This window comes from Watersipora subatra, chromosome 8 (assembly GCF_963576615.1).
Source record: "Watersipora subatra chromosome 8, tzWatSuba1.1, whole genome shotgun sequence".
NCBI classification, from domain to species: Eukaryota; Metazoa; Bryozoa; class Gymnolaemata; order Cheilostomatida; family Watersiporidae; genus Watersipora; species Watersipora subatra.
Genome location: NC_088715.1, coordinates 59,179,979 through 59,468,336, shown reverse-complemented (window position 1 = coordinate 59,468,336; position 288,358 = coordinate 59,179,979). Strand labels below are relative to the sequence as shown.

At 35.1% G+C, this 288,358-nt stretch overlaps 8 protein-coding genes across 10 annotated transcripts; 5 read left to right on the top strand and 3 right to left on the bottom strand.

Moving 5' to 3' along the window:
* Window positions 1-19,327: 19,327 nt before the first annotated feature.
* LOC137402797 (blue-sensitive opsin-like) lies at window positions 19,328-26,820 on the bottom strand. The gene is made up of 4 exons (XM_068089302.1): window positions 26,680-26,820; window positions 24,043-24,783; window positions 22,524-22,736; window positions 19,328-19,495 (listed from the first exon to the last, which is right to left on the bottom strand). Exons 1-4 carry the CDS (start codon window positions 26,818-26,820, stop codon window positions 19,328-19,330), a joined length of 1,263 nt encoding a protein of 420 aa, XP_067945403.1.
* A 23,926-nt stretch (window positions 26,821-50,746) lies between these two features.
* On the top strand, window positions 50,747-114,740 carry LOC137402795 (CD109 antigen-like). Its single transcript, XM_068089301.1, has 29 exons — window positions 50,747-50,873; window positions 52,256-52,378; window positions 60,468-60,669; window positions 74,338-74,506; window positions 74,762-74,832; window positions 75,962-76,133; window positions 76,529-76,613; window positions 77,523-77,625; window positions 79,719-79,952; window positions 82,149-82,343; window positions 84,241-84,411; window positions 85,571-85,759; window positions 86,309-86,458; window positions 89,001-89,138; window positions 91,084-91,252; window positions 92,291-92,520; window positions 94,603-94,803; window positions 95,305-95,445; window positions 97,727-97,898; window positions 99,413-99,610; window positions 100,842-100,920; window positions 101,532-101,712; window positions 102,303-102,579; window positions 105,114-105,355; window positions 107,453-107,614; window positions 109,249-109,442; window positions 110,551-110,722; window positions 111,938-112,046; window positions 113,817-114,740. The coding sequence occupies exons 2-29, from the start codon at window positions 52,284-52,286 to the stop codon at window positions 114,011-114,013; spliced, it is 4,698 nt and encodes a 1,565-aa protein (XP_067945402.1). The 5' UTR covers window positions 50,747-50,873; window positions 52,256-52,283; the 3' UTR covers window positions 114,014-114,740.
* A 2,582-nt stretch (window positions 114,741-117,322) lies between these two features.
* LOC137402794 (CD109 antigen-like) lies at window positions 117,323-164,033 on the top strand. Its single transcript, XM_068089300.1, has 30 exons — window positions 117,323-117,417; window positions 117,907-118,108; window positions 119,771-119,939; window positions 121,986-122,056; window positions 122,210-122,381; window positions 124,507-124,591; window positions 124,735-124,840; window positions 125,772-126,005; window positions 127,864-128,058; window positions 128,686-128,856; window positions 129,981-130,169; window positions 131,157-131,256; window positions 133,242-133,318; window positions 135,036-135,185; window positions 141,497-141,634; window positions 143,315-143,486; window positions 145,943-146,172; window positions 147,922-148,128; window positions 150,323-150,463; window positions 152,523-152,694; window positions 153,933-154,130; window positions 154,811-154,889; window positions 155,668-155,848; window positions 156,429-156,705; window positions 158,374-158,615; window positions 160,980-161,141; window positions 161,612-161,805; window positions 162,447-162,618; window positions 163,422-163,530; window positions 163,828-164,033. Exons 1-30 carry the CDS (start codon window positions 117,323-117,325, stop codon window positions 164,031-164,033), a joined length of 4,896 nt encoding a protein of 1,631 aa, XP_067945401.1.
* A 268-nt stretch (window positions 164,034-164,301) lies between these two features.
* On the bottom strand, window positions 164,302-197,655 carry LOC137401402 (cilia- and flagella-associated protein 300-like). 3 transcript variants are annotated; one of them, XM_068087736.1, is made up of 8 exons: window positions 197,479-197,655; window positions 185,223-185,335; window positions 169,998-170,079; window positions 169,830-169,905; window positions 169,239-169,480; window positions 168,951-169,123; window positions 166,145-166,211; window positions 164,302-164,650 (listed from the first exon to the last, which is right to left on the bottom strand). In XM_068087736.1, exons 2-8 carry the CDS (start codon window positions 185,234-185,236, stop codon window positions 164,522-164,524), a joined length of 783 nt encoding a protein of 260 aa, XP_067943837.1. In that variant the 5' UTR covers window positions 185,237-185,335; window positions 197,479-197,655; the 3' UTR covers window positions 164,302-164,521. The 3 variants fall into 3 exon arrangements, with proteins under 3 accessions (XP_067943837.1, XP_067943835.1, XP_067943836.1); XM_068087734.1 differs by lacking the exons at window positions 185,223-185,335; window positions 197,479-197,655 and adding an exon at window positions 170,174-170,301; XM_068087735.1 differs by lacking the exons at window positions 185,223-185,335; window positions 197,479-197,655 and adding an exon at window positions 170,174-170,301 and having other exon boundaries at window positions 169,239-169,405.
* On the top strand, window positions 170,357-196,706 carry LOC137401401 (eEF1A lysine and N-terminal methyltransferase-like). The gene is made up of 11 exons (XM_068087733.1): window positions 170,357-170,547; window positions 173,856-174,084; window positions 174,731-174,933; window positions 176,017-176,134; window positions 178,075-178,193; window positions 180,441-180,596; window positions 182,059-182,242; window positions 185,266-185,443; window positions 186,980-187,182; window positions 188,030-188,159; window positions 195,731-196,706. The coding sequence occupies exons 1-11, from the start codon at window positions 170,456-170,458 to the stop codon at window positions 196,078-196,080; spliced, it is 1,962 nt and encodes a 653-aa protein (XP_067943834.1). The 5' UTR covers window positions 170,357-170,455; the 3' UTR covers window positions 196,081-196,706.
* Window positions 197,656-225,875: 28,220 nt separating the features above from the next.
* On the top strand, window positions 225,876-227,191 carry LOC137401778 (glycoprotein 3-alpha-L-fucosyltransferase A-like). Its single transcript, XM_068088261.1, has one exon. It carries the CDS (start codon window positions 225,898-225,900, stop codon window positions 227,089-227,091), a length of 1,194 nt encoding a protein of 397 aa, XP_067944362.1. The 5' UTR covers window positions 225,876-225,897; the 3' UTR covers window positions 227,092-227,191.
* A 3,177-nt stretch (window positions 227,192-230,368) lies between these two features.
* On the bottom strand, window positions 230,369-272,094 carry LOC137401692 (coiled-coil alpha-helical rod protein 1-like). The gene is made up of 17 exons (XM_068088151.1): window positions 272,071-272,094; window positions 265,973-266,081; window positions 265,278-265,445; window positions 263,928-264,078; window positions 260,837-261,004; window positions 259,322-259,458; window positions 257,303-257,455; window positions 248,579-248,719; window positions 247,750-247,948; window positions 243,183-243,301; window positions 241,239-241,339; window positions 240,074-240,234; window positions 237,092-237,211; window positions 236,485-236,584; window positions 235,482-235,665; window positions 231,526-231,629; window positions 230,369-231,323 (listed from the first exon to the last, which is right to left on the bottom strand). The coding sequence occupies exons 1-17, from the start codon at window positions 272,081-272,083 to the stop codon at window positions 231,202-231,204; spliced, it is 2,250 nt and encodes a 749-aa protein (XP_067944252.1). The 5' UTR covers window positions 272,084-272,094; the 3' UTR covers window positions 230,369-231,201.
* A 2,117-nt stretch (window positions 272,095-274,211) lies between these two features.
* On the top strand, window positions 274,212-286,320 carry LOC137401815 (uncharacterized). Its single transcript, XM_068088292.1, has 8 exons — window positions 274,212-274,374; window positions 274,672-274,843; window positions 275,126-275,334; window positions 276,128-276,204; window positions 276,321-276,443; window positions 279,681-279,809; window positions 284,470-284,698; window positions 285,750-286,320. Exons 1-8 carry the CDS (start codon window positions 274,222-274,224, stop codon window positions 285,894-285,896), a joined length of 1,239 nt encoding a protein of 412 aa, XP_067944393.1. The 5' UTR covers window positions 274,212-274,221; the 3' UTR covers window positions 285,897-286,320.
* Window positions 286,321-288,358: the final 2,038 nt, after the last annotated feature.

Here is a 288,358-nt window from a genome sequence, read left to right as displayed (position 1 = left end):
TATATACATATATGTGTATATACATATATATGTCCATATATGTCCATATATGTAAATATATATATATATATATATATATATATATATATATATATATATATATATATATATATATATATATATATATGTATATATATATATATATTTATATATATTTACATATATGGACATATATGGACATATATATGTATATACACATATATGTATATACACATATATGTAATATATATCGCAACCACACACAAATACAATGACCAAGTGAGATTGCTTGTATTGGATATATATCACAATCTAATAATCTGATTAATTAAAACTATATATACATATATATATATATATATATATATATATATATATATATATATATATATATATATAAACTAGCTGTACCACCCAGCGTTGCCTGGGTAATAAAAGGTCTATGGACAGAAAATTGATTTGTCCTTAACAGATAACAACATTTACCATTCTAACTTTCAAACTACATATCGTGAGAGAAGTTTTTCTGTAGTTGAAATAAATTAGGAGAGAAAACCAAGTCTGTAAAAGTTTTCAAACTTTGTCAAACTGTAACTTTCAAACTTTATATCATGAGAGAATGATTTTGTGCAGAACAGGTTCTTTTTTTGGATGTATTAGGCAACTTGTAACTTCTGAGAATACATGTATTTAACAGATTAATAAAAAATATGACAGAATATGGTAGTATTTTGTGGTTGAAATATTATTAGAACAATGTCTGCCAAAAATGGTTGAATCAAAAATTAATGTTAATAAAATAGGTTAGAAACTAACTAAGTAATAATAGGTAACAGTGATAGGACAATAAATAATGGTTAAACTTCAAATAGATATTAAACACAAATTATGTTAAAAAAATGCAAGTTGCAATAAAAACGATTACGTAACAAACTGTAAAAACTTGTATTATAAACTTCAAAAGTTATACAAAGTTTATAAATGTAATAAGAAAATGTAAATCTACCTATATATATATATATATATATATACAGTGGTGATACAAATTATGGAACCGCCTTTGAGTTTTAGTACATAATGCGCTATAACGGCTCTCATATTAGTTATATTCAGTCCAGATAAGAAAAGTTATATATCATTAGAAAGGAAATTTTATCAGCTGTCGCACTGTTTATTTTTTTATCTGCATCCAAACATAATTCCATCGCTAGTGCAGTTAAAAGTGCAACTAGCCAGGGTGTCTCATAACAAGTCACTTTTTTTCAAAAACGGTAGTCTGGTGAATGATGTCTACAATTTCAAAATTCTTTGATTTGCTCGGTTTAACAATCATCTAAGACTCTAAGACAACATATGCATTGAGTGAGACATTTTGGATTACGTAATGTAACCCAAGTAGTATTAAAAGGTCCTTCTGCTCTCAGTAAGAGTCATTCTAATAACTTCATCATCATGCCTCAACATCTCACAAAATAAAAGCGTGCTGTAATAATTCACTTTCATCAGCAAGGGAAATCGCAGAGGGGAATTGCAAGGGAGGTAGATTGCTCTAAGAAAAGTGTATTTACAAAAATCTGCAGTAGAAGGAAACTGGTCAAGTTGAAGAAAGGGCTGGTAGGGGAAGGAAAAAGTGAACAACAGATTGAGTGACCAGATGCCTAGTGAGACTTTCTTTGGCTGAGAGATATCTAACCAGTCCTCTGCTAGCCAGAGAGTTAAAAGAATCAACTGGTACAGAGTTAGCACCATCAACTGTTCACAAATCTTTGAGAGGTAATGGCTTACGAGGCCATAAAGCTCGTAGAAAACTTTTGTTATCATTTCGGCAAAGAAAGGCTTGTCTACATGTCTAAATATCATGTGAATTGGTCACCAGAAGACTGGAGAGCAGTATTATTCAGTGATGAGAGCACATTTACTGTGCAAAATCTTTCTGGCAACAATTATGTAAGAAGGAGACCTGGTGAAGAGTTTAAACCCGAATGTATTTCACCTACGATAAAGCATCCCACCTCAGTAATGGTGTGAGGTTGTTTGTCCGCTGCTGGTCCTGGTAGATTACATTTTGTTGATGGTATGATGGATGCAGAAAAATATTGTGGAGTACTACAAAGTGTGATGATACTATCTGCTAAAAGTCTGTTTGATAGAGAGTGACTGTTCCAGCAAGATAATGCTCCATGCCACACAGCCAGAAGAGTAAAGAAGTGGGTTGCTGACAATAACGTTAACACTCTGACTTGGCCTGTTCAGTACCCAGACCTTAGCCCAATTGAGAATTTGCGCAACAGAATAGGCAAACTCATAGGCAAAGACAAACCAACTAATAAACAAAGATTGATGGAGCTTATTGTGCAATCCTGGCATCGAATAGTGACACCTGAAGAGCTTCAGACGCTGAAAGATAGTATGCCCAGGCGCTGCCGAGCAGTGATTGACAACAAAGACTGGCTAACCAAGTATTGATCATCTTAAGGACTAAAATAGCTCTTTTTAAGGCGACTATACGTTGTCTTTAATTTAATTCATAATAAAAGCCATTTCAAAAATAAGAAATATGTTATTTCATGACTTTTGATCAGACACCATTTAATAGCAATGACAACTGTACAGTAACTCTCTGACAGCTTTCAGTAAACCTCTAATAATATTTTTATAGAAAATACAATGTGGTTTTAGTTTAAGTTCATCAAAACGCCAACATTGTGACGATTCAAATGATATATAACCTTTTATAGTTATGTAAAATTTTGATTGTAGAAAAACCAAAAACAACTCAGAATTCATTGCTATGTAACGAAAATTAGAGGCGGTTCCATAATTTGTATCACCACTGTATATATATATATATATATATATATATATATATATATATATATATTTCTCAAAGTATGTAAATGTATGTAAATATAAGAGAGTGAGGAATAACTGATACTAATGATAAATCTTACAGATAATCTTACCTTAATCTTACAGAGGATTTTTGTAAAATGTGAAAATAATAACGAATTACTACTTGGTTAGGTTTACAAGGAAAGATGTGAAAGCTAATACACAAAGTGAGCACTGACAGAAATATTTTTGAAACACGCATTTCAAAAACAAAACATTTGACTGTTGAGGAAAGGAAATAGCGCTTGTTACTATACTATATCGCTATTAAAATAAACGCTAATAAACAAAATGAATAGAATTTAACAAAATAAAAACTGAGAAGGTTTTCAAAATTTTTCAAACAACTGTAACTTTCAAACTTCATATCATGAGGAAAAGGTTATCAAACCACTGTAAATTTAAAAGTTCATAACTTTCAGCTTTTAATAACGTACAGTTCAACCAATTCTAGCGGAACTGTTCTAGCATTGCTAACCGAGTTTTTCGAGATCCAAACAATTTTTCTCATTAAAATAAAATTATGTAAATTTTAATCCGTTCCAAGATGAGGAAACAATAATGAAACAGCAAAAAATGCGACAGATATTTGCATCAAAAATCGTACGAAAAAGAAAATATAAACAGCAATGGCCTGTTTACTTTACATCTTTAACTTAACATCTTTACTTAACAACTGTAACTTTCAAACTTCATATCATGAGGAAAAGGTTTTGTGCAGGACAACTAAATTAAAAATAAATAAAAGAACTGTAAGTGTTTTCAAACCACTGTAAACTTAAAAGTCCATAACTTTCAGCGACGTATAGCTTAGTTTATGTTATCGAACATAGTCGTTCCAAAAGGTTGTTATGTGTTACCTGTTAGGTTACGTTATGTATTAGGTTGTTCTAGCATTGCAAACCGAGTTTTTCGAGATCCAAACAATTTTTCCCATTAAAATAAAATTATATAGATTTTAATCCGTTCCAAGATGAGGAAAAACTTAGGTAAATTCGGAAATATACTTCAGTAAAGTAAGTTTTCAACATTTTACACCATAAGATGTACTGTATACTGCATACTATAAATGGAAACGGGTGTATATAGATCGTGTTTAATTTTAATAAAAAATTTTATATTTATAATCATGGAAAAAGAAAGCAAAAGTAAACATTTCGTACGTTTGTCTTTTAAAACATCCAAAGCATTAAAGGTTAAAATACAATACTAAAAATATGCAACAGATAGTTACATCAAAAATCGTAGGAAAAAGAAAATATAAACAGCAATAGCCTGTTTACTTTACATCTTTAAAGGAGACTCATCATCCAAAACAATTTAGGGTAACTCGACTGGAAGGGTTAATTCCCTAGTAAATTTCTTTGGTAGAGGAGGCGTCGTCCCACATGGGTTCTTCCTTTTTGTAAAGAATTTACGAAGTGTAAAATGCTTATTTGTTTTCGAGCGTTTTCGGAGCTTTTCTGATTGCAATCAATGCGCATGCTCCAGTTTAGTCGAGAACCGAATTTACGTTCGAGCTCCGAGGCAAACATAACTCAAAATATTTGGTAAAAAATCTAAGGCTAAAATAATTAGCACGCGCACGGCGTTATATTTTATATGAAAACTCTTCAGATCGCTATAGTGTAATAGCTCAGTGGTAGAGCAGACAGATATCACCTTCGACAATGAGAGAGCCGTCGTGAGTTCGAATCCATCAGATTGCGGAAAATCAAGATTTTAAAATCTATAGCTGGAAATCCGACATATACAGGACATACTTTGAGAAATATATATATAGATACGGGACAAATGGGGCAGTTGGTAAGGTATTGGGACAGTGATCAATGGGTCCTAGGTTCAAACCCCAACAACTGCACCCTTCTGGCAGGTCCTTAGACAAGACCCTTGCCTGTATATTGTCTACAACCTCTATGATGAGTGCAATAATCAAAGCCATACTGGCTCAAATGTCGCCTGGTCAATCAAAGACCTCGCTGCCTGTAGCTGAACCAGGACAAGGCAGTGAAAAATGGGCTACTGGTTCAAAAACGGTTGAGTGCTCAAACTCCCAGGTCTCTGGTAGGAGTCCCGAGTTAGAGCAACAGTTACCACCCATGTGGGCTAACCGGGGTGAGGAAACAATTTATATATATACATATATATATATATATACATATATATATATATATATATATATCAATATCAAAATATACAGCAATCAACTCAGGTGAGTTGCAGAAAAGTGCGCTATTGGGAACAGCTAAGATTTTGAGGCGAGTGCTCAAACTCCCAGGTCTCTGGAAGGAGACCTGAGTTAGAGTAGAAATTACCACCCATATAGGTTAACCGGGATGAGGAAACAGTTTTATATATATATATATACACTGTATATACATATATATAAATTACAGAATTAAATAGTTCACTTATCTTTTTTCAGCTACTCACAGCTTCTTGCTAGTGCAATCCTCAGGCTGGACTTCAACTCAATATATATATATATATATATATATATATATATATATATATATATATATATATATATATATATATATATATATATATACATATATATATATATATATATATAATATATATATAAATATAATATATATATATATGTAGCTGAGGCCCATATTGAGTTTTTGGAGATTGCTTTTGGACAGAGATAGTTGGTTTATTGACCAGTGAATCCCGTAAAAACTAGAAATTATAAAAAGTAAAATATCATTATGATGATGTCAGCAGTGGGTAAAATGTATGAATAAAATATGCAAATCGAATATGCGGATATTACAAGAGGTAAATAAAATCAGATGTATATGTCATGAAAAATAAGAATTAACGTACCTCTATTTTCCTCTCATTGGAGCCTTGCTAGTACTTGAAGATATTTAAAGGTTGACTTGCCACAAAATTCACGTTACAGTTATTTTGTATCAAAAGATTTGCCATGTCTTACTCTGTTGTGTTGTAGGTGCCAAATATGTGGAAATGTGATTACAAGCTCTTAAAAGCTCAAAAACGAAAAGCCGCCGTAGATTGGAATCTCTTGATTTCGATGACGTATCCGCGGATTTTGGTTATTGTCTTGTCACGTGATGTTCTCGTGTGAATTGAAAGGCCAATAAAAAACTCAATAAAAAACTTATCGTAGCAATAGTTTATGAGAAACACTTCGAGTTTTACCTAAGACCCCGTATCAAATATAGATGCTCGCTACTTTACAGTTTCAGCTTGGCCATACCATCCGAAAATTCAACGTACGTGTAAATGTTTGAGTTGCGATCATAAAAAATGTCAACATCTGAAGAGTTAAGACCCTGGCGTTTCAAGCCTGACGCTCTATCTGAAGAAGATCCTCAACAGAATCAAACCTCCCAGCAAGTAAGCACCGCCACTAGCCAGCTCTTATGTGCCAAGCTAGCTAGTAGTAATAGTTTTAGCTAGAGAGTGATAGAACAAATATTATTATATATACATTATTGTATATGATTTTAGTGATGATAATTATTGCTTCATATTGCAAAAAAACAATTACAGATTTTTCTCGAATGACAACATTAACAATTTTAATATTTAAATCTAGTGCTGCACCGATATACTGTTGGATAACATCAACCTGATGTAGTAGCTATGGTTGCATAGACATATCTGTTCATTTCTTTAGGAGCTAATACCACCAGCTACAGAGTGGTGTGTCTGCAAGCGCTGTCAAAACATGCCATCTCTTTCTGAATGTTTGTGCTGCCATGATGCTGTGTTTGCGCATCGTCTCAATGACCGCGGGGAGCATGAATGCCTGTGTATGCATCCTGGTGTGGACGAACTTGTGGCGCCTGCACCCCTTGAGTTGGGGTGGAATAATTACCTGCGATATCATAGTGAGTTGGATTTTCAGTTAATGCCAACAACACCAAAGCTATGCTAATGTGTCAAGCATTATCTACTATTCTTGTGTTACACATTTAATGCATCGGTTGAACACACATATTCTGAACTCGTGGAACACAAGGAGAACTGTTATATTTGGCTTGTACACTTACTACAGTAGAGAGTGTATTAGTTTTATGATTTTATTATATAAAGATCGAGATTATTTTGATGATCAGCAATTATTGTTTTTTAATAATTGTTTTGGTAGATAATCTATTCCCATTTGGAGAGCCATCGCCAAATGCTCGAAAAAGGTTGTGTGCATACCGCAATCTTGTGTTTTGGCTTATGCCGCAAATTCGTTGCGGTGAGCGGCGGCCTCTACCTACTTGCTTCGTGTCTAAGATTCGGGCTCTTTTCCCACCAAAGGATGATGAAGAAAAGTTTGCAGACTAGCATAGCAGAAGCCCTTGAACACATAGTCTGCAAACTCTTTTTCATCATCCGTTGGTGGGAAAATAGCCCGAATCTTAGACACCAAGCAGGCAGGTAGAGGCCGCCGCTCACCGCGACGATTTTGCGGCATAAGCCAAAACACAAGCTTGCGGTATGCACACAACCTTTGTAACAACATCCTTTGTTTTGGACCTCACTCTCAGGCCGTGGGAAATTAGATCGAACTAGCATCGCTTGAAGACTTCTAGCTCCATGGCGTTAGAGCTGGTGGTCTCCGTTGACTGCAAAGTAAAGAAAGTTACGACCAACAATCACTTTCATATTATTTGAATAAATTATTTAGCTAGATCAGCAACTTCATGTTTATGTATTGATAACTACTAAAAAATTTGGGTTTTTGTCAGGCTGTGAAGTAAAAACTGTCAAAGCTTTACCTTGACAAGATAGTTGCTGACTATTAAACCGCAGCTCTGATCCATCATAGTGTAGGCCCCGTATCGTGAGTAATGCCCCGGACTATCGCATCTACCGCCACCTGCCAAATCAAGCTCCCAATCGATTGCTGCCATCAATCCCTCGTTATGCAGGGTGTACTGCTCAGCAATACACAGTAAAATATTGTAAAACTTCATTATACAAGATTAATTTGTATCATTATCATTAGTCTAAGCATGTAGAATCCTCTTCCCCTTTTTTGTGCTATATTATAATAAAGAATCAGAATTTTAAATTATAATATATTTCGCTTGAAGGATGGCATATTTTCATTTCAAGAAAAAAATTGTTTCTAAATGTCGTTATTCAATTAGTGTCCCAAGCTTTTACTCACATTTTCCAAGTTTATGGGTAAATATTAACACTCACACCAAGTAAGTATTATCTTTGTTGATAAAGGCAAACGCTGTGGCTTGGTATCGCGATGTTCAGGGGTGACAGAAAACGGAGGTTCTGCGTAAGGCACCCGCCAGAAAAGAGTGATGCAGCTGCCAGCAGGGGGTTGATGACGTGAGCTCTGTTTGCCCTGGCAGTTGTTCCCCAAGTGTACGATTGGTGACAGAAGGCACATGTAACCTTGAACTCTACCCATCCGCCTTCTCGCACCATCGTGAATGAGCCGGGGAGGGCACAGGCGTGACAGTGAAATAGTCGCTGGCGTGCTGTCACACTTACTATTATTTTCTCCTCTTTGAAGGAGGATTCGGGTCTGAAATCACAACACAATAGTTGACTTGCCATAATATTTGTACAACATCATTTCCTGTTATTATATCATATTTGCTTAATCAGAAAAAGAATAAATATATAGCAATGCAATCATGACACAGATTTTACAAAACCTTATCAGAATCTATGATATTGTAAACATAAAAATGTGAGTAATAACTCTATGGATAGTCTTTATATCTTGTCAAGTTTGGTTAAGTTCAGCTCTATCTTACATGTAATTGGAGAACGTTTGATGCTGGCCAACATAGCGCTCAAACTCTTCCCAGTCTTCAGTGGTTGGCACAAACTCTTCATCTAATACTAATAATAATCATCTAATAATATTAATATGCTATTAACGATGATACCAGAAAATGACAATAACTATTTCATATAACATATCTATAAGTGAGTGGGGTTAAGAAATTTGGCGAAATTAATCGTGAAACTTATAACATTATTTTATCAATTATAGATTAATATATTACGTTTTATAGATAGATATGCAGTATGAATTAGTTTTGTTTTTATAATAAGAATAATACACGTAATTAAAAAGATAAAATACTAATAATATCATATTACAATTAAATGACATTAATATTGTAATATTAAATATAGATTAATACAGTAGTATTAGGAGAATACTAGAAAATAACACGAGTTACTACTACTAATACAAGTAGTTCATAAAATAAATTACTCACGTGCTTTGGTGACATGTGGAGTATGCAAACAGGTTAGAAAACATGTCATCTTTGAAATGGCGAAAACAAAGGTAAGAGTAAGCAGGCGAATAAATAAAGTTTGTCACATCCAGCTTCACCCAGTTGCTCCACGCCCGATGAAGGTCTGGTCTTTTCTTTGCTCTTGGCCAAGAAAAAAGGTGCTTCTCAGCTTGCCAGCTGCACAAACACGATGTGGCGCGTTAGACATTATGATGAATTGAAATTAACAAGTTTAATACGAGAAAGTGTGTTTGCTATTTGCGATAGATCAAACTTGAACTGAAACTAACATTATCTGATCATGTGACTTACAATTCCCGCCATATTGCGCGAACAATTTCTACAGCATTTTTCGACCATCATAGCGGACCAAAAGGCTAATCATTTTTATCAGAGGATGATATGCAATCGTTCAAGCTAAGTTTAAAAAATTAAACATATTTTTATGCTAAGTTTTGAGATATCACTGCTCAAAGTTGCAGCATTACAATGCCGATGAAATAGACGCGTAAGAACAATAGACATGGTTTTTATTGCAAGCGTGAAGTATATTTGTGAAAATATTTCGACGAATAAGGATGCATGAAAGTGTAAACATAAACCATCTCCCACACATACATCACAGTTTAGCCGTTTTGGAAAACGAATCCAAACTACGGCGGTCTCATGTGGCTGCGATTTTCTGTTCGTTTTTGAGCTTTTAAGAGCTTTTAATCACATTCCCACATATTTGGCACCTACAACACAACAGAGTAAGACATGGCGAATCTTTTGATACCAAATAACTGTAATGTGAATTTTATTGCAAGTCAACCTTTAAAATATTTATCCAACAGGTATAATTGCTTGTATATCGAAGTCTCTACTATAATAAAAGTATCATGTTCATACATTGATAAATAAAGTTTTGAAGAGCGAGCTTGTAACGTTGCCATCTTGATGAGTTGTAGAGACTGATCTGAGTGAGTTGCTGATGTGTATTTATATAGTGTACCAGGCATGTAAAAAGTTATAAAAAATGGTGTATGGGTTACTGTCATAAGCTGAACATCTGGTGCACCAATTTCCACAGACAACGCCAAGGCAGAGGCAATAAAATGGGACATAAACCCACCCAATTTCAAGAGTCGCTAAGCCAAGCTCCAGAAATTGCACCAATATAATTGCTGATCCTTTGATGGCACCCAAAGCAAAGAGTGCTGAAAGCATCAATCCAGACAGAACCAGCCAGATTCGGAAAAATGAATCAGCCCAAAATAGCCAACTAGACTTCGGGTGACATACTGCCCTGGGATAATTAATTTAACACAAAGGGCAGTCAGCTACAATATATATATATACATATATTTCTCAAAGTTGCTTGTATGTGTATTCGTGTATTCGTGTATATGTCGTTTTGATCGTCCAGCTATAGCTATTATTTTAGTATGGCGCCCACATGCTACAAAGCCCCGGTTAAAACATATTTTGGAACCTGAGTATAAGCAACACAATGCTTCTTTGTTTTTTCCCGTTAGGGCTAATTTATTCCGCCCCACGATATCAACTATAATTATCTCAAACTTAAAATTTGCCGATTAGTGTACTGATTACATACGTTTTTAAAAGATATACGTCGCCGAACTCGCCATGGCAAGTTATCTGTATCCGTTTTTCGGTATATCCGGTATCCGTTTAAATGAAAACGTTTCAAAATGGTAAAATGAATGTTGAAAGTTTAAGGTTTACTAAAATACATACTGAAACTTCCTTCAAGTATATGTTTAGTAAGTTAAATTCATTTAAGTTAAATTCAGTGTTTATGTTACACGTCTGCCTCAAAGGTAAAAACTCTCCATGTAGTACATTGTAATGTTATACTATCTTAGGCCCACCCCCTGCAGATCATAACCACAAAATGCACTAAAGTCATTGTAGGTACCTATAGTCAGGTCTGTATTTCCCGGTTTCAAGTTGGGACTGCAAATGTTACGCAACTAGTTATGAACACTTGGGGTTGGGGGGGGGCAGTGTAAACCCACAATAGGGTTCGAAGCAGCGCCTCGAAGCTCTGAACCTTTTAAGCATCATCAACCCTCAAAGTATGCATAAATGCAATCAATTGTAAGCATCAAAACCTACATACAAGTAAATATATTGTTTATGGTTTATGTCAATATGGCAATAGCATGGGGCATTCTGTATCTATTTCAACATCTTTATATATGTGTAATGTTAGAAGATTATTTCGACGAGCTTGGCAAACCAGGCTCCTCATTGATGTTTTTGATTCGCTTCAATGCAGAAAAGGATCTCACCCACTGCATCAGTGGCAGGCAAAACCATTGCATATACTAAATAAGTAAGCCTCATCGCTAGTTGCGCTTGAGCAGCGCTAGTAAATTAGTAGTTGGAAATTCCAAGTGAATGAGCTTAGACTGCAATTTTTAGTACCTAGCCGCCAAAAATCACTAAAAGGTTTGGGTGGCTCAGCCGCCTAGTCGCCCCAGGGAATGCTGGTCTGCTTATAGTTACTAAGATTAACATAGCACTTTTGTACTATTTTTAATGATGATGATTTTTACCAGGAGGTGATTGCATTAGATAATGACTATGGGTTTCTATACCACTCTATGTACGTCTATCGCCTAAGATATTAGCCTACATGCCAATTTTTGCATGCTAACACTGAAACGGACTAAAATCATATAATTGTATACCAAATAGTTTTTGATTATAATCGTAGCAAAATAGACTAAATTTAGCAATTACCTGCTAAGGATTTCACATTTACATTTTACCACCTTTACATTTTTATTTTTCCTTCTAATTTAATTCAATAAAACACTTCTTTCAAGTTATAAAATTTTTAATTTACAGTTGTTTGTAAACCTTTACAGTTGTTTTATTTATTTTTAATTTAGTTGTCCTGCACAAAACTTTTTCCTCATGATATGAAGTTTGAAAGTTACAGTTGTTTGACAAAGTTTGAAAACCTTTACAGTTTTTTATCTTTTCTCTTAATTTATTTCATTTACACAAAACACTTTTCTCATGATGTGTAGTTTGAAAGTTAAAATGGCAAATGTTGCTATATGTTAAATACAAATCAATTTTCTGACCAAAGACTTTGTTATTTCCCGGGCAACGCTAGGTAGAACAGCTAGTATATATGTACATATATATATATATATATATATATATTGCAATCACGCACATACACAATAACAAAATGGGATTTATTAATGTAGATGAGCTACTAAAAATACCAAATGCTTTTATTTGCTGGTGACGAATGGCATGTATGGGAGCAGGCGAGATAAAAAAAAGAGAGTGGTGAGTGCACAACTCCAACTGCAGCATTTACAATTGCAAAATGCTGTTGTATATTTAAACCTCAGAGTTTGCTGGCAGGTGACACTTTTGGCTAGTTTTGACATTTAATGAACAAAAATTGTTGCATCCATCTGTGAAAGTGCTAGCTCAAATCTTGCATCAAATCACTGACCATTATAATAGTGCAAATCACGCTTGGCCAGCCTATTCATAATGATCACACAGATTGTTGACTTGATGATGTTCAGTGACTGCTCTTGAATCAGAAACACGCAATTTTATCACAAGGTTGGTATGTATATTAATATGTTAAAGTATCAATATACATCTAGTATAATGTTTATAACATTTGTATGTAGATGTATATAGAGTTGCTTAAATAATTGCCGAGTTGTCCTCTCAACTTCTACTGAGAGACAAAGAGGAGACAATGACAATAAAGTGGTTTCTTTTCGCTAGTTGATAAAGCAAGGTTTTTGCTGATAAAAATGATTGCGTTATCACATAGTCACAGCATTTGTAAATTAGAGCTAGCGTTTGAACAATCACTGTGGCAGAAAAAGCATGATTTTAATTTGCAGTAAACAGTGGAATTATTTCATCATTAAGCTTTGGGTTAAAACAAGCTGTAGTTTTAAAAAGCAGGTTCCATAAAAATTGAATTTAGGGTGCTCTTAAAATTAATATATTGGATTAACAAAGTAAAATAATTTTTGCTGTAAAGAATACAATAGAAAAACTTTTTCATAAAAAAAATGTCTAGCTTCAGGTATCATTCAAAAATAGATTGTTACTGTGACGATTTGCAGTTATCTCCCCATCGAAGTGTTCTGATTTGGTATAATTGCTTGAAATTACTTTTTACGTGCATTTTTTTAGTTCCATTTGATTCTTGTATGATTAATTTATTTTTTAAGGTTAAAAAACTACACTTTTTATATACACATTAATGCTAGTTTGTCAAAACTAGCATTAATACAAGGTTCGCTAGATTTGATGTCTTGCATGTTTGCAGTTTGTGTTAATTTTACTTTTAAAGAGTTTAGTTGGGCACACATGAAATAAATTTAGAGTAAGCCCATCAGTTTAGAGCTTTTTATTTAAAGGTTACTAAATCATGTAACACCGAATTCTAAGCAAAGGCTTAAAAATCAACTTACACAAATTTTTAGTAGATTTTATCAGAAAGTATCAGCATTTTTATCATTTGTGATTGTTTTTAATGTTTGAGGTGATCTGACTGCCAGGATGCTTCAAGAAAAAATTCACCAAAACCTTATCACGGTTAAATCCCTTAGAAGAAAAGTGCATGCGAAGTGATGTGCTAGCTGTATCTCTTGTTATTGATATTGGCCATTGCATTCAATTTACGGCGTTTCTTTTTTGTTGATCGTTTTCCCAAAGTGCAACTACCCTAGGACACTTATGTATTCGCCTCACCTAACTTTTGCATATTCGCGAAGTCATCCTCTCGTGAAGGTTTCATGTACGAAACTAAACTATCATAACGAATGAGCGAAAACGCGAAATTAAATAGCTTTGTTTATTGATAGTCCAAGAAACAAATGGCAGCAAGCAATCAAATTGCATTATCAATCTCGCCCACACCATTCTAATTGCGGTTCACAAATACAAACTAGTCCCAAATAGAATTTTTTTTCTTATCGGTGAACTGAACCTGAGGAATCTAATTATGTTTGTTCCACTGCATTTATTTTCACATCACTATATTTTCGCACTCATCAGAGCTGCGAAATTAAGTTCCAGCAAAAATTTACTCTGTATGCTACTCACGAAACTAAATACTAGCGAAATATAAGTGTCCTAGGGTAAACGTCACAATTGCAGTTTCTCTTAAATCCGAGCATTTTAGCCATGCTCAAGTTTTATCGATTTTATCTTTGAAACACCCTGTCAGACAGATAATCTCAAACATCAAAAACAATTTCAAGTGACAAATATCGGTGTTTTCTGATGAAATCTACTAAAATGTTGTTTCAGTTCATCTTTCAAAGTAAAAGTGGATGATAAAACCAATGAGCAGCAGGCAATGAAAAAAGAACTTTATGATGCATAACTAAAGGAGTAGATTAATGGCTAGACAAACACTGCTGAAACAGGTGGCCTACTATTGTGGAGAGCGACCGAGAACTGTCCTGGTACTGGCTGCATACAAGTTATTTTTGGACAAATTTGTGCAAAGCTTTTAGGGACTGTAATCAGGTATTTTTTTGATATTTAAAATAGAAGGCTTTTTTCCATATATACACTGTACAATCAAAGGTTTTTATGACTGGCTGCTTTGTTTCATTAGACCTGCTGGTTCTCCTTTTCAAGACTAACTAACTTATGGTATATTGCTAATACGATAATACGATAATGTGTTTTTGTGTATAATTTATGATTTAAATGAGAAAAAAACAATACTTGCAACAAGTTACATGCTAAGTGTTGAAATCCATCACTACATTAATCATAACTTTTAAAAAATGTGAAGAGAGCTTGTTTAACAAAAGTACAAATATTCAGAATAGAAGATTTGTTGCTGTTTTTCTTAGAGAGCTACATTGCTGCTGAGTCAGTTTTTCATCTAAAAACTCAATATTATTAAACTACCAATAAAATGAGCTGCTTAAAGTTTAGAAGATTTATTTTTCAATTCTGAAACAAAAATTGGTAGATTTTTATTAACTTTAGCTTACAGTCAAAAAAACTACCACACTTTTTATTGTGTATGGTAGCTTTTTAAATCTCTCTACTGTGGAATATTTCATATTGTGCATATGGAGGCTTTTCGCAATTGTATATGTGACATTGGTTCTTGCTTTTCAATTATTATACAGGGTCAGGCTGGACGCTATGCATTACGTTAGGTACAACGTAAAGTAGCTAGTGTTCATTTTGAATAAGTTGAGTTGAACTGGTAGTTCCGTGATCTTGTTCTGTTGCTATACAAACTTTGTACTATAACTTTTGTTTGTTTGTTTGTATTTTCATCAAAGAATAAAAAAAAACATAATAGAAAAATCAATCTATATTTAATGATGAGGGCCCACGTGCACAATAGCGTAGCTAGTCGAGGTGCAGAGCCCGGGTAGACAGTCAACAAAAACAAAAGTTCATTTACTGCAAAAAAAGCTATGTCAGAGAGTCAAGGAGCCATTGTTTCAGAGTAGTTCGAAAAACAGTGTGATTTTCAATCCGCCTCAATTCGACCGGCAGTCCGTTCCAGGCAGCCACCAGCTGGTAAGCACAACGCCTGTGGGCCAACAGCGGAGGTCAAAGGTGGCAAGGGAAGAGAAAATTGAGAGTTTCTGGTATCATAAGGTGGATCTGGCTTAGATTTAATATAGCTTTTAAATTCAGAATGAGCCAATGTGCAAATACGTAAAAGATATACTTCATGAATTGGTAGAATATTTGCTTTTTCGTAAAGATCAGAAGTATGATAGGTGGGGGTTTATTAAAAATTATTCTCAATAGTCGATTTTGAATTACCAAAATTTTATTTACGTGACTCCGTGGTGCATTTCTCCAAGCCTCAATACAATAGATAATTTTACTGCTGATCAGACTGTTGTAAAGCAAAATCAAAACATTTCTAGGTAATAATCCTGATGCTATATAAATCAGACCCAAGCTTTGTCTAAGTTTTGAACGGAGGCTGTCAATATGGTCTTTCCAACTTAGTGAGCTATCAATGCTAATTTCAAGAAATTTAACGTTATCTGAGTAATTCAGTTGTCTGTCATTTAAATAAACACTTCGTTTAATTGAAATCTGTTTTGGGGATTTTTAATTATCATATAATTAGTTTTATCTACGTTTAACGTCAGTTTATTAGCAAAACACCAAAATTTTAGCTTCTCTAGGTTCAGGTTGATTTGAGCCATGTCTCTATTTAGATTGTTACTCTCAAAAAATAAAGTGGTATCGTCTGCAAACAGAATTGTTTCCAAAAAATTTGCGCTTTGAACTAAGTCATTGATATAGAGGAGGAATAAGGTAGGACCCAAGATAGATCCCTGGGGTACCCCACAGGTAATGTTTAGAGACTGAGATGTGACTTTGTTTACATATACACATTGTGTTCTATTAGTTAGGTAGTGTTTTATTAGATCAATAGAGTTGTATTCAAAGTTTAGGTTTTGAAGTTTTTGCAAGAGGATTGTATGGTCAAGGGTATCAAATGCCTTCGAAAAGTCTATAAATATACCAATAATCACCAAGCTGGAGTTTAGCGCTGCAAAAGCGTTGTTCACAAATTCTATTAAAGCATGGTGAGTACCTTTGTTTGATTGGAAACCATATTGGGAGCTAGATACAATATTTTCTTTTTGAATGTGCAATTGTAGCTGGGTGTTTAATACTGATTCGAACACTTTAGAAAAAATTGGGAGTATGGAAATAGGGTGATAATTAGTTAGACTGGATTTACTACCTTTGTTTTTATATATAGGTAAAACTTTGGCACATTTCATTTTAGAAGGTACTGAACTAGTCAGGATAGATTGATTTATTATGTGCGCTAAAGGAGCGGCAATGTAGTCCGCGCTATCCCTAACTAACCTCGCAGGAATTCCATCGATACCTTCAGCTTTGTGCTCATTTAAATTTTTTAAGAGTTTGGCAACCAAGTCAGCATCAATTAGATGGAAAGTAAATGGTTTATGTTGCGTTTGCTCAGAGAATGGATAGCTTGGACAGGATGGAATTTTCTTAGCTAGATTTGGCCCTATTTCAGTAAAGAAAGTGTTAAAAGAATTTGCTATATCTAAGGGTTTACAAAGGGTGTGTTTATCATTATCTATAAGCTTTTCAATAGTCGAATGACAGCTATTTTTGCGTCCACAAGCTTCATTTATAGCTTTCCATAGCTTTCTAGGATTACCAGTCAAATCATTTACTAATTGAGTGTAATAGTCGGTTTTAGCCTGTCTTATTAAGCTAGACACTTTATTTCGTTGTTTAATATAGCTAGGTTTTAATAACGGGCTAAAGGGGTAATTTTTATGCTTTTGAAATAGCACTTTTTTTTTTCTTTTTTTTTAGAATCGCTTGGTTAATCCACGGATTTTTAAATGTTTTCCTTTTAGACACGGTAAATTCTATTACTGGAGCAAAATGATTAAAGATATGAAAGCAACTCATTCTGATCTTGCTTCATTCTACATTTACATACTTTTTTATAAAAGCAAAAACTATTTTTTGAGGTAAAAATGTTACAATAGCATCAGTAGCTTCAAATGAAAAGAAAATATATGATAGTAGCTGTCATCCCTACTATTACTTTGTTGAATGAAGTTGTCCAAAGTCCAAGTCAATTGTCAAAAATTGTTTGTCAGTTTTCAGGTTGTTTTGAATAATTGACATATTTCTACAGATGTTATCAAACTACCTTCATCTATATCAATCATCTAAAGCATTTTCAAACTTGCCAATGGTTGTCCATACAGGTAGTAATGAAAAGCCATGATGTTTGGATAGTCAATAGTAAATAAAGAATTTGTTGGTCTTAGGTTAGTTTACTTCCTGTCCTATTTTTCAACTTTATCTTGTATATCTGTTTTTTCAAGAGTCAAAGAACAGTTACACCTGACTCTACCAATTATCACTAACCATAAACCAGTCTATCGATGGTAGTCTAATTTAATGCACTTCCTTAGCTTGTTTGAAGTGGACATTCTCAACGTTACCGTGGACTATTTATAGAGTCTAGAATTTATAGAGCTATTTCTATAAATAGTCATGAACTATTTATAGAACCTGAAGTTTTAAACTGTGTAACAATATAACATATTATTCACTTAAAATCAATAGAGCTAGAGTGGAGTAAATTTAATAAAAAACCGCTGCCCACAGACAAGATTAAAGTGTTGATTATAAAACGCTCTGGAACCTTTAGTAAATAACTTCCTCAGTTGAGTCTAATATATTTCTAAATGAATTGATAATTGTGGTCTGAGTATTTATCAGATGTATGGCATAACGACCAAATTATCTTGTGCTAAATATTGGGTTTAAAAGTTCTTCTTAAAATAAATTTTAATTTAATCAATTTAAAAATTGATGAAAACAAAAAAGGTTTTTTTTGAAGTTATATAATGTAAAAATGTTTGATTACTTTTTTAAAGAATTGAAGAATCAGTTTAACAGTGCAACAGTATAGTAAATGACGAACAGAAAACATGTTTTTATTGAGGAAGTATGTACAATAGCAATTTTTATATAACTAACAAGACATAGCATAGGAATATGCATATACAAATAAAAGCGTAAAAAAATGTATGTTAAGGTAGCTTTTATTACTAGCGCTTAATACAATATCATTGCGTAAATTTATACTTTTAATTAAAAATGAATTTACACAAAATTCCAGTAGATTCTATCAGAAGGTGTCGAGTTTTTATCATTTGTGATTGTTTTTCATGTTTAAGGTGTTCTGACTGCCAGAGTGTTTGCAGATTAAAATCAACAAAACTTGATCTCGATTAAAATACTCAGAAAGAAATATGTGCAAAATTACATCGCTAGTTTCTATTGTTGCTATCGACTATTGCGTTCAAGTTGCAGTGTTACGCATTTCTATTATGTTGGTCTCTTTGCAGCTAAAGAAATCATAATCACACTTTGATTGATCTGAGCGCTTTAATCACGATCAAGTTCTATCGATTTTAATCTTTAAACATCCTGGCAATTAGATCACCTCAAATGTTAAAAACAATCTCAAACGATAAAAAATGCCAATACCTTTTGATAAAATCAATTAAAATTCTGTGTAAGTTCATTTTTAAAGTTTAGACTAGTTATATTGCAGCTTTCACCAGATTGAAAGCCGTATTTTAAGCTTTTGTTATTGTAACTGTTTAAGTCCACTGGCTGGCTAACTGCTATTGGTTCTCCTCATCAAGGTTTTCTTTTCTTAGTGTAGTTTTATTTTGTAGACTAGACTCCTTGTTTCTCTGTTCTGTAATCTTTAGTGTAGGTCTTGCAGTAGTAGGAGAAGTTGTTGCCTCTTTTATTTTTAAAATTCTACATATGAAGCTTTTAGAGTCAGCCTGTAAAGCAAGTGTTATAACTGAGGCTTATTACATAGCAGCTTGCAGATGCCATCAATGAGCAGCTTTGCTAACGAAAGGTTTCCTAACAGATTGTTCGAGCAGTTATTAAATCAGCTGGAGTTTTACTTTTTTGAGTTTAGAGTTGATATGTGAAATTGTTTTTGGTTGGCTGGTTAAGATATAAAGTTTTGCTAAGGCGCTGTTTATTGATTTTATTCATTTTACAAAAATTGTATATTCATCTGAAAAAAAGTTTATTGATGCTGCTATTGTCCAAATTATTGTATTTTTTGTCATAACTTATTTCATGAAGTTTATAAAAAATGGAAACAACAATGACAGCAATTATAGTCAAACTAAAAATAAAAATATAAACACAAACTTTGATAAACATATTTAGTTTTTGAGTTAAGCAAGAGAAGACAATTAAAGTACAGTAAACACCTTTTCTCTTAGCTTGTTTTACAGTAGAACAAAAATGACAGGTTGGCAAAATTTTGATAACTTATAACAATTCTAATATAAAATTTAATTTATACTTGGTTAGATATGCTGAAATAAAATTTATGATCTCTCTAAAATACTTCAATATTTGTCTAAAATGACTGAAAACTTACTTTAGTTTTAGAGCCAATAAAAGTTTAGCTACTGCTTACAACACAATGACTGATGTATTGCATCAACACTAGAGTGTCTTCATAGACAGGTCTACATAAGTTTGTACCAAATATGACATGTTATGACAAGTGGTGACGAGTTATAACCATTATGATAAGTCTGTCACTTTACGACAAGTTATGAAAAGTATGACACATTATGGCAGGTTATGGCAGGTTATGGTAAGTATAACGAGTACAAGCTTTTGAGCTCAGAAATAACACAAAGATATTATCTTTAAAATCTGACCTACAGCATACATGTATTATTAAACAACATATGGAAAGGCTGCATGAATTAGCTACTAATATAGACCTATTAACTCTACTTAATAAGTTAGTTAATAGATCTGCAGCTACTAATCACTAGGTAGCCTACAACTAGTTTCGCAAAGCGTCTTGCCTTTGCTCTTTGACATATAGAATTAACCTTTCACTCAATGAATACAAGCATTATTAATAGGTTTGACACATCTGCTTGTAGATATACATATGTTACTATTGCCTCAAGGTTACTTTACTAACAAAGTAGTAAAAGTGGAATTACGTGGCTTGATCACACGCTAACTTATTTTTTGTTAAGCAAAGAATAGCAGCCCTCATGAACCTAGGTTATGATTAGATCGTAAGTCAAATGGTATGTTTGCTATATTCTTTATAGTTCCCTATTAGATTTTCAACTGCTTAAGATATTAATTCTTGCAACAATTTTGTAAAAAAGAGTAATGAAATGCGAAATGAAGCTACACGCATTAAATATTTCATAAGGAATGCTAAAACAGACACATGCCTGTTTCTATATATAAATTAAAGCGTGTGTCGTCTGTACAGCTATCATGATTAAAATCTAGGAATGTAAAGTCTACATCAAGATGATTTGATTTCAGATTTTGATCTCGTGTTGTGATTTTGATTATTACACTATAAATCTATAATAGCCAAGCTGTCAATGATTGTTAGCACATTCATCACATTGGTTACAATAATCAGGCTTGAAGCTTTTGGGGTCATTAACTAGCCTGGTTGAGAGTTAACTATGCAATGGTTATTAAGCCCTCTGCAAATACAGTAATTGTTTTAGATAAGGTAACCTTTATTGGCTTACCAAGTAAGTTACTCATGTTCATTGGGTAAGTGTTTTATTATTTGTGAAGCGCCAAGCATTCATCCCACGACAAAAAACACGAGCAACGCGATTGTTTGGGAGATTTATGATAAATGCATATGTGCACACAACTCACGAAAATTATTCATTAATGGCCGTCGCAAACTCTTGTACCAAAATCTCATCAACAAATTTAACCAATTTTCAATAGAGTCGTTTAAGTATAATAAGTTAATAACGATACAAAACAGATACAAACCTATTTAAATATGTTACCAAGTCTTTGTTATTTGTAGAAAATTTCCTAAACCTTACCCATCTGACCGAACTATACATAAATAGAAAGATTAATTTGCCTAAAATCGTTATTAAAACTTGACAAGATTTATTTTATCAAAATTAAAACTGGCGAATGAAACGCCGAGCGGCAGAGAATAGAACCATTAAGTCGTGCGCATTTCACAAAAAACGTGCACATTTACCAGTCTATAGCATTGCCCAATTGCCGAAGGTTTCTGTAATTAACATAGAAGTACTGAAAAGTTCATTTCCTTTTTGCCGATTTCAAAGTAACTGCATTTTGGACATTTATGAGTACTTTGGCATTCCAACTGATGTCCAAAGCACTGAAAGTAAAGGAAATGACGATGATATTTTTTCTAACGATTCTTTTGAGATTATTACAATATTTAATTATAAAAATAATTATTCGATTTTATAAGATTTAATTATAAGAATAAACATTCGAATTTACAAGATCGAAGTACATAGTGACCGATATTAGGCAATATGTTACTGTTATTATTTTTTCTAAACAGTTTTGTTAAATAGATTTTCTAAAAATCTATATAAATATCACAACTTCTTAATATTGTTAGCTATGGCGTTTTGAAATGTAAACAAAATTGGGCATTGGTTTTCTATCAATACTGTATTACTATATTAGTAATATTGGTTATTCTAATAATATCAGTGCATTTTACTTTTAATATTGCATTTTTGCTATTGCGGGGAAGAGATATAAACATATAATATTTTCCTTTCATTATTGCTGCTTGCTGTACATAATAACACCCAGTACATTACAGCTACTATTGCAGTTATCCTATTGCACTGCAGTGCCATTTGACTGCTAATATTGCATTTCTCAACCATCAGTACCCTTTCTTTTTCCCAATATCACTTTGGTCGTGGGCTGTATCACAGGGGAATTTCTAGTCTACTCGAAAATGAGTATAGCGTGTAGAAAATATAGAAGACTTACCCTAAAGTGTTTATTGAACAGGAAGTACACTACCGGCGATGAACATGCATTGGTGGAGGCGATGAAATGAATTATAATGAGCAGTCTGAACATATCTCTTTTCACAAACCCTTGAAATATCTTTGGGCTGTAGTTGTATAACCAAACTGCCACTGACAGCGGCAGCCATGTTAGAACTGTGAGAAAGGCGTCAGCCATCAACATTCTCTGCAGCTAAATTCAAACAAAACATTTGACTTAATTTATGTTAGCAACGTTAAACTATTAGCAGTACATTTTCTTTGAAGGCTATTGTTCCAAAGATAATATTTATGGCTTAATTATTGATTGTCCATCAATTTTACACATTTTTGTGTTGCCTTTAAAAACTTTATATACAAAAACTGTAAATTGGATTGGTTTGAATTCTTCCGTGACCCCTGAATAAACTGAAACTTGTGACCTCTAAAAATCAAATTCAAGTTTACAGATTATCACACTTTTAAAAAACTAAAATGAATAGTTTCAATAGATTTTTAAAAGTACAAGAAGTTTTTAATTAAATAATTAGAAGTCTACAAATTTATTACACATGAAAAAAATAAAATGAATAATTTTAAATTAAGTTTTAAAATTAGAAAATTTTTTATTCTCTTTTTACTTTTTGCTCAATCAATTCAAATAGTGATTGTATTACTAATGGACCAGGCCAAACATTCAGTCACCAGAATAGCAAGTAATTTAGAAAGAAAGATTAAGCCACGCCACTTTGCGCTGTTATCAGATTACTAGATTTCACATGAATTTCTGATTTAATTTGATATAATTGATTTGCCTTTATTTATTAATTATGTGTATAATAATAAAACCCATTTTTTTATTTTGTATGTGCATTCAAGCGTGTGTGTCTGTCTGCATAAACCCTACGCGCTTTTACAATAATGCGTTGATTTCATACAAACTTCAAAAAATATGTTTTGTACCTTCTGTCAGATAACTAAAAATATTTAGTTTTAAAAGTCTGTTTGGTTACCAACACTTGCAGTCTATCTTATCCTTAAAATGAAATAAAATCTCGGTTTAAGTTGGGAAGCTTGTCTTGGAGAAATCGAATTTGTAATTCTCGCACTTTTGTAAAATTGTGATGCTAATGTGGTTATCGATAAATTAATTTTTCATTGTCGTTATTATTATCAGTGAATAAATATCTGTGTGAAATGTAGAATCTTAATCATCATTCTGGTTTATGGGAACTGACATTAGTGAGTTATGTGTTCAAGCAACAATAAGTTCTAATCATAATTCCTTCCCTTCTAACTAAATGAAATCAACAAGCAAACAAGGAGTAGTAACTCCTCATAACTGCTTCTAGTTCAGAGCTCCTACTCCTACACTCTTTTTCAAAAGTTTTGGTCAGACATTAGTTAATGTCAATCGGCAGCATCAGATCTAATAGGCTGCCCTACTTGCGCCTGTACATGACTGATATAGCCAATGCCTAATATAACACTTTTTCTATTTTATTAAATTGTTGGCATACCTTTCCAAGCTGCTTGTTCATTTGTTTCGAGGCATTCCGGTGCAGTTTGCTTTGCTTTCGAACAGCCAGCTTTGCGACTATCGCTGTGTAGCAAATGACAATTATAAACGATGGAATCAAAAACTTCATCGTAACTTGTAAGTCATGAGCGGGGGTATAAGGTTTGGGAGCCGTATGGCAATAAGGAAGACCTTCTTGCATGCCCACATGAGCACTGAGAGCAATTGGAATTTCTGGCACTAGACCTGCCAACCAAGCCAGCAAGATGAAGCAACCTCTGTGCTTCTGCCTGTACAAAGTCGCTTTCAGCGGAAAGTATATGATGAAAAATCGTTCTAAGCTGATAACAGTATTACACATGAGGCTAACATGAACTAATCCTAAATGAAAAAATGTTAAAAGCTTGCAAGATATAGATGTCCACTGAATAGGAATTTTCAGAAGCATGATCAGAATTAGTGGTGGTGTAAAAATTGACACCAGAAAATCGGAAACAGCCAAGTTGATGAGATGAGGCTTCACGGCACTGCTTAATCTTCTTCCAGAAGCAACAATGCCGATAGTCAGCGGGTTGAGAACCAGTCCAAGAACTGTCAGTAGTGTGAAAGCTGCCCCAACTGTATAGTCATCTAATCTAGTAAAAAAACAGGCTCGTAGTCCATCACACGATCTTTCGGTTTTGTTGAGAGCGATACTGTCATTTACCAAAATAGTTGAATTTTCACCTAGTTCCATGCTGAGCTAACAATTTACAAAGTGATTGTCTTCTGCTTAAGAACTTGAACGCTTATGGACAACCTGATTGAGGTGGACAGTTTTTATCTATTTTGTTACTCATGCCAAATTGTGAGAAAGATTTATGAAATCATCTATAATCTGCATCCTGATATCCAGACAATTCCAAGTTTTATGGTCATTTCATATGACTTTTAAAGCATTCTGTATGAGCCTGTCCAAATTAAAGAGCATGACTTATAAAAAGTGCAATTTTTTATTTCAGTATTCATTTTTTTGTCCGCATATGAGTGCGCTGAAAAAGAATACCAGTATGTATTTGTAAACCATTTGAGGAAGATTGTTTTATCCACAAGCTTAGAGCTGAAAGCATCACAGTGACATTGTGCGTAATATTGAGTTATAAAATATTGCAATAATACAATTCTTGTAATTTAATAATAAGCTAAATTAGTTTTCAACAAAAATTCTTTATAAACTAAAAACCTCTAAAATATAAACCTATGTGTAAATTTATTTTTGCAAAGTCAAAATTTAAATGTCAATTTCTTGACTCGTACTTTTGTGAAACTACAAAAGGCCACATTATGCATTTTCCCTTCAAATCTGAGAATGAATGTTTCTTTTCTGATAATATAGTGTTTGTGCATAGCATAATTTGTGTGTTTCTTTGGCAAAAAGGTAAGAACATTTGAATTATTTGTAGAAGCCATAAAAACGCATTTTAAAACAGTTAACCAGAAAGTTTTTTAAAGATTTGATTAAGAAAAAAAGTCGGGCTTTAGCAGGCTTTTAGAGCTGGGCTTTGTAAAATTTAATTCTTAACAATTTTTGGCAGCTTTGCATTCAAAGTATTGGAAAATTTCTCTAATCAAAATAAATAATGAACTTTAATACTATAACAACCAGTTTAAGCTGAAAACAAATAAATTGTATATCAATATTCTTTATTTTAACTATTGGTTTTTATAAAAGATGCTATATTTTTTTTGGCATAAGTATTTTAGTTTTTAAATTTACTTGTTCTTTTTTTAAAGTAACTTAAATGTTTTTTAAATATATATTTAACAAAAAGATTTTTGCGCACATACTCGCACACGCGCGAGTGCGCGGTATGGTCATGTGCTTATATATATGCACACAAATCCATGTATGTATATATATATATATATATATATATATATATATATATATATATATATATATATATATATTGTAAAGATTTTGTGCAACCTTCACTTTCCTCTACTAGTACAAGACTCGGTGCATGAGTTTATACATATATTTTCTGCTTAGTTCATAAGTTGTACAAGAATGCTCAAGTAACAGGCAATGAACTGGCCCAGAACAGCTCTGCTCTTCTACACAAATGTTCGAGCTTATTTAGCTAGTAAGTTCCGCCTCCGTTCTACTTGGCTGGACCAGGCACGGCCCGGCTGCGAAATTTTTTTTCCCAAACAGGTTTACATACGGCAGTAAAATTTTGGCTCCTGATTGCTTTTAGTAATAGCGTTTTAGTAATCAAAACCTACATCATTACATTAAAAATCAATAGTTATAATTAGAAAGGAACCCAAAATTCTAAATGATGTAGTAAAAATTATGTTATCATTCAAAAACTGCTGTTAAAATGTAAGAGGCGCTCGCTTAAAACTCATTAATTTAAACCATTTTGAATAGAATTTTGGAATTTTGTGTTCTTTTCTAGTTATAACTATTGATTTTTAATGTAATGATGTAGGTTTTGATTACTAAAACTCAATTACTAAAACCAAATAAGAGCCAAAATTTTACTGCCGTATGTTAACCTGTTTGGGAAAAAAATTTCGCGGCTCGGCTCGATCTTGACTCGGCATAAATCTGGCTTGGCTTGGCTTTGGCTTGACTTGGCTAAACTCTGACCTCGTTATCCTGCCTGACTGAGCACAGCCCGGCTCGGCTTAGCTCAGCCCTAGGCTCAGCTCTCAGTGGATCACATTCTGCAACACTCCCCCCTCCATTGGTGACCACGGTCTCCAATCTAGACCTTGGGAGAGAGCTCATGGTAGCCACTCGGCAGACCTCCTCCTCACCTGTCAGCGTTCTGTCCAGGTCCTCGTCATCTGCTTCAAAGACAGCTTCTCCGGGGCAGTTCGTGCAGCTCAGCAGTCGCCTCCTCCCACTCCTGATCTCCCTTGGGTGCTGCCACACCTACCGGCTCCGGTGCACCCAGTGCTTCCTCAGCTTCTTTCAAGCTAGTTGTGACCGAATTCAATAAATCCTGTAGCGAGGTGTTACCTTCTCTGTCCTTCTTCTCGAGTGCTCTAATGTTGTCTAGAGAAAACAAGTGTTTTACAAGAAAAGCTTTGGTCGCGTCCGTGAGGACCATTTTGCTGCTTTCCTGTTCGACCTCCGGACCGTTTTCCGGCAATTCTATGGAGTAGCATACCCCATCTCCGTACCGTTCCGGCTTCCTGGTGGTCTGGGCCAGCCTCGGATTGTGCTGGACCGGAGTTCACTGGATTGCGGGGTTGATGAGATCTGGTGTTGTGGTCTCTTCGGTCTCCACCGGGTTCGCTTCAGGTTCTTCCGGAACTTTTTCCCGTGTAGCCGGATTGCTTTCCTCGGAACTCGGAGGGCGTCTTTGGCTTTCTCCTTCCTCCGGTCCGGCCGGATTTTCTCCCGGAGTTATCTCCTGCCCTCGTTTTTCTGCAGCTTCTAGTAGCAACTTTCTCCAGCTGGGAAGTATCATTATGGGTGCAGGGTCTATTCTAAATTCCTCCTACCTCCTCTCCGGTCTGCTGGGTCGAGCTCCTTTCATGTTAGGACCCCTCCTTGGCTCCAGGGTGGCCGGGGCTTGCCCCAACCTTTCTGGGCAAGCATGATAAGGTTTCAGCCTTCTGTCGCTCTGAATGGAAGACTGGCCCTGTTGTTCCACCAGATATGTGTGGTTCTCCCAGGCCTTCAGGACCTGGTATGGTCCCACAAACTTTGCCTGCGGCTTGGGATTTTTTCCCCGTCTCCGGTGTTTATTTGTGAGCCATACCCAGTCGCCTGGGGCGTACAGCGGTGGCTCCTCCCGGTCCTCCTGTCTCACCTCCATCTGACTTTGTTGTAGCGCTTCATGCACCATCTGCAGCCTCCCCTGCACCTTAAGGGCGTGCTCGTGGGCAAGAAAGAAATCGGTCGGTGGTGAGTGGCTTTCCAGATGGTCTGGCAACCTCAGCTCCCGTCCTAACATCAACATGTTGGCTGTCTCTCCGGTTGCGGAGTGGGGGTGCTTCGTTATTCCCTCATCAGCTGGGGAAGCAGCAGGTCCACCTCGTCCTGTTCTCGGGTCAAAAGTAGTGCCCTCAAGGAGTCCCCGAGTCCCCAATTGTTCGTTCAATGATTCCATTGGCCTGTGGGTGATAAGGAGTCGTATGGGTATTCCCCACATTCCAGAGTTGGCATAGTTCGGCCATCAGTTGCCTCTCAAACTGCGCTCTCTGGTTCATGTGAATCTGCTCGGGTAACCCCAGGTAGCAGAAGACCCGCTCATCCAGTGCGTTTGCGACCACCGGGGCCGTAGCGTCAGGTAGTGCCAGTGCGTCCTGCCATCGAGTTAAGTGGTCAGTGAGGACCAGCACCCACTTGTTCCTCCTAGGCGTGACCAGAAATGGCCCCACCAAGTCCACGGCCACTTTCCAACAGGGTCCTCCAGCGTAGAGCCTTCTTTTCCCTCCGGCCGCCTTTGTCTCTCCATGCTTTGCGGCCTGGCACACCTCACAACTCTTGATGAGACGTCTGACTGTGGTCGTCAGTCCGGGCCAGTAACAAGTCAACTGGAGGCGGCTTATCGTTCTTCCTACCCCAGAGTAAGCCAGGGCGTGTGTTTGCCACACCGTGGTTTTCCGCATGGCCGGGAGGCAGATGGCGCACCATCTGGCGTAGCCCTGTTGGGCCACGCGTACTTCCAGCCCGCCATCCTGTTGTATGCACAGAGAGCCTCGCATGTGAGGCAGCATATCCAGCTCTCTGCTCCCGACTTCCAGGTGTTCCGCTGGCACCTTTTCTCCTGTGGCAATGGCACGATACATGATGGCCACGGGTCCTTGTCCGGTGGCCTGTATCTTTGCCAGCTCGCCCTTTGGTCCTGTTATCCCTGGTGTGGCCGGTAGCCCCTCGGAGGAACCTCTGGCACCCAGGTTCAATTCCACCACTGTTGGGGCAGGAGTCCCGTGTGAGTTGCCGGCCAACCCTCCGGGGTATGCGACGTTGCCCAGGGTCGATCTCACCCTGGGCAATGGTGCGGGAGTCCCATCTAGGCAACTGGTCGGTACCCACGCGGCTAACGGCCCTTGTTCCCTTGCCAACTCCTTCCGTGAGAGGCCCCCATCCCTCTGCTCAATGCTCATGCATTGCCGGCAGTCCTCGCAGGTTTGCCTGCTCAACCCATCTGCGTTCCCATGGCGAGTCCCTGACGAATGCTCCAGGATGTAGCGGAACTCAGCCAGGATTTCTAGCCACCGGGCTACCTGGTTCGAGGATTTCCTCCTCCTGCATAGCTACCGAAGTGACGCATGGTCCGCCCGTAGGAGGAACTCCTGGCCCTACAAATACGGCCAAAAGTGCTTCACTGCCTTTACCACCCCAAGCAGCTCCCTTCGAATGACGCAGTAATTGCGTTCCGAGGGGGTGAGGGTCTTGCTGTAGTAGGCAATGACTCTCTCGCAGTCCTCCTGTACTTGGAACAGCACGGCCCCCACTCCACATCCACTGGCGTCTGTGTCCAGGATGTACTGTCTCCGGGGATCCGGGTAGCCCAAGATCGGGGCGGTGCTGATACTATCCTTCAGTGTGTCGAAAGCGATCTGTTCCCCTTCCATCCATCTCCAGGGCTCTCCTTTTGCAATCAGTCTGTGCAAGGGATGCACTATAATGGCGAACTCCGGAATATATCATCGGTAGTAGGCGACCATCCTGAGGAATCCTTGGAGTTCTTTCACTCTGTGCGGGCTCGACCATTCCGTGACTGCTTTTACTTTGTCGGGGTCTGTAGAGACTCCGTCCTGGCTTACTATGTGGCCCAGGTAGCAGACCTGGGATTGCAATAGTTATGTATAAAGTTGCAAATGTATATATACACAAGTATATATATAAATGTATATATACAAGTATATATACACAAGTATATATATAAATGTATATATACATGTATATATAAACAACCTGTATATATATAGAGACTGTATACACAGTAGACGCTCCTATAACGTATACCTCCTATAACGTAAATTCCTGATAATGTAAAACATTTATGTGAAATTTTGTTGAAATTTTAATGTGAATGTTACTCCATCTCGCCGCACTTACGAAAAAAAAAACGACATGCGTATAAAGCTATATATATTATATATACAGCTTTTGCGACATTCTAGTTCATCATGATAGTTCGTCATAGATGACGAAAGAACAGACAACGACTGCTGCGCAATAGTTCATAAATACAAAGGCGATTGATTGGTGCCGATGCTACAGCGCCAGTCTACCAATCTGAGTGTTATGAGTTGGATCATCTTCAAAAGTTCTCTTTTATTCTAACCTTGACCGATGGATACAGATAGTCAATGAACAGGTAGTACAGCTTTGTATAGTAAAAATATTTTGTTGTTTTGCTTTGTTGTAGATGTATAAAATATTTGTTATTAGTTTTACTTTGCAGAATATACTTTGCTGTTTAAAAAAATAAACAAATTGTTGTAAATGAACGTCAAAGGTGTGCGCTCCTCATCAACTTATTGTAAAAATTAATGCACCCACGGTCTATAAAACCTGTAAGATTGATCAGAAAAAGGAGAAAAGTTGTTGATGCAAACCAATAATGCTGCAGTTACGATACAACTTACAATTTTTTCTTTTTTGCATGGCCAAAGAGATGGGCTCAAAAAGATCTTGAAATGGATTAGGCAACTTACATGTATTTTATTGTTTTTATAATGTAAATTCCCTATAACGCAATTGTTCCTGGAATGGATTACTTACGATGTAGGAGCATCTACTGTATATACATGTGTATGTATATACACCTGATGGTGACACTCACTGGCAGCCATCTTGTCTTCCATTTTTTCATCTGTATCAATCTCAGAGTTTATCGTTTGTCGTCCTTATGTCCAATTATAAGGATAAACTTTTAGTAATGAAAAAACCACTTTGTAATGGATTTGAACTCAGAAACCCTAGTTCCCGCAGCTTACTTGCAATATTGTGTAATAGTGACTCTTATTTAAGCACGCTACGCAATGTGGCCACCTTGTCATATGGTTGAATGCTTGAACATTTGAAGATCATGATGTGCGAGACATGATTGTATTATTCACCAACATGGCTCTTAATATAGTAAAGATTCAGACTAGCAAAGAAACTTAGCCAATGTCAACTACATTACCTGCCACTGTTTATAAGCTGTTTTAACTCTTGAACAACCGTGTAACATAAGAAGTTACAAATGTTTTTAACGACCTTTGTTAGCTGTGCCTCGTGCCTTTAAATATTTGAATTATGCATTGGGCAAACACACCCAAAAATAAACAAGCACCTTCATTTAAAAGTTAGAATGGTAAATGTTTTTTATCCCTCCCACAACGCTCAGTTTTCAGGAGTATATATCCGCTCTATACTTCATAATTCTATACTCTCCTAATGCAGTAATGATTGCTACCAGGTGCGTTGTTTGACAGGCGGTTTCCATCCTCTAACATCAAGCTATTCCACCTAGTATGTACTGCATGTCAATACTCATCCTAATTTATGACACATTAGATAACATGGGTTAAAATGTTTTATAGTGAGAAAATTAAGGCAAAAGAAAGGTATTACTCATATCTCACGTCAATGCTTTGAAAATGGGCAAAAACTTAAACAGCTTTGAATTAAGTAACGCAGATATGAATTCACGCATCCCCTCTGTTTAAATGACAAACAAAATTTTCCTCATAGAATGGCATGCACATCCGGTACTGATCTAAGCTGTTGTTCAAAGACCTACTTAAAGGATTGTAGTTGTGCTGTGTGCAATAAATAGATATAACTGAGGTGTCTGAGTCGAGCTCACATCAAAAATCACGTCAGATTCTATCTGGAAGAGTTTAGGCAGCTGAGGGAACAGATGAGTTGATACAAATACTTTCCATAATTCAATGAGCATTACAGTAGCTTTTGACTTTATAAGTGTACTTGATAACTAAGTCAAGTAGAGATCATTGAGAATTAATAAGGTCGGGTGAATATGGCATCATTCAAGGCAATGGCCCAAGCCAGCTAGGGCCAAATGGCAAATTGAGATCTGGACCCGGATCTTTCTAGCCTTTTTGGTGGATCTTTTAAGTCTGCTGTCGAAAAATTATTTTGAAGCATTGATTTTAACAATTTAGTTTTAAAAAAATGTTCGTAAATCTTTCTGGTCATTTATTTGGTCATCACCTGTAAGCTTGGAAAAGCACCCAATAACTACTAAGCTAGCTGGAAGACTACTTACTTGCTTTGCCTAAACTTACCAATGTGAGTCATTGTTTTCAGCAATAGATTTTGTGAAAAACCATCATAGAACACGATTTACAGACCCTCACCTTCAAGAACTTGTAAGAGTTGATGTAAGTAGCAGGAAACCGCGTTTTGATAGTATTGTGAGGTCAAAGCCCACACATCATTTTTCTCACTGATATCAGACATATTTATTCCAGGACATTCATTCACTGACTTTCAGTCAAATTATGTATATTACTAAGTTTTTTTTTAAATTATATTTGTCGCCTTGTTTTAAGATATACCCAAATAGTTGCATGGTTTTGTTTGGTACAAAAAAAGCATATCTTCAGTCTGTTGTGGATTTTTAATTTGTCAGATTTGGCTATAGTGGATCATGGCCAAAATTATTTGGCCATCCCTAGTCTTAGCTCTTCATGAATATTCTACTGATTCAAGGCTGCGATAACCAACACTTGTCTTATAACCTTATAACCTTATAACCTTATAACCTTATAACCATATAATCTTATTACCTTATAACTTTATAATCTTATAACCTTATAACCTTATAACCTTATAACCTTACAACCTTATAACCTTATAACCTTATAACCTTACAACCTTATAACCTTATAACCTTATAGCCTTATAACCATATAACCTTATAACCTTATAGCCTTATAACCTTATAGCCTTATAACCTTATAACCTTATAACCTTATAACCTTACAACCTTATAACTTTATAGCCTTATAACCTATACACTTATATACGCTTCACTCTACGCTTTACGCTAAAATACTTTACTGAGTTTATTCGTGGATCACCAAGAGAGTAAGCATAGCTTGTGTCACTAATCACTAAAAATGGTAGACAGAGCATAACATCAGGTTTATGGATGCATGTAAAAAGATGCAGATGCTTATCATGTTCGGAGCTTTCTATGATGCTATGAACTTTTTTTTAATATGTTGTCTCGCGTGCCCTTTTAGAGTTTTTATAGGAATACTTAAAGCATAACAAGTCATTATAGTCTTGGAGCAGTAAATTCAATTTCACTCATTGGCTGGACATTTGAGTAATTTGATACAAAGTCTGAGTTAATCTGAGTTAGTCTGAGTTAATCAAACTTTTAATTTATAGATCTTAGATATTGATTAAGTTTGGCAGCGCAGCGCTGACATCACCGTTTTACCTATATGTTTCTAGGTTTATACAATTTAACACCAGATTTCGTTGAATGTACATGTTCCATTATTCACTGTAGGTCACATTTTTTTGTTGCTTCGTTTCCTAAAATAGCTGTGAATGCAACAAAATCTTTAAATGATTACTGCATAGATATATAACAACACTCTGTGCGATCATAAAAACAAACATTCACTGCAAAGATAAAGGTACAAAAATCATTTATCTTTTGCTGCCTGCTGTGAATTTTTCCTCATTAAAATACTTGTATAACAGAACTATTTTGTTTGTGTATGTAGCTTCCTCGGTTTGCATATTTTTCTCTTCACCTTTCAGTACTAACATGTTCTAAATGCTTCTAATAGTTAGCAGGCAAAGAAGAGTTAACCAAACCTATGTTGATATGACACTCTAAAGTGTGATAATTTCTAAGGCCAGCTTATCTCAGAATACTGGGACAATCTATGAGTATATAAGTAGTGAGTAAAATAGATACCTAGAAGGAACTATTTCCTAAAGCACTCGTTTGCTGTAATTTATCGCTTTACAAATTAACCCTTCCAGGCAAACTGGAGATGACTCTGAATGCACAGTCTTCACCAAGATTACATGCCCTTGAAGATGAACTCGCCCAAAATTTTAGCAGATTTTATCAGACAGTATCGATATTTTTTATCATTTGCGATTTTCTTTGTAGTTTAAGATCTGAGTGCCAGGATGTGTCATGATTAAAATCGATAAAATCTAATTGCGGTTACAACCCTGAGATCAATCGAAGTTGTGACGACGACATCTATAGTTGCAAAGAGACTGACAGAATAAAAACACAGAGCGCTGCAACTTGAGCACATCGGCTTATTCTTTTGAGAGTTTTTCTCGCTAGCATACTTCATCAATTTTAATTTTGAAGCACCCTGGCAATCAGATCACCTCAAACATCAAAACAGCTAGAAATGATATAAAAATGCCGATACTTTCTGATAACATGTACTGAATTTGTGTAAATTCGTTTTTAAGGCTCCTGAAAATTAGCTTACAGTGTACTAACTTTCCCTTTTATATCATTATATAATACAAGCGTTAGACTAGATGGGAACATAGAGTATTCAACCTTTAATAGAAATATTATATTATTTATGCTAGGTAAGGTATTTCTTGTTTATTGTCAGATAACAAACTTTCTCATCAATACAAGATTATATCAAGCGCTAAACTATCTCTACTCGGTAGTTTTATTTAAATTTGTAATAAAATTATATTTAACTTAATTTTCATAAACATGACCTACTTACAATTAAGCAAACACATAAGTCAGCAATGCGGTTGGAGATGAACATTAGTGACTATTTAACTTTTTAAAACAAACAAGGCTATTTGCAGACATTTTCCTCCTTAAACCATTCTTATGAAAATATAAACATTATTATCTTATCACTATCTCTAATATGTAGCATTCAAACAATAACAAAAAAATGAAAATGAGAATTGAAGCTACAAAACCTACTACTACTATTACTATTATTACTGTTACTATTATTATTATTATCATTATTACTATTACTACTAATATCATTATTGTATTTGTTGATTTCCTCAGATGTTCAGCCAGTCTTTTTTTATCATTATTGTTATTATTATTGTTATTATTGTAAAAGTTTTTCTTTACAGTCGTGTGGTGGTAGGTGACTGGTTGTAGTCCATGTTGAGTCCGGCTTTTAACAAAAGGCCAAAGGATCCAATATCTTCCTCAATTCCACTAAGAGAGGACCTTCCTCAAAATATGAGCTGTTTTTACGATGGCTGTTTCTGTATAGTCTCAAAAGACATGTTCACTCCCACCTCCGCCAAGTATGCTACATGCCTCATTGATATTGTTCCGAGTGTGCCAATTACTATTGGTATCACTTCGGTCTTCACCTTCCACAGTCTGTTTATCTCGAACCCAAGCTCTTTGTATTTACCAATCTTTTCATCTTCCTTCTGTACTACCCTTGTGTCTCCAGGTATTGCTATGTCTATGGCCTGACACTGTTTGGTTTCTTTATTTATTAGTATCAGGTCTGGTCTTATAGCTTCAATAACCTTGTCTGTCTGCACATTGAAGTCCCATAGCAGCTTCACTTTCTCGTTCTCCAATACAGCTTCTGCACGGTGGTCGTACCATTTTGCTGTGTGGGGCAACTCATGTTTCTTACATATGCTCCAGTGCACTGCACTTGCCACTTTGTCATGCCGCCTTTTATATTCTGTTTGTGTGATCTTACTGCATTCGCTGACTATGTGGGACACTGTTTCATCTTTCTGCGTGCACAATCTGCATTTCGGATCGTTTGTTGACTTTTCTATCTTGGCCTTCCTATAGTTAGTTCTTAATGCTTGATCTTGGGCAGCAATGATCAGGCTTTCAGTCTCTCGTTTGAGACATCCCCTCTTCATCCATTGCCATGTTTCCGTTGCAGCTTGATCTTCTGTCTGTTTTAGATGTTGTCCGTTCATTGGTTTATCATGCCAGTTTTGCTTTCGTTCAGTTTTCTGATGATTTCTATACTCTTGTCGTCCATCTTCACTGTTGGTATTTATGATCTTACCTGTTGTTCTTATAAATTCGACTGGGCTGCCTTCTGTGTACTTTTTCAGACTGTGACTTTCGTATTTCACAGTTTCCTCAACACTCATTAATCCTCTTTTTCCTTGGTCCCTTTCAGCATATACTCTATCTACATCAGATCTTGGATGAAGACCTTTATGCATTGTCATAAGTTTCCGCGTCCTTCTGTCTAGTTGCTGTAACTCAGTCTTCGTCCACTGAATAATCCCTGCTCCGTATCTGTACAAGGACACAGTCCATGTATTGATAGCAGTAATGAGATTTCCAGCAGTCAGCTTTGATTTCAGCACTTTCATAAGCCTGTGAATGTATTCCTTCTTAATCTTAGCTTTCATTTCAGATTGTTTTATGTCATCTGCCTCCATAACTCATAAATATTTGTAGCTTTCATTATCTTCTAGTTCATGGATTTTTGTTTCATTTGGTAGCATGATATTTCCTCTGCCAGTTAATTTCCCTCTTATCATGGTGATGGTAGCGCACTTATCTAATCCCAACTCCATACCAATGTCATCACTGAAGATTCTCACTGTGTGTATCAGTGTCTCAATCTCATTCTTGTTCTTCCCATACAGTTTCAGGTCGTCCATATACAGTAGATGGTTAACTGCACATTTGATTTTGAGATGGTACGCTGGTTTAACTTTGCGCAGTACAGTTGTGAGGGGTATCATTGACATCACAAACATCAAAGGAGAAAGACTGTCCCCCTGAAAGATACCTCGGCTGATCGATACTTTTCCTAGTTCTTTCCCTCCACTTTCCAGCTCTGTTTTCCATTGTTTCATACCTGCTGTCATGAACCTCTTGATGTTTTCTGAGATCCCTAACATATCCATTACTTTGATTATCCATGAGTGGGGAACCATATCATACGCTTTTCTGTAGTCGATCCATCCCATCACCAAGTTGGTTTTTCTTGCCTTACTGTCTTTCATAACACACTTGTCTATTATCAATTGATCTTTAGTTCCACGACTTTTTCTACCACAGCCCTTCTGTTCCCATGGTAGTAGTTCATTTCTCTCCAGGTGTTCATAAATGCTGTCTGAGATCATTGCAGTCAGTACGTTGTACATTATTGGCAGGCAGGTAATCGGTCTATAGTTTGATGGTATGTTGCCTTTGCTTGCATCCTTAGGTATTAGCACCGTTCTTCCTGTTGTCATCCATGATGTCGGAGTGCCTCTCTTGATAATCTCATTCATCTGATTCATAATTCTTGTGTGAAGAGCTGTGAAGTTCTTGACCCAGTAGTCCTGTACTCCATCCGGTCCAGCGGCTTTCCATGGTGACAATCTTCCAAGGGTTCTTTTTAGTCCCACAACATTGATCTCCAAATCAGTTTGTTTCTCTAAATCTTTGTAGTCATGTTCAGCCTCCTTGATCCATTTGGCATCTTCTTTATGAGTGTGCGGCTGTGCCCATATGTTACTCCAGAACTCCAGAGCAGCATTGGGCTCAGGCGGTGGTATCTGTTTCTGTTGTTTACCTTCTAGGCTTTGGTAGAATCGTTTCTGGTCTTTTTCAAATAGATGGTTTGTATGAAACTGATTCACTCTGTCAGAATATCTCTTAATCTTTGCTGCATGCTGTGGATGTCACTCTCTGTTTAAGTTCCTCAATCACTCGATCTATTTCTTTTTTTTCAGCCAATAACCTTGCTCTATTTCTCTTGTGATGAATTGCCTACCTTCTTTGATGTTATTCATCTTTGCTAGATCTTTACGTGTTTCCTCAAGTTTTCTTTCTAGTCTCATTTTCCATGCCGGTATTTGGGTTCTCCTGCCACCGGTTTTCTGTCCTTTCTGTAATCTTTCCATTACCAGCCATGCTCCTGCATATATCAAGTCGTTTGTACCTCCAATATCAGTGGTTTCAATAAACCCGATCGCCTGATTGATCATTCCTGTTTCCTTCCTGATCTTATCTTTCGGTATCTTCTTTAATTTTGGCATATTTTGCTTTTGCTCCAGTCCCTCAATGATGTCTTTGAGGCGATTGATTATCTCTCTCTGTTCCTCACTTGCTGTTGGTCTTTCGATTGGCGTCTCTATTATCTCCATAGTAATGTCGCTCTCCATTACTTCTTCAACTGCATCAATATGTTCATTTCCATTGTTCTGAATCAGAGCATTTGTTAGTGTCGTTGTTACTCTCTGTCTTATCTCTTCTATCTCCAAGTCGGACATCAGTCCGTTTCTTCTGATGACTCTGACTTGATCGGCTATCTTTTGACTTGTTGTGCTGAACAATCCTTGATCTTTCCATATCTGATGCATCCTTTTCATGTATCCTCTCTTCTCTGGTTGACTTTGGTAGTAGCATTCCATTGCATTGATGTTGTTTATTCGTGTCCATCCTCTCCTCTTCTCATTGTGATTAGTTGTCCCAGTAACAGGTTGACGACCGCTCCCTGCCTGGGGTGGCACAGGTGAGCTGCCGGGCAAGAGTTGACAGGCTGTTCCTGTCCGCTCGGCGCCGTAGGGGTTTCTTTCTGTTTGTGTATTCATCATGGGTATGAGTGGTGATTTGTATAGGGTTTTCTCCCATAGCCTTAATCATTTTTCAATGCTACAAGGCAGTAGGTTTTGTGTAAGGTTAACTCCATTAGCCTTTGGTTGAAACATCAACCTAACCCACAAGGCAGCAGGCACTACTATGAGTTTTTATAAAAGCCTTCTCACAGTAGCGGGTCCAGTTAAGCGTCGGGCACCAAGCCGATATTAGTGGATCTTTATACATTATTATTATTATTATCATTGTTATTATTATAAAAGTTTTTCTTCACTGTGGTGTGGTGGTAGGTGACTGGTTTTAGTCCATGTTGAGTCCGGGTCTTACCAAAAGGCCAAATGATCCAACATCTTCTTCAATTCCACTTCTTCAATTCCACTTCTTCAATATGTGAGCTGTTCCTATTATTACTATTAGTATTGTTATTACTATTATTATTAGTATTATTATAACTATTGTTATTACTATTATTATAACATTTCTCATGTTCAATTACAGTATGTCATTATTAGTTTTATTAATTATTAATTATCATTATTAATTATTAATTATTGTCGTTGATATTGTGACTAAATATTTTACTATTATTATTGATGTGATGGTAGAATGAACATAGTTTCTAAAAGCTCATGACTTTTATGGTTTAAATAAAAGGAAGCGTGTTCAGCTTTAAAATTTGCTGCTTAATAACAATGTCTTTGTAGAAATAGAGAGTCCGCAGTTCATCTAGTGAAGGAAGCGAGAGAGAGAAAGAGAGAGACTAAAAGCATCCACTGAGACATATTTAAGATTGTGTTTACTCCCCATGGAATTGGTGATTCCTTGAGTATTCCAAAGCCTTTTATGTCACAAATGTTCAACAAGGGATGGTGCCTTGGAAAAACAACCCATTTTAGTCAGCCACAGGCTATAGAATTGAACATAATAAAATACAGACAATATTAGTAATGATGATTTTAGCGATATAAATGACAACAGTTATAATGATAAAAAAGACCATTGTAATAATAGTGAAATGGATAATGATGATAGAGTGCTTCCCATCTGTATTAAGGCTTGTACTACCTCCGCTTCTGGCGTACATAAGCTGATAGCCTAATATTTACCTTTCACCTCTACCATTCCTTTCATGCATTTAATCTCGTTAAAGCCTGTTTCCCAAATGGAATGTGAGACCTCGGCGGTAATCTCGGGCAGCAAAACACGACTCTAGGCTTGGCAACTAATCTTCACATAAAGCTGTGTTGCTGGTGATTGCCTAAAAGTGGCGGCTAGTCATACTGTTTCAAAAGTGCTGACCTTCCCTGTACAGGGCATTTTGGAAAGGTTTTGTCTGCGGCTTTTTGTGGAAGTCCAACAGCGCTGAGCTCTTGCTTTGACCGCTGGCAACTACCGGTGGTACTCGCTGAGTAAATTCACATTTCACCGCTGATAGCCCTGCGGTACTGTGGCCGGTGTTGGGCATATATGAAAACCAGGCCTAAAATGTCTTGAACAAACAAGTTGTTAGCCTATTCATGCTATGCTGGTATATCCTGTTTATAGATGTTATGATTTGCTTTACTCTGGTTTAAATAACTGAAATTATATTGACTCTCCTGGTTTCCTATGAATATTTGCTTATTAGTAAACTCTCCAAGATTTCTGCCAATATATAAAGCTATAACAGTATGCAAAGGCTTTGGTTTCCAGTAAAATTTGGCGACGTGTAGGTATGAATGGTGCAAAGAATGGCAATAGCATTGTTAAAGATTTTCTCATATGAAACACATGAATGATAAAAAGGCTAGTAGACCACTGCCTGTCCGAGATCATTCATTTTTGCAAACACAATTTAAAAAACTTGAAACAAAAAAATTATTTTAAAAAATTTGAAAGTTCAGGCTGGTATTTAAATATCCTAGCTTATCGTTTTGCACATTTAGCTAGTATATTTATTTTCAGTGAACTCGCTTAGTTCTGAGAATATTCTGCTATCAGAATATGCTTGTGTCCAATTTTCATGTCTATATAGTAGTGTGCTAAGGGCAAAAAGAGAACTATTGTATATTAGTTAACTCTGCAACTTATACTAACAATGACTTGAAATAAAAAACAGTCAAAAATATCTGATGAGTTGGCAGAAGTTGGTGTTGTTTGAAGTGTGAGATTTAGACTGGAACAAATATAAATTGATATAGGTAGACAGCACTGACAATCACATGTCAGAAGTAGAAATCTATATATACCAAACATCGTGTTAAACAGAGCTGTTTAATGGGTTGCTTCAATCTGTTTGCTGATTCTTAGATGACAAGTTCAGCAGTTATAATGACTGATAACAAAAAATTATAGCTTTATAACTTCACAGATTGTCATGAAACTGCAAACATATAATTTTAATATCGTGTGCTTAATATAGTTTAGGTAAAGTACAGCTGTAGCTTGCACGCACTGACACTCTTCATTACGCAATGTTTTTGTTAGCAGACGATGGATTGCTGCTGTTTATAGTGAGCTTCAGATAAGCCGTGTGTTGTTTTTCTTTAATGAGCTGATTTAAGAAAACTAATAGGTATGTTTCATTTTAATCTCCTTTGCTTTGTGGCTCTTTTGTTTTTGTATTTCATCCATATAAATTCCACACTTGGAAATTGTTGAATATTGGTATTTTAGTCTTGAGGGTTTCATGATTATAGTAGAATAAAATCAATACAAACATTAATGAAGACCTTCTAAGACTCAATTCATTACAGAGATCATCGTAATTTCCTCGTCCTAACAACTGATTATACTTGCTGCCATGCTGTCAAGAGAAGAAGATTCTCAGCTGCTGCTACTCCTTATGATAAAATATTTTAGATTATTTAGTAATTGACTAATTACAACTACCTTTTATCACAGGTCTGATTCGTTGTATGTCTTTCAGATGTTGTGTTCTGAAAAAAACCAAAGCTGTAACTGATGATATTTTTAAATAATTTTACACTAAAGATAAATATCTGTAGGACAAACATCTGCTGGGTCAGGTCTATTAATTCACCTCAGCGGAACAGGTCAGAACAAAGAAAATGCTGAGTAATGAATGCTTCTTGGTTAATCCAGATTAATTCCAATATGTCATTACAAGAACACGTAATCCCTTCAAAGGTTAATCCTATATCATGAATTAAAAATAGAGTTAGCCATTGTCAACTTTATTATGATAATTGTAGCATCAGTTAAACAGTTTGCAATATCCATCTAACTATAACAACAGGCTTACCAAGTTTGAGATTGACACAAATGTTCAATAAATCTATGCATTATGTTAGCATAATCTACTTGTAGAGTAATCAAAGGAAATAAAGCAGGTTGAACACTTTCAAAGCATGAGAAAATTGAATGACATAAAAATTGACAGCATCGAACATGTTTAAACGAAAAAAAAGCATTCATGCAAAAATTGCTTTCTAGCTTTGCTTACTCGTAAGTCTTGCTATATGCTACAAAACTATTACTATTAATGATTGTTGACTATTATTACTGTTATCTTTTATCCAGGCTCATTACAAAATTTTTTCATAAAAAAAAACTTTTGATTGTAAACGGCTCTAGAAAGGCCGGTTAAGAAATAAGACTGCTATCACTCCCTTAATTTAAAGAAATCGTTTATACCTGAAAGAGCTTCAGGCAAAGAGCAACTAATTGCTTAGACAGCCAACAGGTTAAAAGATTGTTGGGTTCCTTCCAACAATCTTTTAACCTTGGTTGTTAAAAGATTTGGTGGTTGCTCAAACAAGTGATGTAAGAGCATCTATTTTAGTCTGAGAAAAAAGTCCTTTCTAGTTTTGTTTGTTTACCAATCTGCCATCATAGCAGTCGATGAATAGATGGTTTCTCACATTCGCTTCGGGACAGAGTTGAGATGGTTTAGACAACTTTAGATACCATATAATTCTGAATATCTGGATTTTATCAGTGGAAAAGAAAAGAATGTTCATTGACATTTTAAAGCAACTCGATAACAAAACTACCTTTTTTTAAAGGAGGTACTGAATGTCGGCTAGAGAAAGCAAAAAGGAAAAAAGGCTATTTCAGAGTTATGCAACCTGATGGGGCTCAGCATAACAAAAATGTGTAGAAGCTATTGATTGGCTTCAAATAAGAAACTATAATTTGCGTTGTTTTCAAAAAGTTAGCTGCTCTCAACAGTTTTTAAGGAAAAATTATTTTTTGAAAGTTTTTTTTTAGAGGTTGGTTGAAGCGTTGTTTATTTGCTTTTATATATGTAATAAATTTAAATAGTTAAAGAATAACTATTTGAATAACCTATTGCAGCCAACTAGGAAAGATCATAATGGAAATTCTCTTTGGTACTAGTTTATATATTATGTAAATTGGCCTTCAAACTGTTCAAGTTTTCACCTAATTTTCTGCCCTTTTAACTAAACAACAAATAATTTAGTGCAAGATTATATAAATATATAAATAGTATATGTATTGCTAAAGTAAGTCTCACAAAGATAACTACTTAAGTAAAGTTAATAGCAATTGCTCAACAAGAGGTATGGAGCTAAGGCTATAAATAGTTTAAAGAATAGTATGTATTGAACTTTTAGCTACTGGTATTTTTAAAAGATGCAGTCTTTCCTCTCACCCGGGTGATGAGAGGAAAGACTGGGTCCTTTAAACTGACAATAGCTAAGAGTTAAGCCTACAATATTTTTCAAACAATATACATGTATATATATCCAACCTCAAGATTAACAAATTTATGCATTTTGTCTGCTATTTAAATGAACAGACAACTCCATTTTATCTGATATCAAATAGAAATTATTATAAGCGTGATCATTTTCCTTTTTGAAGGTAAAACCTAAAAATGAGGAATTTTAAGAGTTCTACAGCATAATTCACCAACTTCATAAAAAGCAAACACAAAGGTTTGATCTTAATGTTTCAGCTCTATTCCTGTACAGACAGGACATGGATGTGTCACACTTTATTTTACGGCTGTGTTAACTATATAATTATACATATTGGTTACACTTAAACCTCAAAAGTTTGAACAAATTAGTAAAACAACTTTAATAGACACAGAATGCAACATTGACAACCTCCAGAAAGTTGTTAAAGCTCTAACTCACAGTGACTAAGAGAAGACAACTCTGGATGCTGCTAACAGTGTTCACTACAAAAATGAGCGGTTTCATTTTGACTTATTGCTAGACTCTTTTGATATTTGCCTGAAGACATGAATAAGGTTATATGCTGTTTCATATCAGTCAGGGTTTATTAACTGAGGTCACCGAACAACTTCTATATTCTTTTGTGTGTATTTGCTTTCCTAAATGTGCAATTCGATCATTCTTTGTTTTACAATGGCATTCACATTGTTGTGGTTAGCCTTGCTTCCATTCAACTCACTGCACAGAATTTGCACGGTGTATCTGGGCACAAAGATTGTGCAGATCATTATAGACTTGGCATGGGCTGTTTCTTCAATTCCTTAATGTGCTAGCTAGTCCTGGCAGTATCCAGCAGTAAGCGTCATCTGTTAGCTCGCCCTAGCAATCTTCAGGAGTATTTGCCTATCTGCTTGCTAGCCCTAGCAACCTTCAAAAGTATTTGTCTATCTGCTTGCTCGCCCTAGCAATCTCTGAGACTACTTGCCTATCTGCTTGGCCACTGCTACGTAAGTTAGACAATATCACTTTATGATATTTATGTTTAAAACATATTTATGGTATATAACATACTCTTTGCATTTATAAAACCAGCATTAATGTCAATTTATGCACAATAAAGTTGACAGAAAATAGTATCAATACCTAATTTCTATAAGTGTGGATGGATATAATACTTTTTAGTAGAAATACGAGTTACTTTTTAGAGCCAGTAGAAGCAATCTAAATGATGTGCTGTTAAAATGAAACGATTGGATGACACAATGATGTTATAAAGTTTTTTCATAGAATCAACCAAGTTCGAGTCATCTGAGGCAGTAACATTCTTTAAATGGCTCGAATCTGCACACAAATTTGGCTATGGCTCCAAAAACAACTGCTAGCTTGACCAGCTACCTAATGACATGTACAAAAGAATGTATGCTATTTTCTAGGGCAGCTGGCTAATCAATTTACAGCACTCCAATCTTACATATAGAGCAATGGAGCAACAACTAATAACTGAATCTCTCAGTCATGTTATTAAATTAAGCTAAGTCATTGTCAAGGCAGATAAAGAACTAACTTTACTTGTGTTTTCTTTAGTCATTTTATAATGTCTCAAGTCTTCATAGAGTCTGTAGACTTTTGAAAAGAAAACTATTCTAACAATGTTTGCCCAGAGTTCATCATCAAAAGTCAAATCTTGCGTTAGTTCTACTAGACCTTTTTGGTACCAAAGCAAATGCACAGCTGAAATTTTCTGCACATACTGTTTATTAGCAAAATGTTTTTTACTCTAGAAATAGATTGTGATTGGTTGAAACATTGAGAAACTAAAACTGGAATTTTATAAACAATAACGCATACTTATTTATACACACCATCAAACCACCAGTTGAGACTAGAGTTGTTTTTTTAGTAATCTTAACATGCAGATACATTCTAGCCAGGGGCAAGAAATGTGATGCTTCAAATGACCCGAAACTAAGTGATACTGCATAGCTTAAAAGACTATGCGTAACAACACATTGGTAACAGACATATTTCAACCATGGCCTACAGCACCTTTAAAGGTTGTTAAGACTATTATAAGACTAGAGGGATGTCCGGCGTTGCACGGAGAATAAAAGCAGCTTATAAACAAAGGCAGGTAATGTAGTTGTCAATGGATAATTTGAGTAAGCTAGTGTAGTTCTAAACTTACTAAAAAGATTCGTGAGAGCAAGCTTTAGTGATGTTGTGCGTAAGCCAGCATTGTTGTGTGTATTCTAACCAATGTTTTGACTATCGGCCCTAGAGTTCATTGTATCCTGTTGTAGCTTCATGGGTTAGATTGTGCCTTATGAACTGCTGGTTCGAGTTCTAATCCAGCGCCATGAAAATCTAGATCTAGAATCTAGATTTTAAATGCTATAACTGGACACAGCACACAGATTTTGAAATCTGTGATTTAGACTCTTTGTGATCTTTAGATCTTTAGATCACAAAGCCTTTAGACTATAGATCACAAGATCTCATCTCTTTAGACTCTAGACTTGTGATCTCTGATTTAGACATCTTTGTACTTACTTTTAATAAAAAGTATAGTATGTATTGCCCTTATTTTAAGCACACCCTATCTATCTAGTCAACATCGTTGTGATTACTTGCATCTCTGCCTAAATCTTTTGCACCTTATTTTAAAATGTTTTTCTTAATCATAGACACGTTTTCTTTCAAGTAATTCAAACATGTGTATATGATGAATTGTTAACTACAAAGGCTGTGTATGTTGTGGTATAACAATTGAGGATTTGTAGGAATGCCAAACACTCTCTTAATCATGTTTTGAGCTATCAGTTGTGTTAATTATAATTTAATTTATAATTATAATTATTAAATTATAATTATAATTATAAGTCTAAAATTTAGGTAAGTGTATTAAATATCAGCAAGGATGAAAGTTTTAAAAAGCTTTAAAATGTTGAAAGCCATCTCCGTCTTAAGTGATGCTTAAAAGTTTGAATAAAATATGACTCCCTGTAGGATTCGAACCTTTATCATTCAGCTTTGTTGCCCTCCGTTCCTGCAATCCCTATAATAGTTGGAATAGGGTGCCTGCTTGCGTATCAGTGTGTCATTAGATGACTCCGTGAACCTATCATGGATTTGCCCAGGTAATTGCAGTGTTGACATTGGAGCTCATCATTCATCGGAGTGTTTGATGATTTGAGCTGTTCTATTCATCTTGTTCTGAGCAAATGCTTTGTGAAGGTATTTATTATCTGTGCTTCATCGTCTCACCTGATGATATCTGACTACAGACTGTCAGAGTACTAGTTTTATATAAAAACTTAAAAGATTAAAAGCATTAAGGGCCTTTGTAAGTTTATATTTTACTAATTAGCATTGTTTTAGCAATACCGGCACCCAGACAAGTATCACATTTATGAGATGGCTTTAGAAATAGCCTTAGAAATAGCCTTAGAAGTAGCTTTAGAAATAGCCTTAGAAATAGAAAGAGTTTCAAGTTTCAGGGAACAATAATAATGTTTAGTTGTCATCATTTGATATCTGACCTTAATAACTGCTCCTTCAAGCTAGCCTTATATCTACGCAGATGATTTGTTTACATATTCAAATATCACAGTGATAAACAGCAGCTACATTCCATGCACAATTTTTTGTTCAAAACCTTTTTGAAAACTTGGTACTTCATACTCCTTGGCTAATTATGCTGAGGGACTCATTCAGGCTAAAATTATTCTTAAAGCCTGGATCCCATATCAATTGTGAGACTGGACGGTTATCTTGCGCAGCAAAATGCATGCGACGCTAGGCTCGGCAGCTTCTGTTTGCATAAAGCTGCATCGCTAATAACTGCATAAAAATGTTCGCTGGCTATGCCATTTTGATAATGGTGACCTTCACCAGTACAGTGAATTTTGGGAAGGTTTTGCATGCGAATTTTCACAAAATTTGAAAAGGGCTAAACTCTTGCGTTGATCGTCGGCAAATACTGGTGGTACTCGGTGCTACCCAGTGTGCAGGTTCACATTTCACTGCTGATAGCCTGCAGAGCTGTCACCAGTACTTTGCGGCGTATATGTGAACCAGGCTTCAACTATGTGCTGGCTCTGGACTAGAGCAGCAAAATAGCAACCAACATGCTGCTATTAAAACAGCGTTTTATGTAAAACTGCTGACCTGTTATTTTCAGCCAATGACAATTTATGCACCTTAAACCACAGTTTAAAACACAACCTTCGGAGAAACCAGTCGCGTCCTGAGAGAATAATATTTTGTATTTAACTGCCTATTTAGGTGTCAAGAATTTATAACTAGTAGATTTTCCGATATTAAAGAAAATATATGTTGATTGGGAGTTTAAATCTAGTTCCTGTATCTTTTTGTTTGTGTCAACATTAATTAATAAGACTAATTAAGAATAATTGAAGCTTTCTTTACATATTTATATAAACTAAATATCATAGCATGCATGTTGAGGATATTGAAATAATTACATAACGTTATTTACACGCATGCTGTTTATTCTGATGCGCAGCTTCTCTCTTTATCAGTCTAAAATTACTAGTTTCCATGGTGCAGATGCTGCAGATTTGCAAGTGTATGTAGCATGGTAAGTTTTTCATAGGCATTCGCATGATGCGTATTAACGTAGGTGGTTTGTTGAAAAAAGGTAAGGAATTGTATGCTATAAGTTAATAATTAGCGACGCACGTGTTAGCGACGCAAACACGCGAAAATCGATCGAGAAAAGATGACGGAAGTATTGAAAATGTTTAAAATTGAATAGCTGGCGCGGTATTTTAATGCACATAGCTCACAAGTGCTGTCTCATGATCTGCAAGCATAGTGGATTAGGTAAAGTTTTGCGAATAGTAAAACTCACATAGCTTGTAGATTGCCTCAAACTTGCAAATCATGCTCGTCATAAAAACATAGTGAGGGTACAGATGCTGAAGATTTGGAATTGTGCACGAAACTCTATAAGTGTTTCGATAGGCATTTGCGTATCGCGTATAAACGCCGGCGGTATGTCATAATAGAACAAGGAACTTAGCGCTAGAGATTATAGCAATGCATTCTTGTCTCCTCAAAACAAAATAGGAAGGACTAAAGTATGAAAAGTGTTTAAACTGAAATAACTTATGCAGCAAAACCTTGCACACCATTCGCAAGTGCCATTTCCATTTTTAGCAAGCTCAAAGCATTTGATAAAAAATTATAAGTCAAACTCGCGGATTTTTACCGTTTTCATCTTGTGGATGGCTGCTATCCTTGTGATAGCAGTAGTAATTTTAACTTGGGGCAAAACCTTCTAGAGAAAAGCAACAAAAAGTTTTAGGATGAGCTTGTCAACTTCGATGAAACTTTGTCAAGTTCCTCTAGTAGTTAGCTAACTGCGCTGAAATACTACTAGGTGAATGCAACAATAATTTATGACTCTGTAAAAAGAGGCCTTTACAAAAGCTGTGAATGAATCTGTATTCAGTCAACAATACTGAAGTTTTGCTTCAGGCAGAGTTTCAAGTGTCATAGTTTACATAAGTAACAGGCTTGTAGTGACAGCTCAACCAATTTATTTTTATAGACTTGAGTATTCTTGTTATGACATCAATAATTGTCAACTCTTGTCATAACGGGATGCATATCGGCAGCCTAAACATTTAGCTGTACTCATCGCTGTCACAATTAAGCTTCTCTAAACTATAAGGAATGGCTGCTTCAATATAAATGCACCTAAAAATAAAAAAAATTACAGAATTATTTTTAGAGTACCTGCTTTTGTATATGCTGAATACACAAGCATACATAAAAGTGTTTTTTACTCATTTTTAATCAAGTTTTGATGCAACACTGAGGCTGCCAGAGCTGTTAATACATACTGCTGACACCCTGAGATGATGTTACAAATGAGATAAGCCGCATTTCAAAGCCTATGAATGTAGGTTCACATGACAGCAAAAAACTATTGACAGATAACATTACAAGAAGAGTTAAACTAAATAAATATTTGATTGATCTCGAGCTTACACATCGTCTGCCACAAGAACCTCATATATAAACAGGAAACTGTGATTCAAGCTCATCAACCTTTCGACGATCTGTAATCTATTCTAACTGAGTTATTGGCATCAGCGGCTATTTTTTGCAATGATTCTCCAGGTTTCCAGCTTCAACCAGTTTTATCTTGCCTTTGATCTCTTGTTTGTGAATAACTTTTCAGAGAATGTGTTTATGCAGTGTAGTGGCTCTTCAGTACCATGAGCTAATTGATGTGAAATTCTATTGGTTAATGCCAAGGAGAAACATTTTTGCACCATACGCGTGTCTCAAGCAAATAGGTGAATCACGTGGAATGATTGGTTATGAATTTGGCCTTATATTTGATCTGCAAATTGATAAATTCAAATATGCCTTCCCACATTCTCAAACATATCTACGAATGCACTATATCATATATCATATATGCCAAGATGTACAGATCATGAAGATCCTGTACAGATGAAAATCCTGAAGATCTTGTACAGTTGTATAAGATCTTCAGGATGCATGCTTTTATTAAAGAAGAACTGACACAGATTTTATTCACATCTAATCACATACCAGATGCTATCGGCAGCATTATAATCGGCTCGCTGCTCGCTAGTATATCTCTTTATATCATCAAAACCAACAGCAATGCACTGATTGGAAGGTAGGTGGGCAGGGTGCTCTTCCCACTGATTGCTGTAGAGGGGATTATCTCTTGGTCTACGCTAGGAACTATTATGATTTTCAGGCACAGTATTTCCTACCATAAAGAAGAACGTACCCAAAATTTTAGGAGATTTTATCAGCAAATATCGGTATTTTTATCATTTGTGATTGTTTTGGATGTTTGAGATGATCTGACAGTCAGGATATTTCAAGATTAAAATTTACAAAACTTGATCTCAGAAAAAACACTCAGATTCCAATAAAAGTTTGGTTATAACATTAAAGTTGCAAAAAGACCAACGAATAAAGACGTGTCACGCTGTAACGTGAATGCAATAGCGGATATCAATAACAAGAGCGGCTGGCAGCTGAGCAACCAATGCCATCATTTTGGCGTATATTTTGCTTCTGAGCATTTTTATCAGGTTTTATTGATTTTAATCTTAAAACATTCTGGCAGACAGATCACCTCAGACATAAAAAAATCACAAATGATAGAAAAACATTGATACTTTCTGATAAAATCTACTAAAATTGTGCGTAAGTTCTTGTTTAAGATTAAAAACTGATCAGCGTCAGGAAAAATGAAGTTTCTTATTGGATGCCTTAGAGCGTTCTGTTAACAAATCTTATATAACTTCTTTCTATATTTTAACTTGTCACCTGACCTAAGTTTCAACTGCCAATGCTTTAAAATGCACGAACTATTGTGAAGGAACAATAACGCGCTAGGTATTTGAAACAAGGCAGTTTGCTCAGCCATCCATGAAGTGACTGAAATTTTCCGATTTGGCATGATAAGCTGTGAAAGCGTGCAGTTGACACCATAACTCAAGTTTCTCCACATTCATCTGCTATTAACTCATAGAGTAAAGTGTTAATATTTAGTAGTGGAAAAGGGCAAAAGCCTTGTTTAGATAGAAAAGGATTAGTTAGAAGGGGGTTGAGACTACGGAGCCAGGGTATGTAGAGTTTTAAAATTATTGCTATGTTAAAGCTGTGAAATACCTGCTTTTAATTGTAGTCTGAATAATTTGCAATGCAATTGAGTGGTTTCATAGCATGCTAACTGATAGCCAATCTAACAAAAATTTACATACTTTTTAAAGTTCATAGGTTTTTACTTAGCTTGCATTATACATGTATGTGCAATTAAATTACATTGTGAATAACTTTTAATGTATTTGAGAGCTTCTATAGCATGCTAGCTCGTAGTCTAATAAACAAAAATTCACATACTTACCAAAGTTCTTTTTTTCTCATTTATGTTGCATTATATGTAGAATAGCACATTAATTTTAAAAACCTTGACATGCTTGTGTTTAATGATTTATTATTAGCAAGTATGGTAGGGCTCAGCCACCTGAGGTTAGATTTATTAACGATTATTGCGAGCACAAGCTGTTTGTGGAGCGTCTGACAAAACCATAACGCATCCGCTCATCAAATTTTAAAAGGTTTTATAAACATGGCCTAATCGGAAGGATGCTCCATAAGGTTTTAATAATACTTTTTAGGTATTTATCAAATGCAAGTATTTGTTTGCGTAGTTGCAAAGTATGTACTTTGGTTGTCCCTGAACGCTTCTGGTCTTCTCTTGTCACTCCTGATTGCATGTATTTGCTCTTGGTCACTAGTGGCTACTTTTGTAATATGCAATGCATTGATGACCAGCTGCAAAGCCACTCTGCTTGCAGAATGTTGTTTATTGTATATAAGATAGATCTTAAAAAAATTACACCGTATGTTTTTGTTTAAGCATTACACTCTGTTGTCTTTGGAGATAAAAATGTTAAATACAACATATTTCTATTGAGTTACAAAAAAAAACAATAATCTTTGGTGTAATTTTTAAAGAGAAAAGCATACCGAAATCAAAATCAAACAAGTTTACTGTGCAGGGAAAGGCAACTCCTCTAATACAAAAGACTGCTGATAGCAGCAACATTGTCATTGTATTACTGGGCTGAGGTAGAAAGCTAGCAGTACTCATGAGTAATCTGGTATGCTTTTTGGCTCCTTGGCAAACAATTTTGCAGAGCTGATATATATACCAGTGAAGTAAGGACATAGAATAGTCAAAACGTAGAAGGCCATTGAAGATTTTTCAAAAAAGTGGATTTAGGTCGATGCCAATTTGGCCTCTACGGGTCGCTTTTCTAGGAATCTAAACACTACTTCTTCTACCAAAATCTACTGATCCAAATCGCCAGGCTAGTGCTGCCCCAAACCATAGGGCCAATTCTGCTTCAAACCACCTGTCCACTGCTGCCACTACTCCTACTGCTGCCCTTGTGGATGGTAATAGAGTTTTTCTTCAGACTTGTTTTTTGCATGCTTTTAGGTTCCCAGAAATCTAAGAAGTGCCTAAAATGGCAAGCAGAGGTTCAGGCACTCGATGCATGTTACTCGCTTGCATGACAGTTTTCTTTCCTGTTTATGAAGCTGGAATTATAGAAAAGCAGGCGTAAGTGTTTTTGCAGTATAAATCCATTCCGACATGGTTTGTGTGAGTTCCCTAGTCACTCAAGATACCAGTATGCTTTTATTCCCTAAATCTTTTTAATGTATTTGAAATGCTCCAAAAGTTTGTATCACTATCACCTTGAACTACAGGATGCTTTTAGGTTCACTGCTGGTAGTAGTACTCCTTGGGATACATTTGCAGCATGATTCCTGTATCGGCTATGAGACTTTGACAGTAATCCCGCGCATCAAAAAACTCGCGACGCTTGGCAGCTTATATTCACATAAAGCTGTGTTGCTGATGATCGCATAAAAATGGCCACTCGCCATGCCGTTTCAAAAGTGTAGACTTTCACCTGTATACAGCCAATTTTGGAAAGGTTTTGCCAGCAGCTCTTTGCAAAAGTTGAACAGGGCTGAACCCTGTCGATAGCCCCGCGATTCTGTCACCGATCCCTATGGCATATATTGGTACCAGGCTTGAGGCATGCAGTTTGCAATTGAATACTCTCACAGTTTTAAGAAAGTTATGGATACTTTAGTGGGAAACAAAGATACACAATAACCGAGTTTGGTATGTCAGCTGAAGGTAGGTGTGTAGCAATGCATTACTTAAAATCTACGGTCTATAATATTTATGTATATTAGGACTTCGGTAGTCTGGTGTGCTGTGAAAGATTGTGTGCTGTACTAACTATCCGCACACCTATTCTAAAATGTGGTAAGGTGGTTTATTGGTGCAGCTGTGAGAGTGCTGATCTCGCATTTTAAATGTTGAGAGTTCGAACTCTGTACCATACAATCTTTTTTCTCAACATACAACTGTGGCTTTAGATGGATAGATAGATTAGGCCCTTATTATTATTATTATTATTATTATCAAGATTTCAATGTTTTAGGTCAATATAACCAAGTGCTAGTTTGTTTGCTAAATGCTAATAATAATCAATTGAAATTGTTTGTGGGTAGTCGACAGAGCAGTCATCGTGTCAATCAAATATTGCTCGAAATGTCATGAAGAAGATAACTCCACATTTATCAATATGTGAAGGGCTAAACAGGCGCTTATTGTGTACCCCATATAATGATAGAGCTTAGTTATATAAGTTGACAATCCTACATCTTTAGGGTACATTTAAGAAATTCAACGGCCCCTATTCAGCCATTTTTACTCAAAAGATTTGAATCTCATTGAAAACATTTGCGATATTTTTCAAAAAGCTTCTTTTAAGGATTGCTCTAAAAATTTCAGATTGAAGTTCAACTTACTGTTTAGCAAAAATAATCCTTCATATTATCTATTTTTGTGAATTTTTGCAATTAGTTATCTGCCGCATAAAGCACAAGCCTGCGTGAAGATGGTGCCTTGATGCATTTCTTTATGTTGCCTGCTTATGTTTACAAAAACCTTCTGTTTTGTCTGTATTCATCACTGTACATTTTCCGAGCGCGTGCACAGGCTTACCCAACTACTGATTTGTCAACACTGAGAGCTTAGCAAGACTATAAACGTAAACATTTCTATAAGCTTTTCGTTGAAGTATTTTTATCTCCATAGTGATATATGTCATGCCAGAGTGCCAAATGGTCTTCAACCATTTTGTAGTTTATAACCTGGATGCTTGTTGAATAAAGTACAACATTATTGCTTGTACTTTAGTTTTGTGGCCACTACTATTGTAAGAGAAGAAACCTCATCACTTAGTGATCGAGAGAACGATGTAGTCTCGCAGATGGGTGTTAATTCTCCTGTCTTAAAAATAAACTTATACAAAACTTTAGATTGCTTCAGAAAGTGCTGGCATTTTCTATTATTTGAGGTTGTTTTTAGCCTTTGAAGTGATCTGATCTGACTGCCCGTATTTTCAAGATTAAAATTGTCAAAAAAAAACTTAGCAACGGTTAAAACACTCAGATCAAGCAGAAGCCGATTATGACTTTTATAGTGTCAAAGAGACCCAACAGATTAAAGACCCGTAACGCTGCAAATCGAACGCAATATTCGATAACAGCAATAGCAGCTATAGTATTACTATAGCATTTAGCTACATGTATATATTTATAGCTATATATATAGCTATTTACTATAGCATTACTATAGTAATGTCATTTCACTCATATTTCCCTTCTGATAATTTTAACAGTAATCAAGTTTTGCCGGCTTTAACCTTGAAACATCCTGGCAGTCAGATTGCCTCGAGTATAAAAAACTGACCGATCATCAAAAAATTTCAATAATTTCTGATAAAATCTCCCAAAGTTTTATGCGAGTTCATCTTTACGAATATTCTTGCTGATAGGTGGTAGCAAATGCAGCTATTAGAGAAGCAATACTCATGTGCTTTTAGGTTTGTAACGGTTAACACTTTAAAGATTAGTCTTCTATATACAAGCAGGTACCTCGATCCTAGACAGTATTAACAACCTTCCATTAACTCTGAAAGTATCAACTTCAAAAACACAACTCCTTTTGAACTGAATAACATTTTTAAGCTTCAAGGTTATAGAACTCTATAAAAACAGAAATCAAATAGAGTAAATAGTTTTTCGTCACCTTTCAAAGAGGTAATGTTTCAGAGATACCTGAAGAAACAATGAATGCAGTACTCCTAGGCTGATAGAGTGTGTATATTTATTATGAACAGAAAAACTAATAATTTTATTGTAAAGCTCCCGTTGCTGAAAAAAAAGCTTTCTAGTTCTGTCTATTTTTGATTTTCATTCTCAAGAAAACTAAATTTCTGTTCGCTTTTAAAAATGGCTGCTGCCAGCAGTAATCGTTCATTTCTTGGTTGGCTAGAAGTGCCCTTGGTATGCTCGAGGTAGGCGATATCTCAAAAACTAATGAATCAGTCAACACGAAACTTTATGTTGCACCGGATACATATACATCACAAAGTGAACAAAATTTTATAATCCTTTGTAAACTAAAAGTGTGAAAATTCAAAATGAACTAATATTCTGCTGATAACCATTTTTAAATTATCGATAAGTTAGAAGTGCTCTCGGTATTTCGGAGATATGTCGATGAGTAGAAATTTAATCACCTTCAAAATTTAAAATTACGATAAAAACATGCACCCTAGGATTTGAAAGTTGTTTTATAACCCTACATAAAATATCAAAACAAAAAAACTAAATGAAATTACAAAACCGAGTTTACTGGAGCGTAGGATCTGGTGGAAAAATATTTTTCTCCAATTATCTTGAGCCTAGGCCTCAAGGTGCTAAACACTAAAAAGTCACCACAATTTAATGTTTACCCATGAATTGAACTCTTACTAGACCACACCACACTAAACAGAGAACCTAAACAACGGAATATTTCAAATCTATCTTAACTCTTTAGGGCTGACTGTTAGAGAGCTCGCCATGCTCCAATCACACGTCTACATGTCTGATTATTGATTTCATGTACGGTGGACACCACCACTACAGTGGACCCACTAACACCATTTGTCTTGTGTTACAACCATAAGGTGAAGTTTTGCACAAAGGACTATAGAAACTCATAGTAATTATCTAATGCAAACACCTTTGGTAAAAACATCAAAACTTTGCATACATACTGTACATATAAACAATTAGAAAGAAAATAGTATATTAACCTTAACAATTATAGTTACCTACAGTAAATTTAGTGTATTTAGTGTTTATGATCTGCTTATGATTAGGATTCTTTAACGTCGCTATCAATTTCAGGACCCATGGTTAGCAATTAAAGGTATATATATATATATATATATATATATATATATATATATGTATATATATTGAAATGTATCCTACTTGAAACTAAAATCAGAGTGCTCAACATAGGATGGAGCAGTATAAATTGGAAAGTCAAATAGTTTACTTATCTTTCAGCTACTGTCAGTTTCCTGCTGGCGCATTCTTCAGGCTGTAAGCTTCAACTGGTTGAAGCTTACAGCCTGAAGAATGCGCCAGCAGGAAACTGACAGTAGCTGAAAGATAAGTAAACTATTTGACTTTCCAATTTATATATATATATATATATATATATATATATATATGTATATGTATATACTAGCAGTGCCTTCCGGCGTTGCCCGGGTATTAAAAATCAGCTTATAAACAATGAGAAGTGATGAGATTTGTTTACCACTTGCTGGCAGGCAACACTCCAGCAAGTGGCAGGTCATTGTCAAGTGGTCTGGCACATTGCCAATGGAAAATTCCACTAACCTAGTTAGTAAGCTTCAAATGCCGGTACGCAATGACATTGTGTCAGCATTGACAGCCCAACTAGGCTATTCTAATAATAGCTATAGCCGGAATGCAGACAGACATACGACATACGAACATACTTTGAGAAATATATATATAGATATATATTGTATATAGGTATATATACAATATATATATATATATATATATATATACCTTTAATTGCTAACCATGGGTCCTGAAATTGATAGCGGCGTTAAAGAATCCTAATCATAAGCAGATCATAAACACTAAATACACTAAATTTACTGTAGGTAACTATAATTGTTAAGGTTAATATACTATTTTCTTTCTAATTGTTTATATGTACAGTATGTATGCAAAGTTTTGATGTTTTTACCAAAGGTGTTTGCATTAGATAATTACTATGAGTTTCTATAGTCCTTTGTGCAAAATTTCACCTTATGGTTGTAACACAAAACAAATGGTGTTAGTGGGTCCACTGTAGTGGTGGTGTCCACCGTACATGAAATCAATAATCAGACATGTAGACGTGTGATTGGAGCATGGCGAGTTCTCTAACAGTCAGCCCTAAAGAGTTAAGATAGATTTGAAATATTCCATTGTTTAGGTTCTCTGTTTAGTGTGGTGTGGTCTAGTAAGAGTCTATATATAGGTATATATATATATATATATATATATATATATATATATATATATATATATATATATATATATATATATACATATATGTAATTATATATTCATGTAATGAATTGAAAATTATAGTAAATATCATCTTAAACACTAAAAGGCACAACAAATTTTCACTTTCGTCTACTTTTCACTAATTTTTGTTTCACTCAATATTAAGCATTTTCGAAACACTACGAATGCTGATCTGAGGCAAGAAGAGAGAACATCGTAATTTCTTTAAGGCTTTGTAAGAGGATTTCAGCTAATAACATATCAACATCTTTGTGATTCCAATGTGTTCAGCACATCGGCCGCCAAATTTGAATTTCAAAAGACATTTTTGTTGATGTCGTATAGCAAAAAAATGCCGTAGCGTAGAAAGAAAAAAAAATCGCATTCCATATTGTAAGGCGAAACCCTGTACAAAAAGGATGCCGTAACTCGAGGGGTGCACTGTACTGATACTCTGCTGCATGATACATACGTGTATTCATTAAAAATTTTTTTCGCTTTTAACACACTAACTATGGTTAAGCTAAAATTACTACTTTAAAATATAGTTTTGTTCAAAGAGCCCTATAGAATAGTTAACGTTGTCTGAGATATTTTAATTCATCTGGTGAACTCAAGTAAGGTTTTAGTCTGACTCTGTTGCAAGTAGGTTAGAGAAAGGTATTTGCAGTGAATAAGCAAACGAGCACTTAGAATCAGTCGAATGCCTACATAATGGTAACTCCAATCTATAGAGGACATTACTGGCTCACGTTGGCACGTTTCAATAAACTTAAGTGCACTTATTTGGTTGACTGCTTAGAGATTTGAAGATATAAGCTAGCGGTATCTAGAATGCGAGTGTTACAACAACACTTTTTTGCAAATCACCAAAACCAATAGATCATTTCCCGAAGACTCATTTCACACTCAAAGTGGTAAACATGAACGTAGCCAAAAATCCGCGAGTTTGGCTGGTCTTATGTGGTTAGTGTAATGAGGGGTAGCAGAGAATATTTGTCACATTTAGCTCCCTTTCTACTCAGAATAAACACTAAGCCACTTTCCGCGACACTAATTTGATTGAAAAAAAAGGTCAATGAATGAGAACGTCAATAAAATATAGTCATGGATCATCTTATCACCAGTAGGGATCAGCAGAAATCGAGCTGATTCAATCAGGTCGGTGCAATTTGAACTCGCTTTAGCTTCTAAAATGCAAAGTTGGGATATTTGTAAGTTGATCTATGACATAGCACAAGATCGATCCTTTATAATTTAATCCATGGCATTTTATTTTTTGCGTTGATAATCGTCAAAGTAATAACCATTGTGCCAAGGTCAGTAGCCAAAGTAAACGACTCAGTCTCATGTGTTGGAGAATTGTTAGCCATATCTGTTGCTTCACGGCGTTGCGAATTTCTTTGGTGCAATATAGTCGATATTTCAAGGTCAATTCCTTCTAACAGCCCTATTTTCTCATTTGATTTTTAAAATTGTATAAAGCTAAGCGTGTCAATCTAATTTCTGTCGATCAAAACAGGGGGTGTTAACCTAAGGCCGTATATTTTTTATCAATCATGTAACGCATCGACTTTTTATAAATCAACTTTTTGTCAATCAGATTTCTGTCATAGCACACTGACAATTTACCGACACGCAGTGCAGATACAATGTAAAACTGACCTTCTGCCTACCGATAATACTAAAACGGAAAATAGCCTACTGTACCAGTAAGCATAGAAGAGTGCCTACTTAAGAATATTTGCTGCAGCCAGGTCCCTTATCTCATGATCATCTCCTATTGCTTAAATTAGAGATTTGGCTAGTTTTCTAGAGAAGAGGCTGATGTGGTTTCCTATTGTCTGACTCAGGCTTTTAGTCATGGTTGTCTTCACTTAAGACAGTAGCAAATTACGACCAGGTACCCTTCTTGACATTTCGCAATAGTCAAACAACTAGCCTGCCGCTTGCTAGTTCAGAGTAGCAACTACTACTATAACACCATTGTTGCTTATTAAAACTTGGTAGTGACAAATAGTTAGAAATGATTTGAAAAGTTTTAAAAATGGCGCAATTACTGCCAGAGATAAAGAATCTCATTGGAAGCACTAAAATTATTGAATATTCTCCATTACATTTGAAATACATGATATCACCTCAATTTGCTATCTTGTCATTTATCAAGTGACCTAAATTTATTCTAATGTTGAAAGCAAGACTGTACGTGAGCCTGAGTGCAAGCAAATAGTTGAAGTCTGATTTGTTTTGAAAGATACAATTGGCTGAAAATGGGATAAATAGTAATAATAAATGATTTATAATAGCGTGTTGCTATTTTTCCTTACGTATATGAATCATGTTTATATATAGTTCAGGTGTAGTTGTTAGACACAGATGATTGCGGCAACACGGCCACGAATGTTTACTATATTTTGTTGGTAGGGAAGGAATGCATATGATCAGGTGATCAGAGGATTTACAAGGATGGCAATAGATGTTAATAAAACACACAAATAACATCACATGCTAATGATTCGTGTGCCTAATTACTGAAGCGATCAGTGTTGGCTTGTCCTGTGCTCATGGCTATTTTTTAATAACCATACTGTATGCTACTAAAAGGAGCCAAGTTTCAAATATAACCACCAACAAATGATATTTTAGAAGACAAACTCACACAAACATTTAATATATTTTATCATAAAGTATCAGTATTTTTCTATCACTTGCAATTGTTGTCGATGTTTGAGGTGATCTGGCTGTCAGGATGTTTTAAGATTACAATTGGGAAAACACAGTCGCGGTTGAAACCCTCAGAGGAAAAACATGCTGAAAGGACATCAGTAGTTACTATCATTGCTTTAATTGCTATCATTGCTATAGTTGATATCATTGCTATAGTTGCTATCATTGCTATAGTTGCTATCATTGCTATAGTTGCTATCATTGCTACAGTTGATATCGGCTATCCCGCTCAAGAAGCAGCCTTACAGGTCTCTTGGCAAATATAGACATATTAGCACTCTCACTTGATCTGAGCATTTTTAAGGCGATCGAGTTTTGTCAATTTTAATCTTGAAGTATCCTGGCAGTCGGATCATTTCCAACATCAAAAAAAATCACAAATGATAAAAAAATACTAATACTTTCTGATAAGATCTACTAAAATTTTGTGCAAGTTGACCTTTAAAAGGTTTTGATTGGTGTTTCAGAACATACTCAGTGCTTGCTCCTACCACTGTGCGACCAAATACCATCTTCAAGGTGTCAGCAACAATCATCCACCTTGAGTATGAAACGATGACAGTTACTGCTGCCATAAAGAAAACAAGCTATGATGGCAAATCTACCGAGGCCATTTGCAATGCTGCTGAAACATTCTCTCGGCCAGGGTCTGGGGATATTTCCATGCAGGTAAAACAATCGTAAGCTTTTGACGGATGTAAGACACATTGCTGAAAGACAGCTGGTAAACCAGTAAGGGTCACTCTGGCAGCTGAGGTTCATGTTGGCTGTAGAGGTTTCTCCGTTGAGTCTGTAGGTCAGTTATGGCTAACTGGCTAATTTAACCAGGAGCTTATCTAAGCCGTCAATGAGCAACCTTTTCTTGTACAGGAGTATATCAACATTTAGATAAATCATGTGGCCCAAAATGTACGCGATATCTTATGCTGAATATTTGCAATAAAACCCTGGGCTGTAACATGGCTCACAACATCCCGTGAATAACCAGAAAAAGTTGTAATATTCGCTTAAATTTTGACTCGTTTTACCAGGAGGCATTTGCCTCAAAGGTGCTTAGTGAAAGACAGCGCAGCGCGTGGACATAAGTGTGAGAGGTAGGAATAGGAATAAAAAGATTTTTGTTTTGCTTCTAGAAAACATTAAACAGACGGTGACTCTGTGGTGAAATTACGATACTTTGTCTCCCTTTTAAAAGTTATTTTAATATTGTAACTATAATTTGTCGTTCCGATGAACTTTATAGAAGAAAAGTAGTAAAATAAAATGAATGAACTTCATGGGTCAGATGTGGCTCCCGGGTCATAGGTTGGGAGTGGTTGATCACAACCCTCTGTAAAAGTATGTTAAACAGCTTATTGCCCATCGACACAATCGGATTTGTCGGTGATAGCCTACATCATAGTGTACATAGAAGACTGGAACTGAAGCTGAAACATTTTCTTGAGGAACATAAGGAACTTTTTCCAACTCAGTTTTTTCGACGATCAATGATTGCAATAAAATATTGAAATTGTTAACAGCATGCAATTCATACAGTTAAATGAGTGGTTTATAATTTCAAAGTTATTTTAAAATTAAAATAGTGAAACAACACAGTATTTTGAAACCTCTTACAATGTTCAACTGGTGCTGACCGTGTAATTGTCTGATGTAATTGCAAAAACATGAGACAGCAATTCAGATGTGTAATGTACTTTGCTGTTCAGCGAGTTTAAGCTACGAATACCATCTCTTAGTTTGAAACTTTATGCACTGATGAAATAGTTCTGTTTTTGCAAACACTTTAGAAAAGCACTTGCATCATTAGACAATATACACTCACAAAAGCTCAGCATAAGAAAAAGCAACAAATAAATGTTTTGATAAGTTGCAACAGTTAGTCAAAGATCAGCTGAAGTTATTACACACTTCTCTTTTTCACGAAATCGAGAGAAAAAATATCTCTTATGATCACTATATTTATTGCATGTATATATATTATATATATAATATATATTATATATATTATATATAAATAAATATATAAATATATATATATTTTTATTTATTTATTTTTATTGTATATTTCCACGGTGCAGTTAATCTGCAAGTTTGTGCTATCTGTCGGATAGAAAGACAAAAACCTGTAAGTCACGCAAGTTTTGATACTCGCAATTTTGTATCGAATGTTTCATACTTGCAAAAGATAAAAGTGACACTTGAGAATGCTGTGCAAGAAAAAGCCACACAAGCTTTTCCATTTTAGGCACTTATCACATTTCAGTTGTTTCTGTGTTGATTTGAGCAGAAAAGAGTGCGTCTCTGTGACCTCTGGCGTAGAACTCCTCATCTTTTTTAACAAAGTACCCACGTCAATCCGCAACACACGAATCTCCGCTAAAACACCTATTGCACGGCAACTCAATACGCACAATGCCAGATCCACATTATTCACACAATGGAATGGAAACCTGCATTATAATCCTCTAAAACCATGCACCTGGTGAGTTTTGGCAGATGAACAGGTTGGCAGCGCTATAAAAAGAATAACTGCAAGCGTTGGTGCGTATCAACGTTGTACTTCAGGAATTAAATGGATAGTTGACTGATTATTTATGTTACCAGAAATGCCAAATTGCTGATCTTTATCTGAGTCAGTAAACAACAAATACTGTAAATGATTCTGCAAATACATTCACATCTCCATACCAGAAGAATTATCCACTTCGAGTTAGCTAGTGGGGTATATTTTATCAATCAGGTATCACTGCGTTATAATAAAGAGCATCACATTATAAGTGCATGAACTCTGTCGCTCTCGAGGTCTCCTTGCTATCTGTACACTGAGGGAAGACATCGTGGCTCTATACATAGCCTAGCCAAGCCCTCTGTCCTAAGGAGGCTGGATCGTTCTTTCTTAACCAGCTGAACTTTGCTCGGTCGAACTTTTCCTTGAGCCAGCTGACCTGAGTTGGTGGCTGCCCGCTTACATCACAATATTACATGAGTTGAGCTGCTGTTCAAACTGGAGCAAGCTATGTAAAATATGTAAAACTGTTATTGCTATCGTACTTAACGTTGTGGGCTGACCAATCTGCCTTAGCATGTTTTTTACAAGAAAAGCATAACCCTGTTACTTTTTGGTCTCTGAAAATCTATTAATTCAATACTGATTAGACACACCAAATGCAATTCTGGTATTTAAAAAACAGTCAACTTTGTCACCAAATGATTTAAGAATTGCAATGTTTTCCTTTTTCGCACTAAGTAAGGTGTTTACGAATAAACTGCTCTGCTCCATGCATATCAAGGACATTCCAGAAAGGATAATCTTTGTGTATGGCACGCTTGGTGGAGTGTGCCCAAGTGACTCATTTTCTGTCATCTTTTAAAAGCAGAGCCGACTTCTAACCATAGACAGTTTACTGACCATAAACACTTTATATATACCTTTATGAGAAGCATATATATGTATATAAAATATAATTACTTAAGTAAAGCTAATCAATAGTGTAACACAAAGTGTGGAGTTAAAACTATAATTAGTTTAAACAATAGTTTGTACTTAGCTTTAGCTCCTGTCATTTTTGAGAATGCAGTCTATCCCTATTCATTGAGAAGATTTTCTACATATGCCCCAAAAAGTAATGCTTTAAATAAAGAAAAATAGTTCAAAAAATTGATCAAAATCCGCAATTGCTAAATATATTAATCTTATTGTGCTGCGCTGCAAATCAGATAAAAATTTATTATTTTTTCAGCATGTAGAAACTCTTGAAGGATGGGTTGCAGTGGCTAAGTTAATGATTTTTGACGGTAAATTTAGATTTGCCACATTATTCTGAAGCTAAAATGGCCATTATTTTTTTTTAATTTTGACAATTTTACTTCCATTTTTGTAGCAACCATTAAGTTGTAATAAAAAGTATGAATCTTCAACTCACTCAAAGTTACCAGGCATTTGATCAGAAACTTTACTGTTTTTAATGCCGTATCTACACTGCATGTAATGTTATATCTACACTTGTAAAGTTATAGTAACTTGCACTCGTAAAGTGTTATTGTAACTACTTTGGTTTAACTGCGCTAACAACAATGTTATCACAAGAGAAAACTTAGCTTATCTGTGTCTGAGTTAAGGTATTTACACTTATCTGTGCCTAAGTTAAGGTATCTACACTTATCTGTGCCTAACTTAAGGTATCTACACTTATCCAAGCCTGAGTTTAGGTACTTCTACACTTAAATGTGTCTGAGTTAAAGTACATTTAGCTTATCTGTGCCTGAGTCGAGGTGCATCTACACTTATCTATGTCTGAGTCAAGGTACAACTACACTTATCTATGCCTCAGTCAAGGTACATCTACACTTACCTGTGCTTGAGTCAAGGTATATCTGCACTTGTCTGTGTCTGAGTCAAGGTACATCTACACTTATCTATGCCTCAGTCAAGGTACATCTACACTTACCTGTGCTTGAGTCAAGGTATATTTGCACTTGTCTGTGTCTGAGTCAAGGTACATCTACACTTATCTATGCCTCAGTCAAGGTACATCTACACTTACCTGTGCTTGAGTGAAGGTATATCTGCACTTGTCTGTGTCTGAGTCAAGGTACATTTACACGTATCTATGCCTGAGTCGAGGTATATCTACACTTGCATGGTTTACAAATCCTATTTTATGCATACCAGTCTTTAATATCTTCAGAAAAAACTACAAAAAGTTTGTGAATGAATCACTTGTTTACATTTGTAACTTGGAATAAATGTTTTCAGATTTTTATAATAATTACTTTCGATATGCGCAAAAATGAAGTTTTTATCTGTTCTCTGAACATAAAAAGGTATCTTAAACGCTATATGAAATACCATTTATTTGATTTCATTCTCTACTCATTGCCCTTTTTTATGATTCGTGTGAAATAATTTAGGAGCCATTTTTGTTGAAATGAAGTTATTGTCAGTAAAGTGATATATATATTCATAATATATAAGTAGATTTATATTAGTTTGCACTAATATACTGGCTTGCGCTTCTGCCTCCTAATATAAGTTATAATATATAGTAAAAGTATAATATAAGTCCCTATCATTCTAGTTGTTGAGTCGTAATCTTCTGCCGTAGCTCGGCTGAGTTGAGTGAGAGAGCCCACCCAGACACAGGGCTGGCTCTCACCATAATAGTTATGTCTATATCCGTAGCAAGTTTAGGGGGGATATAGAATTTACTGGGGGCTTTTGAAAGCTGATTTTACCTTGATTTCACTATAGAGCAAAGAATAAGGATAATGGATCAATTTTGGTTTACCTGTTGTTTTTATAAACTGGCTACAAGCTATTTAAATGACCTAAGACTAAAATGATATAATGTACTATGAGCAATAGAAGTGCAACAAACCACTCATGTATATAACAAGTGGAAAGCTGGTGATTATCACATAGGCAATTCATGGGCAATTAAATCATTTAAATGTCTGTGTACAGTATAGTTTATTGTACACAGACATTTTAGCAGCCTGCTGTTGACGGTGCTGTTAAGATATGTTTAGGTAGAATCTGTTAATACATGTTAATAATTGTTAATGTCTGTTAATACCTTTCAAAAACCATTAAAACATGTTAACAGGGGTTTAAAGGTATTCAACATCAGTTAACGTATGTTAACGTATGTTAACAGGTGTTGACTGGTTGAAGCCGTAGCTGTGTTTTAAGACGCAGCCAAATATGCACGCATACAACCTATTAGCCAGTTAAAAAAACTGATGTTTCAAGTGACCTTAAATTGTGTGACTCTGTAACAATTTCTGCCTCATGGCAAGGCTTTAACAGATATTAACATCTGTTAACAGCTGTTAGAAAATGATAACATTTGTTAATAACTATAAATATATGTTAGCAAGTGTTAGCATATGTTAACCAAAATGTTAATATCTGTTGAAAAAATGTTAATACCTGTTAACATGTGTTAACAGGGTGACATATGTTAACACTTGTTAACATATGACATATGTTAACACTTGTAAACATATATTTCATATGTTAACACATATTTCATTTGTTAACATTTGTTAGCATATATGAATGTATGCTAGCATATGTTAAAATATATAAATAATTGTTAACATATGTTAATATTTGTTAACACTTGTTAACATATATTAACACTTTTTACATATGTTAACTCTTGTTAACACATGTTAATAGTTGTTAACAAATTTTAAAGTATGTTACATATCTCTGCCTTGCCGTGAGGCAGAGAATCTTACAAAAAGTCACAAAATTTAAGTTCACTTGAAACATCAGTTTTTTGCATATTTGGCTGCGTCTTAAGCCACAGCTCCAGATTCAACCGGTTATTTAATGACAAGTAAGCAAATTACAGATCAGGGTTCAAGACCTCTGCCCAGTGAATAGATGGCATTTTAAACTTGCACAGAGAGCATTTGCTCAATAACTGGCAGCTGAAGCTTTGTCATTTCATGGAATAAAGTTAAATCATTGTTGAAGCAGGTAAACGACTATTTTCACTTTCATTTCCTAGACTTGATTTTAATATCTTTCAAAGCATTTGTAGAACTTTTAAAAATAAAACAACAGTGATACACGGACGAAGTTTGTTGATCAACGTCAGACCTCGCTCTAGTTTGGCAAAACATGACCTACACTTACCTAAATGTTTTACTGACATATACTATGAGCAATAGATCTTTACATTGTCTTTTTATAAATTATCATCGGCTAGAGCTCAAACTAATTTTTGTAAACATTAACACACAATTATTTTTATACATTATTAAATAGCTGGTGAGTAACCATGGTTGTTTTTTAAATTATGATGAAATAAACTTTTAAATTTTAGCCAGCTACACAAAAACTGATATTTCAAATGACCTAAAATTTATCACTTCCTCCTAAAACATTTGTCTTAACAACATGATCTTAACAACATGATGTTAATAACAGCATTATGGTAACAAAATGGTGTTAACAATATGATGCTAACAACATGGTTTTAACAACATTAGATTAACAACAGGGTGTTAACAACATGATGTAGCGGTTACTTTTGTTCAAACATGTCCTGTTATGACCCTTATGGTTATAACATAGCTAACAACACCACCTGTAGATACAAATAAAAATGCTTTTAGGGGATACTTGCCAAGTGTTCTTTTTCAATCTGTGTACTTTCAAGGTCATAAATTAAAAACTCTCAGACTTGATTTGGCAGTAAAACAGGAATTGAGCAAGACCGTTGGCAGGGAAACAGAGATAAAAGAAGTTCTGTCATATTTGTGAGCTTCTGTTCAAAAATTCACAGCGTATCTGCTCCATCTTAAAACATTAATGTGTGCACCAAAATATTCTGGATACTTTGCTCTTTTGCATTTCATTGCCCAAGAGGCATGGTGAGGCTTGCTCGATGAATAAGACACTTGCTCATTCAACTCAATAGTGTCATAAAAAGACCATTTATATTCATTTGCTATGCTGTAATGTTAATACATGAGCCTTTGTGAGAATCCAGTAAACATTTACTTATTATTTTGCCAACCATCAAAAATCTTTTTTGCGCTTCCACATTCTTGTGAACAGCGGTAAAAAGTTGTGGATATTCACCAAGCCTGAAAATCTACATAAAAAGCTTACATTTGACTGCAATAATTTGGTTAGTTGTTAGTGTAACTTGGCAGCAAGAATGAAGAAAAGCGAATTGTGACTAGGTTTATGACAAACATGCTCATCATATTACAGGAGTTGACTACTCCTGTAATAACAGTTTTTTGACCTACTTAATGATCCTTTTTTTACTTACTTTGGTGCTCAAACATTCTGTAGAAATTTCATTGCTCATTTTTAGATGCGAGTCGTTATTTTCTACTAAGTCAATAGAAGTCGATGTGACAGCAAGAATAACAAGTGGCAATTAATTAAATAACTTAACAAATCCTCAATAACTAATGTTGCAATGGCACAATCTTTTATAAACTATTAAATTATAATAAAAATTAAAAACAATAATACATACCGATGAACACCAGCACAAAGTAGTAATTTAGCTTGAAACTTCCATTTCGCACTAAAATACATTTTTGACCATATATAAATAGGCTAATACAAAAATTTTGGCAAATAATAGTTTCCTATTTTAGAATATCTTTGGGAGTTCCACGCAAGAACAATCAATTTTGACATGCTAGGATTACATTAAAAGTTGACTTGTAACAAAATTCACATTACAGTTATTTAGTATTAAAAGGTTCACCATGCCTTACTCTGTTGTGTTGTAGGTACAAAATATGTGGAAATGTGATTACAAGCTCTTAAAAGCTCAAAAACTAACAGGTAATAGCAGTCATCACAAAAACGCCGTAGATTGGAATCTGTTTAGTTCGATGACGTAAATTTTATACAAACAATTTTCAAAGCTGCGTTAAGGTTTACACAAGGATGAATTTTCAGGTAAAATTTTGCAAAAAGATTTGTTTAGACCAAAACGATGGATCTGCCAAAAGTCGTGGGGATCAAGCAATGTTAAGTTTATCGAAATTGTTAAGGGGGAGGATTGATATGATTGGTCAGCTGCTTACTTTGCTTTCTCCCTCTTGGATGAAGCTAGATCTAAGTGTTATTGGTCAGCTTTTCAAAGCTAAGTAAACATTTTCTCTGCGAGTTCCAAAGTCTGCAAACTTATGCAAGTTATAGCTTGGATTATTATTAGGTGAATTGATCAGACTAACAAAATGATCAGAGAAATTCTGGTGAGGTGTGGCCAAGGTTTTATTTAAGTTTAGTCTTCATGTGAACTAGCCTTAGGTTTTCTGTTCGAAGTACAGCAAGGCCTAAACTAAGGCTTGATGTTTTTGTACTATGTTAGGCTATATTGTTCAAAAAGATAACCCAATTCTAAAATCTGCTAATCAATCTCCTGGATCTTAAATATGGCCAAATTTTTCAGTTTTTATATAAGTTTTCCTACATTCTATTACCGACAAACTACTTTTAGAAATGTACTGGTTATACTTTGTTTAATGCACTTTGGTGTTTCATAACACCGAAGTGCATTAAACAAAGTATAACCAGTAAGTATATAAGTATAATTCGGTGTTTTCATGTTTCATATTTTTTATATAAGTACAAAATATTCCGTGCTTAGCACGGAATATTTTGTACTTTTATAAAAAATTTTGTACTTTTATTTGTACTTTTATTGTACTTTTATAAAAAAAAATGAGCTTGAGACTTGCTGTTCTGGTATGCTACAGCCAGGCGCCACTCCACTTAATCCCGGTTCATAGACATACAGTGTAGCGTATAGATTTGAAAGTACTTAGTTTAAGGTATTTTGGCATCACATTTTTCCATAACTAGTCAGTGAACATGTACTACAGTGTATGATATATTCCTAGCGTTGGATCTGTACTTCTAACTAGATAGAAATAAATGAACACCTGTAAAAGTTGGCTATTCAAAAGCAAATCAAAATACTTTCATTAAGGGATTGTCAGAGTGGAGTATGATTTTGTCATAGCAATAGATCACTGAGAGATATGTTATTGGAAACGGCATATATTTGATTCATGTGTTTGGGCCAAGTCCAAGTATGCTGATGAAAGCTGGCCCAGATCTATCAATTGATCAGAATTAAGTTTTGACTGCAAAATAGAATAATTACAAAAGTTAGTGAAGTGGAAATAAAATAGTGACACCTTCATCGAACAATTTATACTGAGAGAGAAGACGACTGCCATATAGTACATGTATAAAGCGCTTTGTTTGAGATGGTCCCTTAAAAACATTTTATGATACTTTTAAATATTATATACGCTAGTATTCTGTTAGTCGCAAGAGCTGCGAGAGATCATCATGAGTGCCAATAAAGCACAGAGAATAACTATGTGCACAATCATTCAATGATACCTGAAGGCAGTTAATTGGTACAGAAATTGGCCTTTCCTGCTCCCATGTTAAATCATATGAGTTTGAACCTCTGAATAAAGCAGTCTTTTTCCAAGCTCCAACTGTAACCTTGGACAGGCGGATGGACACGGCTATTATTATAGTAAATATTTTTATTCAATTTAACTCATTCGCACCCGACGAATTTCTAGGCGATTAGCCCCAGATACCGCTACTTTTTCAGATAATTGTCGTAATTCAAATTACTACTACAGGAGACAGACTTGAGATAATTTATTCAATCAAATTTCAAAAGAACCAACCAAGTCTCCTCTTTCAAAATATATTATATTCATATAGACACCTTGTATCCCTTCTATGTAGATCCGTGCCTCAAAGAAGGTAGTTTCAGGAAATTTCCAATTTTGAAAAAAATTGTCATTTGCTGAAACAAAGTTAGATTTGCACCATAAAAATTACAAAGTATACAATGTTTGACTGAAATTACTCATTTATTACAGACGATACATATTTATGATTATTATTTATACATATGCAGTTAGTCATGAGCATGAAAATCATGAAACTCTAACTTCGAACTTTTCCTCACGAGCATCATCCTTCAAAAAAAATAATAGCAAATCTATATGCCAATATAACTTAAATAAAACATCATAAAAATGTTTCAAATAATAAAAATATGTTCAATAACTCTGTTCTTGACTTTTCAGACTTCATAGACAGCTCTAAGAATCAATATGATCCTATTTAAACTGAAAGATAACGTTGGTCCGACTACGGCTGGCAGCGCGAAGAGTGCATTTTTATTCGAGCTAACGATTCAAATTGGCAAAATGAAAAGCTAATAAAAACTTTGAAACACTAAAAATAATGTTTTGATTTGATTTATGCAATCTTTCAATGTCTTCCCACTTTTGAATCTGCATATTTACTTCTGGAGTTGAAAAAAATTATCACGAACGATAAAATTTCAAGTCGGCAGGATGATTTCCGGTTTTGGTTGAACCTGAGATGGGTGTACTAATTTGGTTATAACTTTTGTCAGAGACGTCATATAGGCATATTTTAAAATTTGTCTGATTGGCCAGACATTTTTCTTTCTAACTAATCAAAATTATTCTTTTATAATTAAAAAATAATGACGCAAGGAGTTGGAAAATTTCAGACGCGAGTTAACTCGCCTTGGGTGCATAGCAACATTATAAATATGCGAGTTAACTCGCGCCTGGGTGCGAATGAGTTAAAAGATTGAAAAAGTTAGTCTGAGTGGGTCACAGCAAGTTTATTAAACTTTGAGATCACAACAATGAGATGTTGGCTCATGTATGCAGTTTAGTAGCTACAGGGAAGAGAACAGTTATTAATATAGCAAAAGTGCAGCCATTAATGGCCAAGTGAAATCAATCCCTTTTGGAATGTTTTTATGATGCTCTATATTTCATTAAACATGAAAATGTGGGATTGGTTATAAATTGTTGCTTGTACAAGTAAGCATGCAACCTAGGGAATGTTGAAAGATTCCACAAGCCAAGAACCTTACCCCATAGTACTGCAGCGTTATAAGTAGCAGTCATGGCTGAAAGGACTTTTGATTTGAAGATGGACATTCTTTCACCAAAACAAAAAGCTGTCTATCTATATTATTATTGTTATATACATGTATATACTATATTATTCACCATTTCCCTTCCACCTGTTCAACTATTTTATCATAAAGAGCAAAGAAAAAGAATGACAACGATTCAGAGAGTTCTAAGGGTGTTATGATGTTGCCGATTAGCTCAGTTGGTTAGAAAGCCTAATAAGCTGAATGCCATGGGTTCAAGCTCCATATTGACCAAAATTTTAGTCAACTCATTAATTGCATGTACAAAATTTTGTGATTGCATAAAACTTGTCACATTTAAAACAGCAGTTAATATAATGCAAAGTTAAAGGGCTTTGACACCCACCAAGCACTTTATGATTTGTGACAATTTAACATTGATTCAAAAGTCACATTTTAGAAACGACGAATCTGTGAGTCCTTTGAAATGAATCAATCTTAAATAAAGCTGATTTCAGAATTAACTTAGATGAAAATGGTAATCTGTCCAATGAGAATCATTGATTTCAGCAAACCAAATATATATAAACTAGAAATTCCACTGTCATACAGCCCGCGACCAAAGTGATATTGGAAAAAATAAAGGGTACTGATGGTTGAGAAATGCAATATTAGCAGTCAAATGGCACTGCAGTGCAATAGGATAACTGCGATGGCAGCTGTAATGTACTGGGTGTGGGTGTTATTATATACAACAAACAGCAATAATGAAAAGAAAAGATTATATGTTTATATCTCTCCCCCTGCAATAGGAGAAATGCAATATTGGCCAATATTAGAAGTAAAATGCACTGATATTATTAGAATAACCAATATTATTAACATAGTAATAATATAAAACCAATGCACAATTTTGTTTACATTTCAAAACGTCATAGCTAACAATATCACAAAGTTGTGATATTTATATAGATTTTTAGAAATTCTGTACTACGTAGTCATTGTTCTGTAGTCATCCAAACTTATAATTAGTTATTGTAATAATCTCATAATAACCGTTAGAAAAATATCATTGTCATTTTCTTTACTTACACTGCGTTGGACATCAGTTAGAATACCAAAGTACTCAAAATTGTCTAAAATGTCAGTTACTTTGAAATCGGCAAAAAATGAAACGATTTCACTACTCCTAACTTAATTACAAAAACCTTTGGCAATTCGACAATGCTATAGACTGTTGAAACATGCAAATTATTTTTTTCGTGAAATGCACACGACTTAATCGTTCTATTCTCTGTCGCTCGACGTTTTAATTTCCGTTCTCAACTTTGATAAAAGTGAGGCTTAGCAAGTTTTAATAACGATTTTTGGCCAAATAAATCTGTCTATTTATGTATAATCCGATCAGATAGGTTAGTTTTAGGAATTTGCGGTAACCTTTCACAGGCTTGGTAACATATTTAAATAGGTTTATATGCGTTTTGTATCATTATTATACTTAAACGACTTTACTGAAAAATAGTTAAATTTGTTGATAGGATTTCGTTACAAGGGTTTGGTGACGGCCGTTAACGGATAATTTTTCGGGAGTTGTGTGCACATGGGCAGTTATCATAAATCTCCCAAACCAATCGCTTCGCTCGTGTTTGGTCGTGGGATTATTTCTCATTCGTTCAATAAGAAGGCTAATAAATGGATAAAGCAGTAGTTGTCATTCAAGTTGTTTGCAATCAATTAGTGAATGTAATTAGCCAATAATAGGTCAATAGGTAAGTTCTTGTTATGAGAATTGTCCTATTATGAAGCTAATAATATATCAATGCACATAAACAATAGTATCTTCTCCAAGTATCTTTTAATAGTTTGGTTGCCAATTTTTATGATTAAATCACATTTTCTTGAGATGTCACTAATTATTACAGATATGCTTATGATAACATGAATGCACGCTGCCATGAGATGTCACAAAAATTAAACCAAACCTTTCTATTATAGAACAGATCTATAATTATTAAGTAAATATAAAACTTCATGCGTGACTGCAACAAGAAGAAAGTGATACTGTTTATTAAGCGTGAAACATTTTCATTTTTATCTCGTCAAATGATCAGTATTAAGTTTTGCATGCAAAACAAAATTATTACAAAAGTTTGTAATAATTTATAAATATTATAAAAATTAGTGGAATTTTTTATTGTTTGTATCGTAACAGATGCTCTAATAAAGTGCTACCTCTCATTGAATTAGCCTTGGTTCTTTGAGGAAACATAGTGTGAGTTACATTATGTTACCATACCGTAATTTTGTTTATAGAATTCAGTTTCCAGAAGCAGAATCACAGACTGTTTGTGGATCAAACACAGTCCTGTGAAATTTTTGCTGTAATAAATGCATGAAGTAAAAGACAATGCCAGCAATAAAATTTATAGTTTGGTAAGAGAGAAAAACATATGATCTCTTTTGGCAACCTGAATTGTCTGCATGCAATTGAATGACAATTTCTAGCAAAAAAATGTAAAATGAAAATGTTTTAGTAACCATTTGCCAAAATGGTTGTCATCTATTTAGCTTTGATATGAAAAGTTTTTCTTTGTTGTCAATGACATATCTGTCATGTTATGTCACGTGTGTACATATTAAGGTCAATATTCAAATATAAAACTCAAAAACATTATTTTACGTCCAAAATAATGAGTTTCTGTATTGGTTGGTAAAAGTCTTCAAAAGTGGCGAGGTTCAACACTTCGGTATAGCAATATCTATTACTGTAGCTGAAAGCCTTCGTTACTCAGTCTTGCTGCGCTCCCTCTCATTTTCTGCTAGAGATTTTTTGTAGCCTCAGTACTCTGAGTAGCACCCGCTGTAAGATATTTTGTACTTTTCAATTCAGACACCAGAAGAAATGACATCTGGAAACTACAGCCTTGTAATAGCAGCTTACTCAGACTCACTCCTCCTTGGGCTAATTTTTAGAAATGAGACAGAATTATTCTACGAAAACAAACAGGTTTCTGTCTTCATTACAACGAGTAAACCATTCTACAGGAGAGGAGAAACAGGTCAGCAGAGCAACTTGACTTCTTAAAACCTGTGAAATATTTTCAAATAAAGAAAATTGAAAAGCTTGACCTCAGAAAGAAGTTTGTAAATTTGCACATATTTTTAATAAAATTATTCAAGTTTGATGAGTTGTAATATACGAGTTAGATTTATTCTGTTTTAATTTCAAATTAATTGAATTGTCATGAATTTTATCTAAGTATTTAGGTGTGCTGATCTATCACATCTAGTAAAGGTATTTAGGTATTTTGTAGTTGAATTTCGGATTATCCCAGTTCAAAAAAACCTGAAGCCTATAAGCGAAGCCATGGATATTCGAATCAAGGTTAGTATCAATTATTACATCCTGACACGTGTGCTAAGCACATTTTTATATTAGCTTTGATCTGTGTTTAAGTGTTTTTATATGACAACTTTTTAGCATATTGTAAGGACCTTCTCTGTTAAAAAATCGTGTGTCTGTTAGCTATAAAAGCTGGCACAGGAATTATAGAATTAGTAAGAGTCAACATGTTCAGCTCCTACGCTGAATGTCATGGGTTTGAATCCTGCATGAAACAATCTTTTTTCAACCTCCACCTGTAACTTTAGAGACAGATGGACAGACACGGCTCTTATTATAGTAAGAATTTTATTCAATTTAAAAGATTGATAAAATAAGTCAGAGTGGGTCACAGCAAGTTTATTAAACCTTAAGATCACAGCGTTGAGATGTTGGCTTATATATGCAGTTTAGTAGCTACATGGAAGAGAACAGCTATTAACATAGCAAAAGTGCAGCCATTAATGGCCAAGTAAAGTTAATCACTTCTAGAATGTTCTTATGATGCTCTATACTTCATTAAACATAAAAATGTGGAATTTGTTATAAATTGTTGCTTGTACAAGTAAGCATACCACCAAAGAACTGTTAAAAGATATGACAAGTCAAGCCATTTTTCCCATAGTACTGCAGAGTTCTTAGTGACAGTCAAGCCTAGAAAGAATTTTGGGATTGAATATGAGCATTGTTTTACCAAAAAAACAGTTGTCTATTTATGTTATTGGCCATTGTCATATGTTTTTTGCTTTTTATGTCACAGGACAAGATAATAAAGTTTGACACAATTATTCTGAGACTTTGAAGCGTGTTGTAACATGGCTGATTAGCTCATTTGGTTAGAACATCAGTCTAGTAAGCTGAAAGTCACAGGTTTAAGCCCCGTGTAAACTAAATGCTTAAAAATACTTTCTTAGTGTCTTATTTAGACTGTCAGAAAATCTATTGATTGATAATTGCTTAATGCCAGAGTATCTATTTACTGTTTACAAAGGCTGCTTAGATAGGGTACATTAGGCTATGGCTGGAACCCGTATGCTTAGATGCACATGCTCTGTCGAAAAACTGCTTCCAGGTTTCAGTGTTGATTTTTTTCAATGAATGGCTGACCAAATGTTTTATAATAATTTGACAGGACCCCCACGGCGTTGTAGTCAGGGAGTGGTTCTCTGAGCACACAAATGCGGGTGGGGTGGTAAGCCTTTCCTACCCACTCAACAAACAGTACCTCTTATTCTCCCAATGGACAATCGAAGTCGAGTGCTTATTTCAGATCTATACTAAACCCTTCCTTGTTGATGAATGGTGTAAGTTGTTTTCTCTCGTCTAAAAGATTGATAAAAGTGAGTCTTCAACGATAAAAGACAATTACAAAAGACCCTAAATTATAATAGCTGTAGATATAGTGTGTGAACAACCCTTGGAAATCCAGTATGTCTTTTTAGCTTACTGCAATCAGAGGCTATGTGTGTTTCTATGAAACTATGACTCTGTAATCGTAGCTAGACATATCTGAGTCCAGTGACAAGAAAACCTCAACGACTGGAAACATGCCCAGTTGCAAGAAGCAATTTAAGGTTTCATGTCATTCTGTCACCTCCGGTGACCTTTCAGAGGAGTTGACCCCCAAACTGTTGTGTGCAGGTCAGGGTTTTAGACCAGGACCACGGCTGCTCTCACTACGCGCTAACATTTTTTACAGATCCTGTTTTGAGATTCATCAATGTTACTATGCCATCAAGTATGTTCTCCGACAGCCTTGGACTGGCAGGAGTGGCTGAGGCTAGGTAGGTTGGGAGACCAGCTCTGCTAGACAATTGTTGTTGCTGCGCTCTATGAGGTGTTATAGCAGCAATACAAGATTACCTTTAAAAGTTAGAAGCTACAGCTTCAGAATTTTCTGCAAGCTAAATTCATCATACAGTTTATAGTTTAGCAAAATCATTTTTATGGAGTTTATAGAAGTTCTATAGTTTTGTCAAAAAGACCTCACGGTAGATGCTCTCCGGCTTAAAAAAAAGGTCAGTGACCGCAGAGTGCCAGTTTTATTTATTCATAGAGTTACTGCATGTCGAAAAGTGCAGGAATAAAAAAATGATGATCTTGACATGGATATAATGAGTTTCACTTGCTCCGACTCACGGCATCCCAGCTTGAAAAATAATGAAATTATAACCTAAAAAGAAAAAACATTCAGGCATCTCAACAACTGTTCTCATATCAACACAAACATAAAATATAATGGCTTGTTAGAACTATACACTTTTAATTATTTTGTCCTTAATCACTCGTTTAAATTATTTAGTGATTTGTTTTTCAAACCAATATAACAGCCACCTTTTCTTTAGATGAGTGCCTTGTTTGTAGTTGTAATATATTTCAACTTGAACAGTCCAATTATTAAAAAATCAATATTATTGGGCATGCGTTTAAATTGCCTAGCTTATTTTCTGTTTTTCTTCGTGATTCTTTGCTTGTTTTAATTCACCCACCTGACAGTGATGTGAAATGACTAAAGGATTATTCTCTGAAAGCTGCCGTATTTAACTCTTTGTGCTATAAAAAGTGTGTTGCTGTCCTTTTAAGTACACCTGTCATTATCATCAGAGGCATCACTGATATTTCTGTTGAAGATGTATTTTTGATCACACAAAGATTTGCTCTACTGTGTGCATCTCTATCATGATTTTAAACAGGTGGAACAATCAATTGAAGATTATCGGGAACGCAACTCTAAAGCTTGAAGTGATTTCTTTGTCTGGTGAGAAGTATACGCCAATAGTCAGGAAGATTGACTACGTAAGTATGAAAGCTTTCTTCTCTTATAACCTAGAAACTTACTGCGTGTAAATTTTCGCCCTGCATTTTAGGTTTCATGACCTAAAATATTTACATATTTAACAGTTATTTTTCTAAATATAGCTACTAGGCTCTCTTTTAAAGGCAATACATTCCCCAATGTTGTTGCATACCATTGAGCAAAGGTTTGACATTTTCAGCAGTTATTTTTTATAGCTTTATTTTTTATATAACTAGTTTATATTATTATAACTTGTGAAGCGGCAAAAGAGGTTGATATTGCACATTTTCATGATCTAAGACAAAAATATATTCACAGAGTGTCCCATGTCGTGAATGGTTTGGGTGGGTAAATTAAATGCTGAACAGCTTCAAGGAGTTTTAAGTTTTATATCTTACCAATTGCTTTCATTGACGAAGTACTTACAATTGCAATGACTTCTTTTCTTGTGACAGACTTCTTACCTATCTTTATCTACTGTATCAAAAAAAAACAACTTTGTGTGTGTAGGTGAGTGACTGCTTAATTTTAATCTCTGCCCCCTGTAGAGTTCGTTATTCACTTTTCGCTCTCGTACCAAAAATTCAATTTTTTGGCAAGTATTTCAATTACAGAGAATAAAAAATATATATTTAGTTGCTGCTGTATTTTAGCAAGTTTTTTTATCATTTTGGTATTTTTTAAAAACTACTTATCATATTACGGAAATCGTCTATCTTTGGAGTGATAAATTTCTGACATGCTAATTGATCTTTTTTCTGACTAGTTTTTGTGCTCAGATTGCAAAAACTTTTCACTTATGTTTCGGTGAAAGATTTGATTTTCTGCTAACGTAATGAAAGTTGTTGATGTAATCTGATAGCAGGATGAATGAAAGCAATTTATGACATAGTTTAACAAAGCTTCCACATTTAGTACAGTTATGACACATTCTTTAATATGCTGCAAAATTATTATAAAATTTAACAATAGTAATACATACCGACTAGCATCGGAACATCTCATGATGCAAAGCAGATAAGACTTAAACACTTTCAAGATAAAAAAGTTGTTCTTCTGCTTAGGAATGAGATCAAAAAAAGTTATCTTAAATAACTAGCGTAAAGTTACTAAGACTAAAATATCAGTTGTTAAAAACTAATATACCACAAAACCTCTAATTGAACACCACTTCTATTTGACCGCCACAATAAGAGAAGAATGAAAAAATAGCGCAAAATGGCATTCAATTAGAGGTTTTACAGTACTTCATGGTTTCATGTTCTAAAGTGACTTCTACTAGCTGACCAGCTCAGCTTTTACGAAATTTGATGCATGTTGTCGTTAACTTTGAAGGCAATGGCTTTCTTACAGAAGAAGTTATCCTAATGATAGCCTGAGACTATGAATAAGCAGGATGATTGCTTTTAGGATTTTTAGGCATACTGATGGGTGCTGAAAAGCACCCATCAGTATGCTGAAAATTAGCAGTAGTGTCAGTTGTCTCCTCTACAGCCTGACAACTCTGTATAGTGTTCAAGAGGCGTTCTATTACATGTATTGTTTACAAGTGTTATCAGTGTTTTAGCTATTGAACTATAATCAGCAAGAGTACACTACTCACTATAGTTATAGTTACTAAGTCTATGCTTAAGGTGTGTTCACATAAGGACCATTTGTCGGAGTTGTGTTTCCACTGAGGGAGCTGGAAGTAAAATAGCTTCTAGACTGTTTATGATTTGAAATACCTTTATCAAAGACTTTACATTAAACCAATTCAAACTTCGGTTATACAAAATCGGACACCTTTTTAGCCAATAAACTTCAGCATCATTCCATTTGCTTGTATGTTCGGTGCTATTAACATCGCTAGATATGATTGGTCAACTCTATGTTGTACTCTGTCAATGGCGGCTTAGAAAAATAGACAAACATTCAGCACTTCAAGAATTTTGTGTTGGTGACTCAAACAAAGCCATTTTCAAAACCTTCTTTTGTCTTACACTAAACAGACTTTGTCGCTGTAAAAGCAACTCTGATTGTAAATGCACTTTTTGGTTCCCATTTTATTTATTCATCTGGCAATTTGCCTAAAAATATTCTTATATTTCAGTTCACCGGAAGAATCAACTTTATGTTTGAAAGAAAAGAAATTGAAGCAGTTGCGGGAGGCCCCAATAGTCTTATAGGGAAGGAGCTGAAGGTGACACTGTCAGCTCAAGAGTGGTGGATAAATACCACACAGTCAGGATCTCAGTCTGCAATCGTCTATGATAAACATCCCGCGATAAAGTTTCTAGAAGGTTCTGCAATGACTTTCCAGCCAGACCAACCATTTAGTGTTCACGTAAGACATATTGCATCTGATAGCTCCTGCACGTTACCGCTTGTTAGTACTCTCTTTGTAGCTGTTTAGAATTTATAAGCAAATGGTATTTAATTAAATTCTTTGTAACCAGACAATTCACAGTGTTCATGTGTGTGTAGTCCATCAAAGATCGTGTATGATGTCTGTTTAGCTTACTGCAAGCACAAGTTCTGTGTGTGTTTTTAAGAGCACTGTTACACAAGCAATAGCTCTGTAATCTTGGCTAAACAAGTCTAAGTCTAGTGGTAAGGGAACCTTGATGACTGGAGAAGTTGCAATGTTGCAAAGAGCAATTTAGGTTTGAATGTTATTGCTGTCACCAGCCCGGATCCTTTTTAGTAATTAAACCTCAATCTGCTGTCTACGGGTCAGCAGATTGGGGTCTATTGTCTATTGTCGATTGGTCAGCAGATTGTTCAATACTTCTAGGTATGTACTGACAGAAAAGCGTTCCAATCATATTTAGTTCAAACTCTAATAACTTACTGTTTCTTTATTTGTAGCTTTTCACAGCATTTATTGAGAAGTTTAAAAATATTCCTACAACATTATAAAAAATCACTATTGGTTTGAACATATGGTTTGTTCATCCATGCAACAACAATTAGTCTTAATTGGCTTTACAGTGTTTCATACATCAGTTTATATCTCCAAGATTAACATGTTCTCTTGACTGGCGTTGCATAACAACCATTGCTTCCCCGATATGCTCTCGAAACATATAGAGGCTGCAAAGGTTGCATTACAACCCCTGCTGCCCCCATATGTTTAGAGATTTAAAAAAAAGCAGAAATGAGACTGTTTGTAGAGAATACAGGTTCTATTTATCATGTCTAATATGAGGCTGGTAAAGATTTAAACTGAGAAAGACCAATGCAATACATGAGAATGTGAGAAAGATAAAACAACATTAAATGGAGCGATAATAACAGTGAATAAAAATCAGCAATTTTGCCAAACATTCTTTGATATGAAAGCTTTTGTGTAAATGTACCTCTTTTGCTCTGTATACGGGAAAAATCAAATTTGATAGTTGACAGGCACCAAACTGTTCCAGAGTGTTAGCATCGAATGGCTCTGAACCAAACAAGTTTGAAAATTTTAAAAATAGTAACTAACAAAGCAAAAAGCACATTTGACATGTAATTTAGCTTGTCAAACAAGCAATTGTCATGGTAACATACTTGAAAGCTTGGCAGTGAAGGCTTTTATAGAAGAGTTGTTTGCTGTTGTTGTTGTTGTTGTTGTTGTCATTGTCGTTGTTGTTGTCATTGTTGTTTGTTACCATACCAAGCAAAATATAAAAATACATGTACCAAGCAGGTATGGTTGTGTCTTGCATCCTTCCAAGACGACTCATCGTGCCTACAAGCCAAACTACGCATGGTCTGCAGTTAGTGTGTCACAATAACCAGCTAATATTAAAAGCGGACCAGCATTCCAATGTTTCAGTAAAAAACTCACTTTTATAACAAAAATAAATTTGGGAAGATTTTGAAATGGGTTAAGCCATTTACAGCACATGCATTTTATGCTTTGTATTATCTATAATCCGTGTGAGGTAAACATTCTCAGAATGGATTATTTACAATGTATGGGCATCTGCTGCACTGATTTTCATGGCCTACTGCAATGTATATATAACAAAATTTTAAACTTGATCCAATTTTTCTAGCATCACGTAAGCATTGCAGAGGTGGTCCAAGTGCTTAACCAGCATTGAAATTTTAGCAAATAAGATTTTTACTGGAGAGAAGGTTTGAGAATAGTGTAATTTTAGTATGGGCTGACTCCATTGGAAGTTTCAAATTCCTACAAACATTTAATAGACAAGAGAACCCAACTCTAAAATAAAAACTAATACTGCTAAAAGTATAATACCATAAAATCTAATGCTTTTGGTAAAAAAAGTGCTTTGAGAGGGTTTTGTAGATATAGCAATTTTTTAAACAGAGTTTGTTTCTGGTGTTATAAAAAACAACATTAAACTAACTTTTATAACAAGAATAGTCGCAATTTAGCTTCAGCTCTTTAAAAGCACAGCCACTTTCACCAGATTTGTCATAGACATCAATATGTTTCATTCAAACTTTGTGCTATGGATATAGTTTTGTACTAAAGTTCCCATGAATGAATGAATTGACGTTGCTAACAATTTACACATATTCATGGCAGATAGCGGCTCAGCATGGGGATGGATCTCCTGTGGCAGTTAAGAACCCAAACCGGAAGATCATGGTGACAGTCACCAAAGCAAGTAATTCTGGTAATGATGAAACTTGGACAGAAGAAGTCGAACTTTCTGCTGAGGGTAGTGTTGCAGAGCTATGGCTCTATCCTACAGACGCTACACAAAGATTTTCCTTAAAGGTGTGTAAGAATTTTGATAAATGACTGTAAATGGGTTCAGACTATCTAAAAGTGCAAGCTCTATGGTGGACGTTGGACTTATGATAAGCAAATGAGATCTAATTTTGAAGTTTAAATTATATTAAAACTGAGGGAATACCTCTATAGAAATTTTGTCTTTAATCAATAGAGTGAAAAACAGTTTTTGAAAAAAGTAAACTAAACCACTCACGTCAGAGTCATTAGAAGTCATCAAAGGTCATCAGGTTAAAAAGCAGTTTAGATTGAATACTAAAACAATACTGCACGAAGTTAAGCACATTGCCAAGAGCTTTCAAAGTGGACAAGTCTAAATAAAGCTTACAAAAGAGGATAACTCTAGTATATACAATGAGCCTACAAATGTTTGTGGATAGAGGTTTGCTATAAAAAGTAACAAGGTTTCTCTCTCTCCTTAAAAGGAGGTACGAAATTGGATAGTCAAACTCAAACATCTTGTTGCTATGACTGTCTGAGTATAAATCACTTTTATTTTATAAGGGAGACATCTGTGGCCTGTAATCCGTAAGTAGAATTAGTTATTTCCAACTAATACTAATTTAAAACTGTAAAACCTTGCGATTTGCTTTCAAAAGTTCATTTTCAGACACTGAAAACTTATTAAGTAGTACATACATGCACAGGTTGGTGAGTTTTGTTATTGTATCATTTCTTTTGTATTTCCATCATTCGCTAGATTTTGTGTAGTCGTATTTGAGAAAATTTAGTAATAGTAGTAAAGGTGTCTTGTAATAAATAATAAGTAATATATTATTTAAATTCAGAATTTAAATAACATACATGTATTACTTATTATTTATCAAATAGTTAAAACTCAGTAGTCATTACAGACTACTGGGCTTTAACCATTTAAAACTCAAAAACATGGGCACTCCTCTTGTAAAGCTGTTTAACCTTTAGCACCAACCAGATGCCATCTAAATGTAGCCAGACATGTGAAAACAATTACTCTCTTTGACTCGAATGGTTTAGTCGTAGCCTTAGAAACTTAATGCTTTCTTTTGATATTGTTAAACAAAATCGATTCGCTACTTGCAAGCATCAACTGTTCACTCTTTCTGAATGTTTCCTCAGTGGCAAATAAATTTAGATAAACAAACCATTATCAGTAGCTAATTTGTTGGCGTTTATTGATTTGTTAACATTGAACAATTTGTAAACATCTGAAAATTTGTTAGCATTTGACAGTTGGTTAACATTTGACAAGTTGTTACTATTTGACAGTTCTTTAACATTTGATTATTGGTTAACAATTGACAATTTGTTGACATCTGACAATGTGTTAACTTTTGATAATTGATTAAAATTTTAAAATTTGTTAACATCTGACACTTTGCTAATATTTGACAATTTGTTCATATTTGACAATTTGTTAACATTTGACAATTTGCTAATATTTGGTAATTAATTAACATTTGATAATTTGTTAGCATTTGACAGTTGGTTAACATTTGACAATTTGTTAACATCTGACATTGTTCGAACTTTTGATAATTGGTTAACATTTGACAATTTGTTACCATTTGACAGTAGCAAAATATAGTTGATAATAACAAAGCAATGTTGCATATCAAATATTAATTTCAATCAGAGGATCTGATGGCGTCAGGAATAATCCTCCCCTTCTCAAAGGAAATTGTCAGATGCCTTATTCTGTTGCCACAGTGTTACCATGTTGGATGTAGTATCTCGCTCATCATTGCTACCTACAAATGCTCATTTGTGGTGATCAACTTTTAAAAAGATTTAAGAACAGCCTTAGCCTTAGAACTAATGATAACAGTACTCCGCAGTTTGAGTCACTAAATATCTTTTCATGAGTGCTGCCCTACTATTGGTCAGCGTTTAATAATTTTAGGCTACATATAGCGGTGTAGAGAACACAAGGAGACAGCTGGTAGCCACCAAGTTCTGGTCTCCTACAGGCTTCTACTTGCATGTTTCCACAACAACAAAGAAACCGACAGTTGGACAGTTCATGAGCTTCGATTTAGTCAGCAACGCTTTTGTGGACCGCCTCTACTATGCTGTGAGTAGATCAATATACTATGATGTGGTTGGATCTTAGGCTATAAGCTAGTAATAATTTGAATCAATTACACAAGCACAAATATATTGTGCTTGTGTAAACAATAATCAAATAATGAAATAATTACCCATTCTGAAAAGCGTAAAAAATGCAGGAAATGCAAATTTTCACCTAGCTATTTATTCAGCTCTATATAAAAGGACTTAAAAGCTAAGTAATTTTTATATTTTACATTGTAGTAACAATTAATATGTATTTAATGCGGAAAGTGCGCAGCAATCATATTCTAGATTTGCGCAGATATTACTTTTGTGTTAAAATGTGTCAAAAAACTTGAAAATGTTCAAGAGGTCAACTAGAGCCAAGTGAGTAGGTAATAAAATTGAAAAAGAGAAATAAGCAGAGAAAATAGCTTCAAGGTTAAACACTCGAGCAGAGATCGGTGTGAAACCAGGTGGCCTAACTGAAAATGGCCTTAAAATTGACAGTACTATTTGATATTTATTTTCATGTATTACTTGGTACTTGCTGATAGATTGCCTCTGTACCAACTCAGACTTTGTTGTTGGTGATTTGGCTCAACCAAAAATCTAAGCAAATGATTTTTGTGCTGCCTTCATGTTGTATTTATTTAAAATCTAAAAATATTGATTTAGCAAAATATTATTGCTGATGTTTACCTCAAGGAAATGAGATGTCTGGATGCTACTAGAGTATTGTTTATCATTAAGTTGAAATTAATCATACTGATGTTAAAAAGCTAAATTATTAAATCCATGACTAGTGGGTTAGACCTCCTATGATCGCTTTATTTGGCTCGCATCCAAAAACATTTTACAATTATTCATATCTTTAGCTAGCTAGGCGCTCACACTAGTCACTCTCAATCAGCAGAAGACATACTAACCGACTGACCGCCTGACTGGCCAACTGCTCAATCGACTGGTCGACCGAGCAACTTACTGACTGACTCCCAGATTCACTCAATCAATTGTCTCAAAAACTCACTCACTGCATGAGAGACTACTTTTTATTAAAGACAACTTCAAATCTCTGAATTGTTGTCAACACTTTCGAATGACTAACTTTTTAATGAAGTCACATTACTGCTTCGTGCTTTTTTGATGCGGAATTATCTAATCTTTGTTTTAATTTGCAGATAATCTCAAAAGGCAACATCATAGTGAGTGACACGCTGGATATGTATGGAATGTCAAAGCAAATAGCCTTAGCGCTCTCTCAAGACATGTTTCCATCCTCCAAATTTCTTGCTTACTTTATAACTCCAAACTCTCAAGTTATAGCTGACAGTCTGAACTTCCATGTTGACAACGGAAAGCAAGGCCAGGTATTTAGACCTAAATGTTATACGTCTGCTTAAACGATCCTTAATCGCGAAAGAAATACTAATTTTTATGAACAATTTCAAAGTATAGATGACAAAAACCAAATTTGATTTTTTTCTTCTAGTGCCACCATTTGCATTACAGAAAATTTCCTAGTAATAAACTTGCAATAAAATTTGAATCAGCAAAAATTCAAAAGAAGAGAGGATTTAAAAAGAATGTATCTAATCCTAAAATGAGCCAACTCTATTGTGGAGTTATCTTTTCCTATTGTGCAGACAAGAGTGCATAGCCCCAAAGTATGAAATTATTACCGTTTAAAGCATATTAAAATGCAGTGCTTTTTTGTAAAGAGAGTTATTTAAGATGATTATGTGAAAGTAGCAAATTAATAAAACACAGATGGCTAGCTGTTGGAGTAGAAACACCATATACAACTGTTTAAAAAATAGAAAAATATTTTTTTAAAGTATAGATTAAAAGAACAAACTATGAGAAATATGTGCTAAAATTTTAATTTTATTGTTTCTATGTAAAGTTCATTTTTTTAGCTGACTGCTCGGCTCAATAGAGGAAAGGACCTGTCATACAAAAACATAGAGCTAACCCTGATTACAGACCCGTTGTCGTATGTAGCCTTTGGTGCTCTTGAGTACCAACTTTATAACCAAGGAGTTAGGAACAGCCTCACATCTCAAGAAGTAAGTCATAGTGTCACTTTGAACAAAATAGTAATTATATTAATTGCTTTATTTCCTCTCTTGTCTATAAAGAAATATTCCATCAAGCATAATTGTGGGATCTGCTTCATAGAGCTACAAAGTCACAATGATTTCAGCATTTACATTTTTTGTTACTATATCATTTTTTGCTACATCTATGCAAATTAATATAATTTGTATTTGTCTTAGGATATATAAAAATTATTGATAAAATTTACCGTTTACAGTATTTTTCCGGGATCTCTAGTGTTTTTGTTTTATTTATCAAGTGCAGTTAACTCCTGATTATTAGAAACAACTAATGTAGAACTTAGTTGAAAATAGCTTGAGTTTAGCAATGCTCGAGTTTTTTTTCATTTTTAATGCAAATTGTTTTACATCAACAATTCATAACGCATTTGTTGAGAGCAGTTGTCCTAAATGCATGCAAAAGGGCATGCATCTAGTGAGATGGATCGTGGCACATTTATACAGACAACAAAAGTTCTAAAGTTGTCGATTCAGCTTGGAGCCGAAATGCTCTTATAAGTTCAATGCAAACATTTTTGTAATGTCAAGGAACATCACTCTTACATGTATTATAGTCACGCTTAGTCGCAATGTATGGCTGATGTCCAATTAGCTCAGCTGGTTGTGTGTCGGTCTATCGGGGTGTGTGGGTCTATCAACATGGTGTGGGTTTAAGGCTCCTTCAGAGGAATCTTTTTTATAGCACTTTAATTACTAGCAATATTATTTTTTTCATATAATCTGTCATAGATTATATCACTGAACTAATAGTTTTATTCTTACACTGAACTAATCTTTTTTTCTTTTCATATTATTTCTTCAGTGTGATGGTTTCAAGCAAGACTTCAAAATAAGATTTTTGTAATTTGAGAATAATAAAACTGTATTTTGTATCAAAGAATGGGGGTCCTCCCATGTTTTGTGACGATTCTGATGACCCGACAACAGGGATATTTAAAAAGTGACAGATGAGACGACCATTTATCAATGTAGGTGGCGATGATTGTGTAAGTAAGATTACTAAAGGTACGGCTACACGTAACGAATTTTTCGTTGGTTCTGAGTTCTGGCCGAAATCACGAAAAACGCAGGTTTAATCGGTCGAAATTCACAGAATTATTTGAGCTGTGCATGCCCACCGAGTTCGTCGGCAAAACGTTTTTAACGCTTTTACAGATTAAACAAATTATTAGCGAGCACGACTCTAGCAGCTTTAGCAATTAGTATAGTCCAAGACATGTATCGCGACACACAATAAAAGTACGAAAGCAATTCAACATAGAACACACGATGTAACTGTTTAAATTGCACTATTGTTGGTTAGCGAGCATGACTCTAGCAAATTTTAAGATATATGTAGTCCGAGAACATAATGCCACAGGCAAGAAAAATATTACGGAAATTCACCATACGTGGTAAATACGATGCACATGACTTGATTGCGCTAAAGATAGCAACATTTTCTACCACAAAACTTTTGCTGCTAAAAAGGAAATATAATTAAAAAATAAACAATTTGTAGCTATAGCGTCCAAACAATAAATGCATACAATAACACAATCTAAGCAGTTGCATCGTGTGTACATACTATGTTGAATTGCACTTATACTTTTATTGTGTGTCATTATACGTCTCTTGGACTATACTAATTGCAAAAGCTGCTGGAATCGTGCTCGCTAGCACGATTCTAGCAGCACAGAATAATTCTGTGTGTTTTAATCATTTCGTGATTTTTGTTAGAACCGACGAAAAATTTGTTACGTGTAGCCGTACCTTTACTAACTTATTATTTGTCCATAAACCAACACGTTCAACCAAAACTTTACTAGTTTGTGTTTGAAGCATCTGGCCCAGCATTTATAGACTGCCATAAACAGCAATGAAATGCCACGACATTGACAGCAAATCCATTTCCAAGTCTGTGACTGACAATGATTATGAAAGACAATCTCGGTCTATTTTCAGTACAAGAAATGTAGCCCTAAAAACCCAAGACGGCTGTCACTCTTCGCGGAGTAATCAGCAACACTCCCAAACATCACTAATAAGTTTGTGAAGATCGCTGGTTGAGCCATGCTTTTGGTTAGCAGAAGTTCAAACTGAGCAAGTTTCAGGTTTTTAACGCAACCCAGTGCCACCAGAATGGATATTTGTATTAAAATAACGAATGGGAAGAAAGAGGTTGTTTTGGTTACCAACTTAAAAAGGTGACAGTGATTTTAAAAGTGACGACAGTGATTTTAAAAGTGACGACAGTGATTTTAAAAGTGACTATTCTGACGACAACTTTGTGTGGTAGGACCCTCAAGAATATTGACAAATTTTCTCAAGAATCAAATGAGTCGCAATAATGAGGTCAATAACGAATCAAATGAGGTCATAATTAACTCTGTCTGTAGCATGCAAATAACTCGCTAAACTCTATACGTAGGTTTCACGAATATTTGCCATATTTTGAAGTCAGCATTATTGATGACTTCAAATACCTGTTGAAGGCAGCATTGGCTTTCAGGTTACCGAGGAGCTCTACAGCTATGAGGCTCATTCTAATACTAGTATATATCATACTTGGTTGAGAAATGGACAAGCTGCTGGTTCCTACTACACGCATACACAGTCCTACGGACACGATACCAACAGCACTTTCTTTGTGAGTAATATTTTCAGACTTTTAAAGCCGACCTTTGACTGCTTTTCTTTGACATTTAACCTTTGACAGTTGACTTTTGACAGGTGATCTTTGCTTTGTGAGCCAACCTTTTGCAATTGATTTCAGACAGTTGACTTTCTATAGAAAACCTTTTCATGCAGCCGGAAAAACAGGTGTTATTTGTCTGTTACTCAACAGACAAATAATACCTGTAAATAATCATATAAATTATAAACTATAGAATTGCGTATTTAATTATTGCTGAGCATAAGTTCTCTAGTTTTTCAATGAGGAACCTCAACGAATCAGCGTCAGAAAGACAACTGCTGGCAGACAACTGCTGCTCCAAGATGATAACACTGAACTAATAATTTTATTTACAAAAATGTTTACTTTAGCTCACAGCCAGCAGTAAGAGAAATTGTAAACAAACTTACAAAGTATACCAAATGTTGGGCATCTGACTTCATTGGAATAAATTTAAGGGCTGGTTCAAAATCATGCAAACTTTGACAACCAATTTTTTGCAGCTGACCTTTGACAGCTAATCTTTCGAGTCAACTTCAACAATCAACCTTCGACATGAATGGCTTGACACATAACAGCCATATTTTGAGGTTGATAATACTAAGCGCGGAGACGCAACACCTGCTGCGGCAAGCGGCAAGGCCGTCATTACTGTTTGCTCTAGTTATTAACCTGCATGAGTCATGATTTTGACACCTGTGCTGTAAACTGATTGGTTGTTTGCAACTTCTCTTTTCGCTCAACACTGCTTTGTACTGCCTTATGCAGCTCTGTCTGTAAAGGAGGTTCAGGCTGGCAAGTACTGAATACAAATGTGAAAACTACTGCCATATGTATAAGCAAGCATGATCTACTAACTTTTCTCCAAAAGTTCAATTTTAAATGTTGGATTAACTATATGTATGCAATGATATACAGCCCCCAAGGATAGCTGATGACTATCATGTGGGTGAGGCTTAATGATCGCGCTCTGTTGGAATGAACCCGAACACGACACCCGAACAAACAAATATGCTGAATAAAGCCCTTGGTAAATTTACAAATATTATGAACTATAGTGGTTATTTTACTGATCTGTTTAATTCATTTTGTTGTCAAATAAATATAGTATCCCAATATTGTCACCGTTATGATCAGCCAGTTGCCATTCACAAGCATTTGTGATATTAATAGTCACAATCGTAAAATAACCCAAATTTGGTTTTACATAAAAACCGAATTTTGAGTATGAAAACTACACTGCACAGCTTTACCTGCGGTCCCATCTTATTGGCCAGGTAAAACAATGTGACAACGGTGAAAGACTGTCATTTTATATTAGGGGTGGCAAATATTAATCAAAAACTAAGAAAAAAAGGCCGTTGCTCGGGTAATTTTGGGTAAATTATATTACACTTTAAGCATATACTACGACCTTTACCAATTTCAAAATTAGTAAAATTAGGTAATTTGAAATGTTTTATTTTGCATGGATCCATTATTTTGGTTAGGTTTACCCCTAAATTGTAGAAATTCAAGGTTTGCTATTGTGAACCACGGGTGTCTACTGACTGAATGAGCTAATGAAACGATAATAGCGATTCGTGTTTTCCAAAACTTAACAAGGCAACGCGACCACCCCGCGAGAATTGTGTTAGCTTCGAAACTCAGGCTAGCACAATCCTAACAGAACACGATCATTAAACCCCGCCCATGTGATAGCCGTCGCCTATCCTTGAGGGGGGGGGCTGTATATCATTGATGTATGTAACTTACTATTGTTCTAAGCTTCCTTGCTATTTATCACTCATGTTTCACAAATTTACTTACCTTATGCGCAAGGAATTAATTGCTATTGCTTCAGTCATTGTTAAGATATGAAAATCCATGAATTGAAATTTTAAAAAATTTGTATCATAATTAGATTTATAATGTCTAGTATGCAGGAGTATATATACTCACAGACGCCAATGTATCGGCGGTCTATACCCACTGTAACAGGACTAAAGGAGAGTTCCCTTGCATGGATGGAAAGACTTGCTATAACCAACAAGATATCTGCAACGGAAGAGCAGAATGTGCTGCCGATCACCGAGATGAGATGGGCTGTAAGTCACTGATGATCTATGATAAAACTCCATTGGCTGAAGTATTAACAGTGGTTTCACAAAAATTAAAAAAGACTCACAGGTAGTGAGGATCTTTCACCTTTCTTTGTCAGTATTAAATTTTCATAAAATTATTACATTGTCTTTTTTGAAGCAGAACTTCCCTGTTCGTTTTTATCGCCAAACCCACTGCGACTATTTAAATCATAAATTAAGACCCCGAGTGAATAAAGACCCTTATTTTGAATGAAACAAAAAAGTTCCATAAGAATAAAGCTTAAAAAAACATACATATTTGGAATATTTGAAAACAATATGTTACTGGAAGGCAATCTTAAGAAGACTCTAACGGTTTCACACGGCAGCATCATATAAAAACATCTCACTTTTTGATCTTTGACTGTTTTCGTGCCTCTTCTCTGCTATCTGATCGACAAGTTACTCCTTGTGGGTAAGTAAAATACACAGATCATTTTCAGGTTTAATGAATTTCCAATACTTATATTTTTTATATATGTAAGAAATGAAAATGCATTTCTGTGCCACTTGCAATGAACAGCTCATACCTCTTAAAGGTTAGTGCACCTTTTATCAAAAAGCAAAACTCAAAAAGATTTTTGAAGCTTTTAATAAAGTCAGTAAGCAATTAAGCAGTAGAATATATGATTATTAGTTTATTATCATAAGTAAATGTAATTTAGAATTAATGTATTATTCTATTAATGAATTATTAATATATGGTTATTGTATGGTTATTGGTGATAGACAAAATTTTTTGCTCAGTTTTCAGTCAAGCTGTAATTTGTGGAGTAGTTCAACCATTATCACTCCTTCCCTTCAGAGAGTATTTACTACAATTGCTAAAACTGTTTGTTCGTTTTATGATACCAAAAAGACAAGATGCATTTTTTAGTGAAAAACGAGAACTTACAAAAGTTATAAAAGAATTATACATTATGTAGAACTAGCATCAGCTGTACTGACTTAAACAGGTTTTCTTGTGAAACTATCTTGTCCTAAACATTTACCTTTTTGCAGGCAAGAACGATTCCTCCCCTGTAGTCCTCTACAATGACAAACACTGGAGCAGCAAGAACATTCGTATTCGATATCCTTCATCAGGATTTATGTGGTCTGAACAGTTCACTAAACCTGATGGCCGAAATGATTTGAGCTTCCCGATAGTGAACTTTGAAACTGACTGGGTGATTACCGCTCTGGCCATGAACAGCGAGAATGGACTGGTGCTTCTCGAGGAACCCGTCATGGTAAGTGAACTATCGGAATGTGGGAGAGCAAATAATTATAAAACAGCTATAAACTAGTAACTGGTAGCTCATGATTGGCTTGCTGACTTTGAAGCTTTCAAATATCAAAAGCAGACCACCCTAGTCGATGATCATATTGGTTTGTAAACCTATGCCTAAGTGAAATTTGTATAGCTAAATATGAAGGTTTTTATGCACTATAGAGCTTTTCTGTCAGTTTTTAAGTAGGGTAACTTAATATATGCAAATGTCTGATTTATATTATCTAAACTGGCCCCTAGCAGCCCATTGTGTCACGAGAGATCATCAGGTGTGCCAATAAAGCAAAGAGAATATGTAGACACACAACTCCTAAAATAATGGAATACAAACAACCAGCGCTGTAGATAGTGAGCCTGGCTGGTAAGCCAAAGGTCACAAGACTGAATCTCATTTGGGTGCAATATTTTTTCACATCCTCAAACTGTGGCAATGGACAAACGAACGAACATGAATTGTACAAAATCTTATAGTAAAGATCTCAGAGCTGTGTACACTCTTTTCTTTGCAGTAGCATAATACTAAATGTAAAACTACTCACTGAACAGCCTGCTGAGCATTTTGAGCTGGTTACGCTATAGCCTTTCGCAAACTCATCTAACTCCATCTTTTTCCAACAATGAGTTAAGTTTAGTATCTATCTGTTAGCTATAAATGGACAAGGGCTGCTGAACAATGCAGCTGATTTATGACCAGAGCATATTCTAAAGGCCGGTTCACACTATCGCCGTTTGTCAGTGTCTTCCTTACAGCATTCATCGTCGATTATGTGAACCGAAAACTGATGGTATCGACGACGCAACGCAGACACGTCGGGAAAGCTTACAGCTGTCAAACTTTCGTGGTATGTCGCCCAGCATTGACAACCGCCTTTCAAATATCAACCATTTCGGGTATGGTAATCTGTGGTCACAGGTAGGGTGATTTATTCATATCCATTTATGATAGTCGCTGCGGAACTAGTATTTAATTCCAGTGCACAAAAACAAAGAGGTTTCTTCACGAAAATTAAAAAAAAATAAATGGGAACACTACGTCACAGAGCATTTCCTGATGCAAGCAGAATAAGATTGTGATAGTGTGAACATCGCTATCATCAACGACCACCAAAGTATTGTGGCAGCAAAGCCGAGATACGATGATATAGTGTGAACCAGCCTTAAGGCAGCATCAAGCTTACATCATCTCAATAGATCAGCTATCATTGTGGCTGTGCAGTATACTGAGCACTAGCTTCCAGGATACAGAGTAGCTGAAGAGCGTGGCACACTTGGTAAGCACTTGTTGCAGCTAGTCAGTGGATTAGCCTACATCCCATCAGTTACTAAAGTGCTTAGCTAAGAACTGCTGCCATCTCTTAGAAAAGAACCAATGGCTACACAAATCAAGAAAAGAGGAAGTCCTAAATTTATCGCTGTCAGCAAGTAATGTCGACTAAGTGATACCTACCACGAAGTGTTCTTACTGAAGCATCCCCTACCAAATGAAGTTCTCGCCGAAGCATTACTTACCAAGTAGTGCTCCTACTGAAGCCTTACCTACCAAGTAGTGTTTCTACTGAAGCATCACCTAAGTAGTTTTCTTACTGAAGCACTGCTGAGTTGAATTTTTCAGCTCAGCTATACTTTATTATAATTATTACATCTTTATAAACTATAAAATCCCGATATAATTTTTATACTGCAAGTACTAAATAGCAAAAGTGGCTAGGCCAACAAACGCAAAAAACAGAGTTTCTATAAAACATCTTGCATGTGGATTTCTAGGACACCGCTAATGTAAGTGTACAAGCATTTATAACGCACTCCTATCTTAGTCATTATTTGCAATACTTCAGTTGACAGTTGTCAGATGTGAACTGTCAGCTATTAGTTCTGGTGTCAACTGCCATTTGTTAGTTGTCAGTTGCTAGTTACATGCAATAAAAGTCAGTTGCCAGAAATGAGCTTTCAGCTATCAGCTGTCAAGTATTAGTAAAAATTATCACTAAAAGACGTTTTCAGAACTTTCTAGTTAAATATCATCGGTTTTGTACTTCTGTAGCTAGCCGATCTCCGCCCGCTGATCATGAAAGTGGAAGGGCAGCCTCAAGTGAGGATGTACGAGCACGTCACCCTCTCTGTAGCCATCTTCAATAGATGGAGAGAGGATCTCGATGTGCTGGTTACTTTAAAGAAATCTAGAGACTATTTGCCTGTCATTTGGGAAAATGGCGATGCGGTCTTGGGTAGTGGAGACCATCAGGTATGGTATACGGCTAGTAAACTAACTGTTTGTATTTTTGAGGTTGCAAGAGACTGCTAGCTAAACTAGTGATTAGCATCAGAACACAAATATCAGCTTGAAAATTACTAAGCAAATAAATTGAGAAGAAACTCGAACCTTCATGCATTTCATCCTAAACCAGGATAATAGCTACTTATCGGATGTATGTAAAAATATTCAGCATTAATTTAATTTGAGAACAGAAATATCTTATGTCAGCTTTCCAAACTATTTTGTAACGAGTACTTTGTAACTCATCTTCCTTGAAAACCTTTTTGTACAAAAATCAGCAGTGTACTTTGTTCATTTCCTGACAGCTGTTACTGCTACCGCTTTACTTTTAATGAAATGTAAAAAAAATGAAAGGAAGAAAATTCAGCATAAAGGGCAGTTGCCTACGCTAACTTTATTGCCATCTATACTACAAAATTGTGTAATTTTTAACTTTTATTTATAAAAAAGATTTTTTTATTTTTATAGGTGATGATGCCGGTGATGGCAGGCACTGACAGACAAATTTATGTTCCAGTCATGATGCAAAGAACTGGCACAGTGTTTGTAGAAATTGAGGCTTCCAGTTGCGTTTGGTCATGGACGCACAGACAGAAATTTGATGTTGGGGTAAGTGCTGTTAGTAATCTGCGGGTCTGTTGGTCAGCTATCAATGTACTCTTTGGCTTGGTTAGAACACCAGTGGGTAATTGTGTAAAATCCTGACATAAACCTCAGTTAGACAGTTCAAGTTAAGCAGCTTTCAAAGTTCAGTACCGTAATTAAATTTATCGTATACTAGATGAAGCCTGGCATTGCTCAGGATTTCATTAATTTTTAACGTAAATTTTTGCAATGTTTCACGACAGCAATCCATAAGTACATTCATTGAGTGCAATTGTCCTTAATTGCATGCAAAGGTGCATTTAGAGTTTTTAATTAGATTTTAGCGCATTTATATAAAAACAAAAGTTTTAAGATTGTCAATTGAGCTCTGCATTGCTTGGAATCGGGTCTGTTTTACATATTAAATAAGTTGTCAATAACGTTTGGAGCTGTGGTAGTACTTTTATAACTCTTCCCTCATGCAAGAATTTTTTTAGCATCATGAAACACCAATATTATTATCCGAAAGATTATTCCACAACTGCCAAAGGTGGTCAGCTTAGTGTAGTTAGTAGAGAGTGGGTGTTACATACTAAATGTTTTAAGTTCAAGCCCTGTGCATAGAAATCTTTTATGAATCACTCAAATGCTGCGTATACAAGGCGATTAGACTTTCCTAAGTATGTAGAAGGGAAATTAGATATCCACAAAAAATATTTATGCAGGTGGATTGGTTTAATGATAAACTTCCACAAGGTTTTAGTAGATTTTATCAAAAAGTATCAGTATTTTCCTATCATAAGCGATTGTTTTGATGTTTGTGGTGATCAGACTGTCAAAATGTTTCAAGAATAAAACCGACTAAACTTAATCACAGTTGAAATCCTCAGATCAAGCAAAAGTGTAATTATGACGTCTATAATTGCAAATTAGCTGTCTATTTAACAGTGGAAACTTGGGTAAGATGACAAGTTGAAATATAGCAACAGGTTATACAAGATAGATTTGTTAAAAGAACACTTTAAGACATCAAATAAGCTTACCAGTTTGAGGATCTTAAAAAAGATATTAGTAGACTTTATTCAGAAAGTATCAGTATTTTTCTATCATTTGTAATTGTTTTTGATGTTTGAGGATCTGATTTCCAGGATGTTTCATGATTAAAATCGACAATTTGATTATGGTTAAAATGATGAGATGAAGCGAACAGTCGACTATGACATCTATAGTTGCAAAGAGACCGACAGAATAGAGACGCGTAACGCCACAATTTGGACGCAGTAGGTGAAATCAATTATAGAAACGACAGCCGCGAATGATGTCATTTCGAACATGTTTTTCTCCTAAACATTTCAACTATGATCAAATTTTATCTGTTTTAATCTTAAAAATTCCTGGCAGACAGATCACCTCAAACATAAAAAACTGCAAACAATAAAAAAACGTGGAAACTTTCTCACAAAATTTACAAAAATTGGATACAAGTACATCTTTAAGAACTTGTCACTTCCGTAGAATCAAACCACTCAAGTTTGATGAAAAGTCCTGTCTATTTACTTCTAGCATGGAGCTAGTGCCCTAAATTTCAAAAATTAAAGTTGCTTTGGGTTCCCTACCCGTTTCAGTTACGAGTATAGCGTAATCGTGTGGTATCCTAATTCTAGTTTCATAATCCCTTTAACAGAATCACAATGTACATTAGCTTGCGCGTTATTTTCAAATGCATAATTATGAGCAGTGGTAAGAAGTAAGCCTTGAATCATTAGTATGCATCGATGATGAATCGCTAGAAAATTAATTTTTTTTCACCGGTGAACACAAAATAAAAAGCAAATTTCACATATCGAGGCAGCCATTGATTCCCTGAGAACAGTGGAATACCCAGATTATAGCCAAATAGCAACCTGACTGTCTCGTGTGCTATGAGAGATGGTCAAGTGTAATAACTATACGCACAACTATTCTAGGATGCTGGAAGGTGGTTGGTTGGTGCAAGTGTTAGTGTGCGTATACCATGCTGAATGGGGCGAGTTCAAATCGTATATGATGCATTGTTTTTTCCAAAATCCAACTATGGCTTCGGAGAGACAGACATGTCTCTCATTACACTAAAACCTAGTATGGATTAGTATTACAGATAACTGTTGTGTTTTGCAATAAGAAGTCAAATAAACTAAGAACTATCGATAGCCTGTAACTATTTTGTTACTTTCAGAACCTGTGACAAGACTTCTGAGTTAAATAATCTTTTTGCTAATTAAATAGAAAGCCGATAACACCATACTGCAAGTTCCTCTTGTTACAGTACAATGGGGCACCAGAAAGTTACGTTACCAGCTACCAGGTTGATCTCACAATTGCCAACTCGGTGAGAACTCCAGACTTGCACATTCCGGTCAAGGAAAAACTCGTCGATCCTGAAATCCGATTGCAAAACTATATAATGGATTCACCCAAAACAGAGATACACGTGATTGGTAAGTGGTAAGGCAGTACCAGACTGATGCGATTGATTTGTTAGGAGTTATGATTCCCCGTATTTACAAGCTGTTTTTATGCTATTCAAAATCCATGTGAAGTTTTGTCTAATAAGTTTTTTCGTGCATTTAACTTAAAAACAAGCACAAACAGCAAATAGTCAGAAAACTGATCAAACTCACTGATTTCTACATCTGATGGCAGTAGTTTGAGATTAGCTGTAAACATGGTTTAGTGTAAGTAGATGGCTGGTATGCTAACATTTTAATAAGCAGAAGTTCAACGACACCATTATAATAACAAATGATGGCCTCCTACATGCATGCAGGAGTTGTCTTTACAGTGTCTTATATTCACAGCTCTAGATTAAAAGTGTTCTGGTTTCATATTGGACGACGGCATTAAACTCCAAGACTGTTTGAAAAATCTTTTTTAGTTTTGACAATTAATTGCAATGAATACAAGAATAGCGGCGCTATAATTCCTGATTAATTTCACAAATGAAAAAATTTGCTAAAAATACATGAAAGCTACTCAGACTAGGTGCCTAGGCGCTATCAGAATAATCACGCAGGCATCTCATGTAAACGTTACGTGCCAATAGCACTCTCATGTAAACGTTACGTGCCAATAGCACTCTCATGTAAACGTTACGTGCCAATAGCTCTCCCATGTAAACGTTACGTGCCAATAGCACTCTCATGTAAACGTTACGTGCCAATAGCACTCTCATGTAAACGTTACGTGCCAATAGCACTCTCATGTAAACGTTACGTGCCAATAGCACTCTCATGTAAACGTTACGTGCCAATAGCACTCTCATGTAAACACCAAGGCTAGTGACTGAGATAATGAGAACGTGCCAAGGAAAAGTCATCTTTAACTTGCTGATCAGTCCTTCACCTAACAGGCATAAATCAGAAAAAGGCAAACGAGAGCGCATACTAACGACTGGTCTTTTAACTATAAACAAACAATAATTGTTTATTAAAATGTTTCCATTTCAAACCCATTTCTATAAATTTAAATTTTTTGTTTTTTATTTGCAGCTTTTTTCTTTTTAAAACTGTAAAACATTAAATTAATGTTGAATGTTTCTACAATAGCGCTTAATCAAAACTTTACAGCCATTATTATCTACTAGCTATATAAATTTTAATGTTTAAACAAATAAAATAATGCTGAAGTGGTTGTGATAATTTCTGTAGTCTTGTTAGTTAGCTTTGTGTAAAGAATTGTCTATCCAATGCTAGAGCATTGGATAGCAGTCTAAATACTTGACCTCAAATGCATGAACTAAACTTATCGTAGCAATCAAAAATTATATACTTGACTTGCTTTATTTTATTTATATATACTGAAATATATATATTTATTTTATAACTTATTGCCTAAAGATTATAGGTTACACTTTATAATTTTGATCAAATATTTTTTAATAATTATATTATGTATTTCGTAAGACTCCAAAACTCTTTAAATTACCAAAACTGTTGTTTTTTTTCTGTTGCAGGAGATATTGTTGGTATAGGATTTACTCAGGAAACAAGCAGCATCCTAACAGGCAAAAGTCTACTTCAGAGTGCAGACTACAGTTCATTCAACGCTCTTTTCAATTTTGCTGTCAACTTCTACACGCTTCAGAATGCCAGAACTCTTTCTTCCATTTCTGAAGAGAAAACTAACGTAGTCATTGATTTCCTGAATAAAAGTATGATGCTAACTATTTTAGTCAGTCAAAAATTTGATTTGAAATTAACTGTACCTGAGTTATCACTTTCTGTTTTTAGTTTTACTAGTTTGAGTTCTATTAAGTTTGCTTGTTTTGTAGTAATCCTTCTTGTACTAACCCTAGTCTAAGTTTTGTGGTTGATTGACGCAACACGACAACTAACTTTTAGCAGAAACATTTATTTGCCTTTTTACAGTTGGAATATTTATTCTTCTTAAAACTATGTAGAATCTGATTTTTAAAAAGGTGTTTGCAGCGCTAGCTTTTGATCTTATGCCAAAGTATTGAGGTCATATTTGTTCTGCCCAACCTTTAAATGTAGATTTGTTTGTTGATCAATTTGTTCCAGTAGTAAAATGTCCTAGTTGGTATTATTGGAAAATAGAGTTTCAATAAAAATTTTCAAAATTTTTGCTTATAACTGACTTTTAATTAAGCAAAATCAAATGACAATTTTGTAAAAAACATTAAACTCTATATTTAGTTCTAAAAATATTTAAGGATCGGATCAGCAAGCTTTATCAAACTTTTCTGCAAACTAAATTTTTCTAGTAGGCATGATAGCAATCTGGGTTAGCACAATGCAAATTTTTGTTTTTGTGTTTAGGAGATTGATTGGGCAACCCATACCACCTATTGCATTTCCCAGCATTCACTTCCTAAGATGCTCTGTCACTAAAGGATTTTCTCAAGGCTCCTTTTAAAAAAATCATCATGTTCCAAAATCTCAAGCGCTGAGTCAGTTGTTTTGAAAAACTCTATCAAGTTTCAGAGGCACTGTGACAGCAATATAAATGTCTAAAAGACAGAAAAATATTAAGTTTTTGTAATTGTAAAAGTTTAGAACAGTGTTTAGTCTAAAGTTTTAAAAAAGAAAGTAACATGCTGCTCGAATAATTATTTTAACGCTGTGCAAAAACTTTGCCAAATGTAAACAACCTTTACAAATGCCATCACAGTTTTTAATTCTAAACACTTTTTTAAAAACTAAAATGGCGTTGAAATGTGAAAAAATAGTGTTCAGCATTTTATAGGTAAAAGGAGTAGCAGTGTCATAGCACCCAGAAATGAGAGGTCCCTGTTGCTCACACCTGATTTCCCAAAGCATTAAAATCATTTTTAATTAATACTGTAATACATATACAGTTTTAAAAGATTTATTGTGTATATTTTTGTCCCTAACCATGTCTTGGTTTATTTTTCTCTGTAGAATTGCAAGAGATATTTACTTACATGAACTTGGATGGATCCTTCAATCTGTTTCGATGGAGTCAGAAACCCAACACCTGGTACACTTTGTCTGCTAGTAATTTTCTACTGGTTGCAAGCCATAATTAGAGTGAAACTCTTTTAAATCTAATATTATTAGTTTAATGTTAACACCTTTTACAGCAGTCAACAGCTGTTTTTCCTAATCTGATTAGTTCTAGTTCATGAGCTGATGGATTGTCTAGAACTGAATAACCTATGCTCAACAACAAACAATAATGCAAATCTATAATTTGGGCAATTGGATGAACAACAGACAAGGCTTGTTTGTTTTTTTGGTGAATGTATTTACATGTAGGGGCTGCATAAAGCTTTAGTAGATATATCTGTTGGTATTCCTACAGTGCTTACCATAGGCTATTGATGTTTGCGTAAAGCTGTTTTATGCTGGCATTTCATAGGCTGATTCTGTTAGAAACATAAATGCTTTTTTCATTCAAAAGCTACCAAAACCAATTTTTGATTATGACATTAAATTTTAAAATACATGTATTTTATCAAAAAGGCTTCAATAGCAATTTTATTAGTCAAGAGAAAACTGACAAATTTTTCTATCGAACAATAGCATCATAAAAAATACCAAAGTATGTGTTTGAAGTTTGAAAAACTTTAGTCTTTAGTTTGATTTTAGGGTGACTGCGCTGACTATAGATGTCCTGCTCAGAGTAAAACAACAAAGCCGAGATCTGATAAGGCAAATGCAGATTCCTCAAGCACCTCTAGAAAAGTCTGCGAGTTGGTTGGCACAGCAAAGAGGGGTAATTGAGGGAGCGGTCACTGAAGTTGGTGTCCTCAACAACAAAATGTTTGAGGTAATATTATCTACCCATAAGAACTTTTGAAATATGCTAAAGATGGCTAGACTATGTTTTATGCGGTTTAGCACTCTCTTCTTTAAAGAAGAACTTACACAAAAATTTAACAGATTTTATCAGGAATTATTGGCATTTTTCTATCATTGATGATTGTTGTTGATGTTGGAGGTGATCTGATAGTCAGGATGTATCAAGATTGAAATTGACAAAAATTGACAAAGCGGTTTTAACCATTTATTGAACAAGTAAATTGCTCAGAAAAAAATACAGGCCAAAATAGTGTCACTAGTTGGTAATACCAACAATACCAATATTGATATCGGCTATTACTTTCAAGTTGCAGCCATATCCGTCTCTATTCCACAGTCATTTTAAAACTATTGTCATCATAATCACTTTTTTTTATCTGAACACTTTAATAGTGATGAAGTTTTATTGATTTTAGTGTTGAAACATCAGTCAGATCAACTCAAAAAAAACAATTGCAAACGGTAAAAAATACCGTTACTTTCTGATAAAACCTACTGCAATTTTGTGTAAGTTTATTTTGAAAGACATTTTTTTATATTTTGTTTCCTCTGTTTTAGAGTCGCCTGCAAGTTGAAGTAAATGGCATGTTGGTACCCAGTAATGTGTCCCTTACAGCCTTAACTGTTATAGCGCTCTCAAAGTCTGTACAAACAAATCAAAGCTCTAAAGCTGATGTAGCGCGTGCTAGAACGCAAGGAGCCGGATATATCGCTAGCCTCATAAACAAAATGGATGACCCATTTGAACTAGCCATCTCTACCTACGCTCTTTTTCAAAGCAACCATGACCAACAGGAAGCTGCTTTGAGGAAGCTCACGGCGATGAACAGAACAGGTAATTCTTGTAGTTGGTAGTATTTGTATATCTGGTTGGCGTACCAAACTTTATTTGTTGAAAACGCTGAACCAGTAACTAAGTTTTCATACAGGGAAAGCATGGAGACACCCTCCCATGTGGTGCTGCGATGCCATCATGGGAACAGTCGTGTGGCTCTCATTTTGTCATGATTCAGGATTGCTGTCTAGAAGCAAAACGCTCGTGCGATGCGCCATCTTTGCGTCAAGGAAACGGTCTTGGTGACCAACGGCGTCGCACTTGCGCGTGCGCATACCTTTTCCCGGTTTTTCATATGCAGACTTTTTTGTTGTTGAAACGTTCTAATCTATTTGATACGACCTTGACATAAGGCGTCGCATAACCACCACTTTAATGTAGCGCTTTAAGGAAACATTAACTGCTACTCCACCAAGCGTAGTGCTTCGGTGCTGGTGCACTCAGGTGTCGACACATTATCGCTTTATAAAAATGTAGTAATCGTGTACCTTGAGCTTTTATTTTATTTGCTGTCTATGATGTACAAGCAGCATGACAAGGATAGCCAAGTTTTTTGGTGGTGATTGGGAGCTAAATAAATGGGTTAGCGAGTGATCATTGGACAAGCTGGAAGTAGTAATTCTGCATTGTTCAACGCAGTTAATACAAACACACAAATGAATAATCTAATTTTCCAATATCTTTTATTCCTTTGATGTTAACATTTTTAAGTCAGCATCCCTGTAAACCTGTTGAATACACTTTTGGAGATAATAAACTGAAGCAACAATCTAATGCTGTCAATGAGGATTTAGAGTAACAATTAACAAAAGTTCTGTTTTGGTCAGCAAACCAGATTTAAGAAATATTTAGAAAAGATAGTCATATTGTTGTTAAAAGCGTTAGTAATTTTTTGGGTTTTTAAAGCTTGTCGTATTGTTACAGGCAAATGTGGAAGTTTAGATGCTGCTGTTTAGGAACCTAATTATACACCACCAATGAATATCTATTACTATTGTAGCTCTGCCAGGTTTTCAATTAATTACAAAGAATTGCATATTTACATGTATATATGTAAATCGCAGTCTGTCATTTGGTGTGTCCAGATATAGGTATTAAAATCAATCTAGGAATGAATGATTTAGTTCATGCCGGATTTGATCTTGGAACCTCCCATGCAACAGGCAATATCCTTGCCAACTGAGCTACACGAGATGGAATGATTCATTAGGCGATATGAGTCGTTATGTCGGCTAAAATAGGCATAGCACTTTGGATTACGCAGTGCTCTAAAGCTTGCTCTCACAGCTCTTATTAAGCCTTGTTCCACATCGATTGCGAAACCCCGGCCGTAACTTGGGCAGCAAAATGCTTGCGACGCTAGGCTCGATAGCTTCTGTTCACATATACAGCTGCATCGCTAATAATTGCATTAAATGTTTGCTCGCCATGCCGTTTCGATAATGGTGACCTTCACCTGTACAGTGCATTTCAGAAAGGTTTTGCCTGCGGCTTTTCGCAAAATTTAAGCAGCCTAAACTCTTGCATTGACTGCCGGCAACTACTGGCAGTACCCGCCGTGCAGGTTCACATTTCACCGCAATACCTGCGGTGCTGTCACCGGTACTTTGTGACATATATGGGAACCAGGCTTTAGTAAGTTTAGCAATACGGATAGTAGTGTACTCAAATTAGTCATTGGCAAAGTGCCAGGCTAATGGCAAGTAGCTGGCAATTTCATTACCTGCCACTGTTTATAAGCTGTTTTAATACCTATGCAATGCCGGGCATTTGGCTAGTGAAAAATAAATCTAAAGAGGTAGACTCTTCTTTCACAGACATGTAAAAACAAGCTATGTAAATTTCATTTTGACAGTGCTAAATCTTGTAGGCCCTATAGCAAAAGTTAAATTTGTGAAACTCAATTCTGAAAAAAAATAATTTTAGGAAACATCTATTTTACAATTTTCTCATGTAGCTTTTTTGTGTCTGAAAATGCTCAAAATTTTTTTTTAAATATTTATGCTAGTTTGTTTGAGCAGATAATGATCTTTTTATAAAAAGTTAATAATCTACTGTTAATTATATCCATTATCGATAACAAATCATACCTATGATTATAATAACAGACCAAAATGATCAAGTTTAGATTCAGCACTCTTGCTGAATTCTAAAACAACCAACTGGAACATGGAATTAGTTCCAAAGTTTGATATGATTTAGTACAACCGTATTTCAATATAACCAATTTTTATTATGAACGACAAGCTAATATTCAATAAAACATTCTGTATTGACATACAGTACCGGGTTTTATTATGTAGGTCAGGTTATGTAACCTAGAATCAGGCTAGGCAATGATGTATTAATCTTTGAGACCCCATCATCGTTAAAATCTCATCGTCTTTCAAAGTTTTAAATATGAATAACTGTAAATGTTTTATTTGACCACACAGCTGGTTCGTTTATGTCGTCTTCTAAAATCGGGTGATATTTGGTCAGTAAAATGGATAATGGTTTATAAACCCTATGATAGTTTTATATCGTTGTTTCAGTTCAAGACACACTCTACTGGTCAACAGAAGACATGCCCGTAGCAGAAGTCACCCCAGACTTAGGAACACAGATTAAACTAGACAGCAAGCAAATACACAGGCTCACTGCCTACTCTGTCACCACCACCAGTTATGCTCTTCTCTCGTATCTAAAGAGCAGCCAGTCAGAGAAAGATATTAACAACATCCAAAAGTACTTGCAATCGCAGAGAATGAATATCGGTGGATGGGCCTCTACATACGTAAGTTTTTTGTGGCTTGAGTTTTTTCACAACGTCATTTAGCAATGATAAAGACGTGTATTCAAGGTAAAAATGGACATCTTAAAGGCGAGTGTCACTAACCAATTATTAGGCGGATTTTGCTAAAAAATTAGATTAGCCAATCACTTAGAACAATTTTTGATTATCAGCCAATCAGAAATCTTTTGGATAACCAATAGCAATTGATGGCTACTGCTTAATATTTAGATGATTATTTTTTACGATAATCAATTACAAAGCATTACTACACCTATTCTTGCACAATTGCTTAGAACGATTAGTTTCACTTTAAAACACATCAAGCATTAGTATTTTTGATAGCTGAAATTTCGTACCAAATACCACAAACTTCACTAGATTTCTGTTATTACAAACAGTTGATTCAATTCGCTCATTATTTGAACAATAATCATCTTTACTATAATGCTTTGTTTTACTGTCCGTCTGTACAAAGTCAGTAGACCAGCACGCTAATCCCTGTGCTAATCCCCTGTGCTAATCAACTGCCTCTTGGCGTTTTAACGTATTGGTACTCAAAGTTATTTTCTGAGCTTGATGAGTAAACATCTTTCACAGCACACTAGCTTGCCGGATTACTAGTAATAATAATTATTACCAATTTAGTTGCAATAATATTAATTAAAGAATATTTAACAGCAGTACACAAAATCCTACAAAAAGTTGCTCAAAATTTCCTTATTTCAATTTTTAAACTAGTTGCTAGTTTAAACTAGCAACATAATTATTTAATAGTTATTATTATAGTTATTTAATAGCTTTGTTGTTTATCACCAACCAAAACAGCGGCGAGTTACCATGATAGCATGAGTATACCATGATAGCTTGTGGAAAAAGTCATCTGGGGGCTGCTTTTTTAAGCGGAGTCAACATGCTTTAGACAAATGGAACAGAGGAACAATTGTGGTTGGATGCCCTTCTTGAAACCACTAATAGTTCTTGTTGAACTAGAACTACCCGGTACTCGCATACTGATCAAAAGTTGGCTTACAAATCACTGATTCCTGGCTGCTTATTTAGTTGTTATTAAACAGCTGTTACTATAAATAGCTGATGCCTTATGGCTTTTATTGACACAACTTTGAATCCCTTATAATAACTAAGCTTAAAAGTAAGGTGAATAGTTACAAAAGGTTTAAGATTTGATAGATTCACAGCAAAAACTATTATAATAAGCAGAGGTCAATGGCTTATCACAAAAAAAACACTGTAGTATCGGACAACATTCAATTACAGCTGTCCATCCTTGACATAGCAATCAGACCAAAATTTATATTCTATTGATTTTGTAATTAACAACTTTATGATTAATAAACTTTATTAATTGAAGTCTCGTGCATTTACGACCTGCAGGAATGAAAAAAGCTATTCGCATGAAGTACCCACTTGCATTTTTAGATTGCTTATATCGCTAACTGATCGACATAAAATTATTTACCAGCAAGTTAATGGCTGGTGTGTGCTCAGTTAAAATACAGAGGTAGATTTAGTATGTTGGTATTAAGACTTTCGTTAATATTGTGTTAATAATTTGTCCACAGCAAGCAAAAAAGAACAGGTTAATTCATCCGGCAAATTATCCTGTTCTCTTTTGCTGGTGGGCGGCAAAAGGGATAATTCATTTTGTGATTTATCCCCCTTGCCACCCACCTTCACCACCATGCATTGCTCAAAAACAATGCTTTAGCTGCCCAGCCACCACTTGATACTAAAGCCTACCAAACATTTTCTAAAGTACCGAATAGTGCAAAACCGCTCAAAATATAAAAAAATAGCAATAACTAATAATAAACTGAACAAAAGCAAAAGTCGTTGTTGAATCCCCAGGGGCAAAAAAAGACACAACTACCACAGCCACAAGAAGCCACTGGAATATTATTCACTTCCTCCGAGCTTCGCACACACAACATGCATTGGTTCCAGACCTTCACGAGTTGTTCAATGTATCAATACATCAGAATTTACTTATTGTGTGTAATATAATGTAGAGCTTTGCAATATTTTTTAAATAATTGTTTTACCAATGGTAGCATATTTTGTTTTCTGTTTCATCAACAGGATACTTTGATGGCTGTGGAGGCTTTATCAAAGCTGGCTGCCTTGAACCAAGACCGGAGTAATTACAATATGATGATGACATTTAAATCAGATCAGGCTCCTGACTGGAGTGAAACTGTGCATCTCTCCAGAGACAACTGGTTTTATCGACAAAAAGTTTCCGTGAGTGATTTGATAAAGCTTAAAGTAGTGAGGGTGTTTTTTGTTAAACTGAACAATCATGGAAAAAACTTGGTTTTTTCATGATTCCAAAATTGAAGTTGTGAAAAAACTTGGTTTTTCCACAACTTCAATTTTTTTAAATAAACTTTTTTTATTTAAACATTTTTGACTTTTTAAATAAAAAATTTTTTTTTCAAACAAAGTATGCATGAAGATTTAACAATAAACCTAACTTAATGTTGTTGCGAAGTTTTCACAAACTTCTACATGTATATTGGAGTGAGTGTTTGCAGTAAAATGGAATTATTCCACTGACGAAATCAGTAGGTTTCAGCAATTGACGATTAATAATTGCAACATAGCAAAAAGCTTTTTATTTTTTTTGTGTCATACAAGTTAGCACAAGCTATAAGTTGTCATATTAGTTTCCAATATTTCTTTTGTTATTGAAAGTTTTACCTAGGTTAGCTGTACTAAATTTTGAAATATTCCTGTTTACTGAACTCATGAGAAAGAGTAAAGATCTCATGTAGGCCTGGGCTACTTTGGCTGATGTTGCCTGTTGTATGAAGAGAAGTCACTCTTAGCTGAGTAAGACACAATTTGATGCGCTGTCCTAGATATTGACCACAATGTTGTGTCATGCCTTGCGTTGAGTGAAACCTGATTGGTTAGTTTTATTAATCTACCTTGCATCATGTTTTTAGTTCATATTTTTTGCCCTTTCTGTAACTTCAGCTCTGTGTATTAAGTTGCCTTTGGTCGGGCTCAGAAATATAACCACGAAAACATTAGCGACTGCTAACAGTTGCTTACACGGTATTGTCACGAAGAAAGCTGTATCATTCCTTCCACTACCTTATAATATCGGTGCGTCATTAGCAGCCATTCATGCATTGACTATGTATGGTATATACAAAATTTTTGATCAAAGTCAAACTTTGTTTGTTTTGCATTATAGGTCATTATGCATATACAGTGGTCAATATTAACCAGCTGTAAGAGTTAACTGGTTGTTATAGTGGCTTTAGTTTATGGTACCGATAACTCATCGATTTCGCATAATAGCCAGTTCATTATCATCATAACAATCCAAAACTTTTTGACTAAAATATATGACAAGTAACATTATTATGAAAACACTTAGTTAAGGAGAATGAGTCCAAAAGCACCATAAAAACAAAAAGATAACTCCTGTCTACAACCAACAATTACAGCAAGGCTTCTGTTAAAATTATGCGTATGAGAGATGATGTTTCTATGGTATCCACAGCATAATGAATTTATTTTGTACCAAAATATGCACTAAACAATTGTATTGCTAGCTATTTTAATATTTTCTCAAAAGAGATAAGGTCTGTACCTAAACTATAGTTTCAAGTCTTCATTCTAAAGTTTTTGATTTTGTGTTTATGACACCGCATAGCAATACCTTTGTATTTATTTATTTTTGACCGTGCCATATGTAAAACATTTTATCTCTAAAAGGATTATGGACTGACCATTATAAATAAATATATCGGACTTCTATTTGGCAGTTTTAGTTGTTGTTTGGTTGATTCTGCTTCTACTAGTAATCGCAAAGCAGCAGATCTGATGAAAACGCTGAATGCTGCTATCAATTGTATTGTTAGCTGCCGTCTCACTGGGGCTCTATACAAGCCTACGCATCTGGCCATGGTGTAGCTCTGATGCAAATGCACACGGAAGTCAGCTATGACAGAATAGATCTGTTCAGAAAACCAGGAGCTGACTACTTTGAAATCAACTACTCAATGCTCACTCGAGGTTTCAACCATTCCTTCATAGACTACAGGATCTGTCCAAGGTAAGTCTATAGGTCTATTAACATACCTCAATGTTTGAAAAGACTAGCTTTCAATACACACGTAGCCTATAGCCAAAATTTTTTTAATGGTAAACCAAAGTAAAAGGCTGGTTTTTGTCTGTAAAACTCTAAAATTGGTTCTAAAAGAATAGTTTGTGGTTTCAGCAAGAACTACATGTATGTGCAAAAACATTCATGTTGATAATTTGCTCTCATAAACTAATCCTTATCTGTAATCGTTTGATACAAACAAGTGATTATTGCTATCACTATTACTATCGTCAGTAATAACAATAGTACTAGTGATAGTAATGACAATAGTAATAGCGATAGTAATAACAGTAGTAATAGTGATAGTAATAACAGTAGTAATAGTGATGTAATAACAGTAGTAATAGTGATAGTAATAACAATAGTAATAATGATAGTAATAGTGATAGTAATAACAATAGTAATAGTAATGAAAATAGTAATAGTGATAGTATTAGCAATAGTAATAGTAATAACAATAGTGATAGTGATAGTAATAACAGTAGCAATAACGATAGTATTAACAATAGTAATAGCAATAACAATTGTAATAGTGATAGTAATAACAGTAGTAATAGTGATAGCAATAACAGTAGCAATAGCGATAGTAATAACAATATTAATAGTAATAAAAATAGTAATAGTGATAGTTATAACAGTACTAATAATGATAGTAATAACAGTAGTAATAGTGATAATAAGAACCATAATTATAATAGTGATAGTAATAACAATAGTAATAGTGATAGTAATAAGAATAGTAATAGTGATAATACTAATAAGAGTAATAGTGGTAACAACAATAGTAATAGTGATAGTAATAAGAATAGTAATAGTGATAGTTATAATAATAGTAGTAGTGATGATAGTAATAATAATAGTAATAGTGATAGTTATAATAATAGTAGTAGTGATGATAGTAATAATAATAGTAATAGTGATAGTAATAACAATAGTAATAGTTATAGTAATAAGAATGGTCATAGTGATATTACTAAAAATAGTAATAGTGATAGTATTAGCAATAGCTATGCATTATGGGTCAATAAAACTGTAAGTATACTAGTTCTTGTTTTAGCTGGAAGGGACCAGGAGAAAGAAGTGGTGCTGCTGTATTAGAGTTTACCCTTCCCAGTGGTTACGCAATACCAAATGGACCCGCACAAAACTTTGTCAAGGCTGCCAGCAAGTCAAGCTCAATAAGGCAAGCGGAGATGAAAGGCTCCCACATTACTGCATACTTTGACTACGTAAGCTATGTGTGACCAGCTATTACTATATAACCAGTATTTGTTCATATATAAATAAATTACTTGCTTGCTGTTGTACAAAAATAAAACTCTTACATGTGGAGCTTTCAATAATTAAATAAAACACTTTGGATTAAAACACTAATTAGATTTAATCCTTTGGCTGGGTAAAAGCCACACAAAAACAACCACAAATTGTGTAATTTATTTTTGAAAATTCATTGAAATCGGTATTCTATGAACATACATAGCCGAAACTGAAATATATTTCTATCAATATAAACCTTTTTGTACATAAATGTTCATTCACATGTGTACTACTACAAAAAGCTACGACTATGTACTATTTATTTATGTCTATTTATCAAGTGCTTGGAAGCATTCCTTTTGGCAGAGTCCAACGACACACCAGTAGCATCGTCATCGCCTGAGCTACCATAACGATCACTTTTTCGGTATATTCAGAGTTTTCAAAGTTTACATCATTACCATCATCTGAATTATTAATAAACTGATCAAACAAAAAATCACTAACGATCACAGGATTGAATAAATCTTTATTTTTTGTTTTGAACATCGAGCCGTATGTTGACTGGTTTTTCCAACTTTCATTTTCTCAAAGAAGTACAATTTTACGCTTTTCAGCACAAAGCAACACCTTTCAGATAATCGATTTATATTCTAATTTATCAAACAGCATCTTGTCAATAATACTTAAGTCTTGCTATAGTTTATATCCTTTGTTTATTGTTACTAGACGACAGCTTTATAAACGTCTACCGAAAGCGACATAAAAGTTGTTTCTCCATGAAACCGATAAACGACATTTTTATCGTTTCCCCAGCCAAAGGGTTAATTGGTAACAGACTAGAAAGCAGATAAAGGTAATATAAATTGTAATACAATAAGATTTTGTTATTGCTCTACAATTTATAAAGCCATTATAAGTTTGTTAAAAAAAACAACCGTACCTGTTTATCTTGTTTTCTTAAATTGTACCAGTTTTATAACTTGCTACTGTCAGCCATCAGCTGGCTAGGCTAATGATTAAGAGCGACAGGTCCTGAAACTGACAGTAGCAAATAGAAACAATACTGTAATTGTCTTCTCATTCAGCATACTTTTTATAGATCACTAGAAATAACTGTGTCTGAGGATTGAAAAATATTACTTCTAAGTTCTTTTATTCTTTACTTGGGATAATTATTATTGCAGTTGGACAGAACTAAAGATAACTGCTATATTATGACCTCCTTCAGAAAAAGACCAGTAGCCAATGTCACTGAGCAGCAGTATATGAAAGTCTACGACTACTTTGAGCCTGGTGAGATGACTGTAGACTGAGATCTGTAACTTTTTATGCATCGTTTACTGTTAAACACTTCTTTTTTAGAAAACATGCAGTTAGCGCTAAACATAAATACACCTCAAAATATTTTATTGTTGTAAATTTCAAGTAGCAATATTTTATATTTCTGGTTAAAATATTGCGTAGATGTTTACAGAAATAATATCATTAGCATGTTAGGAATAACTATAATTATAAAGATTTTGCTCAATGTGAAGTGTTATATGGTTGATGTTTATTAAACTATCCATTGGATTTAAAATTCTGGAAGCCATTTGGTAACTTTGAAAAACAGTTAATCTACCTTAGAGTACTTATGTATTCGCCTCATCTAACTTTTGCATTTTTGCGGAGTCATCCTCTCGTGAAATTTTTATTTTCATTTTCGAAAACGCGACATTAAATAGTTTTGTTCATTGATAGTCCAAGTAACAAATGGCAGCAAGCGATCAAGTTGCATTATCGATCTCGCCCACACCATTCTACCTGCGGTTCACAATTATAAACTAGTCCTAAATTGAAATTTTTTTTTTATCGGTGAACTGAACTTGAGGAATCTAATTATGTTTGTTCTACTGCATTTATTTTCACATCACTCATTTTCGCACTCATCAGAGCTACGAAATTAAGTTGCAGTGAAATTTTACTCTGTATGCTACTCACGAAACTAAATACTAGCAAAATATAAGTGTCCTCGGGTATCAAGAGCATGGTAAAAATGACAAAATAAACTTGCCTTTGGAAAAGCTCATGCGAAAAAGATGCAATTATTTGAGAGTTGTTGCTACAATAGTAAGACAACTCTTGTAGTTGTCAATTGTCAAGCTATTATTAACTTTAAAACTGCTGCATATTGTCAAAACAGCGATGATAATCTTGAATTGTTTTTTATTCACCAAAATTTATTTTGATCAGTATTTTAGAAAAGTTAATTCTAATGATATAAATAAATTACTTTACTTGGAGAACAAATTTCTTGGTAGTATTTTAATCGCAAAGATTGTATTTTTCGGTTGTGATTTTCGTGCTGAGCCTTAGACTTAAAAAATATCTCGATTCATTTGCACAAAAACTTATGTTTAAATATTGAATAGATGCCTAGTGATTCTAAAAGATTAGCAAGTCATAATAAACATGTTTTCGGGTTTCTATGCAAAACTCTCACAGAGCAACTATTTTCTCCTATGTCAAATGTTTCATTAAAGATGCTATAGACTTTATCAGTGTCGATTAGAAGTGTATTGTATGAAATATTAACATAAGGCGTAGCCCCATTCTGTCCAGTAAAACTACAATTATATGTAAAATATCATTTTAGTATACTTTGCTGTGTTCAATTTACGAAGTGCATCTGCTGTTAAGTTTTGCTATAGTGTGGTTTAACCACCAAAAATGTTTCAATCATTTTATTTTATTAAATACATGTAAGAAAACTTAATAGAAATGTGTTACGGTGCTTTTTTGTTCATTCAACATGATGCAGCATTAAAAAACTTTATTCACTGTAACCAAATCATTAAAAAAAGTGAATGTTTTCATAAAACATGAAAGAATTAGCAATTGTGAATAACTATTAAAGTAAATTATGTTACTCGATTGGAAGGAACGAACATTAAATATAAATTCTAAAGTTTTTCATATATGCAAGTTTTTAAACAGTGAATTATTTTGTGCTTCAAATTTTCCTTTCTATGCTTTTCCCTTCACAACATTGCTTATAAATTATTGATTGCCCATTATTTGTAGGAGTGTACAGCCAAGCCCTCATCGGCCGGATAGAGTTTAGAAGGTTGACTGTGTGTTTAATATGCGGGACGTACCAGTGTGGCTACTGCCCAGGATATGCTGTTTCAGTTAGGAACATAAGCAATAGTTATTTACTCACTGTACTTCTTGTTGTATTATTTGTTTATAATCGCTTGACAGCAAATGGTTGGGTGTAAAAAAGTACAAAATAAGTCAACAAGTCAGCTTTTAAGAGCCAATGTAGTATTACTATAAGTTTTCATATAGTTATCAAAATACGCATTTTTAAATTAAACCTTTTTGCTATAGCCTTGATACTGATAAGCTTATTCAAGAATAAGCGTAATTCTAATAAGGAATCGGGTAAAAACTATATTATCTGTAAAATAATAAAAAATTAATAGAATAGAATTAGGCCATATGCTAACAAGTTGCAGATATTAAGTAAGTTTCATCCCTTAATTTAGCAGAAACCCAAGATTCAGTAGTCGGTATTAATTATGAACATTTTTGTTCCAAGACAATTTTTAAAACCTTTATAACCATTGTGTGGCTGATTTTTTAACAAAACATAAATACAAAACTTTTATTGTTACAAATATTGCAATCATTGCAGCTTTCAAAGTTGGAGTAATAATCTTACACATTCATTTATCATCTTATCAGCTAATGAAATAGTATCTTTGAATTTATTTTCTGAATTATTTTAATATCATGTGTTAGTGTATAATTTTAATTAGTATAATGTGTAGGCCTAGCATTTTATTTTGTGTATTCTGTGTTTTTTTAATCTGAGTTTCCATTGAGTGATAAAATATAACACTATATTGAGTATATTTAGAAAACATTTATTCACCACAGCTATAAGTTTTATAACATCAATAAGAAATAATAATATTATGTAGAATACAATATTATGCAGAAGTTGTGATTTGCCTCTGATTTGTTCATTAATACGCAAACCTAGATAGAGTATCTTCATTGAGAATTAAGTAGTTACTACCATTGCTATAGAGATTTAGGCTTTATTACCCTAAAACTTGTTTGGTCATTTGTAAGGTGAGGTAGCGAATGGCAGGAGTGGATAACTCTTCTTTGAAACTCATGTATTTCAAGAGCTTTCTATAAGCAGATATAACATGGCATGCATATTCTTTAGTCCATTCGTCTGTTGCGATTGGATAATTTTCAATTTTTTACCATGACCAATTTACTTGATAAACCAAAAAATATAAAGTTAATTATAATATAGATGAAAAATATATAAATATATTATGACCAGAGTCTCTAGCCATGTTTGCATCTCTAAAAAATTTGATGACCTATTTGTACTGAAATTGTTAGAATTGTCTCCCTTGACCTTCAGTGAATGAATTTATAAATTGCTTTCATATGAAATAATTAATTTTGCATCAACACTTACATGAAGATTTCTGATCCTTATTTACAGTTGGTTTTTGCTTTTCTGCATCCTGACACTATGCAATCATTCGCTCTGTTATACATTCTCACTAACTCAGAGGTTATTCCCTGAATCAATAGAGACTTGTTTTGAAAGTATTTCAATGCAGCCAGATGAATGAATACATTAGCAATCGAGACACACCGTTATTGCATCATATAAACGCAGCAGCCTATCAGAGGACACTGCCCTCGTCATGCCAAAACAGATAATGCCTTGCAGGCAAGCTTCTAGTCTTAGAAATGCAGTCTTTGCGTAGTAAGCGAGGCATACACTTGGCTTCACTTGTAAGTATATTCATGTGTTACAAGACAAATTTGACATGTTGTCTGATTGTTGTGCATTCATCAGCTTCTAGATTACTGTCTCATAATTTCAGAGGCAGCTCAATTGTCTGAACACAGTAACTCATTTATCTAAGTTTTTAACATAATGAAAAAATTAATATATTTTTTATGATAATTGATCCTCATTAGTTTGTATAAAATTAGAGCTTTTAATCCAGAAGTTTGTGATGGAAGGTGAGCCATTGTAGACAGCATTTACCTGCATGAGTAAAATCATTTATTGATTTTGTTTTGACCTACTAAAAAATATTTTTGCTAAGAGGTGATTACAAAAGTTTGCCGCAAAAACAAAAAGTTGTTTATCCTAGTTATTCAAATTACAAAAGATATTTAATTTCTTAACATCTTACCTCATGAGCATATCTTTATAACTTAACATTTATTCTGAATAAATCCAATGACCATTTCCAGAGTTTCTTGTACTTATCATCTGCTGTTGAGGTGTTAACAGTTACCCAGTTCTACTGACACAAGGCTACAATAAAGATAATTTGAAAGTTTTTGCTTAACAAATATCATTACATTAATTGATTTCAATATAATAGCGATTTACATATTCAAACTGAGTTTTAGTTTGTTGGGTTTATGACAGTGATAAAAGTGCATTTACTGACAGATATTTCCATGGTATACTACATGGTGTAGATGTAAGCGTTACTGCTGGCCAAAAATTACACTAACAAGAAATTTAGTAAATATAGCTTTTTATATTTTGTCTAAATTAAATTGCAAGCTAGCTAACAAAGGTAGACTGCTATTTAACCTTTTCATCCCTGGGCAATAGATCAGCCAAAATGTACATTACTGTTAGATGTACTTCATGATATAACAAGCTCCTTTTCTTAGGTAAGTATTGCAGATCAGCGTTGTCATAACTGCTGAGTCTGACATATGACTAGAATCACTCCTAGGACTGACCTATAACAAAATTAAGATCTTTTTATGTAAACGTGACATGTATAAAAAATAGGATGCATACCGGTAATTGCAATAGTTTCTGAAAAAATTGACCTGTGCAGGTTTTGGAGTCTTCATTTTTTTTCTTTGCTCTGGTAGAAAACCATGTGCTGATTTTAATGAAAAAACTCAACATTCTAGCTCTACTCAATGCAAAGTTTGACGCGATGTGCAAATGCCCAAATTTGGAATGTTTAACAAAATGAATGTTTAAAAAACGCCTGTTAAAATTTGGTTCTAAAAGTTCATTAGAATGTAATTGTTTACTTTTGTTTCTCCGTAGCAATGCTATGTTCTTTTTAATTGTTTAGAACAATCAAATCATGAAATTGGTTTAGAAAGCTCTATAAACAAAAATAGCTCATGACTTCATGCCCACACACGCACACTCATGCACACACACACACACACACACACATGCATGCACACACACATGCATGCACATGCGCGCACGTGCACACACACGCGTGCGCACGTGCACACACGCACACATGCACACACGGACTCCCACACATACAACTTTGTGCCTTGGTTACGGCAATACAACAATCCCGACAGAAGTCATGTCATGTTAGAAACCATCTGAAAGGGGCTTCCAAGAAGCAGACAAATTCCACCAGCTATCATTAAAGAATTTTAAGTTTGGCAAAGGCTGTGTTAGCTGTCAAAGTTTATACACAAGGTTGAAACTGAATTGTGGAAATCTAATTACAGCTGACTTTGGGTGTGTAGTGATAGAGATGATACTGTGGTCTGTCAGCTTTCTAAAGGTACTCCTCTACCTCACACTATGGATGGTAGAGGTAGTCATAGCAGCCTACATACAGAATGATGCGTAAGTTTACCTTACTCACGCATACTTTTGTTTTACATTATCTTTTAGCTTTAAATATATATTTTTATTATTAACATATATATATTTCATTTTTTATTTCATTTAAGACTTTCAATAAACCTTGTCAAGAATATATCTACGTATTGTGTAATGCATCGATACAATCGTCTGGTTATAAGCACAAAGTGGTCACTATTTTAATTGGTTTGCAAAGAACAAAAATTATAAAATCACCTTTTTGTCCAATATTTTAAAAAACACATTTATATGACATGGTATTAAAAGTGTCAGTGTTTCATATGTTTGTAATTTAAAATCTATCAATTTTTTCATCATAAAAAGAAATTCTTTTCTATGAGATATATTGATTGATGATGTATAAATCTTTTTGGTTTCATCAGCTCAAAGCTCTTTAAAATAATTGAAAATTTAAAAGTAAAATATTAATGTCGAAGAGCAACTGTAGCAAAGTTGAGTTTCTTCTTGCAGAACATACAGTGTGCTGGCCCCAACGCAAGTCAGACCTAACCAGAAAATACGAATTGCTGCGACAGCAATTCAACTGAAGTTTGAATCGATGACTATCACTGCAAGATTAAAAAAGACAAATAAAGATGGAAGTGAGACTGTGTCTATCTGTGAAGGAAAACACACATTCTCTAGACCAGGAGCTGCAGAAATCACAATGCAGGTAAGTGCAGTAAAACATGCCTATCTACTCATGTGTCTCGTCAATTAGAGCTGCATATTATAGTAAAAGTTGTTTGGTTACGGCAATATTTATTGATTTAAATTATTCTTGCTTTCAAATAATAAATGTTTGAGACGCTTAATAGTTTTGTTTTAAAACTAGGCAGTTTTTCATCAACTCACAACTGAAATAAATACTCCAATTTGCTCAAGCTGTATGACTGATATGTTCCTTCAACATTGTAAGAAAAGCAAGTTGGTATTTTAACAAAACTACTTTTATTTAAAATATTCAAATATTTTTGGAGATTTTTAGTAATGAAACAACTCACAAAAACAATAGCCACTCTTGCCCCAGTAAATTGGTGTAACTTTAAAAGTCCATAAACCCTTGTTAACTAGTTGAGTTTAAAATTGTTAAAAAAAATGTTTATGAGAACATTTACAACTTAATGAATTTACAGTAAACACTGCCATTACAAAAGACCAAACAGAAAACTTTGCAATAAAACGATAAAAAATAAATATTTAAATTATTAATATAAAAATACTTATTAAGCAGCTGTCGTTATTTACTCATCTAAATAAACTAAAATTGTTGTATCAGTCACTTGCTCTGGCGGCTGTTAGAAATTTAGTGAGTAATTTTCTGCTTGCTTGTGTTATTGTTTAAAAATTTTATTCGGATTAAATATTTTTAGCACAGAAATCAACTGAGATCTAACAACAGAATATCAGCTTAAAGAGTTTAGTAGCCTTTAGATACACAATATATATTTGTTATGTTGATATTTTTGCCATGTTTATTTGTAGCCATGCTAACATCTAGTTAGAATACATTGTTTCTTTTTGAACACCTTCATTAGTACTAACAGGTGATATTAGTTGAATAACAACATGGAGAAATACTAAAACAAAAAATGCGATAGATTCATGAAATCTTGTTTACTTTACCACTATCTGTAAGGGTTGGTCGTTTTATAAATCAAATATTCATTTTAGTGACAACTCTTGCAATTATAATCCTGCAATGTAGAAATTTTGTCTTTTGACCTAGATCTGTGAGAAATGTGCAGAAGTCTTACAGCTTGCATTACCGCTGCTGTTCGCTACCACCCTTTGCTCTTTGCATTGATCTCTCTGTTTCTTAATACAAATTAGAAAGCGCATTTACTTAGTTTAGAGAACTTGTATATTTTGATGAGAATGTGTCAAACACTAAAAAAGGCCTTTAATTTAAGGACTACCATGTAGATTATAATAAGGCTTGGGTGAAACTAGAATTGTTGAAAAGCCGCCGGAGTAGTCAGTAGAAACATAAATATTAAGTTGGAAGAAAGCATATCTTTTAGCCATGCTTTTTTTATTAAACAGAGTTTTGATATTTTAGCTGATATATAATTACGTTTTGTTGTGAGAAAAAATAAACTAACATGTTTAAGTGAATGTTTACTCAAAAACTCAACAAAAGGCAACACGTTATTGTCTGGCGATGAAAATCAAGAAAAGCCTTTAAGACTGGTAGATAGGAGATGTAAGAAAGATTTAATAATACTCTGCTCTTCTGTTCTTTGTAATAACTGTACATAGTTTTACATTACATGTATCTGATAGACAAATTATCGTTTCCCTTACATAATCAAATAAGGTGTTGGCATTGTAGACACCGAGTCAGATGTCAGAAGGAAACTACAGCCTCGTTGTAGCTGGTTACTCAGATGCTGACCTCTTTGGACAAATATTTATCAATGAGACAGAAATATTCTACGATAACAAACAAGTCTCTGTGTTCATAATCACTAGTAAACCTTTTTACAACAGAGGAGAGCTAGGTCAGTGAGTCTTTTATATCAAACCGGCTGCATGAATGATAACATGTGTATAGTTATAATTAGACAGAAATGATTAGCCCAAGCATTTTTCTTCATTACCATTAGTCACTTTGAATGGCAGCTACTCTCCTTTCTGTTCATAAGCCTTCATAAAAGAAGAATGAGAAATAGTTTATGGAAATTAGATTTGTTGAAATGAGTGGTACTCATTGGACGGATTACGATGTTTATTGTAATTTTTATGAAATCATTAGTGATTCATTTAAGATGACTCAGATTTGTCGTTAGTAGAAGCTGATTTCCGAATCAATAGTAATTTGTCAGAAATAATACATTGCAAAACGGATTTCAAAGCCTTTTATTTTTGTGTTACAATAGCAGATGCCAACTTTTGCACAATCACAAAGTTCTGTGTGTGTAATAAATGAGATGACTAAAGTGTAGGCCAATATGAGTATAAGATCATGACATCTACCTTATCAGACTGACATTCTAACCAACTGAGCTAGTTGCAGCTATCTTTATTCCCTGTGCTTCTTGGCATAAAAAGTAAACAAAAAGTGGAACAACGGCCAATAAAAATGTAGATTGTCGTTAGTTTTGTTAGCTTTCTTTCAAAATTCTGTAGTCAGTATTACTATAACTTTTCCAGTGCTTGTCTTTGCCTGAATGTAATATGTAATTGCAACTGTTACCTTTTGTCTTTTCTCAGAAAACTACCCCCAATTTATTTTATATGCCAGGTGTTGGAGTAATGCTATCTGGTGATTTTTCCGTAATGATAAACTTGCAAAAAAACTATAGTAGATTTGATCAAAAGATATCGGCACCTTTTTTATCATTGTGTTTTTTTTTGGTGCTTGAGATGATCTGACTGCCTAGGTGTTTCAAGATTAAACTTGAAAAAACTTAATCACAGTTAAAATGGTCAGAAAAAAATTAAGTGCTGAAATGGCATCACTAGTTGCTATCGCTGCGTAAGTTGATATCAACCATTGCGATCAAATTGCAGCCTTATGCCTCTCTATTCTGTTGTTGTTTTGGCAAATATAAATGTTATAATTGCACTTTTGCTTGATCTGAGTTGCTTAACCATGATCAAGCTCTTTTGATTTTAATCTTGCAGCAATCTGACAGTCAGATCACCTCAAACACTAAAAGCAATAACAAATGATAGAAAGATATTTGGTATAAGGCTGATATTTGCTGACGATAAAATTTACTAAAACTTTGTGCTTATCTTTAATTATTTCATCTAACTTACTTTTAGTAGTTAAGAACGAATTTAAGAAAACAGGAAATTAAAAATTTTAGCTTATGGTAATTATAAGGTTGAATGCAGAGAGCAAGCCAAAGTCAGCTAGACTGTGATCATTATATCAGAGAGATTAACCTTTTACATATACATCTTAATTTGTACCAAAAATCTTTATTTTTATTTATAGTATTTTACATTGTATTTAAGATTGGCAGCTATTAGCACCGTAGATGTCGAAACCTGTCAACACTGTCATTTTGGTTTATTTATTTATGAAGGTTATAGAGCTTTATTAGCCTTATGAACTCAGCTTGTTGCGTGACATCATATAGTCATCAGTTGTAATCACAAAACTAGAATTGTTAAAGATAAAGAGAATTTTCTTAGCTTATTGAGTAATTAAAATTTTTCTTAGCCAATTTAGACTATTCAACTATCATTATCTAGCCGCAGTAGTAGGAACTTAGCTATTAAAGTAGTGGCGCTGCAGGGAACTGAGTCTATAAGTTATTGATTGATTATTGATTCTTTTAATTTGTCATTCTTATATGTTAGTCATCAAGATTTGAATGTAGTTTAACACTTTGAAAGGTTTAAACACATTTCACTTAGTAATAATAAAAGTACTCAAAATCTTTAAAAAAAATTTCATGCTGGGTTTTTGTCCAATAATCTGCCTGTCAGATTAAAAAATAATCTGACAGGCATAATAATAATATAATAATAATGCATAAAATAATAATGCATATAAACTAATATTTATCTTGACCATAATCGTTCAATTTTAGTGGAGTTCAAGGTCATACCAATAACCAAAGACATGATGCCCATAACAGATGTCATGGACATTCGAATTAGGGTGAGAATCTACTTGCATCTTTTGCTGCACTTGTCGCAATACAGAAAACACAGTACACAAAATTTTGTGTCGTGCAGTACAGAAAATAAACTATGTCGTGATTGTCTGCTAGAAGAACGTTGGATGGATTGCTGAGTCTCTTTGATATTACAGGATCCTGTTGGCAATATACTGAGAGAATGGTGGGCTTTACACACAAATGCGGGTGGAGTAGTAAGCCTTTCATATCGACTCAACAAGCTTTTTCCTCGCTATGGAAAGTGGACTATCGAAGTGACTTGCTTAAATCATGTCTACACTAAAGACTTCACGATAGATGAATTCTGTAAGTAGATGAGTTAACTAGCTAGATCTCTGACTCACTGACCGACTGACTGACTGACTGACTGACTGATTGACTGACAGACTGACTGACTCACTCATTTACTCACTCCCTCACTCATTGACTTACTACTGACTGTCTGTTTGACTGACTAACTTACTTGCTTATTGACTAACTGACAGATTGACTAACTGACTAACTTACTTACTTATTGACTAACTGACAGACTGACTAACTGACTGCTGACTTACTCACTGGCTGACTGGATGACTGACACACTCACTTACTCACTCACTCACTCATTGATTTACTACTGACTGTCTGTTTGACTAACTGATTAGCTTACTTGCTTATTGACTAACTGACAGATTGACTAACTGACTGCTGACTGACTGACTCACTGGCTGACTGCTGACTGACTGGCTGTTTGACAGACTGACTGACTGACTTACCGACCGACCGATTGACTGACTGACTGACTTACCGACCGATTGACTCACTGACTGACTGACTAACTAACTGGCTTACTAACTGACTGACTGACTAGCTGACTGGCTTTTTGACTGATTGAAACCCTTTTGCTGTGTAACTGACTAATTTAAGACCTGACAGAGAAGGTAAACAGATATTAGTTAGCAGTAGGAGCTCCTGCGAAAATGTGGGTCTTGCAGTCATAGATATAGTGAACTCAGTGCGCAAATAGTCTGTGCTCTATAAATATTAAAACCCTTCAAATAAAACTAGAGGTAAGGTAATCGGATTTATTTAAACAGACAGTTATATTTGGTGACAATCTACACAAATTTAATTGTATCCAGGTCTTTCAATGTTAAAGAATAATTGCATAATTTTATATGGAGATACAATTTGTTGAACATCTTTAGTTAATATCTGTCATCAAATAGTATACTGATGATGTGACACTGTGACACTGTGACACTGTGTCACTGTGGCACTGTGTCACTATGGCACTGTGACACAGTGTCACAGTGGCACTGTGACACTGTGGCACTGTGTCACTGTGTCACTATGGCACTGTGACAGTGTGGCACGTACTTCAAATCGGAATTATAAAATTTATATACACTTTACGATATTGTCAACAAATTCACATCAAAACGATGCAGTTATCAACCTCATGAAAATGTACGCAAATTTTAGTGAATAAAAACCTACAATAGAATAGTATATTGAAAGAATATTTGCTAGCAGAGATGTGGGTAAATCTCGTTGATTTACTGCAGTTTTTAGTGCCAACATCTACAATGAAAACTAAAACTCATGAAGATGTATACAGATAGTGATTAATAAAACCTACTATACACAACTTAAGTGATATGAACAAATTGCATACAACATCTACCAATTATTTTAAAAACATCATTGCTAGCTGCTTTAACTATCTTCCACCTAATATCCATTCTCTTAGCAGAAAAAGATAATTTAATCATTATTTGTCAAACTATTTATTCGATTTTAATGGCTAACTGTTGTATCTTTTTTCGTTTTATTATTGTTGCATAGCATAATTTGAAAAAAGTTCAGTTTGAGATGAAATTATTGCCAAAAAGTAATATATATGTAATTTTATTAAACGAATCTCTACTAAGATTTACTGTGCTTAAAACAAAATTAATGTGAATTCATGTCAAACTAATATATATACAGTTAGTCTTAAAGTTCATCGTCTGTCATTTGGTCTGTCCAGCTATAGCAAATAGTGTCTTGCAATGAAGAAAAGTATCGCAGAAGATTTGATCTCAATTCCTCTCCCTTACCAGGTAATACACTAGTCCATTAGGCTACACGAGATGCGATGTATTCATTAGGCAATATGAGTCGCTATCTGGGTTAAAATACGCTTAGTGACTCTGCGTTACTGCGCAATGTCTTTAAATCTTGCTCTCACAGCTCTTTTTAGTAAGTTTAGCATAACGGATACATGTACTAGCTTACTCAAATTAGCCATTGACAATGTGCTAGGCTAATGGCAAGTGGCAGACTACATTACCGGCCACTGTTTATAAGCTGTTTTTTAATACCTGTGCAAGGCCGGACATTTGGCTAATATGGATACATAATTCATTCATTTAGCCCTAAATTGACATTATGGGTTTGTTTTACACAGATCTTCCTTTCCAGTACGTAAACATCTCAATGCCTACGTCTATGATAAGCAGTGATGCTGGGATTTCTGGCCGAGTAGACTGTGTGTAAGTTGACATTACTCCTCTAAATAAAGTCTGGTAAAAGGCAGTTTGTTGAATACACTATTGAGTGGCTGTTGTAAACATGGTTTGTGGAGTACAAACAACTTTAGCATTAGATTTGTAAATTTTGCTGACTTTTATCACAGATACACAACATTCAAGTCTGTCAGAGGAAATGCCACTATACAGCTGGATATTATTTCCCCTTCTACAAATCAAGAATACTTGTCGATTGTAAGGACGCTAGACTACGTGAGTTGTGGTTATGATTGTAATTATTAATACACACAAGGACTACTTCATACTTAATTCATTTATGATAAACTAGACTTTTCCTTATTGAACAAACATTAAAAAGAAATATATTCTAATACAAACTTTTTAAATTGAGGTAAGTTATTTATGGACCCCCTCATTACCTTATATTAAAATAAAAGGGCATTCAAAACACAAAAATTTTAAAAATTAAAAGCGAAGATAATTTGGTGCATTACCACAATGAGGACCAAACATTCCATATTTCTGTTCATGAAAAGGTAAATTAGATTAGCGTGACTCATTAAGATGGCCTTATTAAATCAAGTTACTTTTATAAAAAAAATAAAATCAATAATAAAGTTGAAACCAAATAAGATTTTAGGTTGTTGAACAAACATTGGAATGAAATGTATTCATAAAAATTTAAATTCAGCTAACCTAGTTATAAACTCACTTATTAATTTATATCTGATGCCAGCGCATTGTATTCAAATACTACAGTAAGTGATACAAGGAGGATAGGAATGATATTAGAATCAACTATGTCTCTGACAACTTGTCAATATATATCTCACCTGGATAAAAGCAAAACTTTTTAATTCAAACTTTGTAAACCATAATGAATCTGCAAATGAATAAATTAATAAAAGGAAGCTGCCCCGCCAAAGCAACTCCAAATTATGTAAAACATGGAAGTTCTGAGTTATTTCACTTAATGTCAAGTTTCTTTCATCAAATTTTAATAAAAATTAAATCGATATTTCAATAAAAATTTTAAAATTGGTGAAATTACTTTAGAAAGAATATTAAGCATTCTCATCTAAACCTGTGTTTCTTTTTTTTTGACCGACTAGTTTATTCCTGACAGACATATCATTTCAAGCCATTTAACAAAGTATCTCTGTCTGCATTGGTTTTACTTTAGTTCTTTGGATATACCGACTTCAAGTTCAGTCGACAGGAAATGGAGGACATCGTTGGAGGTGAAAATAACTTGGTTGGGAAAGAGTTGAGAGTGACAGTGTCCGTCAAGGAGTGGGTTCTCAACTCCACAAGTCAAGCGTCGCAGTCAGCGATGGTGTATAGCAAAGTGGCAGAGATTAGATTTCTGGAAGGAAGTGTCATTACATTTAAACCAGGCCTGCCATTCAACGTACATGTAAGTTTATGTAGTCAGGCGTCAATGGTAAACATGCTTTAGCTTTAAATACAAAAACAATAAATTAGCATAAAAATATTATCTAAACGTAATTTACTTTTGTTGAGGTAATTTTTAAACATTGTACAGCAGGGTAAGTCAAGCTTGATATTATATTTTATTAAATACAAAAAAGGTTTTAGCTACACTTGCACACTCAGGAAAAACACTTGAATTTCATGAATCTATGCATATAGAGCCAGTTTGAAGTAGCTTTACGCAAAATAAACGTAGAACAAAAGCTTGGTTAATTGTAGCAGAAGTGATACGAGCCCAATTCTAACATTTTCAAAAGCTTTTAATAATTAACCCTGTTTTATTTGGACTTAAATCTGTTTCAATTGTAAAGCTTTTAGTAAAGAGAAAAGCTGGGATCAAATTGTTTTTAAAATATGGAAGATCTGAAGAATGTTCTTCAGATTGCCATGACGTCTTTCCAATATAACAGTTTGAATTGATGCGTCGAAGTAACAAGCTTTCAGAGAGCTTGAACTTGAATGAGAAGTGTGTATGTTGAACCAACGAGATGGAAGCCACTAGCTTGAAATTCCATAAGCTAGTTTTCACCTGCAACTCTGATAAAGTATGTCACAGTTATTGAGTACAGTGTATGTGTCAGAAAACCTATTGCTTTTCTTAAAAATAAACTTGCACACAACTTTTCTATATTTCATGAGAGATATCGGTATTTTTTATTACTTGCAATTATTTTTGATGTCTGAGTTGATCTGACTGTCAGGATGTTTCAAGATTAAAATCGATAAAACTTGATCACTGTTAAAACACCCAGATCGAAAGAAAGTGCGATTATGAGGTCTATAGTTGTAAAGAGACTCACAGAATAGAGAGGCATAAAGGTGCAACTTGAATGCAATAGCTGATATTAACTATAGCAACAATAGCAACTAGTGATGTCACTTCTCACATATTTTTTTATGAGTATTTTAACTGCGATCAATTTTTCTCGGTCTCAGTCTAAAAATGCCCTAAAGGTCAGACCACCTCAAACATAAAAAAACAATCGCAAATAATAGAGAAATATCAATACTTTCTTTTACAACCTGCTAAAATTATGTGTAATCTCATTTTTAAATAATTAAATTTGTTTTTAAATGAACCAAAAAATGCGGTCATGCCTATAGAATATGGCAACTGATAGGATGTTGCAAAAGCGCTTGCTGCTGTAACCTGTAACTACGACGCTTTTGAGTATCCTTATTTTCCTTGTGCTTTATAATTTGAGTTGGGATTTTTAAATTGCCTTTATCTTTTTAAAACAGCAAAAAACTATTAATATCATCTAAAAGGGCTTTGATAATGCTATCACTTTTTAGAGTTTTTTACGTTCCGCTTAGCGCGTACTTCTGTTAGTAAAACTGATTGCTGATAAGCCAAAGCTGCCACAACTGTGATTACACAGTGGAACACTGCGTGAATAGCTTATAAAAACACCAATACTGCAGTGCTGTTTGCGTATCTTCAAATTTTTCAATAAACAACCTGAAAACAGCAATGTAGTGTATGTTTGAAAAGCAGCCATATTTTTATGGGTGTCATGAAAGGTCATTATTCAGTTTTGAACAGGAAAAATTTAATTGCTAGGTAATCTAAATTGCATTATGTTCAGGTAATTTATTTTTTAAAACAACAGTTTTGTATGGGAGGCATACGATTAAATTTTAGAAGTCAGCTCTATTTTTTCTCATTTTAGAGGATGTTATTTACACTCACTCCATTTTTGAATTATTATCAAAGCAATTAAGCATTTAATTAGTAGGGCTTGCAAGTATGAATATATTACCTTACTCATTACTTGCAGCTGATAGCATACTATGGAGATGGGACACCTCTTCCCCCTCAGAATCCCAATAGAACTGTCTACATAGAAATCACAGAGGCTGACGATAACGCTGAAGAAAAAACATGGACCTTAAGAGTGGAGATGTCTTTGCTAGAGAGCAGAGGGGAGATAACGCTGCATCCAAATAAAACTACGAAACGCTATTTCTTAACGGTGAGTAAACAGGTCAACCATCTGGCTGATTATGAAAAAATTACTTGCTTGATAATCATATTTATAGCATATTACAATAGCTATTGCTATAGTTTTGCTTGGGAGATAATTTAAATCTGTTATATTTTAGGTTCACATACTGTTTTGATAAAGACTTTATTTATTCAACTTGTCCCCATGGTACTCTAATTGTTCCATTATAAGGATTTACTATAATATAATTATAATAAATCCATTATTAAATTTATTTATAATGAAATTATGATTATTATTAGTTATAATTTCATTATAAAAAAATTTTATTTTGTCATTAAACCTTCAATAATAAAACATAGAGTAATCTTTTATATATTTTTATCACTTTTATACCAAATGATGTTTTTAAAAAATTGTTTTAGGTTACTAAATAGAACGTTTAAAACATGCAATATTTACTTTACCTTATTTTATGTTTTGTGTCATGGTCTAATTTGCTTTGAACGGCATTGACGGGTGATAATAAAATTCATATCTATATAATACCAAAAAATAGTCAACATTTTTTAAGCCTCTTCAAACCCACACTATTTGATGATGTCATAGACAAGTGTAACTATTTGAGTAGTTACTTAAATTCACTCATTGCAGGCCAAGTACGAGAACATTTACATCACGAAACAGGAACTGATTGCCACTAGGTACTGGTCTGCTACCCAAGCCTACCTGCATGTCACTACTTCAACCAAAAAGCCACGTGTTAGAGAGTACATGAGCTTTAGCTTTTATGCAAACACTTTTGTGGAAGTGATTTATTATGCAGTAAGTATTCTTTACTATTTACTGAAAGCTTTATTATTTTTTTACAATACTTACGTAAATTGTTTGATAAATTTGGCCAGGAGTAATTACGGCTTTTTAGATGGTGATATAGTTCTGTAATATTTGAACTTCTGTTTGAAATATTGATCATTATTGATTATAGATCAATATTGATCAATATTGATTATAGATCAATATTGATCAATATTGATTATAGATCAATATTGATCATTCACGGAATCTATTTAGGAAAATGTGCAAAATTTGAAAGTTAACCTTAGAGTGAATGTTTGTCTTGCCGTTTTAGTTGCCAGAGAAGAAGTTGTACATAGGGAAACACAATCTCATCTGCTGTAATGGCTAAATTTGCAACATCTGCTCATGCTAAATATTTATTTTGTGTGACCAGTTTAGGTTCCCAACTCAGCTTATGTGATATAAACAAACAAAATACAACATCTACCAATTATTTTGAAAATACCATTGCTAGCTCCTGTAGCAAACTTTCAAACTAATATCCAATGTTTAACAGAGGAAGACATTTGAAGCTTTATAGGTCAAACAAGTTATTTGGATTTAATGAACATTGCCCTTTTTGTTGTTCTTTTCTAATTAATTTAAAAAAAGATTCTGTTTAAAATGAAATTATTCACAAGACAGTAATATATATGTCTGCCAAGATTTTATCAATATTTACTTTTTCTACTATTAAACTAACAATGTGTCTGAAGAAAAACCTGGATTGCAAAAGCAGAAAATTTCTGCTTTTGAACTTTTGATTTTTAAAATCAAAAGTTCAAAAGCCATTGTTAGAGAGCAGAGAAGAAATAAAACTGTATTTTACTAATATCTTATTTGATGTACAATAATACGATGCTTTTAATTCATAAATTTTACTTTCTTTAAGCTGCTGTATTAAAATAAAAAAGCATTAAAACACAAAATTTTAAATATTAAAAGAGAAAATAATTTGGGGCAGTACAACAATGAGAACCAAATGTTCCACATTTCTATTTATGAGAAAGTGAGTTAGCAAAACTCAACTCAATATTCTGGTAACGCTACATTAAGTTTATAAAAGTTCAATTGTTTTTTAAACCAAATTAGAAGATTGAGTTTTACAGATAGTGTCTGGAGGCAGCATCGTGCACAGTGACTCACTGCAAATGTACAAAAGAAGTAAACAGCTGTCGATAGCGCTGTCTCAGGATATGGCTCCCAGCGCTCGTATTGTTGCCTATTACATCACACCAGAAAAGCAAGTGATTAGCGACAGCCTAAACTTTCATATCGACCTAAACTCTGTTCATCAGGTGAGAGACCTTTTTCCAAAATGGATAAAAATAAGGCTAACTTTAATTCTTAGTCATTGAACCAGTGATTTTCAACCCGTTTTGAGTCATGGTGCATTTTTTTACATTTAAAAAATCCCGGAGCACACTAAACACAATGACACAGAATGACATTCTCATGCAATAATAAATATACTTAATAAGTTATTTAATGTATGTATGCGCTTTGACCAAATCTGGGTTTGTTTGATTAATACAACAAGAATATTCTTGAAAAAATATTTAAAAAAAACATACAACAAAGCTCTTGACCACCTTCTGAAGCCTATAAAATGATTTCGCCATTTTGAGAAAAAAAATCACTTTTTATAGGGCTCGAATTTAGAACTCATATAACGCTGCGCTGATCGGCTACCTTGATGAGCTTTTGAATAATTGTGCATGTGTTTGTTATCTAAACCTTATTACAGAAAAATCCAGATGACAGACAATGGCCAAAAGTAACATAAACCAAGTTTCAAAAAGGGCAATTTAAATGAATTAATTTCCAATAGTACACTGGTTGACAATCACTGCCTTTGACAAAGGTTATAGAGTTGTAAAGTTTAGTTTACTAAAACCCCAAATTTACTTGCTGACTGATTTTAATTTTAGTCCACTCAAGTTGTTTCAGCAATAAAGGGTTTCTGTTGCATCAACCTTAAAACGCATAAAATAATTCTTTTGTAGGTCGCTAGTTCCGATCTGTCAAAACTTAGGCCTTTATTTAGAATAGGCATCTGCAGTAAACTATTGCATGTATTGTAGTGTATGCAATGTAGTGTATGCAATGTAGTGTATGTAATGTAGTGTGTGTAATCATAAAGTAGTGCATGTAATTTTGCACTACTTATAAGATGGCTGCAGTATATTGTAAAATAATTTGGTCCTTGCCTGTCTCAAACACAAGGTCTTACAGAGTACTTAACCTTCACCAACGGTCTGCAATCAAGAGTTGTAACTGACTAGCCAGAGGCTAGCCAGTTACCAGAACATTTACCTTTTGTGAACACCAAAGCCTTGTTGCCTATCATGCCTGGTCTAAAGAGCCCTGGGCATTCTACTAGAGGTGATAATTAATATATATTTGTAATAGAATAATATAGAGGTACAAACATTTAATACAAGTAATTTAACAAGATCTCCTGATGGTCTCTAACTGTGGAGAGCAGAAAAGCAGCTGGTCTATAATATACATATAGCAGGCTGTTAGCTCCTCTTATTTTATATTTATCTATATATATATATAAATTTTGGTGTTTGTCTGTTGGTCTGCTTGTTGGTATGCCATTTGTGAAACTGGTTATATCAATCAAGTTGTAGAAACAAAAATCCACTTCACACTAGATTTGAACTTGGCACCTCCACCTCTGGAGGCAGGCGAGCTACTCCATTAAGTCACGCGGGCTACTCGCTATGCTATTTATTAATTATGCCCATAGTCATTGCTCCTTTTAAAATATGCTATACGACGTTGTGTGTTGTTCCACGACTCATGGCTTCACGGCTCTTATTATAGTAAAGATTTACACAAGCTAAAGTTAATAGCGTAAGTTACTCAAATTAACCAACTTGCTAATTTTGTCATTGGCCAATTAGTAAACTTAGCCAATGGCAACCACATTACCTACCACTGTTTATAAGCTGATTTTTTATTACCTGTACAATGCAGAGCATTTAGCCAGTCTCCTTATTAGGAGATTTAGGCCATAGTTTTGGGCCAATTTCTGTTTTGTTAGACTAGCTGGCTCAAGTGCCGGCAAATATGCTGACTCAACCCGCTTCCATAACAAATTATAGTTAAAACTACAAAGTTTTCATGCTGAGGATCCTGACAGCCTTCATTAAGCAGTTGTTGGCAAGATAAAAGACCGCTCTGATACATAATTATTTTAAGTACGTATTGTAAGTAAGTACGCATGTGTCTGTAAGTACGCGTGTGTCTGTAAGTGTGCGTGTGTCTGTAAATACGCATGTGTATGTAAGTATGCATGTGTCTGTAAGTACGCATGTGTCTGTAAGTGTTCATGTGTCTGTAAGGAAGCATGTGTCTGTAAGGACGCGTGTGTTTTTAACTACGCATGTGTCTGTAAGTGTGCATGTGTCTGTAATTGTGCATGTGACTGTAAGTGTGCATGTGACTGTAAGTGTGCGTGTGACTGTAAGTGTGCATGTGTCTGTAAGTGCGCATGTGTCTGTAAGTACACATGTTTCTGTAAGTGTGCATGTGTCTGTAAGTGCGCATGTGTCTGTAAGTATGCATGTGTATGTAAGTACGCATGTGTCTGTAAGTGTTCATGTGTCTGTAAGGAAGCATGTGTCTGTAAGGACGCGTGTGTTTTTAACTACGCATGTGTCTGTAAGTGTGCATGTGTCTGTAATTGTGCATGTGACTGTAAGTGTGCATGTGACTGTAAGTGTGCATGTGACTGTAAGTGTGCATGTGTCTGTAAGTGCGCATGTGTCTGTAAGTACACATGTTTCTGTAAGTGTGCATGTGTCTGTAAGTGCGCATGTGTCTGTAAGTATGCATGTGTATGTAAGTATGCATGTGTCTGTAAGTACGCATGTGTCTGTAAGTGTTCATGTGTTTGTAAGTACGCGTGTGTCTGTAAGTACACATGTTTTTGTAGGTACGTATGTGTCTGTAAGTACGCGTGTGTCTGTAAGTGTGCATGTGTCTGTAAGTAGGCATTTTTCTGTAAGTGTGCATGTGTCTGTAAGTATGCATAAATTCTGGGGATTTACACATTTTTGGGCCGATTTCATGCAAATTTGCATGCATATGCTTCACACGTTCCGCGAGGCTCTGAAAATATTTACTTTCAAAAGTTTGTCTAGTTTCTGAGAACGAGCCTTCTAAACACCCACCCATTAGAAACCTGATTGAAAATGGCAAAAAAATTTTGTCGTCAGACATATAGCTATTGGGAAGTAAAGTTTAGCCAATTTCCCAAAATTATGCTTTGAAAGCAAAATGTCTAAGAAAGACAATTGCAGAATTAAATACTATTAGTTATGTTTAGTTCTCAGTTCATGAATTAATTTCCTCAGGCTTACATGAGACGCACGCCGCAGGAGACGAATATGGTACAAAGGTTACAAGCGGGGAATTGGGGCATCTAGGCGAGGTATTAAGGTGAAAAGATAGAACTATTGTCACAAGTCATTCTCTAGATCTCTTAAGATATACTTGTAAAATAAACCTATTACATAGATAATGCGCTCACTCGCATTTCACAATGCTCACAGCTTGTGTGTCATAATTGAGTATTGCCTTTGCATCTCTGCATTCTTAAATTAATCTCAGCAACTTATAGCCCAAAAATAGAAAACCGGTAAAATGCGGACAGCTGGAATGATCGTTGCGTGCCTTCATTAGAAGCAACTCGTGCATGACTTCATAGATAGATGTCTATCAAGTTTCTGGGCACAAACTGAGACAGTCACTTACATCCTGTTGTACTTTAAATATTTGCCAGTTAACTAAATCTTGGCTTATTTCGATTAGCTAATACAAAGCCTAAAAACTCTAGAGATCTCAAAAGAGGTAAATTAGTTATACTAATCGACAAACAAGCTTTACTTAATACTTAACATAGTCCACAGAGGTTGTTCGGTTTTAATGTTTATTGCTAAAACCAAGAAACATGCTATAGACTATAAATTTGTTAAAATTATGTGATTCGCTAAGTTTGCTAGCTTGTCACTGAAGACCAAAATATTTGCTTCTTTGCAGCTTTTTACTAACGCTTTCTGCTATTCCTCCATAGCTACATAATGAACGTCACACAAAATTATTAAGTAAATGAGTGCTACAGGGAAGATGCCATAGTTTGCAATAACCAAAAAAGACTGAGTAGAAAAAATGTGGATAATGCAAATCAATAAATTACCATTTGCATATGTGTTTTCTTCAAGCATTTTTGTTGAACTTACTAAAAATATTTAGTTCTATTTTTATCAATAACTATCAAAGGGTTTGCTTAATCTTTTGTAAAATACAAAATATACAATCAAAATTTTATTTTTCGGTTATGAATTATTTAAAAATAGTCAAAATTTTGTCTGCCTTTGACTCTCTTGAGTTGCAAGTAACTACTAGTTGCACCTTCTTTCAAAACAATAATCAGAAAAAGTTGTTTCCTGACATATTTTTGCTGTATTATTTGTGTAAGAGCGGGTCTGATCAAAATTAGAGATGTCAAAACGTAGCAAATTTTGCATATTAAATTTTAAAAATTTGCATATCTCCTTATCCGTGGGTGTCACTTTGAGTAGCTGTAGTCTAGTGATATATAATGCTTCGCTTACAAACAGCAAGCTAGAGTTCAATTCCTGGAAAAGGCAGCTTGTGGTGACTAAAGTAACATCCAACCTTAAATTGCTCTCTGCAACTGGACATGTCTCCAGGCATTGAGATTCCCTTGCTATTAGACTCAGAAATCTCTAGCCAAGATCATGGAGTAATTGTTTAAGCAACAATGCTCTTACAAACTCACACAACCTCTGCTAGAGCTAAGCAAGCATACTTGACCTTCTAGAAATTGCTTATAAATATAATGTGTTTTATAAAATACATTAGATAAAAAATAATATTGTATTGTTAAAAATAATATTATATTAATAAAAAAGTTATTATATTGTAAATATTATTGAATTATAAACGTATTTTAAGATATTTTACAAATATTGTATGATGAAAATTATAAAATGTAATATATCATATTTCAAATATAATGTGATAAATCTTCAAGGGATTGCGCGCACAGGTGTGACTCTTGCTTGTCATGTCAGGCTGTCATCTCACATTTGCTGACAGATCTAAAAGCTAACCTGCTGTTCTAGGTAGATGCAAGCATCAACAAGGGAAAGGATCTCTCCTTGAACACGGTTGAGCTGAAACTGGCAGCTGATCCACTCTCGTATGTAGCCTTTGGTGCCATGGAGTATCAGCTATATAACTATGGCACGAGAAACAGCCTTTCTGAGGAAGAGGTATGTAGCAGCAGACACGCAATCTAAACAATGAACTGACAAGTTGTTCGCTGATATATCATTTCTACAAAAACCATGAAACAGTGTATAATCACTGCTACAACACAGTTCAAATTTTTAAAAATTCATTCAGGCATATACCTTCTGAGATTTATAGTTCAGGGATAGTGTCTATACTGCAAACACATTATTTCCCTCTGCTGTGTAAATGCATTTGCTAGGTAGATATTAAACCTTTTTCAATATTTTTTGTTCATAGCTATTTCAACCAAAATTTTATTTAATGCTTTCGACAGGCCAGTGAAAGTGTACATATTCAGTTGATCATCGGCATGTTGTATATCATAACAGCCATTAGCCTAGGAGTTTTTTGACAAGGGCTAGCATGTGTCTGTAGCAAAATAGAATATGATTGTGGAGACTTTTTGTTGGAAATATCGCATGTGCTCTAGGCTGATGGAATCACGTGTCAAGCAAACTTGTTTTAATTTGTGATTGGCTTATAGCAAACACAAATTCAAATGTAACTTTTAGCTATGTTTTACGTAATTTCTCGAGTCCTTTTTTAACTTTATATAAATTTTATTTAAAACTGATGTGAATAACCACAATAGCAGTTTCAATGTGAAATTTTTACACCATTTGTGGTAGTTAAACATTTTAGATATTTAATTCAATGTCTCAAAAAATATTTGATTTTTAAAACAAAAAACCACAAAAAAGACTTCCTTTGAAATTTAAATATTTTCATAAAATTCGTTTGATGGAAAACGTTAAAAAGATCAGTTTATAAATCTCAAAATCCAAGCAGCCTTTGTTATTATACCAGAATCTGTCATCATCGAGTGCAAAGAATCTGTCGAGGCATAAAACCTCCGTTAAACTCTAAAACAAAAGTTGGTAAAACTGAATTTCTCAGTTTTTAAACCATGCTATTCTATAAAAGCTAGAATTGAAAGTCATGGAGTGATTAACTTTATTACAGTTTATTAGTTTAAACTAAAAGAGGTTGTGTATGTGTGATCCCTCAAAAATTGATTATGACGGCTGCTTCATTTACTGCAAGCAGAGAGTTTGCTTGTTTTTAAGAGGACTGTTGTACAAACAGTAGCTCTATGATCTTGGCTGGACATGTTTAAGTCTAGTGGCAAGGGAATCTTGATGACTAAAAAATGAACAGTTGCAGATAACCATTTATGGTTAGATGTCGTTCCTGTTACTACCAATGGCCTCCTTAGGAATTGAACCCCTTTGGTTCTAGACCAACAGGCCATGGCCGCTACCCTACTTCTCCAATGATCTTCTCCAATGATCTCCAACCTACATGTACATACGTTGGTTTGTCACTGTTAATAACTGAAGCATGATTGTAAACCCCTTTATTCTTTACACAAGCGCATCACTGTTTGCTTTCGCCAACTGCTCAATACAAAGAAGTTAAGAATGCTTTAATTCTTTACAATACATGTATTATAATAATAATATTGTAAATAACATATAATCCCACGACCACACGAGCGGAGCGGAAGTGTGGGAGTTTTATGATAAATGCATGCGCACACAACTTACGAAAATTATTCATCAACAATGAGACGAACCCTCGTCAAGAAATTTCATCAAAAAATTTAAGCATCGGAATTTAAAGTCGTTAAAGTATAATAACGATACAAAACACATTTAAACCTATTTAAATATGTTACCAAGTCTTTGTAAACCAACGATAATATCTTAAAACTTACCCATCTGATCGGATTATACACAAATAGACAGATTAATTTGAACGTAAATTGCCACAAAAAGCTTGAAAAGCTCGGTTTAATAAAAGTTAAGACCGAAAATTGAAACGCCAATAAAGCCGTGCGACCGATTGTAGAACTATTTAGCAGTGCGCATTTCACGATAAAACCGTGCTCATTTCATCAGTCTATGGCATTTCTCACTTGTAATCGAATTTATTCGAAGGTTTCTGTAATAAACGTAGACCGTTTGAGGCGTAGACCGATTTATAGGTACGAAATTGTGGTACACAGTTTATCAGCCTGTGTTTTTTGTCCAATCACCGAAGGTTTCATTATTTGAAACGTTAACCGAAATTCTTTACAACTTATGTACAAGCTAGGGCCGAACTACAACGCCCCTTCATGACGAGAACATTTTTTATTTTGCTACAGTTTTATACGCGTGAATACTCTTATTCGCTTTCTGTTAAAGATCGCTTATCAAAACCATTCCACATTCAACGCAACCAACTTTCAAATTGTGTATAGTACACAGTAGCTTGCCATTTTACTTCTAATTTTGCATTTCAGAGTTATAATAAACATATTTCTTTATTGTTGTTGAATTACATACATTACAGTAAATTAGGCCTACAGCTTTATAACACTTTAATAACAGCTTTTATTTTGCTGCAGTTTGCAGAAATCTTCGAGACGCATGAACGCTCATAGGTTTTCTATTATTGCTGTATTACTATATTAACAATATTGGTTATTTTAATAATATCAGTGCATTTTACTTATAATATTGGCCAACATTGCATTTCTCCTATTGCAAGGGAGAGATATAAACGTGTAATATTTTCCTTTCATTGTTGTTGTTTGTCATGACCAAACACTTTTTAAATAAATTTTCTAAAAACCTATATAAATACCACTTCTCGATATTGCTACCTATTACGTTTTGAAATGTAATCAAAATTGTGTATTGTTTTTTCTATTATTACTATATTAATAAAATTGATTATTCTAAGAATATCAGTGCATTTTACTTCTAATATTGGCCAATATTGCATTTCTCCTATTGCAGGGGGAAAATATAAACATCTTTTCCATTCATTATTGCTTATTGTTGTATATAATAACACCCACACCCAGTACATTACAGCTACCATTGCAGTTATCCTATTGCACTGCAGAGCCATTTGATTGCTAATGTTGCATTTCTCAACCATCAGTACCCTTTATTTTTTTGCCAGTATCTCTGGCCATCTCTTTGGTCGTGGGCTGTATGACAGTGGAATTTCTAGTTTTATATATATTATTATTTATATAAAAAATTATATATTATATAATTTATATATTATATATATACTTATATAATTTTATGTATATATAAAACTAGCTGTACCACCCGACGTTGCCCGAGTAATAAAAAGATCTTTGGACAGAAATTTGATTTGTATTTAACATATAACAACATTTCTCATTCTTACTTTCAAACTACATATCATGAGAGAAGTGTTTTGTGTAGTTGAAATAAATTAAGAGAAAATTAAAAACAGCTGTAAAGGTTTTAAAACTTTGTCAAACAACTGTACCTTTCAAGCTAGTAGCCTGGCATATTGCCAATAGAAAATTCCACTATGCTAGTTAATAAGGTTAGGCTTCCAATGACGGTAAGCTATGACTTTGCGTCTGCATTGTTGTCCAGCTCCGCTGTTCTAATAATAGCTATAGCTGGAAAATCAACAGGCATACTTTGAGAAATATATATATAGGTTATATTATTTTTCCTATTTTGTAATAATAATAATATAAAATTTTATGTAATAACCTTTGTTATTATATAAAATTCCGCTTATCTAAAAAGGTGCTCAACTCGAACAACTGATGCTATTCTAATAATTAGGAGGTAATTTACTATAATAAAACTTGAATGAGAACTAAGCTCAAAAGTCAATAAATTCTTAGTTTTATGTTCAGGCTTTTTTACTTTCTTGAACAAAATGATTTCTCTGAACAGATCATCTCTACTGAAGACATCTAAAAGCTGTATCACAGCTGGCGTGAGTTGAACCTGTGCATATCTTTGAGCTTTCCGTACTGAGTTAGAAGTTAGTTTGAGAAACTTGAAAACTCTTGTCTGTCACCCAATGAGCTGAAATATGAGTATCAAATTTATTTTTGCATCTCTGGTTTTTCTTTTATACCAAATGAACATTTTTAAAGGTTGTTTTAGTGTATTAAATTAAATACGTGTATTGCAAAAATATAAATTTATCATACAATGTTGTAGAGTCAGTGAAAAACTCAGCAGCCCTGAAAATTTGCTACAGTAAAAGCTGTGTTTGTCTGCCTGTTTTTCTGAAGCCACACATACAGCTTTGAGAAAAACTATTGGTTCCAACAGGGTTTGAACTCACAACTTCCGGCTTAGCTGCCCAGTGCAATAATTGAGCACCTTCCCACATTTGGGAATAAAGGTGCGAATAGTTATTACACCTAAATATCTCTCATGGTGCACCAGACTACTTGGGTAAAATGGTAGAGTTCAACTCATGTAAGATGTCTTTGGCACAAGATTCTAACCAACCCAGCTGGTCTACTGTCAGGCGTGGTCCAGTCTATGCGGTGTGTTGTCAACACCTACTTGTATAGTTGGTATAAAGTTTTTTTGGATTTCAAACTTGCTGCATATGACGTTTTAACCTAAGCAACTGCTGATGCTGATACAAGTAGGCAAGAGTTCAAGACATATCATGTTATATCTGCTGTAAAAAGAATTATGTAGCCAGTATCGATTGCGACAGGTGATGTCATCGAAGAGTTGGCATACGCACATGAGATGCCTTTTGTGATGAACAGCCTTATAAATTGGCTATATAATCTTCACTCATCTGATAAGGGGTCAAAATATATGTTCAAAAATGTTGTTTTAAAGTTCTGTCAGTGAATCTGGCCTTGAGTTCAAGGATGTATCAGTATCTATTGCCTGATGAGGCCCCTTCTAAAAACATCTGTTATCTGATGGGGTCCCCTGTAAGAACGTCTGTTACCTTATGGGGCCCCTTTTAAGAACATATATTACCTGATGGGGCCCCTTGTAAGAACATCTGTTACCTGATGGGGCCTCTTATAAGAACATATATTGCCTGATGGGGCCCCTTGTAAGAACATCTGTAATCTGAGGAAGCCTCTTGTAAGAAAATATGCTACCTGATGAAGCTCCTTGTAAGAACATCTGTTACCTGATGGGGCCCCTTGTAAGAACATGTGTTACCTGATGGGGCCTTTTTTATACTTGAACAATAGACATAGTGCTGAATAGTATGCCTCAGCTATAAAGTTCTTTTACTAGTTCTAATGGCGGTTCATTGTCACAACTTTATTTATAGCGGTGCCAGAGTGTTTGAAATTACACAACAATGCAACTGAATTCAATATCATTCCAAATACTCAAGCGAATTTAAGCTAAAAAATTAGCATTAGTTTTTGTCAAGCGAGATTGAGCCATAATGTATGCTTGGTACATTATCAGCTTGATATGAAGACTGAAAAAAAACTCTAACACAGTTATAAAATTTATTCGTAAAAGAGACTGTATCAGTGTAAATGATGTAAAATCGAGAAAGATTGAAAATAAATACGTTAGTTGAACAAGTTACAATCAGTGATGTAAGCCCTTTATCTTTATGCCATGGTAGGCTGTCAAAATCAAACCGAAGGCGCCCCTGTGAGTCAAATTATGATTTTTCAGTCTTTTTTGAACTTATGTTAAGAACTACAATATTCTTCCCAGTTGCCAGATGCACCCAAAAAATGGAAACTTAGGAGCAGTGTTGAATTTTGTAAATATAAAACAAAAGATAGCTGTAATAGAATGGCTGTAATAAAAGTTTGCTCAGAACTACAAACGTCATAAATTTAGAGTTACATGTATTCTTTAAATGCTGTGTTTCTTTGGTTAAATTATAATTTGGTTGTCGTGACTGTATTGTGTTTAGTATATTGGAGTTATTTGCTCTCATTCGAAGCATTTATTGCAGGCGAATATTTTAATTAGTTTGCGTTGTTGAGGCTTTGAGGCAATTGATCTTGCCTTTTACTTTTGGCTCCATTGCCTTTAATAAATATTCTAATGTATTAATAATCCCACATCTGCTACATCAAGATATTACAGTGTCTTTTGCAGACAGAAATTTTTTTGCTGTAAATTCTTAGATGGAAATCTGGTGATAAAAGAGTGACGTGGTAAATACTCTATAGCAGACTCATGTACAAATCCAATAAAAACTTTTTAACACTTGTCATCTAATGTAGGTTAGAAGACATTAAAACGTTAATAAGAATATCTGGCATTGGTATGCATGGCTTATCCACTTCTGATGAATCTAAACATACATGTAATTATGTTATTGTGTGCTCCTATTTACACCTAACCAAGCCAAAAACTATCGTAAATCTCCTACAATTTTGAGTGGTGTGCGAGTAGAATTTGAAGTCTTCAAATGTATCCCACTAGCGTATCCCAGAGTTCAAAAACACCCTAACAGAATAAACAGCATTTCATGTGATTATTTATATGCACAGGTGATTACTGAGCTATACACGTATGATGGGCATGCCAATTCCAGTGTCTATTACACATGGGAAAAGAATGGACAATATGCAGGGTCTATATCTCAGTCTATGAGGTCATTTGGACACGATGCCAACTCAACCTTCTTTGTATGTATACGGCAGCAAACGACGCTTCTCTAGATGGTGATGCTTGAAGTTTTGATCCTTCATAGAATATTTTCGATGAATGGAAATTGCAAAATTATACGCAAAAAGTATACCCTCAAAAGAATCTTTGTCTCACAACGCCATTTGAGAAAGAGTTCTGAAAAGGGTAAAGCAGTCATAAACATTTTAACAAGCATGACCAATAGTGAGCTTGTTGTAAAGGCCACCAGTAATTCCTGTTTGACTCAGCTTTATGAAATAAGTGTAATTTTAAGGAGATTTGAGTTTAGACCAAAGTTTTAAAACCGTTTTGATAATAATGTTTTCAACATAAATAGTTTCAAAAAAGAGGAATATAAATTGTGGATTAAATTACCAGAATGGATTACTAACAAGATCAAACGTGCTTGGTTGCTTGTTAGTTAATAGGCCTTCCTTGGTTTGGCACCAAAATAGCTATAAGAATTTATCAAACTTGGCTACCTAGGATTTCCACTGCCTCTGTAGAAATCTTTCTTCAATTATTTTTTCAGAGAAGCTGTAACTTCTGCAGAAGATGCAGAAGAGTGCGGTGAATTGTTGAGCTGTAGAAGCAAGTACATGATTTGTTTATTTTGAGTTTAATCTCCTAAAAATTTTCAATTTATCCTTGGCTGCTACCACAACGCTTGTTCAAGATAGTTGTCAGAAATTAGATGCTCTTTATTGATATTTTTTTTCATTGTAACAGCCATGCTAACTCTTGTATTAAATTTTACACAGTTTGTTAAAAGCACTCTCAATTCCAAAATATTCAGGTATTTGTGGTTTCTTATTTTATCTTGGCACCAGAACATAGTTATTTCTTTATTTCTTTTCTTGTTTAGCTTTTAAAAGAAATTGATTTTACTCAACTGATTCTTTTTTGAACCACCATTATATAGAATAAAAATAAAGAAACTATATTTCTTTCTTTAAATAACTGTCAACTTAACCATAGTAAAAATAAACACCTGACTTATCTTGGCTTATCACAAAATAGAAAATAGTGAAGGATACTCAAAAGTTTGTAGAACACCTACGTTGAACAACTTTAAGGTTACAGAACAGATGTTAGAGCCTCCTAACAGACTGATTATAACATTTACAAGTTAAAAACTTATGTAGCTAGAGTCAGACTTGTGAAGCTGCAGTTTTGGCTGTTCTGTTACAAACATTAGAAAAATCATTTGTTCCATCATCAATAATTAGTGCTGGTTAACGATTTGAGTGCATTCGCAGGAGAAAACAACTCTTAAATTGAATACATAGTGATGGTAGACATCGAACAGCTCTATCAATAATAAAGACTACAGACAGAAAAGCATGAAGTGGATGTCGATAAAGCTTGTAAGGTGTGAATGGCACTTTTTAGAAACAGTTTTACAGAAGGGTTGTATTGAAAAATCTGAGCCTATCGATTAAAAATTTCCGAATTACAGGCTATTCGTTAGTAACTGATGCAACTTATGCCATTTACCATCTTATAGCTTATTAACGCACAATCCTCAAATTAAACTACATTCAATCATTTAAAACTGTATTTTAAGTACTTATAGACTTTTATAGTTTGCATGAATACAAATTTGTTTGATCCAATTGTTAAAAACACATCATACAACAAAAAATTCACTCATTCATGCATTGTTTTTCTAATTCCAGTATTCAGGTTTATACATATTCACAGACGCCAATGTATCAGCGGTCTACACCCACTGTAACAGGACTAAAGGAGAATTCCCTTGCATGGATGGAATGACTTGTTATAACCAACAAGATATCTGCAACGGAAGAGCAGAATGTGCTGCTGACCACCGAGATGAGATGGGCTGTGGTAAGACTGATATAATTTAGATCAGCTTCTAACTATAACACGGTCTGAAAAAGCTGTGTTTATTCTTTCTTATATTAACGGTAAAAGAAGACAGCTCTCACGAAGATGAAAAGCATGAGGTTGGATTAAGGTACTTTGTACATATGAACTGTTTTTAAACAGCAAACTCACACAACAAAAAAGGGAATACGACAAACCTTGTTTTTTTGTATGAGCAGTTCTGGGAAGACTGACTGTGATATCTGCTAAGCCGAGGCTGTGTGTGTGCGTGTGTGCGTGCGTGTGCGCGCGTGTGCGCGTGTGTGCGCGCGTGCGTGTGTGCGTGTGTGTGCGTGCCTGTGTGCGCGCATGTGTCTGTGTTTTAGGAGCATTGTTGCACAAATAATGTTTCTATGATTTTAGCCGGACACGTCCGAGTCTAGTGGCAAGAGAGTCTTGATGACTGCAGGCTTGCCCAGTTATAGAGAGTAATTTAAGGTTGTCCTTATCACCATGTGTGGCCTTTTTTGGGAATTGAACCCCAACCTATTGCTTGCAAGTGCTTGCAGGTGCTTGCCTATTGCTTGCAGGTGAGGCATTCTAGACCATTAGTCTAATGCTGCCCCAACTTGCAACCATGGCTTACTGCTCTCACCAGTTTTTCAATACCACTTAAAGTGCTCTCAAGTTACAACTAGTTCGCATTTTTGATCACATTTGATAACTTCAGTCACAAACATTAGCCATTGGCTACTTTTATGTGTCAACATGTGAATCGACCCCAAACCAGAGGATAATTCTGATTTTTTCTATCACATTGATCAAGCAGGCAGGCATTACTGATTTGTTCGAGTTTCTTTGTCACTAACCCATAACTTGAAAGATGATTCCTAACACTAACAACATACACCTTATCTTCATCTACAATGATATCTACATAGCTTGTGCCTTTTGCAACCTTGGATGATCTATTGACAACACCTTAGTGAGTACTTTTGACTTGATTTTCGAAGCTATGTTTAGGCCAAAATATATTCTTGTCATTACATAGAGATTTTCCTTGCACCAGACTGCTTAGAACTTCAGGAGCTCATTATTAATATATTGCTGCCAATACGCCTTCTTTAGGTATAGCATACAACGGTTTGAGTCCAGCACATCTACGGGCCTCACACAAAGCTTTTCTCGACAAACAGCTACATATATGCTCATGAATTCATGTGCTAATTCAACTCTGCCATAGTCTAACACAGGCCTTTCTTTCCTCTCCTCACTTGGCTGAAAAGCAGCCAGCATGGGTGTAGCTGATCTCACCTCCCAATGTTATGACTTTTCATACTCAACTCACCTGCAACACCCAATTCATGACTCAGCCTCCTTTTCATAATCTGACTTATACTCGTTGCTAATCTCATACTTGCCACACTGATTTTTCAGAACAGTCTCCCTTATTTCCTATTTTCAAGAAACTTTCAATGCTTGCTAACAAAATATGTGCTAAAATCAGTATCATCAACTTCCAAATTTGAACTCAAAGAAACACCAGCAGCCACGACAAAGGAAAGTTTCAAACCTTGATTTACACTTCCAATAGGAGTAATACTCAAATGGCTCATGGAGATACCTCCTAAATTTGTTGTTGCATTTATACCCACAATAGCAGATGATCCACAAACCGATGATGGCTAAACAAGGCAATGACATTTCACAGAGCCACTCCCTGTCTGTATGAACAGATCAACTTCACATTCATGGACAGTAGTTTTTCCCATCCAACATTTGTACAATATGTAGCACAGAGTTATGTTTAGCACCTAAGGTGCCAACAACTTGTGACGTCACTACTGTGCACTGATACACTGTATCAACCAAAGATCGACAAGGAATATCAATCACATAAATTGTTGTCACGGTTAATTGTGCCTACTATGTTACATTACCTGCTACTGCTTATAAGCTGTTTTAAATCTTGATCGAATGTGTAGCATAAGAAGTAAAAAATGTTTTTCAACAATATGTTTCAGATGTGCTTCGAGTTTTCAAATATTTGAATTATGTATTGGCTAAACACACACAGAAGTAAAAACTGTAACACTGGTACCAATCAAACATTCGTTGGTATTTGCGACTAATTGTGCAGATCGTTATTACGCCTGACAATCTTTTCGGATTCACCAGACTGCTAGGCTATTAGTTTACTTTAATCCCTTTAACTAAGATTAACAACTTACACGTAAGTCTCATTCTAGAGAATTAATAAAAACTTTTGAATTTGTTTTATCCGTTCAAGTATTAAGCATTTTATATTTATCAAAGAATTTAAGCAAATATTGTAAAATATAACGAGAAGATATTTTGTTAGTTTTAATTTAGTATACTAATGTTACCATTTTATATAAATAAGGTTTGAAAATAAGCCTTATTACAAAGCTCCCAAATAGACGCACTCCTGATAATGTACATATTATCAATTTAAGAGTTTAACAAGACTCGGTCTCTAATCTTTCACGATGATGTGTACTGGAGGACGAGGAAAATAAGAAGCAACTCGGCTAACCCAGGTTTTATGTGGGGAGAGCAGTATGTAAAACCTGATGGCATGCTGCAGCTACAATTTCCTGTCTGGAACTACCCGAGTTCTTGGGTGGTAACAGCTATTGCTATGAGCAGGAAGTATGGCCTTGCTATTCTCAAGGAGCCTGTCTTAGTAAGTCTTTGGAAAAGATAGTAAATCTTTTTAGGTTTTAGTAAATTTTATTAAGTCTTAGCAAGTCTTAGTAAATCTTACTGAATCTTAGTAAGTCTTAGTAAATCTTACTGAATCTTAGTAAGTCTTAGTAAATCTTAGTAAGTCTTAGTAAATCTTACTAAATCTTAGCAAGTCTTAGTAAATCTTAGTAAATCTTGATAACTTTTAGTGAGTCTTAGTAAATTTTAGTATATTTTAGTAAGTCATAGCAAGGGTTAGTAAGTTTCATAAAAGATAGTAAATGTTAATAAGTCTTAGTAAATCTTAGTAAATCTTAATAAATTTTAGTAAGTCTTAGTAAATCTTAGTAAGTCTTATTACGTTTTAGTCTTAGCAAGTTAATGTCTTAGCAAGTTGTACCAAATCTTAACAAGTCTTAGTAGGTCATAGTAAGTCATAGTAAGTCTTACTAAGTTTGGGATTATTTGAAATTTGAGATCTCATACAAATGATAGATGCTAGTTAACAGAAATCAACTACATTATTCATGTATTAATAGTTTTGACTATGCATTGTATTGTGAACTTCAAGTTTCAAGTCTCTATTTTATGTGATTTCATTTTTGTGTTCATGAAACTACATGGCAATACTTTTTTACTTATTTCATTTTATTTTTTGCTGCTATATGTGAAAAATATTTTCTGTAAAAATTATTATGGACTGCCCAAAAAAAGTATATGCCTTGTATATACATGTGCTAGCAGAATGTTTGGCGTTGCATGGGCATTAAAAATCAGCTTATAAACAGTGGGAAGTAATGTAGTTGCCTGCCAACTTGCCATTAGCCTGGCACATTGCCACTGGCTAATTTGAGTAAGCTAGTATTGCCCACCATAAAAATAAGAGCCGTGATAGCAAGCATAAAATGATGTTGCGCCATTATGTTTTCAAGAAACATCTATACATTTTTGCTTGAAAAAACAGCAGGTTGTTCCATCAAGAAAATTGAAAAGACAACAGTAAATTTAGGTATTACCCTTAGCTTACATTAGAAATACTGTATCTAATCCAAGTGAGTCTAATTTTCCATAGAAACCATTGGCATAAATTTTGCTAAAATATTTTTCTTACTTTATGATTTTTTAAACCTTCTTGCCAATATATTATTAAGCTAGTAATATTAGTTTTAGTTGCACTTAACAAGGAAAACTATGCTTTCATATTGCTGCAAGGAATACAAATATTTAAATAAGCTTTGCAAGATGGCACCGAAAACTTGTTTAAAATGTTGAATAAGTTTGCTGTAATAATCTTCAGTAATCTTTGATGATATTTCATAATGACCTTTTATAGTAGCCTTTTGTGATGATGTTTGATGATGACCTATGATCATAACCTTCCATGATGATCTTTTTTGCTAAACAAAAATAATATAACTCTAACTTTTCTTTTCCTGAAGTTTAAAAAGGTTCTGCCTCAATTTTTAAAACTCAACATTTCAGTCTAGGAGTCTAGTCTAGTCTCTTGAGCTGAAGTGCTCTAATTGTCGATTAGCAATTAATTGTTTAACCAATAACAAACCAGTTAATCTTATTTAGATTATAGAATAGAGGTATTTAGATCCGTAATCGGATACTTACCACCTACGTTATCACCACTTACCACCTACATTATCTCACTTCTAGTAGGTTAATAATCAAATTACTACTGTGATGTGATAGTTCCGCCTTTTATTGTGAAATTTAACTAGAATTTGGTACTTTTTAGTTTGATGGAACACGACCCCTCTTTATCCGAGTTGAGGCACCTGGAAGCATAAAACTTTATGAGCACCTGTCTCTGTCAATCGTCGTGTTTAATAGGTGGCATGAGGCACAGGACGTTCTCATTGTAATGAAAAAGAGTCTTGATTATGACCCGGTTTACTGGGATAAGCAAGATCACGCTGCTTATGTTGGAAGAGGAGAGAACCAGGTATGTTTAGGCTTGTTTGTTGCTAATAATTTATATATATCAACTCGATGAATACCCGGCGCTGCACGGGTAGTAAAAAAAAGATTTTGCCAAAAGAATTTATTTTTAATCAACATATACATTTGTTCAAGATTTGAAACAGCTTATGAACAGTGGCAGGTAATGTAAGCCTACTCGTCATTGGCTAAGTTTCTTTACCCAATGAATTTGAGTAGCTAGTAACTTAAGCTAGTCTAAATCTTTGCTACAATAAGAGCCGTGAGGCCAGCTTGTAACCGCTATGTAACGCATCAGGATCTCCCATGCAATCAATCATGATTATCAAGCATTCTAGCAGTAACTAATAGTATTTTTGTAAATGATTCAAGCGTGCGTGTTTTAACCGGTGTAATGAGTAGAACCAAAATTATTCTATTTTGTAGCAGTTTAGCCACTTGGCCTAAAGGATAGCAAAACTGTATGCAGACGTGAAGGTTCTGAGTTCAAATCCAATGTGAAGCAAGTTTTTCATTTCTAAAACTACCTGATGACAAACAACAAATACTGAGATGTATATATATACATATATATATATATATATATATATATATATATATATATATATATATATATATATATATATATATATATATATATATATATATATATATATAGACAGACTGGCTTGAACACTCTGAAATCTAATCTTGCATATACAAGCAGGTCCCTTGATCCTAGACAGGATTAATGACATTCCGCCAACTGTGCAATCACTTAAAATACCACAATTTGTTTTTACCTGAATATCATTTTGAAGCTCCAAGCTTGTAGAACTCAATGAAAAAAAAACAGAAATCAAGTAGAGTAAATAGTTTTTTCACACTCTTCAAAGAAATGATATTTTAGAGATAACTGAAGAAATATGATGATTGCAGTACCCCAAGTCTGATAGAGTGTGTATATTTATTATAAATAGAAAAAAACATACTTTCAGTATAAAGCTCTTGTTTGTGAAAAGACAAAGCTTTTTAGCTTTTTCTATTTTTTATCCTTCATTACCAAGAATCTTAATCAGTATGTCATTAGAAAGAAATGTTCTGTCAACAGACATTTTTCTTTGATTAGTCGTTTAGAAATACTTGTGGTATTTTGGCTGCATTTTAAGAACTACTGAGCCAATCAACTTGAAAGTTGGAAATTATACCGAAAAATTATTATGCATAAAGGGACTTAAATTTCGTGATTGCATGTAAACTAGAAGCGCACAAAAGTCAAAGCGAATTTGAGCAGTTAACTATAATCAGGTCTATGATCGGATGGGAAAACAATACCCCGAGTTGTGTTGGGCCCAGGCTTTGAAATATTAACATCTACCTCTAAGTATCATGTTTTGTAAAAACATAAAAGATCATGGTTCTCTTTCACATCCTATAACCACGACTGCTCTTGGTAGGTTCAGCATTGATTTACCTTGCTTTCTATTGGGTGTTTTTATTGAGACACCATTTCTAGCTAGCTGGCCTTTGGCTCGCAGAGGAGTTCCTCTGCTTTTGTCAGGCTTTGTTTTTAGTCCTGCAAGAACTCAACATTTTTTAGCTAGTTAGTTAAAAAAATACCTCTTCATCCACGCTGAAGCACAGATTGGGAAACTGGTTTAATTGCAAATGACCCGACTTAGCACAGAAGCAATTCTGGCAATTCAGCAATGTAATTCTTCCTAACACCACCAATGGTCCTTATGCAACTCAAACTACAAATTTCTCAATCATAGGCCAGGGCCCTACTACTGAACCACGATTGCACTAATTTCACACTATGTGTAAAATTAGTGCACACTTTGCACAATTAGTGCAAAATTTTACACATAGTGCAATAAAGTGGTCAAAAAAGGCGGTGGCTCTATTGCTCATTTAAAACTAGAGTAAGCTGGTACCAACACTTCTCAAAAAAAGTCATTCACATAAAAAGATCATTTGTTACTTCTACAAAAACAGCTAACTTTAATAGCGTTTAGTAACCGTTGATTTTTGTATCACAAACAAAACTAAAAATTACCACTGAAATTTATTTTCTAATTTTATATGATATTATCATATAATATTATTATATCATATTCTTACTCCATGTAAATACGTATTCCTGTTTTACTAATACACAGTTTATAGTACTCTGTTGTAATGTTACAAGCATCGATAAAGCCTCTGTCCAATTTCAGATACTTGTGTCCACACTACCAAACACAGAAAGACAAATTTACGTGCCTATAACCTTCAACAAAGCTGGTACAATAGAGGTAACCATAGAGGCGATGAGCTCTGTTGGCTATTACAAGCACACAAGAAAAATCAAAGTTACAGTAAGTTTATTTAGATTTCCCATAATCTTAATCTTCTACATATATAAATTTCAGTGTTTGTTTGTCTTTTTGTTTTTATTTCTGTGTCCAGTTACAGCGATTAAAATATAGCTATAAAAAATCTTTATCGCACTAGATTTGGACTTGCGACAATTGCAATCACAGGTTTGCAAACAAGCTATCTACAAGGCTAGGCCATTGATTTTTATTTTATTTATGATATCCTTATCGTGATTGCAGGTTACAAGCTGAATGGGAATGCTCTTTTTATTATTAGTTAATATTACATTTTGCATTTTTGTATTTGCTTTTTAAATTTTTAAAAGCGTTTTTAAAATTTGTTACTTACTTTTTTAATTCGTAATTTTCAAATGTGACGTTTCAATTTCAAATGTCACACGATCAAGTTTAACTTCCAGTTCATCCTTATGGCTATTGCTATAAAAATGAAATTTAAGCTTTCTCAAGTGGACTGTAGTATTATCGCCAACGGAAACTTCATCTGCATTCTCTTTCAGTTCGGTCTGACAAAGTAGCAAACAAAAACCGTCCGATATCTAATTTTCGAGATACACAGTATCGGGAAGTACCAATATTGTCATATTCAAGGTTTTGATGGATAGCTTCTGTTGCAACAGTAACCTTTTTGTACACTCCTTTCTATGTACATTACATTAATTCAACATATTCATGATTTTAGTTTGTTTTCTCAGTTCCTAATAATTGTATCAGTATCAAATCATTTTTCATCGTAAACATTTTAACAAAGCAGACTATCTACCCATTACTTTTTTGTGATTTCTTTTCATCAACAAAATTAGTTAAACAAAAGAAAAAAGCTGGAAGAGTGATGAAGCCCATAATACGCAATAGCATAGCTAGTTGTAGCGTTGGGCTTGTCGTCATCAAGTAATCATATCAGTTTTTATGGGTAATTAGGTTTCATTCAACTGTTAAAAGATGCAACTTAAGTTCTTTTTGAAATTGGCCACCTTGTCTACGCTTCTACTAGTCTTAGGGAGTTGACTCCAAAAAATGGCCTTTTGGTAATCCATCCTGCGATGGCTTGCCCAGGAAGAAGATTGTGGGAGATTTAGACAGGAATTTGAGAATCGGGGTTGATATATTGTATGAGAGATGTAACTAGAATAAAATTTGTGATGGGCTGAAATTATAACGCGGTATGAATATAGTGAACTAATAGGTAGTATGGATGATGATTTGAAAAGAGGCTTGGTGTGGGTGAGGCGAGGTTTTTTTTTAATGGTCCTCATCATGCGTTTTTGAAGTGTTATTAGAATTGTAAGATGGGTGGGAGGTGCATTGCCCCATGCCTCAATGCAATATGAAAGTTTGGAATTAACCATGGAATTGTATAATAAAAGCAGAGGTTTGTTGGGTAAATATTCAGATGTGCGGTAGAGTAAGCCTGATAAGGGTCTCATTTGATTTAGTAAATATTTGATGTGTTTTTTCCAAGTGAGATTAGAATCAATGAAAATACTTAAGAATTTAGTGTGATCTGATTGGTTTGTTGAGTAATGATAATTCTTGGTAATAATGATAATTAATTAATAATGATTCTTGGTAATGGTTGTATATTTGAACAGCTTTATAGTTGTTTTACTTTTTTCTTAATTTACATAAACTGCCCAAAACCCTTTTATCATGATATAAAGTTTAAAAGTTAGAATGGTAAATGTTGTATTCGTTACATATAAGCCAATGTTCTGTCCAAAGACTTTTTTATTACCCGGGTAACCACAGAGATTTATCTAGTCAGACCACAAAATGTTGACAATAAAAATATTTTTTATAATTTATTTTACTATTGGTATTATGTTTATAAAAGGCATAAGTATCGTGAAACAGGCTTCAAACTGTTTGAAACTCAGGCGTGAAACTCTTCAAAAATGCAAAGTTCAACTAGACATACAAATCCTAATGAGTCGTCTACTCTCTTTACTGACACTTTCTAGGTTGCAACATTAAAAACACTGTGTCTATAGATTTATACAAACCCTAATGAGTCATCTGCTCTCTTTGGCTGCTCAAACAGTGGCAAGGAGTTCCAGAACTGTACATTACCAACTACCAAGTGGACCTACGCGTAGCAAACTCAGAACATGCTCCTGATCTTCTTATACCTGTCAAGGAAGATATTATAGATCCTGAACTAAGAGAGATGAACTACGTCGCTGGTTCACCAGCGTCCACTCTGCATGTTGTTGGTAAGATTAGCGTCTGGAATTAAAAAAAGCTAAAAAAATAAAATTTCGAATAAATAATTTAATTTAATCTGTAATCACGTGCTTTACTTTAAAAATAAGTGATTGTCAATAAGAGATTTCTTTGATGACTGCCTAGTCTTTGCGCCTGTTGAACTGCCTACTGAAGCAAGCTTTGCAGAATCGGCATAGATATTGATTGGTAGAATTAATAAGTTTTTAGAGTAGAAATTTTTTTGATCAACAACCATAATTTACATTGAAAATATGCCGACAGTAGATACAACATTTACGATTGAACAGACACCTGCAAAGGCTGAATTAGTCAATATACTTAGTTTTGGGAACCGAAAACATATTATTTCCATTTTTTTATTGCCTTATTGACAATAATTTTATTTCAACCAGAAATGCTCTCCAAATTATATCACACAGGAATTATAAACAGATGCTTTGTACATTAATATTTATAACATTTACATAAATATTAATTAATTTATTAATATTAAATTAATATTGTTCAGTTCTTAACAATTAAATAGCTAAAATATTGGTAAATTATTATAAACACATTTCAAATGATTTAAATTTTAAAATTTTATTTTAATTTAGCAAATACAATGTCACTAACTGAACAGATCTTAAAAAGAAACTGCAAACATTTCTCTCAGAAATACTACCAGTTGTGTTTGTTTCACTAATTAATTGCCAGGTAGAGTAGTCAACTGTAGCTACGATTGTTACGAGCAATCTGGAGTAACCCTAAATTTTACAGAAATACTTTGAATAATTGTAGTTAAAAGCTTTTAGTATCAGTTAAAAGCTGGTATAAGCTAATACTTCCAAAACCTATTGCACTAGCACAAGTTGATATTGCTGCCAGAATAACTTTAAACAGTGGGCTGTCATTGGTCTGTGAACAAGAACTTTTGTTACTCATCATAAAAATGTTTCGTTTTGTAAAGTTTAGCAAAAACGTTTTGTTGCTTTATTCTACTAGTCAGCTTCAACCAACTTGACAAAATACGGCAGCAGTTTATTTTAGTAGCAACTAAAATGGTACAGGCTAGTAGCATCTAGCTCTTACGTTAATCCAGTTGTCATTTTTTAATTTAGCAAACTCAAGCGATTTGCTAGAAGAAAATTAATATCTAGAAATATCTTGACACCTATCTACAAGTCATATTATAGTGACGGGATTTGCTCTTGAATACAAGAACGATCTTGACACTTCTCTACAGGTGATATCATAGGGGTAGGATTTGCTCCTGAATACAAAAACTACCTCACAGGAAGAAAGCTGATAGATAGCCCTGACTACAGCCTTGACAACGCATTGTTCAATTTTGCCATGAACTGGTACTCCTTGAGGGTTCTCCACACACTCTCTACCATTTCCGCATCTCAAGCTGATGAGATTATCGAGTCAATGAACAACGGTGAGTTGATCCTCCATTTCTAATAACAACCAACTCTACTGTACTTATTGCATTTCCTTCGTTACACGCTCTGTTATTCATATGAAGTATGCATACCAATAAAAGTTCTTCTAGGCATCAGATTATTAGTTGAAACAACTTCTCCACCAAAATTTTTCAAACATCATTCGTTATCAAGCAAGGAACAAGGTTCAGATAAACGAGTAGCATGTTGTATGTACAGCAGTTGGATCTGCAATGTTCTGAATTTCGATCAACTGGCAATACAATCATAAGCCTAAGAAAACGAGTAAATTATGGAATATCAAAAGAGAACAAATCCTGGTCTGATGATTGAGTGCGATTCTCTTTTAAACAAAGTTACTAGCTCTTCTGATAAGAAACATATGAAACTTTTCACTAAAATATCTTGCCGCTGTAGACAAGTCTGTCCAAATAGGTGTCTATGTTTTTTAGAGAATGACACAGCTCACTGATATCCTGTTCAAGTATCTTGCATAGCTGACACAGATTTCTAGAGATGATAAACTCGGCAGTGTTAGCATAATTAGTGGGTTTTGCTTAAACCCATTTGCCGCTTTTAGCTTCTGGCAAGATAAGGTGCTTAATAAATCAACAGACATGCAGTGTCAAATGACTCTTACAATTGGTCAGTCTTTTAACGTTTATTCTTCTTACAGCAATGCAAGAGATATTTAGCTATCAAATGCCAGACGGATCTTTCAGAGCTTTCCGATGGAGTCAGAAGCCATGCACATGGTAAGTCTTAGCTTATGGACAATTAGGTCAACATCTGGCCTTTAAAACTTTGTCATTACGTCTGATTGGTTCATCGTATTTAAAGGCTGTTTGGTTAAAAATGAAATGATATTGAACAGTTTTTAGTTGATAATGAGTAAGATAAGACTGAGTTAATGGCTGTTTTAAGTGTACTACTAAAACAGCATGACCTAGTGGTCTAGAATCTGATCAGAAATTTTCCCACTGAAGTCCTCAAAATGAAGCAAAATCATGGGAACTCTTTGCAAAAAACTCTGCCTGTTTTGCAAAGAAAATGCCTGACCTTCACAAAAGAGGCTGAGTTTCAATTCCTAAAAAAGTCCACTAGTGGTAACAGGAATGATATGAAACCTTAAATTTCTCTCTGTAACTGGGCATGTCTCCAGTCATCCTGGGTCCTTTTCCGCCAGCTTCAGGCATGTTTAGCAGAGATCCCAGAGGCGTTGTTTGTGCAACAACGGTCCTAAAAACACGCGCAATGTCTGTTAAGCAGAGATCATACTCTATCTTTATATCATACAGCTATGTTGGCAGAGAATTAAAGATGCAATAAGTTTAATAAGTAATGCTGTCGATATATAAAGATTCAGCCAATTATTCAGCCTTCAATCCTTGTTAAGTGAAACCTCTATTATATGTCACTTTGGCAGTTGGTTAGAAGAAAACAAGACAAAGTTGATTTAGAACAAATTTCTACTCAAAATAATTGATAAAAAGATTAAAATGGAGACTTATACCTTTAGCATACTATGCGCAGGGTGACGGCTCATTTTGTGGAAATTATGTCTGAGGTCAAATTTCAAGCGCAAGACTTTCAGCGGAATATTCAGATACCGCAGAATGCCTTGGACAGAGCATCCCTTTGGCTGACAAAGCAGCACGGCCTGCAACGTGGTATTGCTATTGAGTTTGGAACCATCAACAATAAATGGTTAGAGGTACGTTTACAAATACCTAACCTTGAGCGGGAAGAAGCTAGTTTAAGTTCAGTGGAATATTGTCAATAGACCATTTGCTTAACATGTAGTATCTCTGGCTTTTTTACACATAAGTTTTACCTCCTCTTGCTGATTTCAAACTGGAATATTATCTCTTCCTGTTTATTTCCACCAAAAGTATTATCGCATCTTGTTTATTTCAACCAGAAGTATTATCACATCTTGTTTATTTCAACCAGAAGTATTATCATATCTTGTTTATTTCAACCAGAAGTATTATCTCCACTTGCTTATTCTCAACAGGAATATTATCTCCGCTTGCTTACTTCTAACTGAAGTATTATCTCCCCTTGCTTGCTCTGAGCGTCAAATAAGTTGATGATGAGTATCACTTTAGTTGATGGTGAGTGTCAAACCAGTGGGTGGTGAATGTGACTTTTTTGGTCTATCTGTAGCCTGCTTGATGTTCGGGCATGTCAATTAAAAAAAGAGAAACGGCAGAACTGCTGCTCTGTTAATCTAATGCAGATCAATGCTGGTTAATAAGAAATAATAATTAAACAAGATGCATGCTTTTTAGAGCAAGCTCTATGTGGAGGTTGATGGGATGAAACATCCAAGCAACGTTTCTCTCACAGCTCTAGTAGTTCTCGGGCTTACCAAGTCCGTACCAAAAGATCAAGAGACTCAAGAGGAAGTGCAAGAAACAGTTACAGCAGCGAAAGACTATCTCAGTGAACAGGCTCAGTTTATAGATGATCCTTTTGAAATGTCGGTTGTAGCTTATGCTCTCAGCTTGGCAAACCATCCGGGCAAAGGAGTTGCTCTGAAGAGACTGAAGGAAATGAGACGTTCGGGTAAGCAATCAGCAACCAGAGTAATTGATAAGTGTTCTCTGTGAAATTCAATAAATTGAATTAAAATATATAATACTCCAAGCTTTTTCATTATGCTGAGAAAAACTTTCAGATTGTTTGTAGTCTGATACTAGCTGAATGCTAGTATTAAAAAATAGCTTATAAACTGCTGCAAGCAATGTAGTTGTCTGCTGCTTGCCATTAGCCTGGCACATTGCCAATGGCTAATTTGAGCAACCTAATATCTGTATTGATAAACTTACTAATAAAAGCTATGAGAGCAAGCATAAAATGATGTTGCGCCATAACGCAGAGCAGTTTGCATATTTTCAGCCACATATTGACATATATATCGCCCAATGAATCCATTAATCTTGTGTAGTTCAACGGTTTAGCATATTCTCTTGAAAAGTAGGAGATTCCTAGATCAAACATTTTGCGATCCAGATTCTTCATTTCAAGATTTTAATAGTTATAGCTGGACAAACCGAATCACGTACAAACTTTGATATTTATATATATAGCTTCCTTTGAGAAAATTACATTTTGCGGTGGTTTTATGAGAGTTGTCCACAGACTTTAGGATAGTGTAGCACAGGAAATTTTTTGCTGAAAAATCTTTTTAACGCCACCAATGATTTTTGTAGTTCTCAAATCACTGACTTACTGATCGTAAGTCTAGCCACTGTAATATGGTGTATCTTTTTCAATATGTTGAGAAAACATCTGTAAATATTGTAAACTGGCATATTCAACTCATGAATCTCAACAGTGTTAATAAAGAATATTCTCGTCATTGATGTCGGAGTTATAGAGTTTTCATGTAGATGTATCAGCTTTGAAATAACTATGATAAGAAATTAACAGATGCTGTTTCTTCACGAAAAACTTTCATAGCAACAAAAAATTTCTATGAGATGGCTATAAATATTTTTCAGCTCACCAAAGAAATACAAATTGGTGCACTTATAACTGTATTTTGGGAGTGATCATTAAATAAAGTATTAAATAATAGTAATAATTAATACTAATTAAAGTTGTGAATGTGAATATTTTTAAACATAAAAATTTAAGCTGTTTCTTGATGCTAAAAATATTTTGCCAAAGCAACCAAATTTTTTACAGTCGAGTTAGTCGCAAAGTTAGTATAGCATAAAAACAGTAACAAAATGAGATTGTATTGCTTAGCAGATAAATTTTTACTTATTACTACCGCTCACACTTGCTTGCTGTTTATTGGTTTTCTAAAAGCTATATTCTATAACTATTACCTGTAAAAACAACTTATAACATCTCCCAGATTAATACTTGCTTGTTTAGTGGAGACAGTCAAAAAATGTTCAGACCGTCTTTTTATTAAACTAGCAATTGTAAAGGGGCCCAGGGCCGAGCCTCTCTCGACCCGGCAGGACTGGGCTGGCTTTTTGCCGGCCTAGTAAGACTGAGGCCAGCAGCCCTGTTGAGTGTCTGGCCGAGGTTTGCCAACATCCCTCACACTAATATTACCACAGGTTTTAATCGTTTCAAATGCTAGTTTAGAAGTTATTCTTTTTTGTCTACTATACTAGAATATACTAGAATATTCTAGAATTATACTAGAATACAAGCTCTCAGATCCAATCGGTATCGATTTCGTTGTAAATCTGCCATTGTTTATTAATATTGTAGTGAAAAACATGCATTACTGGTCAACTATGGAGATTCCTCCCATAGAAATGACAGCTGGCCTTGACACACAGCTGAGAATCAAAACCAAGCAGATTCTGAATGTTACGGGCTATTCGGTGTCAGCAACAAGTTATGCTCTGCACACCCTCATCCTCAACAATGAGCCAAAATCTGATATTGAGAAGGTTCAAAAGTTTCTGCAAGAGCAAAGAATGTACATAGGCGGCTGGACATCTTCTTGGGTTAGTCAATAGAAAAACTTGGGTTTTTAGAAGTCAAGTGGTAATATTTTCACTTTCTTAATAAGGACACCCAAGTTATTGCAGTTATGAAAAATTTTGAAATTGCGGTATTTAGATAGTTTCGATATGTTTTTTATTCAGAATAAAAAGTTTTGCTTTGTTTTTGAGCTACTTATTTAGAACAATGGCGTAGCACAACAAAAAGAGGCACACCTTTATATTGTGCCTATATAAAGGTGTGCCTTCTTAACTAGTGGCAAAGCGGTTTGACTACAAAATGAAAATAAGTCCTACGGTGTAGGTAGGTGTAATTTATAAGGATTACTTGAGATTAACTCTAGTTTAGGTTTGAATGCTGGGAGTAAAGATTCATCTATATATGGAAATCTGAATGTTTGTATGTCTGTCCATCTGTTTTTCCTTCTGTCTACTTATAGCAATAAAGTTTTAAGGAGTAAAAAACCTGCTGTGTACTGGATTTAAACCTCCAACCACCAGGTCAGCAGACAGACGTTTATCCAATATGCTCCGCTGCCCAACTAGCTATACTATGGAATAAATTGGGCTAAATAATATTAATAAATAATAAATACTAATTGTACATGTCAATGCTTCATAGCTACACCCTCAACACCGCATCTAGCGCTATGCATGAAGTCATCCCAAAAGAAAGATTTGTACCCATACTTGAAAAAAATGCTTAAAATCGCATGACCAACAAGACTATTGCAATCAATAGAGAGCTTTAGTAGGCACTGCAGCCGGTACAGTATGAATTACATAGAAATAAACACAGTACACAGAAATAAACATAACATTTTCATTTAAAAGTTAGAATGATAATTGTTATATATGTGGATTTAAAATAATTTTTCTGTGCAAAAACTTTTTTATTAGCTGTGCAACGCCGGGCATTTTTCTAGTTTCAATATATAGTTGACGGTCATTATTAACAGTTCAGATGAATTCAACTTGTTGAAACAAAAAGGTCAGCTCAAACCTTCGCATCATGCAATCTAGAATAAGTTTATTTGTCAGCTACTAGGTGAATGCACCGGCGTTGCACGGGTAGTAGAATAATTGCCTAATGAATTTGAGTAACTTCCTTAGAAAGCTAGACGTGTACTAAAATCTTTACTAAAACAATGCCGGGGTAACTTAACAATGGCTACTCGTAATGTTCAACAGTGCTAATTATCAACCCTAAGCAAGCACTTGAGCCCTTGCAAGCACTTGCCCAATGACGCCTTGGTATTTCATGTCGCTTTATGGTTGAGTGTACCACCTCTAGATCTGGAGGTCCCAAAGTAAAATCTCGCCCCGAACGGATTTTTTCATGGCTAGATTTTAATTGCTATAGCTGGACACAGGGTTTAACAAAAAGACAAACACTGACATTTATATAAAGACTATAATTAAGCCCAGAACCTCTTTCATTCTCAATCAGACAGCCGGCTATGCGTTGTTTCTCAACACTAATTGGTAATATAATGTTTTCATGACAACAATCCAGTGAATGTGTTCCTTGAGGTCAATTGTGAAGGCGCATACTCGAGTTTCTAATCTGATTTAAGGTGTTTAAGAGGCTCGGGTTTGTTTGGTTCTCAGGCTATGTCTGGTTCTCAGGAACCAGACAGAGCTTTGAAACCAGATATTTTTCACAACATGATAGAGACACGGAACATTAGCTGGGCTACAGTGCACTTATGGCACCATCATCATTACTCTCATATCTCGTGCTCAGGTTGAGTGAATTTTGCTACAGTTTTTCATTTTCTCATTAATTTGTATTTAACCTGATATATTGACTAATATGCAGTTTATTTTTCTGTATTGTTTCTGTTGATGAAAATAAACACACACGCACACGCACGCACACACATATGTTTAGACCAAATCTACCATAAATGTGCAAACACAGCATTTACGAGACTAGCTGACAGTCATGGATACACAAGCACACCATGACAAAGCGGATTCATTAATAGCAGTTGGTTATTTCATGGTATAAGGATAATAGAGATAGAATCTAATACTTCAAATACTTATGTAGGTTTGTTGTGGCTATATAAGTTCTTTAGAAGCTTTTTGAGATTGACACAAATCTGCTAAATAAACAATAAAGAATATCTCACAAGTTCCTTGGCAGCTAAAATAGATGCTCCAGTGCCTCACTTGTACTCTAAAGCCTGGTTTCCACAACAGCGCAATGATCGGCCGCGGCGCAGTGATCATGCGCAATGCCTTGCGTCGACTGCAGTGCAGTGTTTCCATTACAACGTCGTGCGCCTTGTTGCGCACATTGTGCTGTCATATGACAACCAAGCTTAAAGGATGTTTGTTAGTTTTGACTCTTATTTGCAGGATACTTTGATAGCAACACAAGCGTTGTCCATATTAGCTGAGCTCAACCAGGACAGGAATGCCTATGACATGACCTTGACGTTTCGTTCAGATCAAGATCCAAGCTGGTACCAGTCTGTACATCTCGACAAAGACAATTGGTTTATACCACAAAAGATATCGGTAGGTGGAGTAGTAGTAGTGAAACAAGTTTGAATTTTTGTTATTGTTATTGAGAAGACAACTCATAAGTCATTGCAATCATTGTCTTTATAGATATGTAGGTAGACCAAACATGCTGTATGAATTGCATCAAACTAAACTAATCATGAAATCAGGAATCATGTTCTCTTCGAAAGCTTGATGTGCATTTTTAGCTTGCTTAGACTTCGGTCTTTACTAGCAACTAACCTCATTAGGCTAGCTTAAATCTCAGATTAGCAGAAAAGGATTTGGGAGCTGACAGAGAATAAAACATTATATTAAGTTTGCTGTATTTTTAGATTTGAACCATTAAATACTGACAATGCTATTCACAGTTATTTTGGATTTGTCTTATCCCACAGGTAAATAATACTACGAGTGAACTTAGGGTATGTAAATTATGAATTAAAACGACAATATTTTTCATTCATGACTGTCTGGCCTTTCAGCTGCCGACTCATTGGGGCACGGTGCAGACATTTGCGAAAGGACATGGAGTTGCATTGGTACAAATGAAGACGACTGTCAACTATGAACATCAAAGGCTGTTCAGGAAGTCAGCAGGAGAATTATTTGACATACACATGAAGTTGTGGACCAGTGGTTTCAACCATTCAATCATTCATTACAAGATATGTCCTGTGTGAGTGGCCAGGTGTGCTTTCTCATTGACTTTCTCTTGACTTTCATCGCCGCTTTGCAATACACCCAGAGCATCTTTCCATTTGATTTACTGAACATAAAAACAGTTTAAAATCAGAAAATTAAGCAGATTTTTGGAACAAGAACTCTGACTGTCAGATAACTTGTATGTTTCTAAAACGTTATTGGCTATAATTTCATTTTAAACAGAGATTATGCTGCACAAAAATTGTAAAAAGGGCAGCATTTAGCATTTCTTTTGTAGTAACTATTACACTGGTAGTCCCACGGAATGTGAGAGATGTGGCAAGCAACTACACAATTAATCTGAAGTGTTTCATGCCTGTCGAGTGGTGCAACTGGTAGAGCATTGGTCTACCCATCTGAAAGTTGCTAGTTCAAATTCTGTTGTAAGCGATTTTTTGCTAACCGATGGACACGGCCTTCGTCATAGTAAAGATTATGTTACAGCAAAAGAAAACATGAAGTGCTTCAAAATAAAAATATTATATGGTGTACTCTGAAATGTAAATATAAATTATTGGGACTGTGCATTGCTTGAAGTGCACTAGATAAATTACTAGTAAATGTATGAATGAGATACTATATCAAATACGGAGTACATAAATCAGTCTATTACAGCTGGAAAGGACCAGGAGAAAGGAGTGGTGTGGCCATGGTAGACTTCACAGTTCCCAGTGGATATGTCTTGCCAAATGGTGCCTTACAAGCGCATGTGCGCAAGACGAGCCCCATGAACACCATTCGAAATGGAGAATCCAGAGGGTCTCAGACTACTATATACTTTGACTATGTAAGTTTTTGTTGAAGTTTACCACCCTATTAAAAATTTAGAAACGGAATTCGATGTGCAATACTTTAGCTTTCTGATATGCCTACTGACAGTGGTGATCATAATAATGGAACTGCTCAAAATAAACTAGAAATTGGCTATTAATTCATAGGTTGGTATTTATGAGATGAGTTAGAGCAATATGCACATCAATGGGCAGCTAAGAATTTTTTACACACAAATATTATTAAATATCAGCAGATGTTTGCCCTTTTAGCTTGGCTTTGGTATAACATAACAGTATCTGCATGTTATGATACAAAATCCAATAAAAACTAGGTTTACGTTTGTCAAGAAAACTGTTTAAATTCAACAGTTTTTCAACACACATTCACATATAACTATATGAGATTAAATTGATGATCTTTGAAGTATTAGTAGTGTCTTAATATTTATTTGGCCAGCCATTATTGTCAATAACATGATAGGATGAAATGGGTACCAAATAAATAGACTGTAATTTTTTAGAACACATTTGGTGGCAGACGGGGTGTCTACACAGCTTGTTTTTCTGACATATATAGCACGTATGACCTGAGATAATAAAAAGAGTTTATGCCATAAATGAAAAAGAACATGGAAAAACATTACTAAGTGGTCCCAAAATTATGATATGATCAACGCTATAATCTCTCTATGCTATCATATGACAATTACTCACAAGAAGCGCAACCTAAAATTATGAAGGGCATGCTCATGTATTCAAAGTGCAGCACCCGATAGATGTTGAATTTGTGAGTTAAGATTGACCAATCATGTTGCAGTTAGACAGAACAGAGAACAACTGTGTTACCATTAACGCTGGCCGCAGAAGAACCGCTGCCAATATCACCCAGAACCACAGAATCAGGGTGTTTGATTTCTTTGAGCCAGGTAAACTTGTTTATTGTCATCTTTCAGAACAATAGCTGTGAAAGGAGAGTTCATAGAAATGCTAAATGTCCTTGGCTTAACAAGAAGTGATGTCATGGTCTCAAACATTCATTAACTTGCTTGGTTAGGATAAGTTGACTAGAGATTCTTCCTGATCCATTATTACATTTTCTCTATCTTGGCATGTTAAAACAAGTGTGATTACTGTGATTACTGCGTCACTGTGTCAAAATTTAGACATTTGTTGAAATTATACAATATCATTTATTAAGATATTTGTACTGTCATGTATTGCAGGAATTTACACTCAGAGGATAATTGATAGAGTAGAGTTCAACAAACTGACCGTCTGTCTAGCCTGTGGTTCCTACCAATGTAACTGGTGCCCAGACTATGCTTCGGGTCACATGATCAAAAGTAATCTATCTCTGATCAGTGTGATAATCGTGGTCTTCCTATTTTACAGATCTCACCATACACAGCTTTTTATTATCAGGAGCTAGTGTTTCAGGTACTAGGAGTTAGTAGCTTTTGTGAACACATTTTTGTTATTTTTTCATTAACAGAGTAAGGTTGAATAAGGTTTTTGAAGAGTTTTTTTACCAACAAATTATTTATCTGATAAATTAAATTTTGCTTCTTTTAAATGTCTTTCACTGACTAGCAATATGTTAGTTTTATAAGTATTGGTGCCAATGGCTTGCATGTAATGATTAGTATACAGAAACATTTAGCGAGATTTTATATCTATAGTGTGTGCGAGTTCTTATATCTGATTTTTATTTTAGATAAACTGAAACAATAAAATATATGTTTTACTTATCTAAAATGCTTTCACAGTAATTATTTCAGTATATCAACTCACGAAGTTGAAAAACTAAAATTCAGCTTTTAGCTATTTTGGAATTCCTCCATGAATAAAAGTGGCACAAAAATGATATAACCATCTAAGCCACTGACAAGTGTCACTCATCAACACTTTTCACAAATGTCACCAAAGACCACCAGAGAACTTATGGTGAAGCAGAATGACATTTCTCTTGACAGGGTCAATTACTAGGTAAGCAAAACTATTCAGGTGGTCCTTGTCATCAGGAAAGAAAACCTCTTGTTCTGAATCCTAAAACAATCAGAACATGTTAGTTAAGCCTGCCTCCTTTTTTGAAATAGGACATTTGCCACAAACGTGAAGCTTAGTTAAGACTGATTCAAATTAATGGCAGCAAATCTACTTACACTCCATCGCCCATACATCACTCATAGTCAGTCACACATAGAAATACAGTCAAACATGGATAACTCGCCCACGGATAGCTCGAACACATGGTTAACTCAAACGGTTTCTTTGATCCGTTCCCACGTAATGATAAATTGCTATAGATAACTCGACCTCAACTCTGTTAACTCGAACAGCTTTTTGCACAACGGCTACCGAGACGGTTGTTATCGCTTTAGAAAATCACTTTATTCCAAGTCATAGAGGTAAACCTCAACTTTTCGTAAATCATAGGAGACGTTATTACCACCGTCGGCAAAATACTTTTGTCAACGACTTTTCTAAAGGTTTGGTGAATTTTGATTTTTACCCAACATCTGCCTTTCGGAAGCATGGAAAAGTGAGGTGACCTTTGCATAAACTTCAAGAAAAATCGGCAAAATTGATCTTGGTTAAAACGCTCAAAAGAAAAAGATGTCTTTTCTTCTGAGCATTTCAATAACGATCAAGTTTTGCCATTTTTAATTTAATAAACGTCCTGGCAATAACATCACCTCAAACAACAAAACAATCTCAAGTGATAGAAAAATCTCCTATACTTTTTGATAAAAAAGTTTTAAACTTTACATTAGAAGTATTTAATTTGAAACAAGCCATTTATGCTTTTGATTTCTATTATAGTTTGTATATGTGCATGTATCTACTAATAAATAAATAAATAAAAGCATGGACTTATGACAGTGCTCTGATAACTTGAACGGTCTGATAACTCGAACACTTTCGCTCGGTCCCGTGAAGTTCGAGTTATCCATGTTTGACTGTATTGTGTACATTCAGGCAAAAATATATTACAGTACCAACTTGTTACAACTCTTCAAAGAAAGGAACTATGAGACCGAATCTACTTCTAGTTGCCGTCTCAAAAGCTGCTACATATTGACCAGTAATCAAAGAGTAACAACGCATGCATTACGTTGAGCAAAGTGTGTGAAATTCTGTTCTGAAAAGTATTATGGGTTCCATATGAACAGTTATTTAACACAAAAACTCTAAAATATCTTTAGCTAGCAAACTGGCTTGAAGAAATTGCATCAGAATATCGTCCTCCCACCTATTTAATTACTGTAAATTTTTGTCAATAGAAATCTACCAAGATTATAGGAATATTCTTAGATCTTTTCTACCAATTTTTGACAAACTGCAGGCATAACTTAAACAAAGTATTAAAAATCTTGAAAATCTTAAAAAACGGTAAGTAATGTCTCGACCAATAAAACTCAGCCCTCTGGCTATACATAGAATAAGAGAGCAACAGGTTTAATAAAAGAATTCCATAAACGTGAAAAAATGGCAATGTATGAGGAGCCAAGGAGACACAGCATAGTAGTCCGTACTTACCAAGGCTTTAATCTTATATATCTGAGATACAACATGTAGGTCACTACTTCCTGGCTCTTTCTGCACACTGCAATAATATATTTTAAAGTCATATTATTACTAGACATAAAACATCTCTAACGATAATGAAAATAATAGTATTATTTGCCACATACAAAATAAATGTTATACATGTATATAAAATAAATAACTGAATGATTTTAAAATCAATTTATTGACAGCAAAGGGCTTTTTGGTTGTAAAAGATTATAAAGATCCTCTATAAAGATTTTTTGTATAAAGGAAAATGATAAAATTACAAATTGTGACATGCAATAAGTCACTAGACTATCTCCAGCAAAATAATCAACTCGCAACTCCACCAATTCTTATAAATTAGAGTTATGTCCCCGTGACATGCAAGGAATGTACATCAATTTCCGATATAAATGACCAATAAAACTAAGAGGAAAAAGATGAAAGAAACACGTTATTACTGTAGATTCACAACATGCAATTATGTACACCAATTCATTCTCCCCAAATGTTATGACTAGCATCACCGGTTTAGTGACTGCTGTTATAATCTAATGCCAAAAATCAGCCATTCCGATAGGCTACTGGCAGTAGCAGAGTCAGCAATAGCTAAGCTCTGTAGGTAATTTATCTCATGTATGACTCATGTATGACTCATGTATAACTCATATATGACTCATGTATGACTCAAGTAGGACTCATGTATGACTTATGTATAACTCGTGTATGACTCATATAAACATGTATGACTCATGTATAACTCATATATGACTCATGTAGGACTCTCAAGTATGACTCATGTATGACTCATGTATAACTCATATATGACTCATGTATGACTCTCAAGTATGACTCATGTATGACTCATGTATAACTCATATATGACTCATGTATGACTCTCAAGTATGACTCATGCATGACTCATGTATGACTCATGTATGACTCATGTATGACTCATATAAACATGTATGTATAACTTTTGAATTAGTAATCATTAAATGTTATTAGTCGTTACCAAAATAAAAGTGAGAAGAGAGAAATCAGGAATTATTGAGTGAATGGAACTAAAGTGTTTTAGAAGTTGGTATTATGATAGTAGGGGGGAAGAGTCAGGAAGTATTGTGATGAGCAGCCCATCACGAAGTATACATCGTTAAACCAGATAACGATGAAGAAAGAGTTAACTTATCAACCAAGTAAATTATAATCACTAGCCCTTTTCATATATGAATATACTAGATGAATGCTAGGCATCGCACGGGTATTAAAAACAGCTTATCAATAATGGCAGATAATGCAGTTGCCATTGACTAATTTGAGTAAGCTAGTATACATCTGGCTGGATTTACTAATAAGCTATGTGAGAGCAAGCTTTAGTGACGTTGCGCGTAACGCAGATTAATTTTAACCAAGATGATGACAATTTTTCAAATAAATCCAGAGTAACTTGATGGGTTAGCTTGTCGTCTTGATTTGGGAGGTTCCAAGATCAAATCCTCGGCTACATGGATTTTTCATTGCTAAATTTTAATCGCTATAACTGGACATACGGTGCGCAAAAGTCAAAAAGACAAAAACACCAACACTGAGATTTATATATATAAATCCCTTTGTGGATTACTTGCATCACTAACAGTGAGTGCTATATAGATTGAAGAAGGATAAGATAGTTGAAGGCTATGTTGACTGAAAAGAATTTCAAAGTTCTAAAACATGTTTTATTAAGTCTTGACTAACAAGAATCATGGCTGTTAACAATGTTATCAGTAGATTGATACAGTTTTACATTAATAAAAGTTGGAGCCATGAGAAATTGTTGCAGTGTTTTTTTCATTTTGTATATGTGTTATTATATACAAATATATAAGGCAATATTGGCGATTATTGCCAATAGTTAGCAATAATTTCCCTTAAATAGAAAGCTTTAAATTATGCCATACAGGAATAAAAAAAGAGCAACAGTTAGCCACTAAAATCAAATAAATGGTTGGACATATCGTGTTTACACTACCTTTCTCTAATAAGAAAACGGATGGCATACATTATAGTGAAAGATTGTTAAAGCAGCTAGCGATAATATTTTTTAAATAATCGATAGTGGTTGTAAGTAATTTTTTCATATTAAGTAAGTCGAAATGAGTTGAAAACCTAGGATTTTCATGGAAAAAAAAGAAACAAACCATAAAAGATCTTGAAATCTATTTTCACCAGTATGCTCATTAGAAACCTTTTTATATTTTTAGGCATGATTCTCTCAACATTTAAAAATTAAAGATATTCTATATCGCTGATAATCATAATTATTATCTATAATGACCATGTTGATAGCATTTGCAAACCAAACACATAGCGTGATAATGTAGTCAGCAAGTCAATAGTCTCAATAGTGAATCTTAAATTAATACTTGCTAACTGTTTTGTTCTGTTATCAAAATTGTATGAATACTGCAAAAACATCCCATGCAGTGTTTTCCATTTTAACTGCATCAAAAATATGATAGCTTCTCACTTTTTAAGTTTTCCTTACATACGATTTTATGAAGCATTGCGTAAAATTGTAGGTACATGCCATAGGTCCATTTGAATGGACCATTGCGTAAAGAACAAATATATCAAAAAGAGAAAAACATTCTGTAATATATAAAGTTTATGAAGTTCACAAAATTCGCAAGGCTCAAAGCAAGTCTCAATAGTTAGTATCAAATAAATAAATAGAATAAACTGAGTTACGGAGAGTCATCAGTGTTGATTAACAAAAATTACTCGTTGATCTCTCTCAGAGAATGCCTACCTGATCAGATCCTTGTAGAGATGTTTGGTGTGGGTGAGGTAAGGCCCCACCATGTCCTCATATTGACATACCGCTCCTCCGATACACAGGTGAGAGAAGAGCCTGAACAAGAACTCCTCTCTTTCTTCCTCACTGTATATATCGTACTTCTCATAGTCCTCATTGACAAGCACCTGCTCAAGGTAGTCAGTCTGTGCATTTACATATTATGATTGCCTTTTTTTGGTAGACTATGACACTTGCAAAGAAAACTAACAATAAACTACATGAAATACTATAGGAACTCACATTGCGTAGTTGATCTGCTAGACACACGTTTTCGACATATTCTTCGAGACACTTGCGTATGTAGCCTCCCTCCTGGAGCACACCCTTTTCGGATAGTTTGTCAAACATAGTCATAGATATAGTACTGCATGGAATTGACTCTATCTCCACAGCACTAGCCCGAGCACCTACTCCAGTAAACATAGTCATAGATATAGTCCTGCATAGAATTGGCTCTATCTCCACAGCACTAGCCTGAGCACCTACTCCAGTAAAGTAAAGAAGAAGGTTAGTAAAAAAGTTAATGAACGCTAGATTATGTTGCAGTCATTATGGAGAAAAAATGAATTCTCATTAATATTGTGCTCATAAAGACCCAAAAATCTGACTCTCATCGAGCATTTCCCATGACTCTTTGAAACCAGTAAAATACAGCCCCCCAGGGGGGCTGTATATCACTGGTTTTAAAGCATTTAAAAGGTTTTTCTAAGCATTTAAAGCTTTCATTGCTGAAACTACTTAAGGTGCTAGTCGAGGTTAGTTGCTAGAACATTGTTGATAATGTGTTTATAAGGAATGTATATAGTCAAATCTAAGTACTGCACCACCTACCTAGCCCATAGCTTATAGTCCCAGCAGACCCTGCAAGTTTTACTGATCGCATAATTTCATCACTTTGAAAGAAGTCCTAAAAAGACCAAAAAAAAAACTGACGACATCGAGGGAACCGATTGGTCTCTACAATGATAATAAAAAGTAAAGGTCTCAAGAAATACTAACCAAAGCAAATTTCTCGGCAACATAAGGTTTAAATTGCTGATCAAAGCAGAAAGCTTGGGCATGAATTCTGTTTTCCATTCCCCTGTAAAATTCGATAATCAAACACGGAAATGATTGTCTAATCATCTGTACATGTAATAAAAAATTATGTGATAACATAATTGGACGTGACTTACCATTTTTGTAAGCGGTCTTGAAAGTCTTTGAGTTCGAGTGAAGGAAATGTTCTAGAGGATAGATATTGAAAAGAAAATTTTTGAACTGATCCATCACCCGCCATATTGACGCGGTAACTGTGCAACATAATATTTCCGGTGATTTCTTTCGTCGAATGGTTATTGTGCCAGTCTATTACGCTAACGAAATATATCCGTAAAATCTCAACCCGTCTTATCGTACAATATCATTCGTCTACATGGAGCAGTAGCCTATTCCTTATCATAATTTTTTTGGGAAGCATGAGTTTGCTACCGAAAAATTTGGCACAGTTTGCAGATAAAGACTATTGGGAAGGGTTTTTTAAAACTCGGGGCGATAAAGCTTTCGATTGGTAAGTCAAGGGATTCAATTCAGTTAGTTTTTAACTGCACTTGACTTAGATCGGTCATTTTACCTAAGTAAGTTTTAATTATTTAGTAAAATATGAATTATGTTGCGTTTTTGTTGCCATGTATAGAGCATACTTATTATAGGGTGTTTACCTAGCCTAGCGTTGTTTCTGTAACAGGAAGGAAAAAACACAATCTTGACATGAATACACTGATTAAAAATTGCTATTCAAGTCTAGATTTGGAGAGAACCCTAAGACTCTGATTTTGAGGAGAATGTTGTAGAAGTCACAGCTAACTACCACTTGCAAGTGGGTCCTGCGTACAATTTGTCTTGTACTGAATAAGTAATAGCTCTCATGCATAACTTTAATTGTTGTAAGCAATATGATTGGTTAATAAGTATGGCTTTTTATTTCTCAAGCTCTATAAGCATGAAAAAGCAGAGAACATCTAAGTACAATTCATTGCATTCAACCGTAGCTTAATGCTGAAATGGGTTTACAAATAATAAATACCCAAACAGTTGCACCCTTAAATGCATGAAGGTCAAAGATGTACACATATGTACAAAGCTGCGCAGCAGTTCAATAATGTTGACACTTTGTTCCTGACGGTGAAACTATGTTTCACCGTACGTTCCTAAGTAAGGAAACGTAAACTATGTTTCACCGGAACGTTGTTTCTTTATGAACGTTGTTTCTTTATGAACGTTGTTTCTTTATGAACGTTGTTTCTTTATGGAACGTAGTTTTTTGCCTTGTAGTTCTTGACTTTGTTGTTTTCAGAACTTCCTTGCTCTGTTCCCTTTGTTCTCTCCCTAACACTAAAGCACAGTTGTTTATATAGCAAGTACTGGGTGTTAGTCTATGGACTTCCCATGCAAACTGGTTTCTGCATTACTGGGCCGAAAATAACTGAACACATATGGCAACTAGGAAGCTCCGTTTAGTAAATCCATCACAAAAATAAGGGTCATTTGCGGGTAAAATATATTACTGAAAGTCACAATAAAATGTGGTTATATAATATTACAAGAGAGAATAAATTAGTTTCAAAGCACTAATAGGCAACAAGCTTGTTGTAGCAAAATAAACAACACCATGAAAATGGTCAGCTCCTTCTCAGGTCTGTGGATGTTCTAGGGGAGAAACTTTGCTGATAAAATGTTTTGAAGGTCGAAACAGCCCTAGGTTGTTTATTAGTCACATATCTAGTGGTATAAGAATGTGTGTTACTGTGGACATCAAAAGCAGTAATCAATGACTTGTTTTCATCACTTGAGAGGATTTTAATCAGCAGCGACATTCTTGCTGACCTATCTTTGAGCAGCTCCAAATGTAGCTCTATTCTGGCTTATGTAAGACTCCTTGAGATTGGCTAAAAAACATACTGCGCACCGCTGAATATTTTCAACTAACTTTCTTGTCTAATGAGGTATGGATCTTACACCTCGCAAGCGTACTCTACAATTGGTCTGCAAACAAACCAAATAAGCCAATTTTTTAACATTTTTTGCAACTTTGTATCAAATTTTTTTGATTGTTCCTATTTTCTGGTAAGGTTTTAACATAGCATCCATGCGAGTGTCCCAGTCAAAGTCATTAGAGGCAAACACGCCTAAGTAATTGAGTGACTCGACTATCCGCAGAGGAACACTGTATAGAGTGTACTTAATTGTCTCTTTGCCGATCTCCCGTTTTAAATCAAACAAAACAATCTGACACTTTTCACCATTAAGCTTCATTTTGTGTTTGTTTGCCCACTGCTCAACAGATAGGTCTTGCTGAGATAAAATTGTGTACTCAAAATCATGGCTCGTTGAGAGGACAATATAGCAGAGCATGATCTGCAAAGAGACTAATTGAAGAGTGAACCAGAGAGCTACTTATATCATTAATATAAACCCAAAATAATAATAACCCAAACAAGTAAATAGCCTGATTGAATAATTTCTGAAATAGGATGATTCTTATTGCAGAGTAGGCCTACTGCCTGATTATATACAAAAGTAAAACTTATAGAAAATTTCTGATCGAATGTCTGCATTCCATATCAATTGCACAATCATGAGAAACACATGATGAGTCATGTAATGGTCTTGTACAGAGTATATTCAAATAAACTATACAGTAGTCTCAGCAAACCATGTTATATATCCAAAAACAACACAAAGTGCCAGCCACACGCAACAAAATTATGAGAAACAAAAGCAAAAGTGAACAAGAATATAAGTACATATACATCTATATGTACCAGACATGTACAGCTAAGCCTAAAATTTGTGGCAATCAGACATATATATATAATAGCAGTCTTAACTCGGCCAAATGATGCAGCAAGTGATTACTTGCCTATTTGACGGTAACCCCGATGACTTTCCTCAAATGATTGAGACACGTAATCTTTCGTCTTACCTTCTTGTAGCAGAGAAGTTTCTAGTATGTCTCTTTTATCTGCTGATATGATTGAGACTTCATCAGGATTCTAGTATCGTGATGTCAAAGATTTATCCCTACTTCATTTTTTAAAGGAAGTTACAATAATTTGTTTGAGTTTGTTATGCATTTCTTCCATATATTAATATCAAACTTGAATTGAAGTCTGTGTACAGGGGTAAAGTTTATGGGTAACTCTCAGTGTGTCTAAGAAGTTGTTAGAATTAGTATAAGTTATTTGCTTTGCATTTTTGTGACATTCCAAGCATTTTCAGACTTGTTACTCTATAATGACGAGTATTTTTGATCAGGTTCATGATGTTTTATCAGAAAACTGGGAATATATTACTGTGCATCCTCCTTATGAATATTTCTAGAATGTTTTCAATAGCTGTTTTTTTGTTTATTTCATAATCGTGATTGTTTACTATTGCCAGTAAGTTTGTGCCATTTGTGACTCATTGATATAATGGCTGAAAATCTCTGACAGCTGCTTTTATTCTTGTTTACTGATTCCTGATACATAAAATATTGCTGCAACCGTGATTCAGTGGTTAGTTTGCAGGCGTATGTCCAGTACGTCAATGGTTGAGACATGGAAGAACCATTGGTGGTGTTCGTAAGAACATCAAACCACAATGGCTCTTGGGTTACACTGCTAAGGGAGACAATCCTGACAAAAACTCAAGACAGACAACAAGAAGCCACCTCAGTACCCTCCTAAGAGAACTCATGAAATTTCTAATCCTAGCAATTGAGGAAGATCGTGACAGGAGGACCCGACTACGTCAGAATACTCACATCTAACTAAATTATTGCAGTCAAATGCAAGTTTGTTTCATTTCAATGTATTTCATGCTATGGTTTTTCAGGTATGGCGAATATCCACAACTCTCCACTATTGTTCATAAGTATGTAAAAGCGCATGATAAAATCTTGATGGTTGGCTGTGGCAACAGCAAGCTAAGTGAAGACCTTTATGATCTGTCCTATCATAACATTGTAAATATTGACATCAGCGAACAGGTCATCAAACAAATGAACCAGAAGAATGCACAGCTTAGACCAAAAATGACCTACACACGCATGGATGCGACTCAGGTTGGTTTTTTGCTAGCTATAACTTATTTCACCAGCTTTGGAATTCAGCTGTTGTCAGTTGTAATACAATTGTGTGCCAATCGGAGTTTAAAGATTGTTTGTGACAGAAAAACGAGCAGACGCACGGACAACGTCCAATAAAAATATAGATAGGCAGAAACAAAAACTGCATTGTACACTTGTGGAGGATCTGAAATGACTAGAGGTGGCACCATGTCTGAAAAAACAGTTTTTGAGGGTAGGTGTCATAACTAATGACAGGTTTCATGACTCATGGTATGTGTTGTGACTCATGGCAGGTGTCATGACTCATGGCAGGTGTCATGACTCATGGCAGGTGTCATGAATGATGGCAGATGTCATGAATGATGGCAGATGTCATGACTCATAACAGGTATCAATTAGGCAGCATTCAGGTATCTCCTTGACAGTGCCATTGACTGGTTGGTCGTAGTTTATTCTGTATACCATTTCACCTTTCACTGCAGAATGTGTTAAAAACTAAACACATAACGTATGAGGGAGTCTTGGTAGAAAGATAATGGGAACACTTTTTGGTATTTACATACGTGGGTAAATTATCCCGTATCACTTTTCTGTTTTTCTAGATAAGTGTCATTGTTACTGTACCCCTTTTTTGTTACAGATGGAGTTTGGTGATTGCAGTTTCAAGTCTGCCATAGACAAGGGTACTTTAGATGCGCTGCTTCCAGACCTTGAACATAAATCACTCTCTCTGTCTATGCTGGATGAAGTGTGGAGAGTTATAAATTTTTTTGGTACCTACATGATTATTAGCTTAGCCCAGGACCATGTGCTTACAACACTCATAGATGCGTTCAAGGACAGGTTTGTCACTAGCAGCTGCATTTTTTTAATTTTAGCAGCTTGAAATTCCTTGCTTTAGTTGTTTAATTTTTAATAAAATATTTTAAAGATATTCTAATGATGAGAATTTGTCTATTCTTGAGCTGAGAGATGAGATAGATCATATATATTATTATTAGAAATGCTAGTTTCATAAAGAATTAGAAAGAAAAAACACTCATACATTGTATATACGTTAATGTGTGTATGTCATTTCAAGTTAATTAGGTTAAAAAAGAAAACTTTAAAATCTGCCAGTTTATTAAACTTATAATGGTATATTAAGTGTGAAACAATGTTGTTGCTGTTTTTCATGGCAAGAAACAAAAAAACTTTAGTCATAAAAATTGTCTAGTTTTGTATATATTATATATATAACTATATATATTATATATATTATACATATAATATATTACATGTATAGTGTATATATTTTTAATATATGTATATATTATTAATATGTATATATTATATGTATAATATATATATATCATTAATATATATGCTATTAATATATATATCATTATATAATATATGTATGTATATATATATATATATCACTTCATTCTCATTCATTTCCTTTCAAACAGCAATGTTTTCCAAATTGTGCCATGCAAGAATCATAAATTACATGATTTTATTATATTTAGTTTCATTTTATCTGGTATATAAAAGAATTTGGTTCTGCTATGGCAAATCACTGCAGTTTGCTCTGATAAAAAACTTTTATATAGTAGTTTTTGATGTGGAATCTGAAGGCTTTTAAAATCTATGCAAACTGTGTAAATGCATGTGCTGCTATGCTGTGATGTATATTTAAGAGACCATTCAATTTTATAAGAATTTTTACTTGCTAATTATACCAAAAACTGTTATTTCAGACTGCATCTAGTCCTTTGACATCCTCGCTAAATGTTGCAAAGCAGTTTTGTTATTTTGTATATATTCAATTTGAATCAGCTGAATTAAAACATTCTCACGGTGTAGCATTGAATCCAATCAATAATTCACCAGTCGTAATGAGTCATTGATGAGTTGCTGTTCACTGCCATGCACCTTTCACAGGGTTTGCATATTTCGGGTGCATAAACTGAGCGAGTCAGATGAAGAAACAGACGGATTTAAGATGCCTGTTTTTGCATTTATAATCACCAAACTAAAGGCTATGTCAGGCATGACTACTGTGAGTACAAGTTTGCTTGAATCTATACGTTGCAGGCTTTCGATATAAACCTTCCAAAGTTCCTGCTGATCTTTCAAATTTTACTGGGTGCATCTCTACTTTATCAACAAAGAGCAATTTTGCTTTCGTTTATTTTTTCAATTCTATCCAGTTACAGGATGCAAGTTTACTGATTAGGATAGTTTCATGTTCGCAGATTAAAATAACAAATGTAAAAAACTTTTGTTAGTTATTTCAAGCCTGTGTACTGCAATTTGTAACACCGTTGTGATGTAACACATAACATTCTTGGTTCCAAATTGTTTGTTGTGTACTTAATGTTTTTATTTTCTGAAATAGACACAATTTATGTGTGCGTAATAAAACACATATCTGAGCCAAACTTTTAAATGGAGAAATATAGTAAACTAGTAGAATGCCGGCGTTGCACGGGTAATAGAACAATAACCTAATGAATTCAAGTAACTCACATGGAAAGCTAGATCTTTACGGAACTCTATTAAAACAAGCATTTTGGCCCAGGTGAACAATCATTATGCGTAACGGGGTCAACAGTCGTTAACCCCAAGCAAGCACTTTAAGTGTAATTATCTTAAAGGTTGACTTGCAACAAAATTCACATTACAGTTATTTGGTATCAAAAGGTTCACCATGTCTTACTCTGCTGTGTTGTAGGTGCCAAATATGTGGGAAAGTGATTACAAGCTCTTAAAAGCTCAAAAACGAAAAGACGCCGTAGATTGGAATCTCTTTATTTCTCTGACGTAGTCATTACAGTTTGGTTATTGTCTTGTCACGCGATGTTCTCACGTGAATTGAAAGGCCAATAAAAAGCTCAATATAAAACTTATTGTAGCACTAGTTTATGACAAACACTTCGGGTTTTACCGAAGACCCGTATCAAATATAGATGCTCGCTACTTTACAGTTTTGTTTCGGCTTGGACTAATCGTCAAGTCGTAATCTGATCATGTGACCCAATACTTCGCAAATAATTTTTGCAGCACTTTTCGATTATCACAGGTGACCAACAGGCTCGTCTTTATTATCAGACAATGATATGTACTCCTTCGAGGTAAGGTTAAAAAATTAAATGAATTTTTACGGTAAGTTATAGGATATTACTGCTAAAAGTGACAGCATTACAATGACGATAAAACAGACGCGTAAGAACAATAGACATGGTTTTATTGAATGTGTGAAGTATATTTGTGAAAATATTTCAACGAATAAGGTTGCATGAAACTGTAAACAGAAACCATCTACCACAACTACATCACATTTGAGCCGTTTTTGAAAGAGAATTCAAACTACAGCGGTCTGTGTGGCTGCGATTAACTGTTCGTTTTTTAGCTTTTAAAAGCTTGTAATCACATTCCCACATATTTTGCACCTACAACACAACAGAGTAAGACATGGTGAATCTTTTGATATCAATTAACTGCAATGCGAATTTTGTTGCAAGTCAACCTTTAACCAATATGGTGACTAATTGCCCAATGAATCCATGGTATTCTCTGTAGCCTAATGGTTAAGTTTGCTGCCTCTAGGTCTGGAGGTCTTGAGATCAAATCCAGTGCTGTGTGGATTTTTCATTGTTAGATTTTAATTGGTACCAATGGACGCAGGGTTTAACAAGAAGTCAAAAAGAAAAACAATGAGATTCATATATATATAGATACATGTAGGAATAATTCAGTGTATTAACAATTGTAATAAATATTTTGTGTGTTACAATTCTTCGGTCACGGTTCTATTGGTAAATTCAATGTAGTATTACCATGCTTATGTTAAGGTCACTCTATGAAATATCACTCATCGCTTTTTAAGTAAATGGGCATTGTATGACCAAATAATGGATCACCAGACTCCTTTCACTATCACATATAGAATGTCCCCTTGACTATTATAATTGTCTTATTTTCAAATCTTTAAAACAGATCTGGGAAACAGCACTACAAGAAGATAAGTGCAACCGACACACTTCTAGTGAGGAGTTGCTTTCTGCCGTCAAGGAATGTCAATACTATCAAATCCTTCGTCACAAGCTCTCCCATGGGTATCTCAATTTTTTTTCGTCTGAATTATTGTCTCTCATCATGCCTGTGTAGCTATAGAATGTTCTTATTAGTGTACCCTGTGCTTATATAATAAGTACATTGAACTAATCTTGTACTGTCAAAATCTTTCTGTATGCGAATAATGTCTTATTCTGAGGCTTAAGTTTTCAATTTTGATCAGCTTTCATCCTAGCTTATGACTAAGTGCTTTCATTTATTGCATGAAATGACTACTGCTATTGCTTGTATAGGGAATTTGGTGCATTGAAACTGGGTATGTTGGGTCGGCGGTGTTAAAACTAATATACCGTAAACCCTCTAATTGAACGCGATGTCGCTCTATTTTTCAATCCTTCTGTAGTGGCGATCAATCGGAGGCGGCGTTCATAAAGAGGTGGCGTTCAATTAGAGGTTTCACGGTATATACATTAGATCAGCGCAATCCCCTAGCACGAACCCCTTACCATTGAAGAGTGTAATCTCACACTCCCTTGTTGGGAATGAAAAAAGGCTCAAAACATAATGAAAAACACAGCTTCGCATGAGCTTACGAGTGCGAGCACCCCTTACGCGTGCGAGCGCCCCTTACGAGTGTGAGCACCCCTTACGAGTGCTCACCCCCCATACGAGTGCGAGCACCCCTTACGAGTGTGAGCACCCCTTACGAGTGCTTGCACCCCATACGAGTGCGAGCACCCCTTATGAGTGCGAGCACCCCTTACGAGTGCGAGCACCCCTTACGAGTGCGAGCACCCCTTACGAGTGCGAGCACCCCTTACGAGTGCGAGCACCCCTTACGAGTGCGAGCACTCCTTACGAGTGCGAGCACCCCTTACGAGTGCGAGCACGCCTTACGAGTGCGAGCACCCCTTACGAGTGCGAGCACCCCTTACGAGTGCGAGCACCCCTTACGAGTGCGAGCACCCCTTACGAGTGCGAGCACCCCTTACGAGTGCGAGCACCCCTTAGTCAATAGACATAAACTATATATTAAATTAATCTTTATTTTGGCCTGATTTCAAATATGTAAACCAAACAGCTGTAATATTATGTTTTTCAATGATTATGTAGGCTAAATTCTGAACATTTCATTTTTCAATGGTTTTAATGGTCTTTATTTCACTATAATAAGAGCTGTGCTCGTCTTTTCAGAGCCACAGTTAGAGCTGTGTATCCTATTGGAAAGATTGTATCCTATTGAAATCAAACTTGCAACTTTCGTCTAGGTCGTTTGACACCATCATAGATCAATTCATAGAATTAGCAACAGTTGCATCTCTACTATGTAACGTTTTAGCATTTGCTTTTTTAATGGCTAAAAATGAAGGTAGACTTAAGGCGTGGTCACACGAGCACCGAACTGACGTAGGTTCGGTTCGGAGGCTGGTTCGGTTCGCGGCACATGTCACACGGCATCCGAAGTCATTTCGCTTCCTAGATACCATACGTATAGAGACAGGACACTGTTTCATTGGTAGTTTTTATGTATTTGAGTTAAATATTTCTATTGTAAACAAAAAACTTTGAGGTACAATTATAAATTATAATTACACTGCAGATTTATCAGAAAATCGTTCAGCTGCTCAAAATAAATCACTCGATACAAAGATTTTGCCAACCCTTCCCATCAACATAATTATATTTTTTATTAACATATGAAGGTTTTTCTATGCTGAGTACATAACAAACAAAAACAGTCTTTATCATAGTACTGTGGTTTTACATAAATAAATCAGTCAACGATACTTCATCAGGATAAATATGACACATTACTTACATTTTACATGAAAGAAAATCGCAACCATTTTCTTACATTTATGCAAAACTTAAGTGCAACATCTTACATTTATGCAACACAATTACCAGTCCGGGTGAGCCTTGTCGTAAATTGCTTCATGTTGTTTATTTAACGAAATAAAAGTATCATTCCATTTCTTTTTAACTTTGCTCACACGCACGTAAGGAGAAATGTGACGCGGGCTCGCTAGAATTTTAACCAGCCAATAAGAGCAAGGGTTCGGCTACGAAATTCGAGCAGGACCGAAATGGTTCGTTTCGGCCAGAAATGTCTTCGGCCAAACTTTTTACAGCTGACAGCGACGTCGTTTTGCGTCATTTAGTTCGGTTTGGCGCTCGTGTGACCACCCCTTTATAGTTCTGTATTGCAGATTCTTTCACTTCCACTTCTTTTCATATTTTATTTTAGCGCCTCTCATACGCTCGTTCACTGTGTATATGTTTTGCAGATATAAGCTAGAGAAAGGGAATCAGCCTAGCTTTGAGTTCTACACACCAGGTTTACCAGAAATTCCTAGATACACAATGTGGGTGGTCGACTCATCCACCAACGATTCTGCCAAGTTTGATAAGAAGTATTCGGTCTTCATTGTACCACAAGGAAAGTAAGTTTTTTGTCTTTATTATAAGCGGTATAAGGTTTATGAGCAGCAGAAGAACTCATTACATCACTGATAAATTTCATCAAAACTCTAGTTTTACGCATCCTGCAACTGTAAACAGCCTTCATGCGGATATATTAAAGACAGCAACAAAAGCTGCAACTAAATGATGTTACGTATATAGAGCAGCTTGTGTCTTGATGTAACTCACTGGGAGTTGTCTACTTTCTGTTAGACACATTTTCCTCATATTCTTCATTGCTATTTGACATGCCATCGTATTCTGCATTTGGTCTACTTTTGTGTGTCTGGTATTACAATTTATGAGTTGCCTCCTCCTGCCAGACAAATATTTCTATCTCATAACTGGCTTGCACCTCTTAGACAGGTTGTGTCATGTCAATGTTACGCCAGTTAGACATGTTACCTTTTTAGCCAATTATTCTAATTCTAGTCTCTAACACGGATAGACATGCTGCCCGGATGACCAGTTTTACATGCAAATTTTCAGTTGACGGAGTAAGTTTGCAAAAATAATTGACATCTACATTCAAAATAACTTCTTCCATATGAAATTCAAACCTAAAAACATAGCTGTTTTGTAAGTGAAAGTGAAGAGGTGGAAAGTAGAAATTAACATAAATGTAAATAGGTAAAGGTAGCAGAATATATAAACCAAGTTAGTTTAAACTCCATCAACTGTACACTAGAGTAAGTTACACCATGGAGCTCTATCATCACCTTTGTCTCTGAGTCAATACATTGTTTATATTAGAGTAAGTTACACCATGGATGTCTATCATCACCTCTGTCTCTGAACCAATGCATTGTCTATATTAGAGTAAGTTACACCATGGATCTCTATCATCACCTCAGTCTGAACCAATACATTGTTTATATCAGAGTAAGTTACACCATGGATCTCTATCATCACCTCAGTCTCTGAACCAATACATTGTCTATATTAGAGTAAGTTACACCATGGATCTCTATCATCACCTTTATCTCTGAATCAATACATTGTCTATATTAGAGTAAGTTACACCTTGGATCTCTATCATTACCTCCGTCTCTGAACCAATACATTGTCTATATTAGAGTAAGTTACACCATGGATGTCTATCATCACCTCTGTCTCTGAACCATTACATTGTCAAGTGTGTGCTTCTGCCTGTTTGTCTGTACAGTAGAGTAACAATAAAAAACGTTTTATATTTATATGTTCTATGTTAATTTCGTTATTCACACCTTTCCTAACAAATCTCCGAAAGTCGATTTTATTGTTTTCAGTAAGTCCCAGGTTTAACTAATAAGTTATGATAATTATTTCACTGTTGAATTTGTAAATTATGGTGTATTCCTATGGATATACTGGAAACAACATTCTGTTGTTGTAAAATGCTAAATAGGTCCTAGAACCATGATGAACCAATAATAGGGAGGGTCACTGATTCCTGTATTGTAGAGAAGCTGAGCAACCGTTTGCCAGCAAGGAAGGTCGTACAGATTTGGCCGACTCTAGCGGCTATCAGAGACTTTTGGTAGTCAGCCTTGACCGAGGACATGTCTACCATGGACTCGACGAAATCAAGGCCGAACTTTCTCTTCAAGTCATGCAGTTTGCACCGGCTGGCACCAAAGAGAAAACGGTAAGCTATTCATACCATTTAGTGTGTACATCAGGTAGATGCGTTGATATACAGAGGCCATTTATTCTAAATTTATTAGTACATCGTTTGTAGCTAGTAACAACCAATCACAGCACAACACTTGCCAATAAACGTATGATCATTGGTCAGTTCTTTTAAGGAAAGTTTCATTTTAGCGATTCATACTGGTACTCCGTTGGTTATTTATTTTATCATTTTAGTCAGCTCACAGATCTAGTTTATAAATATTTATACTTTTTTTGTTAAATGTTAATGTGTATTGTTTGAATTTTATTGTATTCTATTTAGGCTTTGCTGAAGTTGTTTGATAGGTCATTAAGTAGGTTTCTATTCTTTGCTATAATAAAACCCTGGTCCATCCGTCTATCCGAAGCTACGGTTTGAGATTGTGAAAAAAGATATCACTGTACATGACTCGAACTCACTCACTCAGCTTGACAGTCAGACATGCTACCACCTTTTCTACTCGACCACCAGAATAATTGTACATGTAGTCACTACAGCTAACAAACTCTTACGTCGGTTACGACTGCTAGGGTTGTATAGTCTGTCAATCTGTTCGACGCCACAGCTCGCAGTCATGAAAAAAATTGCGTCGTGTAGGATTTCAACCCATAACATTGGGCTTAGTACCCTGATGCAGTAACATATGCACATTTAGCCGCATTAGACACTGCTGAGCAAGTGTCTGTCTGCTATAGTGGAACTATAAAATTAGAACAATCGCTTTCATATCTTACAACAATAGCAGCTCTAATTTAGATTTTTAAACATCTATAAACTAGAAATTCTCCTGTCATACAGCCCACGACCAAAGTGATATCAATTGGAAAAAAAGAAAGGGTACTGATGGTTGAGAAATGCAATATTAGCAGTCAAATGGGATTGCAGTGCAATAGGATAACTGCAATTGTAGCTGTAATGTACTGGGTGTTATTATGTACAACAAACAGCAATAATGAAAGGAAATGATTATATGTTTATATCTCTCCCTCTCAATAGGATAAATGCAATATTAGAAGTAAAATGCACTGATATTATTAGAATAACCAATATTATTAATATAGTAATACATTAATAATAGAAAACCAATGCACAATTTTGTTAACATTTCAAAACGTCATAGCTAACAATATCAAGAAGTTGTGATATTTATATAGATTTTAGAAAATCTATTTAACAAAACTATTTAGAAAAAATAATAACAGTAACATATTGAACAACATCAATCACTATATACTTCGATCTTGTAAATTCGAATGCTTATTTTTATAATTAAATCTTATAAAACCGAATAATGATTCTTATAATTAAATATTGTAATAATCTCATAAAAATCATTAGAAAAAATATCATTGTCATTTCCTTTACTTTCACTGCTTTGGACATCAGTTGGAATACCAAAGTAATCATAAGTGTCCAAAATGTCAGTTGCTTTGAAATCGGCAAAAAAGAGACGATGACTTTTCAGTACCTCTACGTTAATTACAGAAACCTTCAGCAATTAGGCAATACCATAGACTGGTAAAATGTGCACGTTTTTGTTTCGTGAAATGCGCACGGCTTAATGGTCCTATACTCTGTCGCTCGGCGTTTCATTTGCCGGTCTTAATTTTGATAAAAACAAGGCTTGTCAAGTTTTAATAATGATTTCAGGTCGAATTAATGTCTAAATTAGGAAATTGTTTACAAACAATAAAGACTTGGTAACATATTTAAATAGGTTTATATGTGTTTTGTATCATTATTATACTTAAACGACTCCATTGAAAAATGGTTAAATTTGTTGATGAGATTTTGGTACAAGGGTTTGCGTCACCGTTGATGAATAATTTTCGTGAGTTGTGTGCACATATGCATTTATCATACATGTACATCTCCCAAACAATTGCTCTGCTCGTGTTTGGTCGTGGGATCACTACTTTGTACGTATGAAGTGTTTACTATTAACACTTTCATTCTCAGTTGGTAAAATGCTTGTTAGCTGTGACAAAAATCTTTGACAATAAATTAATAGCAGTCCTTGTACTGCTATATGTTTAATTTGTACATTTGCATGTTCTGCTAGCTGCTTTCATCAGGCTTTCATATACCTCTAATCATCATACAAAATATTTTCCAATGACTAGTGGCTGCATTTACAGGACATATTTAGTGATAGCTCTTGCGACACTTTGGTAGGTTATTTATTGTCTTACAGGCCAAAATAACACTTTCCAATACATTTTTTGTATAACGGAGTGTTTTCTTATAGGGAAAACAACTCCTTTATTTGTTGCACTCTTCACTTATAAACGCCGCGCTGTAGTCTTGCCATTCGAAGAAAGGCACTCGACGAATGACACTGAAGCGGGTTTTTAGCAAAGAAAAATTTGACTTTCCAGATCAGTTTCAGTCTATACTTATAGGCCGTCATACCAAGATCATGGTATAATTATACTCTTGATCACTGGATACAGTCATACCTTGACATACGAGCTTAATGCTTTCTGGGACTGAGCTCGTATGTCAATTTACTCATGTCTCAAGGAACTATTATCTATGTAAAATAATTAAATACAAGTTAATCCTTTACCATACTATGGAAAAACTATGTAAAAAAGGATATAGCTATGTTAAAGTGTGTTTGTAATTGTTATAATTTGGTACCTACGTTAACAAAGTAACGAATACCTATTTAGTAGTTAAAATCTGCTACAAAATGTAATATTACTTTGTACACTACTATAAGTTTTTACCTTCGAGACAGACGTAGTGTCTAACGGTCTGAGTGAGACTTGACAGCAACACGTTCAGGACATAAACCTTTCTGATGCTATGTAACAGAAACTTTGAATTTAACTTCAATGAGTTTGGCTTACTAAACACACACTTAACACAAACAATTTTAATTGTTGAAAATTCTTTATAGGAATGGAAGTCGATGTATGGGTTTAGAATGAATTGTTCATGGACTTACAGTTGGCAATGCATCAGCGTAACTTTTTACTTTGTTCCAACAGGTGCTTTTCCTGTCTTTACCTGAAGGAATTGGTGTCAGGGATATAGTCTTTCAAACTCAGAACTCTTTATCTGGAGATATATATGTAGAAGACGTGTCAGGAGAGGATAATTCTTTAGTCAGACATACATTTATTGGGAGCTCTAATGAACCAGTTGGGTCTGCCAGAGTTATAACCAGTGAGTATTTGACATTCATCTGATGAATATTTTCATTGCAGAGTACTTATATGTCAGTGCTCCTTTGTGTACATTTGTATCTGTTGTATAACTGTTGTATAACTGTTGTATATCTGTTGTATCTTCCTACATTTAGTAGTTGTTTTCACTTTATTCCTGATTACTGGTGCTAGAAACACGAATAACAAATGAAAAATGTGATGTATTTCGTAGTCACTGATTCACAAAATCTTCTCTCTTTCTACTCTCCGTGTTCTCCCTTTTCCGTATTCTATTTTTTACTTGTGTTTGCTGTCTTCTTGTTTGCGCAATTTAGTTCTGACTACGTTTTCTCAGCTCTTTTCTATCCATCCTTGTCACTACATTTACTGTTATATTCACAATCTTTTTATCCCTGTGGCCTGCCTTGTTCTACTTTTCATCCTTTCCTTTTGTATTTTGGTCTCTACTTGTTGAGGTCTCTTTCCAACATCTTGCTTCTTGGTGCCACGTATTCTTTCTCTTTTTCATTCTGCTCCTTTTCTGCCTGCATTCGCCCTTTGCTCTTCTCTCTTGTTTCAATCGATTTCTTCTGTCTGCAATTTCTCCTTTTCTGTAGATCGTAATTACTCTCCACCTCTTTATATGTTTTAACATATTATTTTTGTGGCTTCCTCTCTTAAATCAGCCATCTCTTAGAGATCTAGAGCACCTGTGAACATAGGTTGGTGTCCGATTCCCAAAAGAGCTACTGGTTGTGATAATAATGGCACCCATCCCTAAATCACTTTCTACAACTGTGCATGTCTTCGGTCTTCACTGTTCCCTTGCCACTGGCTCCAGGCATTCTTATCCAGGTCACAGAGACCTTGTTTTTGCTACTAGGCTCTTAGAAAATGCACAAAGTTATGGACTGTTTGATATCAAATGTGCAGATATACCTCCAAATTAATTGAATTCATTGAACCAAGCTATTTAAAGGGGATGTTTTTTACTGATTTCGTTGTAATCTTAAAACGATATAGGTATATATTCACAGTTTTAAAATTTGTGTAAAATTTAAAATAATTGAGTTTTTTCTGCATTTATATATTTCATTCAGTATTGTTCACAATCTAGAAGTACACGTAGAAGTATTTATGTTTGTTAAATAATCAATTTATAATCAACCTAGTAGTTAATCGTTCAGAAATTTCCATTTTCCATTTCTGATCTCAAGTCCACCGCTAGGCTTACATGGAGCATTCATGGTCTAGAGTTCCTGACTCACAAGGAACAGGCTGGGGTTCAATTCTGAAAAAGGGGTAACGGGAATGACATCCAACCTTGAATTGCTTTCTGCAACTGGGCAGGTATCCACTTGTCGAAGTTTTCTTGCCGCTTGGTTCAGATATGTTCAACCAAGATCACCGAGCAATTAATTGTGCTTCATTTCAAGTCTATTCTCTTTCATTGCGCTGCTTCTGGTGTTTCTGTCTTATTTTCTCTGTCTTTTATTTTGTTTCATTTGCTTCTCGTTTTGCCCGTATTCTTTATTTTTTCTCCTTTTGTTTATAGAAAAAGGGAAGAATAAAAAGAAACGATCTGTAAAGCTTATAGTAAAAGCAGAGTTAGTTTCATCAATGGAGAGAATTATAGCCGCTGTGGCATGCCACTGCGCCTTATTGGGACCATGTCTACCCTCACTGCTTATTGTTGGTCTTAAATGTGGAACTTTAGCCACATTCATAGCTGAATATATCAGAGGCATCGCTTTTCAGGTATATGTAGCTACCTGCTGTCCTTGATTTTGCATGCATGAGATACTAGGGTATGTTAAACTCTACCTGCAGTAAGAAGCTGTGACAGTGAGGAGTTGCAACAGCAATGAGAAGTGATAGTGATGATATGTGACAAAAATGATATGCGACAGTACAAAAATGTGACGGTGAGGAGATGCGACAGTGAGATGTGACAATGAGATGTGATCATGAGATGTGATCATGAGAATGTGACGATGAGGAGATGTGACAGTTGGATGTTACAGTGAGATGTGACAACTAGATGTGATAATGAGAATGTGACAGTGAGATGTGACAGTGACGTGTGTGACAATGACGTGTGTGACAGTGGCATGTGGCAGTAACGTTGTTTGACTTTTAGGAGTTGGGATAGTCATCGGTATGAGACAGTGAGAAGATTTGACAGTGAATAAATATAACAGTAAGAAGTTGGGCCGGGATTGGATTTTATTTGAGTTCCCATCTATAAAAACCTTGTTTAGTTGAGTAGTACTAAAGTAATACCTGATAAATTAGTGTTTACTCCAACATGTATTGTATAACATGTGTATTTGTGTTATTGTTGTAGGCACTAAAAGAAAGCAGGCAACTCTTAAACTGCACAAAAAATAGCTCTATGGTTATTGTTGCTTATTTTATATTGCAGGATATATCTTGTGTCGAAGCAAATAGCTCTATGGTTTTTGTTGCTTATTATATACTACAATGTGTATCATGTGTTGAGGCAGATAGCTCTATGGTTACTGTTGCCTATTTGATATTACAGGGTGTATCATGTGTTGAGGCAGATAGCTCTATGGTTACTGTTGCCTATTTGATATTACAGGGTGTATCATGTGTCGAAGCAGATAGCTCTATGGTTTCTGTTGCTCAGCAATGCTACAGTTTAAGTCAGAATCTTTCTCTTATTTCTGGATCTAGTTACAATGAACTTCTCAAAGGATTAGAAGAAAAAAGTACGTATTTTCTGCTATCAAATTTTTACCTATTAATTGTTACCTGTTAAAATGCTACCTTGACCATAGCTTTGTCAATACATATTCAAGAACAAGTCATATGAAGCGTGAAAGGCTCTAACTCCTTGAACTTATGCACAACGTTGATTGACTTAAGTTCATGTTAAACTCGCCTCATATTGTCTGTGTCGATCATACATAGAAGATCTCTAACATAAGATTTTAAACACAGTATAAAATAGGCTCTTCTAGTTTCCTATTCGTCTCAAATTTTACCAGATACTTAAAGAGAAAATCTCGACAGGGATGATTTTGGGGAGATTTTCGAATGGATTAGGTTATTTACATGTATTTTATTCTTCATATAACATGATTTTCCTATAACATAAATGTTCTTGGAATGGATTATTACATTGCGCGAGCATCTACTATATTTGTAAAAGAAATATGGACGGAATTCTAAGGACTGTAATTGTATGCGATTCTCTAAGATCATTCGATGATGTTCACACTAATCAGTCTGTCTGGGGCTAACAGCTTAAAATGCAAGTTTTTGTTAATTCTTTTTCACAGCCGGGAAGGTAGTATATTTATTTTTGTTAAAGGTTGACTAGCAACAAAATTCACATTACAGTTATTTGGTATCAAAAGATTTGCCATGTCTTACTCTGCTGTGTTGTAGGTGCAAAATTGTGGAAATGTGATTACAAGCTCTGAAAGGCTCAAAACCGAACAGTTAATCGCAGCCATCACGAAAACGCCGTAGGTTGGAATCCCTGTCCAAAATGGCTCAAATGAGATGTAGCTGAACATGCTGGCTTCTGTTTACACTTTCATGCAACCTCATTCGTCGAAATATTTTCACAAATATGCATATACTTCACGCATTCAATAAAACCATGTCTATTGTCCTTACGCGTCTATTTCATCTCCATTGTAATGCTGTCACTTTGAGCACTGATATCTCAAAACTTACCTTAAAAATTCGTTTAATTTTTCTTCAACTCGAAGGAGTGTATATCATCCTCTAATAAACATGAGGAGCCTGTTGGTCACCTGTGATAGTCAACAAATGCTGCGGAAATGGTTCGCGTCATTTGGCAGAAATTATGGGTCACATGATATCACATTACGACTAGATGATTAGAACAAGCTGAAACGAAACTGTAAAGTAGCAAGCATCTGTATTTAATAAGGGCTTTCCGGTAAAAGCCGAAGTGTTTGTCATAAACTAGTGCTACGAGACGTTTTATATTGCGCCTCTTATTGGCCCTTTATTTCACATGATAACATCACGTGTCAAAACAATAACCATAATGTTTGAGTACGTCGTCGAAATAAAGAGATCCAAAACTTTCGTTTTCCGAACAATTTTTCATGATGGATGCGATTAACTGTTCGTTTTTGAGCTTTTAAAAGCTTGTAATCACATTTCCATATATTTTGCAACTACATCACAGTAGAGTAAGACATGGTGAACCTTGTGATATCAAATAACTGTAATGTGAATTTTGTTGCAAGTCAACCTTTAAAGATGTAGTTGCGTCAAATTTAAGTTGATCTTAAAAGAAAGCATTTTTTTTCTCTATCAGTTGATATGTTGTTTGTTGTGTTACGCGATCGCATTGCCAAGATATTTGAAGATTAAAACCGAAAAAATCTGATCGCCGTAAAAACGCTCAGGCCACCAAAACGTGCCCAGACTTCCCCAAAATGATGTCACGCGTTTGGCAACCTGTCTCTATCTCTCGTATTCACATCGGGTATTTGCGATAAAAGTCTAGTCTTACGCGGCTCTATTGGCATATATCTTATTTTGTATTTGCTCATGTTGGCTAGAATAAAATTTTAAATCCTGCTACAGATGCATTATTATGAATGTTTAAAAGGTCTCAAATAACGAAAATTGAAAATTTGTTCTACTCACTTTCTCCAAATGTTGTGTAAACATTTGGGTACCGACTACCAATTCTACCGGTCTACGGTAATTCTGTCAAGTCACTTTATGTAGAACGCGGTCTTTGTATCAGCACAGTTCTGCAGCTACCCATATAAACGATATACAGCCTCCCATAAGCCCCGCCCACATTATGTCGCCTATTACCTATTGCCTACGTACTAGTTTCTTACTAGTATTCTTACCGAATACTAAATAAGTGAAATAAGCAAGCCACCTCTTTGAAAATAATATAGACAGGGATAGAGTTTTAAGGATGAGAAGTCTGCTGCAAACTGGATTTGAACTCACATTCTCCAGTTCTGCGGACACCCATATACCATATCCGATTCACTAAAATATTCTGCAAATCATGTTTTGCATTATCTTCAACAATATTATTTTATTATATAATTTTTACAAGCAAAAATATTTTCATCTTGGCATAAAGCTTTTATTAAAAATATTCATCAAGTCGTGGCCACTCACATAGTATTAGCTGATACAATAAGACAAATTCATCTACTTCAACAAACTCAAACAAAACATCATCCAGCACGCATTCAAGTCTCGCTTTCTCCTTTATGGCAGTTTCCACACTGACAAAGCTTCTTCGGCTGGTGGGACGACATAAACATTCTGTAATCAGTAAAACAATTAAATGTAAACAAAGTAGATGCAATAAATATGTCATTCATAGATATATCATTCTAAAGCGTATCTATTGACAGCTTCCAAATTGGGAGTTAAATAGATTGCGAGTGTAATTTTAAAAACGAATAAACATTTAATAAAGGCACAAGTACGCCAAGCCAACGATTCGAAGCTTTGGTTCTGGAAATTAAAGATTTGCAATGATCATTCGATTTTACCCACTTCCTACGAGTGAAAATAATTTGTAATCATGACTCTAATTTACCAAAGAAAATTCGAAAAAAATATTATAGCTAGGTAAAACGGCAGATAAGCTATGAAACGATGATTGGAGATAGCAAAGAATTATCATTTTATTAATTAGTATATGTATTTATGACTATAAAAAATATTACATTTACTAAAGTATAGAAGACTCTAAGTTAATTTACCTCCATTCTGTCTTTTTCTGCAGCAAAATGCTGCTGACGCCTGTCAGCTTTGGCCATAGGCTGTCTACTCTAATCTTTTACTAAAAGTTGCTCAGATAACTCTGAGTAGCGGTCGCTCGAACTTGAAGCCATTTTAAAACTATGTATAACTTAGTAATTGTTGAAACACGTTGAATCAGTAACGATGAGAATGAATTCTCTAACGATGAGAATCTTCGAGATCACAGACAACGCGTTTTACGAGTGATAACATTTATTACGGCCTATATAAAAATTTCGCACGCATGATTGGTCAACGAATCGACCTCATATTTATTGCTCGTGGTTTCGTTTCAGATACCTTGCTTGTGACGTCACGAAATAGGCACCCGCTGGAACGTGAGCTTTTTAAAAGAGAGCCTCATTCAAACGCATATATCTCTGGACAGGGTTGGTCTACAAAGACAAAAATGGCATCAAATTGTAGCTGATGTTTTAGCCTTTTATGGGTCCTAATTTCATTTTTGACGCAACTACATCTTTAATAATGTTTTAATACAGTCAAACCGCGCTTGTTCAGACTTTACTTCCCCACACATTCAATTTTTGACATCGTCTCAGGTTCGGACGATTGTTAAATGTACCTATGTCTGTCTGAAGAATAACGATTTAGACTGATAGCTGGCTGTCGCGACAGATGACACAAGCAACGCATGCACCAGGAGTATTGTACTGGAACTTTTGTTTGTTATTATTGCGTATATTACCTCTTTGGGAAGCAAATTTATTTCCGGTTATTTCCGAAAAAATTATTAATATATTTTATGTTCGCTATTTTGGTCATAACTCAAAAGCTGTTTGTTCGATCTTTATGAACCGACATTAAAAAGTGATCAATAAAAGATTATCCACAAAAGTGTACTAATAATGACCTAGTTACATCGATATCCATGAATTCTTTTGTTTTTGTGGTTGTCATCATTTTAGTGACGAGTGTGCCTGACATGATTGATCGTCGGAATAATCTGAATTATCATGCGGTTCAAAGTCACAAAAGTCTGAATTTGACTCATCGTCTTCAGATTTGTCCATAAGGTGGTTCACAGCCAGATCTGAAGAGTTAAAATGTTTAGTTTAAAATTTTAAACTAAATTAAACTGTTAAATTACATTTTAAAATGTTTAAAATGAACTATTAAAAGGCTCGTGAGAGGAATCGTACTACATAATGACCTTCCATTGTTACAGCTATCAAAGTCCATTTTCTAACCTCAAAGTTTTTAGTTTTTTTTTTCAGAATTTAGAAAGACACACAATCGAAATAAGTAGTAATTCTATCAGTTTAATGTTTTACCCAAAGTAGTTCCTTGTTCAACTCTAATACTTCGACAAAAACCCGGTTAAAAACACTTACCGTTGGCGACACTAGTGTCGCTCTGCCCATGAGATAGTGAAGAACATAAGTGACAACGTCGCCACGCCCACCACAGGATTAATATTATACTGTAACTATTGCAGGTATAACCATATTTTACTCATTCATATATACTGCGTATGCATATTGTACCATATTATAGCCTAGTAGTATGTGTGGTAGACAATATATGCTGTTTAGTGTAGTACTGTTTAGTACAGTGCTCAATTTATAATTTCCAAACTTAAATGTCCAAAATCTTTAATATCTGAACATGGTCCGGTCTGTATTAGTGCAAACAAATGTTGGTCGATTGTAACGAGAATTATGAAGGTAGCTGCGCTTTCTGCAAACTTTCCTTGACACACAGGATAACGATCACCTGCGACAATTAAATTACCGCTACATCCTGTTCGCAGACTATTTTAGGAAGACAACTGACCTCATGTTTTTAATACAGAAAGGTCTACTAGGATTTTCTCTCTAACTCATACTGTATGATTCAGTCTTGTCACAAGATGTATTAAGATAAATTTGAATGTCATTACATTGATGAGGCTAGAGGATGGCTGATGGTATGATATTGAATAGTACAGCTCAATTTTATGCCTTTAGGCATAAAATAGAGCGTACATGAGACTAAGGTATTGGCAGATTAACAAATAGATAGAAAACCCTTCATTTCCCCCCCCCCCCCCCCCCCCCCCCCCCGCAGGTTGGCTGATCTGTCTTTAGTAGCAATGATGATCTTATCACAGTGTTCTGAAGTAGCACATGTCAATATTAGGTGCCATATTAGGCCTCCCTAAAGTGGTATAAATTGGACTGTTATAGGTTGCATACAGTTTAAGCATGTATGCTGTATTCATAGCAGCTACCCTACAGGATGAATTTATTCGCGGAGTTATATTTCGCGAAAATTGTCTTTTCATGCATATTCGCGGATGAATTTATTCGCGGCTGAAAACTGCCGCTCTCTAGGAAAAGTTAACTCTATTGCGGCTAGTGATAGTTATTACTACGCATGCGCACACCGCATGTTCCGGTTTATATTTAGCTTACAACTGCAAGGGGATCATGCTATTCTACGGTAAACAATTTTTGCTGCGTCCAGAGGTTTTCACGAATATTCATCGCTTTGGAGGCCTTTGATAAGCCAACAACTTGTGGTAAGTAATGAGTTTTTACATTTACTAAATTAGTTGAATTTTACTTTGGTTCTTCGGTAAAACGCAATACTACCGTATTTTTTTCCATCCCTACTGCTTCATTATTTGTTTTAGTGTGAGAGAGAGATTTTTCATCATACACTGAAGAACAATGATTGCAAGGGTGGTAGATGTCATTCTTAGAAGATCACCAATCATTCAGGGAAGTCTGGAAATTGAGGTTGAAGTGACCGCAGCTACTTACGAGAAAAATATATCTGTTTTTAAAAAAGGAACAAAACCGCCTTTACGAGCACAAATCTTTGGCCCATCGGCGGAACTTTGCAATAGTAAGCCACGAGGAGAGTTCTGATGATAACTTCCTTACCAGCCATGTAGTAGCGAGAGAATCGCCTTCAACACCTACCCAAGACGGTGACAGCGACAGAGCTGCTATTAGTAAACTAACTAGTCAGAAAGCACCATTACACGCTAGTATTCACATATCAAGAGTACCAGTTTAATTTTATTGCTAGACAACCGCCATATGGACTAAACTGTTTATATTTACTCTATTCATCGTTTGTAAAATTTTATTTGTATTTGAAATATTTTATTTGTACACTCAAGTTCGTAATAATTTATAATATATCTATACATGAAATAAAATATATAATTTAATCATGTTTGCTATGGCGATATCAAGGAGTTTTTGTCGATGAAGGGGTCTAGGTTGACTGGTTGCCTCTCTGCCAATATTCCTGTCTTGATGAATATTACTACTTGTCTCTAGTTTTCGTTATCGGAGTAGGTTGTTTCATTCTCAATCTGCAGTAAACACAAAGAAGAAAAATATTAAATAGTGTTGAGGAAGTACAAAAACAATAGCTAAAGTATTTGATGAAAGCGATCAGTTTTTAAACAAAAGAATTAACTAATGCAGTTGATTATGGAAAAACGTATCTGCACTGCAAATCAAATACATACCATAATGTCCAGATCAGAATCATGATCGTCCTTGACTTCGGTATTAGAGATTGATGAAGTTGATTCTAATGTAGAAAGACTAGGAGAGCTTTTTTGCTGTGCTGAAGCCATGCCGAATAACTTGTAAAAACTTTGAATAATTTTGTAAAGTTTGACGCAATGACAACAAAGCTCGAAGCCTGGCGATGCTTTTAAAGAAGTTTTGGAACTCGGCTACGTTTAGTAGTTCTGCCTCGCGGCTATTTTCGCGATGACGCAATTCTGCATATCTTGTGACAACCTCAAATAATTTTGTAAATAAATGTGATGCATTGCCAATGGTGTTAGCTCAAAGCTCAGGCAATGATTTTAAAAATGTTTTGGAATTCAATTACGTTTAGTATTTACATTAAAAACTAGGCTAGCGACTAGTTTTCAATTTGATGCAGTAGTTATTCTCTCTTGTGATTAAAAATAGAACTAATTATTCACTGAATTTAATAATTCGCGGTATTGACTGTTCGCGAAATCGCGAATTTTTATGACCAACGAATATTTTCATCCTGTAGGGTATTCCTTTTCCACTTAATTACTGCTGTTTGCGAGGTACAAAAGGTCATTTTGCCCATCATGGATTATCTGGACTCATTGTGAACTGAACAATTCAGAGTTGGCCACTAGCCAAGCATATTACAGATGTCATTTCCTTGATTATTATTTAGCCCAGAGCAATATTTATTTTGTACAAATATTTTAGCATAGAGTTTAAGGTTCTGTTTGTGAGAAAATCTCAAAGATTTCATATATGAGGTGCAGCAATGTTTCTTGCAACACATAATTGCAGTGCAGAAAGAAAATGACTGTTGAAAACATGTTTTAAAGCTATTCAGAGGATTCACACGATGGTTTTTATCAAACAAAAAAGTCATTTTGTAAAAGCAAACAACCCTAAAAGTGCATTTGTCAGTGGGATACTGTGAAAGCCAATTATCATTAGAGCTTAGATACTTGAACGTCTGTAATTGATCAACTGTCTCTGTTCAGGCTATGGTTGCGTCATCCTCAACGGAGTCAGCCTTGACCTGCTCGATCAGTCTTTAAGGCTAGTCAAAGAGGATGGACTATTTCTTGTCAGCACCGATTCTGTTAACTGTGCTACAGTTAGAAGCAAACTTAAGGGTACCTTCAACTTGTGTCAGAAGCTCGACCTGCCGGAAGGTAGTATACTCTTTGGATGCGATAGAGAGCTGAAGCCTAGCGAGCAAATGTTCACAGAGATAACGGCAAAGGTTAAAGAGAAACTGCGCTCTAGAGATGCCAGTTCAGGCGACTTTGCTGAGGTGCTATCAATTCTGGAGTCCGAATTAAATCTCATGAAGTTTTCAACTGCATAATCTTGACTGTTTACCAGCTGTTGTAGACAGTTCTCTCTCATACACCGAGTGAAATGTCTGTCATGCTTTGTCAATATATTGGTTATAAACCGCATGGAAGTGCATTAACTGAATCACGTGTTACATATGTACCTGTGTAGACCTATTTTTGCATATACATGAATTTAGCAATATACATATATAATACGTTGTATAGTTAATTAGCTTAGTTTTATAGTTGCCATGTTTCGTAAATCGCTAGCTTTTCAGGGTCTTCTCAAATAGATTGACTGGCCCTTCTGACTCAGTTATGCAGATTGACATTATGCCTACCTTTCTTTGTTCGAGTTATGTTTGAAGATGTATACAATTGTGGTCGGCGTGCTAGTGATGATAACAGGGTGGACACACATCAACCGAACCAACATTTTTTTGCAGAACCAGCATTTTCTGTAAAGCTTGCTGGTAATTGTAACACAAATTTGATTTGCAAAACATCTACGGATAAACATTAGTAACTGGAAACAATGCGAGAAGTACATTCAATAATAGTGAATCATATGGTTCACTTATCAAATACTGTGGTTTTCTCAAGAAGGTACTTCTTTCTTTATTGCTATTGCCTATACTAGTTTCACGTGATTTTATTTTTTTGGAATAAATGGCTTGAATTGCACTGTGATGAAGAAATAATATACAGTCACGTCTGTTACTAGCGTATCAATAAATTTGAGCTTCAGAGCTTTTCAATAATAATTTGTCTGCGTTCTGAATTGAATACGCCTGCTTACCTTGATCGTAAGGGATCATTATTATTGGTTGTCTTTCTGTCGGTTGGTTTTATACTAGTTGTAACCATCTGTAGTTGTATCCAGATGGAAGGAATTACTATGAAAATTATAATCTGTCTAATGAGGACTTCTCATTTTAACAAATCAAATATACATAAATTATTTGATCATAAACTATTAAATTATTTCATCGATTTGGGCACAGCTCTCTGAGTTTGTCTGTCATTGTTTTTTGTATTACTTTATCTCCAAATCATGCCATACCAGAATCATAAAATAAAAAAGAGCAACAGCTAATCACTCAAAAAAATGGTTTGACATATGCTTAAAATACCTTTCACTGTTAAGAGAACGGACATCAGGTGGACGCTTGTTAAAGGAGCTAGCAACAATATTATTGTATTAATGAATTTTAAAGTAATTGTTAGCGGTTTTATGTAATTCGTTTATGTCACACAAGTTGAAATGAGTTGGAAACTGGTAACTGTCACTTAAAAACAAGGAGACAAACCATAGAAGATCTTAAAACTTGTAATTATCTGTAAAATAAACATTTAGCATAGTAAGAAGATTATTCATTGATATAAGATATTTTTGGATTCTAATTTCTTATCTTCTGATAGCTAACCTCTAAGAGCGGTCAACTTTTCAAATACTATGGTTCTTTCAGACATCCTGAGTCTTAGACTGTGATTCCATCACTATGTTTTTATGGTACTTATGATTCGCAAATTTTAGCCAATCCGCAAGTTAATCGCATCATAGAAACAGCATAAATCTGCAAGCTAAGCAAGTTTCGTGATTCTCAATACTGTCGAATCCATCATGCTTGCGAATAATGAGCACAGCACTTGTGAATGATGCGCATTAAAATACCTCCAGCTATTCAATTTTAAACATTTTCAATACTTTCGTTCGTCCTTCCTTGAGCGAGGTTCATGTGTTTGCGTCGTTTATTATTAACTGATAGCGTACAATTCCTTACCTTTGTGAACATTAAGCTAAGCCCACAGAAACAACTCCAAATCTGCATGATGCTCATCATGGAAACATAGTGCATTCTGCTGCTACAAAAAAAGCAAAGATGAATACATGCAGCTGGTTTTTGACTATGTTCGGTCAGTGCGCAAGAGCTCAATTTGTTCAAGAAGTTGAGAAAAGTTGCCGATACCCGATTAGCTATTAGTCGCTTACCATTTTTTCCCATGACACAAAAACTATCTCCGATGGGGGGGCAGCCTTTGTTCCCAGTTTTACATCATCAGAGCTAGGGCTAGATGGCTCACTGTAGTCTTCTGTTGTCTGTTATAAATACACTTTACCTGCCTCGCACTCTCGTGTCAACTCTGCTCGGCTAGTAGCACACGGTTTTATCACACTCCAACTAGTCCGTCATGCCTTCATTGATATGAGCATATGCCTCTACACTTATTGGCTTAGTTGCTTGTTCAATGATAAGTAGATCTTAGAAATACTAAAAAACCGGCATCACCCGCTACCCCTTACCACCTAGTATCCTTACACAAATATATCTCGCAGCAAAGCTGCAACTACTTTTTATTGCAAACGCATAGAGTTGGTGGCGATTATTGAATCGCTTAAAATTCCAACCAGACTGAGTCGCAAGTTGACTGAAGTCTAAGCTTATTTCACATTCCTAATGACCTTGCACAATATCACTCTCATATGGCACATGAGAACTCAAACTAAACTGAATCAGTCTGCCGAGCAGGAGCTCGATAGGAGTTAACCCTAAGGGCGGAGAGATAGGGTTGCCACTCATCCTCGACAGTAATCTCACAATTTGTACTGTATCCATCTTATCTACAGCAACTAATGGCTAAATTAAACCATTGTTTCAAACATTTGTAAATATACCTAAGGTTGTATCTGCAAATGTATGTCATAGCCGTAGCACTTCTCAATGTAATCTGAAATACCCTACCTCACTTGCCTACTGGTACCTCAGTTGCCTCACTTTTCAACTGTGAATGACTTACATAAAACCTCAAGGCTACTATAATTCTAGTCTACAATATCGCTAGAAAGCCTGCCTAGCATAGGTTCAGTTGGCTTGTTCTACAGCACGTGGTGGTTTAGAGAGCAACATAGTGGTCTACGACCCCTGGCCTGCAAATGGCAGGTTGGGGTTCAAAATACAAGAAGGCCAACGATGGTGACAGGAATGACATTCAACCGTGAATTGCTCTCTGTGGCTGCGAATGTCTTATTACAGAGCTGTTTTTTGCCAATTCATATCCAGCCAAGATCGCTTTTTTTTAAATATATGCGCAGCTTCTGCTTGTTATGAGAAAGTGGTTAACCACACAGACATTCGACCTTTGAAGGATTGCTCACTCAAACCTGGTTGTTTATTATGTGATGTTCCACATACCACAATTGTATGTCGAGTTGGACTAAATTTATTTCACTCAGCACCAAGTAGATCAGTTAGAAATGTCTATCTTTACTACATGGACAGTCAAGCTTATCTAAGTATTAACAAAATCTTTAATATAATACTACACCACCCATTTACCATTGCATTGAAACACTGAAGAAAATAGGTCTGCTGTCATCTGGTGTATTTGCTGCCCTGTTACATCATGCTTCTACTAATCTTCTGGTGAATGGTTTTATGAGGTGTAACTTTCTTCAAGTTAAATAGGTTTTCTTGAAGGTGTGTATTTACAGACTGTATTTAAATGATTTTTAATAATTCCAAGCAGAATATATTTGGCTTCTATTGTTGTCATTTCTTAAATTTTCAACAATGAGTAACGAAGTCAAAATTTTGAAATAGAGCTGGCTCTAGTAGTATTAAGATATTATATTACTAATCATTTCCTGTAAAAAAAATATGGCAGATGTACAACATCTCGAGTACCTGTTACAAGTGTCAGATATAGAGCTGAGGGCTTACGAAACTAACCCAGAGCAATTGGTACAAATAGTTGGTAGAGGAACAGAGACAATCTGCTGCCGGACAGCTGAATCTCGAGATCTAGTCATCAGGGATTCTTCTGGTCAAATTAAATTCTGTATTGGTGGAGCTGAACTTACCGGACACTGTATTACGGTATACTATTCACCTGATGAAGTTATTGGTACTATTGAAAGAGACAATATCGTGCACTGCGTGTTAAGAAAAACATATCGAATCAACCAACAGTCGACAGAATTTGAAATAAATGGATCTACCATTCAGGTAACCAATCTACCTTATCGTATCTCTTTTAGGCAGCATACTTTGGTAGAAGAAAAAGCTCTGATCATTGCCTTTGCGGTGAGTCAATTGTTGTTCGTCAGACCCACGCAATTAGCAAAAAGTCCGACTGTATCTCATGCTCTTACTACCTCTCACTCTGGTAGCTCAAGAGCCGCTTCTTGTCAACCTATCCAGAACAAACCAGCTGTTAATACAATTTTTAAAAGCGATCAACAAAATCAGACCTACTATCTTCTGTCATTGGGTAAAACTGCGAGTGGTAAAAATGCTGCCGCATTATTGGATGACTCATGCAGACACAACATACTCTTGTATTGTGCGGAGGAACGTGCTAGAGAATCAGTGATGCGTGTGGTGAACATGGAGGGTCAGTTGGTTTTTTCATTGAATGCCGAACGCAATAACAGAGAACTGATAAACATAAAATCTACCTCAAAAACTATTGGAAAAATTTTAAACTTCCGACCGGATCAACATTGTTCTCTGACCACATCAGAAGGTAATGCTGAAAAAGGTTTTCAGATACTTGTGACTATCGAAGGATCTCAGAAGAAAATTAGCATACTGGACTCAAAGGAAACTGTGTGGTTGCAAATAAAGAATGCTACACCCCTTATTCTAGTCATACAATTTTTGAATTCAGCAACAGCAATACAAAAAAAGGCATTCCTTGCGTGTGCCTTCAACTATTACAGTTTCGTACTTCCGTATTCTCATCATATGTCTTGGACATCAATTTCCAGTTTAAAGTGCAGTTGTTTAAGCTGCGAGACCTCTACAAGATCTGCGGATAACTCTGAGCAGTTACTGTTCTCCGTCTTTCAGTCTAGCTCGCTCTACATTTCAGCGGTTGGACACAACAGCTCCAAAAATCTTGTATATTTTAACGTAGCATCATCAGACGATAGCACTATGCTAACGCTAGAGTGCACCCCTCTTCAAGATTTTCGTGGCTTTGCGCGGTTGACAGCGAAGTCTAAAAATGGCGAAATAGTGTTTCATGCTGTTTCTCTTCCACCAGATAATAATCTCGCCATTTATTCAACGAGTGAGGAGTTAACAGGGTATGAATCAAGAGGAGCTCTGTATGACTCTTACGATCAGGTCTCCCTAAATGTATTCAAATGTGCTCGAGATTTTACCAAACAAATGAATTCTATGACTATTTGGGGAAGAAATGTCAAGTATGAAATACTTGCAAGAAATGTCACTGTTGTTACTATACAATATGACAACTGCATTGTTGGCATACATCAAGTTTCCCTGCGGGAGTCGTTTAATCTTACATTTTTTCAATCAGCCATGCTGCTGTCTTTAGCCTTAAAATTGCACAACAACGCCTATTCCAGAGATCGTAGGCTAACACCGGAAATATCATACCGATATGAAGGTGCTAGTAGCCATGCCAAACCGCTTCAATAGATAGATTTGCACAAGCTTAACGATAGCCAATCAGAAATTTACTACCATCAGCAGGATCCTCTGAAATTTTTTGGTTTGATGATTTAGAAAATGCAATAATGTATTTTTGAACGTTTGCTATCAACGTTTTTAAAATGCTCAAATTTCTCCTTTTAATTTTTAAGCAGGATAAAGATATTCGTATATTAATTATTTTTAATGTATTTTTGCTATTTGCACACAAAAAAGTAAAATTCAAGAAGTTTCCTTAAATAGGAAGAATTTTGAAGAGAACACTTTTGATGCTTGACAAATTGACTAAAATATTGACTAAAGCCACACAAACTGCATCCACAGTTGATTACTCTTAGCGTCAACCTCGATAGTTGCTCATTTTCAGTCCCGTTCAAAACCCCATAGCTTGCAGACTTGGGCTCTTGGAGTTGCTTTTCCCTGCTTCGTTTGAAGAATTTTTTAGTCTACACATTTATCAACAAGTACATTACGCTTTATGTTCTATACTTCAATTATACAACGACTGAACAAAACGTAGCAATTTTTTTAAATTTCTGATCTCATTGTTGAACCTTGGCATTTGCAAAGCCTACCCTTCCACTCATGCGTGGCTAAAAATGGAACGAGAACATTTTTATTCATTATGAGTTTATCAATATAGTTTTACACAAAAATTAAGTTGTTGCATTGTTTTACAGCGTTATAGGTAATGCATTTGCATAAATAATTGTCAAACACTTATCTTGTTAAGTTGTTATGGTTGTTAAGTTAACAAATTACAGGGCAGTTTTATGAGAATATTTATCGGTCTCATAGGAATACCCTGTAAATTGGAACAAATTTTTTTACCACTTGTGACAGTTTTAACTCAGAACAAGCCGACTCTATATATACATGTAGACTGATGAGAATACTACTGAGATTATTGAGATTAAGGGTCATCAAAGTGTCGGGTAGAGTAGTATAGTTACTAGGAGGGATAAACTGAGTGAAATGCAAACAAGTGCCAAGGTTGGCATACCTCTACTAAGTTGAGATAATGAGGTTTTGTGAATTACAATTTCCGATATACTAGTCATGCAAAAAACCAAGTTTAGCTGCAGTGAGCAAAAAGTGTAGGTGAAGTGGACAAGGCCCAATAACAGGAGCAAAACACCGGAAGGCGTTAAAAGTTGGTTAAAGGGGATGCTGGTCAGCAAGCTAAAGGGAAGAGTATCTCTAAGGCAATCAAGTAACCAGATGGTGCTAATTTGACAACCTTTAGAGAATAATACTCACCAATCTCACCAATGTGCAACAGATGGTCTAGTAAACACAAATATCAAAATGATTTAGTTCTCAACAGAATCCATCACTCCCGGTGGAAAATATTTCACAGTTTTGTTTCTAATTCATAAACTAATGAAGATTTTGAGAAAGATTCTAGGATGGGCATACGGGTTATGCATATGGGTTAATAATCAAATTTTCTAAAAAAGGTTGCAACATGTGTAGAGTAGGCGAACTAGACAAAAAAGAGTTGAAGGCAGTGTGCCGCTGTTGTGGTTAAATCGGTAAAATAGTGTGATAGTTTCACTATCACATTAGTGGGGACATAATGTGATAGTGAAAGTCAAGTGGAACAGCCTTCACTCAGAAGGGACAAAAAGGACTGAAGAAAAAAAGAGTTTTAGGAAGAAGAAAATAAGGCACTTGCTGAAACTAGCTACTCAGAACTAGTGAAGAATTAGGTGACAAGAACATCAGTAGCCAATAAGGTACATTCACATCTTTCTAGTATCAGGTTTGAATTTTGGTGTAACGACGATGGTGAGATATTAGCGGAAGGTGACCAGCTTAGAGAGTAACAAAACCATCACTACAATGAACTGAAGAAGGGCCAAAAGGTAGATAGATTTTACGGTTCCGGATGCTGTGGGTGGTGGGTGGCAGCACCAGCTGAAGCAATAGTGAAACTGCTAGCACTGGTGTGCAGACTGATACAATCCACAAAATTGATGAGGAGGCAACTCAAAAGCTAGCGGTCCCATCAACAAGAGCAACCATGAAGATATGAACAAAAGGTAGCAGGTAGTATAATGCGATCTCTATAAATAAAGATTTAAATTTGTTAAAATACTTTTATATTGCCAGCCAGCTTTGAAAGAAGTGTCATATAGAAGTACAGGCCATACATGAACTCAAAATCTGCTATTGCATTTTATTATCAGTTTATATTTTGCCATATTATTTATGGTATCCACATTTATTATAATCTAGCTCCAAGATATGTCACTAAGGATTTATTTTTGTTGCAAAAAAGAGCATTTCGACTCATTGCAAATTTACATCATATGCCTGCATATATTATTCCAACAAATAATCTTTCCAAATCTCTGCGTCTTCTTACTCTGCCTATGCTAAATATTTATTTTACTTCAATTCAATGTTTCAAGATTTTTCATGGTTTGTGTCCTCGTTTTTTACATGACAATTACAGGTTCTTAACTCATTTCAACTTACGTGATATGAACAAATTGCATACAATCACTAACAATCATTTTGAAAATGTCATTGCCAGCTGCTTTAACAATCTTCCACCAAATATCCGTTCTCTCAGCAGAGAAAGGCATTTTAAACACTATTTGTCAGACTATTTATTCAATTTTAATGGCTAACTGTTGCTTTTTTCCCTTTTTTTTGTTTTACTATTTTTGTATGGCCTAATTTGAAAAACATTTTTATTTGTGAAATGAAATTATTGCCAATAAAGTACTATATATATATACACTCAATGCTGCAAACAATCATGTGTAGACAACTCCAAGTTATTGCGACTTCAAAGGATCATTCGTTCTTTTAAAAAATGAAACACATTACAGGATTGTTGGTTGCTTAGTATAACTGTTCATAAATTCTCAATGTCGGACTGAGTCACTATAAAAATCAGGTTGGCATCTAACTTGGATGGATTAACACAGCCTTGTTGATGCTGAGGGGTTGTCATCGGGGAGTATATGATCTTCGGGTACAACTAATCCAGGTTATAACGAGTCTTGATAGATGTATATCATGAGTTGGTGGTACTGTTTGGCTTGCACTTTGTAGGCTGGTGATACTGAATGGTCAGCATTTTGTCTAATCTGTCCGCAGTTACACCTGTAGATTTAGTTGGTAGCTGCATCTCTGATCAAGTAGCTTCATTTACCAAGTTTCCTGAAAACAATAACTTTCTGCCATGTCTAATTAGAACTTTTATATCTGAATACTTCATCTTTGTAGAAGGGAGGGAAGTCATGGGCAAACTTGTAAGTCATGAGGTAAGTCATGGGCAGACTTGTAAGTCATGAGGTATGCCATGGGCAGACTTGTCATAGTGAGCTTTTTGTTTCCTCCAACTGTGTAGAGCCATCATCGATAGGCTGGTTAGGCTTCATCATGGAATAGTAGTAGTAGTAGTAGTAGTAGTAGTAGTAGTAGTAGTAGTAGTAGTAGTAGTAGTAGTAGTAGTAGTAGTAATAGTAGTAATAGTAGTAGTAGTAGTAGTAGTAGTAGTAGTAGTAGTAGTGGTGGTAGTAGTAGTAGTAGCAGTAGTAATAGTGGTGAGCAATAATGTTCTGGTGTGATGTCCAAAGTGTTGAACCACTGGTGATGGAAGCATATTGAAGCTCAAAGATCTCAGCTATTGAAGCATTCAATAGCTGAGATTTTTGAAAGTTTTCGCACTTTTGGGAGTTTTCGCATTTCGATGTTTGATATTTTTAGCAGTCCATTGTCGCTAAACGCTTTCACAGGAATTCCGTGTCTAGCAAAGATGGATTTGCAATGGATGGGTGTGATGTTTAGCAAACTCTGATATTTTTTACGCAAGCTGCATGTATTACATATTTTAAATAACTCTTTGATGTTGGAAGTGATTTCCGGCCAATAGACATAATATGTCTATTGTCTAGATTATATTATATTCTAGCTCATTGAGTAATTAACGCTACTCCTAAGTGAGATAGGTGTAGGTCGTCGAAGATTTGTTTTCTCAAAGACTGCGGCACAACTACTGGTTAGTTTTTGAAAACTAGTTCTCTAAGAGAGGTGCGATAATATCCATTCTGAGTATTCACCAGACTCCAGCCCCATCATTTGGTGGTTGTAAGCTCTGCACAGGGCTGATCTTAGTTAGATCAAGTTTAACTCCTTTAGCAGATAAAATATGTAGAATATATTTAACTTCAAAGACTGCAAACTGTGAGTTCTTAAGATTAAGTTTGATCCCTCTCTCTGTTTCTCTCTACATCTTTGTGGTACAGTGTTATTTCTTTTATCTAGTATCAGAGTGTCAGCAACATTGATCAGGATGTCATTCCAAATGCCAGTCGTTCAAAGACAGTTCGTCCTGGTGGAGCATTAAAAGTGGTCAACAGACTATCTTTCTCGTCAAACTTAATTTGCCAAAAGCTTTTGTGCGCATCAAAAATGCAGAAAACCTGAACATTGCTTGCCAGCCTTGAAGGAAGTGTCATATAAAAGTACCCAATGCTGCAAACACTCATGTGTAGACAACTCTAAGTTATTACAACTCCGAAACAGGTAGTATCGGTAGCAATGCTGATGCAGAGAACGGTGCTTGAGATCTAAATTTTAGCCAAGCAGCTGACTGGTTCAGACAGCTTGAAGTCAAGGAAAATGGTGAGAAGAGCTGAGTATAGGAGGGTGGGTAGATTAGCATGCCCAATCAACTCCACAGACAACAACTGCAATCAAGCATGTTTCTTTTGAGACAGTGCAGATAGTTCATAAACAAAGACAGCACTGATGTTTTACTTTCAATTTAAGCATCGTCATCTGATTAATGGCATTGATAATATATTTCCCATTGTCACCATGTTGACAGCAGAAAAGGATTATTCTTTTGCAGAAATCTATACTAAGACTTGTATACTGTGTGTGCTAGCATGCCTCTGCCGTGAGGGACAACGCTTGGCATTAATATTTATTCACAACTATGGTGTGTATTAGTCGCATCTGCCACAAACACTCCATATCATGGTGGCAACCAGCTTAGAGTTTTCATCTCCAGTTGCCACAGTCTCTGGAGGGACTTATGTTCATCACTCATGTACGCCTTTTTGACTATAGCGCACATTATCAAGTTAGAAACATACGCCTTTACAAAAATACTTGAAGTATCACTGAGTGAAAAATATAGGCCTTCATGGTTACATTTGGCATAGAATTTACCAAGTGTAACTGAAAAAAACCTCATAGTCTCAGATTTTGATGATTTTTTAATATGTTGTTTTCTATGTTGAAAAACGCTCAAATCCTAAATTTTGATCTTCTAGGGTCATCGGTTCAGGTTCTATGAGGATTTGAACTTTGACCATTTGTCGCCCGAGTTTGAGGGCATAGCACATCTCGCTGACTTTAGACTCATATAAATCCAAGAATATACAAGCTAGAGGCCTAGATTTCCTTGTGTCCACACGCAATTTCAATATTTACACAAACAAATAGATTTTAAATTTTTTGGATAAAAAATGTGGGAGATACCTCCGACCAAAAATGTCCAAAAATGCTATTTTAGCGACTATTCAAAAGCAATAATTATCACCCCTAAAATATAATTTGTCATTGTTTCTGTTAATATTTCTGAATTTCTCCAGGCCTCAGCTATCCAGAACTAGTCTCATCTTCTCTGTAGCTGCATCGGGTCAGCGTCTAGAAGCTATACAAGGCTAACCTCCTTGTCGAAATACTGCAAAAGTAGAGGTCAAAGTCAGCCTGTGATCTCAACAAAGTCACACATTTTTCTCATGTTTTACACCAATTAACATATGCAGATTTCATTTAAATCATCAAAAAAGTGTGTCAGACTGTAAAGTGCTTAAAATTGAGTTCCAAATACCCTCCAAACACCTTTGTAAATCGCCTTAATTAAATTGGATTATCCCCTTTGTCAAGCTTTAACTTGGCTGATTATTATCCTATCAAGTTCAAATTTGCTGTGTGCTTGTGGTTTGCGGTTGTAATAATAATGAGCTTTAAAATGTTTTCTCAACTTACATTCCTCAATGTTATCCATTGCTGCAGTTGTAAAGCATATGTTTTGCCTGAGTGGGTGGTAGATGGCGGCGCCACAGCTAATAGAACATGCTCTTGTGGTACCCAGCAGATGTCATCTCGCTTTGGCCATGTGAAACTGTTTGTTGAGCCTTTGTGCATGAATCTCACGTTAACATCATTGTTCTTTTGATTATAGCTAATTGTCATCCTCATATACCACCGACCATCATATATACAGGCAAGATATTCTCCAGGTTGAGGTGTTAAGGTATTGCTGGTAACATGTGAGTCATCAGTCTTCCCAACTTGGTATCCTTGTAGCATACATTTTTCATCAACCAGTGGTGAAAGTTTGCAAACTTCAATGGCTGCTCTACTGAATAACTCGCACCAGTGCTGGTCCCGACAACCATTGACTCGTTGTGCCGCTTTGAACCTTGGTTCCAAAATCGCTGCTTGTTCTTCAACTTTTTCAGTGGGTACATAAAACACCTCCACCCTAGCATTGTTTTCCCTAGCATACTTGTACAGTTGCTCAGCACTGAGCAGTCTTTCTTTCCCTGACTCAACTAACTGCTTGGAGTGACGGGTGGCCAGTCTCTTGACTACCCCGCCAGTCCCATCGCACGGACCTTTTCCATGTGGGGTGGCAAAGAAGCTCCAAGATGCTGTAAGGTTGAAAACAAGCTCATGGTGACATAAGTTGGCAAAGGTCTGGTAATTCTTGTATTGGGCACCAAATCCATCACTGAAATAATTCACATGAGTCACTTGAGGTAGATTTTCTTTTATAAATCTGATGAGCAATCTCTGGAATGTATGTATACCTTCCAAAGAACGCTCATCAGATTCATCAAAGAAAATCTACCTCAAGTGACTCATGTGAATTATTTCAGTGATGGATCTGGTGCCCAATACAAGAATTACAAGACCTTTGCCAACTTATGTCACCATGAGCTTGTTTTCAACCTTACAGCATCTTGGAGCTTCTTTGCCACCCCACATGGAAAAGGTCCGTGCGATGGGACTGGCGGGGTAGTCAAGAGACTGGCCACCCGTCACTCCAAGCAGTTAGTTGAGTCAGGGAAAGAAAGACTGCTCAGTGCTGAGCAACTGTACAAGTATGCTAGGGAAAACAATGCTAGGGTGGAGGTGTTTTATGTACCCACTGAAAAAGTTGAAGAACGAGCAGCGATTTTGGAACCAAGGTTCAAAGCGGCACAACGAGTCAATGGTTGTCGGGACCAGCACTGGTGCGAGTTATTCAGTAGAGCAGCCATTGAAGTTTGCAAACTTTCACCACTGGTTGATGAAAAATGTATGCTACAAGGATACCAAGTTGGGAAGACTGATGACTCACATGTTACCAGCAATACCAGTAGTATGTAGAGAGCAGATCTACACAAAAAAGTGACGGATCCAGCGGGGGGATAGAAAAAGGGGGTTGCGAATTAAATTGGCTAGGGGTGTAGATTGAATTGCGTGGAGTTGAATGAGATGTTGGGGTTTGGGGGGAAATTGTGGTGTAGAGTAGGGGGTTGAATTCGAGGGGGTATGGATCCGCTCCCGGCGTAATCGGCGGATTATCTGTGGATGAGTCATCCGATTAGTGGGGGATGAGTCATCCGATTAAACGTGGATTATCGCGGGATTAGTCGGGGGAGTCGTTGCGGATTAGTCGGCCGAATCGTCGCAGATTATCGGTGGATTAGTGGGGGGGGTGAATATCTGGGACATCGAGGGCTGGTTGGTTTTCCGGAGTGGATCTCGCGGATTATCGAGGAGAGCGAGAGGAGAATGTTATATATTTGGTTGAATGAGAGATAAGTTTTTATTATAAAATATAAACTATAAATGTTACAAAAAATTCAAAATCATTCTGTCATTCGTTTTAAAAAGGAAAGTTTTGGAATACATCTTTCATCAATTTCTGTATCACATCGAAGAACTAAAATAAGAGTTGATTTTCCCAAAAAATTGAGAAACTGAACAGGAAGTAACAAATCTAACCCTTCATTTTTTCCAATATTATCATAAATGAAGGTATCTTTAGGTGTAGTAGAATTTGAAATAGGCTGAAGATTACAGATAAAGTCAATATCTTGAAAATTCGATCCTGGAGGACATTGCAACATTGAAAGAGTAGAGTTATATCCACATAATTCTCCTCTGTAGAATAATTTGAAATCAATTAGAATATCGATTGTGGAATTTTGAACTGAATATTCACATTCAGAATATGTTAGAATTTGTTCCGATGAAGCTGACACTATAGGATTAAGGTATAGGTTTTCTCCATCTGTTTCATCTTCATTTAGTAGTTCTTTACATGCAAATCTGTGATTGCCTGGTAATGGATAACCACAATGAAAGTAGTCTGATGGAAATATTCTTCCACATGTTTCATTATTCTTGTGATATAAAGTAGTTTCTTCGAATGGAAGTAGTAATGAAACTTCAAATTCATTGAGTGTTCTGCTTAAGCAGCTATTCGCATCGGTAACATATTGAATTCTTTGATTTCCATTTATTATTCCCGTAAACCGTAAAATGAGAAATATTATAATGTGCAAATTCATTATAGTCATAGTGTCTTTTTAAAATACTACTCTCTTGACTGAAGTAGGCAAAGAAAATGAATAAAAAGTATGTCGATATAATATATATAGTTCATTCTTCAAAATTATCTTGAAATAGTATACAAAAAAGTTATTCAATTCTGTTTGATGACTCAATCCTTCTTGGAAATGAAGTGAATAAATATAAAGAATTATGCAAAGTCTAACTGTGATGTTTATCAATTCTTCCCTTTGATATGTAGGAGTTCACTGAAGTAATGATTTGTAACTTGCTGATCATTGGCTTCTCCTCTCAAATATGGATAAAGTCTTGATTCGGTTAATATTATGTTTGAAGGTGTGTTCCAATCAAGTGAGGATAATAATGATAGTTGGACTTTGTCACTCCTTGGTCCGATTTGAGCAGATTCCAAACACGTTCCAATATCGAGTTCGGCAAAAGTCTCATGAAGTTCTTGTCGAGTCAATCCTTCATTTCCATATCGTACTTGCATTATTCTAATACAATGTTGACATCCTTGAGCTCCCTCGAAGCATCTACACTGACTTTCTAAATATGTTACGAAGCGTTTATAGATATAGAATCCGATAACATAGTAAAAAGTTTCTTCAGTAACTCTTCTGATGAATTTTTTTGTGTTTTTCTTTACGACCACTCTTGATAATTGTCCATCCTTAAGATGAGCTGGAATAAACTCCTCTAGAAATATAACCGACATTGTTTCTGTTCTCTTCGTTTTTGGTTCCTTCACCATCAGAGCTAAATTGAATAATGGTGGAGAATTCTAGAGGAGTAGACTTAATAACATTCCGAATCTTTTATTATTTTCATCCAACAGTTTTTTCACCTATAATTACATCATCAATTTCATGCTCGATTTCCTCTTCCAGTCTTTCTCCGATTAATGGAAATTGTGCTATATGAAGGAGTCTGCTGAAGAGCAGTTGTTTCGTTTCTTCACGTTGTGTAGGATGAGTCATGTAGTGCCGAATTCTATTCCAAAGCATGGTTTCAAAAATCTTTTCTTCCATCGTTTTAAAATCGATCGCGATAAATCTGTTAATCCATTCTAAATCAACCTCTTTTCCAATTTTACCTTCTCGAATGGTAGCTTCAAGATCAACCCATTCAAAGATCATCTTCAAATCTGAGGGTGTTATCGATATTTCTTTTACAGATATTGTTGATTCCAAACATTCCCTGCATTCCATCGCACTGCAGACACAGTTGGACTTTAATCTTTTCAATGACACAACTTTTCTAAAAGCAGCTGTTCCTAGAATGTAGTATAAACATTCCTCGGTGAGATATGTACGAATTTGTTCATTTTCGTCAAGTTGAACCAAGATGTTATCCGGGATTATTTCTGCAACCTCGAATGGAACAAAATCTTTAATCAGAATGTTTTGAGCCATGTTACTATGAGAAAGTCTACATTCGAAATGATTTTACATTGGATAGTATATTGAATTTATATGAGCTTAGTTATATATTATTGATATTGTATATACGAAAAGAAGAGTCAATGAAGAAAATAAAATTTTATAGTAATAATACATCGTGGAGCAAAACTCTACTATCATATATACTTAGCAACAAAATCACTTCTAAAAATTATGCTAAAATATATTCTGTGCTCACTCCATCGTTACATACTCTTCTTTTTGAATAAAAATATGTTAATCCTGTTCTAAGTTGAGTGTATGAGAACACTCTATTGTCTTTTTTTACAAAGCCTTTGTTTATCCCTTCCTTAGGAAATCTTGATTGTAATACTTTTAAAAAAGTGTCTTTTGTAAAACTATTCGTAGTTTTACTTAATCCTTTACTGCTATGCTTTGTAGAATGAGTTTCATCATTCCAGCAAAAGTAAGTCTTAGAATTTAAGGCTACTATTCCATGACCTGAAAATTCTACTTTGAATAAACCAGGAGTCCTTATATCATATTGATATACTTCTTTGCAACAATTTTGTAATTCCCACAACTTTGTAGGACCAGATTTACAGAGTTGGAAATCATCCGCGTGTCGTTCGCAATACATCCTAGGAAACCATTTTCCATATTCTTTGTAGTATATATCAGCGATCTCTTTTCTAACGATATTATCCATAGGTGCTGAAAGAGCCATGTAGGCACTATCTGTATCCATCGCCACATACTGGAAGTCCTTTCTGTCGAAGTATCTAAAATAAAAAAAAATTTCAATCCTTAATTCTTGTTATCTTAGTATTATAATACTCTCATTTCAAAAATTTATCATTCAAATGTTTACCATTATACATATTTTTTCTAGAAGATACAAATGAGATTACTTACCTATCCATGAAGTCATAGTAGAACTCCAACATCCGAAGTTTAGCCAGTTGTAATATGGAGAATCCGATATGTACAGGTATATCCATCTTCATCAGAATAAATATATATATACAGTCTTATTAGATTCCTTTACATATATTACTCCAAGTAAATTTTTTATTATGATTCAATTATATCAATAAGATAATAAATATATACTACTAACCGAAGACTTGTGTTGAGTCAACTCGTAGAAGCTATCATCGATTTCCTCCAAAGATTCAAATCTGTGTGATCGTATTCTCAAGGATGCTTCATAATCTCCTTGAATATACTTGACATTTCGATGTTTTAATTTCTCAGTGATTGTTTTCCCGTACGATGAATTTCCAATGAGTTTATTGGTTGTGGCTATCAACTCTTGGTCAGGATCTTTGTCACCAGCTCTTCTAGCATTTGAGACAGATTCTCCAAATGACTTGAAAACTCTTCTAGGGGTGTATTCTATGAGTTGATATATTTTGGTTATAATCATCCCATGATTAAGATACCATTTTGCTAAAGTGGTGAGTAGTAAAATTTTTTGTCCAAACATACTCCCCACCAAAGTTCGTTGTTCTTGAGGTAGCATTCCTTCCTTTTCAGCAAATTCTTTCATACTTTCACTAAGATGATTTCTATTCAAAGATGTATTCTGGAAAATAGGGCTCATTTCTGAAAACTTTTCGTATAAGTTTTCAGGAACAGATATATCGCATTCAATGAATCCATATATCTCCCCTTTTATAATCTGCTGAATAATCTCATCCTCGGTGGCAAAGGAATTGGAAGGATAAAACTCTTCGTTGAAGATACTAATAAAGTTCTTAATCTCGGTGTTATCCTCAATCATCTTGTCCCATTCACACTCCCAGATTCTTACTAAACGATATCCAAGTTCTTTAACATATTCTTCCTTCTTTTTCGTTTCCTCCAGAACTTCACTCATGGGTCGATTCTTATATGGATGTATACTTATTCCTTTGGTCTTGTTACAGTTATGTCCATGCCAGAAACATCCATGAAATTGAAACACTGTATTCGATTCTTCACAATATCCATCAACAGGAAGATTATGTTGTCCAATTCTAAATTCTTTATCATTGTTTTCATGTAAGATTTGAATATTGTCCTTCCAAGTCAAAAATTGTAACCATCCATGAGCAGCCTTGCTATTTTTTCGAGGATGAGTGTATGCAAATCCATTTTCGAATCGCCTTATTCTAGGGTTTCCAGTAGGCATTTCTTGCATCATACTTCACAAATATAATGCATTTGCATCAACTCCTAGAATAAGTTCACAAAGTTTGGATTCCTTTCCAAACTTTCTTTCTCGAATCAGTGTTTTCTTCGTCTCATGAAGTCTGTGAAAAATAATGCTAGGTCCACCTACGATATTGTCCTTGATGGTAAAGTAAATATCTTTATTGTTTTCCTTGATCAGACAGACAGGTTGACAAGTTTTGAAATGATGTGATGAGATTGTCTGATGATGAGAACTCATAGGATGAGGAGGTGAATCTGAAAGTTTCAACATCCATTTTACCGCCAATCCAGGAAGTGAAATGGCGTCTTTCAACATATCGATTCCCATGGTTCTGTAAACTTTTTTTTGTTTTTCTACAGCTTCAACAAATGGTACTACATCGAGATTGTTGTACCATACTAGAAAATCTTTTAACGTTTTCATCTTCTCTTGTTTCCAAATGTTTAAACAGATTTCATAATCAGCATCCGAAATATGTTCATCTCTCAAAGAACTGTAAAAGCATTCTTTAGGTGGTAGAAACGGTTGTTTCAACTTCTCAAGATCATCCATATATTCATAAGGATAGAATCCTTTTTGTTGAGAACATTTGAAAGCTTTGAGATACTTTGCATAGGAAAATCCTGGAGCAATGAAGTTGGAAATATCCAAGAATTTGAATCTTCTTGATTGAATACAGCTCATCTTGTTTGTTCTTTTCACTACAAAATCAAAATCTTCATCTTCTGTGTCTTGAAGACATCGAAGTAGAGGTCCTTTCATCACATTCAGGTCGTAGTTTTGTGAATTAAATCCTAGAATCGGAATACATGAGATGAATTTGTCGAAACGTTCAAATAAATGACGAAATCCCTCTCTTGAATGGTATACTCGAGGATTGGAAAATTTGCAGAATTTAAATCTTTCTTCAACTTTTCCTTGCTTTTCAGCTTTTGCCTTCATCATCTGTCTAATGTAGCAAAGTTTTTTTTCAAGGATATCCCGGGCTTCATCAGCAATTTGGGAAATATACTGAACAAAAAAAGATATACAAGAATCAGTATCTCCCTCACTTACAAAACACTTTGGATCCTTAAATCCGGGTACATTTGAACAAACTGATATACTCATCAATTCGTGTCTCGATGTGAATGTAACCGAATTGGAATTTGGTGGAAGGTCGGATTTTGGAAGATAACACTCGATATCATAGGTGATTAAAAAAGGATAATAAGTATCTTCCTCAGCCACGGATATTCCTATCTCTCGTTTCAGTTGTTCGAAAATTGTAGGTGTTGCCTTAAACTTTCCTCCTTCGAAGATGAAGTTTGTTACTGTTTCTTGACTACATTTATGTCTCTTGAAATTTCCTCTTTTTGTAAAGCTCACTTCACAGGAAGGACAACTAAACCCTTTAGTATAAGCATTAACATCCTTGATGAAACTGAAATGAGAGTTCTGCAAATCGAGGAAGAGTTCCTTTCCCTCTTTTTGGGTCGATGTCCAGATGACTGTTGAGGTTTCATCAGCATTCAGAGATAATACGGTTATACGGATGTCAAAACACTTCTCAAGAGAAATTAAGTCTCCTAACTCAATTCCAGGAAAATTCTTCATCAGATCTTTGGAGGATGAGGAAGGAGAAGAAATGTGTTTCGAGTACTTTTGAAATAGCATCTTCACAAGTTGCTGTTTTGGTCTTTGTCTGGTGCAACTACATCGCTTTGAACACTCACACATCTCCTTCAATGCTAAACATCTGAAGAAACAGAGATTGTCTGTGTAAGGAGTGCAGCTCATAGTGATTACATGTCGATTGTTAAGAATGTGAGACGGCAGATCTGAAGCCACTCCTATTTGCCCCATTCCAATCAATTTATAGAAATAGAATGAAATATTGGTAATTACATTCAATTTCCAAGCTGTATTCGGGCGTTCTTGAATCGCTATAGCAGCAAGATCTTGTCTTGTCAATTCTTCAAAAAAATTCTGTAGTTCCTGTCTTGTTGTAATCAGTTTTGCTTTTTTGAAAATTGTAGCATTATTCGATGAAGCATGAAAATATCTTAATTCTCCTGAGGCTTTATGTTCAAGAATGCATCCCACACTACAATTTAATTTAGCTCTTGTTTGTAACCCATTCCAAGTTGTCAACATTTCGTTCCATATTCTTTCCGAATGGTTTGGAGTTGGAAGTTCTGCTTGAGGAATATTTCCATTCCATAAATTTACGTTTAACGTTTCAACAACTCTTCCTCGTCGTCTTTTTGTTTTCATAGCATTCCAATATCTTCTTATTAACTCATCCCATGCCTCATCATCATTAACAGGAATGATATCCTGATTAACTTGTTCTCTTTCATTTTCGATAGGAACGATGGGCTCGACTCTATCATTAATACCAACTAAATTGTCATCATCAGCGTCTACTTCATTTTCGTTTCTTTCGATTTGATTTGTAGGTTGGTCAGATAAATATCTATTTTCTTCGATTTCATTTGTATTTTCTTCTTCTGATACATCTGATTCATCGGATTCATCATCAGCAAGATTTCGAGTAATAGGAGTTACTGTTATCTTAGATCGTCTAAGATCTCCTCTTCCAATTTGAGTTGAAGCAGAACGAAATGAAGAATGATGAGAAACAATCTTTACTTTTTCGAAAATGAAAGGGGGATTGGAAACTTGTATAATAATCGAGGCATCATCATCATCATCATATTCGTGATATTGTTCCGAAGAATCATTAGTTGATGTTGTAAACGATTCTGAACTTTCATTCGATTGGAGATGAATGTGTTTAACATGTCTTTTGAGGATTGATTTTTTGTTAAATGAAGTCGAACATTCTAAGCAGATATATTTATTAGCTGAAACGGATGATACACTTCTTTCCCTACTTCTACTTCTTTCTCTATTATCAATTGAAGTGGAAGGAGCAGAATTTTCCGATGAAATTAAATTATGCTCTCGTGAAAGCTTGAACATCTTTGAGGAAGATTTCCAGCTGCCAAGAATTAAAAATCTCATTTTACTATTCTCTCTACATTTATTCATTCATTAAAAATTTTTTCCACTAATTATTGTAAATCAACTCACCTCATCAGATTTGCTCCAGTCTCCTTCTGAATGGGAAGATGCCGGATACATTTCCTTGATGTATTCAAATTTCGGAAATATATAATCCAGTGAAACAGAGATAATCCAAAGTTCTGAGAGAAGATTATACATAGATATCCAAATTGTAGAATTAATCCAAACTTTTGTGAGATATATAATCCAGTTAGTTCGGAGAAATATAATCCAGTGAAACAGAGATAATCCAAAATTCTGAGAGAAGATTATACATAGATATCCAAATTGTAGAATTAATCCAAACTTTTGTGCGATATATAATCCAGTTAGTTCGGAGAAATATAATCCAAAGTTCTGAGAGAAGATTATACGTAGATATCCAAATTGTAGAATTAATCCAAACTTTTGTGAGATATATAATCCAGTTAGTTCGGAGAAATATAATCCAAAGTTCTGAGAGAAGATTATACGTAGATATCCAAATTGTAGAATTAATCCAAACTTTTGTGAGATATATAATCCAATTAGGTAAAGAAATAGTTCGAAGATCTGAGAATTTCATGTATAATAACTCCAGGAAAAAAGTCTCGATAATGGTGAGCCCATCAAACTTAGCTGTATTTATACTAGTCAAGTTCAAGGAGGTGGAACCCGAACAAAAGTTATAAATCTCTTCTAATCCATCTTGTCTCACTCAACTTTCGTGAAAATTGAATTTCGCGAAAGTGAATTTCGCGAAATTGGATTTCGCGAAATTACACATTATATATATATTATATAGTCAACTTTCGCGAAATTGAATTTCGCGAAAAGTGAATTTCGAGGAAATTGGATTTCACGAAATTATATATTATATAGTCAACTTTCGCGAAATTGAGTTTCGCGAAAAGTGAATTTCGCGAAATTGGATTTCGCGAAATTACACATTATATATATTATATAGTCAACTTTCGCGAAATTGAAGTTCACGAAATTGGATTTCGCGAAATTACACATTATATATTATATAGTCAACTTTCGCGAAATTGAATTTCGCGAAAAGTGAATTTCGCGAAATCCAATTTCGCGAAATTACACATATATATTATATAGTCAACTTTCGCGAAATTGAATTTCGCGAAAGTGAATTTCGCGAAATTTGATTTCGCGAAATTACACATTATATATATTATATAGTCAACTTTCGCGAAATTGAATTTCGCGATTTTCAATTTCGCGAAAAGTCTTCTGATATTATGGATGATGCAGCTAAATTTATCAAAACTCATTAATCATTTGATGAGGAGAATTGTATATAACCAGCAGAATTTTACTAAAACGATATCAGTTCTTCATTCAAACTCAGAGAATTAACACACTACACAACTATGGAGGATAATACTCAATCTGGAGTGATAAAACCTGGATCGAATAGTTCAGTGAAGATGACGAAAAAGAGAATTTCACCTGTAACTCTTTCTAACACGACTCCTCCAACGAAGAAGAAGAAATCCAACCAAATCGAAACGAATTTGGAGCAAAGGGCAAAAGATGTGGCAGACAAGTTAAGAACATTAAGTAAGGATACTTTAATGGAGGCAAAATCACTGCAGAAAATGACAGACCTTTCAGTAGGATTGATTATGGAGGTGACAAAAACGGAAGAAGATCATTCGATCCATGGAGCGTGCTGTATCATTCACTTCAACTATGTGGAAAATGGGATTACTAAATCTACTGCTGTATTTGCTCCAAAACGATTTCTAGATGAATCGCTGTCTTATCCAAGTATTATGGTATATCTTGGATTAAAACCTAAGAGTAATGGACAGGGAAGTTACCATGACTTAAGACGAGTAACAGAAGGAACCTCAACTCCCTTGGACATGAAACGCACTCTAGCCAATTTGAGATCGAAGAGACTTGAAAAACTTATACAACTTTTCGAGACTCGTCATCTCAAGGAGTTCAAAGCACCATCTATTTTCTACTATCACAATGTTGGAACAAGTGAATACAAAGATGCTGAAGGCAAGGTGAATGTGGTACCAACTGTAGCATTTTCAACCAAAGTTGATGGAGAGGAAGTTCAAGGAACTTTAACGATGCCTTCGAGATATGCCCTTTCGTTGAAAGAAAATTATCCAGGTATCATTATATACAAGGGACTAGTAACATCTCACAATACTCGCGAATACTACGATGTAGTAGTCATGGGACATGAAGAAGCAAGCAGATTTTACGAGAGTTCACAATGCAAAAAGGAATCTGCTATCATAGATATTTCCGATGACGATGAGTGAATGATAAACAACTCGATACAAACTTTGTTATAAAGATTGTACATGAACATTTTCTTATGTATATATTCAATGTTTCATTTATACTATATTATCTTTATTGTGTCCTATCTACTTGAACATTTTCATATATTTCAAGTTAAACATAAACTATTTTATTTTTATTGAAACAAAATGATGATGGAAATAATGAATAATACATATAAATATATCTTTTAAAGTGAATAATTTTGTAATAAAACTGATCTTTCATTCAACATATTAATTTCTCCAACAAATTTCAATCTTACATACAAAAAAATACAAAAAAAAAACCGAAAATAAATTCCTTAAAATTCTTAACCATTCAAGAGCTTCAACATTACAAAATCATCAAATCTTCAAAAAATAACTTTGTACATAAACACTTTCTCATATATATTCAATGTTTCAAATATATAACAATCTCCGGAAATCAACCCCTCGGTGTCCCAGATATTAACCCCCTCACTCATCCGGTAATCTCTCGCTCTCCTCGATAATCCGCGAGATCCACTCCGGAAAACCAACCAGCCCTCGATGTCCCAGATATTCACCCCCCCCCACTAATCCACCGATAATCCGCGACGATTCGGCCGACTAATCCGCAACGATTCCCCCGACTAATCCCGCGATAATCCACGTTTAATCGGATGACTCATTCCCCACTAATCGGATGACTCATCCACAGATAATCCGCCGATTACGCCGGGAGCGGATCCATACCCCCTCGAATTCAACCCCCTACTCTACGCCACAATTTCCCCCCAAACCCCAACATCTCATTCAACTCCACGCAATTCAATCTACACCCCTAGCCAATTTAATTCGCAACCCCCTTTTTCTATCCCCCCGCTGGATCCGTCACTTTTTTGTGTAGATCTGCTCTCTACATACTACTAATACCTTAACACCTCAACCTGGAGAATATCTTGCCTGTATATATGATGGTCGGTGGTATATGAGGATGACAATTAGCTATAATCAAAAGAACAATGATGTTAACGTGAGATTCATGCACAAAGGCTCAACAAACAGTTTCACATGGCCAAAGCGAGATGACATCTGCTGGGTACCACAAGAGCATGTTCTATTAGCTGTGGCGCCGCCATCTACCACCCACTCAGGCAAAACATATGCTTTACAACTGCAGCAATGGATAACATTGAGGAATGTAAGTTGAGAAAACATTTTAAAGCTCATTATTATTACAACCGCAAACCACAAGCACACAGCAAATTTGAACTTGATAGGATAATAATCAGCCAAGTTAAAGCTTGACAAGGGGGGATAATCCCATTTAATTAAGGCGATTTACAAAGGTGTTTGGAGGGTATTTGGAACTCAATTTTAAGCACTTTACAGTCTGACACACTTTTTTGATGATTTAAATGAAATCTGCATATGTTAATTGGTGTAAAACATGAGAAAAATGTGTGACTTTGTTGAGACCACAGGTTGACCTTGACCTCTACTTTTGCAGTATTTCGACAAAGAGGTTAACCTTGTATGACTTCTAGACGCTGACTCGATGCAGCTACAGAAAAGATGAAACTAGTTCTGGATAGCAGGGGCCTGGAAGAACTCGGAAATATTAACAGAAACAATTACAAATTATATGTTAAGGGTGATAATTGCTTTTGAATAGTCGCTAAAATAGCATTTTCGGTCATTTTTTTCGGTCATGGTGAATCTTTTGATACCAAATAACTGTAATGTGAATTTTGTTGCAAGCCAACCTTTAAGAATTGAATCAGGTGTACTGATATTTAATGTAGATTGTTTTTTATACTACAACATTTTCAATAAAAATATTGAGCAATGACTTTCTGTCCTGAAATGTAGCAGAAATGACCGCTATTTTATATTATAACTAGGTGAATGCCCGGCGTTGCCCAGGTAATAAAAATATATTTGAACAGAAAAATTGTTTTCAGTTAACATATACAACATCTACCATTCTGACTTTTAAACTTCATATCATGAGAAAAAGGTTTTTTTTGTAGTTTAAATGAATTCAGAAAAAAAGAAAACAACTGTAAAGGTTTTGAAACTTTTTCAAACGACTGTAATTTTTAAATTTCATATCCTGAAAGAATTGTTTTGTTGAAATAAATTAGGATTACAACTAAAACTTTAAAAGTGTTAACATGTAAACGTGAAATCATTAGCAAGTAATGACTAAATATAGTCTGTTTTGCTATAATTAGAATAAAATATTATTTGGTATACGATTGTATGATTTTAGTTTGTTTCAGTGTTGGCATCATAAGGCAAAAATATTGTATAGACATATAGAGTGGTATAGGAACCCATAGTGATTATTTAATGCAATCACTGCCTGATAAAAATCATCATCATTAAAAATAGTAACGGAACAGTATGTTAACCTTAGTAACTATAGTTACCTACAATATCTTTAGGGCATTTCCTGGGTATGATCTGCAAGATAGTATAACATTACAATGTACTACATGTAGAGTTTTTACCTTCAAGACAGGCGTGTAACATAAACGCTGAATCTAACTTATATGTATTTAGCTTACTAAAAGCATACTTGAAGGAAGTTTTAGTATGCATTTTAATAAACTTGTCACTAAAATTTTATAACTTTTCTGTTTGCGAAGCCGTTTTTACCAAAACAGTTGTTTCATAAAGTCAATATAGTCCATAGCTTCAATTAATATAGTGTGTGAAATAAAAAAAAAGAGTGTTTACATTATATAGTAAGAGCTATTAATCATAAGAGCCTTCGTAGACTGTGGTTAGACAATTGGATTACCAACCTGTGTTTGCAATTTTTGTGAGTTCAAATCTAGCATGAAACGGACATGTAGTTCCTAAATTGTAATAGCTATAGCTGGACATACCAAACTACAGACAGACACGCAAACTTTGAGATTTATAGATTAGATTTTATATTATTTTAATTTGTTTTGTTATTGCCATTTAATACGAAAAAGATTTAAAGCAAGATTTGATCTTGAAACTTTAGGAAAACTACAAAACCGCTATTGTATATATTAACAATAGACAAGTTTCACAGCGTTTAGGAGATGAATGCACTTTTGGAGTTATCTGCTCTTACAAGCTGACTTTTTCATAGAGCGAATTGCAATAATCCTTTTAATGGCTTTACAATACTTTTTCAAGTCTTTGCTTTCTGCTCTTCAACCTTGTGTTGTAAGCAGTATCACTACGTTGCGTGTTTTAAATGCTTGAGTTTTCTCGTATGCATAACTTTGCAAGTCTATTTGCAAATTTATGCAACAAATTATGCTAAAGAATATAAAATCAAAAAAGTTTTAAATAGATTACTTTTATGGTTGAAAAGTAACAAATTTACTAAAACGTAAAAACATGCAATGCATGCATGATCTATATATATATATATATATATATATATATATATATATATATATATATATATATATATATATATATATATATATATATATAGACTGTAGACTTCCTCAGGCTGTAGACTTCCTGGGAAGTCTACAGCCTGAGGAATGCACTAGCAGGAAACTGTCAGTAGCTGAAAAAAAGATAAGTGAACTATTTGATTTTCTAATTTATATATATAGGGGAAGGCGGGGTAGGTTTTGCTAAAATTCACTTTTTGGTACCTAGCGTATTAGCTTTAGTGTGAGCTAACTGTGTGGAAATCTACACGTTTAAACACATACATATGACAAACCACTAAGCCTGATACCAAGTAATTTCAAGCATAAAATTTTTTGTAATTAATGTTTTTGTGAACATCTTCAAGTGGCACATCTTACCCCGTTAGCGGGGTAAGACGTGCCATCTATAATTTAAGAATGGGGTAAGTTGTGCCACATTTAAAAATGTAAATTTTTGTATTATTTGACCTTTAAAGCACTTTATTTTCTAGTTTCATAACATAACATAATTTTTAACAAAGTTACAACATGATTGAATTAGCAAATGTCTGAGCATTGCTACAATGATAGCAGGTTATAGATAATCAAAATGACATCTAAGTTTATTCGATGACAATTAAACCCACTTAGATCTACATCAAATACAATTTTGATCTCTCTGAGCCACCTGGTTTTAGGCTGTCCGGAAATCAAGATAATGTCACTAACTGCTACTGTGTCTGTGTCTTCTTCATTTTGGAAACTGAAAGATGGACAGGTACTCGCTTATTTGACTTGTCTCATGAACTTAACATGAAAGACATCACCCTCTTTTAGCTCTACTTTGCCCACATAATACTTTAGAGATTCTCTCTCAAGTTTGGTACCTGACCAATACATAAGATACGTACGAATCCACTTCTATATCATGATAGTTATCTTCTCGTCTCATTATTTCCTCCATGTCTCCTCCATGTTTCCTCCATTTTCAGAATCTGACTCCGCAATAGGCTCCCCAATATCATCCTCTTCATCTGTGCTAGAATCAACAATCTGTTTTTTCTGTTTTCATTTTTACTTTTGAATTGGCTCACTTTTATTTTCCTTCTCCTTTTCTTCATATTCTCTTTGTAAGCAATCTTTTTTAGGTGTATCAGTAAGGATTGTAGATTTGACCTTTCTTCTGTTTGACGGCTTTCTCGAACCAGCTTTTGGCAGAGGAAGGACCTGCTCTAGAATGATACCATCACTGGTCTGGAGTACTGGCACATCATGCTGCATGGAAACTTGAAGTGTCTCAAAAATCTCATCTCTAATCTCAGTAAAGTTGCTAGCAACAGCTATACTATCTGGAACATGGTTATCAGCTACTGGTATAGCTATCAGCAATTTTCAGGGGTCATGCTCAGTGTAAAGAGCCTAGTAGATAAACCAGCAATCTCATCAATAGAAATACATCGGCTTGGATTGCTCCTCATCCACTCATCAAATGATCTGTCCCAATATGTTTTTAGCACACCAAATACACACTTTTCATGGCATGACATCATGTCATGTACACATGGTGGTAGAGTAAGCAGATGAATCCCAGATTGTTTGCACAAAGCTACAACGGGATATGAGCAATGTGAGATGTGGTTATCAAGGATCAATAAAACAGGGTTCTCAACAGAAAACTGAGTATGCTGAATAAAGAAAGGAAGATAGTCTTAAGCCAACATATCGGTGTTCATATATCCCGACTTAGATGCCACACCTTTAGCTCCTGGTGCAGCATTATTCAGAAAAGACACCTTTATGAAAACACGTGGGAACATGTAGAAGGGAGGAAGATGATTTCCTGCTGCATTGACCACACAACAGAGAGTCACTAATTCTCCTCCTTCTTGTGAAGTTATGGAGCCCACTTGCTTCACACCCAGCTCTGTTACAACTTTACCAGGATTTTGTACAGTTGTAACTCCTGTTTCATCTAAATTATAAATTGCATTAGCTGCAAAGCTGTGCCTGGCTATGAGATCTGACAAGCTTTTGAAAAAAATGTTCAATGGCGGGTTGGTTGAATGCTGTCTGACGATCAATTGATGAGGCTTCCGGTTGGCGAATCGAAAACTTTCTTCTCTTCATGAACCCACTCAACCAGTCACAACCAGCCATCTCATTCTTAAGTCAACATGATGGGGTTTGAAGCTTGTTTGCAGTAGCAAAATCAAATGCAAACTTTTGACATTTGCTTGGAGTTAACCCATGAAAGCAATCAGCCAGCACAGTAATGCGCTTAGCAAGCTTAGCTTCTTAATGTCTGTAAAAACACGATGAGCTGCAGCCATTCTGTCATACTCGTAACCAGCTATTTTCGTCTTTAGATACCTTGCTAACGTCATCCGGTTAATTCCACATTGTTCGACAGCAGCTCTGATGCTCATATTGGCTCATTAACAAGGTCAGCAGCTTGCTGAAACTGTTCCTCTGATGTGGACACCCTCTCTGTTTTTCTTTTGTAATGACCTGGCATTGTGGATTGTTAAGCTGCAAAAACAAAAATATAATGTCTAGAACCCTAGTATGTCTAAAACCCTAATATAATGTCTAGAACCCTAGATGTCTAAAACCCTAATATAATGTCTAAAACCCTAAAATAATGCAAAAGAACACACTGGGATAAGTTGTGTCATGGAATTTCCCTCCTATTACTATATATTAGATAGGCGTATATGTATTACTTTATTGATAATAATTTCACTTCAAACAAAGTATTTTCTAAATTATGCCATACAAGAATCATGAGCAAAAACAAAAAGAGCAACAGTCAGTCAATAAAATCTTACAAATGGTTTGACATGTAGTGATGTAAATACCATTCTCTACTAACAAAACCAGTATTAGGTGGAACATGAAGAAAGGAGGAAAGAGCTAGAAATGATATAGGAAAGGAGCTAGTAATGATATTATCAAGGTACTTTTAGGGGTTGAGTGCAATTTGTTCATCTTGTAAAGTAAAACTATTGGAAAACCTCTAATTGTTGCGTGATAAATGAAGACACAGACCATGAAAGATCTTATAATGTATAATTGACATGAAATGAACATTTAGCGTAGTCAGAGTAAAGCTTATTATTTGTAAGACTTATACACATGAGATGACAATTTCTAAAGGAAGCAGAACACAATAAACTGAGCATTTTGTAAATTCATCATACAATATTCTATACTTGCTTTGATAGATTTTGTTTATATAAAGTTTGTTGTTCTGTCTCACTTGCTCCACTTCAATAAAAGTTTATCATTTGCGGTGCCTAGGGCAATAGAAGCTAACTTCTAAATGTGAAGAGCCTAATGCTATTGGCCGCGCTTTATATAGCCAGAGATAAGCTCGCAGAGCATTATAACAGCAGTAGACTTCAAGTATTGACTCTGGCAACTTGAGGAGCGTTGTTCTCAAAATGAGTCATCCTAGTAGTAGACATGGATTCTTCTTTGTGACAGTCTTTACCGCTATTTTCCTGTTGTTGTATTATAGTCATGCTAGAGGCTATTTGCAATTTGATTTTTCTCCACCAGTGCTTCCTTTTGATATCCTGATCCATAATATTACTAACACGTCATCAGAGCGGGTAAGTGCCACAAAACATGTTTCATTTAACCAAACTCTGCGCAATACTGACAACACTACTAAAGAAATAGTTATGCCATCAAGAATGGATGGAGTGTTTTGCTCAAGTGCCTTCAAGATGTGTCCTGTCTCGAACTGCGTATACAAGTTCAGTGACCGAGTGGAAGAAATGACAAACTCCCATCTTGTTGTAATCGAATTCTCTTCTTCGCTAGTCGGACAAGTAGATTTATTGCGAACACTATGGAAGCACCCACCCTTGCTGGTGTATTCGCATGAGTCCCCTGGTTACAAAAAGAATCTCTGGAGAACTAGCTTCAATAACTTTGATGGAGTTATTAGTTATGAAACACGGGCTACTGTATATTACCCTTACAGCGTAACGGCACCTATTCATCCAAGAACTAGTACCTCTCAACTCCAACAAAACTATGCTAAAGATAAGCGCAAGGGAGCATTCGCTTACGTTTCCAATTGTAAATCAATTCATTATAACAGAATGGCAGTGATGAGACAACTTGCTAAGTACATTGACGTAGACATCTATGGGAGTTGCACTGGAAATGTGCCATGCTCTAGGGCTGACGCTGAGTGTGAAGCAGCCATACATAAACAATACAGATTCTATTTGGCTTTTGAGAATTCTTTATGTAAAGACTACGTAACAGAGAAGTTTTGGAAAACTCTCGTTTCTCCTGGGCATTTTGTACCAGTTGTCATAGGAGGGCTGTCCATTGATGAGTATACGAGTATAGCTCCAGACAACTCTTTTATACACGCCTATAACTTTACCTCTATCGCTCGACTTGGAACTTATCTTCAGAAGCTAATGAATGATGATGTGGTGTACAATAGATACCATGCGTGGAAAACTAAGCAAAAGATAGATAGTGCCGAAGTACAGGCCAGTTGTGATTTATGTTCATTGACTCACAATCCTGGATTGCTAACTAGTAAACATATGAGGCGATGGGCAGATGAATGGAATGATGCTAAAAAATGCATGAACTTTGCTTTAAAATAAAGAATTGTTTTTATTACAAGTTTTTCTTTGGTTTACCACTGATTTCAATAATATATGTAAATATATGAAAGCCTGGCATTGCTCGGGTAATAATAATGTATTTGCACAGAAAATAATTTTTAATTTAACATATACACTTACCATATAAATTTAGATAATTAGTTTGTGCAATAGACCTCGCTGCAATACGCGTGTCTCAACTAAGTTTTGTTTATGTAAAAATGTAATAGAAATATGAAAAGTAAAGATGAAATCCAAAGTTGTTATTAATAATTGGTGAGTTTCAAAGTTCACTAAATTTGATTGCAGTATTGTTTCATGCAATCCAATTCAACGATCAGGATCAAATATTCTTGATTGATCTCTGGTTCTTGTATTATAAAAATAATTGTTTGGTTACAATATTTGATAGCTCTGGTTCGTACTTGCCATCTGGGCCTTAAAGAATGTAGGGTTTGCACGCCGAGATGACAATTTCCTTCTTCGCTGAACACTATGCTGAGCACTATGCTTCCAACTAGGAAGCTACTATGATTTGCTAAGTTTTTTAGATTCAAGAGACGTTTGAAATGTTAAGCCCCAATTGTCACCACAATATTCACCACAATTATATATACAGCCCTTAGTTTTAATGATATAGTGTTAAAATCCTTCAGTTTCTTTGATAGAATGTTGATGACTTTGCATATAGATGCGAGGAGATGAGTCATGGCATTAAAGACGTGATTGCGCCATTGAAGTCATTCAAATGAAATTAAGACCAGTATAAGGCTAAAGCTTCAGCTACAACTTGATGTCATTTTGTTTTTGTAGACTAACCCTGTACAGAGATATAAGCGTTTGAATGAGATCATGTTTTGGGACGCGGAGATTCAAGCGGGTAGTTTTATCGTGACGTATATAGTCAGTGTGTATGAAAAAAGTCCGCGAGCAATAAATATAGGATTTCTTCTTTAGCCAATCATCAACAGGAATTTTTTTATGTATGTCATAACAAACGTTATAGCTAGCGAACTCGTTGGCTGTGATCTTGAAAATTCTTGTCATTAGACAATTTATTGATTTACTGGATCAGAATTTTAACAATTTTCAAGTTCAAGCGAAGGTGACTCAGAGTTTTCTGAGCATCAGGCGGTTAAAGATTGTGGTAGACAGCCTATAGTTAGAGCTGACAGGCGTCAGCATCGTTATGCTGCAGAGGAGGATAGAAGAATGGAGGTAAATATATCTTCAACTTGGAGTCTCCTATATATATACTAAACTAAAGGTAATAATTTCCCTAGTCACAAATATTTACACTAATTATTAAAATTATAATTTTTTGCTAACAACCAATCATTTCATAACTTTTTTATCGTTTTACCTAGCTATATTTGATTCTTATTTTCTTTGGCAGCTTTAGCTAGTAGGTTGGATTTATGATTAGAATTTATGTTCACTTCTCACTTTTAGAAAGTGAGGAATATAGATTGATCAATGCTCATCTTTAATTCCCAGAAATAAAGCTTCGAATTGTCGGCTTGGCGTGCTCATGTTTTTTGTTAAACATTTATTCATTTTGTAACTTTACACTCTCAATCTATTTAACTACCAAAATGAAAGCTTTCAGTAGATACACATGAGAATGACATATCTACGAATGAAATATATTTATTACATTTGTTTTATTGTTTACAGGATGTTCAAGTGGCGCCACCAGTGGAGCAGTGGTGTCAGTGTGAAAACTGTCATGCATGGGGAAAGAGACACATGAATGTGTGCTGCACAAAGCATGATATGTGGCATTCTGTTCCTCAGACTGATCTTGTGTTGCAAAAGTGCAGGAGATTATAGACCTTATTAAACAGGTCAATTGAGATTGGCCTATTAGAACTACCGAGACCACCGTAGTAAGTTTTGAAGCTAATTGGATTTTTGTTTCTGTTAATTTTACTAGATGTCATATCACTTCTAAGCGACATTCAATAAGTTATTTAAAGATCATGAAAGTTTAATATTATGTTAGTACCCAAGTATCCAGATGCGGAGTGTCTGAAACCATCTGAAAGGCTGCTGGAACACAAGATGTACAACATGGTGTGTAAAGACAGAGAAAGTCATGCACATACAGACCATTGGCATTTTGGACATACCAAGGACTTACAAGAGCAGAGTTGTGATTCCAACCTACGTATACAACATAGTGAGAGCTACATATCTTATGAATGAAGAGGAACATCCAGATATGATACATACAGAGTTTGGGTTTACTGCAGTAACTTTTCCTATTATATGAGCTGAAACTATGTAAGTGGCCACGACTTGGATGGAGGTTTTTTATGAAAACTTTTAGCTGAGATGAAAACTTTTCGGCTTGTAAAATTATATAAAATAATGTTAAAGATAATGCAAAACGTGATTTGTAGAACATATTGAACACATCGTAGCCTCGTTGCCACATGTGCCAAAATCTTGTCTGATGGATGGGTTTATGAAGTATAATCAGAGCTGTACTGGCAGGTTTGCATAGGTCGACTCAATTCCAACAAACCAAATAGTAAGAGCTCGAAAAATTCTAAATTCACCACTACTAAGTGAAAACAGGTCAGTTCACACCACAAACCGCCAACCGGGTGCAAGAATGGCCTTATTAACCCTTTGCCAGAATCGGTGGGTTAACTGATTTAAAATAAATTGCTGTGGTTTTGAGTTCACTATTTTGGTCAACTTAAAAACCATTTGTTTTGTACTTGAATCAACTAATCAATGTGACCAGTAAAAAAATCTCTACTAATTGATACTAATAATTACTAAATAACGTTGACTATACATGATTTTTTTCATATACATTCTTCTCGAAAATGCGGCTTGCTTATTTTTATCTAGTAACTAGTTTCCGGTGTGTATCACCGGAGAACTCCGCTGATACAAGGGCCTTAATGAGCTGAGTTTCCTCGATGACCTAATTACCGTAGACTGGGAGAATCGTAGTCAGTACTCTTTATGTTTACACAGCATTTAGAGAAAACTAATATGACCAATTTTGAATTACCTTATTTGAGACGATTGAGGCACCTATAACAGCAATAGGCCTATATATGTAGCTAGATTTAAAATTTTAATGCAAAAATTAATGCCAAAATACATATTACAATATATGGCAATAGAGCGGCGTAGCACTCGCTTTTGATAGCGATAGCCAATGTAATACGAGCGAGAGACAGGCAGCGTTTGCTTTTATATGCAACATTTTGGGCAAGTCTGGGCACATCTTTTTCTTCTGAACGTTTTAGCAGCAATAAAGTTTTGTCGATTTTAATCTTGAAACATCTCAGCAGTCAGGTCATCTCAAACATCAAAAACAATAGCATATGATAAAATAATACACATACTTTCTAATAGAATCAACTAAAATTGGTGTAACTACATCTTTAAAGAATGATATTGTAATACGCTATACGATTGGTTCTTCAACAGAGATAGGTTGCAACTAGGTAGATCAATCCACTCTCTGTGCAGAATACCACAACTCAAGATCTTCAGAGAATCCTCATCAAACACATGGCCAAAAATCCCCCCTTGTATGACATGGTAAACCAAAATTCTGTCAACTTAAAAATAAATTTTCGATTAAAATGTTTACATACGCTGTCAGAGAAGACCGATATTACCAATGCTATTCAATAACATCGCTAATATCAGCTTTCTCCAGCAGACTATGTCAAACTATACAAAGAGTCTTTGATGTAAAGGATGCAGTGCTTCAACTGGACAATAGATCACTTTCATATATGAAGGTGGTTGCAATGGCTGACCCATAGTCACATGATCGAATCTTTTACATTGCTACATGATGAACACTTGATTAATGATATGCAGAATAGATCGAATAAGTCATGACGCAATTGAATGGGTAAGTTTATAAAGATATAATTTAGTATCACAACTAAAAACTATTACTATTATAGTAAACATTCTATCGCAAGTTGCTGACGTGAAACATCATATACTCGTCTGTTCAAGTCATCAAGTTCAGGTTTCGTCAAGAAACGTTCACCAACAGGAGCAATAGTTATGCAAGTAGAATTCATATCCAATCATTGTCATAAGATTGCATCTTGGCAGAGGACATCACATGACAGCTGAGGTAGAGGTAGTTGTTGAACTGCCCTCAATGCTATCATCACCATCCGACTCTGAATTTAAAACACTAGCCGCCAGTTGGGTGACAGAGCCTAACAGGGAGGATGTATCTACGAACAGAGGAAATGACCTGAATATAACGAATATGCAACTGAATAAGGAGAACATAATCACTAATTGACACATTAGTTGAAAGATCAAGATGTCAGTCTTTACCAAGTATTCATCTTGGGAACTGCTAAGTAAAACATAAATAAGGGACTCGGAGCTTATATTATTTGCTAATTAAAATACAGCTTTAGGCAAGCTTACACGTTTGATTAGGTGCTTCCGCAGATAAACCTTGTTCTACCGCTGCATTCTTACTCGGTGACTGAGGTGGTATCTTAGAACTTGGAATTCTACGAGGAGGTGATCTGTAAAGTAAGTAAATGGTACAAGTAGAAAATAGAAAACTTAAAACCTGCCGCTACTAAAGATATAAGACATTTGATATGCCTTTTAGTTGAAACACTTCATTACCAATTCATGATGTAATTGTTCTATAGTTATATTCCGTGTGAACTTACAGACAGTTAAATACCATTTACTACCTCCATAGGACTATCTCAAGATCCATTAGTGAATATACTGTAAAACCTTCAATGGAATGCCATGGGGCTCTATTTTTCAACCATTCTCCTATAGTTATGTCTTATTAGCTTTCAAATACAGGGTGGCGCTGTATTTATCGACTACCACGTCAGAATTTTTGGAAGATAAATTTGAGCCTTCACAGGTGAAGTGATGCTAATGTCGTCTATATTTTGCACTCTGCTAGGGGTAGAGGGACATTAATGCTGTCAGCCTCAGCAGTTTTGCTAAACCGTTTTTCAAATGCGTCAAAGTGTCAGGCCTAGCTAAACAAGGACCTACTTTGATTATAAAACTTTAGCGAGATACAGAGAATATTTATTTTGATGGTGTCGCTTTCAAAGTTTTCAAGAAAAAACTGTAAAGCTTTGGAGTAAGAAAGAAAACAGACGCAAGTGTCCGTTTTCAACTTTTAAAGACACTTTCAATGTTTCAAAGTTAGAATATGCCATAAAAATCGCTGCTATTACTTCGTACAGTGTTCCTGAAGAGCATTCTCAGCAGTCATCAAAACGCTAGTCTTCAGGTTAAAAATTAAACTACATTATGGACGAATCTGTAAACAATGGATGTGATTTAGACTCTAGTGACTTCGAATAAGAGTGATTGTGACAATTGATCCTCTCAGGTACAGTGTCATTAAAACCATGGCAACCACTACAGCAACAATGACAAAATTAAATGTTGTCGATGCAACAAAGTCATTATCAAGACTATTTTGTAGGCAATTTTCTACTGATCACTTTTTATGATGGGTTCATAAAGGTCAAAGTAGTGGGCAAATAGATGTGGCGTTCAATTAAATGGTGGCGTTGTATTTTTCAGCCCTTCTTCTATAGTCGCGGTCAAATAGAGGTGGCATTCCAATAGAGGTGGCATTCAAATAGAGGGGGCATTTAAATAGAGGTTTTTTACGATATATGGAATTCAATAGTTCTCTGCTTAGATTATTTTCTTTCTTTTATAAATACTTACCCCCGAAAACTATCAGCAAGTTGTGTTGCTGCGAAACAGAGTGGTAAACCTATTTCACAACATGGATTTAAGCTTTTCATATTGTTTCTGTATTTCAAGTTTATGAGTTCCTTTGGTAGATAACTTGCATACATGAGCCTTTTGTAAAGATTTCTTTTAGAAATAAGTCTACTAAATTAGCTTGAACACTCCGACCTTTTCAAGAAAAAATATTGAGCAATCATTTCATGTCCTGGAATACTATGGAATGTCATTTTACATAGCACATTTATATGAAGAAGGTTTCAAGGGATGTTGCTCGCCAAATTTAATTAAATTCTAACCTGTATTTAAAAACTTTTACATGACTTGAGCAAGCTTCGCGCCTATTATTACTATTTCCGTGTATTTAAAAAGAAATTAAACGAAATAATATAGCTACTAGATATTTATATGCTTTGGTATTGTGTATAAAAGACCCGCATCTGCTTGAAAATTCACTAAATTTGAATCACTAGTATGAGCACAAACCTTGACATCAATTGCGATGTTGCCTTTTCACAACAACATCACCGAGTGTAGCTTATTAGCCTAAGAAGTTTTTTTTCAACACGCTAATCTGATTGATGGAAACAAGAAAACTCACAGCGCAATTGAAGACACTAAACTATAAAAAAGGGTTCTCTTAGCTCTGAATCAACGAATTGGCCTCGACCTTGATCAATATGAAACAGACATCTGATGAACTAAACAAAAGGTTGTATCAAAACTACGCTTTACCACTGAAGTCAAGGCTAAGAAGGTAAAACATTTATCTGCTGAATAATACTGCAAATATAAAGCAGATCCACGTAGTGAACTCTAGCTAGGATAACATAGAGAAAGAGTGCTAGTAGATAACTAAATGAAATTCATCAAGGAAGCCTTTTACATATCAGACAGCCATTCGTGGCCAAGTAGTATTGAGTTTCATATGATAAAGAAAAAAGGTGCGCGGTAAACACTTCACTGATAAACAGAGCTTAGTATCACGTATTCAGCGCAACGACACACGCACGTATACAAAGAAATCTATAACGCTTACAGCCAGTGAGTACAGATACCATCGTGTTCATACCAAAGCAAACTTTATGAATGGAAGCTCAAGCTGACACCGTCTAGTAGAATATTCCACAGAATAAAAACTCCTTTTCTCTGTTCTTCCCCAAAGGATGTAAATAGAATCGGTAGTGAAGAGTGTTTGTAATATTCAGTAAAGGTATAATTGAAAACAATGCGAATGAATGGTTTCACAGCGAGTGTCTCCTTAATAGAAAGCGCTTACTTACTGTTGCCTTTGTTTGCCATGACTATTTGTTCAATAATAGATAATAATAGATAGAAAGGCTTTTGACAAGATAATCTCATTCCTGCCAAGCAAGAGTTAATGAAAATTTTCATACTCCATGGACATGCATAAATAAACAAGAAATTTCATGATATTTTTGTGTACTATTCAAGAGTATTTTACAAAAAAATAACACCAAATTGTTTCATAATATATGTTGCAGACGCATAAAACATTTTGAAACAGTAAACAGTGAGTTAGTGTAGCTTGAAGTAACTCCTATCAAATTAGACCCAAACTTTATAACGAGCGGTTACCAGTAACAAGTAATAGCCTAAGAGCCAACGTTGAACAGTATCAAATTATGCTATCATAGAGTTAGTTCGCTTTAACAGGACAACTGCAACGGCAAACCTCAGGATATTATTAACGATGCTTTCACATAAGAAACCTTTCAATTCCAATATTGGCTTTGTATGTTGAAAGCGCCTTACTGATCAATGGAACTAAAACGAATTCATTATAAAAACCTATATAGAAGGATAAGCCTATATAGAAGGATAAACCTATATAGAAGGATAAACCTATATAGAAACATAAACCTACATAGAAGGATAAAACTATATAGAAGGATAAAACTATATAGAAGGATAAACCTATATAGAAAGATAAACCTATATAGAAGGATAAACCTGTATAAAAGGATAAACCTACATAGAAGGATAAACCTATATAGAAGAATAAACCTGTATAGAAGGATAAACCTATATAGAAGGATAAACCTATATAGAAGGATAAACCTATATAGAAGGATAAACCTATATAGAAGGATAAACCTATATAGAAGGATAAACCTATATAGAAGGATAAACCTATATAGAAGGATAAACCTATATAGAAGGATAAACCTATATAGAAGAATAAACCTACATATATAGAAGGATAAACCTACATAGAAGGATAAAGGTAAAACCTAGAGTGTGAAAACTGAGTTAATAAAGTGATTAATAATCGGTTAAAAAATATTAATAAGAATCATTAAACGGAGGTTCTATTGTTAGCTTCTCTTTGTGACAAAAAATATATGCACTGTACAGGGTTCTGTACGGTGGCAGAAATGTTCGAGTATTTTACTTTAAATTACATTAGATTAAGTTTAAATTGAACTCATTTATGGATTTAATTTAGTACTGTTGCATTTTAATTTTATGTTCTACCAGTTTTTTGTCACTCTCATCAATAAAACTGTAGAATTTCACTAAAATTCGTATGTAGAAGTAGAGATTTTACCGGAAATAACTATGCGCTAGTCACTCTGTTAGATGCTTGTATTTGTTTAATCAGTGAGCCTTACCTGACTTTGGCCCCCATAGCTGCCAGATTTGACTGCAAAATATTCCGTTCAACCTGCACACTCGCTAAATCAGCCTCGAGAGATTCTGTTCTTGCTCGACTTTGAGACCTCACGGCAGCGATCTCTTGGGTGTGAGAAGTATGATGACCTTCAGTTCTGCGTTCTGATTGTCTCAGAGCAAGAACTAACATAAGAAGAGAAAAGCTGCAGACATTTGCATGAATGAAATGATAACTTTAACTGTACAGCTGTGAACTTGTGTTATACAGACAATACTCATCCTCAGATTTATTTTTCAAAAAAGTTGTGAGACGCTAGGCCTTATTTAAAAAATGAGTAATTTTGAATGTTTCTAAAACCTTTGATTTGTGTTACCGCTGACACTTGTTAGCATGAGAGCACAACTTTATATATATACCGGTAGTTTATTCATTGAGGTTTAGTATAGAGATAGTTTATTTAAACATTTGGTCATAATAGCTGGCATATCTGTTATCGCTATGTGGACTCACAAAGGGTCAAAAGTCTTATCAGATTTATGTACATGGAGCTAACAGAAAATCCATGATAACGATTCCGATTTGTAAACTATGGCCAGTCATCTGAGAAAACAGCAATGAATGCTACGAGTTGACTAGAAGGGGGGGGGGGAGGGGGAGAAAGAGGGTGAGAATAGAGAGAGGAGAGAAAGAAGAAATGAGAGGGAGGAGGACTAGAGAAATGTAGCACACAAGGGCAACAAAGGGAAGCCAGAGGGAGGAGAAAGGAGGAGCTATGGAGAAGAGCCGTGGTGGGAGAAAATATGAAAATAGAGATAAACATCACCTACGCATATTATGTAATAACCAAGCATGAAATATTCAAAACCCGATGCCAACACGAATTATCTGGTTCCCAAAGTGGCAAAAGTCAAACGAGACTTATATTGTGAATCAAAATACGTTTCAAATATTTGTCTCGCGTATGACTGTGCTCAACCCTTGACAAGTTTGACAGGACTCACCTGTCTTAGCAAGATCTCTTTTAAGATTTAGGATTTGTAGTTCATATTGGGCAATTCTGTCCTTGTATTGGCCATGTATCTCCAACTCTACACCCTTTCGCTACCAAAGCACCAAGTTGTATTCTGCATTGCTGTCACTCGAGTTAACAGATTAAAATATGACGGAATTTAATTTCATCACAGCATTCCAGTTCATGCAAAATATTACCAGAAGAGCTATATCACATCAGATTTATTACCATATATTAATAGGGAAATATTGACTACGAAGTGGAATTATCCATGGTAACTGTTTACCAATGTCAGTTATGAGGACTGCCGGCGAATGTTCTAAATAAACAGGAAAGGCAGGGGCAGCCATTTTCAATCAGCGGTTGTAAATCTCAGAGGTTGAAAGGCGCTGACAAAGTCTTTTGACTAAACCGCTAAATAATCTGAATAACAACGTGTAAATAAGAACTAAAGTAGTAAATTATCTTGCGAACATCTATTTAGGAGTTGTACCACCATAGCAAAGGTAACATTAGGTATTTTTGGACAGGCCTTTACACCTTAGAGCACCCAAGAGCACAACTCCACAATTGTACAGAAAAGCTTGTACACCAACCTCCAAATCTATGTGGTTGGTGAATTTATTGATGTCATTTGTGAGAGAAGCCACCTGCTCTTCCTTGTCGCGTGCAAACTGAACCCGGTCTAGATAACTTCGTTGCAGCTCCTCAAACTTCTGAGAAATAAAATGGTTGTTTGGAATCAAAACCCCAACTCTAGCAAGCAAACCAGATACAAATTTGTCGAAGAAACAGCTAAAAACATGCAAAAATATGCCTCTGTTTGTGCTGACAAAACAAAATAGTTTCAATCAATATTTTTTTGGATAAATTTTGACACTGAATAGATGAAAAAACAACCAAAAATACACACAAAAATAATCTAAACACACCCAAGGTTGCAGATGATAAACAAATGCATTTTACTATCTTGTAATCATGTAATACTTTAAAAAAAAACGGATAAAACAATTTGCACTTTATAGCTCTTCTTTGTTTGTCAATTCAACTTTAAATAATATGTAATACTTTACCCAGAATTTCAGTTTTATTTACAACTAATACGCTTGACAGTCCCGTGCACTGTGAAACTTGGGCACTGTGAGAGATTGTCTCAGTTGCTACCAAATTAATTTCTTTACCGTGACATAATTACCTATATGATAAAACCTAATATTTATCAAAGCGCTTATAAATCTTCAAAACTCTTGAATCACACAATCTACATGTATAAAAAATATTTTGATACCAAATTATTCATCATAAAATATTACATCAGCTGATGTCATAAAAAATATCACAAATGCGTTACAGAATGAGATTGAACCCTTTTTCGGCCATTTTTAGAAGACCGTGAGCATGTTCGGGTCAGATGATTTATCAATATTTTTACAGTTAACGGCATCATTATTACTGATAAAATATGAATAATAATTTTCAGTAGTACTATTGTTTAATAACAATCACCCCAAGTCCATAGATATAAAATTAGTAAAAATTTGTAGTTGTAACGCGTCTAGCACGACTGGTCATTGCTAATAACAAACTGCGATAAAAAATAGAAGATTTTGCAAAGCGAAACTTTGGGATGAGTTGTTAACATATTTTTTACAGGCTCAACGCATCGAGACAATTGTTTCCTTTCATCTACAGATACCAAATAGTGATTTAGTGGTGTAGTGGTTGTAGTGCTAGACTATTAGTTGGGGTAACCGAGTTCAATCCCTTCCGGGTGAGGCAATTTTATTTCTAACGCTCTAGCCATGGTTGCGAACAGACGGACACTGCCCTTATTATAGTATAGATTTTAGTTGATATAATAACAGTTATATATAATAAATAAATAATGTTAAATATGTAATAAGTTTACCTGTTCTATGAAAGGTCATCTTTTATCATTGTGACAATATAAAAGGTCATCTTTTATCATTGTGACAATATAAAAGGTCATACAACGTTTATTAAAATCTAAACAAATGTGAAATAGTGGAGAACAAGAAGTGTTTGTAACCCAGAAACAGCCAGACCTATATTGAGCTAAAGTTCATGCCTAAAACTTGCGTTATGCTACAGACTTGAGCAAGAATGTAAACAGGAATTTGGAGTTGCCTACTCTTTGATACTGGATTAAGATTGCAGAATTTTGAAGATTTTAATAAACCCACAAAAGTTGTGAAAAATTTAAAACAATTAGATAATCGAAACAGAAAACCCGAATTCCTTTACTGAATCTTTTTAACAATATTCCCATTTACAGTTATGCTAACAGCAGTAAAGATAACAACACAAAGCTTTCATTTCATGTGCCACAGTAATAGGACACACCTAAGACAGCTATTAAACCAGGGGTTATATTTCACCAACAGACAACCTACCACGATCTCAACAAGGCGGGCTTTTGCTACATAAGCTATGAGTTATAGATCTCAAATAACAAGAACTGACAAAACAAAACTAGGTTGACACTTAATCTGGCACTACCATGTGCAAAGGAAATATCAAGTTCAGTTGGCACACTAACAATAGAATGGAAATTAAATTTATATATAAATCTCAAAGTCTGTGTGTATTGTGTATGTCCAGCTGTAGCGATTAAAATCTAATAGCAAAAAAAATCTGCATGGTATTGGATTAGAGCTTCAAACAACCAGTTTACAAGGCGACAATCTAACAGTCTAACCCATTAAGCCACACGGGATACAACAGATTAATCGAACAGATAGTCATTCCATCGGTTGAAATACGCATAACGGTGTTGTATTACCTGTAATGTCACTAAAGCTTGCTCTCACGTCTCTTAATAGTAAGTTTAGCACTAAACTAGCTTACTTAAATTAGCCAATGACAACTACATTACCTGCCGCTGTTTATAAGCTGTTTTTAATACCCATGCAATGCCGTGCATTCGCCTAGTCTTTACTATAATAAGATCCATGTCCCTCTGCCTGTCCAAAGCCACCCTGAGAGCATTAGGAAAAAGATTGCCCCGCACAGGAACCGAACTCAGATATTCCATTTTACAGCTAATCGCGCCACCACTGCGCTACTCAATCACCTTTACACATATAAGAATAATTGTGAACATAGTTATTACACCTGACAATCTCTCATGGCGTGCAGGAAAAGTAATAAAAATAAGAAAAAGAGTGTAATATGAGACAATAAAAAAGTTGAATACAAATATTTTTGAGACTCAGTTAAATTCCTTATAAGATAAGCAAATACAAAAATCATCTTGAACTTGAAGTTTCTTGGGTAAACTAGAAAATAAGTTCTGCACTGGTCAGTTACAATGACTGGTTGACTATATACAATTTACCACTACCTACCTGCAGTGTGTAATTTAGGCCATGATGCCAGCACAGACCTACCTGCAGTGCGTAAAATGAGCCATGATGCCAGCACAGACCTACCTGCAGTGCATAAAATGAGCCATGATGTCAGCACAGACCTACCTGCAGTGTGTAACTTAGGCCCCGATGTCAGTACAGACCTGCCCACAGTACGTAACGTGAGCTATGCTGTCAGAGCAGACTAACCTGCTGGATATCTCTCTTCACTAGCTCACTATTGGCTAACTTTTGTGTCAATCCTTGACACTCGCCAACAGACTCTGACAACTTGCCATCTAAATTTTCACATTCTCTCAGCTTCTCGGACAATCTGGCATCAAGGCCTTCCAACTTGCTTTGAACTGCACCTGTGAATAATATCAAAATGCTCATTTAATATTCATAGATGAGAGAAGCAACATTTACAAGGATTTCAACGCACAACTTTTTAAATTACTAACCAAGATTAATTTACTTTGTAATATATTAAAATGTCCCACAAAAGTTTGGTTTAGTAAGCACAAATTTTTTCAATGCTTGTCACATCTAACTAAACAGATTATTCGTCTGAGCTCCTGAAACTTTGTCTGACTAGCTGTAAAGCTGCGTTCACGCCAGCCCATTTGCAAATCGGGTTTCTGCATTCGATCTCTGAACGATTTTAGAGAAGCAATAGGGCAGATTTGTTTTGTTCACACCAGGCTGAGTTTGGGCGATTTTGCCAGTTTTTATTTGCAAAGCCAGATAACATTGTTCGATATATTTTGGGTGAGTCATGTTTTGCATTTTGTTGACTGTTTCCTACAATGTTTCTCGTGGACATTTTTGGCAAATTTACTGATTAATCAGCACTGCCCAGCTCATCACTAATAATGGATAACTATAGGGAGAACGATATTTTGCTAACATAATATGCTTCGACTATTATAGCAACGGCATTATAATTGAATTGCCACGTATGCTGACAAAGCGCAGAGAATAAGTAGCTGCATAATTATTGCAAAGGAATGATATAATAATTATCGCCAGGTGTTTGTTGCTTTTGTTGAATGAATTTCCCTATATCCTCCAGAATAAATTTAATGAGTTTCCATCAATTTAGTACATGTGAAAAAAGCAGGTTTATTTGTTCCTTATTCCGTAGTTACCCTGAAAAACCATTCAAGTAGTTTTGGCTCAAGCAGATAATATTAAAAATCGCCATTTTTTGAAAGTATGGACTCCCAAAAATAGCTTTCAAGCATGAGAAAACAACCCAACAAATCAGATATGAGCTAACTACTTTTTGTTGACCTAGATACGAGAGTGTGACATGCATAAGCAGTATTTATAGTAGAAACTATAGAGTACGGAGTGTAGTTGTCCCCCTTACCGCTGCAGCGCTTAAAAAGCTTGCATACACCAATCACTCTGGAATCTTGCTGCTTTACTCTCCCCTCCATGCTTGACAACATTCCTACCTGTGACTCATACCTGTGTGACAGCAAGACATCATGGTTAGGATATAGCCAGGGTTTTAGATTGACGAGTTTCATGGCCCAAGAGAACAAATGGTAGGAGGTGTGAAAAAAGAACGCAAGGCTTTTCTTTTAATTAAAACAGAAAAACATATAACAGCTAGAGCAAACGTCTTCAAATCACTTAATCAAAAAATCAAGGAAGATCTAGTAGTTATTGTAAGGGAGAGACTAAAGGAGAACCATAAAAAGATTGCCTAAAATGAGTAATAGTGAAGAGGTAAGTTAATAGTGAAGAGGTAAGTTAATACACGTCTTTTAATAGAAATAATGCTTAGACTTATGAAAGATGTTTCGTATTTTAGTCCGTTTGTTTCGTTTGTTTGAACAACAAAACAAAAATATAAACAGAAAAGCAAAGAGCAAAATTTGAATTTTACTGCGTGTTCATTTTGAATTTAGGGTGTCTGTTCATTTTCATACAATATTTTTTTGTTCAGATGACAACCGTTGGCCGACTCTTCGCATTGTTCTATAATTGGGAGTTAGCATATATCACACCAGCTACTAACAATTCAAGTTCTGTGTTTTCTGTATAAGGACATAGATTTTCAATCCGTAGTGATGTAACTAAACCTTTATATTTACACTCTTAATAACATTTATTCTGACCAAAACAAAACAACAATACAACATCCCCCTCCCACTCTCTTAGCCTCTTCAAGACGGCCAAAAAGGGTAACCAAACAAACATACCATCCATAGATTTTATTTGCTATTCCTCTGTTATCTCTTCTGCCCATGTGTACTTTTTCTATTTATTATGTAGTACTGGTTATGTGTTACTGCTTTCAATCATTACATGTATTTAGAATTTATGCAAATGTTATCTCTGAGTTTTGTGGTTGGTTGGAATGGATTAAGGCATTTATATGATAAAATTCATTTCTGCTTACAAAATTTTTTACTTATGAAAAAAACAGATTACAAAACAAATTAATTTCGTAAGCAGAGTTCGCACAGTACTACAATTAGCCATAATTGATTCATAAAAAATTGTTGGAGCTCTTTTGTAGTGCCAAGTTTGTCAACATTATCAAAAGAGAATAGATTTTAATGAAATGGCAACTGCTGGGAAAATTTTTGGTCGAAACAAATACTTCTTCCTCATATAGTAAATGAAACAATCGACAAACAAGCGACAATATGCATGAATAAATCAGCTTAGGTATTTATATATGTTACATGTTTATGCATTGACTTGTAGAGCTAAAGCCATGCGGACATCATTTACATATAAAGCACAGTTGTATATACACAAAATAAAGAAAATGCAATTATGGTAGTAAATTTTTGTAAAAAAACATTACATACTATTTTATTTATACACTTAAGACCATAACTTTGCTAGATTGCTAGTTGTTCATATGAAAATAGTTTAGCACCGATCCAGTGCTATTCATTAATAGCACTGATTACTTAAAAAAATTTTATAAAAAAATAATTGTTCATTCAAGAAAAAGATTAGTTCCCTTTGACAAATATACATTACAAAAACCACCATGACTTTAGTTTGTGACGGAAAGAATCTCAAATCTGCTCTTCAAGCGAGCAGCAGAAGACTTCAATTTGTTATGCAAATCTTACAGATATCCTGCTTGCAGACATTTTTAATGTTTGCTGCTACACAATCAAGGAAGCTAACATCCACCCCAAAACACAGCCATTGAGACCACATTAGCCTTTTTACCACCTTCCTCACTATTGGCTATCAACACCTTATGAATTTGTATCTAGACTAAGAGAAATTGTTACTATTACTAACACCAACCAGAGCACATGTCAGAACCAAGACTTACAAAGAATATAGCTCTTGTACGGCCAGCATTGCCTTCTCACACATTTCATCTTTCCATTTCTCTCTTGCCTTGCTTTCCACCAGTGTCAGCTGTAAATTTTTATTGGATGATTCTAACTTCTACAAACCACACAAAACTCATGAATAATTTCTTTGCGCTTGTTGAATGAGGAAGAAGCTACAAATCTATATATAAATCTCAGAGTTTGTCTGTTTGTCTGTCATTAGTGGGTCTGAAAATTTTTTAGGAATGAAAAATCTAGTTCACACTGGATTTGAACTCTAGAACATCCAGGTCTGCAGACAGGCATGCTAAACCACTAGACTACGTATCTAACTGGCTATAGTGCTGAATAATTGTGAGCATAATTATACACCTTCCAATCTTCAATGCTGATTGTTTAAAATGCTCACACTTCATCTAGCACGATTAAAATCAAACCATTTTTGTAACGCTGGTTCAAGTTACACTAACGGCTCTTATTCCAGCTCAAGTTACTCAAGTTACTCAAGTTCATGGGGTAAAGAAACTTAGCCAATGAAAATAAATGTTCCATGCAAAACTTTTTTATTACCCGTGCACCGCTGGGCATTCAGCTAGTCAAAAAACAACAAAGACAGAGTACCGACATACAATGGTGTGTGAAGTAGACTAGAACCTCTGGTGGAAAACTAAAATTTTCATTTATAGCATTGTTACTCATAGTGAATTTAGTCAATATCCATAAATTATATATTAAATTAATCCTCATTTTGTCCTGATTTCAAATATGTAAATTAAACAGCTGTAAAAATATATGTTTTTGAATGATTATGTAAGGTAAATCCTGAACACTTAACTGTTTAATGGGGTTGAAGATAGCAATCTGTACAAATATGATGACACCGCATACATTTATATTTGCTTGTTTCAAGTCATGTACATGTATGTGACTTGAAATAACCAAATAAAATGTATGCGGTGTGATCATATTTGTATTTGAAACAACGACAAATGAGGATTCATGGTACTGATAAATTCACAACGAGTAACATTGGTGTAAATAAAAGTTTTTGGGGTTCCAACAAAGGGGTCCAGTTTATTTCAAACACCGTTGTACATGAAGAGCGTACACTATATGTAAAACAGCTAAATCTACAACCGTGCCTTTGTATACATAGATATGCTATATCTCTGGTTCAGGAGTCGTGTGTTGGTAAAACATTGCAAAGAAATGCTCAACCATAAAGACATTACAGAAGCGATTAGAATTTTCGCTGATGTAATGTTCTCTCTATAGTGAAAATTCAAGGAGGTGAGTTAGTCTCTGTTCATAATTTGTTGCAGACGGTTTTCTATTCTGTTACACCAACATACTAGATCCACAATCATACATGTATGTATCAGTTTATGAAATTTCTGTGACTACAACCCTCAATTCGCTACCCTGACTCTTCCGCAATACTCCTTGAGTACCAACTTTTAAAAAATGTCTGTTCAACTCACTCAATAATTCCTGGTTTTTGTCTTCTAGTTTTGTGGTTTCACAATGTGGTTTAGTTTATAAACTTTCTATTACTACAACCTACAATCACTATCTCGACTACTCCTCAATATTATTAGATTATCAACTTTCAAAACACATTTGTTGAGCTCACTCAATAATTCCTGATTTCTGTTTTCTATTTTTCTTTTGGCACGTTATGAAAAACATCATTTTGTTGATGGTTGCTAATGCCAGTAAAGGGTTATACAGACATAAGAAGCCCTTATGTAACATCTGTAGAATCCTAACAATGGCTTAGCTGATTGCCTCGATTGCATGTACATATAAGTTTTTCTTGGCATTAGTAATAAGCAAACAAGTGATGTTTTTCATTACAAGCCAAAAGTAAAAAGTCACAAGGCGGAAATCAGGAATTATTGAGTGAGTTGAACAAATGTGTTTTGAAAGTTGGTTATCTAATAGAATTGAGGAGTCGGGATAGTGATTGTAGGTTGTAGCAATAGAAAGTTCATAAACCGAAACATACAATGGTAGACGCAGTATGTTGGTGTCACTTAATAGAAAACATAGTTTGTCAAATGCGTGGAAGAATAACTACCAATAATCTGGGCATAGTTTAAGTAGGATTTAGAAACTTGTAACTTAAATGTAGAAATGAGCAAGTTTGTATTTTCCAAGTGTATGTTGTAGGTTTCCTATAATATTGTGACACTGACCCTGTGAATGACTTGAAAACAAGGTCGTGTGATACAAAAGATTTGTGGGGTGAGCTGTAGTCAACTTTCATTGTCAAAAAACTATGCTCATGGTCTGATAACAATTGACAATTTCCACCAGTTCTGTATTGATAATAAAACAATTAATTTAAATTATTATGTAAATTATTGAAGCTTTATATGATGGCTACCAAATACTTGAGCACAATGACACTATGGTTTTGTGCTGAATAAATACAGCCATGGCATGCTTAAAAATTAGCTTACACAAAATTTTTGGGTGTTTTATCAGAAAGTATAGGTATTTTTCCATCATTTGCGATTGTTTTTGATATTTGAGATGATCTGACTGTCCGGATGTTTCAAGATTAAAATCGCTAAAACTTGATCGCGATTAAAATTCACCGAAGGAAATCAGGTGCAAAATGATGTCACTGGTTGTTACCATTACGATAGTTGATATAGGCTATTACGTTGAAATTGAAGCAACACCTGTCTCTATCCTATCTATCTATTTGCAGTTATAGATGTCATAATCACACTTTCACTTGATCTGATCATTGTAACCGTGATCAAATTTTATCGATTTCAATCTTAAAACGTCCTGGCAATCAGATCATCTCAAACATCAAAAACAATTGCAAATGATGGAAAAATACCTATACTTTCTGATAAAACACCCAAAAATTTTGTGTAAGCTAATTTTTAAGCATGCCATGGCTGTATTCATTCAGCACAAAACCATAGTGTCATTGTGCTCAAGTATTTGGTAGCCATCATATAAAGCTTCAATAATTTACATAATAATTTAAATTAATTGTTTTATTATCAATACAGAACTGGTAGAAATTGTCAATTGTTATCAGACCATGAGCATAGTTTTTTGACAATGAAAGTTGACTACAGCTCATCCCACAAATCTTTTGTATCACACAACCTTGTTTTCAAATCATACCGATACTTCCTGTTAAAACCTATAAAGATTTTGTGTAAGTTTATCTTTAAAGCCCTTATGAAACCCTTGTGTGTCAACACTTGTCAACGGGTATAAAAATGCAAGGGTAGAATTTAAACCAAAACCTGTAACTGGTTGACTACCACTGGAGATGAAACAAGACAAGTCACAAAAAGGGCAATATGAGGCGGGACAAGACAGCATGGACACTACTCGATACTTTGAAGTTCGAGTTAAATGGGGAAAAATGTTTTCTCATCTGACTCAACGTTCGAGCAAACTCGGCTACTCAGTTTTGCTTTGTTTTTTCGTGCTTCCGGTTCACAAGAAATTACAAAATTACGTCGCTTTGTGCATAATACAGAGCCAGTCTAATTCCGAAGTTTCAAGTCGTTTGGACAATTAGTTCTTAAGATATTGCCAAAATACCGAGGAAACTTCTAACCAAAACAAAAATAAAAAATGGCTGCCGACAGAATATTAGTTTCTAATTAAACACTGAGTAAAATTCTGCGTACCAAATGATCAAAATAGACAAAGCTAGAATGTTTCTTCTCCTCAGCAACAAAAGCTTCATACTAAAACTATGTGTTTTTCTATTCATAACAAATATACAAAATCTATCAGACTCGGTGTGCAACAACCATTATCATTTTGTCAAATCCATTTAGTAGTTAGCGTAAAAGAGAAAGTCAAGATATATGAAAAAACAAGCGCGAATTGGGTAGAGATGAAATGTATAAAATTATCCAATATACACAACAAGTCCACATCGTCTAAACTAGAATAGCTGCGTATCCCTATCACTTTCGATACCCAGACAGCGACCGGCTCCTGCATCTTCAAAACTACATGGCCATTCTCCAGCTATTCTCCAGCCATTCAATGTACATATGAAGGTAAAGCGCCACTAAAATAATTCATTATTGATTTATACTCTATTTGTTCATTTTAGTATATATGATTTACATTCTTAAATTTGTTATCATATAACACATTTGTTTTAATGCTGCATATATTTATCTGAATAATTTAATGCCAAGGTTTTGAGTAAATTGAATGAAATACAATTTATACTTATGAGAATATTTGCTCTAACACGTGACGGTTCTGACATGAATTAACTTTGTAGATCAAAGTAAAACTGTAACTGAATATAATAATTATATTAAATATAATTATTTTATTAATTATTTATGAATATTATTTTATTTACGTGTTATATATTATATTGTGATTATTTATTTGATTTATTTGTTTAATTATTGATGGATCCGAATAGATAATACTTGGCTAAGCTCTCCTCAGTTGGAGTAAAAAGATTTTTAGCAAACTTCAGGACACAATAATGCAGGTCTCGGCTACGGAAACGTTCAGCTGCTATTGGAAAACTGTTTAGCCAGTCATAACCTGTTTCTGTCGAGTGAGTAGAGTTATCTGCCCCTGTTTATCTTCAACTGACGCGGAGAGCTCCCGAATTTTGCTCTGAAGAGACTGCATCTGGCCTTCCATCATCACTTGATGCCTCCTCCACTCATCCCCCTCCTTTCTCTCAACCAGTTCTCGGGACTTTTGTTGAACCAGTAGCTGATAGACCTTGTACCTCCATCTACATTATAAATCATATAGGATGCCCCTCAGCATGCTTCTAGAACTTGGGGCTATGCTTGGAACTTACTTGGTGATGATTTTTAGAGGCCATTCTAAATAGCCTAACATAAAACAAGATTTTTATTAATCAATTTTTTAAATTTCAGATTGAAAAAACTTATATAATCTTATATAAATATATAATTTATATAGCTAATATATACTAGCATTATGCGGGGCGTTGCCTAGGATTCCTTTTATTTTAATCAGATAACTGGCAGCACGTGTGTAGGTTTTCGACGCAAATTGCTACACTGCTTTCACAACAGCAATCCATGGACTTGTTCGTTGAAAGAAATTGTCATTATTGTATGTGAAGGTGTCTGCTTGAGTTTATAATCAGGTGGGTGTTTAAAAGGTTGTCAGGAACCAGATGAGGTTTCAAAACCAAATATTATTGAGAATTTTATGAAAGGCGCAAAGCCTATGTGTGTGAAATTTAAATAAAATCAGCCAAAAAAATCTAGAAATGTGTAACGTTTACGCAAAATGACAGACAGATACAAACACAACAAAATGAAAACTCATTACACCAAGTTGTGTGAGAAAATGATGGAGAAAAGCAGTTAATATTAATATATTTATGTACTTGTCAAGTAATGTGTGGAGTCTGTCCTCATCCCTATCCTTCGGTCCACCAGTCCTGAGGCTATCCTGTTGCGCGGTAAGGATGCTATTTATGGAAGATACCCTTACGAGAAGAATTTCATTCTCATTCTCCAGTCTGTCACTAAAACAAACACCTGCACTGAATGTCACAAACAAATTCTCCAATTTTATCATTACAAATAGTTTTCAACTGTGGTCAGACTGTATTCTAATGAAATGATGGCACTGGTGATTAAAAAATATGACAAACTTTAAGAAAACTGCCAAGCGTGACACTTTTATATGTAAAATCAATTCACTGTTCCAAATCATGAAAATAATAATAAAAAGCAGAAAATAATAGCATGTAATAATATAAAATAATATATAAAATAAAATAATAGCATGAACAACAACAATCTTCACGGTGAGCCATACCTATCCATCTGTTTGTCCAAAGCCACAGATAGCGGTTGCAAAAAAATTGCTTTCAACAGGATTCGAACTCAGAACTTTTCGCTTCGTAAACCGATGCTCTATCACCCGCACCAATGAAGCAACTTGTTTGATTTTGAAATAATTATGCGGTTAATTATTACACCTGATGATCTCTCACAGCACACTGAACTACTAGGGTAGTAGTGACAATAACATGAACAATAACAATTACACACGCGGCCATAGCGACAGTTGACGAAAGTTTATAAAAAATGATCGTTTAACTCTTTCACTACCGCAATAAATTTTGACCGAATGATTATTCTGCCTGAACAAGTCAAACGAATTTTTCGAAAAACCGATATAGTGCTAGTATTTAAGCAATATCTTGAGAATCAAAACAGATATCGATTCACTGTAAAATTCATCTTATTCAGAACAAAAGTCTCTAAAAGATTAGTATAAAATTGTTTAGTGAATCCCACTCTCGCAAAATCTCTGACGCTTTATTTGCGTTGAACGAACACGGTGTGTTTCTTATTGCCATGATAACGATCTGGTTTTACCGTTTTGAAAAATAATTAGAAATGGAATCGTTGACCGAAAAAACTTTTTTGGTTGCACGTGATTGGCAACAAGGTTGTTTCACTGGAAACAAAATTTGATTGGTCTAGCCAACGTGTGGGCCTCGTAATAAAAAGAAAAGTGAAACCCTATTGATTAGCCAATACATCGGCTTACGGTCTGACTTATATAACCGCGAATTGTTGAATCCAAAATTTTTTTATTGGTTGCACCCGATTGGCAACAAGGTTGTTTCATTGGAGCCAAACTTTGATTAGTCTACCTAATATGTGGGCTTAGTGACGAAGAGAAAAATGAAACCCTATTGATAAGCCGATACATCGGCTTACGGTCTGTACTTATATAACCGCGAAAGCCGATACATCGGCTTACGGTAGTGAAAGAGTTAAATTTAAAACATGAAAAAAAGTAAACTATTTATCAGAAATAAGTCCTTGTCTGATACCTGACAACTGTGAAATAAAAAAATCCCAAATACATAGTTAACTTAAACATTTGGTTTCAGGATAAATGATCGTTTGATGGATTACAAAAGCAGCTTGCTATCCTTTCATCCTTTCCCTCCTTTCCCTTTAACATGGGCCAACAGCTTTTACAAATCCACAAATATTTGAAATTTTTTAATCCAAATCCACAAATTTTTTAAACAATTATCTTACCTAATCATCAGTGGTTGAAAATCTACGCATAAAATTCTCCATCAAGAATTTCAATGAGCGCAAGCAACTATGCAGTTCTCATGCAGTAACCCATGCTGACCCAAGTGACCCAGGGAAATTGGAAAAGGAAATATGAGAAATATGGAAAAGGCATCTTCTACACTTATTTACCCAGTGATTAGAAGGGAGTCCGCGCAAAGTTTGAGAATGAGTGAGGCAATACCTGACTTCACTAGCAGCCTATGACATCATTATCTGCAGAATTTTATTCATAACTATGAGACCTTGTGGTTACACGGAGTGACAAGCCAAATCAAAATCAAATAATGTGTGCCAGCATTTCACATTTCTAATGATATGCATATATAATTACATCGTAGATCCTGTTAGGAAATGTGTACGTGCAAAAATCTTTTCGAAGACAACGAGTATTTTTTGTCAAAAGCTTAAGTATGCGCGAGTGAATACAGGCTAGTGAAACCTGACTTCGCAGCTATTTAAACTGCACAATTGAGGGTAAAGTTCATGGACAGGTAAATTTTTTCTTGAAGAAATTCAGATGATTGGCACAAGAACTGCTGGGAAAAGAAGTTTGGATAGAATACTAATCTTGAATGATAAAATAATTAAACTCTATTAAAAATACAGCTGACAGAATTTAATTGTATCGATTTATCATCTGATGTGCCACATAGGCATTCGGCATGAGATAAGTAGGTCAAACGACAGCCTGGTTTTGGTTATGAAATCAAAGGAGGGCAGTGTGCAAGCTAGAGCTGGCTATCGGTATTAACAAAATCATCGCTTGAAAAAGTTTCCTTAAACACAATTTGAGGCACCATAGCATACAATGCACACTTCAACTACAGTAAAAAGAATGTCTACAATCAAGTGGGTCTAGAAGCAAAACTCAGCTATTACTATGACAAATCCTAAATGGCCTTTACAATGTTTGCTATTTCAGACAAAAATTCAGCATATAAAACACAGCTAATACAATAGCTCAGCAAATGTGAGATTATGTTCCTTTCAAGAGCATACTGAATGCACTGAAGAAGGCATGCACGCCATGGCACAGAGTGATGGCTATAGTCAAGTCGAAGATATGGATATTTGAGTGTTTTTAAAAATTCCCATACATTTATAATATATCTTTTATCTTGTGAGTTATTTTTAAAGTTCCGCTTTTCTTTGAGGTCCAAATAAAAGGCAAAAGTAGTAGTAGCAAGATTCGACAGAAGCCGGTGATAAATGAGCATTTAGGCCATTACATTGCACCATTGAAGCTGATATGAATAAGAATTGAAACTGGCAGCAAAGAAACTAGTGACGTCATTTTGACACCAGTTTTCTTCTGAGCGTTTAACCGCGATCAAGTTTTATCGATTTTAATCTTGAAACATCCTGGCAGTCAGATCACTTCAAACATCAAAAACAATCACAGATGATAGAAAAATACCATGATTTCTCATCAAATCGACTGAAAGTTTGTGTAAATTCATCTCAAGTGAACACCGATCTGTATGCATACAATGAGTAAATCAAACTCAAGATCAAACAAGGTCAAAGCACAGCACAACCTCCTAATAGAATTCATTGCTTCAATCAGTCTTGACATTGTTGAGATTGTGAAACTACAAGAACGGTTGGTTCTATCTAAATATCTGTAGCATTCAGACTTGAGATGCATGTTTTACTAACTTGAACAAAATTATATTGTAGCTGTGTTTATAATTGTATTTTGTTATACTCGTATGCTGGCAGTCCAGTGCACTGTGAAAGTTTATCACGCGTAATAACTATACGTACAATTATTCTCTACTTTGTAAGGTGGTCGGGTGGTACAATTGGTAGCATCGCTGTTTGCAAAATGGAACATGAGTTCAATTCCGAGGTGAGGCAACTTTTTTCCTAAAGAACTAATGCCATTAGCGTGGCTTCTCACAGACGGACAGCTCTTATTATAGTAAAGATTACACCATAAATGAGATATACAAGACTTTAAACTGTCGCTTTTTAAGTTTGATCCCATAAAATTGATCTATACATGTATTTAACCCCTTTAATCATTCTAGATACCTTGACAGTTCTGCCCAGTCACCTGTCCTGCCCAGTCACCTGTTCTGCCCAGTCACCTGTTCTGCCCAGTCACCTGTCGTTGTCTAACCCCTCAAATACCTTGTGGTTAGCGAAAGTATTTTTTCAACCATGGCAAACAATCTGGTGAGAAAGAGTTGTTAGGATCTATGAGGCTCTAAAATTAATGTTAAATGTATTTCCGTATATTTGTTATACTCTTCTCATATAACTAGCCTTTCCGTTCAGTTTTGTCTTCCTTGAATTTAGGCTTCATGCCCTTCTTTGCACTCCTTTACGAAGGCTCTGGCAATAACTTTACACACATTATGGTGTCGTGTTGTGTCAAAATCTGCATTGCTTGGTTACTTTTATTGAAAATGCTTGTTATGAATTTTGCGTAGTTGTGTGCTCTTGTTATTTGGAATGAAATTTGAGGACTATGCAGAAAGCTCTTACAAACTAATCATGTAGTTACTTTTATGTTCATACTGCAGACGCTCCTACAACGTAAACATTTCGTCCCAGGAGCGTTTATATTATAGGCATTTTACATTATACAAGCAGTAAAATATGTGCAGATCGTCTAATCCGTTCCAAGATCTTTACCAACTCATTCTTTTGGCCAAACAAAAAGAAAAACCTAGACCTAACTTTTTAATTTATTGGCTATATTGTAACAGTAATATTATTAGTGTGCATGGACAACTTATCTCTTTTTTCTGATCAATTTCACTAGTTTTATATACTATGATTGCGGTAATTTATAAGTTGATGGGAAATGCGCATATTCGACGCCCATTTACAATTAGTTCATTTTTAGACAGCAAAGTCTATTCTGGAAAGTAAAACTAATAACAAATATTTTATACATCTACAAAAAAGGAAAATTAAAAGTATATTTATTATATTCACCTATCTGTATCCAGAGGTCAAGGTTAGGATACAAAATAACTTTCGGCGATACTCCCAACTCATGACATTCAAGTTGGTAGACCGATGCTGTAACACCTGCACCAATCAATCGCCTTTAAGTATTTATTAACGATTGCGCAGCTACCTATTCTCTGTTTTGTAAATCGTATATGGAACTGTTATGGAACTCGTATATATAATAGATATAACGCTATACGTACATCGATTTTTTTCACAAGGGCGGAGAGATATATTACCATTCAAATCGAATTTGAGAAGTTGCTCCTACTTGACAACATGTGACATGGAATTGTTTACAAAGTACGAAGCACAAACCTTGCATAAATTTTCTACGTTATCTGGAATTTGCGTTGTAGGAAGTGCGCGTTATAGGAGCGTCTACTGTTTTTTGCGTCACCTGAGCGACACCCAAGTACAATGCTTGTTTCGTAAACAACCCTGGGAAAAATCCAGGCACACTGCAGATACTCCTCTTGACTTTCCACAAGGAAGCTTTCTCTTTTGTTCCTCCCTTCAACCAAAATGGCTGCTTGTTTCATTCACGTGAATAAACCGCAACCTAAATACTTTCAAATTTTTTTGTGTTCATTTTAATCCATGGCGGTTGCTTCACTACTTGTCTGTTTAAATATTAAGAATGCCAAATATGTTGGTCGTTTTCAGACAAGAAGTTACATAATCTCATTAGCCTATTGAATTCCTGTAACTCTAAACATATTTCGCTCTGCTAGTAAAAACTAAGCCTTTTTAATTAATGACACTAATATCCATATTCCCACGGTATTATTTTTGTACATGTCAGAGCTGGCAAGCGTTCAAGCCACAGTTTTTTTTAGGTCCAAATAAAAGGTGAAAGTTATTTTTAGATATCGTTCTAGCCTATAGAATTTTTAAAATGTTTCAGTTTGAAAATTGTTTTTCGTAATTACCCGCTAAAATATCAATGTTGGTCGGTAAATTATTTACAGTAGCAACCTGGCAGCCTTATGCTCTGTGAGAAATCATCAGGTGTAATAACTATATGTACAAGTATTCTAAGACACTAATGAACAGTTCAGTGGTGCAATTGTTAGAGTACCAGTCCGTCATGCTAAAGTCGTGAGTTCGAATCCCACAGAATGAAAAACTTTTTTCAACCACTACCTATGGCTTCAGACAAACAAAGATTAGTTCGTTGGTGTAGATATAAAAATTTTGATAACTACAACTTTCAGTTTTTCCCCTCGGCCTTCTTATGCTATTGCAGATGTGTAAAAAAAGCAATAACAAAATACCACATACAAGTTTAACCCTGTTCTTTCATTTATTCAATAGCCCATTCGGCACTTGTAGAATCGATTTAGAATTTTGACAACTGAGAATTAAGGTGATATTTTCACACTGGGCATAAACGGAGATATTCAGTAAGGGGAGGATAGCCTGAGATATCAAAATCAGTTCAACGCAAAAAACCGATTGCCCAATGATTATTTATGACATATGCAGCTCTCTCAACTAATTATCCCGTAAAATTTTTTAAATTTTACAAACCTTGGGCAGTTATGAAGTTAAAATTGGGTGTTCTACCTTTGATCATTTCCTATTTGATAGTAAGCGTATAGAAATAGCTATGATCATTAGCAATCTCTTTGTAATCTATCAACCAATAGTTTGATGTGATGGTTCCATTAATTACAAAATTTGAATGAACAATTTTCAAATATTCAAAGTAATTTTTCTTCAATTATATAGAGATGTGGCAAACAAGGTCTATAAAGTCAATACTTTCCCAATTGTGTTGTAATACTTTAATGGCGTAGTAAATAGCAAATGTAACTATTTAATATTACTCGCTGCTAAACACTCATAGTTTTACACAGGCAGATCTGGTTTAAAACTCTTGGCTTATGTTTCAAACTTCTATATGGCTCAAAATAGACTTAGTTCCTATTTGAAAGTAAATAAGAAAGTAACAAATGAGATGATTTACCGATGTTCTCTCGACAGGCGTGAGAAGTGAGAAATGTAAATGACATATAAATATAGATAATCCGTAAATTATACACAGTTTGAAATATATTTTAGTTACAAAAATATGGCAGAGTCTAGTTAGAAGAAAACATAAAAAGATAATTTCACATATTACAGAAGTTGTCTTTTCTTTAGACGTAAAAAGTAGACGCTAATTTTAGGTAATTCTCAATATGGGTGATCGATTGATGGTTAAAGATTGACTTGCAACAAAATTCACATTACAGTTATTTAGTATCAAAAGGTTCACCATGTCTTACTCTGCTGTGTTGTAGGTTCAAAATATGTGGAAATGTGATTACAAGCTCTTAAAAGCTCAAAAACAAGCAGTTAATCGCAGCCATCACGAAAACGCTGTACGTTGGAATCCTACAATGCAGCGGAGTAAGACATGTTGAACCTTTTGATACCAAATAACTGTAATGTAAACTTTGTTGCAAGTCAACTTTTAAATTATTTTAATCAAGCTAAGGGATAGCGGTACAATTTTTAATACTCAAATGGACACCTTCAAAAATATTGCTGGCTTTCTGCACATAACATAACCAAACATACGAATGAAAATTACAACCAATGAAGTTTTAAGAAGGCAAAAGCGTGCTGATTTGGCAAAGTTTAAAAAATCAATCGTTCATTATCAATATCAATCAGAATCAATCAATTATCAATATTGAAGGTCAATCAAGGCTGACAAACAACTGATCGTACTTGTTATGATTCATAAAAATTACATTTACCTATAAATAAAAATAACTTGGACAAAGATCAAGAAACAAACATCGCTTGATGGGGAACTTGCCAAAGGACAACCCTGGAAATAGACATAAATCAAATATTTGATACATTCTGTCTCAGTTTTAAAATTCCAGAGACAATGGGGTGTGAACTGAAAACCTGCCTCATAAAGGGATATTTTTGGAAGGTGTCTACCTATAACCACGACAAATATGCATTCTCAGGCACGACATTGCTTGCATGCAAGATGGAAAACAATTTACATAAATAATATCATGGGAATATGGTTATTAGGATCATTAACCATAAAAGTTTACCGTATATACTCATGTATACGTCGATAGGTGTTTCAAGACAAAAATTGTATTATTATAGGTAACACTCATGCATAAGTCGACCTTGTTACTCCAGAATATTCTGCACTAATATTGAATCTGAACCAATTGTTTCTACCCGGAATAAAAACATAACTTTCAAACGTTAAAGTTACTGCACTTGATACAATAAATATAGTTCTTTGGCATGTTTTAAACAAAGTTTAGGATGCCCCGCTTACGCCATTATTTGTGCAATGACGGTACAATAAAACGCGTGTTAAGCGTTGCATGTTCTCAATCACGCGTTTGCGACTCCGTGGTTGGTGAATAAACAAAAAGCAATTATTTTTAGAGCAAGGTCTATGACCATATTTGGAATTCACAGTGTAAAATTTCGCTTACCGCTTTGCCAAATATATTACTTATTAAATTTAAAACCGGCTAGTGGCAGAACCGCCCAACAATCCCGGCTGCTATGTTATGTTTGAAAAAGTAAAATTTCGCTTACCGCTTTGCCAAATATATTACTTATTAAATTTAAAACCGGCTAGTGGCAGAACCGCCCAACAATCCCGGCTGCTATGTTATGTTTGAAAATGCCGTCGTAACCTTGATTACTGGTAATATATAATATATTTCTACTGCTATTTTATACTGATAATTCTGCGGAGTAACTTTAACATTTATACGATGAAGTACCATCACTATGAGTGCTTGTTAAAGCTTTATACCATGATACGTATAATGCATCTATAACAGCGGAGTTTTCTTTCTATATTCACATTCTATCCGACTCGGCAGCAACATGCCTACAAAAACTACTCATGTATAATTTGACCCTAGAATTCTACCTTAAAATCGTCTCTCAGAAACTCAGCTAATATACATGAACAATATGGAATTTAAAAAAGAAGTGCAATCGAGTTTTCAAGCTAAGAAATACAGCATTAAAGTTATCAAATAACTAACCAATCAGCTGTGATTGAGGACAGCTTCCTCTCGAGTTGCCTTTTCTCTTCAGGCCATCTCTCCTTTTCACCATCCAGTTCCTGGTATGTTCTCAGCTGGGTGCGTAGTTGCTGAATGACTATTTCCTTTTCCTCACACATGCCCTGAACTGACCTGGAAGTATATGTCGGTGATCACCATATCAGTATTAGAATAAAGTGAGGCCTTCAGTGACTACATTACAGTGCTAATAGAAATAGTGAAACCACCCAATAATTCACGCCTTTGTTCATCTTGCCACCCTTGCTGGAACGATGCTAATCCGCTTAATAACCGCATATTGCACATCCTTAGTTGTAAAAATATCACCTTGTTTTAGCAGAATAAAGCGACATCCTTTCTGTTTCATTTTTTAGCAGAGGTGATGAAGCTGTTTCATCATGTATTACCAAGTATTTATGATGATCCAGCCACTTTACACACTTCAATGACTCTTTTTTGGGCAATCAACGACTGAGAGAGTTGTTCAAATTATGTTACAATAGTCTCACAAATCTAATTCGTTGAGAGTACAATTAACAAATAATTAGGTTGTTTTTTGCTTTTTCTTAAGGTCAGTTGTTTACGCATTTTTATCGAAAAAAAGTATTTGCTGCTTATTGGAAACTTACTCAATATTAATCGTTGAAACATTCTGTCTCTAATCGCATATAGTTTGTGGTGGCTTCTATGAAAATTAAAGCAGCAAATCATCACTACCAGCAAATATCTCTTAAATTGTGAGGCGGTCTCCTAATTTCTGATGACACTATAGCTTTTGCATACCTGTCAGCTCCAATTGAAATAAAATGTAATTTTCATGATTAAACAAGACAAACAATACGCTGAAACACACACGCTGACACAAATGCTGACTATTCATACTGTTAAGGTCTCATAAAGGTCATAATATAATATTACACACCTAGCAGAGCTGCGGCGTGCAAGCCTTTCCATGTTTGATGCATGCGGCGTGCATGCCCTTCCATGGCATTGATAACTGTCATTTTTAGCACCACAGATAAGTATAGTGGTTATGTTACAATTACAATGCTAATGTTTTTAATGACACTTTTTATAAAATTACCATTTTATTGAATGACTCTAATGGCTGTATACTGGCAAATCAAACATTCTGTTTAATTATATTAAATAATTGCTATATAACTTTATTAGCCAGAAAAAATATTTATTAAAGCAGTGCACATAATTGGAAGTTATTTGCACACAATCTAAAATCTCAACACGGCAACAATGCTGAATGTTGGCACTAAAGCTAACATCAATTCCTTGCCTTCTGCACCGAATGATAAATTTTGCACACTTCCTGATAAATAACACATGTTTCGCACACATAATATAATCCTCAATAATATTTAATAATTTATTGGCCAATGATAACACCTGATCAGAATTAGTGCCCTAAATCAGCAAAGACTATTGTATATTTTTGTCAAATTAATAACAATAAATCAAAGAATATTTAATATATATGTACTTTATAATACAATTTTCTAATGACGCGGGCTCATCATTAAGAAAATTAGCCTAGAAGAAGTCAGGGATGTAAAAGATCCCCAAGCAAACAATGTCATAATTCTGCGCAGACGCCCATAGCAATTGAAACATCGACCTGTGTGAAAATATCTTTAAATAATCTATCTTAATAATTCCCACTTTCTCATTGCGTGTGTTCTTTCTCATGGGCCAATTTCATTCAAACTTACCAGATATACTCCGTGCCCTCCACAAGGTAGACAAAAATATTTTGTATCAACACTCTATCTGGCCCTGAGAACCAGCCTCACAAACAACCACCTGCTGGCTATCAGATTGAAAATAAAAGATATCTCAGGCGTCGCGGGCTTAATGCTAGTCACAAATCAATTTTACTAATTCTAAATTGAGGAATGTCAAGCTATGACAGATCGTTGATTTGATTTGTCAGTGCTGTAGTGACATATCATCGGTGTGACACATACGAGGAGCGATCTAACATACATAAGCTGCGAGTTAAGAGATGCAGTGTCTTGGGAGAGAGTCTCCAACTCTTCTCGGCATTTACCAGCCTCTGCCTGCGCTGCCAATAGTGACCGCTGCAACACATCCTGCTGTCTCTCCAAGTTTGTTCTTTTCTCCTAGAATTAAGTAATATTTTGACAAAACAGGCTAGTATTGCGACCAAGACATATACTGGTGATATTTACAAGTTCGAGTCACATGAAATGCAATCTTTTTTCAGACCTCCAACTGAGGCTTGGGACAGACATTTTAGTAACGATTCAAGCGTTATTTTTAATTTTTCAACTTCTCTAATATCAATTACACAGACGCAATGTTTTGAGAAAATTTGAACACTGTCTGTTAGAAATTATCTTTTGTGCTGGGTTAATTTTCTAAACATACGTGATGAATACATGAGACAAGATACTAAAAAAGCATTGCAACCAAACTGATGTTATCAATTTAAACGAGTTATCACATGAAAAATGAACTAGAGGCATATTCAGTGAACAGGCAGTATAGGGCACTCACTCCTTTTGGCAATAATCATCACTGAATTGTTTAGTTTAACGAAACCATAACTGTTGTACACTATTAAACGTTAAACTTCTTAACTAATCATCAAGACTAAAAATATCGAGTAAATACATTCAAGTTATGGACTAACTTTGTGACTAATAAACAATTACCTAAACAAACATGCAAAATATAAAATAAAACCTTTGAAAATGATCCTAATCGCAAAAATAGACATTACAAATCATAATAATACGCATTATGTATGAGTGTACATGTAGCTTACAAAAATAAAGAAACAGATAACTACATGCGCATACCTATTGGCTACTCAAAACTGTGTCAGTAATATAAGTTTTATTTACAGATTGACTTTGCAATGTTATAAATCTTCATACAGTCATTTGTTCTAAATACCTTACTGAGCCAGCAATCAAAGTGCAACTGCCGCAGTGAGCACTCAGTTGCTAAAAGCAGTGTGTCCAAAGCAGAGCCAACGGCAACATTTTGCCAGCCCACCTGCACTATTGTATTTTCCCATTGGCATGGTCATCTGGAGTGTTGTATTTTACTACTGGTAGTAAACAGAGCGAAACCCATTCCAACGTAAAGCCCGTCAACTCCCAAGAGCACGAGAAAAAATAGCTATGAAACAACAATGTTAGAGCAATATAGAACAGTATTTAAAGCAAAGGTGAATAAATTGAATCGTCAGAGGAGATGAAAATGTGGTTTTTTCATCCTAAAAGAAAAGGCTAGTGAACGTTAAACAACCTTTTTTAAAAATGACTGAGGCCGGAGATACAAATTTAACTTAATCACGAGCAAAGTACAAATAGAACCTTGACCCACCTTTCCCATAGTAATATCTCTCAATGGCATGTATGTAAGATTAAATAGCCAAAGGTAAATGCAGCCAGTACAAAAGACCAGCGAAATTGTTCAGAAAATGCCCTGAAAACCATTAAGCCTTCTTCGTGATGTCTATATACCGACCTCGAAGTCGCTCTCCTTGAGAGAAAATTCTCTGTGGATTTCTTTTCTTTGCAGTTCATGCTGAGCTCTGAGAATGGAGAGATCACGTTCGTGCTTGTCAGCTTGATCAGCATTTTCCTGTTGCGCTTCCGCTAAAGTCTTATTACACTCGCTCTGTATTCGCATAATCTGGAATGTTATACAAATATATCATGACATTACGTACAATATTTATTGACTAGCAAACATACGACAGAGCTATGTAAAAGTTGGATTATATACTTGCGCAAAATATGGAGAACTTGGGAGTTTGGAGTGAATTTATTGAAAGTAGAATGATGGAACAAAACTGATTTCCTTTATACACTGTTTTTGGACTATTCTTAACACCGAATAACGGCATGGCCAAGGACTTTAGGCCATATTAAAGCTTGCTGAATATCACGACAAGAGATGCTATTGATTTATATATATATATAAATCTCAAAGCTGGTCGTATGTATGTATGTGTGCTTCGGTATGTCCGGTTAAAGCTATTAAAATTTTGGAATTAAAACCTCGCATCCTGCTGTATTTGAGCTCACGAAGAACACAACCAAAGGTTAGTAATCCAATTAGTAGACCACAGAATCTACAAAGACTCTTACGATTCATAACTCTTACAATGTAATGTATACACCCTTTTCTCGATTGCACGCGCTAAATGACGTATTAATTGAAATTCTATCAACTTTATAGAACAAAATGCTCTTTTGTGTTTCCATGAAATTCTTTTTCTGGTGTTTCGCAAGGTTCAATTGCTAAATCGCGGAAAAGGCTTGTCACGCGGATGATTGTATTATCTCAAGTAGGAATTGTCTCTACATTCTCTCTGTTCGGTCAGACAAAGACAGTCCGATTTATCATTTTTACATTTGTGCCAGTATCGAGAGGAACCAGTATTGTTGTATTCAAAGTTTTGACGGATAGCTTCTGCTGGAACAGTAACCGTTTTTATACACGTACAATACTATGTACAAATTGTTATTATTAATTCAACATGTTCAGGATTTTTATTTTTTTATCTCAGCTTGTATTAATTATATATTTACCAAATCATCTTTTATTGTAATGATAGCAAAACAGACTTAATTTAGCTATTACTCGCTAATTACTTCACATTTACATTTAAACATTTTTATAGTTGTTTTATTTTGTTTCTTAATTTATTTGACCTGCACAAAACACTTTTCTCATGGTATGAAGCTTGAAGGTTAGAATAACTGTTGTTATATATTAAATAATAATAAATTTTCTGTGCAAAGTGCAAAGACTTTTATTACCTGGGCAACGCCGGGCATTCATCTAGTTCAGCATAAAATTCATAATAGCAAACTCAAATGACACATAAATTACTCCGATGATGATCTAAAACAACACATTTTCAAATTTTCCATAACAGATATTCAATAAATTTACCACTTGGTTGTCTCCTCTGCTCGATGAAGTTGAATGCAATCCAAGTATCCAACTGAGGATTAATTGTGAGGATTATTTCAAGCAAAATTGATCTTAAATTGTGTGTGAACAAGTGTGCAGCAATCTTCATTTTTTTTAAATTTTATTACCAAACAGTTTAAAATTGATTGTTTGAGCAATCCTTCAAATATCAAGAATGACGTCTGCTTAGCTCACTGAAAGCAGAGGCTGACATGTGACACATGTCACATGCTCACATGTGTGACACATGTGAGCATGGGACACATGTCACAAGTGTGACACGTGTGAGCATGTGACACATCTCACATATGTGACACATGTCCCATATGTGAGATGTGTCACATATGTGACACATCTCACATATGTGACACATGTCACATATGTGACATAAACCTTCAGTTTGTGTCACATGTGTGAGCAACTCTTGCAGATCAGGTACAATGCCTTCTTAGCTTACGGCAAGCAGAGGTTGTCCGTGTCTTTAAAAGCATTGTTGCACAAACAAATTTTTAGATTTTAGCTGAACACACCAGAGTCCAGTAGAGAGGGAACCTCGACAACTGGAGACATACACAGTTGCAGTGAGCAATTTAAGGTTAGACGACCTTGCTGTCATTACCTGTGGCCTTGTTGAATCTAAATTAATTACAGGTGAAATACTAGCTACAACTTGACAAATTTAAACTCTATGTATTAATCTAAATGTGCTTATTTCCTTTTTCTGTTGCTAAGGTTTTCAGAGATGGTAAAACCATTACAAATTCTGGACTCACCTGTATATGCTTAGTATATGTATATGTACATATACATGTACATTAAAATTTATAAAAATTAATCCCATTTCAGAAGTGATTTAATCAGGTTACTTAATATTTTTCCAAGACGCTATATGTAAATAAAATTAGTTATATTCCAACAACAGATTGACGCAGTTCATCCTATCGACCTGGTGACAGCAAATTGTATAAAATTGTAAATATATGAGTATTTGCATAAATGTTTGTTTCGGTCACTGGTGCTCCAACTATATATATAAATCTCAGTTTGTCTGTGTGTACTTGTGTAGTTTGGTATGCCCGGTTAGAGCCATTAAAATCTCGGAATGAAGATATCGTGGATGATTTGATCTTGGAACCTTCCCTAAGCCAGACAAATTCCTTACCAATTTAGTTACGCGAGATTGATGGATTCTTTGATTGATATATGTCGCTTTTGGGTGAGAATACGCTACCGCTCTCCATCACGGCCCAACGTCATTCTATGTATTAATAAAAGCTTACTTAAATTAGCCATTGGCAATGTGCCAGGCATATGGCACTGTTTATAAAATGAGTTTATAAGTGTGGCAGTGTTATCACTGCTTAAAAGTTGTTTCTTAATACCCCTGCAACACCGGGCATTCTGCTAGTAAGCAATAGTTCTCTAACTTGCAATAGAGTTAGCAAAAGCTATGATCTACATTGAGTTATAAACTGGATAATCATGAAAATACCAGCAATTATGTGAACATTGCGAAATGATCATTAGTAAGAAATTATCATTAAGTATTTGTAATGTTGATAGACAGAAGCTGAAAACTTCTGCAGTATGTAAAACATATTTGGTGAGTTGTGAACAAAATAATATGCATTACCTGGTTTCTAAGGTCATTGATCTCGTCAGCCTGCTTGCTGATAAGACTATCAACATGCTTTTGAGTGTTGGTGTCGATCACCTGAAGAGGCTTGGGACATAAAGCAGCAGCTTTAGCACAAGATTCAAATGTCTTCTTTAGGTTTTCCTCCCTAATAGAATAAAATGTTTGTTAAAGAAAAACAAAGCTTTTACCTCAAATATCGATGTTCCGCTACTAGTAAGAGCCCACATGCAACCGCTTCAATATCAACCAAGGCTAACATTTTCAGTTTTACACATTTATCTGAATAAGGCTGTCTTTTTCTCTAAGATCAACGGACCTGTTAATGACCATTAATAACCTATTTTTTACATTCAAAAATTTCTGAAATTAACATAAGGAACAGAGGATTCTGTTTCAAAAATTAAATTTTCAGATTTTGCTAAAAAGTGCTGTAGAAACTTTCTTTCTATGCTGAACATTTTACTTGTTTTGCGTTTTTCTGTACTAATGTTTTTAGGTTTGCATGTTTTCAGTATTAACTTTATAAATTTAAATTCATTGTTTTTTGCCCGAAGCAGAGAACACAAAAATTTTTTTAAAGAAATACTAAGACGCAAATCAAGAACAGAAGAAATTAGAACCTTCTCAGAAAGTATTAACAAGTGATCTTTTACAGCTCCTAGATTAGTAAATGTGTTAGATGACTGCATCATGGCTGCTTTTGAATTATTCAACTGATCATTTGATAATATTCTTACAAAAAACTTCTTATTTTTTCAAGTAATTTGAAACAACAACACATAAATTTTGCAGAAAATATGGCGCAGGACTATATCTATAAACAAGTAATCGTGGTGCGAAGAAAAACAAGGAGACTAGCGACTCACGGAGCATTGCAACAGACAGAGCAGTGCAATCTTCCACCAGACCTACATGTATGTTATGTTCAACAGACACAACAATTTAAAGTTAAAACCAAAAAACTAACGAAAATATTGAGATGTTGTGGATCTACACACTGCAGAAGTATGACCTTCAAAATAAGGCAGCAGCAATATGAGCCTGCAACAGCTATCCTCAGGCTACCGACACCAAACAATAATTCTACACCTAGAGAGGCTGCCCTAGTTAGCCAGTGAGCTGTAACATCAAGTGGAACTTTCAACTTCATGAAAGGGTTTTTTAAATAGATTACACTTGGATCGCAATAAACTGTAAAGGAAAAAAATGGTGAGTTAGATGAAGTCGCAATATGCATCATTAGGTAGAGTTGCGTCCGCGAAACTCAGGCTGTGAGTATAAAAGTCCCATCTATTACAGCTCTCAAAAGCTACGAGCGTGCAAGTTAAAGCAATCGGTACATACATAAGGCGATAATTGTCTTTCCGCAGCCGCTCAATTTCTTGTATCTCAACAGGCCCGGAGCAAATATTTCCAGTAGATCTGTGAGAAACACGCCCTGTTTTTTTAGGAGAAACACGAGGTGAGATTTCCTCAGAACTGGTCGAAGGTGTGACAATTTGGACATTTCTCCTACAAATACACAAAATACAAACCATAATATGGCAGAATAGAACATAGTAAAAAATCTAATTTTACTATTAACTAAGCTGAGAAAAAGACAGCGTAGTCAAGTCAGGAGATGTATATAAACAGCTACACTTTCTTCTGTCAGAGAAGGCAAGGAAGAATGACTAAGAAAAAAGCTTAGATAGCCTAGATAGCCTTAGATAGCTAAAATAGGGATAAAAAAGAGATTTAGAAAGAGAGGCAAAGGAAGAAAAGAAGGTCTAGAATACGAAGTAGCAAAAGAACATGAGGAAAGATTAAGAAAGAAGAGAGGCAAAAAGCTTGCAAGAGAATGAGCTTTTTCTAAGAAAACAATGAAAAGTTTTTATTGAGAACTTAAGAGTAAAATATAGCTTGCAAAAAAGCATTTCAGTAATTCTGAGACGCCTATACAATGATGCATTTAGGACTTTACACTCTCAAAAGCCTCTTGAGAGTGTAAGGCACAGCCCATCAAATTTGCCTATTGATAACGATATAGGAGGATTCACCTAGGTTCAGCTGAAACAAACTTGGAAGGTGAGAGAAGTTGACCATCTGTGTCTTCAGAAGCAAAAGCTGCAGGAGGCAGCAGCACTGAGCCAGATTGTTGATGACTATCTACAGAGTGAGTTGAGAGAATTATTTGTATGCCATGAAAATTGAAAAGCACGGGATTGGTTGGAGTATACAGATATTTTTAAAAATTCTTATTGCCCGTTAGCTAAAACAAGGCAAATGTAACAACTAAAATCACAATCAACATAGCTAACCAATTATAATACGGAGCTAAAAAGCATATACGTAAGTCCCAACAATAACTGCCTATTCACAGACAGATATTCTCCTAAAACATTTTCTTTTAAGAAGCTATAGTGGCGCTTGAAACAAACTGGACCACTTTCTTAGAAAACTAAAATTGAAATTTGCAACATTGTTACTCATTGTGAGTTTAGCCAATAACCTTAAATTGTATTTTAAATTAATGATCATTGTTCCCAGATTTCAAATATGCAAACCAAACAGCTGTAAAATTATGCTTTCAAGTGATTAGGTAGGCTGAAGTCTTAACATTTTATTTTTAATGGTTGATGATAACAATCTGTATAGATATGATCACACCCCATACATTGATACTAGCTTATTACAAGTCATATGCGTGTATCTATTTTCAATGATAAAAATCCATTTTTAGACAAAAATCTAAAAGTCAACTTTCACAAAATGTCACCTTAATCTGCAGTTTTCTTAGCTTATCTTGCAGACTTTAAACTCCTACTGTATTTTATGAATATAATAGCAAAAATGATACAATGACACTAGTTGTGTATACAATTGTTTTGCAAGTCTATATGTATCTTTATTAGAGTTTTCTGTATAAATCGTAGTGTTACTAACAAACCCTAAAAATAGGGGTTGTTGGTAGTAATCCAGTACTAAACAATTTTTGTTGCTGTAATTCTAGAAATGCTCTAATAGTCAACATGAAGAAAGAGTGCAACAATGTAGTATTTGCAAAAAGCTTCCATTAACCTTTAACAATCTAAAAATTGAAAACATTGAGAATTTTCGGATTTTAACATAATCGGAGGGTTCGGCTTTTCTTGACATTAATGACGAGGTTGTGAACCTATTCTGTGGTTTCAAGACAAGGTCTGATGCTTCCTTCCGACTCCCTTTAAGCTAGTTTTTTTAGCTGAAGTAAAATGCCCTGTGGCAATGCTCTTGGATTAAGTTGTACTGGTTTAACATCCGCAGAGAGATTTAGGAACACTTAACATCAGATAATACAAGTTTTTCATCAAAACAGTTGTACGATGTAAGAAAAATTAGTTCAAGGTCTTTCAGCTTTATCTCAGCTCTGTCTCCAGTTTTATTTTCCTGAGGTACATGTCTTCGCTTTTTCTTCTGGAGTTTAAAATAGCCAACTTCAGATTTATTCGTTATGTGAACAGCGTTGAAATTGTTTGGCTCAACAGTAATTTTTCGTAGCATACAAGATGAAAAATAATCCACGAGTTGAAATTTCTAACAAAATTTTTTTATAGACGAAGTTCACAATTGGAGCTCATGACAGAATCAAGCTTTATCTTGAATGTCATGTAACCATGAAATCAACGAATCTGAAGTTTTCCAGATCTTTATTTGAGTCACCTTGAAGTGTAATCTTGCAGTGCGTAAAGTGCCTTTTACAGAGACAGGACAGGCAGGACATAAAGCAACATGCAAGAAACCATAGTTTTCTGGCGTACTCTTTTATAAACCAGTAGCTGCTACCCTTTTGTACTTTGGGCACTGCTGTTACCAAGCCAGATAACTGAAAGAAAAATTCCACAGAAGCAAACACCTCCAGTGGTCGGCTCTTTCTCTGTAGAGTTCCAACGTACACAGAATCCAGATCCAGTTCATGCTCACAATTGTCGGAGCAATTAGCGCTGATGGCATGCTGGCTTTTGGCATCACTGTGGTTTTGGTTTTTCATTTCCTTATACAGCCTGTTTCAAATTGGCCTCATGTCTCAAAATGTCACAAAATTTGCATGTGGCATCCCTGGCCGAGCATTTATTTCTAGAATGTGGTGTTTTATCACACCAAGAACAGCTCTTTTAGCATAAGAATCTAAAAAGATGTTGATGGCTTTTGTTTACCACTAGTTTGCTGTGATTTCATGGTAGGATTCTTGGAGTAAGTTGCATGGACTCTTGAAGCACATAGATAAAGCTCTCCAAGATACCTGATAATCGGATTGAGAGCTTCAAAATTTCTCAGTATATTAAAATACTGTTTAACCATGATATCTAGAAGTTTTGCCATGAGCTTGCGTTTACGCTTCACGTTGTTATATCATTGGATAAGTTTGCCAACAATTAGGAGGTCAGTGCGATTTGGAAAATGAGCTCGCTTGTACAAATCAACTATCAGAGGTAGAATGTGGTTATATATTCATTTAGTTTTTGCTTGACATTGTTAAAATATTGAACTTATATGAATGAAGTCTTGTGCAAGAGGCAGCCAGCTCATCCAGAAGTTTCTTGACTGTATCTAGCTGGAGTCTGGGCCCTTATTTGTTCTGCCTTTAATGAGTCATTCACCGTGTATACATATACTCTGCATGTCATGCTGTATATGTATATAGCCCAAATGTGTATGTAGTTCACTTTAATCATGTCAGATGTAGTAGCAAGCGGTTCGCCAATAAGTCTTCTCACTTTTCTGTGCCAAAATTTAAACAGTGAGTAAGCTTTGATGGAGGTCTAGTCAACTTTTGTTTGCAGTCTGTAGGTATCAGTTAAGATGAAGATATCCAATGGTGTAATACAAAAGCAACCAGAGCCGATAAAAATCTGCACAAAAAGCAGATGCCGTTGAACATGTTCAATAAAAGCAGTAGCAGTTCAGAAGCAATCTGGTACAGCATCGAAAGCCACCATGCCATGTTTCTCAATGTGGTTGTATTTCATAAACCCAGTGGCAATGGTAAGCTGAACTTTAAGTAAACAGCAGCTGAATCACATATTAGTAATGCATAAAGCTAGTATGTTAGTAGTTTGAGTAATAAAGCTAGCACATTAGAAGGGATTAGATAAAGTTGGTGTCAGGAAGACAACGAAGACGTTGCTGCGCAGCACCAAGCTGCTACGATGGCACAGCAACCTCCTCTTTGCCACCAGCCTGCAATATCAGAGCGATATTGCATACTGCCAACTTGTACGCAAGCAAAACCAGCAGTCTTGCTGCTATACAATGGACTCTTGTGCCAGACCACCATATACAGATATCCTGTCAGTGGAAGCATGGCAACTCACTAGATCAGCCCATTTTCTCTCCTTACTTGAACCTTTCAACCACCTGGTTCATTCCCGTTTATATAGCAAGACCTAATAGATAGTTTCCCAGCTTTCCTGTGAAAAGCCAGTTGCTCGAAAGCTCTGGCTCTTTATGAAAGCCAGCCACTGCATTACTGGCTAACCACAGGAAAGCCCCGGATATTCACATATTATCTCAAAGCTAGTATATTCGTCATGATCACATAAAGCTTGTGTGTAAGTACTCATTGACCGTGCATCAAAAGGAGGGTTCTAAAACTAGTTATAACAGACACCTTTCGCAATGCATGTAGCATCTGCGAATCCAGCTATAGACAGACACAAAACAATTGCAAACTTTTTACGATACAAAGATAAACGATTTTATGTTTCGTAGATATGAGCTTTAGTGAATACATATGAATGATGCGGCAAAAGTACAGGGTTGTCTGTACAAGTGCTGTTATAGAAGGATGATAGTGATTATGATCAGAAGAGTTCTAGTTAGACATGCATGAGAAGCACAATTTTTTGTGTAAATTTTTATTGAATGAATACTAATAATGCACTTTGAAATATTTTCTTGTATAATATAGAATATAAAAAATAGAAATGGATAAATCACAACATATAGCAACAACACTTCGGCAACAACACATAGCTTACAGCTATAACTTATTATATTCACCTGCGTATTCACCAGCGTCTGTGCGGTCTCCAACACCAGAACAAGCTGTTACTTGGGCAATATTGTATCCATAATGATTTCATCATTTCCAGTCCGCAACAAAGTTTGAATTATAATACAATACACGCAAACTAAGTGTCAGACGGTACTAAAAGATTGCTATTAAACGGTAGTAAGTTCCATGCTCTTGTTATACAAATGAAGAATAAGCGCTGACAGTGCAGCGTTTTGGACTGTGGTATGAAGTACTGGTACAGATGTTTACACGATGAGCAGAAACTAGAACGCTTGATGTATTGATCCAACAGTACCGAGTTTGAGTGGTGATATTGACTAACGATCTTAAGTCGTCTCTCAGATCGGCGCTCGGATAGTGGTGGTAGCTGCAGTCACTGGAGAAAACTGGTGATACTGGCCTTTTTATCAGTTCCCTTAACAACACAAATTAGTTTGTCAGAGGTACTGTTTGATGCAGAAACCCAGGATGCTGAGGTATACTCCAACAAAAGACGCACAAGCTGTTTGTAGCCAGTCACTTTAACCTTCTCTGATGTTGTGAGGATGTTGCGCCTGATAAAACTCAAGTTGGAGTTCGCTTTGGTAGCAGTGCCATTGACGTGAGACTGCCACTGAATTTTATGGTTAAATGTCACACCAAGGTATTTGATGCTTTCAGCTCTGGGTATAGTGGTGTTGTGCAAATGGACTTGGTCATCACTGGGAACTCTCCTCCGGGAGAAGGTGAAGAGTTGGCAATTTGCAGGATGAAATTCCATATCCCATTGCCTTTTCCACTCTCCAAGTCTGTCTAAGTCGGCCTACTGAGATGAGACATTGTTGGAGGTGTTGTATACAATGGTGTTATCAGCAAACAACCTGCATTGCGAGCTCAGGCTGTCTGGCAGATCATTGATGTAACATAAAAAAAGTGTTTGGCTGATCACAGAGCCTTGAGGTACACCAGATGTTACTGCACCCTCAGCCGACTTCTCTCCTTCCACAACCCCTCTTTGTGCACCATCGCTCAGGAAGTCCTGAACCCAAGAAAGAACCAGGTGACTAACCCCATATTGTGCCAATTTCAACAACAGTTTGTTGTGGTTGACTTTGTCAAACGCTTTGCTGAAATCTAGCACACAGGCACCTGTCTCCAGATCATTGTCCAGATTGTAGGTAATGTCAGTCACCAATTTAATCAGCTGTTTCTCGCACCCATGGTTTTTGTGAAAGCCATGTTGATTTGGGTGGAAGATGTTATTTCCTCCGTCGAAATGCATGAGTCGGCTGGTAATAATGTGCTGCATTATCTTGCTGGTGATGAATGTCAAACTGACTAGTCGATAGTTGGTTGACGTGTGTCATTCACCCTTATTGTATAGGGGCATACTTTTGCTCTCTTCCAGTCTGCAGGAACGGAACCCTTGTCAAGAGACAGCTGGTAGAGATTGGTTAGAGGCACAGCGAAGATGTCAGCCAGTTCCCTGAGGACTCTCAATGAAAATTTGTCTAGTCCAAAAGCCTCGTGAGAGTTGAGAGTTCTAAGCTGTTTCAAGACGCCGTTACTGTCAATCACTGCTGGTTTCATGCAAGATGTCAGTGTGAAGTGATTGTATTCTATGTTCTCAGATGGAGAGGAGAAAACAGAAACAATCGCTCATTTAAGATTACAGCTCAGACTTGATCTGAGGTAGCAAGCAAGTTGCCTTTCTTCAGTGAACTGGTAGTTGACACTGCTGAAGATCGTCTGTGCTTGACATATGTCCAGAACTGCTTGGTCTATGTCAAGCAGTTCTGAACATTTGCCAAGCAGTCAGTTATCACGATATCTTGGACCTGAATTCCCCTTTGATCTTTTTATAACCTTAGAATCTTTACAATTATCAACCTTATGTTTGAGAGCTGCGTATTTTTAATAATTTGACAACTTTCAGAGTGAACCCATCAACAAACGTATTTATGATTATTTGAAGTTGGTTACGATTTGGTTGCAGAGCGATTGTCAAGCTGGTTAAACATTTGTCGTCTATAAAACCTTAAATATTTAAAAATTCACACACAACGTAATTAAAATAAAAAACTCAAATTAAAACTTTTATAATGGAAGAACTTTTCTCACCTCCAGAATTCATATTTACCTCCGTACAGATATCGCAAAAATGGCTACGCTACAAGCGCGTTCTTAGTTTTTACGCGTAACTCATGCCATTAGATTTAGATCGTGGTCTATCTGAGTAGAGCTATCTTTTATTACCGTAGGTAGATGTACATGCAGTATGTACTACATTATATGGTATAGACTACTACTGAGTAGTCTATCAAGAGAAGAATTTATTTTTGTACCACATGATATAACACAAATAAAAGAACTTAAAGTTTAATTATATTTATAATTAATTCTGCCAATAGCAGCGCTTTCTCTTTAATTGACTTGGGATACAAAGATGGATTTCAAATGCGAAACCGTGTTTACGCTTATATGCCAAATTAGTTTCCGGCTAGGTTGAATAAGGTTTTTGCTAGGGTTCTGTAGTGCTTGTCAAAACGTTGCTTATTTGTGATGAGGTGTTGAGATTTTTTCTACTTGAACTTTAGTATCAATTTTTAGTTTACTAAAATAACGTTATTTAAAAATATAGAATATGTGAGGAATAATTTTAACAAATGGTACACTCCTGCTCACACTATTTGTTGCTTCTGAACATTTGATTTACATAGCTTTTTATCTACAGGTAAATTGTTTTCCGTATTTGTGGTAAATGATTAAAATTTTTAACAAAATATCAAAACAGCAACTTCAGTCTTTTCAATGTCTATAGTTATTGTAGTGACTATTTATTATAATATTACCACTAAAGCAAATGTGCTTGCATTAAACATTAGTAAGGTGTTTGATACTGTATCAGATTCCAAACTAACCCATAACCTCAAAGCTTCCGATTTAAAACACCAGTTAATAAAATTGATTAGAGATTGGCTCATTATTAACTCATTACACCTTTTGTGTAATGGTAAGCAACATGTTATATCAGCCTATTAAAGAAACAGCAGAAGTTTACAAGGATTGGTTATTAGACCACTTTTGTTCTTTAAGTACAGAATTGATCTCTTTTAAGTGTTAAGTTTTTTACAAACTTTTTGTTGTGGACGATGCAATTTATACAGACCTATAACTTGTTAGTCAGCCTTTGCAGGTTCAATTGTGTAAGATTGCATATTGATCAAAAGTCTGACAACTCAAGTTCAACGTTTCGAAGTCCACCGCAACTTTTATGTAAACAATTAATTTTTTTCACAGCTTTAATAAGTTTCAGATAAAACCTTTCACCTCGTTCACATATCTAGAAGATAGTTTTTATTTGGTGCCCATGTAAATCAGACAATGAAAGACTCAATGAAATATATCTCATTAAAATCCAATACTAAAAGCTGTAATTTACAAATTTCAGTCTGCTAACTAGAACACATTTAGATTGTGAGACAGTTTTAATAAGTGTAATAGGATAGTCTTGATGGGCAAGAACAGACCTTGACTGTAGCAAATATGTGCAAAAAAATTTGGACAACATTTTATTTCATGAACTCAAAGCATATTTTTTTTTAAATTCACGCATTCAATCACCTACTGTACTCCTAGCTCAAACATAATTTTGGTTAGTAATATAGAGGCCATGAGAAATTTATGTTAGTTGCACCATGTTTTATTATGTTGCCGTTATTTTGGTACTTTGATCTAGCTTTTGCACAGTGCTGTGGCATCTGTTTTTATTTCTCCCAGGGGGGAGAGAAAGAGAATACCCAAATAAAGACTACTAATGAGCGCAAATTTAATAAACACAAGCTAGAGACATCACTTGGGGTAATATTATCAAGGGCAAAACTATACTTATATTGAGGAGAAGACAGAAATGTCAAGAGACATTTCTTAGGACATTTATTTATTGATGATGGAATAAAGCCAAGTAAGATCATTTTAGGCTTTTGAAAATTATGTGCCTTATATGCATTAGCATTATATTTTTCTAGGGACTAGTGTGACCATGGTTGGCATCTATGCATTTTGCCAAGTGGTTCAAATATTATGATGCCGTAGCTAGCAAAACCTATCATATATTTTAAAGTACAAAGCTTCAGTGTTTGAATATCGTTGAAAAAAAATCTAAAATTCATTATTATCACATCAATAATATATCATAGTCTAGGTCAGTAAGTGCAAGCTCGGTTGAAAGATTGAAGTTTTTTTATGTGAATTTAGACAAATGAAACAATAATGTCTGTGAGCCCAAGCATACCCAATGGCTCATGCAGAATTTATCCTGCTCATATTGAGATGGTCAGAGAAAGCATATTTCTTGACAAAAGAAATCATTCAGTTCCCATGAGTCAAGTAATGCCAAAGTACATACCTAAAGAACCAACAAAGGTGAATGTTTTCAATAATTTATCGGCTTCGTAATTCTTTTCATTTGCTAGTTCATTTAATGTGTTTTTATTTAGCTTGTAGACTAGCATTTGCGGTTTTTAATGGTGACTGTAATATTAATAAGCAAACTGTTGGCTACTGTTTTGTTGAGATATAAACATTCGATATAATAGTGTTAGCCTGTTTTTCATGAAACTCCTTTTGTGCATTTGCTGACATCGCACATAATAGATTATTGGCTTAGATCATATTTTCTATCTTATTCGATCTCATAAAAAAGGTATTGATTTTTTGTAGGCCTATGCCTCGAGTTCAGGTCCTCGATCACATATCTCTAGCCGAACTGGCAGCGTATTGCTCAGTGAGTTTGACAGTGATGTTGGATCTGTGCAGAGTACAGCTCGGAGGCCAGATAGTCCAACATATTCCCAGTTACGACGGAAACGATTAAAATCGAAGACCAAAAGAAGTAGGTACAAGGAACGCAACTGCGATTGTCTAACAGCCTTTTTATGCTCTTTTGGGTGACATTTGGCATTGTTTGAATTAGCAATTTTGCTCCTTGGTTTTATTTGGTGAGTCTTGGTTTATTTGTCGCAATATTGATTGTTACCTCAATCAAAAGGTCTATTTCAAACGCTTTTTGAGTTAAGAGAAACATTAAAGTATTTGTTAGGATACTTACTGTTCGAGTTTTTATTTCGTTAGTTAGAAAAACATGAACCATTCACGGCTGTAATATATCTCACAGAGGGAAAAGCCAAGTCTAGACCCGTGAATGTAGTTGGACCAATCATATCATCCTTCACTAACAGCTCAGAAGACAAAGACGAAGCGCTGAGTGGTTCTGGAGTAGAAAGCGGAGAATCGGACACTGATCGTGTTCGTTTAGAGGAAGATCTTGTGGCTTCAGGGAAGCTTGTCACCAAGCTTCAGCATGATCTGAGCAACCAGTTAAAGGTGCTCTATCCTATTATTAACCTCTGCTCAGTTTTCTATGTATAAAGGCAGAGTTTGCATTTGAGATGCTACTAGTACTAGTTCATGCTCTTAGATGCATGTAGACTTCCAGGTCGAATTGCTTACATTTATTAACTTTATCATTGGCTCTGCCATTATATTTTTCTCGATGTGGTTGGTCCTTCAGCGCGCAAATTGTTTTTACGATTATGTTGAAATGGACCTTTTTGTCAGCATGAATTTATTAAAGATTAAACAAGGAGTTCTCAAACTATGTTTAGTAAAACTGGTTAGAGACTAACCCATGGCTATTGCAACACCAAATCCACCAGTATACTGATTGGTTCTTTTTACTGGGTCAAAGCTTCTTTAGCTAGCTGCTTCTTTCAACTTATATTCAGAGCATTGGCTTTAGCTAAATCGCTGTGTTATGAGCAGAATATTAACCCTAAATTAACCATACTAACCATGGTTTAGACTTATACAATGCTCTCGTACTCAGTCATTTTGACAATGGCTGTTTTATGATTTTAATTCCATAAAACTGCATGCACAAGGTATTAAAGGAACACTTAAAAAGGCCGTAAGCTGTAGATAACCTAGAAAAGATGCAGTCACCTAGGAAAGATTTTAAACACCAAGCTGATTCCTAATTTTCACAGTTTTACAATCAACAATTTGATTGTAAATTAACAAATCAGCTTACCGTTTATCAAATGCTGTCACAAGTTCTGCTCGAGCAGCTTGTCACCGAAACATTTACAACTTATCACTGTTTACCTTAACTTTGTAGGTTAATTCAGAGCTGAAAAAGTTGCTTGTCGCCTCAGTCGGGAATGACCTCCAGTACCGAGTGGAGAAGCTTGCTCAGTAAGTGTTTCTTTCAGCAGTGTTTCTTGCTAGATGTATTACATCTTATCACCGAGTGACCTTAGTTTGGCTCCTTCGTATTGTCGTAATTATTACGGGTGGCGTGTTGTTTGCAGAGATAAAGTTGAACTCTCGGCAACTGTAGGCTCATACAGTCAAAAAATCTACAAGGATGTAGAAGATTTGGACAGAATCTCAATTCAAGCAGATATGTGGCGCAGCAAATACATGGCTAGCAGGTATGTATGTTTTGAGTAACAATTTCTTTTGTGAATGCAGGTCCATGCGTGGCCTAGAAATGCATTGCTGTCAAGTGTGACACTGTACTTGCATAGATATTCTGATGATCATCATGAGGCGCAACAATGTCATAGCTAGAAATTTAATATTTCAACTCGTGCTTCCGAATTTTTTTAGATTTTACATTTTGAGTTGTCCCTAACAGGTTGAACAGCGTCGTAAGCATATCATTGAGTTGAAAACTATTATAGTTTCGGATTTGTAAATATTTTTTTTACTCTTTCGTGGAACTCCAATGTCCTAACGAATCACACCTCTTCCACAATATCCAATAGGAACATTTGAACCATGTTTATAACAAATGTAACTTGTTGTCAAAAGTGGCTGAGAGATAAATCAGAAGCAATCCAAAGTGGCAGTGCCAATATATTATTTATTTTTAAAATATTGAAATAGCGACCTACAGTGAATGCTTTGGTTAAATTGTCAGACAAACTTATACTGAAGGTGAAAGTATTGAATAGAGATCATTATAAATAGTCTGTTAAATACTTCTGTAAAAACTATTCCTGTTTACAGTGATTTGTTACCAGAGCTTGCTGTTGTTTGTGCAATGCATACTAAAGAGCATTATAATGCCTTCTTTAGCCAAAAAGTGGCAAGTGCATTTAGCAGATGAACAAATCAATCTGCTAACATTGGAAACTCCTCTCTGCTAAAGTCCACCAGCCATTTGTCTGTTGTTAAAAATTAAGCAAGGAATTCTTATTTTATTGCCACAAAGAAATGAATATATAGATGATCAGATGCATTTTTATTTAAAAAATTAAATTTTTAAATAGAAATACCGTATAATAATGAGTGCAAAAATCAGCCTTCATTCAGTGGTTAGTACACTGCTTTATGATCGGTAGGTTAGTGGTTTAAGTCATACAAACACCATTCATTAGTTGCGCACGAATTCATTGCATGAGTTAAGAGAAAATATCTACAAACTGTCCAATGAGCAGCCATTGTTCAGTGGTTAGTGCGCTGACTGACAAGCGGTAGATCTGTAGTTCGAGTCAACACAAGGACCATTAGGGTGTTAGGAAGGGCATTCAATCACAATCGCTTCTGTTCTCCAAGTCTCCATCATGTCAGTATTATTACCAGATATGGCTAGCAGCAGTGATACCATAGAGTGATACCATAGAGTGATACCATAGAGTGATACCATAGAGTGATACCATAGAGTGATACCATAGAGTGATACCATAGAGTGTCTATTACTAGATATGGCTAGGAGCAGTGATACCACAGAGCGTCTATTACTAGATATGGCTAGGAGCAGTGATACCATAGAGTGATACCATAGAGTGATACCATAGAACGTCGAGAAATCTTGTAGAAGCAAAAATGGCAGCAATTAAAATGACATGGTTGCAGCAACTTCATCTAAAGATTACAACTCCTTTCTAAAGTATGGTGTTGCCTGGAAGCATTTAATTTTTGTAAAGCAGGTCTGACTCCCTAGTTTTATTAACCCTGGCATGTGAATGGCACTAAAGACTGCCGACTAAAATTCACTTTTACAGCGTTGTTACTCATATTGAATTTAGTCAATAACCGTAAATTATATATTAAATTAATCCTCAATTTGTCCTGATTTCAAATATATAAGCCAAACAGTGGTAAAATTAGTTTTTGAATGATTATGTAGGCTAAATTCTGAACGTTTCATTTTTTTAATAGTTGAAGATAACAATCTGTACAGATATGGTTACACCACATACATTTATATTCGCTTATTTCAAATCATATCCATGTATATATCATATCGTACACTACTATAGGAACAATCTTCCTGTTTACGTAACACTCAAACTCCTTTCTGCTATGACTTTTTTCTACAGCTAAATAAACATTTGACTATTATATAATGAGTACCGGTGTTGTAAATAAAAATTCTAGTTTTGCAAGAAAGTCCAGCAGTTTATTTTATACTACTGTATATTTACAATATTACATTTAGTTGTTATACTTGAACATCTTTGCACAAACATTTAATAGCCTGGCCTTCAAGATCAAGCCTAAGTTTGGGTTGTTTATAGTATTGGTGATTAACAAAGTGTTGCTATTAACTTGCTTATTGTCCCAAATTTGTTGTGAGTTGTGTCATGGCTTGAAACTGTAGCTTATTATCAATTTCGACTTAACTCAAATCATTACCGTAAATGACAAATCCTGGTAACTCATGGCAAGGAAGACAATTCCAAATATTTAGGCACCATTGGAATCCTCACTACTTTAATAGTAAAATGTCTGTTTTAGCTCTGTGCTGGAGTGTACATACCAATTGAATGTTCTGACCTCAGACGTATTTCTCTCAAAATGTAATGTTCACCTGAATTGTGTTTTTTTTACTTCAAAACTTTTATTTTCCAACTAAAAAGCAAATGAATACAGTCAAAGTTCAACATATGAAGGTTGCTCTGGCTACAGTCATGATCTTTCAACTTATCGGCAGAAATTTTCATAAACTCCATTTACAATTATGAGTGCTAACAATAAACCAGACTTTTTTTTTGTTAAGTTGGACTTTTTGGTGTACAACAGGTCTTAGGTATTTCAGGTTTGCCTCATGTCATTAACTGCGGATGGCATTCAGAGTTAGTAATTAAATGGCATCAGGCTCTAGTCCAAAGGAATGACCAACTAGCAACCAAAATGAAGTTTTAGTTTCAACAGACATTGCTTTAGAGATTATTCATGGTAGCCGAAATCAAAACAGCTTCGTCTATATTTCATTTGATTTGATTGGTCATAACCAAATCATTATTTTGATTCGTTGCTGTACTATTGGCAAATTAATTTCTCACCGGATCTGTTCATTCTATATATAGATACTACGCAATTAGAATCCATCAGTATTTGCTTTAATAAGGGCCATGTCCACCCGTCTGAAACCATGTTTGGAAGAGAAGGAAAAAAGATTGTTTTTAATGGGATGTGAACTCATAACTTTTGGCTTGTTAGACTGACACCCTACCAACTTGCACCAATCAACAGATTGGTGCAGGTTGGTAGGGTGTCAGTCTACCAACTTGTGGAATAATTGTGCAGTCGCTTACTACGCCAAAAGATCTTTCAAAGCACACCAGACCACCAGGACGCGAGTACATATAATTTTCTTAACTACCTCGGTGTGAACGTTTATCATACGGCGTGTCGTATCACTGTCATATATCTTACAGGGTACAGGCAGATGAGCTGACCCAGGTCAACCTTTCCCTTAACCAACGCTATACTGAGGCGACCTCAGCCTTGCAGCAGATGCTGGAGGAGAGACGAACTATCAATAACAACCTCCAACTTGCACAAAGGTAGTCCGGTTTTTATTGTCAGCGGAAAAACTGCTAATGGTATATTTTATCGAAGTGTTGCTAAGCGAACGACTGCTCATGGTATTCTTTACTATAACAGCTGTGTTTGTCCGTACGCCTGTCCGAAGCCATTGAGATAAAATATTGCTTTCAATTGGATTCGAACCACCATCTTCCCGCTTAGTGGACAGACACTAACACTTGCGCCAAGGGATCACCTTCTAGTGCTTTAGAGTGTTCTCTGCGAGTTATCCGCACTCCTTATGATCCCTCACAGAGTACTAAACTGCCAGGATACTAGTGGAGATAATATTGGAATATGACATGACTTGGTTGCTCAGAGAGGTTGGTGCAGTTGTATGATAGCAGTATATATCATAGAAGCACTGTAGGCCTACATGGATGAAGACTCACACCTATATCATGCCTTGTCTTTCTTATGCCGGTGTTCAATTTGAAGAAAAGAGCTTATTCATGCAGTGTCCCCAGTTACCACCTCGATTACATCCTGTTAGTCATAGAACTCTAACAATGCTCTAATAAATAATGTATTCTAATAACGCTAAGAAAAATACATGTGAAATGATGTCACTCGTTAATATCATTGCTATAGATATTATCAAGTTGCAGTCTTACGCTTGTCTATTCTGTCGGTCTCTTTGCAACTATAGGTGTCATAATCGCACTTTCATTGGATCGAGCGTTTTTACCTCGATCGAGTTCTGTCAACTTTATTCTTGAAACGTCCTGGCCGTCAGGTCACCTCAAATATTAAAAGCAATCGCAAATGATAGAAAAATACCAATATTTTCTCATAAGATCTACTAAAATTTTGTGTCATTTTGTGTAAATCATCTTTATTAGTAGGGAATAAATCTATATTTATGGTTAAACAACTGCCTCAACACTTACTCAATGCATACTTCCGGTGACCAGTAGATATTTTTTACTCATTTTCCAGAGGCATATTTGTAACTTTAGATAGTTCCTTTCATGTCTCTTCATTTTCAGTGAAGAAAAGGATACAGTAGACGCTCCTATAGCATAAACCTCCTATTACGAAAAGTTTAGTTACTGAAAAGAATGTTTGTAAAGTTTTGCATCGTATTACGTAAAACATTCCATATAACGTAAGGTGCCAAGTCAGTGCAAGTTCTCAAATTTAATTTGAATAGCCATAATCTCCTAGCTAGCCTCTCTTGCTGCACTTGTAAGAGAAAACGAGGCTATCTCTATTATATATACTAGTACTCTGATAGTCTAGTGTGTCATGAACCATCATCAGGTGTGCTAACAAAGCTCAGATAAGTATCTGACCAGTCAGGTATTTAGAAATACTTAAAGGCAGTCGATCACTGCAGGCGTTATTGTGTCGATCTACCTAGGTGAATAACAGGAGTTGGAGTCGCGTTGAAAATGGTGTTTTATTCTAACCTTTAACTGGTGTCGTACAGACTGATGGACAGACAGACGGCGCTCTTTTAGCAAAAACATAGTTTTGTTTAACTTCATTTTAAACATACACCTTTTTTTTGCAGTATAGATCTTTTTGTATAGAAAAAATTGAACAGTCGATTTAAGTGGTCAGTGAAGCTGTGAACTTAACTTACCGTAAGTTTACTATGGCCTCAAGTAAAAGCTGATGAGCAAAAAGAGAAAAGTTGTCGATACAAACCAATAATACTGCAACTACTGTAAACTCATTAAATTAAAAGGTTGTTTAGATTTTTTTTCAAGTACCAAAGGGGAGTTTGCAAAGATCTTTGCAAAGTAAATATTTATTTTATTTTCATATAACATAAAATACCTAAACATAAATGGATTTTTTATGTCGTAGGAGTGTCCACTGTATTTCTTGCAGAAGTGACTGACTTCTGTATTTTTTCTTCCAACCAGTTAGGCTGATAACTTATTCATAACAACTTAATTTTCTTTGCATATTTTACGTAAATAGAAATGCCACATGCACCTTTTTGTCATATTCATTATCTTTTGACGCCAACAGAGGTTTTACATAGGTTGTTGACATTATAACTGGCTGGTTATTTTGAAGGACGTCTTTAAAACATCGTTCATACTTCCTCTCCACCACCAGTAACAGTTCTTCCAAGCAGTGACAGTCTCATCATTGCAATTTGACATATTTTGAATTAATTCCATCAATTCTTCAAATGCTTGTGTCCATTTTTTAGCAATATATATCAGGCACTTGTTGGACAGTGTCATATTCTAGGCCATATATAACTATCTAGCTAGACATGGCATCTCTTTATAGCAACTCTCTTCTGGTCATTTTTAGAAGCAGATTATAATTTACCTTTGTATGAGGTTGACTTATTATATTTTAATGAGTTACATTGTTTAATCAAAAGTTACTACCCTATGTACTCCAGACAGTCAATGTCATACCTCAAGTTTTTAAATTCATGAGTATTGTCATGAGTATATCGTAAAGTCGTATCCGGGCAACTTCCACCTGGGCAACTCCGACCAGGACAACTTCCATCAGGACAACTCCCACCTAGACAATTTCCATCTGGACAATTTCTCTCGCCCCTGTAGGACAACTGCACCCTCTACCTCTAGAATAATAAATGTGAAAAATATTGAAAATTACGAGCGATTTTGTGACAATTATATAATTACTATTTAGGTAATAAATAATAATATCAATAATACGCACTGTGTTAGTCTCCTGAGGTCCTCCTCTTAGTCTTCACTAAGATTTAAACATTGTCGGAGCTGCGCCCAAATAACTTTGTTTTATATTTGAAAGGAAGGCAATGAAAAGCTAATTTGGTTAACATTAAATTATTTGTGCATGTTAAATAATCTCTAATAAAGCAGTGCGCCAGAACTGGAATCAATAGCTGAACAATGATTGTGAATTATTTGACAAATAGGATAGGGGAACGATTGAGCTTGAAATCAAATGTTCAAACGTAGGTATTTAATCCTTCTGATTAAAGACTTAATCCTTCTGATTAAAGACTCTATTCGCAATGAGTAACAATGTTGTGAATGAGAATTTTAGCTTTTTTAAAAAGGTACCAGTTCATTTCGCACACGGCTCTATATCAAATACCATTCTAGGAATGCTGCTGACATAACATTTTAATGTTTAGCTGATTTTATACTGAATGTTGCTGCTGCAGCACTTTGTTGCTGCTGCAGCACTTTGTTGCTGCTGCAGCACTTTGTTGCTGCAAGTACTAAATACATTACTTCTGTTTTCTGCCAATTGCCTGCTTGATATCTACAGTAATATCAGATGAAAGATGTCTGACTTCAATAATAATTAAATTATCTTAAATAAATTCTTTATCGTTGCTATAAAATTATATAATCAATTATTTTTTAGCGTTTTACTTGCTGATAAATCATATCTACTGCATTATTTGCAGCAAGTTTTTGTAATACTGAAACGCTGAAACTATGTTTACTAGCACCCTTGCAGTCTCATGCGCTGTGAGAAATAATCATGATGTATAATGACTATTATACGTGTGTGTATCATTATTCCAAAAAGCGGCAGGTGTGGTTTAGTGGTAGTTTTCTTGGCTTCAAATCGAGTGGACCTGAATATCTAAGTTCGATTCTCATGCGGTGCAATCTTTTTTCTTAACGCTTTTAGCGTGCCTTCAGATGGATCGACACGGCTCTTATTATAGTAAAAATTTGTGGTTCTCAGCGTCTTTGCGTTCACTAACTGAAGGATTTTTGATCAGTTTGTGATCAACAACTGACTCAGCGTTGTTTTTATAGATATACTAAGTTTCCATACAGTGATAGTGTAGCGTGACATCTGAGTGCACCAGTGTCCAAGCGCTACGCTGGCTCACAGGCAGATCATGTTTCCATACGGCCCTGTAGTAGAGTGTTAGTTGCTTAGGACGCTTAGTTAGTAGACGTTAAGTTAGGACGCTTCGTGTCTCCGTAAGCGTCAGGCTCAATCAAGTAGTCAAGAAACGATTCAATTTTTGAAGAGCTCCATACACCCTTCTGCCATTTTCATTTTCAAGTAAAAATAGATTAATTAGAGCGCCTCAAAAACAAAGAATTTTGCATATGAACCGACCAGAAAATGAGACCTATGCGCTCACAAGTGCGACGACGTTAATCTCTAAAGCTGTTTCCATGACACAGATGGTGCATCACACAGGCCTTTCGCTTCCAAACAGCGGCGCTGAATTACAACAGAATGAGAGCGACACGACCGTTTCCGTGATGGTATTGCATTGCCATATGAGGATGTTTCCCTACGCTATCACTGCAGGGAATTTTAGTAATTGCCTGATATCTAAAACAACGCCAGCGATCAGTCTGATGGTGTTTTTCTATAGACCAACTAGCATTTGTATAGTTAACCAAGCATGCTGAACTGTCATGTTTTCAATTAGGAGCCAAATTTAAGATAGCAAATAAACCTATCTCTTTTTACTCATAAAAAGATATTACTTAGTATGTCTCCTCTGCAGTCTTTTTGAGAAAGTCATTTCAGCTCTCCAGTGTGTTTATTCGCTGTTTTCACATCCGACGCTGTCATCTTACAAATCATTTTAACTGGATTTCACATTTCTTTATGATAGAATCATTATTCGCATGTTCTAATATTAAATATCTAATATTAAATATTTACTGTTGATTTGTCAATTTACAGACTCCTTGAGCGTGTGCATAGCCCAATCTCCGACAGCCTCTCAAGGACTTCCATGGTCAATAGATCTACTCTACAGATGTCCGATGATGTTTTAGCGATCTCCAACCGTCTCGCCAACTCCCTTCCCACACAATCTAGTCCAATATTTCAGTCAGATCCAACTTTTTCATTAACTCATAGTTTGAACAGTCCTGAGGTGCTTAGTCCATCGGAGTCTGCCGCTTATGATGTAAGTGCTTAGTTGTAGAGAGAGAGTAGCCTCTCAATTATCCAACAGTATTTGTCGATGTCAGTAGTAGTTGATGCCCAGCGGTCATCCATGTTGGCGGTCGTCCATGTCAGAGTTCGTCCATGTCAGCAGTCGTTCGTGTCAGCGATCGTCCATGTCAGCGGTCGTCTATGTCAGCGGTCGTCCATGTCAAAGGTAGTACACGTTATCATTGTCTGTGTTGGCAGTAATTCAGTTTTGAAAGTCATCGATGTTGGCAGTCATTAGTTGTCAGTCGCTACTGAGACGCGCTTCTGCTGCTGAAGCAAAGTGACTCGAGGATGAACAGTTTTAACCAGTTTGTAACTGGTTAAAACTGGTTTGTATCTAGTCAGTTTGTATAATGGCACTCTAGTTTGGTTGAATAATTCTTCATGATTTCTATAAAGGATTGTGCAAAAATGAACCGGAAACTGCAATTGTTTCGAATACGGCACTCTGCTTCACGAGATTGATTGGTTGTTTATAATTGCTAATAAGTATAATTCTTTTTTTAATTTTCTGTGTCCTTTTCATTTATGGGATGTTTCTAACTTGTATAACATCTCATTGCAACCTTGAATTATGCCAATTGAAATTTGGCCGTAACTGTTCGCTGTCATATGACAGCGAACAGTTATGGCCAAAATGTGAGACCAAAATATTTCATCAAACCAGTATCCTAGCATATATATGCTAGGATACTTGTTTGATGAAATATCTTTGTCTCACATTTCTGTGCGATTGCTATAGCGTAATTGATTAAAGATGGACATTGGTTGGCATGTCAACTGGGACCTTCAAATGATTACACGCACAGAGTCAACCAATCGAGATAATGTTATGATTAGACTGTTTTTAGAAGAATGTCGCATTTTATGGTTTGATGTTGCATTTGTTGTTTACAGGCATTCGTTGCCTACATAGTCTATGCGTGTCATTACCTGCAACATCAAATATGTACAGTATCATTTGATTATGTTTGTTGTTTTTAATTCTTCGTGTGACATGTAAAATGCTGTCTTGTTGAAAGGTACTTTCCGATCAGCTGATACCCACTATAGAGCTGGAGGTTCCTCATACCGATGATATTCCGAGAATGTCTTCCATTTTCTGTCAGACAAGATCTAGCAAGAAGTGTGCGCGCAAGGACTGCAAGAATGAGATTATAGTAGTCTAACTAGTTTGTCCTAACCTATGCACTGCGTGTACATCTGACAAACGGTGGTGTGAGGCACTTAGTTTCCTGAAACAGGGAAGAGCTTAGGCCATTTTGTAATCCATATTATGACTTTTTTATTTGCTAGAGATGAGGTCACTTGCTGAGACATTTGCATTACCGCTTTGTCTTCAGGTCTACTTGGCCACTCGATGCCAACTCGGAATATTTTTCAGTATTATTTAGCAATGTTTAACCATATTTATTTATTGTTTATCTAGTGCATATAAGTTCATTACCTATAAAACATTCATAAATTCTAACATCCCATCATTTCTGTCTAGATTTTTCCATCGTTTTACATATAGCTAACATTTTCCTTCTCAGAATTACCCTTTTAGTAGAATTAGATAATATTTATTTATCATGATTATAAAATTTTAAATGCTTTGTTCATCTAGACTTTAATGCATCATGAATGCAATTTATATGCAGCAGCAATCTTTACTATAATAAGAGGAGTGTCCATCCATCCGAAGAGGGTTAGGAAAAAAATTTCCTCATTTGTGTGCTCCGATTTACTGTCTGACGCTCTATCCACTGCACCACCCGGTCACTTGCCACTTAACGAATTGATTATGTGTATGCAGATTACTCATTACGATCTCTCACAGTACACAAGACCGACAAGGGTACTAGTCTACCGTAATAAGACCTGTGTCCATCTGCCCAGAGCCAAGGTTGGTGGTTGAGAGAAATAATTGCATCTTCCAGGATACGAACTCACAATATTCGGTGTAGTGGACTGACTACCAACTGCAATAATCTACTACTCACTGCCCTTTTATAATACTTATATGCATAGTTGTTACAACGGACAATCTCTCGTGGCACAATAGACTGTCAGGGTACTAGTAAATCAAAATATTTAGATCCGCTGCATTTTGCAAAATATTAGCTAAGGAAGCTGCCTCCTCCGGTAGGCAGGGCAGAACTTGGCTCTATATATGTAGCTATTGAAGTTCTCTTACATGTAAATATTAGCTCATTATTTTGCCAAAGCATGTTGAGCTGTGAAGAAATAAAATCTCTGTCTGTTTTATTTTAACACAATGGGTAAAAAGCACGACAAAGAGAGGTTTGAAGTTGAGTAAATTATATATACAGTATTAATCTATGTTTGTATGTCTATATGACAGCTAAACCTTTTTCCTGCATTGTCTTTAATTCTTAATTTAGGTCAAAGATTTAGCATCATTTTAATTTAAATGAGCATACTGCATGATCAGGTAAGTTAGTTGTATTTCAAAGTCAGCGACAGTTAGGCAGGAAACGCTGCCAGGAGGTCTTAGGTCTCAGTATTCCATACTGGGTACACTTCTCTGTGTTCTAGTTACAAAGTAACTTGGGAAGCTGTTGGAATTGTGTAGAGGGTTTTTTATTGTTCCATTAATAAGCCTTGCATCAAAATCTAACATAGAGATACAAGGGTTTTCGGACTCTTCATCCAATACCATGTCTTGCTGTCTTGCAAGGTGTCCCATGGAGCCCTGCAACATACATGCTGTTGTTAGGATTTCGGTAGGGTATAACTACGTGATTGCTTGTGTTTGCGCTCCCTAAATATATGTTATTGGAGGTCATTAGTTCAGTATCAATGGTGTTGTAAACATGCATGCTAGTAACTATGGAAGTGAGAAAGAACACAAAATAATTGTTTTAATTTTTCTGGAATAAAATATCTTCTATTAATGAACAATTAGCTTTTTCCTGTGACAGAAATTTGGTAACCTGATTTAATACATGAAATTTCAAATTACACCTACCAGGAATTTAACCAAGTGCTTACAGCAAGTGCAATCACATGTGAGACTTTGCACTAGGCTTGATTGAACAAGTGTAGGTATCTAGCCCTAGTGGTTACCATTATTAATGATAATGGTAACCACTTGTCGGTTGCATGTAATACTGGTTGCATATAATAATGGTTGCATTTAGTAATGGTTCCATATGATAAGGGTCGTATATAATAATGGTTGCATTATTACATGCAACCATAATTATTGTATGCAACCACTATTACATGCAACCATTATTATATGAAACCAATATTATAGGCAACCATTATTATAGGCAACCATTATTATATGCAACCATTATTATATGCAACCATTATTATATGCAACTATTATAATTATATGCAACCATTATTACAATGCAACCATTTTTATATGCAACTATTATTACATGCAACCATTATTATATGCAACTATTATTACATGCAACCATTATTATATGCAACCATTACTATATGCAACCATTATTATATGCAACCATTATTATATGCAACCATTATTATATGCAACCGCTATCTCTTAAAATAAAGTAACCCTATTAAGACTGTTTGAAAGGCAAGACAAGAATTAGGCAACACGACTCATTCAAAGGAAATATATGGTGGCATCAACTAAATATGACGAAAG

Bases quoted from the DNA above. Each gene is read 5' to 3' on its own strand.
- LOC137402797 (XM_068089302.1), bottom strand. From the start codon at position 26,820: ATGAGCTCTCTCCCAAGGTCTAGATTGGAGACCGTGGTCACCAATGGA. The intron at 22,737-24,042 runs GTATGCCAACAA...GTTTGAATTTAG, and splicing joins TGAACAAGCAGCTTGGAAAG to CTGCAGAGAATGTTGATGGC. The intron at 19,496-22,523 runs GTAAGTCTTCTA...CTTGCTTTACAG, and splicing joins TGTTCAATAAACACTTTAGG to GCTGACTCTAAAAGCTTCAT.
- LOC137402795 (XM_068089301.1), top strand. From the start codon at position 52,284: ATGGCAAGCAGAGGTTCAGGCACTCGATGCATGTTACTCGCTTGCATG. The intron at 85,760-86,308 runs GTATTTAGACCT...TCATTTTTTTAG, and splicing joins ACAACGGAAAGCAAGGCCAG to CTGACTGCTCGGCTCAATAG. The intron at 91,253-92,290 runs GTAAGTCACTGA...ACCTTTTTGCAG, and splicing joins TCACCGAGATGAGATGGGCT to GCAAGAACGATTCCTCCCCT.
- LOC137402794 (XM_068089300.1), top strand. From the start codon at position 117,323: ATGATACTGTGGTCTGTCAGCTTTCTAAAGGTACTCCTCTACCTCACA. The intron at 124,592-124,734 runs GTAAGTTGACAT...CTTTTATCACAG, and splicing joins TCTGGCCGAGTAGACTGTGT to ATACACAACATTCAAGTCTG. The intron at 161,806-162,446 runs GTGAGTGGCCAG...AGTCTATTACAG, and splicing joins CATTACAAGATATGTCCTGT to CTGGAAAGGACCAGGAGAAA.
- LOC137401402 (XM_068087734.1), bottom strand. From the start codon at position 170,301: ATGTTGCACAGTTACCGCGTCAATATGGCGGGTGATGGATCAGTTCAA. The intron at 169,124-169,238 runs GTGAGTTCCTAT...TACCTTGAGCAG, and splicing joins TAGCAGATCAACTACGCAAT to GTGCTTGTCAATGAGGACTA. The intron at 164,651-166,144 runs GTAAGTACGGAC...TGATTGTTTTAG, and splicing joins TATATAAGATTAAAGCCTTG to GATTCAGAACAAGAGGTTTT.
- LOC137401401 (XM_068087733.1), top strand. From the start codon at position 170,456: ATGAGTTTGCTACCGAAAAATTTGGCACAGTTTGCAGATAAAGACTAT. The intron at 185,444-186,979 runs GTGAGTATTTGA...TTTTGTTTATAG, and splicing joins GTCTGCCAGAGTTATAACCA to AAAAAGGGAAGAATAAAAAG. The intron at 187,183-188,029 runs GTATATGTAGCT...TTGATATTACAG, and splicing joins TCAGAGGCATCGCTTTTCAG to GGTGTATCATGTGTCGAAGC.
- LOC137401778 (XM_068088261.1), top strand. From the start codon at position 225,898: ATGAGTCATCCTAGTAGTAGACATGGATTCTTCTTTGTGACAGTCTTT.
- LOC137401692 (XM_068088151.1), bottom strand. The intron at 243,302-247,749 runs GTTATGACTGGC...TGTGGTTTGTAG, and splicing joins TACTCACTCGACAGAAACAG to AAGTTAGAATCATCCAATAA. The intron at 236,585-237,091 runs GTTGGTGTACAA...GTGCTTTGGTAG, and splicing joins CCAACCACATAGATTTGGAG to CGAAAGGGTGTAGAGTTGGA.
- LOC137401815 (XM_068088292.1), top strand. From the start codon at position 274,222: ATGTCTGTGAGCCCAAGCATACCCAATGGCTCATGCAGAATTTATCCT. The intron at 274,844-275,125 runs GTAGGTACAAGG...TATATCTCACAG, and splicing joins AAAATCGAAGACCAAAAGAA to AGGGAAAAGCCAAGTCTAGA. The intron at 276,205-276,320 runs GTAAGTGTTTCT...TGTTGTTTGCAG, and splicing joins CGAGTGGAGAAGCTTGCTCA to AGATAAAGTTGAACTCTCGG.